We start from the raw sequence: 288358 nt of genomic DNA on the forward strand, positions 1-288358 counted from the left end.
TGACCTTCTGGGTGCAAAAGTGCATGTATGTCTGAAAGAGCTGAAATGTTCCAACTTTAAGCTCCTTCTGTTTCTCTGATAAGATTTTTCAAAAGTGTTTTAGTTACCTTTGACACTCATAATTCAATAGTTTCACATATTATAATTCATTGTATTTGGAAATGAATAGATGGATGATTTTTAAGTATTAAGCATTATTTAGCATATATTAAATATTTCTTAAATATTTGATTGCATTTTTCAAAGTACTTATATCAGAAACTAAAGATGTTTCATAAATTGCAATGTGTCCTTCATAAGAAAAAAAAATACCAACACACTACAAGTAGTAGAAGAACTGATGGTTTTTATTCAAAGCACACGTAGTTGACTGCTCAATGAAGTAGCATTGCTGGTAAAGGAACTTTGCCATTGACATTTTCCCATTACTTTCCTTTTTCAGAAGTACTACATTTTTCTCTTCAAGTGCAACTTTGGACATCTCACTAAGGACAATTGGTCATTGTTGGTGTGCAAGTCATTCAATCTTCTGACACTTAGAAATGCCTTTAGCTGCCTTCCTTGGTCCCACAGCTAACAAATTCAAGACTTGTCAAACAGCTGACATCTGAAGAGTAGAATGAATGATGCTAAGTGTGTGTGTTGGGATAAATTATTCTGAGCCAATATATAGAAGCAAATGAATTGCTTCTATATATTGGCTCAGATGAGAATGATAAGATGTGTATATAGGTAAGTGTCTGTAGATCTTTTTAATTTTTTAGATAGAAATTGGGAAGATGAATTATCCTTCTACATAGTTTGTGCTGCTCTTTTACCCCTGTCCAGCTGAAACTTATAAATAATTGGCATCATTCAAGCCAAATTTCACATTTTTTAACTTATTAATGTCTCTTCTTGATTTAATGAAATACATCACAACTTCAGGGCAATAAACACTTCCGTATCTTTAATACTTGCTGTAGCCACAAAGAGAATTTTCATATTTCCCTGTGTTATGGCAGAGGGAGAAGATGAAAAGAATTCTTGAAAGCATAATAATATTTACAAACTAAAAAATTCAGCCTTGGCACACTGAGTTTTCTGGTAGGTGATATGTATGAGAAGAATAGTCAGGGAGTTAAACTGTTCTGTGGAATAGAATAGAAGAAATCAATGAATGGTTTCTTTAGTTCCCTGGGCTGGAGGGGAAGGCCTATCTGTAATTGTCAGGCTATTGTCACCATATTGGAGGGTAGCAATAAGTCGAGGCATCCTGTTGTTTCCCTCCAGTTGTAAGTTATTAGAGAAGCTGCTTTAAAGAAATATTTACTGAATTCCTTCTGAAAGATTACAGTTTATTACCACTAATTTTCATCAAACGGAATATTTCACCTTTCATTCTGCACTTTGTAGCTCTCCACGAACTCATAATAGTGAAAGCAAATGAAAATAATTTTTTCTTGCTGAAGTCTAGAAGTCACATTAGCATCATTCATAGCCATGTAGCAAATGCTTCCAGAGAAGGAGGAATTAAACAGGATGAGAAAGCATATAACTTTGGAACTCTCATGACTATCATTTTAAAGTTTCACAGTAAATTAACTTAAAATGATTTCCACCTTCACATAAAAATATGTCTGTGACTTAAAACGTACACATTACATTTTAAATATAATTTTTCTATTTGTGATTTTGTATAAATGTTAGTATCCAGTATTATATATTTTTTAATTATAAAAGTGATGCAAGAGCAAAAATTTTAACAAAATCAAATGGTGCAGAATAATGTAAAATTGAAAATCTACATTTCTATTCCTGTGATTGCCAGTTTCTCTTCCAAAGATAATGGCTCTAATCAGGCTTGTTTTTGATTTTTCTATCTTTACATGACATAAAATATAGTATGTTTACATAAACACAAACATGTTGATTGTGTTTATATAAAAAATTTAGATTTATACAACCATGCTATATTCATCCCTATGTCTCCTGATTTTATTGATCATACTCCAAGAATGATTTGTATCTATAGTTACATTCAAATGAATTTCTATTATGGACAGATATGTATGTACCTACAAATACATTTGTGTAGATATATAAGTGTTTAATAAAAGTTTTCTGAAAGGTCTCAAATGTATATCATGGTGTGTCCAGACTTCAGTTAACTCATTTTGTCATATTTTTCAACTAGCAGGAACAACTCCCAAATTCATGGAAGATGATAGAGCACAGATTTTAGAATCAGAAAACAGGTGTAGTATCTGGCTTCAATGCTGACTCTGGATAAGTCATATAACTTGTTCAATATCTTCATAATTTTCCCCTTAAATTTATTTAATAATGACTTGTTTCTAACGACTAACCTAAATACTCATTCCTCAATTAATTTATCATAAGATTCATAATCCCTCTTCTTTATCCATTCTCTTATTCTTTACAGATATCCCCTATAATTTAACCCCCTAACCAAAAAAAAATGATACTACAGATCTATTTCTTAGGTTTTCCACTTATCAAAGTAACTTGAATATTATTGGATAGCTCAGATATTATAAAATGTCAACTATTAATGCATGATCGAGGAAGCAAAAATATAATCAGTGAATTCATTTTGACACAGGAGCCCCTGTTGACACAGCTAACCACATATCCATAAAGCCATGTCTAAAATGGTTTTCTTCCTGAAAATCACTAATTACTACTTCTAAAAATAAGGAAGAGTATCAGGGACAATCTCTGAAGCAAACATACTAGAAATTAAATTTTTATTCATTGTCTTCTGATCGTGTTTCTCTATTAGAATTCAGGGTACTGATACAACCTTAATTATTTTTCAGCAAGTAGTACCCGGTTTGATTCAACCTGAAGCTGTTCTATAGATTTAGTTGCAGGAGTGCTTGTGTTCCAGAAATACACCAGAATCCCTGTTTCTTCAGATAGTGACGGATATGCATGAGAAAAAGAAATTGTTAATAGTCTCAGAATTTCTGCACTGGAAGATGGTTCTAGAAACACTTTGACTCCGATAAGTCTGAAAAAAGTTAGGTCAAATGGATTGAAATGGAAGCTTGACTTTGCTGCTTTTGATCACTTACAATAAAACTACATATTTCTAAAACGTGAAATTCAGTTCCTAGAGGTGAATTTATTGATACTTAGATATAGAATAAAAGAGAAGGAGACCAAGCAGAGAAGAATAAAGACATGAAGGAAGAGGTCACAAAAAGGGCAATTATATTCTCTTTTCTGTGCTTCACATACATCAGTAGTACACCTGGCATACTTTACCCTAATCTTTATGTAGAATGAACAGATATTTATCAGTAATTCCCATAAAATGTTTTCACGATCTAGAAGTGTAAGTGGATTTCCATTAACCAAATTCATAAAATATCTTAACAATGGTTTGCCAAATATTTACAAGCACACTTAAAAGTTACAGTAAAAAGATCACAATATGCAGCTTAATGCTCTTTTTCTTAAGAAAGCCTATGATTGTATATGCAGAATTTAAAGCAATTCATCCTGCATTTATGAACAATTCTGGCTGGTCCTGAAGGTCAAAACAAATGCCATTGCGTTTCTTACACTACAGTGTAGGCTTAAAGATTTCAAATTATTTCAGTTTAAGGTGTATCTTGCTTTAATGTTAGATAACTTAATTATCTAAGTAATTATTTATGATGGGAAATCAATATAGTGATTAGAAACTCATTCGTTTTAATGTGATATATATATGTGTGTTTATTAAATGTAGAATTATGAGTTTATCTACCTATTATCATAGGTTTATAACAAAGACTAGATAAGTCAAATTCATAGTAATTAGCACATAATAAAACCTCATGAAAGGTAGCTATGATATGGTGATGATGATACCTCAAGAAATAATTAGTTGATATATAGCATCCATTTTTTCCCTCTGAGGATCACATTCTATTATATTAAAGTGTCAAAGATAATAATAATAATTCCTAGTTTATGATCTACGAATATGTTTAGCTGTCCCATACAGGTAGCACAGCCCTATGGCTACTCCTCTCCAATTCAGGAGATACTTATTTGGTATTAAGGTGAGAAATATTATCAATTTTCCATCTGAGGTTATTCTTTGGGTTTGCATTGTAGTTCAGTGATAGAGTGACTTCCTGGGATGCATGAGGCCCTGGGTTGGATTCCTAGCAAGCAAACAAGCAAACACACACACACACACACACACACACACACACACACACACACAGGAAGAGGGAAAGAATAACAAGGAGAAGAAAAGTTTTTCTTCATAGTCTACAGTAGAACTTTGAAATAGAGGGAATTTCTATGAATCTTACTTGTAATCCAGAGGGTTTGTATTTCTAGTATCAGTTATTGTAGATTCTTTGTTTGGTTGTAGTGTTGATCAGAATTCAAAGCAGAAACAGAACTGTCTCCATTATGTTCTTTCTTTGTGTTTGTGGATAGAAAGCAAATGAAGAAACTCAGAAAAGACATGCTATTTTGGGAATCTAAAAGCAAAAGCAAAAGCTACAGCATATAAGATGTCCTGTTTGTAATGGGCAGCTGCTACTAAGCAAGTAAGAATAATACTGCAGTTCAGCTCAAGTCCAGTGGATTGTCAAAGCAGTTCTGCTGCTCAGAAGACCTAAAAAGAGCTGCATTATACATAGGAGGGTCCCATCTAGCTATTTTTTCATACCCTTTGAACTTGTAGCAGCTTCAACTTTAGAGTGACATTCTATGACAGGTACCTGACTCAAATTCAGCAGGAGTAGGCTTTGAAAACAGTCCTTTTCTCATGATGTTCAACTCAGAAACAGCTCAGTATAGGTCTGAGAATGGCCCACAAGTACGAAGGGGGATATAAAATTTTAAAAGTGGCTAAAGTAACATATCCTGCATAAAAGAAGGTCATAGACTGACAAATGTCCTTTCCTGACAGAGATTGAGGTCAAAATGACCTAGAAAGGGTTTGGACATCAAACAGGGAAATTTCAAGTCATTTGAGCCTTAAAACTGAGGTAACCAGTAAGCAAAAAGTCCATGGATCTGTTTTCTTAAGTAGAGCAATAATTGATGAATGGTGTTATTGGTATAGTTTTTATAGTTTTCTTAGTTTCTGTAAAGACATGAAGCAGGTGACCAGTTGAATCAGGGCTTTACAAATCACAGTGTGAACAGAAAAAAAAAAAAAAAAAAAAAACCACACCCATCAGTGAACTGTTACCATCATTGTTGAGATAAGTACAAGAATCAAGAATAAAGTTCTATGAATGTTTATAGCAATTTGATATTTTGCAACATTGAAGCTCATGATCAGTGGACTTATATCATCAAATAGGATTTTACACATTTCAGGCATTTTTCAGCTCTTGTGGTGCAAGCTGTGTGTACTCATCATGTGTGATAAGACCCTAAATCTGTTCATGACAGCATGACAGATTTAAAAAAAAAAAAAAGAAAGGAAAAAAAATCTAGTCCTTCACCAAAGCAAGTTTAAAAGGATTGGCCTGAGAGACTCTTACAACCGAAACTACTTGAACCATACAGTGTGAAATGGTTATTCACTTTCTTGTATTATTGTGTTAAGGATTTTAAAGCTCTTAAAGTACACATTGCTTATGAAAGTGGTCAGGGCAATACCTTTGGGCTGTTTACATTCTCCATTCTTCAGGATTAAAAGACTGATTTCCCCTAGCTTCTTGGAAAGTTGACAGCTGACCACTGGGAGTTGAGTATTCTGGCCTAATGTATGCCCTTGGCTGGAAAGAGCTACCTCACCTGATAACATGCTGCCTTCCCAGGGCTGGTCTGAATCTCATGGAAGCTTTAATTGGGGTATTATAGTCTTGGGTTATCCCTCGGGCCCATACCCACCACAAAGCTCCCTGTGACACCACCTGAGAGCTTTGCTGTGATCACATCTTAGAGGAACCCTTGCCTTAGTCTAGTTTTGTTTCCTTCATATCTCCACAGCTATTGATCCCAACAGTAATTCCCAGTAAACTCACTGCCCACAAATTTCCACCTCAGAATCTGCATCCTATGAACAGAAGTATCACAATGATTCACTGACAGATATTTTCAGTTTGATTCCATTCATTTGGAAAGTATTAGTAGAGAATAAAGCCATGAAACAATGAAAAACCAGAACTGGAGAAAGGGGGGTGATTTGGGGAGTATAGGGCTATTGAGTAGTTCTAGGAACAGAATTGAGAGCCTGGGACACCTGGGGCAGGAGTGGAGAGGGGCTAGTATTGGAAGAGTGCAGGGTCTTAGTCTGTGTAGGAAGGGATGCTAAGGATATGTTCTTTCTTTAACATTGCCAGAGATAACTTTTCCTTTCTACACATTAATATTTTAAAGCCCAGGTCAATTTTTTCCACATAGAATTCCACCTGGGATTTTAGAGCTGGTGGTCATCCTACACTACCCTGTGATACCAAGGACCTACAAAACACCAAATTCCATTTTTCCCCCAGAGTAGACCATTATAGTTTTATTAGTAGTAGTATTGATATTATTTTCAACCTGGATCTGTAGTGGAGATAGATTTTTCTTTAGTTGGTTTTCTGCGCAGATATTTTTAAAATATATTTTTATTTTTAATTGATACATATTGCACACATTTATGAGGTACAGTGTGAAGTTTCATTATATGTGCACAATTTATAGTGATTAGATCAAGGTAATGTCATATCCATCCCTCAGATATTCATCATTTCTTTGGGGCACATTTAGAGTTCTCTTTACTAGATATTTTGGAATATTCAATTACTTGTCGACCATAATTATCCTATGGTGCTCTAGAACATTAGAAGTTATTCCTCCTATCCAGCTGCATCCCTCATCCATAATTATAGGGGACTCTAGTCAGATTCTTCTTTACTTCTTTGCATTTCTAAATGCAATCTGCAGAAACATCAGTAGCACTGCGAGCTTGTTTGAAATTCAGAATCTCAGGCCCTTCCCTGCATTACTGAATCAGAACCTGTGCTTTAAAAAGATCCCCAGGTAATTCTTATGCATGCTGATATTTGGAAAGCATTGCTCCATGTGCCTTAAATCCCCTGGAGTTGTGAATTTTGCTGCTTGCTTGGCAATATACACCAACTCTGATGGTATAAGCAAGTTCTGCAACATTACGTTTGTCATTTACTCCCACCAACTATGATAGTCTTTACTTTCTGTAAGAAATTTGGAAAAGGAATTAACTACAGACAGAATGGTAGAAAGAAAAACAATATGTTCTCCATGATCCAAAATTTTTACTAAATGAAGAAAGTTTTACTAAGTGAATCACCCTAAGATATAGACACCGAAAGGAAAATAGCTGTTTCTTAGGATACAGTCTGAACTCTTTAAAATGACTTATAAGGACAGTTGCACATGGGTCTCTACTTCCCTTTTGAATTTTAAATTTTTTTCAAACTCTAATCTCTACTGAACATCTAAACATACATACATACCCGTATCTAAACTGCTGGGCTGGTCTATTTGCAGTTTCTTTCTCTCTCTTTTTTTTCTCGTTGCAGTCCTGGATATCAAATCCATGGTCATTTTATCTTCAGCATTGATGTGTTTTATCTTTCTGAAGCAGTCTGATTTTCACCTAGAAAATTTACACTCTTATTTAAAATTTCACATTAGATATCTTTCTCCCAGAAATCCCTCTGTAGCTCCAACAGAATTGTATAGTTCCTTGACATTGTTGCACAGTATAGTGGGTGTCTGCTCCATTAAGCTAACAGCCTTTATTGGGCACTCTACTCAGCATAATACCTGAGGAGTACATCTTGATGAAAGGAACAAACAAGAGAATAGGTGTATTATTCATCTGCTGCACATTAACAAAATTGCCAGGATTTGAAGGTTAAAACATCACATATTTATTATTATTCAGTTGTCATGGATCAGGAGTCCACTCATGGCTTCCTGAGGTCCTTTCTAAGTTGACAATCAAGATGCTGGGCAGGCTGGGTTCTCATCTGGAGACTTGAGTGAGGAAGACTCTACTTCCAAACTCTCTGGCTGTTGAGAGCACTCATGTCCTTATAGTTATATAATTCATGGCAGCCTGCTTCTTCAAAGGCTGTGACAGAGGCAGAGGCTCTGGCAAGAGAGATGTCATACTCCAACTTGATCCTGTATGTGCAGTCTTCTCTTGGTCAGAAGCAAGTCACAGATCTTGCTCAGAAACAAGGGTAGGGGTTATACAAGGTGTGATTATGAGGAGGTGGGGTCACAGGATCTGCTTACATATATCCACCCCCACAAGTACTCTTAAAGGGATTTTTCATCGTTAAAGTTTTATTTATTTAAAAGTTAAATCTGTCCAATATGAGATTCAAATAGTGACCTTTAAGAGATTTTCCAAACACTTTCCTCAATTCTATTTCCTTCTCACTAAGACTTTGCAGTTGGATTATATACCTCTGAATTAACTCAACTTTTTCTCTAGAGATGAACTTTCTCTTCCACAAGGAGCTGAGCTCGCTCGGTTGGCAGGTAAGTAATATATTTATCATTCCAGTGTAAGTCTCGAGTATGTTTTTCATTTTTGCTAAACTTGATCAATACTTAAGTTGTTAGCTAAGCTGAAAATTTACAGCAGGTTGGCAGTTCCAAGTAATTCTCATATATTTTTTCACCTCAGTAGTTTTATTTTACTCATACTCCTCTGATTGTTTCTAAGGAGTTGGTAATAAACAGGCACTTGGGTCTATTGAAAAAGAAGAGTTTCAATTTAGCTCCTGCCAGGGGCATACATTTTCCACTTGTTGTACACTGAATATCTCTATATCCATCGAAATGGCATAAATGCAGTGTGAAACCCACTTTGGCTATACTACCCCTTCAAAAAGTAAGAATCATACCTAAAGAAATATTTTTAGTAGAATAATAATAGACACTAGGATAAATAAAAGTTAAATGGAGATGACTTTTGGTTATTATAAATTGTAAGAAATTCTTATTTTATTCATTAGTAATATGTAACTTTATTCAAGTTGCTACCATCTTTCCAACAAACTCATTTATTCCTTTTCATGAGTTATGTATGTGTGGGCACATGTGTATATGGGGGTGTGTTTTAAATTAATTCTCAAACAATGGTTAAATGGGATTCATAGTAGTAATCAAGGCAGTTGCCACTAGGTTATGCATAATTAAAACAACAACAACAAATAAAAGAGAAATAAATCATTGTTAACCCAATTATTTTTGTCAGATATGCATGAGCCATAATGTTTTGTGGAAAGAGTTCTGGATATTTCTATACTTTTCACTTTTGATGCTAATACTGTTCAAGTCAATAGTGTTGTAATGATATTCATGGAAAGTATTGTTTATTCCTGTGGGCAATCTCATATGCTATTAAAAATCATTTAAATGATTACATCTCACCAAATTTTACAATTCATCAAATCTCTACCTTTTGATTCAGGTACAAACACCAAATACCCTATATCCACTTTTGCATTGCATCACAAGCAATGCAAATGTGACATCTAAATTACTCATCATTTCTCACTAACGCTATTCTTCCTTCTTCATTTGTCTTACAATTTATGGCACTGTTGCCCAGATAATTAAGACCCAAATCTTGAAGGCATGTTTTACTCAATCCTCCTTTACTCTTACTGAACCCAATCTATCACCAACACTTGCAAATTTCATTTTCTATTTCTACAATGTATCCCATCCTACTGACTTTTAATATGATGGCCTAATTCAGATTTCCATCATTATGTGTAATACTTCGTAACTGATCTATTTCAATTCACTGTTATTCTCCTCATATTCACCCTTCCCAGTGAACTGCAAGTAAGTCACTTAAAAACTTGCAACAGAACCCCTAATCTCCTATAAACCTTTTAGTAGCTCCACTTTATCTAACATATAAACTCCACAGTGTGGCACACAATATAGAATATGATGTGGCCCTAATTACATTACTAGCCTTTCTTTTATCACATCCTGCTCAGTCTGATACAATGTAATTTATACTGTCTCCATCAACCATAAAGAAGAAGGTATTCAAGGGTGAAACTGTGGACTGTTGGAGATACATAGAAATCAGGAAGCTATAAATCTATCTGTTAGAAGAAAATGATAAGAAATATCCGCTTTTCTATAATTTCTAGTGTTGGAACTTAGAAAGTAATAATTGAGGATAGAACTCTTTCTATTAAGAGATTAAATGTCAGGGACAGGCAGTGGGGAGAGCCAGATGCAATAGTCAGTTCCTTTGCCTTAGCAAGTCCTAGTAAAAACAAAATATTATAGTATTACCTTACTAAATATTTTTTTTAATTTTCAAAAAACATACAAATGAAAAGCATAATTCTTTTTAAATAGAATTTACATGCATCCTCTCTAACATTCTAGCTAGGTAATAAGAATTTTTGCTCCCATCTTTGAATACACCCTTGTTGCTGGGTCACACTCTAGGAAAAAAAGGTTAATATTTAGTAAATAAGAAGAAGTTGTCGTAGTCACACAAACCTTATTGTTGCAAAATCACACTCATATTCTTCTCAGATTCTTTTGATGCTTACATTTCACGGAATCCCTCAATTTCTTACTGAGTGTCCACACTCTTTCACTAGTCAAATTAATGGAGGATCCAGTATGTTCGAGCTCCAGCCTCATAAAAATGTCAACTCATAGCCACTACCTTCTCTCTTCCTGAGAAGAACAATTATTAGAGAATTAGAATATATATTTCAATAAGAAGAAGTGGGACACTATAAATATCAATATCAAGCAGATGAATTAGCAAACATAGGGAAATCTATAGAAGCTTTCACTATTAAAATAATAATTATAAATGTAGGTGATTTATAAAATATATGAAACTTACATATGACAGAATAGTATAGAAATTGAAAAATAATCACATAAAGGATTGACTATCTTAATGTTCTTTATGTAGAAAGAGGGGAGAGAAATTGGGCTATATTCAAGACAAGCATGCATGTTAAAAACTTGAGGATAATTACCTAGAAATTAAAATATAGCCAAATTGCTGAATAAGAAGTGAGAAAAAGTAAAAAATGATAACTTTAAATTCAATAAAAGTTAGACATGAAATATAGAACAAAAATATAGATTAAAAAAGCAATGTAAAATTATAGAAATAAGGGCAGGCATACACATAAAGATATAGGAGTTGATTATTTTCACCCAATAAACTAGAGGTATTCTCTAATAAAGTATAAATCTACTCAGCTACTTTATATGATACACTTAAACCTAATGACTCAAAAATGGTGAAACTTAAAAGATAGAAAATTAAGACAGCATTAATAAAACCTCATGCATTTCCCCAAATCAGAAAAAAAGTAAATAAAAAGAAAAGAAACATTGGAATAGCACTCTTAGTATTGGATAAAACAGTACTTAAAGGCTTCTTGGCAAAATGGCTGATTTCAGTTCTAAGATAGTAAACATACAAGATGAGCCTGGAGCATCATGTAGTGCCAGATATTAAAGAAGTGCTAAAACCCAACAAAACTAAACAAGACTGTAGAAAATGACAAGACAAACAAGTAGTACTGGATTATTTCCAAAAGTATAAGATACTCATAGACTCACAGTGATATAAATGACCAAGTAAACAAAAAAACAGATGAGACAAATATAATACAGAGAAGAATACCTAGCCTTCAAGGAGGAGGACTAACATGTCTACTGCTTTTAATTGTGGGTTGTGTATAATGACTTCCTTTCAAATACAACCATATAAAATGGAAGGAAAATAACTCTACAGTGGAGAATTCTGAGAGTCTACCTCAGCCAAGAAATCCAGACCATTATCAACTGTCATAATTCATGATGGTGGGTACACTTCAAATGATGTGATGAAAATGGCAGTTTACTTCTGTGATCTTACTCCCTAAAACAAATGACTCAATCTTTTTTTGTTGTTGTTGTTTTTGTTGTTTTTAGATATGCATGACAGTAGTGTGTATTTTGACATATTATGCACACATGGGGTACAACCCATTATAATTTTGTCCTCATTCTTGTGGTTGAACATGACCTGGAGTTATATTGGTATGCATTCATATATGAGCATAGAAAAGTTATGTCCAATTCATTCTACCATCTTTCCTATTCCTGTCTCTCCTCCATTCCTTTCATTCCCCTTTGTCTAACCCAATGAACTTCTATTCCCCTCCCTATCCTCCCGTGTTATGGGTTAACACCCACAATTCACAGAACATTTGACTTTTTTTTTTTCGTAACTGGCTTATTTCATTTAGTGTGATATTTTTCAGTTCCATCCATTTGCCTGCAGATACCATAATTTAATTCGTATTTATAGCTGAATAGTATTTTGTGTATGTATACCACATTTTCTTTATCCATTCATCTGTTGATGGGCACCTAGATTTGTTCCATAGTTTGGCTAGTGTGAATTGAGCTATTATAAACATTGATGTGGCTGGATCATTGTAATATGCTGATTTTAAGTCCTTTGGGTATAAGCTCACAAGTGGAATAACTGGGTCAAGTGGGGGTTCCACTTCAAGTTTTCTGAGGAATCTCCATACTGCTTTCCAGAGTGTTTGCGCCAATTTCCAGCAATTTGCACCAGTGATGTATGAGTGAACCTTTTTCCTCACATCCTCGCCAACTTTTATTGTTGCTTATATCCTTAATCATTGCCGTTCTGACTGGAGTGAGATGGAATTTCAGTGTAGTTTTAATTCATATTTCTCTAATTGCTTGAGATATTGAACGTTTTTTCATATATTTTTGCCCATTCGTATATCTTCTATGAAGTGCCTGTTCAATTCATTTGCCCATTTATTCACTGGGTTATTTGTTTTATTGGTGTTAAGTTTTTTGAGCTCTTTGTATATTCTGGAGATTAATGCTCTATCTGTCGTGCAAGTTGCAAACATTTTCTCCCATTTTGTAGGCTTTCTGTTCATGTTCTTGCTTGTTTCCTTTGCTGTAAAGAAGCAGCTTTTTAATTTGATGCCTCCCCATTTATTGATTCTTGATTTTACTTCTTCTGCTTATTTACTTATTGAGGAAGTCTCTTGCTGAGCTGATATAATGGAGAGCTGGGCCTACTTTCTTCTAGTATGTACAGGGCCTCTGATATAATACTTTGGTCCTTGATACACTTAGAGTTGAGTTTTGAGCAGGGTGATTCAATAGGGATTCAATTTCAGTCTACTACATATGGGTTTCCTATTTTCCCAGCACCATTTGTTGAAGAGGCTATCTTTTCTCCAATGTATGTTTATGGCACCTTTGTCTCAGAATACCACTAAAAAGCCTCTTGAACTCATAAGCAAATTCAGCAAAATAGCAGGATATAAAATTAATTGCATATTTAATCAATAGATCAATTGCATTCCTATATACCAATGACCATACAACAAAACAAAACAAAACAAAACTTGGGTATCAATCTAACAAAAGAGAAAACCTCTACAATGGAAACTACAGAACACTAAAGAAAGAAATTGAAGAAGACCTCAGGAAATGGAAAAACCTCCCATGTTCTTAGATAGGCAGAATTAATATTGTCAGAATGGCCATATTACCAAAAGCACTGTACAGATTTAATGTAATTCACATTAAAATTTGAATGACGTTCTTCTTAGAAACAGAAAAAAAGATGGTCATGAAATTCATTTGGAAAAAATAAGAGGCTCAGAATAGCCAAAGAAATCCTCAGCAAGAAAAGTGAAGCAGAAGGCATCATAATACCAGACCTTAAATTATATTACAGAGCTTTAATTACAAAAACAGCATGGTATTGGCACGAAAAATAGAATTGAAGACCAATGTAACAGAAGAGAAGACACAGAGATATGTCCACCTAAATACAATTTTCTCATGCTTGACTCAATATGAGAAAATATCAGACTAATCCCAATAGGGGAATACGTAATATTTTCCTGGCTACTAGTCCTCAAAATTGTCATGGTCATCTAAACTAAGGAAAAATAACAGAAACCCATCACAGAAAGCCAAGGGAGCCAAGGAAACATGAGAGTTAAACACAATCTAGGATCCTGGAAATGAACCTCGAATAGAAAAAGTACATTAAGTAAATCATCTTTACATTCCATGGACTTTAGGTAGCAATAATATATTTCTGTGTTAATTGTTAACAAATGTACCAGATTAAGGTAGGATGTTCATAAAAGGGAAAGCGAGGTGTGCATTATATGAAGATGCTCTATACTTTCTTCTCAAAATTTCTGTAATTCTATTTTGTTAACTTTCTTTTATTGTAACAAAATATCTGCAATAATCAACTTATAATGAGGGAAGGTTTATTTTGGCTCGTGTTTCAGAAGTTTCAGTCCATAGTCACATGGCCAGGAAGTGAAATAGAACAGAGGGGTGAGTTCTCAATATCACTTTCAAGGGCAAACTCCCAATGACTTTCCTCTGAGTAGACCCTATTTCTTAAATGTTCCACTGCCTCCCAAAATACCACAAGCTGGCAACTAAGCCTTCAGTGTGTAGGCCATTCAGGGTCACTTATCCAAACCATAACAACTGTCCTTTAAAAATGTCTTTTCAAAAAAGTTCTGAAGCAAATATGGCAAAAAGTTGATATGCATTCAGGGTCTGGGAGGATACTATCTTATAATTGATCATTTGTAAGTAGAATTTTTATTTCATCAACTTCTAATCTCCTGTGCACTGGCAGGTCACACAGGAACCAAATGTGCTCATTTCAGAATGCTGTAGGCTCCTACACATGCTTTCCTGAGCAGTATTCAAAATATGGGCCCGATGATCACCACCAATGACAAGACATTTCAACCACTCCCACAAATTTTCACATTCTAAACATAAGCATCCTTGGAAACTTTGTTTAAAAGAACATAAAATGCTTACATTTACTTCGCAGAAGCAGTAATAGTTGAACTAAGAAGTCAATGTGTCTCATAAAATAAAAAGTTAATAAATTTAAAATATGTTATTTTGCAAATTTTATATGTTAGGTAATGTCAATAAAAAGGAAATATAAAAATATGTTATAAAAGTCACTTTATTTCTAGAATTCACTTACAACTTCTTTTTTTTTCCAAGAAAAAGTCTTATTTTGTTGCCTAGGCTCACCTCAAGCTCACAATACTCCCACCTCTGCCTCCTAATTAACTGGGATTACAGGCATGCACTGCCACAGCTGGCACTATTTTTCTTAAAATTAGTGCATAATTACCTAATGTGGCCATTTATTGTGGTTAACTCCACATCCTGGTGTACTGGTGAGTGTTCTCTAGAGAAATGTGTGTGTGTATTTGAGAAGAAAGAGTTATTTTAAGTAATTGGCTCATGCAGTGATGGAACAGGTCTCAAAATGACAAGTCTCAACATCTGCTGTCACTGCAGTGAACAAGCATCAGATTGTTTGGTTTAGTCTGAGTCTGAAAACCTGAGAACCAGGAGAGTTAACGGTTAGCTTGTTAGTTGTAGTGTACCAGGAAAGGTGGTGATTAGTTGGTTAGCTGATTTTTGGCCATAGAGTACCAGGATAGTTGATGGTTAATGTAACACTCCTACTACCTACCTCTACCTGCGTTCTCCAGAGACATACCTGCCACTGAGACTTTCCCTTTTCTTTTCCTTCTAATTCTCCCCTGTCTCAGTTAATTGTAATTTACTGTTGTGATTTTGAAATCTAATCATGAGACTAATAAGGAAATTAACTATAAAAGGAAAGCCACTAGGCTAAGGTGGATTCTAATAAATAATTACCTTGTAGAAATTTTATTACATGCCAGTAAAAACATCACTTCCCCTCACTGTAAAACAGAGACTTTTTTGGGAAGGGTATCCCCTCTGTGCTATCTTCAACCATATTTCTTTCTTACTAGTAATATACATTAGTTTTAAATACTAAACAATTTCTGATGCAATTTTCCATGAAGGCATCTTCTCTATGGATTCCAAGTACACACAGAAATCCATGAAGCAACCGTGAACAACATTTGGAATCACAGTAGCTGCTTTCTAGAAATGCAAAATGAGATACAGAAATGTTTATCATGAGTTTCACAGAGCTGGAACTCTATCAACGGCTGACAGGATGAAGAGGAGTGATGCTTTATATCTGCCAGTTTTCAGCAAACCCACACGGTTACAAGACAAAGGCAGCAGACTCATCTGAACTGTCAGAGCATTATCTAACCTGTCCCACAGGCTTCTGGAGCCATGGTGTCTAAACTGTTCTCGATTGATAGCTATCTATACCATTCTTCAGTTGTGTCTTCTGGTATTTCTTGAAACTCATAGGTTTGAAATTGTTGACTTTTAGTAAAAGGGGCTTCTCCGCTTCCACTGTTAGAAGAATCACATTCCTTCTATATATGTTTTTGAATTCTGTTCATTTTTCTTCACAGGAGACCTATACATGTCTTCGGAATTGGGCGTATTTGTTCTTCTGTTGATCACAGTGTGACATTATAAGAAATGTATTACTTGGTCTCTGCCCCTGTTTCCTGGCACACAACTAAAACATTTAGAAACTCCGAAGCAATAAGTAAATTTTTGCATTCTAATGAGCTGACATGACTGTGGTCTTGGGATTTCTAGATAGCCTCAGGAGGAGGTAGTTTGAACCATCATGTCATCTACCTGCATGGTATGTGTTAATTTGGGATACTGTCAAATATAACCTGGTATTGGAGAACTGATCAGTGTGGGAAGAAAGTCATGCATCTGATGACACAAGTGTTGTGTGCTGAGGAACGGTACAGAGAAAACAGTTTGCTTTTCCTATACACATAAATGTAGAGGAAATTTGTTTACCATTTTCTTCATACCATATAACCTTAGGCACTCAGATGAATTCTAACACAAAAGCCTTGTTTAATGTTGTGCTGATTTAATCTTAATTTTTGCATATTTTTATAAGGTACCCAAATAGGTAAGGTAAGGTAACTCAATGAATATGAATCCTGAACCAGAGGGGCATGAGACATGAAACAATCATCAAATTCAGAAGGACTAATACAAGCCTAGAAAATGTTAGTGCCTTTGTCCATCATTTCATAAATAAATCAACTGAAGCTCAAATGGTGAAGTGGCTTGCCCAGGGCCAAAAATCTAATTAGGAAGGAATAGAATCCTAGCCTTCTGACACCTGTCACAAACACTTTCTAGGACACTGAGCTGCCTCAAGCTTATACTTACAAAACAAAAAACAAAACAAAACAAAAAGTTCTCAATAAAAGAAGCTTCTTAATAGAGTGAGTTTGAAGCAAACAAAGCAAATGTAGCAAATGTAAAGAATTGAGTTAGGCTTGATGCCCTTGGTTCAATCCCTGGTAACTGAGGTGGGGATGGTGGGGGTGGAGAATTAGTGTTTTTGTCTATGTCTTACTCTGTTTATTAGTAAGACCATCAGTCCAACTATAAAATTAAATTCTAATTATTTTAAATTATTTTAATAGAGTTATCTGGATTCACTTCTGTCTAATGGTCAGACTACACGAAGATAAATAGAATTCTCTTGTTTGTGTTTGTGCTCCCTGATCTAACACAAAAATTATAATTCTATCTTTTGGTTGGTTTTGAAGTCTTCTATGTTTAAAGTTGTTTAAAGTGTTTTTAGATTTCATTTATTATCCAGAAATAATTACCTCTGAATGGGAATGTTCTAGCAATTGTCAAAAGGATGGCATTCAGCTAAGTAAATATAAGTAAGCACCATTCCCCTTTATGTAGGTAGAATTAATTTTGCTACTTTGAAAATTGATTTTAAAAAATATAGACATAATGTCCAATGTACAGTTGTCCTTAATATCATAGCAACCATCTGTTTTTATTATTTTTTCCCTTTGTAACCAAACATTGATATTAGATATACACAATCATGTTGCTTTAAGATATGATCAGTCATCATTTGGAAAAAAGAATCAATGAATGATGATAAAAAAGGCATTTACATGTTCATTACTTAGATCAATTGTGATTATTTAATCCAATTTTTAAATGCATACATTTTGTGTAATGGTAACTATGAAGAATATTTTTTTAATTCACTTCATTTTTCTATTGTCTTCTTTCTGTGAATTTTCTCTATGGATCTACAATGTCTTTATGTTCCAATTTCTAAATGTTCCCTGGAGAATTTTCAGAGCCCAGAGATATTCCATTTTCCATGTTAAGTTGAATTAGACTCTATTATCAATTGAATTTAAATTGCATAATCACAATTTCTGAACATACACTTTCTTCATGTGTCAGTTACAAATTCATGTTTACATCATTAAATTGAGAAAGACATGAATTTTCTTTCCATTTTGTCAATAAATAGAAGACACTGCTTAGAAACTTGACAGAATTTTTCTGATAATATAACTGAAGTGTACTATAGGGCTCACATTTATAGTCACAAGGGACATATAACTACAGGAATACAATATTATTAAGTAATGTTATCCCTCTTGTAAACTATATATTTTCCAGCTGGTTACAACTTAAGAGAGCTTGATATTTAGCATCTTCTATGTTTAAAATTTAGGTGGTCATTAAAATTGTGAAGGAGTAAGGTTTTCAGGTAGATTTGTGACATCAGAATAATTGCATAGAAAAATAAGTATGTTTAGTTCAGTGTCAACAAAAGGTCAAGAAATTACCACAAGGAAATAGTTTAATCACTTAAATAACTATTCAAAAATGCAGTTTCCACCCAGAAGCTCTGCCCCTGTAAAGAAATGTGCAGATCCAAGGATAATTATTATTATAATCTTGACATCCAAAAGAGCACCAAAGCACAATGATTTGAGAACATGAACTCTGAAAATAGATTAAAATCCTGATATCACCACTAGATATCACCTGTATGACTCATCACAAAGTCTTCCTTTTCAAATCTATAAAAGGAAATAATAGAAATTTCTCAAAGGTGAGTTTAAACTTCAAATGAAATGACCTTAAGTTTTTTTATAATACCCCAAATGTTCAATACACTTAATTTTTATAACATTTATTTGGACTAATTAATTCAAGTCTGACTAGTGGCACCATATCATTATTCCTCCAGTCATTTCAGTATATATTAGTGTAATTAAAACCATATGTTCTCAGACTTTAGGATCCCTAAAGGTTGTAATATGCAACTTATTGGAAATGTAAGTGGTGCACAGTAGGGAACCTCCCCAAAGAAAATGTGTAAGTCACCCCAGCAAATAACAACAACAACAAAAAACAACCAACAAGTAGGTCTCAGATTCTCACATCCTATCCCTGAAAGAGGCAATGGCTTTATCCATAAAGTTCATTTCCACCAAACCACTTTTCTTGAGAAAACAATGTACTACACAGGCATCTTTACCTATTGACTGAAATAATCACATTCAATATCACTATATGGAAAAGTACAAGTACTAATAATACAAATGAGACTGACTTCTTTTAGTACTGAAAGTTGTAGTTTCTGTCAGACTTTCATATTATTTAATTCATTTGATTCTCAAGACAGATCTTCAATATCATCAAATATACAAGATGAATGAGAGATTTGACCAAAGTTATACAGGTGGGAAAATATCAGAACTCAAACCCTTACCTCTTCTTATATTGACAAAAAGCTCAGATGTAATTATCTTACTGAACAGAATGGGTGACTGCTGCTTATAAACAGATGGAAAGCAAGAATTAGATTGTTGTAGTCAACTTCTCATTGATGTAACTGAAATATCTCACAAGAGGAGGAAAAGTTTATTTGGGGGCTCACAGTTTCAGAGTTTCAATCCATAAATAGCTGACTCCATTGCTCTTGGTCCAAGATGAGGCAGAACATCACGGAGGAAAGGTCCAGTGGAAGAAAGATGCTTTCTCAACTCATAGCAGGATCAGGAAGCAAAAAGAGGGGAGCTGCATAATCAAGTGCACAAAGGTGAAAGAGGCTACAGCAAAGTTGCACCCTTCTGGTACATACCCCTTTCCTTATAGTTACCACCCAGTCCATCCAAGCATGGATGACTGATTGGGTTACAGCTCTCAGAATTAAATAATTTAACATCTTAAATATTCCTACATTAATAGTAGCTTTGGGGGATACCTCATATCCAAACCATGACATATATCAAACAAGTTTAATAAATTTTTATTTTGAAAAATCATCTAGTATAACTTTGTGGCAGATGAGAAAATTACAAAATACAAGCACTATGGTTTGGGAATCACAGAGTAGCTTTAAAACTGTACTTAACCTAATTATGTCGACACTAGCTGAGGGCTAGCATGGGTAGATGCTGTGCCAGACACTAAGGTTATGTATGTGAAGAATAGGAACCTCTCCCCTGTGCTAAAACAGCTCACAGTCTGGTAAGGAAACAGGTGCAGTCAACAGATTATCATAAGAAAATGTGGTAATTGATAAGATAGGTATATGGCCAGATTGTTAGCAGAAATGAGAAATACCCAATCTAGGGACTTTAAGAGTATTTCTTAGAGGAAATAATGCTATAATTAAGCCCAAATCTGAGAAAACATTGTCCAGGAGAAAAAAAAAATGGAAAGGATGTCAAACAATGCATTAACTGATAAATGTGGGTATAAAATAGATGATGCATTTAGAGAGAAAAATAATAAAAAACAAATTATACTACCAGCATATAAGGGATAAGGCAGAGAATATGGAGGCAAGGGACTAGAAAAATAGGTAGGGCAAGGTGATTAAAGCACTTTTCTGCCAAACGTTTGTGCCCAATTTTGACACAATGGGAGACTATGAAAAATTGTAATAGAGGAAAGTCAACATCACACTTTGTGCTTACATTGATCCCTCAAGTCACAAAATGAAGAGAGGATTTAAAGATATTAAGACTGGATGAAAGGAGGTTAGTTGATGGGGACAGAAGGGCATTCTTGCATAAGTTGGAAAACATTTGGACAAAGGCAATAGGAATAAGAATAGAAAGATAAAAATACATTAAGCAGGTTCAGGGGGTAAACTTTAGAATTTTATAAGTAAATATGAATAAATGATTGATAAAGGAAGTAAAAGGAAAATTCAAATTAGCTTTGGGTTTGTTTCTTGAATGCCATTTAGTTAACATAGCAGGGGTATTGTTACAAAATGAGTTGTTTTTAACAAACCAATTGTGAAATCCATAGAAATTGTAAAAGGGAGTTTATTAGGAAATAGCTTCAAAATTGAGCCTGAATCTTACTGTAGATGTTAAAACTATAGATTTGAATGTCATCTGAATATTAAGTGAAACTTAAATCCATGGAGTAATGGAACTCAAAAATTTTTAAATTGTAAATAAAATACAAGCTATATTCCTATGTTGGTTATTACTTCTAAGCTTATAATTTTTTTCTAACATAAAAGTTTTGGCTTTTTCTGAAAATGTTCTCACTACATACATTTAATTTTTTTTTCCAATTTTCTTGGCCTAGAATCAGTGACAACCAGTAGTATGGAGCATACCTTACATTCAGTTCTCAGTTTCTAAATGTTATTTTCCCATAAAAGGAGACAGAGCTCCTGAGATGAATATCTAAGACTGGGACAGAGAAAATACCAAAAGAACTGGGAGCATATAATACTGGCAGAAATTGGGAAAGTGCTTAAAGGAAAAAAAATAGTACTGTTGAAACTACCTCAATATTGACAACTATTTATTGAAATAATTAAATTAATAAGTAAATGAGAAGTGGAGACACATCTTCATCACAGAAGAATTCCAAATGACATCGTGAATACTCCTCTTTCCCCAAAGAGGAAATCAATTTCCCTATGAGCACTGACTAGACTTTGTGACTCATTTCCAAAGGACAGAGTATATCAAGGGGAAAAGATCAAGTATATGTTTGGGGAAACCTGACATACATCATTTTGATCAAAGATTAAAATTGCCAGTGAAAAGTCACACTGATCTTGGGTACCTACCTCTGATGCAATTAGCAGGGCACTTCCCATCAGTGGTATTCTTATGAGAAAATAGCGGACACATTCAAGTTGAAAAATACTCCACAAAATATCTGACCAACACTGTTCAAAGCTGTCAGTCTTACAAAAATCAGGAAAGAATGAGAAAATGTAGCAGGTTGAAGGATACTACAACAGCATGCGACAAAAGGCAATCTGGTATCTTGGATTGGATCCTAGAAGAGGAAAAGAACATTAGTGGAAATACGGGAGTGATCCAAATAAATATCTAGTTTAGAAAATATATTGTACCAATGCTGTTTTTTGTTGTTGTTGTTGTTGTTTTGACAAGTGTAACAGGGTTATGCAAAATGTTAATAATATGGGAAGCTCAATGAGGGTTTTATTTTACCAGGGTTATTTCATAGCTGAAAATAAAGAAATTCTGGTGATAATTAGGTCAGTGGCCTACAGGATTTACGGTTGATTTGGAATTTCTGATTTCCTCTGGTACATTTCATTCCTATAAATTTGTTTACAGAATGTATAAAGAAATGCCTAGAAGAAGTTTTATAGAGATGGTGATGGGGGAATCCTAAAAATAATCATCTATTTTGCTAAAGAACTGAATTCACAATTAAGGTGTATGATTATGTAGCTCCTTACCTTAAGAAATTTCAAAGCTCTTTGTTAATGTAGTGAAATACAGGAATATTACCAGACAAAATAGCAATCACAGTCATGAAGCTTTGGACTTGATAGAGATAATAATATTTCTTTTCCAACTGTCAAGACACTACAAAGTGGTTTCTAACCAAGGAGGGGTGTTGGAGTTACTGAATCATTTATTCATTTTGCATTGTTCATTCACTCAACAAAAATTCCAAGCATCATGCAAAGTTTTGTGATCACAATTAGAATGTTTCCAGTAGTCTGCTCTACTCTGATTACAGACAAAATACTCTAAATTGGGGAATGCATCCACAAGCAACATAGGAGAGTGTGATTGCAACTCTGCCTTTTAGATTGAAAAATCTGCTTAAGAACTGTACTATTTCTAGATGAAGAACTTTGTTCTTTTTTTCTGCCCAGCGGTACTTCCAGGACCTATGTGAGATATACATGAATAATAATTTAGAATTAATTTTATGTAGCCTTCATTTTCTAAAACATGGCTTCCTCTACATCCCAAATGATTCATCATAAATAATTTAGAATTAAATAGAGCATTGACTCTGAATGAAATGGAGATAAAGTTGGCTCTCTGGAGTAGAGTAGCTAAGAGGTATCATCTGCTATTGATTGCTTCTAAAATATTAAGGAACTCTATTCCCAGAACACATGAATGGAATAAAGTTAGGCAAAGGATAGAATCATTTTTCCTGGTGGAGCTGTTTACTGTTTCAAAAGTTGTTGTATGTAATGAAGGAAAAACCTAAACCTTTTGGTTGAAAGGAATGAATTTTCTATTGATTCTTATTTGGGGGCATCACTATTGCTTCTGAAAAAAATAATAGAAATAATTCATACATGGGAGAAAATATGTAAACTGTTTACTACAGTATATTTTTTCCTATTCACCAGTTTTATTCGGGGAAATAATAAAATCAAAGAAACCAAATCTGATCATCCAATGCTGTGATACAAATATCACCTAGATCAATGCTCGGATACTGAATTGAGGGCAGTAGGTAAAATTATAATTACTGACATTGAAAACCAAAAGTTAAAACTATGCTAGAATTATCTCAAAGTTCATTGTGAAACAAATTCTGCAAAATTTAATTCATGCTGTTGTTTGCAGACTCAAATATCTTCATGTTAGCAAAAAAGACACAAAAATATTAACTGTAATTTTAGGGGATATCCTTGGGGAAAAAAATTTAGTTCAATTTGAAGTGTGTGTGTGTGTGTGTGTGTGTGTGTGTGTATACATACATACATATATGTATGTATGTATATAAAATATATATAATAATAAGAGATATACATATTCATAATACATGTAGAGAATTAGGTAAATAATGCTATTATCCATTTTTAGGAATTAAATTACTTGAAAATGAAACTAGTCTTCTACTACATTAAAATAAGTTATAGCATTTAAACTGGCATTTAGAAAATATCATCTGAAAATAAAAATGTCAAATGCAAATTAAATTAAATATAAAATTTCATTTTAGTGTCTTCCTTGCAAGTCTTTAGCTTAAAAGAACAAAATTGATGTATCTGCATTAAAAGGGTTCTTTTCACTAACCATCTTCCCATCTGATTCAAGTTTTAATGAACAGATTCAGCATGTAAAAGAGGCATGAAAGTCCAGGGAAATATGATGTGATTGAGTAGAATATCAACACAAATGTTTTCATATAAATATTTTAACATGGAAAATCTTTCCATGGTAAACGTGAACAAGTCTACAGTCCTAATATTGTGAAAGCCAGTAGTAAACACCTTTAAAATTTTTTTATCATTTTCACTCTCCAATGAGAAATCTCTTTGAAGAAAATCCATAGGCTAGCACTACCAAGAAATATTCTATAGCCAACAGCTGTGAAAAGCAAGCTTTATTGTTATGGTTTTGGCATGATGTCAACGTCCCCTAAAACTCAAGAAAGTAGTACCATTTTGCTGGTCTCTCCTCTGAAAAAACTCACTTGCTCTTTCATAAAATCTCTTTGAGGAGATCAATTTAATAAAATCTGGAAATGGATCTCCAATTGAAAATATTCTAAAATATCTGTAAGAAAAAAAAGAAGAATCTGAAAAACTGGCCAATAAGTTTTAATCCAGTGAAGTGTTCAGGGGTGTGGTGAGCCGTTTCTGCGGATTATGGTCGCCATGACAAGATGGCACTGGCTCCGCTGTGGTCTGTGACAAACAACTCCTTATTAGGGAGAGTTGGCGCGTTGTTTTTCAACACCCTATGAGAAAGTTCCACGTGGCAGCTTCGCATTGGGGCTTGAGATGCTTTATTGAGGCTGGGAGGGGCATCCGAGAGAGATTAGAAGAAATATCAAGGGCCTGAATAAACTGCTGAAAGAAGATTCCTGAGTTGCGTCTTCCTTGCGGGCAAGGGGTCGCAACACAGGGGACCACATTTTATTTCTCACATTTTATTAAATGGGTGTGGGGTGTGGAAGTGAAGAGAGAGCTTAGTAACTCAAGTCAACAAAGAGTTGTTATGATGAAGACAAAACAAGTGGAGTAGATCATTGGGAATTCAAAATATTGATTTTGATATGCACAACACATAACTTTTATAAAAAAAGCAAGAATTATCCTTCAATTCAGAATATATTAGGGAAACATCCAATTTTGATGGAACAATGTAGTATTCAAAATTCACTAGTGATTACCTTGAATGATATATTTATGCTGGCTCATAAATTTCACTTGGATAAAACAAAATACACCAGACTCTTGAACTAATGTATGATCTCAGGCTCAACTAACACAGAAGTCTTATTTCCAATATCAATCTCCAATAAAAGTAACCAGGGCACCATAAGGAAGTGGCTGTATCTAGGATTGCAACAGGAAATGACAAGATGAGCCTGAAGACTTGCTGTGACTGAAAGCAAGGAGTTTAGCAAACAAACAAAAATCCCCTCCTCAATGGGAATATGACAAAAGGGCATGTGAGCCAGCAAAAAGTTCCCCCCAATAATCTGAACTAGGTCACTTTAAACAAAAAAAAAAAATAACATTGACTCATAACCAAGACTATAAAATAAATATCCACGAATCCATAGTTACATAAATAAATTTTAAATAATTTATGTAGCTACTCTTTTCTAAACCTGGGAGAACATAACATTCTACCTTCTAAGCGTAGGCTGTGCATAGTGATTTCTTCCAAAGAGAATATTATAGAAAAGCAGAAAAGACTTTACAGAACAACTTTACAGAAGAGAATTCTGACAAACACTCCCTTAGCTAGGTGATCAAGGTCAAGACCAACAGTCATGAGTCATTTTGATAACTTATACCCTTGATGAAATGAGATGGAAATATCACTTTGCCTCTGATATTTCCCCTCAAAACTCATAACTCCAGTCTCATCATCAGAATACCAAAGGAAACCCAATTGAAAAGTATTCGATATATTAGTAGACCTCAAAACTGTCACATCATCAAAAGCAACATAAGCCTGAGAAACTGTCACAGGAGCCCAAGGAGAAATGATGACTAGGATGAGCAGAGGTAATGTGATATCCTGACCAGGATCCTGTCATAGAAAAATGACATCAGGTAAAAATAAAGGAAGTTGAGTGAACTACAGACTTTAATGACAATGTATCAGTATTTTTTTCATAATTCTATGAAATATGCCATACTAATGCAACATGTTTAAAATAAGGGGAAATAGATGTGAAGGCATATGGAAATAGTACGATTCCATTAATTTTTTTCTTTTTGGAAAATCTAAGTTGGTTCTTTAAATAGTCTTTCATTAAAAATATAGGCTTTCTAGAGAAGTCTAGAGTAAAAGAACGATTAATATGAAGCTAAGGACAAGCAAAAGTAAAAACAAAAATACTTGGTATTAGTAAAGTATTGGCAGAATTGTATGTATTTATTATATATTTGCTCCTATTTCCGATATATTTATAGACAAATTAGGAAATCTGGCTTTAGATTAAATTCAAGGCTTATGTCCTGGACAAGGCAAACTTTTATATGTCATTTAAAACTTTTATATGTCATTCTCAGTTGTTCTCGTCCTCAGTTTTCTAAGGGGGTAGAATAGTGAACCCATGAAATTTTCTCAAAGTCTAATATTTTTGTATTCTAAATTGCCTGATAGACATCCTGTCCACTTTGAAGAATTAACTTCTTTTTGAGCCAGTAAATTTGGTCACATCATAAATAAACATCTTAACCTCTCTTTGAGCCCTATAATTATTTTCTTCCATTAAAATATATAGTGTAAAATGTAAGCTTTCTGTGATTATTTGGTAAAAAAGATTTTGTTTTATGAAGAAATAAAACAATTTTTGGTATGCTAATGAGAATTAATCCTGGTTGAACATAGAACCAGTTTCCATATATTTACCTCAATCTGTAAATGCAAACTTTAATGATGTTTGGATAAACTTTTTCACTACTTTTTCTGACAGTGAGACTCTATGTTAAAAATTCAGTAGTCCATCCTTCATAGTCACAAAGCAAATAACATCAAGACATTCCCAAATCAACACATGAAATTTGAACATACTTTCAAATAACATTAAATGAAATATATTCAAAATTTGTAAAAATATGCATTGGATTAAGAGTATTTATAAAATAACTAAAATATTTTTTGAAAAGTATAACATTGGTCAGAGCTATGCTATTTTATTACTGTAGTATTTTAGTGAGCCTTGAAATACAAATTTATTCTCAAAGGACAATTTAGGCTTTCTAGATTCCTTGCATGACCATACATTTTTAAAGTCAGTTTTTCAATGTCTTTAAAATAATCTGCTATGGATTTTTATTGGAACTAAAAATAATAATTCAAAATTAAGTAAGATGAGTACTCATACCGAGTTGGGTCAGTGATTGGTCTTATCATGACTCCAATACGCAGTAGCAACTGAACTGAAAGAATGATGAAATAGTTTTCACATATTAGGTTTGACAAACCTGGGATGTGAGAAATCCTTAATGGCTTATGTAGCACTGCATAACTTATGTGCCCTTATATATACTGAATTTTTTTCTTTGGCCAGAATTATGTATTCTTGTGGAAGAAGTGGTTTGCTTTACCCAATGTTTGATTTTTGTGTGCATCTTTGTACTTGGTTGGTTTTGAGTCTTATTTTTTAAGGGATCTGTGCCTTTACTGGGGGACACAATTATCATCAGATTGAATTGAGGTTTCCATCTGGCCACATTAGCCACCTCCTGATTCTGAACAAATAGGCAAAGGGGCTTACCATACTGCCTGAGATGATGGATCCTAGCCACTAAGGGGAATTCTAATTTCTGCTACATAGTGACAAGGAGAAGTATAGAATATACAGGATTTTTTTTTTCGGGCACCCATTATTTTCTGCATTTCTAATGGCAAAAGTTAATGTAGAATTATGGCAATCTCATCCAGTTAGGAGCACAGGCCTCTTAGACCTTCATGACTAAAGATCTTATTCTCCTAACAAGTAAAAAAAAAACCACTATAGCTGAGTTGTTAATGAGAGAAAGGAACATAAAATGAGTACTGGCAGAAGGAAGTCATTTGAAAGGCATTTAATGGCCCTGGGCATTTCCCAAAACAATAATTATTGCAATTAGATATTTCTATCATTTCTCATTCATTTCTCTATAGAAATACACACACTCAAATACACAGAATTTTCTCTGTCTCTTCCTTCAATAGTTTATAGAAAGGGATTATATTGGTCTTTAAATTATATAATATCAATGGGTGATTGTGACTGAACAAGTAAAGAAATAAGTATCATTCCAAAAAGTCTGGAGTCCTTTATAAAAGTGGTTTTTTTTTCAATTTTTTTTTTGTGTATCTCCATTTATATGGGGAATAACTGCACAATGTAGTTTGTTGGTGACATTCACAAAGTCCATGTATGGAAGTAAATAGCTATACCCAGAATAGAGCAGATATGTGCTATTGACTTTTAGTACATGCCTATCCTTCTCAGCTTTTCTATCACTCCAGGTATTGTGGTGGATAATTTCATGTCTAAGCCTGGGTAATACTTAGGCAATACAGTAGGCCCCCTTTGCCTATTGGTTCAGAATCAGGAGGTGGCTAATGTGGCTAGATGGAAGCATCAATTCAATCTGGTGATAACTGTGTCCCCCAGTAAAAGCACAGCTCCCTTAAAAACTAAGACTCAAAACCAACCAAGTCCAAAGATGCACACAAGAATCAAATGTTGGGCAAGCCTGGATAGAGAGTTCAGAATCTCTATCACTGATACAGCTTCTCTTAAAGAACCTCTATCAGTAGGTATCAGTGGTAACACTTATGGGAGGTTGTAAAGAAGAAGCTATAACTGATGGCAGTTGTGGTCTGAAGCTTGGGAAAAGAAAAGTAGCCAATTTTCTTTAGAGATACCCAATTTCTTCAGGAAGCTCAGATCATTTATGGTGGCATCTGCTTAATTACTCTTTAAACGGATTTCCTAAAAGCTATCAGAGGCCTCAATAACCTTTGTTCCTCAACCCTTTCAACTATTGTACAGTCTTCATAAATAGGTTTGTTTGAAAAGTCGTAGAAATGGGGTATGATATTGGTCCTGGGTTACAGAGACTATTTTTTAAATCTCAATGTTATGATATAATATATTCACTTTCAGAAAATCCATTGAGCTATACAATTGTAGTATGTATACGATATGGCTATATTTTAGATTTCAATTAAAGGTTAACACAATTTTTGTTCAAAACACATAAAGTAACTTCTATTGTTCTGGCTGATTCCTGACTGATACATAAATATAAATCAGTACATAGGAACTATATTAGTGCTACAAATCCCTTCAATCATCCCTTTAACATAAATTTAGCCACCCATTTTTTATGTAACATGGCAAGTTTCACTTTTCTGCAGAAATGAGTCATCTGAAGGTATATACTTCCTCCTTTAGAGCACTTCTGAAGTAGTCTCCATTTCTGACTTTGCCTCTTATTTGCACATCAGTACGCAACTCCCATTCACTAATGTTTTATTCCATCCAGCATGAACTAATCTAATATTGGAATCATTATCCTGGTATTTCTGGTGGAAGTAAATATGCAATGTATCTCATGCACTATGAAAGAGTTTATAACTGCCTCACTGTGCAGATGAGGACTACAATAATATCAAAGGAAGATACATAAAATCAATATGCAGAGGCATAAAAGTAGACTTCAGAGAAATTTTAGGTTGTTCTTCCTGAAGATTTAAGTTTTGGGGCAATAAGATGTTCCTTCACTATTGGTACAGAGAGGTTATGCATCTCTACAAAGATGATCTAACATTTTTTTTGAGATAAATAAAAGTCAGAAGTTATCATCCTCGCTTCTTCATTCCCTGGTGTTTATAACACAGGAGGGTCACTCTGGCTTAATCATTGATTGTATAGCATTTCCACAAAGTAGAAATGCCAATTAGTTCTTATTCACTGATCTTGATTTTTTTCTCTTTAGAAATCTGTTTATGAAGGTATTTTGTTCCACTAGAAGCCTCTTTCATTTGTATTGTGTATTCTTGTCTTGCTTATAAATGTTTTCTTCATAGTCTGCTTCAGTATGAATAGAAAATTTTCTGTCTATTTAGAAAACTCATTCTCAAACTTTTCAAAGAAAAATTTTCTTATAATAAAGACTAAACTTTATAAAACCTGCTGCTTTTTTTCTATCTCTTAGTAAAAAACTTTTATGTGAATACTTATTCAGTTGATGCCTGGCACGGTGGCACTTGCCTAAAATTCCAGGTGTTTGGGAAGTCAGAGCAGGAGGATCACCAGGTAAAGGCCAGTTGGGCAACCTTGTAAGACCCTATTTCAAAATAAAATAGAGTAGAATAGAATAGAATAAAATATAAAATAACAATAGGCTGGGGATGTAGGTCAGTGGTAGTGTGCTTGCCTAGCATGCATGAAACACTGACTTCAATCCATAACACCACACACACACATACATACACACACACACACACACACACACACACACAATATGTATATCATTTGAGTCAATTTTTAAGTACAATTTCATGAAGAAAGTCAATTTTTCCCATTTTGACTAAACCTTCTGATCTCCCAACCTGAAGTCATGGTGATTAATTTTACTTTTTGATCCTTCCCTCATTTAGAAGGGAATCATAAATGGTCAAAACCACACTGCAGAATTTTATACCCTGCCTCTGTCCCTTACTTGCTGTGTGACTTTAAACAAGCTGCTTGACCACACAGCTCATTTTTCCCATCTGTAAAATGAGCTAGATGATGATATAACTTATGAGAATGAAGAAATATTAAGATTCTTCAATTGTTCAAGATACATGCCATATATAAGGCTATGTAAACCTTTTTTTTTGGTTAAAATATATAAACAATACCTACATCTATATATAAACATACATACATAGCAGTTTAAGACATGTCACATTGCTAGACTTCATGCTCCACATTGTCAGTGGAAATGGGTCTGTTTGTTCAGCATTAAACCTTGAACAGTGGTAGGCAAGGGGTACATGTTCAAGAAATGCTAATTAGATAGATTGAATCCATTAAAGCCACAAATTTATTATTATATTCCAACCTATTCTTAAATTACCACTTTCTGACTAATAATCACTAAGAATCTTTGCCCTTTCTTCATTTATACACTACTGGTCACCTTCTCTAAGGAACTATTTCTTACCAAGAGACAAAGACTGATCATGTCAAAGAGTCCACTGAATGTGTAACATCAAATGGGGAACAACAGAGTCATCCTGAAATGGATAGACCTTGTGGTCTACTGGTCTCAGTTACCAGTTGAGTCCTGTCCTGTTCCTGGACTGAGTGTGTGCAATTCAGATGCATGATTTAAGAAGTGACCTATTCATGTAGTGACTTTCAGAATCAAAGTTAGCTGTCTTGAACTCAGATGTTAAATTCATTTTAAAGAGTCTACTTTAGTTCTAAATTTTAAGCTAGAAGTTACTTTTAAAGGGTTATACATTCATGAAGATTGTCATGTCGTTTTCAAACATGGAAAACTAAAGGAGGGAAGGATCAAAAAGTAAAATTAATCTCAGGATTTTTCCTGTATATTGTATTTTAATATTGTGAATATATGTGTATGTATGCTACACGAGGAAACGGTCAACTTTGTAATAGTAGTTTTTTTTTTTTGAGAAAATATACAGAGAGCAAAGAAAATTGTAAATGTATATCTGGGTAAGCCTCTAAAGAAACAATTACTGAAATGGATTTGTTAAATGTTGTACATAGTTAAGGGAGTTTTAGTGTAGGTAGAATTGTTATCCCAAACTTCTCTCTACCTTTCTTGATATGTCCAGTGTCTGGACAAGTGAGTCACTTTAATCCTCAATATCAGACGACTTGTATCATATATTCAAGTTAAAATAGAACATTTTCTTCCTTGAAATCAATTTAAAATGAGGAAAGGACTCAGCAGTTTTTAAGAAAGATGGATGATTTTTGTCTGGCTTTGTGGCTGGCTAACTCTAATCTGGATAATGTGTTCCATTCCCACATCACCTATACTGTCAATTTCAAAGATAAAAGTTCTGCTCGGAGATGGGGTGACAAAGCCAATTTTGATACTACTAGAAATGCAAAGACTACTTTCCAAACCTGACATATTTTCTAGATCTAATTTTTATTCTTTTTAGGAAGACCAGGTAAAAGGGAGTTTTTCACTGTTTTCCTCTTATGAACATTAATCTCTGTATAAGGTATGCTATTGGATCACTAAAAAAGAACATTTTTGAAATAATGAGATGATTATCTCTCCATCATGGCAGAGCCATCATATTCTTTGGAGGTAGAAAAACTAAGTAGTATTCTTATTTCTCTTTAAAACTCCATGATATTACACACACAAGATTTATAGAATATTTTAACTTCTGCATAGAAAAGAAATATGTATTTAGAAAACAAAATAAAGAAAAGAATGTGAAAACATGTTCGGTAAATAAAGATCCAAATCATTAATAACATACAATATACTCAAAATGTAGATTGGTAACAAAACTTTAATGTGACTAGGAATCCCTGGATCATGATTTTGCTTGGGTAGCAGTAAAGGCAGAGGAGTGACATTTGATAGGCCCCACATTTAAAAGGCTGGAGAAAATTTCAGTCATTTTTCAAATCTGACTGTTTAAGTACTAATTTGAAAACTAAGAATGGATGCTCCATGAAACTTCATTCAGGAGAAACAGCAGGATGGGCAATAGGAAAATGAGTAAAGGAAAAGCTCAGGAATTTTTAATGATGATTAGAAATACTTGGCAAACATAGAACTTGACTAACTGCTCAAACAAATGTAATTGATTATTGTAATTCAATATAGTTATCTCTTTATGAGATACTAAGCGTACTTATCTATTTTATTAATTTACTCATCCATTCTCTAATTTCAATATATGTACACATATGCACATATACTATACATACACACATATATGTTTATATTGAATGCCCTGCCTCTGCTTCTGTCTCTGTACATGAATTTTTAAGATACAGAGAAGAAAAATATCCAAATACATATAAGTATGTAAAGTAAAAGTATTAGAAATACACAAACAAATAATTTCCATTTTTTTCTATGATAGGAAATATAACTGAGTAAGTGCTTCAAGGTACTATAATGGGGTGTTTTAGTCAGCTTTTACATTTCTATGACTAAAGCAACTGACAAGTCATATCAATTTTAGAGGAGGAAAATTTATTTAGGGGGCTCACAATATTAGGGGTCCATAGATGTCCAACTCTATTTCTCAGGGCTAAAGGTGAGAAGAATATCATGATGGATGACTGTTGAATATTTAAAATATCCCACATCATACTAAGAAGTGGGAAGACAGGGAGAGAGGAGAGAGGCAGAAGGACTCTACCAACCAGATACAAAATATATACCCCCAAAGTTATGCCTTCAATGAACACCTCCCAGCCACCTCCTACTCACCTTCAGTTACCAGTCAGTTAATCCTTATCAGGGATTAATTCACTGATTTGGTTAAGGCACTCATAACTCAATAATTTCACCTCTAAGCCTTCTTGCATTGTCTCACACATGAGTTTTTTGGAGCACCTCATATCAAACCATAACAAGAGGGTAGGAATTTGAATGCATCTGGAAGGGCCTCTTTGAAGAAAGGTCAGTGAAATCAAGATTCAGAGATGAACTCATCCCAGCAAGTAGTGCAGAGAAGAACCTTATGGATAAAGGGAATAATGAGCTCAAAGTGTGTAGGTTGGCAAAAGGCTTACAAAGTTTTAAGGAAAATCTGAGGATGCATACATTAGGGTATCACAAATGAGGATAGTAAGGTGGGCCTGCCATGAGGGACCTTTAGATTATGTTTAAAATGCTATATTTTATTCTGCACCTAAATAAAAATCATGTGGAATTTTAAGAGGAAAAGTGCCCATAATTTATTGATATCTGTTGGCTGCTGTCGGAAGGGGTAGAAGGTGTATTAAAGGTGACGAATAAAAAAGTGATGGTAGTTTGATCCAATGGAGTCTTTGAAGGAGAGTATGACGACTGCTGTCGATGAGGAGTGGATGCAGGCAGAGTCTGTGGCATGTCAGTGTCCTGAGAGCATTAGGGAAGCCTGAGACCCAAGCCACAAGGAATAAGATGGGTAACTTGGTGCGATGGAGAACTATAGCTTTGGTGACTGGCTGGAAAACAGGTATAATTATTTTATATCATGCTGAGGTCTAAGAAAAAATAGTAATACATTGTCTATCTTCATTGCCAACAACTGCCTGTGCCAAAGAAATAGCTGGGTTCTGCCTAAGTCTTTACATTATAAACTTTAACTACAGTAAAAAAGTTGAAATCATACTTTAAAACCTAATTTAGTTAAATAATTAAATCATTGGTAAATTAGAATTCCATTGGTCAATCTTGAATCCACTCAATATTTTAAAAGTTGTAAGTTGTTTTTATGAGAAAAAAACAAGACCTAAGTAAGATATAAACCTGTTATGCAAAATTCACTCTGCAGTTAGACAATTAGAAGGTCCAAGTTGAGCTGTTTCCTCAAAGATTTGAGTGGATTGCAAATACACACTTTAGAAATTCCATGGAAAAAGCTTCAAGTTTTTATTATTAAACATCATTTAAAATTGATTTACTTTCAGCAGATTCATCATTGCAGTATATGAAAAAGTTAATTTATGAGTGCTGATCCTGTGTCCTGCAACTTTTCTGAATTCATTTATGAGCTCTAGTATTGTGGTGGAGTTTATTAGGCCTTCCAAGGTCATGAGATCATGTTACCAGCAAAGAGATAATATGAGCTTTTCTTTTCCTATTTGTATCCATTTTAATATCTGTTCCTATTAGTTATATGTGATAGTAGAGTTTATTTTGACACATTTTATACAAACATGGAGTATGTCCTATTCTAATGAGAATTCTGATTGTATGGATGTACATGATGTGGAGATTCACTGTGGTGTATTCTTATATATACAAAGGAAAGTTATATTAGATTCATTCCACCATCCTCCTTATTCCTATCCCCCCCTCTTCCCTTCATTCCCTTTTGTCTAACCCAATGAACTTCTATTCTCCCTCTCCCTCATCCCTTCATGTTTGTTAGCATCCACATTTGACCTTGGTTGTTTTGAAATTTTGTTTTACTTAGTACGATAGTCTCCAGATCTATCCATTTACTAGCAAATGTCATGAAGTTATTCTTCTTTATGACTAAGTAATATTCCATTATATATATATATATATATATATATGCATGCCATAATTTCTTTATCCATTTATCTGTTGATGGGCACATAGTTTGGTTCCATAATTTAGCTATTATGGATTGAACTGCTATAAATATTAATGTGGCTGTATCACTGTAGTATGCTGATTTTAAATCCTTTGGATATATACATAAGAGTGGCATAAACTGGTCAAATGGTAGTTCTATTCCTAGTTTTTTTGAGTAATCTCTGTATTGGCTTCCAGAGTTGTTGCGCCAGTTTGCAGTTCTACCTGCAATATATGAGTGTATATGTTTTCCCACATCATCACCAATATTTGTTGTTGTTTGTATTCTTGATAATAGCCATCCTGACTGATGTGAAATAGAATCTCAAGGTACTTTTAATTTGCATTTCTCTAATTGCTTGGAAATGTTGAGCATTTTTTCATATATTTGTTGACCATTTGTGTTTCTTCTGTGAATTATCTGTTCAGTCCTTTGTCTTTTTATTGATTGAGTTATGTTTTTTCTTTGGTGTTAAGTTCTTTGAGTTCTTTATATAAATATATATAAGTATATTTATAAATATATTTATATTTTAAATATAGATAAATATATATCTCTTTAATTTCCTTCTCATGCCTGATTACTCTGGCTAGAGTTTAAGAACTATGTTGAATATGAGTGTTGAAAGTGGGCATCCTTATCTTATCCCTGTTTTTATAGGAAATTCTTTCAGTTTTTTTTCCATTTGGTATAATGTTGGTCTTAAGTTTGTCATATATAGCCTTTACAAGGTTGATATAAATTCCTTCTATCCTTAATTTTTTAGAGTTTTAAACATGAGTGATTTGCTTTACTTTGCCAAATGTTTCTCATGCATATATTGGTAGTTATGTGATTCTTGACCTTGACTCTGTTTACATGGTAAATTATATTTATTGAGTTCCATATGTTGAATCAACCTTGCATTCCTGGGGAAGAATTAGGAAAACTGTCCCTTTTACAATAGTCACAAAAAGAAAGAAAGAAAAAGAAAAGATAAAATAAATAAACTTGGAAATCAATCTAACAAAAGAGGTGAAAGACCTCTACAATGAAAACTACAGAAGACTAAAAAGGAAATTAAAGAAGACCTCAGAAGATAGAAATATATCCCATGTACTTACATAGGCAGAAATAATATTGTCAAAATGGCCATACTCCACAAAGTGCTATATAGATATAATATAATCCTCATCAAAATTCTAATAACATTCTTCGGTGAACTTAGAAAAATAAATTATGAAAAAATAAGAGATCATTTAGAAAAATAAGAGACCAAGAGTAGCCACAAAAATTGTTAGCAAATAGATTGAAGCTGCAGGCATCACAATACCAGAGTCATAGTAACAAGAGCAGCATGGTATTGGCACCAAAACAGATATGTAGACAAATTGTACAGAATAGAAGACACAGAGACAAACCTACATCAATCAATACAGTTATGTGTCACTATACAAAGATTTCAAAAGCATACATTGCAGTAAACCTTTTTAACAAATGGTGCTGGGAAAACTGGAAATCCATATGTAAAAGAATGAAAATTTATCCCTATCTTTTACCCTTCACAAAACTCAACTCAAAGTGGATAAATACAGAAAACTCTGCAACTGCTAGAAGAAAAGGTAGTCCCAACACTCCCACATGTCAGCACAGGAAGAATTTCCTTAACAAAGGAAATTAACAAAGCACAAGAAATAAAATTAAAAATAAAAAGTGGGATGGCCATCAAATTAAAAAGCTTCTGCACCGCAAAGGAAGTAATTAAGAGTGTGAAGAAAGCCTACACAATGGGAGATAACTTTTGCCCCTTACTACTCAGGGTATTAATATTCAGATTATAGGAAAAAAAATTAAAAAAACTAACACTAAATAAACAAATAACCCAATCAATAAGTGGGTAACTAAACAGATACTTCTCAAAAGAAGAAATACAAATGGTCAACAAATATATGAAAAAATTTTCAGCATCTCTAGCAATTAGAAAATGCAAATCAAAACTATGTTAAAATTTCATCTCACTCCAGTCAGAACAGCAATTTTAAAGAATACAAATAACAGTAAATGTTGGTGAGGATGTAGGGAAAAGGTACACTCATACATTGTTGGTGGGACTGAAAATTAGTACAACCATTCTGGAAAGGCTGTGGATATTCCTCAAAAAACTAGGAATGGAACCACCATATAACCCAGCTATCGCACTCCTCAGTATATATCCAAAAGAATCAGAATTGGCATAATACAATGATGTAGCCACATCAATGTTTATAGCTGTATAAGTCACAATAACCAAATTATTGAACCAACATAGGTCCCCTTCAACAGATAAATGGGTAAAAAGAAAAAGTGGTAGAAAAATAATAGAGTATGGCATTTACTGGTAAATGGATGGTACTGGAGACTATAATGCTAAGTTAAATGAGCCAGTTCTAAAAAATCAAGGGTCAAATTTTTTCCCTAATATGTGGATGCTAACCCAAAATTATAAGGGGAGGAAAATAATATAAAGAGAGAGAGAGAGAGAGAGAGAGAGAGAGAGAGAGAGAGAGAGAGAGAGAGAAGGAGAGAGAGAGAGAAAGAGACAGAGAGAGATATGAAGAACAAGAAGAGGAAGAAGAAGAAGAGGAGGAGGAGGAGGAATTTCATCAGAAGAAAGGAAAGATCAGGAGAGTAGATGAAGGGGATTGAGGAGGAAGGAGGGACTAGAAAAGGGAAGATTAGTGAGTGAATTTGACGAACTTCCATATATACAAACATCAATATAGCACAGTGAATCCCAATATCGAGTATATCTGCAATATGCTAATTTAAAAACAGAAACTCTAAATAAATTACAGAATGATCATAAAAATACAGAGAGGGGAGCAGAGCAAGAGAGAAGATGGAGAGCTGGAAAGTGCTGGGAACTGAATTAGAGTAAAATATATTCCGTGATTTTGTGATTATGTCAAAATACATCCTAATGTTATATGTAACTAAAAAAGAATAAAAACCAACTATAGCAAAAGGCCATCCAATTTATTTAAAAAACACATATAATTTATTTCTAATTTTAAAATAAAGAAGTAATGTAAAGAAGTATTATGTGAGAAATTGTTATTTCTTCTGTCATGAAATTATCTATTATGTGTGTCAGTTATTTATTTCTTTTATAAGAAAAACATTTTAAAATCAAGCTACTATTTTAATTTTCTCAGAGAGTCATTTTCATAAATGAATATTATGTAATTTAATGGCATTTTAAACTATTTCACATTTCTTAGCACAATGCAAATAAATACCCCTTGGCTATGGAGCAAAGAAAGTATGAGTGTTGTTTCTCAAATTGTCCATTGTATTCACATTTTCCCCACTTCTAAGAAAAAAAAATATTTTTTTCTGCTATCTTTATGTTATTTTCCAAATTTATGTTATAAACATTTAAAACACATTTATAAGAAATATTTGATACAAGGAAAATAATTGGCTCTTCTTTATATTTTTACAACAGATTTTTGATATGATATCAATGGCCTAGGAAAAAAATAAGAAAAATGAATTATCTTGAACTTGTGATTAGAAGACTGGAATTGCTTCAAATAAAAGGGTCTATGTTATAGTGATCTATATTAAATATCTACAAGTTTTAGAACTATCCAAATGTTACAAGGTCATAGACTCCAAAATGATTTTATTTATAAATGTATAAATTTCCTTTCCCAAGTGAACACAGTGCAATGATAATCATTTTCATTATCTTTCATTTTGACTTTTATTTCATATCTAAATTTCATTGCACTCTTATTTTAATTGTTCTAGGTTCAAAAACAGGTAAAAAGTTAAAGGTGTGTATTTCCATGAAATGTGAATATAAATTTTAATTTGGAACTTATTTGATAAATAAAAATTATGTAAATGTTAAGATATCATCAGTAGGTAATATTTAAACCACTGTGTCTCTTATAATCAGTAGATTATAAGAATCTTTCATAATTTTGGTTCTTAAACAAGAAAAGGCTAATTATTTTAACATATGCATCATTCAAACCATTGAAACCAAATTAACTTTTGTAATTAAAAAAAAAGAGAAAAATGAAAATATAATATGACCTGGTTGGTACAAAGGTAAAAAGACACCAAAATTGGACCAGGGTTTTGAATAATAGTCATGTCCTTCAAGTCTAATTATTTACATCATTTAACAATTTAAAGGGCTAATATTTTAAGGGACTCATCCCAATCCTTTAAAAACAAATATTTTTATTAAACTTAGCATTTGCTAATCATCATATAATTATGATGCCAAGAACTACTGATATGACCTCTAGCCAATGAACTTATCTCTCAATTTCAGTTTCTTCTTTTTCAAAGTGGGGACAATGACATGTCTATTGTAGAACACATGTTGATTATATGTGGTCAAGCAGGTGAAGGCTTTAAACAAACACCTGCCCCACAGAAGATGGGAGAGGATTAAATGCAGCTTCCTTACCCATGGCAATACTGGGTGGTGAGGACTTAATGTAATTTTGTACTACCTAAAGAAAATTTGTGCCATCTGAGGAAGAATGAGACTATTTGGTGGGCTGGAGGGGTGTGCATCGAGGGAGGTTGGGGAATGGATTCGAATTTAGCATTCAGACAAACTGTGTCTTTTGGAAATCTCCACACAGCATTTCCAGGAGCAAGCGGTTGTTAGAATGATTGTTCAGGAGCCAGGTCAGAGATTTAAAGTCAAGTTTACAAAACAACTGAGGATAAAGCTTTTCATCCCAAGTCACTTAAGTCAAATGTCATCTGGCTCATCTAATTTAACCTAAGACTAAAAACACATTAACTGCTAAAAAGTTCATTTTGTTTTCTTTCAATTTTCTTGCCTATTCCAGCATATTATGAAGGTGAATTATTATCATTGTCAAAACTGAAATTCTTACAGTCTTTTTTTTAAGTGGAAAGATCAACAGACTAAAATTTAAATTGACATTTTCTTGTGATCATAACTGCATGGGAAATTTAATTTATCACCTGCGAGATATATGGAAAAGAAAGAAAAGAGTCAGTAAGGCAATACAGAGCATAATTGTTTTTCTTGAGAGGCATGAGAGACAAGAGGTAAAAGATGTTCTAATGTTGAGGCATCCAAAAGGAATGAGGGAAGAGACTTGGGGAAAGGAAGAGTGAGGACTGGGGAAAAAGAAAGAAATCCAAAGAAAAACAAAGGTCTGTCTGACATGGTCAGCTGCAGCCTGAGCAGATCAGAGGGAGGAGGAAGGTCAGAGACAGCAGAGAGCACAGAGAAGAGCATCAGGTGACTCTTAGAATTACCCCGGCCCCGGTGAAACCTAAACCCAAGCAAGAAAGCAGGTATATTCAAGGTGGTCCAGGGAGCTTAAATAAATAAATAAATAAATAAGGAATTGAATATCAAAAAACATTTTGTGTTGCTGTAATGAGATCTCTGTGTTGGTGGATTTGTGTCCTAAACATACAATGCAAGTCCTGTCATCTGAAACAAGTTGAATTAGAGAGGAAAATCTACCCGAAGAGAATGAGAGGAAATACTCTCATAACATCACTTCATTCATATTATGGTTAAAATTTTGCAAATGCTGTGTGTTTTTTTTTTTTTTATGACTCAGTAACCCACTAAACAGAGGTAGTCGAAAGTAGCCACTTGGAGGCAAGGTATTATTTTCATGGATAGAATTGTTCTGTGTTGTTTTGTTTTGAAGACCTGATACAGTGACTTCAAGTTCCTTTTCTCTATCTAAATCCAACTAGTTGTTGATTGAGAAGTCCCTACTGGGGTACTTACATGATATGCATAAAGTACAAATTGGCCCTATAATATATATATATATATATTATATAATATATAATATATATATATTATACCATTCAAGGGAATGAAGTGAAACTAGGAAATAAATACCCTTGGCTGCCTCCCATAGTTGACTTGATTTTTTCTGCTCTCTGCTTGGCATGCTGTTACTTTGTGTTAGATGTCATACTAAATCAAGCAATATTTTTCATTTACCATAATAAAACAGTTCATCTTCCTAGGAATGCAGATTAGTACCATTCTGTATTAACAAAAAGAAACATTGTTTGCAAATTGCCTAATATTTTTTGACAGGAAAAAGAAATAGGATAAAGCATCTAACCAACACTGTTTTTCTTAGCACACTGAAATGAATATGTTTTATTTTGATAAATGATATTTAGTGAACCTTGGGAACTTTTACAGGTGTGTGATTCCTCATTTCACTATACTGCTATTTCCTTTATTTTCTGTAGAAGTACCCACATGCTTTTGAAGAAAGTCTGTTAGACAGTCTAATTTTTCTCATCATTGTTTTGGCCACAATATATTTAGAAATTGAATAATCAAAGAAAAGTCCACTCCAAATTCTGTTTGTTCTCATAGTGCCTCTCTTTCTCAATCTCACTGTTAGAGATAATTCAGGGAAGCAAGGGACTTTGTTCTTTCCCTACATTGTCAAAACTAATGAATGTGAACTAGTTCTGTTTAGTATAGGATTCCATGTTCTAGGGTTGGGTCACATATACTGGCTTACTGGGAAAATGAAAGATTTTGTTTAAAAACAAAGCAACAGAAACCAACAAGCATTGTAGGTTAGCATGGCCCACCAGTACTGTTTGGTCATGAGGAATGTCACTTCCTGAAATTTGCTAGATTGTGGCAAAATATTTCATGAGGTTCTATAGGAAGCCAGTCTGCAGAGATGGAATACATAACATCCAGGAGTGTTGTCAGCAAGGTCATGACCTGGTAAGATGTTGCCTTGCCTTACAGGAATCCACAGCTTCCCCAAATCTTGTCCTTTTCTTGAAGATATGGAAAGCAGGTTGGTAATGATAGATTTAACTAGCACCCTTGATGAAGGTTATATGACTCTTGGTGGCTGGCCTGAGATTAGCACCTAGTCCAAGTTATGTTCAGTTAAATCTGTGATGAGATGATGGCTGTCAAAATCAAGCTTCTGGGCCATAGTTTTCCTGTCTGCCCCCCAAATACTGGAGATTAACCCTGTGGAATTCCACCAACAAGCTATACCCCCAGACCTTTTTTTATTTTTTGAGACAAGTTCTTGCTAAATTGCCCAACCTGGCCTAGAACTTGCAATTCTTGAACTTCTCAGCTTCTCAAAAAGCTGGGATTATAGGTGTGTAACAATGTGCCGAGCTCTATATCGCTTTGTAAAACCTTCTTTTAACTTTTATTCAATCTAAAAGAGAACTGCATAAATTTACTTTGCTTCTACATCAGCACTCAAGACCAGGTGAAATATTAAGTTCCTTCTACAGGAGATATTTAATTGCTATTTTAAAGCTTTCTTACAAATCCTAGGAAATTGCATTTTTTTCCTTTTATCCCCTTGTTGGCATCCTGTTATTGGCTTGTTTTAATGCTACACTTGTCTTTTACTTTTGTTATGCCAAAAACTCCCTTTTGAACCATTGTCAAAATGGCACATAAATGTAGCCCGAAGATTATATAAAATCAATTTTGTCACAAATTCAAAAGATTTAACTTGCTTCAAAAATTCTTATTATCTAATATTTGTCAAGCACCCAAACTATATTATACTAGGAAATCTAATTGGTGTGATATCAGTTTTCCTATGGTCTCCATATGTTTCTGTTTCCAAACACCAGATGAAGGAGCATTCTTTATCTGATCAGACAGCAGCACTTATGTAGTAATGCTCAGAGTCTATGCAGAGGTCACAACACACTTTCTAATACCACATAAAAGGTTCCAGGATTTCCCGGAGAGGATTTGAAATTATTAAAGCTTTCCTCACCAGCTGTGGGACCTGGGTGACATTATTGGGCTAAGGTCACCTTGAATAGGGACTCCAAGAATAAGCTCAGAAAACTATTGTTCTACCAGAGGAGATCTTGGCATTTTGTTTCTCAGAATGTTAAAGATCTACTATTAACAGCCTAGGAAGTAAAGGCATCCACGTTTTATTATTGTCAGTTGTAGATCTTCTCTTCTTGGACTGGCTCCATTTCTTTCTGTACCTGTGCCAGCAACTGATCCAGGCTCAAAGAGTAATGAAGAACTAGGGATGAACAACCCTGTTTATCATATCTATCACCTTTTAGTTTTATGTTTCATCCATAAATGGTATCACAACTGACATGCTGGGGAAATTATCAATATCAAACTCCTTTGCAGGTAATTGTCCTTAAAGGCAAATAAAGGCAGAAGTTTTTCTTAGTCTTGTCATTATTGACTTGAATTCCTCAATTCCATATCTTTCTCTACAACTGTTTTTGACACTCTAAATTTAGACTGTTAAGTTTGGATTTTGTTCTAATGAAGGAAAGGTGCTACCATTCAATTATCTGTGCCCATATTTTTTGATTTTGAATTTTCAGAACTCAAAAGAAATTCCTCTTTCCAGTCCTACCTCCAAGTAACTAACTCTAGGTAGGGCAGAGGGGATGGATGGGAAGGGAGGGGGCATAGGGTTATTAATGATGGTGGAATGTGATGATCATTATTATCCAAAGTACAGGTATGAAGACATGAATTGGTGTGAATATAGTTTGTATACAATCAGAAATATGAAAAATTGTGCTCTATATGTGTAATAAGAATTGTAATACATTCTGCTGTCATGTATACATATAAAAAAATCCCTTCCAGGAGAAGGACTTTGGATAGTTTCAGCTTTCCTCAGGAACTGCTCTTTCTTTGCCATCTTGATTCCAGCACTAGTTACTCCAACAAATTCAAAATGCTCATAATCATACCTAGAATTATATGGAGATTAAGAAACAGAAGGCTCAACCATCTACCACTCAAGATTGAGAAATTTCTGGAGCAATTTTTGTTTGGCTTATTGTACATTAAGGTAGTACAAATGATATGTGGAATTAAAATGTTTACTGGTAACATTTCCACTAGGAATATAATAATTTTGGAATCACATTTATGATCCCACATTTATTTAATTAATTTCCAGGTAAGTGCATATATTTTAATCTAAAGCAATATTGATGAAAACTGCAGATTAAGAAAAATGTTGACCTCAATATGTGGGAATTCTTTGAGGAATAAGAAAGATTAGAGACTGTGATGAATCATTCAGATGGGAGGAAAGTTAAAGGAGACACTCCAGAGACCACATACACATAAAAGGAATATGACTCTAGAATGAATATGAGCTTAATTCTTCCAGAGCACCATAAAAAAAAAAAAACCTGGAGGAAGCAGATCAAAACTTTCTTTTTTCCTTTTCTCCTTTCCTCTTTTCTTCCTATCATTCTTTTCTTTTTCAAGTAGATTATAGACTTGTTTTGAAATTTGTTTTCCCTAAAGTGTTTGAAATAGGCATTCGAATCAGTATATAAAATTAGGAAAGATGGAGCAGCAACCTCTTTCTAATGGTTTAGGAAAAAACAGGAAATAAAATGTGGATGGAAAAAAAAGATAACATCCATGCTTTTTCATCTACTCAAAACTGGGTTACCAGCACCCTGGCAGAGCAGATTTCCTGCTTGGAGGTGAGAACCATGTGGGAAAATGAAAAGTCTGAAAATAATCAATAAAGAATAGAAGACAATAGACAGAAAATAGGTTTAAAAGTGGGGCTCCTAGTTGGTCTTCCAATCCTGATAGGAATTGAAATTGAACCACAGAAAAAGGCCAAATCCTTTCTTTAAGGGGAAATATATCAGAAAGTTTTATTGCCATAGGCATCTTGAGGAAAATAGGATAAAGATGGGAAAAACAAGTTGATTGGGGCTAGGGAGGTGACTCCCACCTCCAGGAGTTGCATTTGAACCTAGGGCTCTAAGCTAAAGTAGGATGTCAACTTTAATCTAAACAATCTGCAACTGGTGGATTCACATTAGGAGTTCTCAGAAAAGCAGCCCCCCTGCCTTATGATGGCTCAAACAAACCCATAATTCACACATCTTCCAATATAAAACTACTTTATTGAAGTCCTACTTGTGCAAGACATTAGTATTCTGTGCATCCCTATATCGTCCTTCTGCCAGGCAATATTTCGTGTAAAAGGGAGAATTATTCAGATAAGCAAGGTCTATAATAGGTAACATTTACTGATTATGATGATGGTAGGAAAGAGAGAGACAAGTTCTCTTGAATGAGTCAAAGAAATTCTTATAAAAAATGTCATGGGTTGGGGTTGTGACTCAGTGATGGAGTGTTCCCTATCATGTACAAAGTGGTAAGTTTGGTCCCCATCAATGCAAAATTAAAAATATATATATTAGAAATTAATTCATGATAGATTTACCTGGGAATATGGAAGTAGAGAAAAAGGAAAAAGTTGTTACAGATTTTCTTTTTGCAGAAACAGCAAATTTATAAAAACTCATAAAATCTTGAGTATTTTGTTATTTCTGGAATGAAGAATAGGTATGGAATACAACATGAAGTGGAACTGAAGTGGTATTCAGGGACCATGTAATAAAAGACCTAGTGTGACATACCAAAAACTTGGGGATTTATTTTGTAAATAATAGAAGTAATTGATAATTTTAAGTAAGAAGGCCAGAATTATGTCTTAGAAAGTCTCTTAGACTTCCTTGTTGGGCATAGGTTGGCACATCTATGATTAGATCATATCGATAGATAAAATATCAAAGTGAGGAGATGGTGATTTTAACTAAGATAATTCCATAGTTTTGATAGCAAAAGGACAGAACAAACATGCAATTAGATATTAGAGGACTGGGGATATAGCTTAGTGGTGGAGAACTTGCCTAGCATGCATGAGGCCCTGTATTCAATTCCCAGTATTAGTAGGGGAAAAGGAAGGTAGAAATTAGTATCATTAGGACTTGCTGATTAGTCAAAAGTGTAAGGTCAAGTAGGAGGATGTCACAAAGAGGCTGGAGTAGTCCTCATCCCCCCCAAAAAAAGAAACTAAAACAGATACACAAGCTATCCACAAACCAAAATAATACAGAAAGGGCTTTTTTTTTTTTAAAGAGAGAGTGAGAGAGAGAGAGAGAGAGAATTTTTTTTTAATATGTATTTTTTAGTTCTCGGCAGACACAACATCTTTGTTTGTATGTGGTGCTGAGGATCGAACCCGGGATGCACGCATGCCAGGCGATCGCACTACTGCTTGAGCCACATCCCCAGCCCCAGAAAGGGCTTATTAAACAATACAGTGGCCAGGCATGGTGGAGCATACGTGTAATCCCAGCTTGGGAGCCTGAGACAGGAGAATCATGAGTTCAAAGCCAGCCTCAGCAAGAGCGAGGCACTAAGCAACTCAGTAAGACCCTGTCTCTAAATAAAATACAAAATAGGGCTGGGGATATGGCTCAGTGGTCAAGTGCCCATGAGTTCAATCTCTGGTACTGCCCTCCCACTCCACCCCCCAAAAATGAATACAGAGGAAGAAAATACTGAATATCTACATGAAAATGATTGCTGGTGAGATCAGCATACCTTAGATGCCAAAAGATGTCTAGAAGCATATAAGAAAAGTAGAGGCAATTGGTATCAGCCACATGAGAGTAGCAATCATGAATCCTAGAAACCTGGTCTGTGAGGACAATTCTCACTAGGGGACCTTAGAGCAGAAGACATGGCTGTGCACTAATTTCCTACCCACAATTCAGTTTTTGCGCAGCCACTTCAGGAAAGAAACCCGTATCTCTTCCAGATCCACATGTGCCAGAACCCTGGAGCTTCCCCACAGATGCCCACATTCCATACAGTTCTATGACTGCACTGGGCCAACACACATATCAGACATAGGAACCATTATGAAAGTGAGCTAGTTCACAAGCTGGGCTCAGGAGTCACATGCTCACTGTGTGTGCTCATGTACCAAGCAATGAATGGCTCAGTTATACTCTAACCTTTTCCTGGAGCCACTCTAACCACATCCACACTTATGCTTCTATTCTGGCCTTTCTGGTTACTTCACAAGCATCTGTGTCTTAAATACTGCTACCATTGTGGTATCATGGGTGCTTGCACCATGGGCACCAATGACATTATTGCCCTGTATCCCAGAGATATAATCCTTCTACACATGCCCACGTTTCAGGCCTCAGTTCTGTGGATGCTTTAAATGTTCATTGGTGCCATGAACAGAACCATGAGCCAGACTCAGTGTAAAAAAAATTCCTCTCATCCATCACATTCTTGTGGGAGACTAGGAGCTGCTTACTCCAAAAACCTCAATACATTCACTGTTACAGAGGACATCTACAGCATTATTGACTACTGAAGATCTCAGTAGTCTTTGACCAAATCGAACAAATAAGAAATGTAAAAGATTAAAGCATAATGTCACAAAACAAAGCAAAAATGTCATAGTAGAAGACCCCAAAGACATGGGGAAATATGAAAACGACTGAAAAACCACTCAAAATAATTGTTGAAGGAAGCTCAATGAATGGTCTTTAAAAAAAATATAGAGAAGTAATTCAGTGAAATCAGAAAAACAAAATAAAATAATTTTTTTATTTTTCAAAATAAAAAATCCATACAGTAAAACTGAAATTATTTTTTAAAACAAGCAGAGATTCTGGTGCTGAAAATAAAATAATGAAAAACACAATAGACAGCATCAACAGTGTACTTGATCAAGCATGAATAGAATTTTTTTATTGATCTAATCTTTAACCTCTTTGGTTTAATTTATTCCTAGGTATTATTTTTAGAATATATTAGGGAAATAATTAATGAAAGTGAGATTTTAGGGGTTTTTTCCCTTGAAAAGATAAAAATCAACATTTAACAGGCTTAATAAGAAAAAAGAGACTCCCCAAATAAATACAATCAGAAATGAAAGAGTAGACATTACAATTGATAACTTAGAAATACAAAAAAAATCATAGGAGCTGATTGAAAAGAATCATAAGAGACAAAGAATTATACATTAACAAATTGGGCAGCCTAGGAGAAATGGATGAATTGCTAGAAATATACAATCTATGAAAAGTAATTCATTAAGAAAATTTTAAAAACATGAACAGGCCAATAGTAAGTGAAGAGAATAAATCACTATGTCTACCATAAAAGAAGATCAGGAGCAAATGACTTCACTGTTGAATTCTTCCAAACATTTGAAGAAGAACTAAAAACAATCATATCTCAAATATTTTTAAAAAGTTAAACAGGAGAAAATGTTTCCAAAGTTGTTTTTCTTGGGCAACATTACCTGATGTCAAAACCAAACAAGGAACCTAGAAGTATATGAGAAAGTGTTCAACATCTCTAATCATTAGGAAATGCCAATCAGAACCACAATAAGACATTACCTCACACCCATTAGAAAGACTACTACCAAGATGCTGAAAGATAACAAGTATTGTAGAGGATGTGAAGTAAGGGAATTCTTGTGCATTGTTTGTGTGAATGCAAGGTAGTAAAATCATTGTGGAAAATAGTATGAACTTATCTCAAAAAATAGAAAAAAATATAACTATATATCATCTAGCAATCCCACTATTGGTTATATTTCAAAAAATATAAAATCATTATATCAAAAAGATATCTTCACTTTTATGTTCATTGCACTATTATACACAATAACCAAACTAATAGAACCAACCTGTGTCCATAAACAGATAAATAAAGAAAATATGTATGTTTACATAAACGTACACATACATATATATGGTGGATGTTATTCAGACTTCAAAAATAGGGGAAAGACTGTCATTTGTAACAACATGGATAAAACTAGAGGACATTGTATCTAGTGAAATAAGCCAGCACAGATAATGAAATCTTGCCTGATTTTACTTACATATGGAATATAAAAAATTCTAGAAACTGAGAATAAATTAATGATTACCAGAGGCTCAAAATTTCAGTTGGAGAGAATAAGTTTAAGAGATCTAATACGTACATAGTGACTATAGTTAATAACACTATATTATACTCAAAAATTGCTGAGTAGATTTTAAATGTTGTCACTACAAAAATACATAAGCATGTAAAATAATCCATACTTGAAATAGTTTGATTTAGCCATTTCACAATGCATAGTGTTATGGTTTGTATATGAAATGTCCCTTGAAAATCTCATATAGCAATGCAGGAATGTTCAGAGATGAAATGATAAGATTATAAGAACTGTAACCTAATCAGTGGGTTAATTTATTTGATGGATTAATAATATGAGAAAAATATTTGTTAGTCTTCAGTGTGTATGGTTCAAGTTCTGTAGGCAAATATAATTATCTAAAAAGACGGTGTGAAATAACAAAAGACCTCTGTAGACAAGATCAACTGCTGGAAGCCAAAAGGACCATCAGAAAGATTTCTACAACTAAAAGTAATGTCAATCTGCAAGGTGCCATCACATTTTATGCTATTAACTTTTAAAATTTTGATTTGTTATATATGACAGCATTACAATTCATATTATACATGTAGAGCACAATTTTTCATATCTCTGGTTGTACAACTTAAGGTAGAGTCATACCATTCATGTCTTCATATATTTATTCTGGGTAATGATGTCTATCTCATTCCAGAGTCTTTCCTACCCCAATGGCCTCCCTTACCCTTCCTCCCCTTTGCCCTATCTAGAGTTCATCTAATATTCCCATGTTTCCCAACAATACATTATGAATCAGCATCCTTAAATCAGAGAAAACATTCAGCATTTGTTTTTTTTGGGGGGGGATTGGCTAACTTCACTTAGCATTATAAATTCTCCAACTCCATCTATTTACCTGCAAATGCCATGATTTTATTCTCTTTTAATGATGAATAATATTCCAAATGTATATATACCACATTTTCTTTATTCATTCATCTACTGAAGGGCATCTAGGTTGATTCCACAGTTTAGCTATTGTGAATTGTGCTACTATAAACATTGATGTGGCTGTGTCCCTGTTGTATGCTGTTTTTAAGTCCTTTGGGTATAGATCAAGGAATCGGATAGCTGGGTCAAATGGTGATTCCATTCCCAGTTTTCTAAGGATTCTCCATACTGCTTTCCATATTGGCTGCATCAATTTGCATTCCAACCAGCAATGTATGAGTGTATTTTTTCCCCCACATCCTCTCCAACACTTATTATTGTTTGTATTCTTAATAGCTGCCATTCTTACTGGAGTAAGATGAAATCTTAGAGTAGTTGTGATTTACATTTCTCTAATTGCTAGATATTGAAAATTTTTTCATATATTTGTTGATTGATTGTATATCTTCTTCTGAGCAGTGTTTGTTCAATTCTTTAGTCCATTTATTGATTGGGTTTTTAAATTTTTTTGGTGTTAAGATTTTTGAGTTCTTTATATATCCTAGAGATTAGTGCTCTGTCTGATGTGCATGTGGTAAAAATTTGTTCCCAAATTATAGGCTCTCTACTCACTTCACTGATTGTTTCTTTTACTGAGAAGGAGCTTCTTAGTTTGAATCCATCCCATTTATTGATTCTTGACTTTAATTCTTGCACTATAGGAGTCTTATTAAGGAAGTTGGGGCATAATCCGACACAATAGAGATTTAGGATTACTTTTTCTTCTAATAGGTGCTTAATCTACTTTGAATTGAGTTTTGTGCATGGTGAGAGACAGGGGTTTAATTTCATTTGTTGCATATATATTTCCAGTTTCCCAACACCATTTGTTGAAGAGGCTATCTTTTCTCCAATGTATGTTTTTGGCACCTTTGTCTAATATAAGGTAACTGTAAATATGTGGATTAGTCTCTGTGTCCTCTATCCTATACCATTGGTCTAAAAGTGTATTTTGGTGCCAATTCCATGCTGTTTTTTGTTACTACTGCTCTTTAGTATTAGTTTAAGTTCTGGTGTATTGATGCCACCTGTTTCACTCTTTTTGCTAAGGATTTCTTTAGCTATTCTGGGTCTCTTATTTTTCCAGAAGAATTTCATGACTGCTTTTTATATTTCTATGAAGAATGTCATTGGGATTTTGATTGGAATAGTTCTTTTGGTAGTATGGTCATTTTGACAATATTAATTCTGCCTATGCAAGAACAAGGAAGCTCTTTCCATCTTCTAAGATCTTTAATTTCTTTCTTTAGTGTTCTGTACTTTTCGTTGTAGAGGGCTTTCACCTCTTTTGTTAAATTGATTCCCAAATTTTTTTTTGTTTGTTTTGTTTGTTTGTTTTGTAGCTATTTAAACGGAGTAGTTTTTCTCTTTTCTCTGTCAGAGAATTTGTCACTGATATATGGAAATGCCTTTCATTTATGGATGTTGATTTTATATCCTGCTACTTTGCTGAATTTATTTATTAGTTCTTGAAGAGTGATGGTATTATTTGGTTCTTCTAGGTATAGAATCATATTGTCAGCAAATAGTGCTAATTTGATTTTTTTCCTATCCTTATCCCTTTAATTTCTTTCATCTCTCTAATTGCTCTGGCTAATGCTTTAAGAACTATGTTAAATAGAAGTGGTGAAAGAGGGCATCCCTGTATCGTTCCAGTTTTTAGAAGGAATGCTCTCAATTTTTCTCCATTTAGAATGATGTTGGCCTATGGCTTAGCATTGATAGCTTTTACAATGTTGAGATATGTTCCTGTTATCTCTAGTTTTTCTAGTATTTTGAAACTGAAGGGGTGCGGTACTCTGTCAAATCCTTTTTCTGCATCTATTGAGATGATAATATGATTTTTATCTTTCACTCTATTGATGTGAAGAATTACATTTATCAATTTTTGTATGTTGAACCAATCTTGCATCCCTGGGATGAATCCCACTTGATCGTGGTGCACTATCTTTTTGATATGTTTTTGTATTTGATTTGCCAGAATTTTATTGAGAATTTTGCATCTATGTTCATTACAGATATTGGCCTGAAGTTTTCTTTCTTTGATGTGTCTTTGCCTGGTTTTGGAATCAGGGTGATATTGGCCTCATAAAATGAGTTTGAAAGTGCTCTCCATTTTTCTATTCCTGAAATACTTTGAAGAGTGTTGGTATTAGTTTTTCTTTATATAGGTCTTATAGAACTCAGCTGTGTATCTATGTGGTCTGGGGCTTTTCTTGATTGGTAGCCTTCTGATGGTGTCTTCTATTTTATAACTTGAAATTTATCTGGGTAAATTGTATACATCATCCTGATTCAATTTGGGCAAATCATATAACTCTAGAAATTTGCAGATGCCTTTGATATTTTCTATTTTATTGGAGTACAAGTTTTCAAAATAATTTCTAATTATCTTCTGTATTTCTGTAGTGTCTGTTGTGATATTCCCTTTTATATCACATATGTTAGTAATTTGAGTTTTCTCTCTCTGTTAGCATGGCTAAGAATTTGCTAATTTATTTTTTCAAAGAACTTACTTTTTGTTCTCTCAATTTTTTCCATTGTTTCTTTTGTCTCAATTTTATTGATTTCATCTCTGATTTTAATTATTTTCTGCCTTCTACTGATTTGGGTGTTGACTAATTTTTCTTTTTCCTAGGGCTTTGAGATGTAACGTTAGGTCATTTATATGTTGACTTTTTCTTTTTTTAAGGAAGGAACTACATGCAATTAACTTTCTTCTTAGTAATGCCTTCATAGTGTCCCAAAGATTTCCATATGTTGTATCTGTGTTCTCATTCACCTCTATGAATTTTTAATCTCCTACTTGATGTCTTTTGCAACTCAATGTTCATTCAATAGCATATTATTTAGTCTCCAGGTGTTGGAGTAGCTTTTTTTCTTTTATCAGTGATTTCTAATTTCATTCCATTTGGTCTGATAGAATGCAGGTTAGTGCTCTACTTTTTTGTATTTGATAAGAGTTGCTTTGTGAAATAATATATGTTCTATTTTAGAGAAGGATCTATGTACTGCTGAAAAGAAAGTGTATTCACACATTGAAGGATGAAATATTCTATATGTTAGTTAAGCCTAAGTTATTGATTGTATCATTGAGCTCTATAGTTTCTTTCTTTCTTTTTTTAGCTTTTCTTTGAAAGATCTATCCAGTGGTGAAGGAGGTGTGTTAAAGTCACTCAGAATTATTGTGTTGTAGTCTATTTGACTCTTGAACTTGAGAAGAGGATGTTTGATGAACATAGATCCTCCATTGTTTGGGGCCTATATATTTGTAATTGTTATGTCTTATTGATATATGGTTTTCTTAAGCAGTATGTAATATCCTTCTTTACCCCTTTTGATTAACTTTGGCTTGAAGTCTACATCATTTGATATGAGGATGAAAACCCCTGCTTGCTTTCTCAATCCATGTGAGTGATATGATTCTTTCACCTTCAGAATGTGGATGTCTTTTCCTATGAGATGAGTCTCTTGGAGGCACCATATCATTGTCTTTTTTTAAAAAATCCAATCTGCCAGTCTATGTCTTTTGATTAGTGAGTTTAGGCCATTAACATTCAGGGTTATTATCGAGGAGGCATGATTTATATCCCCAGTCATTTTTGTTGACTTTTGGTATTTAAGTTGACTTGGCTTCTCCTCTGATTAGAGTTTCCTTTAGTATAATACCTCCCTCTGCTGATTTTCATCATTGTTTTTTATTTTCTCTTCATGGAATATTTTAGTAAGGATGTTCTGTACTGCAGGCTTTGTAGTTTTAAATTCTTTTTAACTTTTATTTATCATGGAAGGCTTTTATTTCATCACCAAAACTAAAGTGTTATTTTGCTGGATATAAGATTCTTGGTTGGCATCTATTTTCTTTCAGAGCTTGGTATGTGTTGTTCCATGATATCCTGGCTTTGAGGGTCTGGGTTGAAAAATCTGCTGAGATACACATTGGTCTCCTCCTCTTTGTGATCTGATTCCTCACTCTTGCAGCCTTTAAGATTCTGTCCTGGGCTGGAGTTGTGGCTCAGTGGCAGAGTGCGTGCCTCATGCAGGTGAGGTACTGGGTTTGATCCTCAGCACCATATAAAAATTAATAAACAAAATAAAATATTTTTAAAAAGATTCTATCCTTATTCTCTGTGCTAATCATTTTCATTATAATGAGCCTTAGTGTCGATCTGTTGTAATTTTGTATATTTTGTTTCCTGTAAGCCTCTTGTATTTGATTTTCCAATTTGTTCTTCATGCTTGAAAAAAAATCTGGTATTATCTCATTGAAAAGATTTTGCATTCCTTTGGTTTAAACTCTGTGCCTTCTTCTATCCCAATAACTCTTAAATTTGGTCCTTTGATGTTATTGCATAATTCTTAGATTTTCTGCTCATGGTTTTTTACCATTGTCAATGTATAGTCAACTTTATTTTCCAGATTGTATACTTTGTCTTCATTATCTGGTTTTCTGTCTTCCAAGTGATCTAGTCTGCTGGTAATACTTTCTTTTTCTTCTTCTTTTTTTTAGTTGTAGTTGGACATAATGCCTTTATTTTATTTATTTATTTTTACGTAGCACTGAGGATCAAACCCAGCATCTCACACGTGCCAGACGAGTGCTCTATTGCTGAGCCACAACCCCAGCCCATGTCGGTGATGCTTTCCACTGAGTTTTTTATTTGGTTTATTATTTTCTTCATTTCAAGGATTTCTGATTGGCTTTTTTTAAAGATTCTATCTCTTTCTTGAAGTACTGTTTTACTACCTAATCTATCTCTTTCTTGAAGTACTATTTGCTCCCTTATCTGTTTGTTGGTGTTATCAATGGTTGCTGGTATTTGCTCGCCTATCTCTTTGTTAGCGTGAACAATTTTTGCATGTATTTTCTCATTTAGGTCATTCTTTAATTCAGAGATCATTTTAATTATGAACATTCTGAACTCCTTCTCTGACATTTCATCAACAGTACTATCTATGGGTTCTGTTATTGTAATATCCTGGTTTGTTTCGGGCACTTCCCCCCCACACACACACACACACTTTTTTTTTTTTTTTCATGTTGTCTATGTGATTTACTTTCTTGCAGTGTGGATCTGAGGTATTGTAGTTTCTACCATATAATCTTATAGTATCTGTGCAGATTATCTCTACCTCACCTTGGTGTTGGGCTTCTAGTCCATGCTGGTGTCCCAGGATGGATGCTACTGCAACTATAGGTGGTGGCGGCAACAGCAGGAGTTAACTCAAGATAGCAGTGGAGGTGCCCCACAAAAGATCCAATGTCTTTCAGAGATGGGGCTGGCAGGGTGGGCCTTACACTGGCTTTGGGATGCCTGCTCCAAGATGCAGCTGCTTCTAGGCCCTGTCTTTTGTTCCAAGGTAGAGGCTACTTTATGGGAAAGACTATGGGGATGGCTGCAGTTTCTCAAGGCGAAAGTGGGTTAGATCTGGGCTCCCAGGTGGTGGTGGTGGGGTGGACCCAGGCCTATACGGGGCCTGGCCTCCCATGCAGATCATGGAAGGGGCCTTAGCACTGCTGGGAAGGGGGGCAGGGGTCTGCATGTGGCAGGATGGACCCAGACTTACCCTAGGCCCTGACTCCAGCACAGGTCATGAGATGGATCTGGATGGGGCCTGAGCTCAGGTGGGGGTCTCTATGTTATTGACTTTTAAACATGTTGCAGGTAATTAAAAATAGGTCATAAAATTTTCATTCTTATCTGCTCAATAGAATTAATCTAAGAGAGAAATAAACCTGAATTATAAGATGTGCTTTCAAATATCACATTTTTGGCATAGAATAAATTATTGCCTTCCTAAATTAAAAGCAGAACTTGATTACTTGGGAAATTTAGTTTCAAAATTGTTTTATACACTATTTCTACAGTTTACTTTAGAATTATTGTGGATTAATGTGGAAAATTTGAAGGTAATTGGAGTCAAGAAAGCAGAAATAAAAAAATTTACTCTTTTCCATTTGTTTTTCATAACCGTGAAAAGCCATTGTGTTATAAGTTGGTTCCAAATCATGAATGAGAAGAAATAAGATCCATATGAATAGAAGAGTGGAATCCAGGTAGACGCCTGGATATAAGGGTCTCATATAAATTACAAGTTTTCCTCACACTAGGTTTCAGATATTTCTATGGAGAATATGGGAACAAAAGATGTTGGTTTCACATAAGAGTGTGAAGGATTATATGAAAGAAAAGAAATCCAATTGCAGAAGGAATCAGACACAGGCTTGCTGAAGTGAAATGTCTCATTGCTCAGAGCAAGGAGGGTCATAAACACAAAACTTTTCACTCTTGACCCTTCCTGTCATCACCAGGGCTGTTTCATATGCAATAATGCAGGGGGGTGCAGTAGAAAAAAAGTAACCATGACTTTAGCATGCATGAAAAGAGTGATCCAAAAGCAAAGGGAGGGGAAATCTCATTAACCAATACCAGTATGGTGCTTCCGCAGAGCAGCACCGAGGTGGATATCCGAATAGCAGACCTTGTTGAGTACTTCCACCGGCCACCGGCCCTCAACTCCTTCACACTTGTCAGAAGAATACCAATTTTTTTGTTTTTTTAATGTGGTCTTGCTGTTGCCTAAGCTGGTCTCGACTTCGTAACTTGAGTTAGTCTCCTGAGTAGTTGAAATTACAGGCACGTGCTGCGGTGCCTACCTTGCCTTTTTTTATTGGAATTTTGCCCAGATTGGGAATATAAACAGTGATTAGTTTAAGTTGATCGGTAATCCTTTACTGTAACGTGGCCATGTAATCTAGTTCCAGCCCCTCTGATGTAAACAGCATTCTGCTTATACTTTCCTAAAGGCTTTCTCTGTCTAATAAAAAAGCAGGAAAAGCACCCTTTTGCTTGAGTGTCTGCTTTCCTTTCTTACCGCTTAGAATGTTATAATGTGAGGTGCCCTAGCAGCCGCTTAGAATGTTATAATGTGAGGTGCCCTAGCAGCCACTATGTGATCAAAAGAAGCAACAATTTCAACAATCTGAGATTGGCAGAGAAGATTTAAACAATAAACTGGGCCCTTGATAATAGTATTGAACTTCTACACCAAGTCTGGAATTACTGACTTCCAGAATTTTTGCTAAATGAGACAATCCAAGGTCTTAGTTATTTTAGTCAATATGAATGAGCAAAGCATTCTGTCACTTATGGTGAAGGCATTACTAACTCATACACAGTAGCAACAATATGATATTTTCAAATGGCTTCACAGCTATCAATAGTCCAAACAACAGATGTTTCAAGATGTAATACTGGGGTAGATGGGGATGTTAAATGGTAAAGAAGAGGTCTCTGTTAAAATAATACTTCCTGTCCCACTCCCCTGAATTTTTGTTTTGGTGTAAGGATTTTTAAAAGTGGTGCTTGGAAGTCTACCTGATAATCTGGATATACCTAAAACATATTATTTTGACTATTATTATGATATTGTTATTTATCCCCTGAAACTATTGAAACCTAACATGAGAAAATTTAAAGAATTGAATGAATGAAATCATAGTTAGCTGTTAATGAAGTTATACAGAATAAAACAACATGCTAATGAACCAAATATAATTTTGCTACATAATAAGTGCTCATTAAATTTCTGTTAAATCTAACTAAAGCCTTGGGGCCCATGTTTCTTGAATAAGTTATCTCTAATAAGTGAATCTTATCTCAAATGGTATTCATAAATATATTCAGATGTTAGTAACTTTTTAATTTCTTTCTTATATTCTATCTGACTTATATCTCATATCCAGAATTGGGGATATGGATTCCAGTGAACAGTGGTAAATTCAGTAACTCTAGCAGGGTGAAGGTTCTAGGAATGGAAGGAAATGGGTAAGTACTACCTACCCAGCTCTCTACCAGAGTGAACTACTAAAGCTAAAACTTTTTTTTTTAAGTTCTAAGATATATGGAAAACACTTACTTCAAATTTAACCCGATTCAAATTTCCAAGGCATTAATGCCTGGGTAGTACTAATACGGAAGGAGAAGCACTGGGGTTAGCTCAGAGCTAGAGCTCTTGCTTAGCAAGTGCAAGGCCCCCAGGTTGGATCTCCACCACAACAAAAGAGCAACAAAAACTAAATAAATAAAAATAAGGAGGAAAAGTTTATTTCTTGTTACTTATAGTTAGATGGGGTAGGGGGACAAAAAACAAAACAAAAAAACACAAAAAGCAGATGAAGGTACCGACATTTGTCAATCAACTTGAAAGCTATAAGGGGTAAGGGATGTGGGCAGGGCATGGTCAGCATCTGATACAAATGTCTTTTAATTGTTCCCTGCTCTGTCAGCTTCTGCTGCTTTATCCCAAGTTTCTGAAAATATGTGATACAGTTGGATGGAGACAGTGGTGGGTGGAACAGATGACTGATAATGAGAAGATGCATTGAAACATTGGCAAATGGACCCATGCTGCTGTTCTTTCTTTCTTTTTGGCAGATTAAAACTGAGTCTTATGCCTAGGCCCGGATCCTATGTGTCTTCTGCTCCTCTCACAATCACAGCTTGTGGTTTAGCACCTTCCAATTCTCACTTTCTTCTTGCACTGCTGGAAGTCATATTTTGAAACCTGTGTATCTAGTGCTTTTCTATTGCCCTCTGGTTGCCCTCAGGTTTTCCACAGACCTGACCATCTCAGACATCCCTGGTATTCTAAAATTACGTTGCTTCATTACTTCCTTCTGCCTGTATCAACTTCTATTCTATCAGTGCCTCAACTAAGAAAAAAAGAATACAGCAAATTGAATAATACAAAAGTACAGAGAGGGACACACACAACTCCAAACATGTACAAGTTAAGTCAAGGCAATCAACTTCTCTGTATAAGAAAAGGTGACAAACCAGGGGAGCAGACACTTGGGAAGACAAGTATTCCCGGCACCTCTCAAAACATCCCCTGTACCTTTAATTCATTCATTCAAATCTGATTTTTTCCATCCCCACATTTGACCTGTGAAAACAGACAAGGCTAATATTCCCAGGTGTAAGAGATAGGCTCTGAAAATCTACATCTAGAATATTCTGTTAAAAACCATCAGCTGGTTTATTTCTTTGTAAAATATTATTATCTCCAGCACTGTGCCCTACTGAAACTAGGCTTTTAAAATGTTAATTGTTCATTTAAAAACAATACCTGCTTTCCAGTTTTCCTGACACTGTATTTTCAGAAAGTAACAAATTCTGAGCTTAAGTCTTGCCTGGTCACTGGACTTGTGCTCAGTAACTTAATTCTCAATTCTCTACTCCGAAAGGACAGCAACATCATTGACATCAGTTTTCATTACTGCCAGTGAGGGATAGACATAGGAAGTGCTTTGGCTCTGATTTCCTAAACTTTGCCATGTTCCTGCTCACCTCTTCTTTCTATTCCAGAAAGAGAATATCATACTTCCTTTCTGAATTTTTTTCTCTGTCAATTTTTATTTTATGCAGTGTTAAGAAGGGAGGAATAGGAGGAGCAGAGAGGATTCTTAGGGCAGTGAAACTTAACTCTATATAATACTAAAATAGTGGGTATTTGTCATACACGTCTGTCAAAATCCATAGAATACATAACATCAAGAGGAAACTCTAATGTAAAATATGAACGTTAGTCAAAAATAATGCATTGAGTTAGACACAGTGGTGCCCTTCGATACCTTGCCACTTGGGAGGTGTAGCAGGAGGAGAAAATTGGGGGAGAGAAAGACAGCTGATATGGTATATATGGAAACTCTCTGGACTTTTCAGTTAATTATTTCTGTAAAATCTAAAACTGTTTTAAATCAACATGTTAATATTTACAAAGTTAAATTTAGGCCTCTGTGACCTAGCCATTTCACTTCTAGACTTTCACCTGAGAGAAATGAAAATATATGACCATACAAAGATTTAAACATCAACATTCTTTACAGCTTTATTTCTAATAGCCCAAGTTAAATACAGCACAAATGCCTATCAACAGAGTTGATAGACAAATTGATACAAACATAAATGATGGAATATAATCCATTGTTAAAAAAGGGATGAGCTATCAGATGATCTCAAAATAATTATCCTGAGTAAAATATGCCAGACAAAATAGAGGACGGGGATTATGAAGGAGGTGGATTCCGTGGTGATGGATTCATTTATTATCTTAATTATCATGATGGTTTCATGGACACATACACATCAACATTTATTCATTTATACACTTTATATACATACATATTTGTGGTATGTTAGTTATATCTCAATAAAAAATAATTAAAAGAGCATTACCTCTTATTCCTACCTTCCATCCTTCTCCCTATTCTTCCTTATATTCATGACCCTTCCCAGATCGTGCATCACTCCATGAGATATTTATGGTACAAAAAAATGTTATCTGTCCATGTTTACCAGATTTAGGTTCATTAGCAAGAGTTTGCATAGCACAGAGAAGAAACCACTGTTTCTCAACAGTGGGTAGTTGTTTCTCTTTCTACATTTTGAATGTCATGGGTATACATTCCACCACCTGATGATTGATCTATTAAGTAGAGAAATGGTGGCCTATGATCTATAGTTCACCATATAGAGAAAGAGAATCCACCCTGTAAAGAAGAAATCCAAAGGATGAAATATGAAAGGTTTTTATAGCCTCATTTCTCAATTTAATCCTTTCTGTATATCAGTAAAATATAAAGATTATAATCTTATTCTTTAGAGGTCAAACAACATAAAATGTCTCAGTTATGTATTGCAGTAATTCACATTGCTTTTTGGGAAAGAAACAGGAATATATCAACATATGTTTAGTCTGTCCCTGTAAGATTAAGGGAAATTTTTCAACCTCCTTATTTTATCATTTTTTAAAATCAATCCTTTTTTTCTAAAGTAATCCATTCTTTTATACATTTCCAGTGAGAAATAATTTGAAGAAATTAATACATTATAAAAATTCATGTTGTTTAACAATGGTATAGTGTAGCATGGAGGAATCCCCTCTAGAGTCAGGCTGCCTAAATTTCAAGAACAACTTTTCATGAACCAGCCTGTTAATATCCTCTCTAAGCTTTAAGGTTTCTCTCTGCAAAACAGAAGAATTAATAGAGTATAATGATTGTGGTGAGATGTTTTGAGCACATTTAGAGGCACATCCTAGACATAAACATAGTCTTTACCTAATGAAACTATTATAATATTATAGCATTTGGTTACTCATGTTTGAAAAACATAGATATTTTTTTTTCCTGTGACAATGTGCTGATTAAAGACATTCATCTCTGTCCTGCAAATGCTAAGCCGTAAATAACAACTATCATCATTTCCCAAGAAATTCAGATGAAATGTTAGTGTAAACTAAAAGTGCAATCATAAACTGAGGATTAATTGTGATTACAGCAAACGATTTTATGTGAGCCTATCATTTACGCAATCATGACCTAGCATTACCCAAATTATGAGAATCATGATGTATTCTGGGAAATCCACCCACCTATCAGAGTCTTGCTGCATAATCATTCAATTATTACTTTAATAAATATATTGAGTACCTATTGTATGCTGAGCACCACTCTCAAAGCTGAAATGCAGCAGCAGCAGCAAGATGTAATTAAGATCCCTAATTAGTTGTCCTTAAATAGATTATCCTCAGCAGGTCCAGTGAGCCTTTAAAAGGGACAGGTCTCATGCTGATCAAAGATATTCATAGTATGAGAGTGATTTGACAAGGAGATTTTCAATTGCTGGCTTTGAAGGCAGAAGGGCCCCCCTGATAAGGAATGTGGGCATCTGCTGAGATTCACCCTTGGCTGAATACCCAGAAGGAAGCAGGAAACTCAGTCTTACAAGTGCAAGGAGTAAATTATGTCAATAGTTTACATGATCTTGGAAGCAGATTCACCACTTGTGACTTTAGACAGGAACTTAGTATGGCCTTTACCTAGATTTTTATCATAGAATATCCTGAAAACAGGAAGCAGTTGTTCCACACTCTTTTGACCTACAAATCTAAAAGATAATAAATGGATATTGTTTTAAGATTTTCAGTTTGTTTCTTACATGGTTATAGGAAACAAATATGTAATATAAAAACAAATTTTATACTATATACTAGAAAGCAATAATTGGAAAAGAAATTAATCAAGAAAAAAATTGGTTTATGGTAGGATCATCAAATAGTTGGAAATAAAATTAACAGAACAGGTACAAGCCCTCTAATAACTAGAAACAATAAAGTATTGCTAAAAGAAACCAGAGAATAAATGACTAAATAAATGAATATTTCTCCCCCATATGTATAATTTTATTAGTTGTAAGAATCATTATTAAATATAAATTCCCCCCAAATTAGTTTGTATTTCAATGTGACCTTAACAACAATCTCAACAGAATTTTTTTCAGAATTTGATTAAGTTTATTATATAGTTCACATTCATAATGACAAGGGTAGTGAAAACAAAAATATAATAAAAAACTTGTTGGAGGATTCATACTTCCTGAATTTTTACTTAGTATAAAGCACTGATTTAAAATAATGTGGCATAGAAATCAGTAGGAACAGATAGCTTAATTGAGGGAAGAGTAGGTCCAGAAACAAACCTAGACATAGATGCTTTTCCACACGATTCCCAAGATGATCCAAAGAAATAGGATCATTTTCTCAACAAAGAGTGCTGGATAAACTGGATAAAAAATATTTTAATGTATCTCTACTCCTAGTTCTCAGAAAATTAATTTGAGATAGATCATAGACTTAAAGGTAAAAACCTAACCCATTACATGAAAGAACATATTTGTGATCTGAAATAAGCAAATCTTTTTCATAGGGGACACTAAAAGCATCAACCACAAAATAAAATGAAAACAACATCAAAGTTAACTATTCAGCTTATCAAAAACATCATTAAGAGAATGAAAAATAGTTAATACTAGAAAAATTTATTTTCACTGCATAATTTGACAAAGAACTTATATTCAGGATACATAGAGAATTTCTACATATAAGGTTGTTAAAAGGCAAAACCTCAATTTCTTGTAAAATTTAACATTCACTTATCCTTTGACTCAGTGGTACTATTTATGGGTGTTTAGTTGAAAGGAATGAAATACATGACCATCAAAAAATAGTTTTCTTCTAACTTTTCCTAAAATGGAAATAACTAAACTGTACAATATATACATACATAGAGGAAAGGGTTTGTGGCTCAGTGGTAGAGCGCTTGCCTTGCACCTGTGAGGCACTGGGTTTGATCCTCAGCACCAAATAAAATAAATAAATAAACAAAGGTATTTATCCATCTACAACTAAATATATATACATATATCTATTAAAAAATTTATATAGGGGCTGAGGATGTGGCTCATGCGGTAGCACGCTTGCCTGGCATGTGTGCGGCCCGGGTTCGATCCTCAGCACCACATACACACAAAGATGTTGTATCTGCCAAAAACTAAAAAAAATATGTATATTAAAAAAAATTCTCTCTCTCTCTCTCTCTCTCTCTCTCTCTCTCTTAAAAAATTATATATATGAATAACCAAATTGCAGTATATTCAGACAGTAAAATATTAGTCAGCAATAAATAAAAATGCAACAAATTAGAATTGTGTTAATGAATCACCAAATCATTTCAAGAAGTCAGATACACAAAAAAGTACATATTTTTATTACTCAAGTTTTATGAAACTCCATTAATGTAAAATCATCTATTATAACAAGAATGATTACCATGGTTGCATACAACAGTACTGGGAGAGAACACTAGGGAACTATCTAGAATGATGGAAATAAAAAATATTCTGTATTTTGACATGTTTACACAGCTATATGCATTTATAAATCTCATCAAATTGACACAAAATCTGTGCAATTCATAGCATGTAAAAAATATTTTAATTAAGAACATGATGCCATTAGGGGTTTTCTTGGAGTGGTGAATGATTTTACATCATTTTAATTAGTTTCCAATGTTATTTATTAATAATTTAAAAACCTTACCTTAAAATTATACAATAAAAATCTTTATCAGAGTACTATTAATCTTTATTTTTAAAGTAAGCTTTAGGACCATTAGCCATATCTTTGCAAAGTTATACAAAATGAAGCAACTTGAAAAACTTTAAGTCGTCCCAATATCAGCCTGTCCAGAAAAGTTAGTTCAAATTCATTTGTGTCTAAATTTTATTTATTGCCCTATTAGAATTAATTGGGCATTTGAGCCAATATGAATGAGTCCAATTCACAGAGTCAATTTCCATTTAATATACAAATCTCAATTTATAGAAAAAACTATTAATGTTAGCACCTAACATAGTGATCAACCATTCACAAAGTTCTGTCATACCTGTTGTTTCATTTAGTGTTTACAATAACTCAATGGACAAGGGACTTTACCTCTATTAAACAGATGTGAAGATGGAAGATCTCTGAGGTTAAGGGAGTTTTTAAACAAAGGAACAAGCAAGCCAACAACAACAAAAAATACTTAAGCTATCAGGTCTCAGAACCAGAACTCAAGTTCATATCTTCTGTTTCTGGGCCTTGTCATCCTCCAGCCAGCCACCAGATATGACTAGGGGACTAAAACAAAGTCATTTCTTGACAAATTTATAAAAAAACAAAAAAAAAATGGTGAGAGGAATCTGTGCTTCTCCAGGGTTTAAAGAGTTGTCAAATGTTAAATTATTAGACTGATATTACATTTGAAGAAATTTTTATATAACTTTAATAGAAAAAGTCTATACAAAATAAAATTGTTCAAATGCAAGATCTATAATTGATAAATTAGAAGAGAGAATGCTGAAGAACGTGTGTAGTGTACTGGTTTTCAGCTGAAGAGCTGTCAGTTACCTTGGCTTTGCCCCATTTAACATTTCGACATTTAAAGATAGATTGCAAATGAACTGAGTGAAAAGGCAGTTGCTTCAGTATGACCCCAAATTTCTGATCCACAGAAATTGGCCAATTGGCCAAATGGATGATAGAGCAGAAAATGTCAAATAATGATTGTAAAAATTGATCCTTGAACCCATTGTGATGAAAGATCTGATTAAGAACCTCCAAGATATAGATCTAGTTTCTTTGGAGGAGACATAGGAGGACGTAAATTGGACACTACTTGGTCATCAGAAAGTAAAAATTAAAATATAACATCTTTATTTCAGTTTGAATCCTTAAGAGCTACATTGATATGGATGTGTCTCAGTTTCCTACAGAGTTAGATCATTTTAATCCTTCTTCTCAATATCTTTTGCCAACTAACCATTTCAAAATTACAGCTCAATTAAGAGCAGTGCCTGTTATTTGTCGTATACTGGAACTAGGATCTTCCCTTGGAGAGCTCTGAGCTCATTCAATGAGGCATAGCACTTAATTTCATTTGCAGACTTTCTTCTATCCAATTTTCCACAAATTAAATGAGATCCTCACTGCTTTCCCTCAGGCTAATGGGACTTAGGTTGTTTGTCCACATTTAAGTTCCTAATATCTTGGTTTTATAGTCTGATCTTTAATAACCAATCAGTGATGTCATTGAATATACTGTAAAAAAATCCTTCTGTTTATTACCTTCCTATGGATCTATGGAACCTTAGATCTTTTGTAGCTCAGAGAATTGCAAACTCAGATGCCTACTGGGGTCAGAAAGGCTATAAACATGTGAACTGAACTTGATACAAGAGAAGAGAGCAGACAGAGATTCTATGATGGCCTGAAGACAAAGTTCCTTATTTTAATGAGTGAAAATTAGCAGAGTATATTACATAAGCAAAATGACTATTTAATCTAAAGCTGGTCATGTGTAAAGCATGGTCAGGATAGTTAACACTATGTAATTGGTTCAATTAATCGCAGTAAAAGTGTCAACTGAAAATGAGAACTCAGAATCTGCAAAAGTATAAGACAAAATGACAATAATGATCTTTGTTTATCTCTTGGTTTTAGGCACAAGATCAGGCATTTTCAAGCAATCAAATATCAAAGTGTACTGGCAAATCTGTATTGCAGATGGCTTTGCAATTTAGTTGAAGTATAATATTTCTTTATTATTGTTTATGAATTTCTTTATGAATTCAGAATTTGTAAAAAAAAATCCCATGATGCTTGTATAAATCATTATAAAGAGTGAAAATTATTTAGAGACACAGGGGATAACACATAATTTTATACTAATTTTCTATCTCCTAGGAAGAAGGAGAGGTGGGAAACGCTTGCATGCTAGTTCTTGTGAACAAGATTGTGTGTAGAGGGGGGGACCCAAAACAATGGATCCTGAGATTGTAATATCATCATACATACAGGATGACTTTATGTATAAAGTTAGACAAATTCCTTCTATTTAGTAAAAAGGAAAAATACTAATAAAAACAATTCCTTCATATAGTATTGTTTTTTTCCAGTTCTAGATTTCACAAACTGGTAAAAACCTCTTAAGAGATTATTATTATTATGACCCTAGATTCAAAATTCCCTCTGCTCCTTAAGAAATAAGTACTCTCTTTGGCCCTTGTAATGCTTTAGCAACTAAAAATTATAGAATACTTAGGATGGGTGACATTTAGCTGGAGATTTCAAATTTGTCGTTTTAACTCTAGGAGATGTTCTGAACAATGCATTTCTGTCTGTCTTATAAGAATCATTTTATTGAAAGAAGAAACAGACAGGAAGACTCTCTCAAATAGACATTGTAAAAAGTGGCTTGGTGGGGGCAGATTTATTGTATACGAACCAAGAGTTCTATTTAGAACAGGAAACTCTTGCTTTTCAATTGACAGTTAATAAAAACAAAGTTTGCCTCTGGTCCTTTATATAGCAGGGTGGAGGGAGTCAGATTAGTAGATTTAGTTCAGACAATTAACCTAACATAAGGAAGAAATGTTTCAATTGAAGGAGATATTTCACATTAAAGAAGTAGTTAAGATTGAAGACTTTGCAATCAGAAGGTAGATTTTGCAATCACAAGTCATATTGTCCATGTTCGGAAGAAGTAAAGAACCATAGAAATTAATCTGTCCCAAAAGCAAACTGCCAGGCAGCTGCCCCAAACTTAGAGATTTTAAGAGCTTCTCCAAGCACTTGATACTATGAATAATAAAGAGAAAAGTAATTTTAATGTATTTAGTATCTACATTTCAACATCTGAATATAATGAATTTGAAGTGATGAAAATGATCTCATACAATTCAAAATGGGAAGAAAAATACAGCATTTAGAAAAATTCTGAAGTCAAATGCTCCATTTGAATTTAAATAACATTACTGGTGATTGGACTTCTGGTTTCTGATAATCTTTGAATACAAAAAATAAATAATATTTGCATACTAAAAATTTTTAGAGCAACTTCTCTGATTATTTCAACCATTAATCCAAATTCAATGTATTGCTCTTTAGTTGGGCAAAATTACTTGGTAAGGTATACTGAAAACTGTCTTATCAGTCTCATACTTTCAAAACATTTTTCCATACATACTCTTCTACACATTTCCCTTGCAGGCAATGTATAAAGTAATGAAGTGCTAAATTGTGAAATGAATTATCAATGAAGTTAAACCTCCAACAAAATATGTGTATATTCAAATATAATATTCAAGCCAAATGACTTTTAATTGTTAATATAAGTGCAAAACACATTTTTAAGGGGCTGATTTGCAGGGAGTGGCCTTTACTTATTCTAGAATCCCATATTCTATCATAAAAATGCCAGAAGAAATAGGGTCAGTGATTGAGCACAAATCATTGAGAATATTTCTTAACACTATTCCTCATATGTTGTTTTATATTTTTATACATATATAAATTTACTGGGGATTGTAAATTCCTTTAATTCAGATTTAACTTATTATTTCTCATACTAGACCTACTCCTAATGGTATATAATAGCAAAATGTATTCATGAATTTTCTTTAAAAAGTAATAAATATGTTTTGATAAAAAATAATGTTTGAATGATACATATGTGATTTTCTACAACATCAGTTCCCGAGTTCTATTATTTTAATTAGACACTAAGATGTAAAGATGTGATATACACAGCAATTAACTGAACTTTTAGGGCCATTGCTAAAGTCTTAATATACTATAAGTGATAGCAATATGTTATTTGCTATAGAAAAAGCACCCTAATTTTTGTATAACCTTTGAGAAAAGAATGGGCTAAAAATGAATATTTTTGAAGTTTTCAGTGCATCCTAGTAACCTAAAATACCATGCTCATAATTTCATCATATACCTTCTTGAGTGCTATGTGATTATAACAACAGTGCTTGCTCATATCCTGAGACAAGTTTGGGTTTCTTCTGTGTTTAATGAACCACAGTTGTTTTTTTTTTTTTTTTTTTTTCAGAAATGCAGTACCAAAAATATAAAAAGAAGTTCATAAAAAGCCAATAATCATTAAACAAACCCCTACTCTAGATGTTCTGGGTGATACCAAAAACCTCAAGGCCCTTCCATAAGGATTTTGTAGTGCGGAGGGGGCGGTAAATGAAGACAGATGTATTTATGTTGTTCATGAAAATACTGGAACCTACCTATATGAAGCAATAAACAAAAGACGTATAAAAGGAGAAATCATGTACAGAAAATATTGCTTTTCTCTTTTTAAATTCAGGTAGAAACAACACATTTCATAATTCTGGGATGAAATCTAAATTTGTTTCTCAGTTTTTTTAGTAAACATCGTTTTTGATTTATTTTAGTCAGAAACAATTGGTTGCAGACAATAAAATCTACTCAACTTAGCCCAAGATGATGGAATTTGCTGTCACAAAAAAGATATTTTTTAAATTTAAAGAAAAAAAGTACATCTAAATTTGAGTAGGCTTGGAAAATAAGAGAGCTCTAGGGAGCCAAGCCGTGGGAGTTTATGGGCCTTTACTCTAATGATCTGCTATTACCTCAGCTAGCAATTTATTAGGTGTCTGTGTGTCTTAGTTCAAATTCTCAAAAGGGAAGCTGATTAATTCAGATTAGATTATGGATTGGTTCCTCTGGGGTTGAATAGCTACTCTTGGTTCAATCAGCCATGCCAGGGGAATGACATGCTAATTAAGGATAAGCAAGAAGACACAAGATATTTATCTCTAGCAGAGATGTTTATGAGATTGGCCCATATTTATTTGTATGTGAATATGTAATAGAAAACACACTACATGAATATTAAAAAAAAGGTTATCATATATTATTTTGGAGAAGTACATTTAAGGACCAATTGTTGTTCTTAAGTCTGCATACTCAACATCTTGAGTGACACACGGTTACAAAATTGTGTAAATCAAACCCTGGTATATTCTTCTTGACTGGCTCTAGTTATAAATTACACCTGAATGTTTATTGAGCTCTGTATCACACCTTGACAACTTTTAATTTTTCCTGTAAGAAGCCATGAGAGTACCAGGTTTGTTTTTGTCTCAAGTCCTAACCAGTCTACAATGGATGCTTCTCTCTTCCAGGAATAGAGGTAGCATTGCACTCCTACTTAAAAATAGTGAATAGTTATGGTTCCTAATTGGTAAAGTTTTATATTGCCATAACAGAGGTGATTAAAAAATATAGTTTCCTCTTGATTTTCCCGGGAGCCATAGAATGCTGACATATCTAAAACATGTTGAAACTTGGAATAAATCCATTCTAACCAGCTGGAGTAATGGTGTGTGTGGGAAAATAAAGTTTACCACTGAAATACTCAAATAAATTAGAGTACTATGTAAGATATACTGAACTAAAACTGGAAAAGTAACACTCTTATTCACATGTCAAAAACCTTCCTGAATTTTCACTCAACACTGCTATAACTTAATGTTATATATTATATATGAGGTATTCCCCACAGGCTAATGTGTGAGACAATGCAAAATGTTGAGAGGGGAAATTACAAGAGTGTTGTATAATCACTGGGTTAATTCACTGATACTGATTTTTATTTGGATGGTACCTGTAAGAGGTAAGGTACAGTTGAAGCAAAGAGGTCACTGGGAGTATGTCTTTCGGGGTTCTATTCTCTGCCATATCCTGAACTGTTTCTCCCACTACATTATTCTGTCATGAATGATGTTCTGCTTCACCTTAGATCCAGAGCCATGGAGCCTGCAACCATGGACTGAACCTCTGAAGCCATGAACCAAATAAACTTTTCCCCTCTCTAAGTTGTCCTTGTCAGGTGTTTTGGTCAGTGATGAAGAAGCTGACTAAAACACTGAGCATGAGTTTCTGAAGCTATGAGTTGGGTCTCTTCCTTATCAGAGATAGTAGTCTTTCAGGTGACTGAGTTCCTCATCTTCCTTGACTCCTAGAGTTACCTGAGTCCACATGTGTATCAAGACTCCATATGTTTCTGGAATTCCGGCTTCAGGCATGCCAGGAACCCTAACAGGTTACTTTAAAATAAGACTGAACCATCCAGACATCATGGCCAGAGATGCTGAGCTTTGTGATAGGGCTGCCTCTAAAGGTAGGGGACTCAGTCTACCCAGGAAAGGACTTAGCAGTTAAAGTCACGATATTGGAATAATTGGAAACACTATCAACATGGAATAATTCTCTCTTCCAAGTAATCCTAGAATACATAACACAAGAAGGCAGAGGACACATACTTTAAATTAGAAATTCCATTCAACCAAGAGATTTAAATACTAAGATTTCAATGTATGTATGTGTTCTTTGTGATATCAAGTTTGTTTTGAAGATAAAGAATCTGCTTCCTTAAAAGAAGTTTGGAATGCTATGATTCACAAAAACACATTATAAAGATGTATTGAATCTTGAAACATGTTTGGATCTTAGGGCTTCAAGAAAGATTATTTGGAATGGAAACCGCAAACAAAGAACATAAAACACTTGGTTTTAAACACAAAGATTTTATTGTAAAAATATAAAAAGTTTATATCTGAAAAGTTTGCTGGAGTGCTTATTTCCACCAGACAGTCAGAATGACTCTGAGAACATATTTATATGTAACAAAAACAAAACCCCATGATATATATATTTTAAAACCAATAGTTACTATTATTTTCTTAACTAGAGTCAAGTCATAAAGAAATACAACTTTTGCACTCACAATGGAACATAAGGCAAGAAATATTTGCTTAAAGATAAATATCTTCTTCAAAACTTAGTAATTTGAATGTCTATTTTTCTGAAAGATGTGGAGATTTCTTCTTAAAAATTTAAAGTTTAATGATGTTCCACTTATTGATTCTTGGTTTTATATCTTGAGCTTTAGAGATTTTGTTAAGAAAGTCAGTGCCTGTGCCAATATATTGGAGTGTTAAGCCTCTGTTTTCTTCTAGCAGTTGCAGTTTCCAGTCTATTTCCTAGGACTTTGGACAATTTTGAGTTTACTTTGGTGCAAGGTGAGAGATAGGGATCTAGTTTCATTTGGCTACTGAAAGCTTTTGCACAGCAAAAGAAATAAGAACATGAAGAGAGAGCCTATAGAATTAGGGGTCACTGCCAGCTGCTTCTCTGACAGGGAAATAATATCCAGAATACATAAAGAACTCTGTTAGAGTCTGTAAACAAGTCAGGATGGCACCTGGCATTTTGCCAGGGGAATGTTAGAGTCTGTAAACAAGTCTGGATGGCGCCTGGCAAAATGCCAGAGGGAGTGGTTTGTGAAGTAAGGCCAGTGAGCCATTAAGTGTGGAGATTTCTTATTGGTTGACTAATGTATCTAGTTTATGCTAATTAAGATAAGCTGTGTGGAATGTATAAATATCCCTCCGGTCCTACAATAAACGGCTCCCACTCCTGCTGCATCAATCTACACAAGTTGTTTGTCACCCCCGGCTATTTTGCTGCAGTTTGCTGTAGCCCGACTGCGGCAGAACTCAAAAAACTTAACACCAAAAAATAAAAAAATAAAAAAATAAAACTACCAACCAATAAGGAACAAAAGAACAAAATATACATTTCTCAAAAGAAGAAATACAAATGGCCAGCAAATACATTAAAAAAAAAATATATCTGGCATCCTTAGGAATTAGGGAAATGCAAATCAAAACTACATTGAGATTTCACCTCACTCCAGCTAGACTGTTAATCATCAAGAATACAATAATAAATAATGGAAAGGATGTGGGGGGAAAATGTATACTCATACATTATTGATGGGACTGGAAATTAGTTCAACCACTAGGGAAAGCAGAATGGAGATTCCTCAAATGACTAGGAATGAAACCACCATAGGACCACCTAACCCACTCCTTGGTATTTATAGTATACTAAAATATGTATACTATAGTGATACAGGCATAGTAATAGTCATAGCATAGCAACAGCAAAACTGTGGAACAGTCCAGGTGCCAGACATAAAGTAGAAAGATATATGACATTTGCTAATAAATGGATAAAACTGGAGAATAGTCATGCTAAGTAAAATAAGCCAGTCTCAGAAATTCAAGGATCAAATTTTTTCTCTCTTATGAAGAAGCTAGAGCAAAATAAAGGTGGGGGCAGATTTTATGGAAATAGAAGAGAGATCAGTGGAGTAGAGAACGAGGATTTAGGGGGAAAGAGGAAGGGCAAGGAAAAGGAGGAAGTGCAGAATGAAACTGACCAAATTATAAATTCTAAAATCCAGCATTTTCTATGAATGTATTAATATATTAATAAGCCAGATCATCTAAATTTATCTCATTGTATTAAAAATTGAATTTGGAATATATAGAAAATTTTCAGGGTACAATTCCTACATATTTTGTAGCAATGCTTTAGTAATTTAATTCCTTTGTTCTTAATGCATTGTATATATGTTCATCTATTATTTTAATTAACTTTAAAAAGTTTAAATGCATATAGTATTTTAGTAATAGATACTTTGAAAATTTTCATTAGACTCTCTATACGTCAAAAGGATTATAGTGACGTATATATTAAGAACTGTGAAATGTATTAGAAAATCTTGGGAAAATTTTAAAAAAACACATTTTGGGGGGGGTATGTAAACTAACAACAATTAAGGAATTCTAAGAAAGTAGATGTCTTCTTCAAAATCCTCCTGGAACAAAATTTAAAGAATTAAGTAGTACTAATTGATAATTCTAATTGGGAATTTAATGTGTACACTTTCAAACATTGGTTTAATTAAGAGTACACAAGAAGGCCTAGCATAGTGGCCCATGCCTGTAAGCCCAGCAGCTGGGGAGGTGGAGGCAGGAGGATCACGAGTTCAAAGCCAACCTCAGTGATTTAGCAAGGCGCTAAGCAACTCAGTGAGACCCTGTCTATAATTAAAAAAAAAAATAGGGCTAGGGATGTGGCTCTGTGGTTGAGTACCTCTGAGTTCAACCCCCAGTACCCTATCTCCCCACAAAAAAAGAGTACACAAGAAGATATATGAAGGTTGTAAGTGAATATTATGTTTTATCAAAACAAAGTGAGCTTTTTAAGGTTGTTCAAATAAATAATGTATCAGAACAGAATTTTCAAATTTAAAATTTAATTGCATATGTAAAAACATGTAGATTTTAATACTATTTGAAACTGAATGCAGAAAACAGAATTGCTATTCCTCTGCCGAAGTCATACATATGAATCTTCTGCATATAGCCATGCGTTTAACCATGGCAGATAGACCAGATGGTGGCTAAATGAGAAACTTCCACAGGGCTTTGGAGATTAAACTTCTGAGGTTTTTTTTTTTTTTCTTTCCACGTCTCATAAAGTAGACCAACAGAATTTTTTCCTACCACTTTTCACCAGAAACTAAATATCAACTACTAAAATGATACTAAGAACATAGAACTGTCATCTGTTTGAAGGATAACACCATGAATTTGAACTAAATTATAAGAAATTGCACATCGAATAAATAACTCTATAGCCATATAGATTGAGTTATATGCTAACTCAAAGTACATTGTACACAGATATCAATTAGAATGCATACGAGAAGTAGAAAAACCTGTAGGAAAAAGTAGAAAAACCTGTAGGAAAAGTAGAACTTATTTCAGTGTTTTATTTTTAATATTAATATCTATTTTATCATTATTTGGGATTGCTATGCAAATAATTATATAATTATACTTATTTTGTCAGAAATAAACATTTTCACTATAAGGAAATAATAGTACAATTACTGAATCAATTTAAGCAAAATATGTGGGCATGGTGGCACATGCCCACATAATCCCAGCTACTCAGGAGTCATAGGTAGGAATATACAAATCAAGCCTGGGAAAAGTCATGAGATTCTATCTCAAAATGGAAAATAAAAAGGAATAAAATAAACTGAATTTGTAACTTGATGGTAGAGTACCTCTGAATTCAATCACCAGGACTGCAAAAAACAAAACCGTAAAATAAATAGAAATGCCATAGTGTTTAAACTGAATGGGGTCATCAATATAATGAATACATTTTAAAGAAAACCAAGCATTTATTTTGTACTTCTGATGCCACAGTAAGCAATCTCAAAGCTCTCATGCCCCAACAAACATGAACCTAGATTATAACTTCTAACATCATCCTCGAAAGAATCAAAGGTGCTTTTGAGCCATGGATAGATAAAAGGTAGGTCTAGAATATCTTGGAATGTCCGACGGAAACTAAACTTTCAGTGATTACTACCGTTATTCTAAGGATGAAGAAGTCCTATTAAAGAGATTTTATTGGCTAATATTTTGAAAATATGAACACCCAAATAAAAAGAACTGTGTATGGTCAAAACACATTGAGTGACTTCACAAATAAAAGGTAAATACATTTGAATAAAATAAAATGCATTTCAATTGAGTCTTATTTAATTATATTATCAAATAATTTTTTTTTATATTTTATCTTTTCTTTCATTCTGAATAAAAAGCTCCAGAGATTCTTACTTGTTCAACAATTTCTATTTCTGAAGATCATCACAAGTAAAAGCATGCAGTTCGCTGGAGAAAAGGTTCTGAAAACTTGGACCCACAGTATTACTATAATGAAGATGAAAGGACATATTGATTCAAATTACTGGTTACATGAAAAGTAGCATGAGTATCTGTCAGTGAACACTAGAAACAAACATTTATATATGAAGAATCTCTAAAGAAATAAAACATGAAATTGTAATTATGAGTGCACAAAAGCTACCAAAATTAAGTGACATATTTCTATAAATTTAAATGTCCACAAATAAAATAATCCAGGTAGAAAGTTAAATATATGCAGTGAAGTCTCTGAGATAATCACTAAAGTCAAATTTAAAAATAAATAATCTCTCATATGACAGATAATAAATGGAATGATACAATATCAAAAATTTAGCAATAAGGAATAGAAAGGAAAGAAATAGGAGAAGCAGAATAATAATAAATCACATATAAGGTATAGATATAAAACCCAAATTATTTGTAATTGTGCTAAATGTAAATGGTGAAAACTCACAAGTTAAAATGAAGATTATCAAATTGACTTTTGTAAAAAATCAACTATATGTAGTTGTAGTAGACATAATAATGACTTTCCAAAAATAACCATGATTTAATTCCAGAACCTGTCACTGTGTTAATATGCATGGCACAAAAGGAACTTTGCAGATGTGATTATGTTAAGAATATTGAGATAGGGATTTTTATATTGGATTATCTAAGTGGGCTCAGTGCAATCAATAGGATCCTTATAATAGCAGGGTAAGAGTCAGAAGAGAAATGACAACATTATCAGAGTTATGAATAAGAGAGAGGGTGGGCAGGGGCAGGCAGAGTTAGATTATTTTAAGGAATTGGCTCACACAACAGAAGCTGTAAAAGTCTAAAATTTGCAGGACGTGTCGGAAAAGTGGACACTGAGAGAGGAAATGATGTTGCAAGTAGAGTCTAAATGCAGTGTAGAAGTGGAATTCTTTCTTGTTCAAGGAACCTTAGTCTTCTTGGAGCTGACTGGATATGGCTTACCCACAATGTGGAAAGTAATCTGCTTTACTAAAAGTCTGTTGATTTAAATGCTAATCAGATCCTTAAATTACCTGCACTGCAACTACTTAACTGGTGTTTTTTTCAAAAACTAGGTGTTAGGGCCTAGCCAAATTGTCACAGCATTATTTATTTATTTATTTATTTATTTTGATAAGAGCTAAAGCAGGGAGACTTCCTTATAATCCTAACTCTAGAAGAATAAAATTTCCTATTTTCAGAAAAAAGTGGTTTATTTGAAACCTACCTGCTTCCTTATCATAAAAGATCGATCATTCATCATTTGAAATAGAGATAAAATCTTGAGATTGGGAGATTTTCCTGGATTATGTGAGTCAGCCGTCAATGCAATCACAGGGGCACTTTGCCATTGAAAATAAGACAAAGAGAAAATGAAGCATAAGAGAAAATGTTATGCTCTTAGCTTTCCAATAAAGATAGCAATGAATGCAAGGAATTCAGCTGTAGGAACTGGGAGAGGCAAAACATAGATTCTCCTCAAAAGAAGGGGAGCAGCCCTACTGACCATTTGCTTTTAACTTTCTAAGATTTGTTTTGTACACTGGCCTTCAGACTGCAAAATGATAAATTTGTGTTTTTTAAAAACCAGATTTGTCCCAGAGGCAGTCTTACTTGTTTTAGCAATTGTGAAACAATTAGGGCTTATTTGTTCCTGCAGTAGTCTTCATGTGTTCACACTCTTGCAAGACTCAGAACAGGATTGGGTTGTCTATGAGGAAAGATGTGGGGCTTGTTTGATAACAGTCATCTAGGACTTTTATAACCTAAGGAATCTAGATTTATACTGTGACTCATGAAGTAGAACTCATGGTTTTTACATGGGGAATTAACTGACCAAAGAGTTTTCTGGGACATACTTTTTCTGATACCAGGAAGATTTGTTCAAAGTGAACATGAGAGTACTGATAGGCAAATGGAAGAATTGATGGGTAACATGATAAATGTTTGAATAATTGAGCAAACATAGAAGGGAAAAGTAACTTTTAAATGGAATTCTCCAAAGTAGACACTATCATGATGATGATTCCCACTTGTGGGTTGAACAACTAAGCATTAGGAAAATAGTTTAAAATGACTCAACAAAGTTGAAAATGGAAAACTAGGAGAAGACTGCTAGTGATTACAACCCAGGGTGGGGGTGGAGGTGAGGGGATTGGGGGTGAGGGGATTGGGGGTGGGTGGGCAGGAAGAAGAAGCTATTATGGTTGGGAATACCAAGTGAACCATGAATTTGTTTTGGCATTTCACATTATAAGGTTCAATAGAGACTTAGAAATCTGAAATTGGTCTTTTGTTGAATAAATTAAGACTACTCATGGATCTATCTGTATGGTTGAAGGCCAGACAACAGATCTGCTATTTAGAAATAGAGAATAGAAAGACAAACAGAGGTAAAAACATTGATATAGAAGATGAGAGAAATAAATAAACAAATAAAAGAACAGCTTGGTGAATATCACTTATAGTGGAGAGGTTTCCAGCTGTAAGATTTCTATTTCAGTCTGATGGTGTAGATGTACATAGAAGTTCCTAGAGTAAGGAATAGGCATGAAATCAAAAAGAAGAATAAATGTGTGTGTTGCTGCTTCAAGATTCCTTCCATTTAGATCTCAAAAGCTTTCAAACTTCTCACTTTCAGGAAAGCCACACCTGATGGTCCCTTCTTCGAAGAGTCTTTGTTGGAATAGTTTTTCTTAATTTTTTTTTTTTGCTTGTATTGAATTTTAGCCAATCATCATAGTGAGCTAAAATGTTGTTCTTATTGATCCTCCTTTTACCTGAGCTTTGGAAACTTAAAAGAATTTAGGCATTTTGCCTAGTTCTCTATATCCAAACTTTAAGGTAGAAATTACTGTTGATGCTAATGGTGTTGCATCTCACAGTAGCTTTGCTTTTTGTTTGGAATGAGGAACCTAATGAACTTAGTTTGGAAATTCAGACAATCAGGAAAGATTCAGCTTCTTTCATTTCTTCTTTCCATTTTCCTCTTGGCTTTTTTTAAAGTGGTTTCCTGTTTTTCTTTTCTTTTTCTTTTTCTCTTTTTTCCATAAAGGGAGGAAAAAAGTACTGGTATCCCCACCTTCCTCTAGCAACACTTCATGGTTGGATAAATCACGCAACTTTAATGAGGTTGGTTTCAGATCTTCTGGCATCAACAAAAGATAGAGTGATGCTCCATTGACCCTCATTCCATCTACCAAAATAACAATTTCATTTTAATTGAGAAACTGCCAGTCTTGAGTAAGGTGCAAAATAAATCACCATGTAGTTTACTTAATGCGTTTTTACATTCTTCTGCTGGAGCAAAAATAGTACAACAGATGGACATAAATTCAGCAAAGCTTAATGAGTTGGCAAGTTATGACATAAAGCAAGTTAGAAGGGAGTAACTTTAATGTCTATTAGCAAAGAAGGAAAAGTCTTCAAAAATATTGCTTTTATAGAACATTTTATGGATTCTTTAACATTTTTACTTTCTTTTCATCTTTAGTTACTTGGTATGATTAAGGAAACTGCTTTCAGATAAGCATAATTCCTTTTGTTTTTAACTTTAAAATGTGATGATATTTTGGCCAAAATGGTAGGTGTTCAATGCCTCCTAACTTTCAGATAACCCCCCAGTTCTCTAGTTTCAAAAGAGACAATGTTGTGTGCTTTTCAGCTAGGCAACCTGGAAAGTTCAAGTCTTTATAATAAGGTTATTATTGATAAGAAGGGCCTCTTAGGCAGAAAATACAGTCCCTAGAAAATAGTATTGAATCATAGAAATTTCTACTGAAGTTTGCTCTATATTTGGAACAATTAGGAAGCCTAAGGATTTTATGTGTAAATATAGAGACTGAGGAAGATGAGGGAGCATTGTGTAGGGATTTGAGAGATTTATAGACAGTAATAACTTAATCCCTATTATCATATTTTTAAAATTACATTTTCTCATATAAGAAAGTATTAAGTTAAAGAACCCATCAACTGAATATAGAGAATGAAAGACTTTCCAGTGGTTATTCTATGAAATATTTAAAGCAAGGCATTGTACTTTCTTGCACAGCCAAACAATAGGGGGTTTTCCCGAGTGAAGATATACAGTATGAATTAGTAAAGAAGCAAATTACAAAATAACTATGGGGAATTCTGATTTATTCACAAGACTATCCCAACTACCTCTTATTTTTTCCTATGACAAGAATTCATAGGAGAGTCCATAAAGGCCATCTGGTTCTTCAGGTGTATATGTTAATACATTTATTTTAAGAACAGATATTTTGCATTGATGAGTAATAAGTGTGAGTGCTTCATATGCTTGGTAATTTACAAATTCTTCAAAATGATTTTCAAAATACAAGCAGTTATTTTATATCACAAAAAAGTTCTTATGTTCCTAAGAGATAGAAGGAAGTATAGAAATTTAAGAACTATGAGCTTTAGAAAAATAAAAACTGTTGTTGTGTATGGTGGTCCACAACCATAATCCCAGTGATTCAGAAAGCTGAGGTAGGACAATAGAAAGTTCAAGACTAGTCCTGCAATTTGGTGAGTCCCTCAGCAACTTTGTGAAATCCTGTCTCAAAAAATAAAAAGGCTAAATAATCCCTGGATTCAAATCCTAGTACAAAAGAAAAAAAAAAAAAAGAAAACGAGAACCACAGAGCATCCATATGAAATCATGAAGCCATAATACAGTGGTTATCTCAAATCTGAGAGCCAGTTCAGCCATTTGGCAGGGCAGAAACCAAAACTGTAGAGGGCTATGTTCCTCACTTTTCCATTACTGTGTGTGTGTGTGTGGGGGGGGGGGACCTGATAGAATCAAATTAAAAGGAAGAAGCTTTTATTTTGACTCACATTTTCAGAGATTTCAGTCCATGTTTGCTTGGTGCAGTTTCTCTTGGCCTGTGAAAACACAGTACATGATGATGGGAGCAGGTGGCAGAGGAGATGGCCAGGAAATAGAGAGATGAAGGCACTGGGATTCGAGTATCCCTTTCAAGGGGACTCTCCTGTGACCTAATATCCTCCCACTCAGCCTCTCCTCTTCAGGGTTCCACCATCTCCCAATAGGCTGATGATCAAGCCTTTAATACATGGACCTTTAGGTGTTACTTACCCAAACCACACCAAGGGTTAAGGAGAAAATTTAAGAAATAATCATGGACAGTGAGCTCCATTGGATTTACAACAACCTTGGCAACAAATGGAAGAAGAAAGATGAAGAAACATTTCTGGGATCAGATCTTAAATTTGTTTATTGTTCGCTTATTTTTGGAGAGCAGGCCATAAAATGGGAACAAATTATAAGTAAAGTAAGATCTCACTCTATACCCAATAAGACTAAAGTGATGAGAAGATTGTCCTTGATTACAATTTGCAGATGGATTTTTTTCCCTTTTCGAATACAACTTGTATGTTTTCCATCAGGCAGCTGTTTGCACAATTATAAATACCAATATCTCACATATTACAAATACTGTTGGGTGACATATTATTGAATTTTGATAATTACAAAAAAACTATTTTATAAATAGCTTGGTTATATTCAGAAGCACAGAGAGAATATACTCCAGCTCTTCTCCGCCTTCCAGAAACAAAGGTAACATCAGGATCTTAGATATATGCATGAGTATTCTCTGAAATATGTAGAATAAAAAAATCAAGGTGTCAAGTGCACCTTCAATAATCTTTCCTTCATTAAAATATGGACAAAGTTTTTAGTTTAAATGTTCAAGACCTAATATTTTATATAACAAATAGGATAATTTGGGGGGAAATGACTGAGTCATTAGGTACATTCATTATGAAAAAAAAAATTCCTAATAGACATACAAAACCCAAAAACACTATGAAATAGAACTTAAGAGTTTTCAAAATCCTTTTACTTCCCTGCATTAAAATAAAATAGATTCCTTTGTTTTACTAAGCCTATAGTTGGATTCAATTAAAGTGTATGTGAGTGTGTATGTGTGTTTAAACTTGATAATATTTTTTCAATACCCATGGCTGTGGAAAGAGACTTTTAAATTTTTTTCTCTTTGAATGAATATCTCTTTTAAAATATAATAGGCTATATAAAAAATAAAGTAGGAAGACTCTAAGAATGTTAAAAATTTAGGAAATACACAAAATGTCCCCCTCCATAGGTTTTATATTTATGGCATTCATTTAAAAATTCAGATGCAAGCCAGATGTGGTGATACATGTTTGTAATCCCAGCTACTCAGGAGGCTGGGGCAGGAAGATTGAAAGTTTGAGACTATCCTGAGCAACCTAGCAAGACCCTGTTTCAAAACAGGCCTAGGAATGCAGCTCAGTGTTAAAGTGCTTGCCTTGGTTCAACCCCAATACCATACACATACACACAAAGCAATTGCATAACAATCTGCCTCAAATAGGTTTTTTTTTAAATTTTAAACTTTCATAAACCTAAATCTTTAAAGTTAATGCAATATGTAATTTAAGAGATTTTTATTTATTTATTTATTTATTTTTTTTTTATTGTTGGTAGTTCAAAACATTACATAGTTCTTAATACATCATATTTCACAGTTTGATTCAAGTGGGTTATGAACTCCCAATTTTACCCCGTATACAGATTGCTGTATCACATCAGTTACCCTTCCATTGATTGACAAATTGCCTTTCTAGTGTCTGATGCATTCTGCTGTCTGTCCTATTCTCTACTATCCCCCCTCCCCTCCCCTCCCCTCCCCTTTTCTCTCACTACCCCTTCTACTGTAAATCATTTCTTCGATTTGTATTATCTTGTCTTACCCCTCCTTTCCTCTTATATGTCATTTTGTATAACCCTGAGGATCGCCTTCCATTTCCATGCGGTTTCCCTTCTCACTCCCTTTCCCTCCCACCTCTCATCCCTGTTTAATGTAAATCTTCTTCTCAAACTTTCGTCCCTACCCTGTCCTTGTTTACTCCCCTTATATCAAAGGGGTCATTTGGTATTTATTTTTTAAAGATTGACTAGCTTCACTTAGCATAATCTGCTCTAATGCCATCCATTTCCCTCCAAATTCTATGATTTTGTCATTTCTTAATGCAGAGTAATACTCCATTGTGTATAAATGCCACATTTTTTTTATCCATTCATCTATTGAAGGGCATCTAGGCTGATTCCACAATCTTGCTATCGTGAATTGTGCTGCTATGAACATCGATGTAGCAGTGTCCCGGTAGCATGCTCTTATTAGGTCTTGGGGAATAGACCGAGAAGGGGAATAGCTGGGTCAAATGGTGGTTCCATTCCCAGCTTTCCAAGAAATCTCCATACTGCTTTCCAAATTGGCTGCACCAATTTGCAGTCCCACCAGCAATGAACAAGAGTGCCCTTTTCCCCGCATCCTCTCCAGCACTTATTGTTGTTTGACTTTCTAATGGCAGCCAATCTTACTGGGGTGAGATGGTATCTTAGGGTAGTTTTGATTTGCATTTCTCTGACTGCTAGCAATGGTGAGCATTTTTTCATGTACTTATTGATTGATGGTATGTCCTCCTCTGAGAAGTGTCTGTTCAGGTCCTTGGCCCATTTATTGATTGGGTTATTTGTTATCTTATTGTCTAATTTTTTGAGTTCTTTGTATATTCTGGTTATTAGGGCTCTATCTGAAGTGTGTGGAGTAAAGATTTGTTCCCAGGATGTAGGCTCCCCGTTTATCTCTCTTATTGTTTCTTTTGCTGAGAAAAAACTTTTTAGTTTGAGTAAGTCCCATTTGTTGATTCTAGTTGTTAACTTTTGCGCTATGGGTGTCCTATTGAGGAATTTGGAGCCCGATCCCACAGTATGTAGATCATACCCTACTTTTTCTTCTATCAGATGCCGTGTCTCTGATTTAATATCAAGCTCCTTGATCCATTTTGAGTTAACTTTTGTGCATGGCGAGAGATAGGGATTCAGATTCATTTTGATGCAAATGGATTTCCAGTTTTCCCAGCACCATTTGTTGAAGATGCTATCCTTCCTCCATTGCATGCTTTTAGACCCTTTATCAAATATAAGATAGTTGTAGTTTTGTGGGTTGGTTACTGTGTCCTCTATTCTGTACCATTGGTCCACCCGCCTGTTTTGGTACCAGTACCATGCTGTTTTAGTTACTATTGCTCTGTAGTATAGTTTGAAGTCTGGTATTGCTATCCCGCCTGATTCACACTTCCTGCTTAGCATTGTTTTTGCTATTCTGGGTCTTTTATTATTCCATATGAATTTCATGATTCTTTTATCTATTTCTACAATAAATGCTGCTGGGATTTTGATTGGCATTGCATTAAACTTAGAGAGAACTTTTGGTAATATCGCCATCTTGATGATGTTGGTTCTGCCTATCCATGAGCAGGGTATATTTTTCCATCTTCTAAGGTCTTCTTCTATATCTTTCTTTAGGGTTCTGTAATTTTCATTGTATAAATCTTTCACCTCTTTTGTTAGGTTGATTCCCAAGTATTTTATTTTTTGGGGGGATATTGTGAATGGAGTAGTTGTCCTCATTTCTGTTTCAGAGGATTTGTCGCTGATATACAGGAATGCCTTTGATTTATGCGTGTTGATCTTATATCCTGCCACTTTGCTGAATTCATTTATTAGTTCTAATAGCTTCTTTGTAGACCCTTTTGGGTCTGCTAGGTATAGAATCATATCATCTGCAAATAGTGATAATTTAAGTTCTTCTTTTCCTATTTTTATGCCTTTAATTTCTTTTGTCTGTCTAATTGCTCTGGCCAGTGTTTCGAGGACTATGTTGAACAGAAGTGGTGAGAGAGGGCATCCCTGTCTTGTACCAGATCTTAGAGGGAATGCCTTCAATTTTTCTCCATTCAGAATGATGCTGGCCTGTGGCTTATCATAGATTGCTTTTACCATGTTGAGGTATGATCCTGTTATCCCTAATTTTTCTAGCGTTTTGAACATAAAGGGATGCTGTACTTTGTCGAATGCTTTTTCTGCATCTATTGAGATGATCATATGGTTCTTATTTTTAAGTCTATTGATGTGGTGAATAACATTTATTGATTTCCATATATTAAACCAGCCTTGCATCCCAGGGATGAATCCTACTTGATCATGGTGTATAATTTTTTTGATATGTATTTGAATCCGATTCGCCAGAATTTTATTGAGGATTTTTGCGTCAAGGTTCATTAGAGATATTGGTCTGTAGTTTTCCTTCTTTGAAGTGTCTTTGTCTGGTTTCGGAATCAGGGTGATGTTGGCCTCGTAGAATGAATTTGGAAGTTCTCCCTCTTTTTCTATTTCCTGAAATAGCTTGAAAAGTATTGGTGTTAGTTCCTCTTTAAAGGTTTTGTAAAACTCTGCTGTATACCCATCCGGTCCTGGGCTTTTCTTAGTTGGTAGTCTTTTGATGGTTTCTTCTATTTCCTCTATTGTTATTGGTCTGTTTAGGTTGTCTATATCCTCCTGGCTCAATCTGGGCAGATCATAGGACTCAAGGAATTTATCAATGCCTTCACTATCTTCTATTTTATTGGAGTACAAGGATTCAAAGTAATTTCTGATTATCTTCTGTATTTCTGAAGTGTCTGTTGTGATATTGCCTTTTTCATTCCGTATGCTAGTAATTTGGGTTCTCTCTCTTCTTCTCTTCATTAGCATGGCTAAGGGTCTGTCAATTTTATTTATTTTTTCAAAGAACCAGCTTTTAGTTTTGTCAATTTTTTCAATTGTTTCTTTTGTTTCAATTTCATTAATTTCAGCTCTGATTTTAATTATTTCTTGCCTTCTACTTCTTTTGCTGTTGTTTTGCTCTTCTTTTTCTAGGCTTTTGAGATGAAGTATGAGATCATTTATTTGTTGGTTTTTTCTTTTTTTGAGGAATGAACTCCAAGCAATGAATTTTCCTCTTAGAACTGCTTTCAATGTGTCCCATAGATTCCGATATGTTGTGTCTGTGTTTTCATTTAACTCTAGGAATTTTTTAATTTCCTCCTTGATGTCTTCTAAAACCCATTGATCACTCAGCAACCTATTGTTCATTCTCCAGGTGATGCTTGATTTTTCCTTTCTTCTTTTATCATTGATTTTCAGTTTCATTCCATTATGATCAGATAAGATGCATGGTATTATCTCTACCCCTTTGTATTGTCTAAGAGTTGCCCTGTGACATAGTATATAGTCTATTTTTGAGAAGGTTCCATGTGCTGCTGAGAAAACAGTGTAGCTACTTGATTTTGGGTGGTATAATCTATATATGTCAATTAAGTCTAGGTTGTTAATTGTGTTATTGAGTTCTATAGTTTCCTTATTTAACTTTTGTTTGGAAGATCTGTCCAGTGGTGAGAGAGGTGTGTTGAAGTCTCCCATGATTATTGTATGGTGGTCTATTAGACTCTTGAACTTGAGAAGAGTTTGCTTGATGAACACAGCTGCACCATTATTTGGGGCATATATATTTATGATTGTTATGTCTTGTTGGTGTATGGTTCCCTTGAGCAGTATGAAGTGTCCTTCTATATCCCTTTTGATTAGCTTTGGCTTGAAATCTATTTTATTAGATATGAGTATGGACACTCCTGCTTGTTTCCGCGGTCCATATGAGTGATATGATTTTTCCCAACCTTTCACCTTCAGTCTATGTATATCTTTTCCTATCAAATGCGTCTCCTGTAGACAGCATATTGTTGGGTCTTGTTTTTTGATCCATTCTACTAGCCTGTGTCTCTTAATTGGTGAGTTTAAGCCATTAACATTTAGGGTTATTATTGAGATATGGTTTGTTCTTCTAGCCATATTTGTTTATTGATGTTACTAAACCTGATTTGTTGTCCTCTTTGACTACTTTGCCCCCTTTACTGTCCTACCTCCCATTGTTGGTTTTCAATGTTATTTTCCATTTCCTCTTCCTGTAGTATTTTGCCAAGGATTTTTTGAAGAGATGGTTTTCTAGCTGCGAATTCTTTTAACTTTTGTTTATCGTGGAAGGTTTTAATTTCATCTTCTAACCTGAAGCTTAATTTCTCCGGATACAAGATTCTTGGTTGGAGCCCATTGTCTTTCAGTGTTTGAAATATGTTATTCCAGGATCTTCTAGTTTTCAGAGTCTGTGTTGAGAGATCAGCTGTTATCCTGATTGGTTTACCCCTAAATATAATCTGCTTTCTTTCTCTTGCAGCTTTTAAAATTCTCTCCTTATTCTGTATGTTGGACATCTTCATTATAATGTGTCTAGGTGTGGATCTCTTATGATTTTGCACATTCGGCGTCCTGTAGGCTTCTAGGATTTGGGATTCTGTCTCATTCTTCAATTCTGGGAAGTTTTCTCGTATTATTTCACTGAATAGACTGTTTATTCCTTTGGAATGGAGCTCTGTGCCTTCCTGTATCCCAATGACTCTTAAATTTGGTCTTTTGATATTGTCCCATAATTCTTGGATGTTCTGCTCATGGTTTCTTAGCAGACTTGCTGAGCTGTCTATGTTCTTTTCCAGTTGAAATACTTTGTCTTCATTTTCTGATGTTCTCTCTTCTAAGTGATCTACTCTGCTGGTAGTATTCTCAATTGAGTTTTTAAGTTGGTTTATTGTTTCCTGCATTTCTAGAATTTCTATTTGTTTGTTCTTTATTACCTCTATCTCCCTGTGAAATTGATCTTTTACTTCCTGGATTTGTTTGTCAATGTGATCTTTCATTGTCTGATTTTGCTGTCTCATGTCTTCCTTGAGACTCCAGATCATCTGAAGCATATATATCCTGAACTCTTTATCTGATATTCCATCTCTTGCAGCTATTACCTCTTCTAAAGTTGAGTTGACCTGCATTGCTTGGGGTCCTTTCTTTCCTTGTCTTTTCATACTGCTCGCGTTTCTTTCTGCTTGGTGCAACTGTTGTGTTTTTGAAATTTACCCCCTATTTATTTATGTTGCTCTTGTATAGTTGAAAAGTCTCCCTTGCAGGTGCGGGCGGCGGCTGTGCCCCTACTCCAATTGGGGTGACGTGTCTACCACGCTGGCGTCTCTCTGGGCCTGTTCCGGGAGTGGAAGGCGGCTCTGCTCTGTCCCTATTCCAATTGGGGTGTCGTGACTACCATGCTGGCAGGTCGCTGGGCCTGTTCCGGGCGTGGGCGGTGGGCTTGGCTGGCGGTATTCCACCTAATGGCAGTCCCTAACCTCCCTGCTTGCTAATTAATGGCTTCTCTGAGGCGCCACGCCTTCTGTAGCTGCGGGGCAGGCCGCGCGAGTCAGTTGGCCTGGATCTCCCGGGTCCTGCTGCTGGCTGTTTTGATGATGCAAGCTGTTGGAGAGTGGTGGTGTATCCTTCAGTTTTCCCGGATGGTGGCCGCTGACTGCCTGGATGGAGTGTCCACTGTTTTGATGTTGCACTCTGAAGGAGAGTGGCTGTGTATCCTTCAGCTTTACCGGATGGTGGCCGCTGACTGCCTCGGTGGAGTGTCCGCTGTGGGGGATGGGACTGTACCGCTTCCTTCCCCTTCTGAGATCCCAGCTCGGCCCAAGGGTCCGTGTGGTCTTGGCTGGCGGGATTCCACCTAATGGCAGTCCCTAACCTCCCTGCTTGCTAATTAATGGCTTCACTGAGGCGCCACGCCTTCTGTAGCCGCAGGGCAGGCTGTGCGAATCAATTGGCCTGGATCTCCCGGGTCCTGCTGCAGTTGGGATCCCTGGCACTCTATCACTTTGATTTTTTCTGCTTGCCCCTCCCCCAGCGCTGGCTAGCCTGGTTTCCTTTTGGCTGCTACTGGGAGGAGGGGTTGGAGGTCAGGTGTCTCTAGTTTCCCCCTAGTCTTTATGGAGGCTCAGCTTGATACTCCCTCTCCAGGCAAGCCTAGGAGAGATTTTATGCGAATTCCCACTGTCTGGGGGGTGAGCTGAATGACACCAACCTGTTTTGATGTTGAACTCTGAAGGAGAGTGGCTGTGTATCCTTCAGCTTTACCGGATGGTGGCCGCTGACTGCCTCGGTGGAGTGTCCGCTGTGGGGGATGGGACTGTACCGCTTCCTTCCCCTTCTGAGATCCCAGCTCGGCCCAAGGGTCCGTGTGGGCTTGGCTGGCAGGATTCCACCTAATGGCAGTCCCTAACCTCCCTGCTTGCTAATTAATGGCTTCACTGAGGCGCCACGCCTTCTGTAGCCGCAGGGCAGGCCGCGCAAATCAGTTGGCCTGGATCTCCCGGGTCCTGCTGCAGTTGGGATCCCTGGCACTCTATCAATTTAAGAGATTTTAACCAAACTTTTTCCATGGTCCTATGCTCAGAGCCAATAGAAGCATGACTTATTTTTGTGTATCATGTATTATTTGCATTGTAATTGGAAATCACTGTATTTCTCTCTGAAATTCAATGTTCTCATTTGCAAAACGGTAAAATAACATGTTTCTTTGAAAGGGTTGTTGTAAGGGTTGTCTTGGTCTACTGAGGTTTCCATAATAAAATACTATAGCCTAGGCATCTTAAATAACAGAAATTTGTTTCCTCACAGTTCTAGAGGCTGGAAGTTGAAGCTCAAGAGATTAGCATGGTTTGTTTTCTGGTGAGGATTTTCTCCTGGCTTTCAGATGGCTATCTTCTTGCTGTGTCCTCAGATGGCCTTTTCTGTGACTACATGCACTTCTCTTACTCTTCTTATTATCCTTTCTAGGTAATTAAATATATTAGTTTTATTCAATTGAGGCCCCATCATTATGATCTCATTTACTTTTTTATTATCTCCTTAAGGGCCCTTTCTCTGTATAGTTACACTGGGATTAGAACTTCAATTTGTAGATTTGAGGAGGAAACAATTCATTCCGTAACTACTACCAAATTAGAATCTCTGATAATGAAACTTGGTAACCTAAATTTTCAAAAATCAGCCTGGAAAACCCTTAGAGACATGAAAAAATTTGATATCAATACTCTACAAGTTACAAAGGAGTTTTCATGTGGTATAATTTATATTATAAAGGACAAATTCCCCTGCTTTTTGTGTGATAACTACAGCTATCAACTGGAAGGAATAAGGTGTCATGGGAAAATGTCAGGATTCTCAAGATATGGGTTCTGATGAAGAAAAGTTGTTTTGAACAAATTAAAAGGCAAGAAATAATTTATTTAATACTAGGGTCATATCTACCTCATATTCGTTGTTAAATATTTTGCATATAATTCTTATATGTTGCAATCTACTTTTTATAGTTACAAAAAATCCAATAAATGCATGCACATTAGGAAAAAAAGGGAATTTCTAAGATTTCAGTATGTCTTCTTTACCTAAGAATCTCCACTAACCACTATAATTACTGTATACTCTAAAAACATCTCTGAGATCATATATTTGTTTTCCAGAAGTTAAAAAATTCTTCCTTTATGTTCAGTTAACATGTATTGATTTTGGTCCTTTGAAAAACGGATAGGAGGCTGCAAGTGAATCAAAATTTTAACTGTCTTCTCAATCTGCCAAAGGAAAGGAAATAAATAAGTACTAAGAGAATCCATGGCTAATTTGATCATAGTCAGTGGACAGATTAGAACTATGATGATTGGGAGAATTAAAATAGTATTTATAGTTATTTGCATTTGGGGATCATTGACTTAGATGAAAGAAGATGATTTAGGGGATCTGCTAGAATTTTATTCAAATATTTAAAGATTTCTCATTTGAAAAAAACACTAGTCTCATTCTATGAGTCCCCCAATTTAGAATAGGTTTAAGGTGAACAATTACAGAGATATTTGGGGATTAATGTAAGAAAGAATTTTTCAAATCAGAGTTAATTCAAAAGCCCTCCTTTATAATTCCATATCGCACCTATACCAGAGCATTTTCAAATAATAAATTATAATCAGGGATTAATTTATCAGAATTTCTCACCAAACCACAATATCCTAGAAGTCAAAGAATGCATGAGATTCAATTCAGTGTTTGGTGACATTTTCTAGCACAACCTGGATATCAATTAGTGTGTGTTAAATGGATGAGTTAATCAATAAAATTAAATTTCTTGTTTCAGCCCCTTCTGGAAAACCCATTCACGAATATATTCTAGGAGAAGTTCAGCCATGAAAGGTTTAGATTACCACTTAAGCGCATTTCAATAGAAATAAGTGTTGTGAAAACACAATTCATGGTTATAAATTCTGTGCATTAGAATCCAGACTTCAGCAACTACATGGGTTTACCCAGATCAGATATATATCTAACAACAATGAAAATACCAAAGTATAGTTAAAACGAATTAATAATTAAGAATAATTATTTGATATGGATAAATTATAAAGTAAAATATAAATATTATAGTTAGGCTCTGATCTAAACTTGTGGTCTATCTCATTATCAGATGGGGAAATATTCTACTGCTATCAAACTGAATAGCCAATAGACTGGTTCACTTGGTAATCACATTACTCTTTAGGGTGAGCTTAGTGCATCTTCTTAAACATGTTTAAGCAGCAATTGCAAATTACAGCTGCTATTTAAGATGAAAATCGTTTCTAAGACCTTGTCTAAGGAAATACTCAATTGCTGATCTAGTGTACACGGCGTTTTCCATTTTGTTCTCTTCATCTTTTGTTCTTTTATGAACATAAACTGCCAAGACTGGGATAATAATGTTCTTAATTCACATCCTTTACCGTTGTTTCCATGTTCTCTCAATATCTGCTAACAAGTTTCTTCAAAATTTATATTTACCTAAATTCAGTTTAGTATTAATAATTGTTCTAATTTTTTAGAAATTAACACTTTCTAAGTGGTTTTTAAATTAAATATATGTTAACATTTCTTACTTCCTTCTTAGGGAACTACTCGTGTTTTGTAATAATTTGAGCACATTGTTTTCATGTTGTTACATGTCCTGAATCTTTGGAGGTGTGAAGAATGCACTAAACTCTTCTTGTAGAAGGAAACATTTGATATTACCAGTAAAAGTAGGTCACTCACGGGCTTAATCATTTAGTCAATGGCATACCTGTTCCCTGTCATTTTTCTTCTCCACTTTCCCAGGCCTCAAAACCTCAGACACTGAGATGATGGTCCCATTGCAACATGACATGGGCATCATGGTTGCCCATACCTATCCCAGTTGTGAATCTTAGCTTGATCTCTCTAACTTAACAAAGGCATGAATGAGGTCAAGAGGAGATGCACAGTTGATACAAAGGCATGATTGTTTTGTAAAAAGAAGTAGAACAATTTTGCTGATGATTACTTGGTTTTCAGAATTTATAATTTTTTCATGAGAAAATAATCAAAATTGGTCCTGTCACACATGGTCTTGGACATTATCATCTTCATATCTAAGCAGATCACCTCATCTGCCCAATATTCACATTATCATTTCCAGATATATTAAGGACAGCCATTAGTAGGAGTACTTTAAAAGATAAAATGGCACCCAAACTGTACTTTCTCTCTATGTTATGTGGCTTTGCCTCTACATTCTGACCAAAATTCAGGGTATTCTGTCTCTATCAAGTTCCTTGAATCTACTACTCTTGTCACTCTATCATACAGGAAAATTAAGTTGATTTCACAAAACTTACTTTCTATAATGTCAACCAAATTTTATTCAGAATCCCATGATTTTTTAAGTGTTTGAAAATTAATTCTTTGTTGATATGTTTTAGTAAGTTTCCAACTAAGGAGTGAAAGTCAATAATTTCTAGGAATTTCATTTTTTTTTCTTCAGAATAAAAAAAGTGGAACAAACTAAGATAAGTACTGCATTTAGTCTTTTTAATATAGAAGAATACCAAGACTTTTTAAAATTAAAAGATGTTGGTTTAATTGTTCTTTATTGACTTTGGAAAACTCTTTAAAAACATTATAATTTTCCAGAATTTGCAATTACACATATATGTTTAGTACATTAGCATTACTATGAAATCCTCATATCATAGCCTGAATCTTTTACAAATGCTATTATCAAATCTGATCTATAATTTTAACATTTAAAGTAGGAATTTGGAAATTTCCAGTTTGAAGATTGGCTAAGCTTTGCAACTATTTATATTACTTATAGTCCTTTCATATGTAAAACTTCATTGATTAAACATGTAAGATTTAAGATATTATGTTGAGATATATTTCTGCTGTTGAATTTATTTATGTAAAATAAAAAGTAACATCCTCCTCAGGAGTACATTATTGAAACAATTCTATATAAAAATTCTTAGATTGGTAGATTCATAAGACAAATAAGAATTAGATGTTTAATTAGATTTTGTGATTTTAGCCTCTGAGGAGAAAGACTTTTAGTGAACTCACTTAAAATAATATATAGTTTAAGATATATGAATCAAAATCAAATTATCTCAGAAACTATAGTCTTATATAGTTTGTAAAGGAATATAACTGACATTTTAAAGCACTTTTTGGAGTGTCAATCACTACATTTAAATACTGCTCATAAAAGCCAACAACCACTGAACACACTTTCTGAATGTCAGGCAGTATGTTACATTCATTATAAACATGATTTCATTTACATTATTGGTTGTACAATAGCTCTATTAAGAGATACTATTATCATCCTAATTAGAAAGTGAGAAAATTGGTGTTTAAATATACTAAATAATTCATCTGTTGTTATATAAGCACTAGTGTTGAAGAGAAATTTAGAGTCAGTTGGTCTGAATCTACAGTTCACAGGCCTGAGCATTCCACAATAATGCCATGGGACCCAAACCTTCATAAATTACTTGAGTTGGATATTAGGGTCATTTTTATACACATGGGCCTTGAAGCTCAACAATGGTTAATGTACAGTTCAGTCATACATCTAATAAATGTCTCACCAGAATCCAAATTCACACAGGGGAAGAGAAACGAAATAGCATCCTACCAGAAACTATCTAAAAAGAAGAATGTGCCTATAGATATGTCTGAACAAGTCTCCTTTTCCTGGGAAATTCTTATTTTTGTCAGCATGTTTCAATCCCGATTGGATGTTCCATTTTGTCTAACATCTGTAGAAAAGAAAATGATAATAGCTTAATTAATTCATTCATCTGCCGATTAACTAGTTGATTCCAAAGTATGAGCAGAATATGATTCTGGTGAACTTAACACAATTTATTTTTGTTTTGTAAAAAAATTGTATGTGTTTTCAAGTGGATGGATTTAAGAAGTCAGGGTTATTTAGAATGATCCATCATGGTAGCTAAGAGGGAACACTCCCCAGGGATTAGAACATATAGAAAAAGTAAGATTTTTCTAAAAAGAAAGTAATGTCTCCCTCATAGTTTTCTTTAAATGATTTTTGACAGGACAATATTTTGTTTCTCTCTTCCTATTTACTTTAAATAATATGCATAAAATTAGCATAGAATCATAGTGTCATAAACATATTCGAGATTAAAACTTAGTGATAGAAACCTCTTCTAGACCAATTAATTATTTATTTGACTTTTCTTAAATTGAGATGAATTATTTTATTTGGGGTGTCTCTGTGCCCAGAGAAGAAAAATTGGCATCCCAGTCTCCCTTGAACAAAAGTTTAGCTAAGTGGCAAGCTTCAGCTAGAGAGGGTTTTCTGAGACTGAAGTCAAAACAAAAATAGTATTTCCAAGAGAAGCATTCGGCCCTTTTACTTTCTTGCTTCTTAGAAGATGAACACTGTTTTTACAGATGTGCCATCTTTCTTGGGAACTTGAGGAAAAATGCTAAGAATGATAAAGGGATACTTGGCATAATGGGTCCTAACTCTCACTTGGTTGGAAAAATGAACTCTCTGTGGAAGGCTTTTCTGTTTAAGTCACTGTGGCAGGATTTTATGTAATTGAAAGTCACATGAAATATTATCTGATTCTTCAAAGTTAGAAAGTATAATGATATCAAATATTATTTTAGCCCTAATAAGAACTCTTCAAATTACTTCACTTAGAGATAATATTTACATCTAAATATAAAATCATTAAAAACATTGCCTCTCATTTGAAGTGGATGTAAATGTGGGCCTCCATTCTGAGCACTCCCAGCTCTGTCTTTGTTTTGTTTTGTTTTGCTTTTTAAGAAATATAACTTAAAACAAGATTTTGTTGTTTCCTAAGTTTTAAGTTGAAAACCAGAAAGAGAAGCATGCTCATTAGCCAGAAACTGAAGACCATCACGCTCCGACATCAAAATTTCCGTTTTCTTTTAGAGATGAAGACAAGCCAAGAACCCTGTGAAAATTGCCCCTTTGCCCCTCTAAGGAGAAAGGGCTTGGTGAGACCCAGGTGGGATGAGAGCCAGGATAGTAGTAGACAGGAAATTTTACCTTCCAGTTCTCAGTTAGCAAACTTCAAAGCAGTGAAAGAAGTTTTGATAAAATATATTTGAAAAAAGGTCTTTGTCCAGAAAGACATGAAGAGCTCATTAATTTGGTGAAACACTTACAGTGTTGTCTTAGTATGGAGTGGTGAGGATCTTCACCTTGATTCTCCTGTGGAAGTTTCACAGCACTGCCACAACCCACCAGGTGTCTATAGAACACAATCTGTCAGTCATTAATGTTGCCTCTGCTCTTAACTGAGTAGTGGCAAATTTTTACTAGAGGGTATTCTGTCACAGATTAAACCTCTTTTTGCTTTTGCTTTTAGTTGGAAAAGTTTCCAGGTTCATCACAGTGCTGGTAAAGAGCTCATTAGGGGTAACCTCTCTTGGAAAACAAAAATGTTGGGAATTTCTAAGGGAAGTATCTATAGAATCTGGAATTCAAGGTGAATAGTCCTATTTTTGTTTTTAAGTTTTTGTTGTTTGTTTGTTTTTAATAAGAAAAACTGAAAGAGGAAGTCTCAGAGGGAAAGGAAAAATAGTGGATTTTAAATGCCTATGACAATTTTGCTAAAACCATTCCTGAACCAGCACCTATAAGCCAAGTGTTGCCTTGGGAAATATTTTTTTTTTTAAAGTGTGGGTAAGCAAAGTTATTCTGGGACCCTGTTCTATTGAGAGCAATTCTTGGGAATGATTTCCCCAAAGCATTGCTGTGTGTAAGTATGAGCCTGGACCTCATTTAAAACCTGAGCAGAGAACTCTGTATCTGCCATTGAATTCTGAACCAAACTATTATAGGAAGTTTTGTGTATAAAACAGATAAGATGTACCCGCCTAAGTCATCTTTTCCCAAATAGACTCACCTGCAGCCTCATCTTGAGTATTTCATCACTTCCACCAAGAGTACTTGGTTGTCAGCCCTCATCACCCCAGTCAATGCTCAAAATAGTAACTAGTGATTCGATCACCAATTTCGCTGAGTATCCTGAATAAGGAAAGTGGAGAATGTGAGATTAGGAGGGGCCAGACTGCTCTACAATTCCTGTTGTCAGCATTGTACTCTGAAAATGCACTCGGATATATTCTTTGAATCCCATGCCACCTCCAAACTGTACAATATCACTGAATTATGTAGTAAAAAGGAACAAGACCCCAAGAAACCAGGACCTTTTTATCTTCCAGTATATATTTGCAGCTCTGGACCATTGACTTCCATCTCAGCATTTCTGAGAGTTTTCTAAGAGTAATGAACCACGATATTCTATTCTAATTTCTTATCTTTGTTGTTATTTCTGAAAAACAACCATCCTTAACAGATTTGTCTCTGCTAAAAATTCAAAACTAATTTGTTTTAAAAACATTTTAATTGACACATAATAATTGTACCTATTTAAGTGGTACAGTGTGGTATTTCAGTATATGTATACAATGTGTAAAGATCAAACAAGGTTGTAATTAGTACATTTATCACCTCAAACACATCATTTTGTTGTAAAGATTAACTTTGTAAATTTGAGTTAATTTACAAACTTGGGGGAAATTTTCAAATTTATTTGGATTGCTATTAGAATGGTTCTTAATTAGTATATTTCTCAAATTAATTAAGACTCTAGAATACCATTAATAGAACCCTAATCCATGTACCCTGCCTGGATCCCAGCTGGTTGGATTTGACTGCCAGCCCATATGAAAAAGAGATAAAAAGTAGAAGAAAGAATGACCTTTATGCAGTTATATCAAACTGGGGAAAAGCAGTTGCTTATCCCACCGGTTCCACAGACTCCCTTATAATATATAGAAACAAGATGTGATTCTGCAATCTGTATTTGGGGTAAAAATGGGAGTTCATAACTCACTTGAAACTACTGTTTGAAATATGATATGTCAAGAGTTTTGTAAGGTTTTGAACAACCAATAAAAAAAAAAAGTTGAGTGATAGACATATGTAGATTTATTTGTCTTGTGCTAGACAGGCCTAAGCAGAGGCATCTCCACTCCTAGCTTCATTGGAGCCTAACAAGGTGGGGGTTGAAGTCCTTCAGTTTTCACTTTCTGCAGTAGCAAGTACTTCTTAATTCAGAGTAGGGGTGTGTGTGTCAAAATTCAGTCTGTTTGAATATCATTTATGGCACTGCATAAAGAGATTATTGTAATATCGTAAAACACTTTTGAATTTCCACATATTCAATCTTAAATTATGTAAACAACAATTTTGACTCATAGAAGACATTTATGAGACTCACTTTATACTAAAAGAAATATAAACTCAAGGCCACAAGGCAGCTGAATAAAAATTCTCTGGCAACAATCTTAGGGTGGTGAATCCCAGTTCTTTATTCTTTATTACTACCCAATAAGCAGCATGCCCATATTATGGCATTCCCCTAACTATATCCCTTTTATTCTAAATCCCATTCATTCATTGAAGATGAATTTGATTTCATTTGTTGTTACTGTTTTTGTTTATTACTCAAAGAAAAAAAATATGTATTCATTCATCTCTTTACTTAGGGAATTTTAACAATATCTGAATCTGTCTGCTGATGTCATTGATGATCTGATATTTGTTTTACATGTGCATACCAAATTTCAACTTTCCTTTGATTGGTGTATGTTGTGAGGGCAGATGAGAGGCAGGAATTGGATGCCATTGTCTTCAACCCCACTTACAAAAAATTTTCTCCATTTGGAAGCCACTTTATTTTATCACAAGTCATTTTTTTTTAAGAGAGAGTGAGAGAGGAGAGAGAGTGAGAGAGAGAGAATTTTTAATATTTATTTTTTAGTTCTCGGCGGACACAACATCTTTGTTGGTATGTGGTGCTGAGGATCGAACCCGGGCCGCACGCATGCCAGGAGAGCGCGCTACCGCTTGAGCCACATCCCCAGCCAATCACAAGTCATTTAATAATATTCTTTCTATACTTTTTGATCACTGTTTGCATGATTTTAAATGATAGGTTTTTATGTGTTATATGTGATGAAATACACATAACATGAACAAATGTTACCTTTTGTTTTTATATGTTGTTTTATAAATGTTTTATAAGTACTTAGCATAGTACCTTCCTCATAATAAGCAATCAACAAGAATTTATTGAAATAATGAATGCTATTATATTGTCTGGAGTTCATAAATAGTTCTATGAGGTAACAAAGCAGTTTTTTAAATTGTGGGGTTCATAGGCTTTAGACATCAGAATCACATATATTGCATTATCAGAAGGGAGAGTCCCAGGGCCTATTCCAAATCTAGCAATTCTGAGACTCCCCAATGGGTCCTCAGGAATCTGCACTGTTAACACTGAGGTGATGTTTGTGCACAGCGAAGGTGAGAACCAAAGCATATCTGACCAGACTGTAAACCCTTTAAGTTGGGAATTATATTTCCTAACCCTTTGGCAGCTTTCTGCAATAAACTCTAAAACGTCTTTATTCTTTGTATCACTAACATTGAGATTCATATTTGAAACCTCAGGAGAACCAGTTTTGAATGGGTGTTTTTCCCACAGTGATGCTCTGTATTTGAATGTGGTAGAAGCTTGCCATGTGACAGAACATCAGCTTTACTCTAAATAATAGGTATTGTCTGGTACCCAGCCTACTTGAAATAATCCATGAAATATTTAACAAATATGTTCTTTTGTTAAATACTAGTTATCCACATCCTGCATACAGCTTGCTAGGATGCTGCAAGATGGGTCCTTTTACTGAGGATTAGTTTTTGTTGTATAGAATCTGGAAACAAAAGCTGCTTCAATCAGCCTGTAACTGGTGAACTTGTAAGCTGAGTACCCAGCACAAGAAGGGTCATGATGGGAGGTGCAATTCTCCCTTCCATGACTTACTAAATAATGTAGCTCCCAGAGGTAGCCATGAGAGATTTGGTGTCTGGTAACTGCTATCTGGCGACGTATGTCCATCATGCTTGATGTTCATTAGTTAGATGAGATCAGTGAGTTAAAGAACTGTTAAATTTGTGTTTTCCTTTAATGGATACGTGACTGTAGTAGCAGAGTCACAGGACAGAAACTTGACAGAAAAGGACATGGCGGTAAGATAAGCTTATTACAAATATACAACTTCATAAATTCTTTTAATAACTTGTCTTAGCAAGGTGTCTTAGCCAGTTCACTTAATAAATGCAAATGAGGGGATAAAAGAAGGAAAAAATAAATAAATGCATTATTCCTATCTTTTTCCTCATGTGTATGAATTATGCATGCATATTATTAGTGGCAGATTAAGTAATGTACTGTTAGGTACATTTTTTAGCAGGAAAACTAATTGAAAATCTGTTTTGATGAACTTAGAATAACAGAAAAATTAATGAAATTGGCAACATCTAACATTAAAGCTGTAGTTAGATTTTTTTTTCTAATATTGAAAATGCTATTTCTTTGAAACTCGGCTCATTTCTTTTGCATCCTTATCAGGTAAAGATAGTCAGTAACTATCTGCCAAGAGTAATAAATTTACCTCCCTCAAAATATCAGTTAATTCTTTTTCAAACAATTTTAATTGTTTCCATTCGAATTTCTTCACTGAAAATAAATATTGTCTGAGAATATTTCTCAATCACAACAAAAATGCAGACAATAGAAAATGCAAACAAGACAGAAAATTAAATTGCACTAATATTAATATAATAGACCTAATTTGGGGGATTTAAAAGCTAAAGCTTTGTTGCACAATGCTAGTTTGAACAATTTCCCTAACCCTAACTTGCTTTCTACAGTTGCAAGACTTAAGGGTTTCATTGGCAGAGAATCTGGCTTAGTGACAACATAAATTTGGCAGGTTCTTGGAAACCTTTAGTTTTGTAGATTGAAACTGCAGCTTGTTGATGCTGATAAGCCTTGCAATTTACTTATGTTCTATCATCTTGTTGTAATCATTAGCTACTCTTTTAAAGGAGGCTAGAATTGTATTGCAAAATATTTTCCCTTTGTAGTCACATTGTTGTAGTTTACCAAAACTTTGAGAAGTCCACTAGAAAAAAGTTCTATCCAGTAATACCTTTGATTCCACTCTGACGTTTTTTATTCTCAAATTGCCAGAGCTTTCATTTTGATAAAAATGTTTCCTAATTTTAGTTTGCATGAAAATTGCTAAATATCTGAAAAAACATAATTATAGTCATGTTTAAAGGGCATCAGGAAAGGTGCTCTGATTTCTGAAGTAAAATGGGCAGGAGGGTGGTGAGGCTTGGTAAAAGAGGGTAGAGAGAGACCAGTAGAGACAATGAGAAGAAAGAGAGGCATTTTTTAGTCTTTCATGAAAAAAAGAAATTGATTTGTGACTGAAATTATTGTACAAAACAGCTCTGGCAGGCAATTCAGGCCCTATGCAGCATGCTGTTTTCAGAAATTCAAAGTCAACTTTAAATTATTGCAGAGAATGAAACAAGAGTTAAACAGTCACCTGAAGAACCTGTAGCTGCAAATTTCAGCAAAAAACCATCCATCTACATCTCCACAGCAAATATATTGAGGAAGCCTCTTGAGTTCCTGAAGCTGAATTTTGTATTCTTTTCTGATATAACCTTTGACAGGTTACTTGACATAGAGTGCCACACTTCTAGAGCAATGAAAATGTCATCACTTGCAGGCACAGGTATCATTTCATAGAAGTAATGTAAATAAATATATTTATTACCAGCAGAGGGAAAAGAGAGGCTTTGCATGCTGATTTTGGAGAAGGAGATAGTGTTGTAATTTAAAACAGAGATGATTGCAGTAAACTGACTCTTGGATTTAAATTACTTTCAATGGTCATTCTGTGCTTAGTGAAAAGTGAGAATATTGGAATTTGATGCTATAAGTATTAGAGAGATTGGTGAGAAATTAAAAAAAAATATACCAGAAAAATCTATAATTGTTTGCTTTCCCACCTCCCGTGGAAGAAAGTACACAATTTAAACCTGTGCTGCTAAAGATAGGATTTATTTATTTTTTCTTTCAAGTATAGTAAAACCAACTGTCTTAAATCCCAATACAGCAGTACAATTGTTTTCCTTTTCAAAAATTCTTTCGGTTCTTGAACATATGCATATGTTTTGACACTGTGAAATAGAGTCCCTTCTGTGCACTTCTTTGCCTAATGTTATGCCATAAATGTATTTCAATATCTCTGTTGTCTTTTTTATTTACCATTGAAATGGCTATACAGTTTCATTGTGTGGCTAGACCATAATTCAGTAAAATATTCCTCTTACATTGTGCTTTAGAATGTTCTCTTATTTTTAATAACTACAAAAGGGCTTCAAGGCACATTTACATATAAAGAATGCTTTTCTATTAAATTATTATTTCAGGATGAGTTTTCCTTTTAGAAATTTAGCTCAAAGGTGACAGTGTTTTTTGTCACTCTTGTCATCTAGCAGGCTGCTTAAAACATTTCACTCACAATGTTTCTGTCGTAATCATATATTTGTTAGATTTGAAAATGTGTTTCAAGTTGATAAATAACCATGCTTTCAACTTGAAACACTCTTAGTAGAAAAGTACACCAAAGCATGTCTTCAAATACAAGAAACGAGAGTTATGACTTATAAGAAGTCTTAGTAAATCAACCATAAGAGACTATTTACAAAGCTTGCTTAAAATTTGACTTTAGGGAATTTCAGTAGAATGAGGAAACATTTAGTAATTTTTCTTCTCTCCAATACTTACCCAAACTTTTTTTTTTTTCTGAGCAGAATTTTGTCCTTGACAGGCCACATCATTGCTATTTTTCTTATTGTTTTATGCAAGGGGCCCCAAACCTGACATTATTATTATGATTAGGAATAAAATCACTGGTAACAATAATAGAGGCAGGAGATAATTCTTATAACTACAGAGATCACAAGATACAAGAACACTTTTTAAGAATTCAGTCTTTAATGGACTGACAACTTAGTTTTGCAAAGGCTGTCCCATGTGTGCTTAAAAATTCTCCCTCTGCCTGCCTGATACTCTTTCACACAAGGGATCAGATCACCTGACAGCAACAAGAAGCGTAATTTTGGGAATCCTAGCATAAGTGTCAGGTGTGTATTTCCTAAATCTTGGCAGATTTTATCTCTGTAAGTCAGTGTAAGCCATTGCTCCATTTATTAGTGTTTCTCAAAGTATGAATCTCAGACCACTTTCCTTAAAATTACCTCAGGTGATTTTTAAAAATGTGTTTAATTGGGTGTCCCTGAAGATCTTCTGAATCTAAATTAATCCCAGGAAGAATGTTGTTCCATACATTGAATCTATATGAGAAGAAGAAGGGGGAAAAAACTATTTCCATATATTACTGCTGATTTGCAGTAAAAACCTAAATTTGACAGCATTGGACCATTGATTCCATTAACTACTGATTGGACCACAATTTTTTGCCAGATGCTATGTTAAAGGCCAAGTATAAACTGTTCAATAAGAAGAGGTATGTGCCCTGAACTTGGGGATTTCTCAAGTTAGGAAACAAAAATAAAATAGTAACACAAACAAATATGATATTGCAATTGGGATAATCTGTACAATGAAGACCATATTGTAAGGGAGATTAAATAGTAAGCTAGAATGCTTTGGAAAGTTAAGAATGCCTCTCTAAGGGAGTCAAGCCTTTAAGAATAGAAAAACAATTAATAGATAATAGATGAATTGGAGAGGGAAGAATACATCAGGAAGAAGGAACATCATTTGCAAAGGACCTGTGGTAGGAGAGAAAATTAGAAGAACTACCACAGACTAAGAGAAGGATGGAAAATTAAGTACAAGGAGAGGTCGAAGGAATAGAATCTTGGCTGAAAATCCTTGAAATTAGCAAAACCATCCCCTAACAAGAAAACTTCAAAAGTCTAATACTCTCATGTTTTAGGTATGTTATTTTTTATGTATATTCTTTTCTCCATTAAAAAATGAAAAAAAGAAAAGAAAATGTAAAGTTGATTAACAGAATCAAAATGACTTTGTGCTATATGTGACAGTCTAAAATAGCACATATTTGTACTGAAAGGCAAACATTGTTTGTGTTAAGCATCGATGTTTTCTTATAGGTCATTGGTTAATCTTATAGCTTCCATGGAAGTTTTTAGTTTCTTTCCACCTCAGTCTACCTTGGCATATCATGAGACTTAATGACTCAACATACTGAAGCTTAACTTAGAGACAATAAGCCCTTAACATTGAAGTTCAAATGTTCTGCACTCAAGTTGCTCTTAAATATTTCTTACTCGTGGCTAGATGAGGTGACAAATAGGCCTCTACATATATAAACAGTTGCAATTTTTGTGTCATGGTCATAGGATATCACCTTGGAATCTTTATTTCAACACATTTTTTAAAAATCGGATGTTTTTAGAATATTATTTTAAAATATATAACAATTTTCCTCTGTTCATACAAACCTAGAATTTGACTTATGCAATTCTCTGAATGCTGGGGAAATTTTATCATTTTATTCATAATCTGTACTAAAAAGGAAACTGGGTCTTACCTTTTATTAGTGATTTTTTCCTCTTTCCACATTTTTATTGGTGTACTATAGTTGTACATGAGGATGGGATTTGTTGTTACATATGCATATGTATACACAATATAACAATATAATTTGGACAATATCCTTCTTATGTCAACATTTATCAAAAGGAATCTGATGGAAGACAACACCTCAGGACATCAGGGGCAATTTATTATAAAAGACTCCCTAGTCAAATAAGTTTGGAACAACCTTGAATCACTTGGTCTTCTTTTTTTTTTTTTTTTTTTTAAAGGACGTTTCACATCATTTAACAAAGAAATACAGCTTGTAATTCTCCCAGATGAGATATATATCAAGTTTCTTAAACTCATTTGTCCATATAATTCTGTCTTATTTTCTGAAAAACATTATATAGGACTAGTATTTTAGGGACAAAATCAGGGACATGCTGCCTTCTGCCATGTTGTTGCAACTCCCTGCTCAGGAGTGTGAAGGGTTTCCCAACCTCATGTCACACAGCAACACAAGTAACAGGATAGCAGTGGCACAGAGCATCACTAACAACACTGAAATATATATCAGCATAACCTGCTGTCAGAATTAGACAACAGACATCTCTGAACGAGAACAAGTGGTCTGGCTCCAGTCAAGAAATAGAAGCCATATAGTAAACTAAACAAGAAATGTTAGTGTCAGATCTTACAACTGTAACTCAAATAAAACAAAACAATGCACAAGACTTTCAGATATAAGGCAAAACTGTATGGTAGCCTAAGATTGAAGGATTGACAAACTTGAAAAGGATCCTGGCAGCTTAGAGAAGGTATGGGTCAGCCCATACCTTGTTGGTTAGCCAGGTGATTTGGCCAGGCTAGGGCTGGTCTGCAGTTTCTAGAGAAGCAATAGACCATGGGCCTGAGTGTACATGGAGCAGACAATCAGCAGTTGGTGGCAAAGCCAGGCTTTGGGAATCAGAGTACCTGTCTTGGCCAGAGATCTTCAGAACACATAGACTATCAGATTTATAGAGGGAGCAGAAATCTATATTTATCTCTTGGGGTACAGGGAGGCTGCATGCAGGATGCTCAGGAGTTTACAGAATCAAAAGCTGTTCCCTGTGTGACCCTCTAGGTTATAGACAGCTATATGCTTTACTACCTATGTCACTTAACAATGTGCATGCAGGTGCTAAAGCTGATGTTTTCCTCCTTCCACAAATAGAATAAAACTTGGAGTAGTGATTACCAGATTATTTATCTGTTAGGTGCCAACTTTTTATTTTTGAAATTATTATACATTCACAGAAAGTTGCAAAAATAATAACAGTGATCTCATGGATTATTTATACAGTTTTCTCTAGTAATAACATCTTACATAACTACAGTACATTATAAAATCCAGGAAAATTATATTAGCATAATGTGTCCATATCTAGTTCTATACCATTTATCATCACCAACACCACAATCTACAGAATTTTTCTACTTCCACATAGTCAACCCCCCACATTATAATTCCTAGTAACCACTAATCTGCTCTGCATATTCATAATGTCATCATTATAAGAAAGTTGTGATCATGGAATTATATTTTTATGTCACTTTTGAGATTGAGTTTTTTTTCATTCAGCATAATACCCTTACATATGTAGTTGGACAATATTTTTTTATCTACCCTACAAATCTTTTGTAATTGGTTTATTTAGACCATTTACATTTCATGTAATAATTGAAATACTGGGGCTTACATCTAACATTTTAGTTTGTTTTCTCTTTGTACCCTCTTTTCCATGTTGCTGTATGGGTTAATTGAATATTTCTTAGAACATATTTTGGTTAATCTATTGTGATTTTTAGCATACCTCATATATGATAGATATTTAGATGTTTTCTCTAAGTATTTTATATATATATATATATATATATATATATATATATATATATATACATGTATACATATAAGCATGCAGACACACACACACACACACGTATAAATGACTGAATCCATGTAAGCACTTCTTTAAAGTGAGTAGTGTTGAGCATTCTCATATATAATACTTAGATAAACCATCTGAATATGCATCATAGATATGTTAAAATCACTACAGATAATATAATATTTATGTTAAATATAATAAATATATGCCTATATGTATAATATATGTAGATCTTCTCACAATCTATTGGCATTAACATTTTAAAAGTTTGAATTAAGTGTAAAATTTTTACTGAGTTTATTTCTTTATCTTTCCTAGTTAATAACATAACTATATTAAGTAGCTCCTCTATATCTAATGAAAACTACATCAGTTAACATTATTACACATTTTGTTTCAACTGTCAACCCTAATTAAAAAAAAAAGAGGTATAGTGTATGTATCCATGAGTTTGCTCTTTCTGTTCTTTCCTCCTTCCTGATGTTCCAAGAGTATTATTACTATTTGTTATTCCCTTTGTTTTTCAAGAACTCCCTTTAGCCATTCCGTTAGGACAGATTTATTTGTGCCAAATCCTCCAAGTGTTCCTTTTCTGAGAATTCTTTATTTTCTCTTCATTTCTGAAAGTTAATTTTTCCAGACATAGAATTTGGGGTTGGTAGTTATTTTTTTAGCACCCAAAAAAGTGTTCTACTTCCTTCTGTTTGCCATAGTTTCTGATAAAAATCTGCTGCATTTGATTTGTTTTTCCTCTTGGGCAAGGTGCCCTTCCTTTCTCATTGCTTTTAATAATTTTAACACAATGTTGTTTTCTGAAATGTGATATGATATTTGTGGGGGTTAGTTCACCTTCTTGAATCTGTAGATTTATGTATTTTGCCAAATTCAGTGAGATTTCAGTCATAGTTTCCTCTGAATACTTTCTGAATGATGCCATCTTTCTTCTATTTTTCTAATATTCCATGATATTGACATTGATGTTAGGTTTCTTTTTTATTTTTATTTTTTTTAATAATCCCACTTGTCCCAGAGGTGCTGTGACTCTATTTTTTTCCCTCTGTTTTGCGTGTGTTGTTCAGATTGAGTGATTTTTCATTTTTATCATTTTATCTTAATATTCACTCATTTTTCCTTCTGTTCTTTCTACTCCATTGAGGCCATCCAGCACATCTTTAAAATTTAGCTATTTCTATCTCAATTCTGAAGTCTCCATCTTCTTTCTCCTTTATATCTTCCAGTTTCCCTAAGCTATTGCATTTAAAATTTTTGTAATCATGTTCATAATTCCTCAGGAAAGCAATTTTATATTGGCAATTTTAAAAACTCTTTTGTCAGATGATTCTGACATCTCTGTGATCTCAATGTCGGTGCCTGTTTTGCTTATAGTTTTTATTGTTGTTTAAGGTTTTTTTTTTTCCCCTTCAAGTTTAGAAGAAAACTTGATCAGAGTGACCCTTTCTCTTGGTCAGGGTGATTTCCAATTGTATCCTGTATTCTTTTCTATTGTATTACAGATTCTGAGTCTTAAGTCTGTTTCAGAAGAGGGGAGTTGCCCTGTTATTACCAAATTGAGTTAGAAATCTAGTTTCCCCAATTAGCCTCCTTTGACTCTTAAGAGTGGGGGGCTCCCTTATTGCTGGGTGGAAGTGATATTTCAGGTTCCTCACTAATATTCTATCGGAATCATCCTGGCTAGCTGGGAAGAGGAGAGGCTCCTCTTGACTGCTCTCCATGTGGCTGCCAATGACAACCCACTAGAAGGAAAGTCTCGTGCATGAGGTGGGTGATGGTGAAATGTCTTCTGATATAAACAGAGTAGAGGAAAAATGAGTAGAAGACAGAGATAGGAATAGGGTTATTATTCCTAGGATAAAGAGAATAGGATTTATTAGTCACTGTGAAATCTAATCTACAGTAAAGATGGGGAATTTTGGTATTTTTAAATTCACACATTAAAATTGTGTGTTACCACTAGGTGGAACAGAAGTACAGGGTGGCCCCCACTGATATCTTTGAGAAGGACTTGGAAACAATCAAATGGGACTAAAAATCCTGCTACCTACTAAGTGTTCTCTGACACCATGCTAGTATGTGGAGCAGGGAATAGCAAAGGTATAAATGATCTAGACTCACTTCCTTCCTTTGGTGATTGGAGTGGGGGCTTAGTTGCAGCTCTTGATTGGTGTTTTTCCAAAGGTCCAAAGGTCAAAACTGTTCTGTCTTTCAATTTGTACTTTTGTCCTTCTTTGACTAGAGGAAGCAAGATTTTTCTGGGAAAAGTTCTTTGTCTGCCCTGAAGTTTCTGGGCTACTCATTCTTCTGTCAAGCAGTACTGTACATGTGAAGCAAAAGGCAAGTCCAGGGGTTCCACTGCCATATTGTGACCCAGGTTCCAAGGCCTCTTGACAACTCACCTTTTAACTCACTTTCAATAGTTTCTTAAATTAATTGTTAAATAAAAGCTCCAGGGTTTTTAGCTGTATTCAGTGAGATAAATTTATGTTTAGCTTATCTCAGTGTTAATTTTTTGGATCCCATTTTCAATAGGAGAAAATGACTCTCCTCTCTGGCTTGCCAATTTTTCTTTCTATCATCCTTCCTTTCCTAACTATGCAAGGTTGGCTCAGAAATAATTCTTCCAATAAATAACCTCATGAGGTCACTATTACCAGCTGTGACAGTTTCTCAAACATCCCATGTTAATAAGATCTTTTCTGTATTCCATTTATCCACTCAGGAGACAGACATTAACAGCATATGTTGATTAAATTCTCAACATATGCTGATCAGTTTCCTGAACAGATATTCAGGTCTTGTTTGGTGCTACTGTTTAATTGAGACTTTCCATAGTAAGGGACTAATCCAAACTTATTAATTAACAATGTTATTAAAGCCAATTTTTCCAGACTGTTTAGTCTATGGATTTGTGTCTTAAAACACTCAATTTCTTTTCCCAAACACTCTGATCTAAGAGGATCATGAGTGGTGTAAATGTTTTAGTAATTAAAATGATGTTGTTTTAGCCAGAGATAGAGATAGGAATAGAAATTATTAGTCACTGTGAAATCTAATATACAGTAAAGATGGGGAATTTTGGTATTTTTAAGTTCACACATTAAAATTGTACGTAATTATGGAAAACATGTGATATTTATACACACACAAATACACACACACATATATATATATATATAGTATAATATTCAAATCAGGGTAAGCAAAGTCTTCAAACATTTATTATTTTTTTGTGGTGAGAACATTTAAAGTCCTTTCTTTTTGCTTTTATAAAAAAAATCAGTACATTATCATTATGTATATCACCCGACTATGCAATAGAAAAAAACAGAAAGACTTGATCTTATTCATATATGGACTCTAAAGCTCTTGGTTTTATGGAAGATGAGAGTAGAATGGTGGTTGCCAGAGGCTGAGGAGCATAGAAGTAAAGAAGAGACAGGGAAAGATTGGTCAAGGAGTACTAAGTCACACTAGAAATTTCACATGGATTATCTAATGCATCCTCAAAATAAATACTTGATGCATATTTTACTAATAAAGCTTTCTCTAGGTAACCCAGCTAGTAAAACCAAAACTGGGACAGAACTCCTGCTGTAAGTTCAGTGCTTGCCAGCTGTCCCACAAAAGACTAGTATACCATTAAATCAACTTAATGGGGGTAAACATTGTTTTAAATGAAAGATCAGAGTAGAAAATATTAACAGACATTTTTACATAGTAAGGGAAAGTATTATTTAACAAAAGCTATACTTTGTTTATATGTATTTATATATTTATTAATCTAATATATATACTAAGTCCCAATGCATTAAACATTTTCCATACATGGCTGGCAGGCAAAGTCTAGGGCTATTGTGTTAGGTGACCTTTTGATATACTTCCAAGACTTACTCTATAATATAGTTTATCATAGCCATTGTGCTAATAATTTTTCCAGGAAAATACATCATACTTTAAGAGTAATATTTACTTTTTAAAGCCCCAAACTTGCAATGCATAATCTCTGGGCTAGAATAGAAAGTAGTTAAAATATATATACACACACACACACACACACACACATATATATATATATATATATATATATAAATGTGTATATATATATATATATATAAATGTGTATATATATATATATATATATATATATATATAAAAGTTTATGTTAGCATGTAACTTTTGCAGCCCATAATTTAAGTGTGTGTGTGTATATGAATGCATACACCTATGTTTCTGGTAAAAGTATATTTATCCATTTAAAAAAATTGTTTTTAGATGTTGATGGACCTTAATTTCATTCATTTGTTTATATGCGGTGCTCAGAATTCAACCCAGTGCCTCACACATGATAGGGAAGCACTCTACTACTGAGCCACAACCCCAGCCCCTTGTTTTTCATACTACACACTACAAAACTCTAAAACAAGGTGAGATTCCAATTAGTTTCACAATGAATGAGAACTGAGCATTTAAAGTACAAAAAGCATTAAGCTTCAGTGGTTAGGAGAGCAGATTCTTTAGTTGCATAAATGTATTTCAAATCGAGGCTTTGTCAGTAAGAACCCTGGACCAACTATCATGCAATTCGATTTTCTTACCTGCACAATGTTAGTAATAGTATGAACCAACTTGTGTGTGATAATGTTGGGGATACACTGGGGTGTGCGTATAGAGCTGTTACCTATTAGACTATGATTTCTGAAGTAAGACATTTGCAGAAACCAATAATTTCAAAAGAAATCCTAAACTGACACAGGCAGGAATGACCCCTTTTGCTTCATTGCCTTTTTCATAAATTGCCCTTTTATCAGAGTATACTGAACAATGAATTATCAAGGCTGGTTTCACATAGAAGAGAAAGGAAGAAAAATCATGTTTTCCTAAATCCTGTCTCTTTATTTAAATTGCCACATCTGTATAAACCATTCCCCTAATAATTTGTTTATTCTAGCTTAACTGGCATAACCTTTGAGGTCAAGTCAGGAGCCAGATATCATATAGCAAGACTCGGTACTCCTGAAAGGGGTGTCTTGAAAGTGACTAAGATGTCTGAGCACATTTTTAATAATAAAAAAAAAATCTCTTGACATTGCAGGACAACCGAGAGCCACCCCTGTTTCCAATGCAGAAGGGCTCCCTGAACCTCCTGAGGCAGAAATGGGAATCCAGTGATTACCAAAGAAGTGAGTGTTGTCCTGAGAGCAGCCGTTTCAGGCTCTTGCAGCTTCAGGAAAGCAAACTGCTTGAGCCCAAAGGAGAGGAGCCATCAGCACCTGAACCTCTCCATCCCTCAAGACTGCCTTGCAGAGCACAGGAAGAGACAGTGAGTACAGAGCCTAGAGAGAAGGGGCCTGAGCACAAAAGTGACCACTCCAGGGAACACAGCCGTCCTGAAGTGCTGAAGGAGGACTCCCTGACCAGTCGACGCAGGATTGAGCGCTTTTCCATTGCCCTTGATGAGCTGAGGAGTGTCTTTGAGGCTCCCAAGAGTGAAGACAAACCAGTTGGACCAGCTGAATATGACCGAAAGGTAAGGAGCTATACATTGAGAGTCTCAGTTTATATTTGACCAGTCAGGCAGTTTGCCCAACCTGCTATTTATTTCTAAGTATGTAATGCTTTCTTCCCCCCCCCCTCGTCTGTACTCTAGACAGATGTCTGGAAGCAATCATTTAATACAGTGTGAAGTGCAGCATCCTCTATTATTGACTTCCGCTATGGTCTATTGCAGTGGGGATCTGACCTCCTTCTACTCCCACAAAAACAATTCTGATGTGTCCTCTTATGTTGGTATTTCTTATGTACGTGCCTTGTTTGCACAATTAGGGTACAAGTTCTTAGAGGCAAGGGCCATTCCTAACCATTCTTTGTATTTCAAACATTTGACAACGGTGCTGCTTTTGCCATAGCACAGCAAGGACTGTAGGGAACTTGATTTTTCTCTTTTCCCTCTGAAGCTTCCATAATTTTTGTCAATGAAATCAAGCAACAGTAGAGTAACAGAAGAAAAAAAAAGACTCCTGTGCCAAAACACAGGACTCATCCCCACACAGGGAGACTCACAGGAGGGCTAGGTAGTAGCAGCTTAAATAACATTTGAGAGTACAAAGAAATAGGGACCTGTGGCCCCTGAAGGATGGGTGGCAACAATCTATGGGAGGTGGATAAGAAGAATACAAGGTGAACAAATGTTTTGTTAGGCAGATAAAATCTCTCCTGTAGCTATCATCAGAAGATATGGCTGTGGTCATTTGTTTGCGTCAAGTCTTAGACCCCCAATCTCTTCTTCCTATGAAAAGATCTTCTCTAGGCAGAGAGGGAGCCCTCAGTTGGAAAAATTTCTGTCTGTGTCTGCTGTTCACTCATACAGACCTATTTAAATTTATTTTTATGAAAGGACAGCATGTCAGAGCCATGTTTGTGTTTGCAGTTTCTCTGAATAGCCAAATTAAATATATCAAAGAAATATTTGGGATGGACTATTGTGATCTCCCTCAGGACTTACCAATAATGAAAGTGCAATGGAATTTCACTGGCTTTAAAACCATCTAGGGACCTAGTCTTTAAGCCTAAAACCTGCTGTTTACTTCTCTGAATGACATTTAACCTTGCCAAATACAAATGTCTTAACCTACTACTTGACATGGGATTTTTTAGGGGATTATATATAATATATTTAAGCTACCAAGAATAGACCCTACAAAGTATTGTGGCTGATGATGATCATGCCTTAATAATTGTGATCTACTATAATGTCACATGTGAAATATGTGTATTAGCTACAGAGAATATTTCATCAAATGCAGAAAATAGGATTAGCAATGTTATTAACTAGGACCACATTATACTTCTGTTGCAATTAAAAGCAACTACTATTTCAACTAGAGTTACTTGAATATATTGTACTCATTAAGGAAGGCCCCTACATACAAGAGATTATAGGCAAATTTTATGGAGAATTATTAAATGACCTTGGTTTTCCATTGGGAAGCAAATTCTGCATTTTCTTTTCTTTTTTTAATGCATTATCCTCATTTCATTTATCCATTCATCCATTCTTTTTGTTTTATTTCTTATGTACATGACAATAGTGGAGTGCATTACATTTGTAATTATCCATTCACAGCACAATTTTTCTTAACTCTGTATATAAAGTATGTTCACGCCAAATTATGCCATTATACATGAGCTCTCTTATTTTATTTTTTATTTTTTTGCATTACAATTCATTTTCTTTTTGAGTTTAATCTAATGGTGATTATCAAGGAGACACACAGCCCTATTCTTATTGATATGTAATTAACCTTCATAGAATATATTATAAAAACAGAAAAATTCAAATTAAATTATTTTGCTAACACTTGCTTCCAGTTTTTCTATTAGGACAATTATATTTAGTCTGCTCTTCTTGATCACCAAGTAACTTGTTGATTTAATGAGATTATACAGGATATAAAGTTATACTTATGAGGTTATGCTGAAACTAAACAACTTCTCAAAAAATGCAGCCACTTGCTGATACCTGATTTGAGGCTTCTTTCCCTTTTTTTGTCCTGTCCTTTTTGTTTGTTTGTTTTTGTACATTTTAATGTTGTTCTTTTAATTAGATATCTAGGTATTGGAGTAAACTGAACACAGATATTTATAATACCTTTTAAGAATCAAGTAAACCAATGGAAACCATCTTCCACTCAATCTCTGTTGACTTTATTGTAACATTTTGGACATTTACCAAAGATGATTGTCAAAAATGTCCAAATGTAGAAACACTCTGTCCTATAAATTATTATAATCATCTCATCTGGGTAAGATGTAATTGCTTAAATGCAATAGTAAGAAAATGAAGCATGAATGATTTCTGGTTGAAATATGAAATCACTACTATTCATCATGGTATATAGTTTATCTTCTAGTATTCATAAAAATATAGAAAAATCAGACCTATGGAAACCACTATTTTGCTTGTAAATATGAAATTTAAAAAAATATATTTAGTAGTTTTAAATATTCTAAGATACCATGTTAAAATGTGGCACTTCCCTAAATGTATGAAACATGTTATTAGGCATGTAATATACAATTCTAGTTCAAATAAATTGAAATTACAGGTTTCAAAACATAACATAGTAAGTACATATAACTTCACACTTAGTTTCTTTGGACTCTGTCTTCATATCAATACTTTATATTGTATCATTATAAAGTTAAGACATGTTTCCATGATAATTATATTTGTGGATACTCTCCTGGAATATTAGTAATGTAGGAAAAGTTTTTAATATTTTGTGAATTTTAATAAAAGACAAAAATAGTTTGAAATAAGGAAAATTGTTTTCAATTAGCAAATCATCTCAACAATAAGAAACAAAGTCTATTATAGAAGAAAACTACAGCCATAGGAACTTGATTAAAATTATTGTAGTTATTGGGATTATATTGAGAATTCATAGAATATTAAAGGTATGCAATATCACATACATATAGGTATATCTATTTACAGACATATTTTCATACTTGAATGTATATATGCATGTATGTATGTGTGCTTGTTTATATGCATATATTTTGTCTAAAAAATTTTTAGCAAAACATAAAAGAAAAATCTTTCCATTAAAAACTTTCATTTAAAGATAGTGCCATTCAAGAAGAACTAGAAAACTTTTAATATTATTTTCTATAAATATGTAACCTCATTAAAGGGAGATATCAATTCCTAAACATTTTACCATGTTCCAGATCCTTTGTTACAATAATTTATCCCAGTAATTATAATAGAAAATCAATGAGAATTTTTTCTAAAGCACTCTGTTAAATAAATTTATAATCAACATTTAAAATGAATATTTTATGCTTATGAGGCAGATTATATTTCAAAGATATTCACATATGTATCATTACTAACAAGTGATGAGCATTTATAGAAATCTGTTATGAGATCCTAAATCTCAGATAGAATGGCATGTCTACTTGCAGTACTAAGAAATAATTTGTTATTATGTAATGTATCAGTTAGTATTTACTGAGTAACAAATCATCTCAAAATTAGCAGCTTAGGCTTTAAGAATTTATCAATGTTTACATCTCTGATGATTTCAGTAATTCAGCTAGTCTTTTCACTCATGCATCTACAGTCAGCTGGCAGGGCAGCTAGGGTCTCACTAGTCTATGATGACAACAGAATTGGAATAAGTCACTTTAAAAGGTTTCTCCTTTTCCAGAAGGTTACTCAGATTTACACACAGGTCATAAAGAGTTTCAAGAGAGAAAGCACCAATTCATGAGGTCTCTGAAGGCCTATGCTTACAACTTGTGCAGCATTATTTTTCCATATTCTATTGATGAAAGTTGTCACAAAACAAACGAGATTTACATTGTGCTGAAATAGACTCCGCCTCTTAATGCAAGGAACTTCAAACTTGCATTAGCAAACAGAAATAGCTTCAAGGAAAGAAATAATTGCAGCTAGGCAGCAAATAATCTACCACTGGTAAATTTACTAAATCTAATTGAAGAATCTTTTGGACTCCCATGGTAAAGAATCTATTATGATCTTTCTCTAAAGCTCTACTCACTCATGCAGTCAGCTTGCATTAACCTCATCTTCAACTGTGATTCTTCCTACCATTTATTTCAGGACCCATGTTTTTGACAAAAATCATCCAAACATGAGATGAACTTGATAGAAAATAGAAAACTCTATCAACAAATAGTGGCTGTACTGCCTCAGAATGCATTCATTCAACTAATTGCATGATTGCTGGCATGGAGAAAAACATGTGGCACAAAGTTGAGTGACTATGAACATTTGTGTGCACCAATGTTTGCATGGCTTATAAGTAATCAAAGATGGTGTATTCTCCAGCATGTTATTTTTATTCACTCAAGTAATCAAAGCCTCTAGCTTTTCATTTAACAATCAATCTGTCATCTTCTACTTCTGAGTCCTGTGTATTAGCAGGCATTGAAAAGCACTAGTGAATTATGACTTACAGTTGCCTTCCACTACAAACTCGCTTTGTTAGTTACTTGAATTATTATCTTTGCTCCTTAAACACAGGCATGTGGGGACTTAGGGATTAATTTTTCTTTAACCTCAGAGCAGAAAGCAGCACTTCACTGGCAGTTACCTCTCCCAGAGCCTTTTGACTCCAACTCCTACCCTCCCCTTGCATCAGTGTCTCTGAGATAATTTTTGTCAAGCATGATATATTTTGTGAAAGCATTGAACAGAACAAATGTTTTTACAATCTTCTAAATGATTACTGAAGAACTCGTTCAACAAAGACTCACAAAATAGAAAAAAATAATCATTCATATTATAGAGGAAAACAAAAAATAGAATAGCGAAACAATGATTCTTTGAAGAAGTAAAATATTTTTTCCCTTTCCTAAACAATGGGAAAATTTATATTTCTTTTTGTTATTATTTTATAGAGCTGTAGTACATAGTTTAATGAAAAACTTCACTACTTTTGTTAGACAATATATTATACAGATTGATAATTATAATTTCAGTCTAGCATATAAATACATAATATTTGATGGCAAAGGGTTAGTTGGAAAGTTTGGCTCAGCAATTTCCTTATTGTATAAACTTGAATGATTTATTTTGCCTCATTAATCCTTAGTTTTCATATCTATAAAAGGAAAAAATTAATACAGCATAGGATTTTTATAAAGCTAAGAAGTATAACCTGAAAGAGACATATTTAAATACCTGAAAGAGAGGTATTTAAGAGGCAGCACCTAATAAAATTTTTAAAATAGCACTTAAGTAGCACCACCTGAGGACTTCTTGTATGTTCTCTTCCTTGTTACCTCTGTAATTCGCTACATGACCTTGGGGAAAATACTTAATCTTAATGGACCTCTATTTTTCTCACCTATAAAGGAAGAGACTTGTACTCTGTGGTTTCTAATAGCAGAACAGTGCTTTGAGCAAATAAGCTTTGTTTCACATATGACATTGTGGTGGTCTTCCACCTGCAAAGCCCCATTTGGAACTGCTCTAGAGAAACAGTAGAGCAAATGGAAGAAAAACTTTCTAACATGAGTTACCGTCCCAATTTGAAATGATGAGACAAAGGACTACAGTTTGTTAAATTATAATTCTGAATACTTCATTAAGACCCTAGAAAGAGGCATGTATGTCACTTTCATTGTCCTCTTCAATTAATGTGTCATTCCGTGACTTAAAATTCAAGTCCAAAAGAAGTGAGAGTTATATCATATAAAAAAATGTCTGTTATATGCACATCCAGGTGCACAAGTGTATACACACACACACACACACACACACACACACATACACACACACACAGAACAAATTAAACTTAGACCTCAAGGATACCACATGTATGGGCTATAATATTTCATTTTATTTTATGCAGTTTTTTCTTTGTGTTATAATTTGTTTTTAAAAACAATGTTAGTGTTCTTTGTTCTTTTCATCCACTGATATGTTTGCTACTTTACTGCCTTCTCTTAAGTGTTGCATTTTATATGGAAAAAATAAAAACTACCTGGTAAAAATCTCAACTGAAAACATTTGCAAGGCCTTGTAGACTTTCAGAGGAAACTGCCATCTCATCACATTTTTGTGTCACAGTGATATATACAGTCACAATCCGACACTATTGAAGAATGTAGTACCAGTAACCACAGAAAGATGTTAAGCAATATTGACTCACCTTCAACTGGGAGAATTGCTGTCAGTTCTTAAACTGGCATTCTTTGACATTTTACTTGGTAAACTAGTGAGGGTTTTCACCCTTATAAGAATATTGATGGCAGCTCTGCTTCCTGTCTGGTATCTGCTTTTTTTTTTTTTTTTTTTTTTTACCCATTCTAACCTAACATCTCTGGAAGTTTATTCAACATTTCTACTCATTGACTGAATTAATTTAATAACACCAGGCCTGACAATTTGTCACCTTCCCTGTCCTTCCGTTGCTAATTTTCAAATTCCACCAGGTGCTTTTTGAAGAACCCTGTCACCAAAATAAAGGGAGAACTGAGGAAACCTCATGTAGAAAAGAATGATCATATAGGGAAGATTTTGGTCTTTAATTAGGCTTTGATTCCACCAGGGGCTGTTATGATGACATTCTGAAGATAGTCTCCAAATCCAATCACAGAAAATTCACCAGCTGTTCAGGGGCTGTCCTAAAAGGAGTCAACACAGGAATTTCTTCTACCATCTCTCTTACAAAAACTCCATTTTCTGTGGAGAACCTGGAAGAACCATCTTAACTTAGTGATAAGACATATCAATATATTGTGCCTCTGACATGATATACTGTGAAGGGCAAATCATCCCCCTTGTGGTGTTCTTGTGTTCTTGTAGTCATGAAAAACCTTCAGATAATCCCTATGTGGAGGACATTCAGTAAAATAAGTGGTCATTGCTTTTTCAAAATCCTAAAGTCATATCAGAAAGACTGAGACACTGCCATAGATGGGAAGAAATTGAAATGGCCTGACAACCAAGAGAATGTGGGTTCTGCTACTGAGTCCTGGAGCAGAGGGGAGTACCTCACTGGGAAAGAGGTGAACATTGAGTAAGAGTGGTATTTCTTGCTTTCGAAATCATACTGTGGCTAGATAGGATATTAAGAGTAGGGAAAGCTTCTTCCTGCCAGATGGCCAACTTTCCTAATTCCCCTTTCTGGGCTTCTTCACTGCCAAACAAGTCCCAGCATTGATAGAGGCAAACCTTCTTTAATAAAGTTGCTCCTATTTATTCCTCAATCTAAGTTCTTTGTCTAAATGTGGAAGTCTGATTTTTTGTCAGGGTTGAAATTCAAGGTATTTAGCCTGTGGAAGCACTGACAATTTGGAATACTATCAACAACAGATATGGCCATCCTGACCACTCATTCTGGCAGTAATACAGCCAGGAGGAGCTTACCTGTACCCTTTTCCTAGCACCTGCTTAGCACTCACTATATTGTATGTGGCAAGAGGATGGTTAACTCACATTTTCCTACTTGGAAAGATAATTCTTTATCAGTTTAATGTGTAGTGGTGAGTGAATGCAATGAGTTCCAAACACCTGAAACAAATTCAAGCTCCATTAATGTTTCTCATCTGCACCAGCTACCAAATATGATGATTTATAGTGCTTAATAGTGTACTAACTTGTTTTATGCCAATGTAAGTCATTTATTGGATGCCATGAGACAAATTGCTCTAACGCATGGTAATGCATCATAATGGGTGCAGGGCTTTTTCCTCCCCCTGTTTGTGAAAACATGTCAGGAGCATATGTTTTAAATTAATCAAAATGTTCTGATTTCAACATTGATTAGAAGTCAAAGTTTTTGTTATTAATGATAGAGATGATATAAAAATATTTCCATTTCTGATTATAATGATTTTATGACTTAAGATTTAGCTCCTTTTCCACTTTACCTTTCTTTTTTGTCTGGGATTTTTTTTTCCTTTTTCTTTTTTTAGTTTAGGGGCATTTTTTAAATGTCTTAAAATGTGTTGGTTTAAAATTTTTATAGAAAAGAAAGTTTCAGCTACTCATAGAGGAAAAAAAAAAACAAGATCTCTACAAATTCATTTTCTGTCTCTTCCCCACCCCCACTAACACAAAGGCTTCCTAAGAAATTTCAGGTTTATAGTTAAAGCATAGAAGCATAGAAGTTGCTGGCCTTATGTGCCAATGTCTTTAAATATTTATTTTTCCTGGAACTGGAACTGTGTTTCTACTAGCATCTGTTTCACATCTGCTCTTTGGTTTACAGGTATCACCTGTTTTACAGGGTCTGTAAAGTCCTGGGGTTGTCCCTGAATGCCTTGCCTCTGCACAGCTCTGGCCTTCTCTAGAACACTAGAGGGAGAGGCACTGTGTGACCACTTATAGCTAGCAAGTAATAATAACTGAGTACTATGTATCTGCTATGCACTGTGTTCAGGGCTTCATGGGCATTTCCACCATTTAATATTCACAGAAATCTTGACAGGCAAGAACTATTCTTTTTTTTAAAATTTATTTCTTCTTTCTAGAGATACATGAAAGTAGAGTATATTTTGACATAAGTAGAATAAGTATAACTTGTTCCAATTAGGATCCCATTATTGTGGTTCTATATGATGTATAGTTACATTGGTCATGTATTCACGTATTAGAATAGGAAAAAATATCTGATTCATTTTATGGTCTTTTCCATTCTCCACCTCCCTCACTTCCCTTTATTCTCATTTATCTAGTCTAATGAACATCTCATCTTCCCCTCTCTTCTTGTGCTTTAGCATCCACATATCAGAGAGAACATTCTGCCTTTGTTTTTTTTTGGGGGGGGGGGACTGGCATATTTCACTTAGCATGATATTATCTAGTTCCTTCCATTTACTAGAAAATTCCATAATTTAATTCTCCTTTATGGCTCCATTGTGTATATATACCACATTTTCTTTATCCATTCATCTGTTATAAGGCACCTACTTTGGTTCCTTAGCCCTGTTCTTGTGAATTGAGCTGATATAAACACTGAAGTGGCTGTGTCACTGTAGTATACTGGTTCTTTGGGTATAAACTAAGGAATGGGATAACTGGGTCAAATGATGTATTCATTCCAAGTTTTCTAAGGAATTTCTATACTGCTTTCCATAGTGGAAAAAAATTGCAGTAATGTATGACTGTACCTTTTACCCCACATCCTCACCAACATTTTTGTTACTTGTATCCTTAATAATTGCCATTGTGACTGGAGTGGAATGGAATGTCAGTGTACTTTTAATTTACATTTCTCTAATTGCTACAGATGTTGAACATTTTCATATATTTTTGACCATTTATATTTCTTCTTCTGTGAACTGCCTGCCATGCTCAAAACACTAGAAAAACTAGGGATAGTAGGAACATACCTCAACATTGTAAAAGTTATCTATGCTAAACTCAAGGCCAACATCATTCTAAATGGAGAAAAATTGAAAGCTTTCCCTATAAAAACTTGAAAAAGAGAGGGATGCTGTCTTCCACCACTCCTATTCAACATAGTCCTTGAAACCTTACCCACAGCAATTAGACAAAATAAAGAAGTTAAAAGGATATGAATAGGAAAAAACACATTGGAGAAAAGATAGCCTCTTCAAAAAGTGGTGCTGGAAAAATTGGAAATCCATATGTAGTAGAATGAAATTGGATCTCTATCTCTCATTCTGCCCAAAACTCAAAGTGGATCAAGGTCATTAGACAAGAGAATCTGTGCCTACTCAAAGAAAAATTAGGCTCAACTCTCAACCATTTCAGCCTAGGAACCAACTTCCTCAGTTAGACTCCTAAAGTGCAAGAAGTAAAATAAAACATCAATAAATGGAATGGTATCACACTAAAAAGCTTCAAAGCACAGAAAATCATCAATAACGAGAACAGATAACCTACAGACTAGGAGACAATCTTTACCATCTGCATGTCAGATAGTGCATTAATTTCCAAGATGTTAAAGAATTCAAAACATATAATAATAATAATAATAACAACAACAACCACCACCACCATCCATCAATAAATGGACTAAGGAAGAACTGTGCTTATTCATATTTAACAGGAGCAAGGGGGAGCAATTAAATAATTTGCCCAAGCATACAACATGGGTAAGTAATAGATGAGGTATTTAGACTCAAGTATATCTCAATTCAGAACCCACAATATTAAAATATTACTCTAGGTGCTCTTGGAAATCTTGCTGTTTCTGGTATGAATAGATTTTGCACAGTCTCAGAAAGCAGATCCAGTCCTAAACTCTGAGTGCCATACTGTCATATATTCTCTTATCATATGTGTTTTTCCCCCACATTGACATCTTTGAAATTGGTGCACTACTCATAATCACTGACATTTCATCATTTGTCAAGATTATCCCCCTTTCTTAAAAGTACACAATTCAATGATGTCAATTTACTTTTGTTAATATCTAGAACAAAAAATTAATATTCTGAATAAATATAATAAAAAGGTTATTGAACATTCACAGAGTACCTAGATTGTACTAAGTGGCTTACATGTAATTTCTCTTTTAGTTGTCATAACTATCTTATGACTTAAGCCATGTCACTATTCCAGTATATGAATGAGGAAATAGAGGTGTAATAATCTGTTTTTGCCTGAGGTGAGTAAGTTTTTGAAAAAGAATCCAATTCAAGAGTCCAAAGGACTTATTCTTAAAAGCTGAGGAAGCTAGATTTTTATTTTCCTAATGTTCTAATAGAGTTTAGAACAGCTGAAATTTGTAGTCTACTAAGGGGTAACTTCGTGCAAAATAATTTTCACACTAATGAGAAACTTTATATAGAAGTGAAAGGAGTGACTGCTTTGGTAGAGGAAAAAAACATGATATTTAACTTGTTTCTTTTTTCTTTTGGGAAATGTGGGTGAAGGCATAGATGAATCAATTTAGTGCAGTTTGGGTCCAAAGACAGATATTCAGAGTTATTTTAAGGCAAAAAGAGAGAAAATGGTTTAAAAAGAAGAATACTTTGAAATTTATTTAAAAAATCTTTTTTAGAAGGCAAAATTAACTCTCTGATTGATAAAACCAAAATCTAGAGAAAAGTCTATGAGAATGTTTTTGAAACAAAAAGCTTCTAGAGAAGGAAACCAGAGAGCAAATGTAGCAGGTCAAGACTGAGTTTAAATTTTAAAGTTCAATAAATAGAAGTAGAGTTTGCTTTTCTCTTCTTAGTTCTTTTTTAATCTTCCATATTCTTACCGTGGACAATCACGTACAATCATTCTCTCTCTGAGATTTCGATTTTTGATTCTCTATAGATAACTCTGATATGTTTATCTACAACCTTGTTATTTTACTTAAGCTCTATTTCCAATCTTTAAATTCATTCTGAAGTCTTCCACCTGAATCTTCCACTTACATTCAACATCTTCAAAATGCCAAACTCTGAATTCATTTTCCTTTGTCGAAATCAACTTTTCCCCCAAAGTACACAGTTTCCAAAGACATCGCCATACACACTATGACCAAGAGTCCTTTGTGGTGGCTTACTCTATCCTACCCATCATTATCTCTCAGTTTCTCTTTTTCCTTCCCATGTACCACCAAGCCGCGTCACCTCCCACTTAGGTTATTAAAATATTTCCCATCTAAGCTCTTCGTCTTTCTAGAGTAAACCCTTTAGTCTAGGCTATTTACTCTAATTCCCATAGCTTTGGACTTGGGTGCCCCTTATCCTGGACTTACGTTCTGTTTCACAGGACTGCATCATCAATTCTGGGGTGTTTTGATTTAGATATGAACTTGAAAGCTCCTGTGTTAGGCAATGCAAGAATGTTCAGAGGTAAATTGATTAGATTATGAGAGCTGTACCCTCATCAGGGGATTAATCCATTTGATAAATTGATAGTTTTAATGGACAACTAGGTGGCAATTGTAGGTGGGTGGGGCATGGCTAGAAAAAGTAGATCACTAGGAGTGTGGCTTAGCTCCTCTCTCTCTTTCTGCTTCCTGGCTACCATGAACTGGGATGCTTTCCTCTTCCGTGTCCTTCAGCCATCATATTCTACCTCACCTCTTGTGTAATAGAGTCAGCCTACCATGGACTGAACCTCTGAAACTATGAGCTCCAAATAAAATTTTCCTCCTCTAAATTGTTCTTGTGGGATATATTTGGTCATAGTGATGTAGAGTTGACTACCTAGGATCACTTGTGTTATTTTAATTTTAACTTTAATTTCAATTAATCAAAATCATATAAGATTAAGCTTTCATTTCCTTAGTCACACTAGCCATATTTCAAGTTCTCAAAACTAAGTACATGTGGCTTGTACAAGCTGTGTGAAGCTACCATGTTGAACAGCATCAATATAAAGCATGTCTATGACACAGAAACTCCTTTTGGGTATTGATCTCTAACAGTTATTTTATAGGGCTCTACCTTCCCTATTTGGTCTCCTACTAGTGTTCTAGGTATTTCAGACTTCTGTAGCTTGTAACAGTCTACATCTCTGATTTTCCACTATATACTAATAGTATATAGCCTCAGGTAGAATAAATATTACTTTCCCTCTTTTTTTTAAAAAAAAATTGTCTCTGAATATATTCTCCAAATTGTCTGATCAGCAAGACCAAGTAGCAGTGCAACATGAATATACTCATGCTATTCTATTTTATATGCATGCTGAGCCTTTTCTTTGAACTAATGTAAGATCCTATAGGGCTCCAAAGATGCTTACCAAGTATGGTTGTTTGAATTTTCTTATTTAATCAAATTTTAAAAATACATCTCCTTCTTTCTAGCTTTTTATTCTGAGCAGAAACCTTTCCAGTGACCCTACCTTGGGTTTCTTTAGACCTTTAAGCAAGTTCTTTGATTTACTCCTCTTGTGCTATGATAATAATGCAGAGGTTATATTCCCAATTTTAATAATCAATATGCATTATTTTTAGGGTTTTTAGGTTCAGAGAGAAACTGAGTAGAAAGTACACAGTTCTAATATGCCTTCTCCCTACAACCCCCAAGTTTCCTCTATCATTAATATCTTATATTAGTGTGTTATATTGATGGGCCATTATTAATACATCATTATTAAATAAAGATCATAGATCCATTTACTTTTGGTATTGTACTTTTGATTGATTTTGAGGAACGTATCATGACATACATACAACCTAGAGGGTCATACAGAGTTGTTCAGATCTATGAAAATGCTCTATACTTTACCTCTTCTTCCCTCTCCCCTTTGGGGCCCTGAAAACCCCCAATCTTTTTTCTATCTCCCTTTGTTTTTTTTCAGAATGACTGCATGGAATCATACAGTATGTAAACTTTTCAGATTGGCTCTTTTCATTTAGCAATATGTCTTTTCATTGTTTGTAGCTCATTTCTTTTTACTGCTAAAAAGAAATGAAACAAATAAATAAATTTTAGAGATTTATTTATAGTTTATCAACTTACCTACTTCCTGTTTGCTTAAAAGTTTTTGTAGTTATGTATAAAGTCACCAGAAGTATTTCTGTGTAGAGTTTGGTGTGAACATAAGTTTTCAATTCCTTTTGGGTGTATATCATGAAGTTCAGTTGTTGTCTTATACAATAAGAGTGTGTGTAATATTATAAGAAATTGCTAAATTGTCATCCAAAGCAGTTGATACAACATCCAAAATATATTGCAGTCTCACCAGCAATGAACAAGAATTCCTTTGGCTGTATATGCTCAGCAACATTTAGAGTTCTCCATATTTTTGGATTTTCATCAATTTTAATAAATGTTGAATAAGTATAATTTTGACTTTTTTTGCTTGTTCCAGTTGGTACTAAACTGATGTTTAATTTTTTACTATTTTTTATAATTTGGTGGGATAATCTTAGTTTCCTATGTTTATGATATCATGCATTTTTATTCCTCTTTATACTACATTGCATATCATTTTGAATTTAATTTCAAATTATTATTTAAACATAGTTGCTTAGAGTTCATCTTTATGGAAACCATATGACCTGCTTTGCTGGAAACAAACATTGTTCCAGTGTCATTGTTAACAATACCCCATCCACTCTCAAAAGTGTTCTAGTTTGGGTAATAAATTATTTTATCATCCTTCTTGAATACCCATCTGAATTGTAAGAACTACATCTGCTATTTTGTTTTCTTCCCTCCACTGTATTTAACATAATGCTAAACATGGAATGTGTGCTCATTAAATGTCTTTGGAATAGATTGATGGAAGACCCTTGTTAAAGTAAGCTAGCTTCTGTCAGTGTGGACTCTCCAGGTCATGTGCATTAGCATTGCATCCTTGGCTTTGGGCTACAGAGTCACTGAATTCGTCAGCTCATATGACCTCTAGTTTCCTTGCTTCTGCTCATCTGACAGCAGGCATTTGACAACCTGATATCATTTGTCCCTTGTATATGGTCAGCACTGGCTAAATAATCATTTCTGTGGCTATATGCTAGGTTTTCTGGACTGACCCTGTCTTGACACTCTATATGCTTTATAGATGACAATTGTAAAATTGTGCAAAAAACAGGTAAGAAGAAATTAATACTGCTACTTTGAAATCAAACTACCAGTCTCCCAAAGAGCAATTTGTCTTCTTGATGTGTATTTAGTCTATTTTCCCAGCAGATTGCTAAACAATGCCCTGAATAAACAGATAGTTTGAGATACAGCTTTCCTCTCTGTGTTGCATACACTGTCTTGGTAGTTTCCATTAAGAACCATAGACCTACCTTTAACCAGCAGGCCAATGACAACCCAGGAAGCAACTCCATAATGTCCCGTGAAATCTTGTCATTCTATATGTCTTTCATAGTCTAGAACTTGTGTAATAATCTCTTATTATTCATTCTTTAAAAAAAATGAAATATTTCAGTTATAGGGAAAAGTATGCAAGTATATTCTACATCTTCTTGCAGAACTATATCATTAGCGAAGTGATAAGCATATAAAGATTTTCAGGTATTAAAATCCTTTATGTATGTAAGATCTATGGAGTTGATTTTTGTTGTTATTGTTGTTTAGCTTTATCTTGCGTTAATATCCCAATTCCCACTTTGCACAATATTTGTAAATTTACTCATAAAATGAGAAAGTACACCCAGTTGATGCAGGATTAAAAATAAATATACATTTCTTCCTATTCCATAGCATATACACATATTAAAGTTGATCCAACAAGAAACACTGCTATTTTTTTCTTTTTTCATGTTGTTGTTTAAAGGGAGGTATGAGAAGTCTTTAGCACATATAGCAAAATAAAATGGTGTCTAGTATTCAGACTGAGAGTTTAATCACTATGATTGTGCGGGGTTATCGTATTTTCTTTTTTCATCAGTGAATAAAAACAATATTTTTGTCCTCAAGTAAATTTAGCAACTAAGTTTACATATATATACATATATATCATATATATATATATCATATATATAATGCACATATGTATGTGAGTATATATACACACACAAATGCACACATGTGTATATATACATATACATATGTATATATGTATGACATATATGCCATGAGAGATAGGACATATTATATGCCATATATATCTATATCATATGTAGTATGATATGTGGTAAATATAATATGTATATGATAATTGTCATATAGAATATGACATGCTATCATTGCAGAGAGAATAGGAAGTAGAAATGCAGAGAGAATATACTGTTAAGAAGCAGAAATACTGTTTTTTGGTGATGCCACTAAGTGTGGTAGAAAATATATAGCTGCACAAATTAACATGTATTAAGTAAATACTAAATAAATTTATACTTTCAAATTTTTGAAAGTTTGAAAGGTAAAATGGTGAAGTTAGAATCAGTTTACTATAAACACCTTCTCCATAGCAACATATTTTGCCTAGAGTTATTTAGCATATTGCTCAGAGGAGCCTCAACAGAATATATCTAATGAGATCTTTTCAATTCATTTTTCTCTATTGAGAGATGCTTCATAGCAAATATAGTAATTAAAAACTATAAATTCTTCTAAAGAAATAATTCCAATATGAACATTACTAATAAGTTCTTTCCCAGCATGAGAAGATGATACTGACTTTTAACCAGCAAATCCATTTTGAAAATAGACAATCATTAAAAACAAGAGACAATCAGTTTTCATCAAGGAGTAGCAATAAAAGACAGAAGGAATGATAAGACTCTTAAAGGAGAAAACTCAGATATTACTGAGGCAAACTCCCTTCCATGTTATGACCTAGACAGATTCCACATTCCCTTTATCACTTCCACTTTCATCAAGTTGGTGCTTTTGCAAAGCAGTTCTTTCTACCATCAGAGAACTCTACTTCATCATGTTGAGGAGAATGTTTCCTGGGAATATACAGATTTTCACTAAAGTTTTGCCTTTGAAGCAACACAGGATATTCTCCATTTGTCACTATACAAATGACAGGCTACATCTAACCTTGAGGGCTCAGGACACAGCTTAGCAGTAGGAGGTGAGGTTGAAATACTCCTGAGTGACTTAGGAAGAGTCAGGGCCAGTCCTGTGCATGACAAGGACTTGATATGGCTCAGCAGGTTCAGACTGAAGAAAGACAGGTCCTGAAAAACAAAAATTGAACAATAATTAAGGAGCCTGTACTGGACAGGTCAGCCAATATTTCTTAGTATCTTCTTTGAAGATATTTCAAAAATTTGGTTTGTGCACTTGTTTGTGGACATGTTGGGAATACCTTACTAGACTCACTTGGGAGGCTCAATGGAGACAGATGTCACTGGCTTTTTTGTTCAATTGTTAAAATAAGCACTTGGTAGAATGTCAGAGAATTGAAATCTCTGAATTCCATCAAGCATGGGAAACTATCATTCTTGAGCATGGTTCAGACTCTTCAGAGCTGTTAACACCGTATGGTGCTAAGACAGCCTGTCCCTTATAAGACTTTGCCTTTTCTGGCAAGGCACCAAACCCAAAGCTTACAGCAGCAACTTGCAGAAATATAAGAAATAGTGTCACTTTTGTCTTTTGCACAGCTAATTATTTTGCATTCTATATTACTTTATTACATGCGTAGATTCATATAACCACCATGGCAACCAAGGTACAGAAGTGTGCCATCACTGTGCTGAACTTCATCTTCCTACCTCTTTATAGTCACCCCCACCATCTGGGCCCCAATCTCTCATCTCTGGAAACCACTAATATATTCTCTATCTTGGTAATTTTACCATTTTTATAAATTGCAAATAAAATAAAATTATTATCCAACGTGATCTTTGGATAATTTTTTAAAATTTGGCTTACAGGTTTTTTTATTCAAATTTGTTATAGATGACAGCAGAATGCATTACAATTTATACTATACATATAGAGCACAATTTTTCATATCTCTGGTTGTACAAAAAGTAGAGTCACACCATTTGTGTCTTCATAAATGTACTTAAGGTAGTAATGTCCATCTCATTCCACTGTCTTTCCTACCCGTAGACCCCCTCATTTCTTCTCCCTCCCCTTTGCTCTATCTAGAGTTCATCTATTCCTCCCATGCCCCCCAACCCCATTATGAATCAGCATCCTTATATCAGAGAAAACATTCAGCATTTGATTTTTTGGGATTGGCTAACTTCACTTAGCACTATGTTCTCCAACTCCATCCATTTACCTGAAAATACTCTGATTTAATGTGCATAGCTAATTTTTTTGAAATTTTTTTTCTCCAACTACAACTCCTATCCAATATATATATATATAAATTAAACATATGTGTGTATGTGTGTGTGAGTGTATGTGTGTGGGTGTGTATAAAATTCTTTCTTCTTAACGGAATGATTACACTTGCACATAACCTTTAATCCCATGACAATCATTGCTTCTGTCATTACAAGCAGGTTAAGGATTAGAGTTGAATTGGAAGAGGCTTCCTAATGGCATCAGTTGCTAGAACCACCTGTTTTAAAGGATGTCAAACAGCAGAACATAACTTTTCCTCCAACCCACCCATGTACATTCAACTGTAGTCTGTCATCACTTAGCTCTATAACACATTGGGCCCCAAAGCATTTTTTTATTTAAGTTGTGATTTATGATTCCACCTTTAAGGGTGATGGGATCTAAGAATGCTGTTAGATTTAAACAAAACACTTCAATTCCGAAATTATCAAGGGTTCCATATAACCAACATTTAAATATTGATTTCCTTGATACTCAGTGCAAAGGCAAGAATAGTGTTTGTAGTTTGTACCCATTAGAAAATTAAGCTGTTTTTAAATATTAAGAATGACTGTGGCTTTCATAAAGTGTAGGCTTTTCTCTCCTCTCCTAACCCCCAATACCTGGCACCAGTACTGTTCTACCCACATATGGTTTTCTCTCACTGAAACTATTACAGGCTATAATTTCACTTATAATAGGTAGTAGCTATATTTATCAAAAGTGTTGTCAACTCTGCATTTAGACAGCTGTCAGACTTCATGCTGCATTGTTCTATAAAACAGCATAAGTCTCAATATTAGGCATTTAATACTTAGTATAAAAGTTCATAAAGTTTTCATCAGTCTCTTCAAGTTTCTAAGTTTGATTTTTACTTGTTCAGATCACAAATTCTTCAACCCCCTTTAACTTACTAAATCACTGGTGATATATCCATGAATATTATTTTTCAAATTGCTAGAGACATCCTAGGACTTGTGACCAAAAAAAGACACCAAGTTTGTGTTGCTTTTTAGTGTGCAGCATAATTTTAATTTCTTATCTATTGTCACTGAATAGATGCTTCAAGCAATATAATCAGTTCAGTTCAATTGTTGCAACTGACTCTCTTTAAATAAAAGCATAGTCCAACATTCATCCTGACAGAAGCAGATATGTCTGATTCCCTCCACTATTTATGTAGGGAAAGATTATACCAAATTCCTTTTGGTGACCCCAACACCTATAAGATTAATGGGCACAGAGCAAGTATGCCATTCATATTTGTCAAATAAATAAATTCATTTAGTAGCAATCCTGAGCCTTTTACAATTTCACAAATAAAATTGAAAGAACTAGCACCTGAGTCCATTTGGTTTCCCAAAGTACTCTTCTCATATCCCATTTATTTTTAGAGTTATATATTTGATCATTTTATATATAAATAACTCTTCTCAAGTTTCCTTGTGGAATGTTTTTGTTTCCCACCTGTCCTCTTCCATTATTCTCTCAACTGTGATCAATCTATCATTATTGAAAACTGGCCCAAGCAATAATCTATATATGCATTCCCACCTCAGATACAGAAATCTATCTGGTTTGATTTAAAGTAGCTACTGTCCCAGTGTGCTGCTACCTGTCAGTGTTACTGTTGTCATTAGACAAAAGAACCCTAGTATTTATTTTATTGTAGCATTCAGAGAACAAGAGGCCACCCATAAGAAACTCTGCTGCTAAACAAGTATCCAGATTTTTATACCTTATATAACAAAATACTCAGTGGCCATTCTTTGCCTTCTAGACTCACATTAACACTAGTATCAGAGTTGACAGAATAGACTGATATTCTCATTTGGCATCATTTTACTGTTGATGCCTTGTGCAGTTTTTTCCTGACATGAGTTATCATGAATGTTTACTTCCTGCCAAAGAAATACAATCTCATTCTCTAGGAACTTACTCAGTGGACAGGCCACAGAGCAGACACCTACAAATAAGTAAGGCAGCAGCCACCCATGACCCAGCTGTCATAGTGCACCAGCCATAATGTAGTCAGCCTAGCTTGAAGCCCTGAGAACACTGCTGGGTTGAAACAGTCAACTTTCTGTTGTTCTTGGTAATAGGAGGCAAAGATGAACATGGCTCATTGAGTTGAAATAATTTTAAAAGACTGAGGCTCACCACTAGTTTGGATGTTTTTCCTGTTCAACATTATTTCTCTGGGATTATTTTCTAGTTGGAAAAGTAATATTTTAGTCTTTCCTGTGTTTCTTTCCACTGGTGCAGATTTTAATTCTAGGGCTAAAGTAAGAGTAAAGGCCAACTAGAAACAGCAGAGACATTGAATGGGCAACTGAAAAACATGATTAGCTTTATTTTAGGTTTATGCAGCCAATCTCCAATTTAAAAAGTAGTGTTAGTTTTTGGTTACTGCTATAAAAAGTTATCTCAAACTTAGTGGTTTAAGTAATGTGAATTTATTGTCTTACAGTTCAAGTCATAACTCTTATTTGAGTCTCACTACAAGGAATAAGGTAGTAGCCACCCATGACCAGCAGTCATAGTGCACCAAACCTTCACCAAAGATGTCCATGTCCTGTTTCCCAGAACCTGTGACTGTGTGAGATCACCTGGGCCAGGGAAATCAAGGTTGCAGATGAGTTGAGTTTGCTAATCAAAAAACTTTGTGGTAGGGAATTTGCCTTGGATTACTCGGGTCCTCCCAGACATAATAGAAAGGTATGTACCATCAGCTTTTTGGGAGTCTAAACAGGAAGGATCACTGGAGCCCAGGAGTTGGAGGACAGCCTTAGCAATATAAGGAAATCCTGTCTCAAAAAAAAAAAAGAAAGAAAGAAAGAAAAAAGATGTTAGCATGTCTGCATTCTATTCTGGAGGCTTCATACTTTATATACAGACAGAGATACAAAAATTGTGGTGTATATGTGTATTAAGAATAGTAATGCAAAAAAAAAAAAGAATAGCATTACCTTAGATTAGATAGAGGGAAGTGAAAGGAGGGGAAGGCAGGGGATGTGGGGATAAGAAAGATAATAGAATGAAATAGACATTATTACTTTATGTATGTATGTGACTGTATGACCAATGTGATTCTACAATATGTATACTCAGAAAAACGAGAAATTATATCCCATCTATGTATATCAAAGTATATAAGTGCATTCTACTGTCATGTATAACTAATGAAAACAAATTTAAAAAAATAAAAAATGCTAAACTTAAACCAGTAGACATATACTTGGAAAAATGTCTTGGCCTTAGGTCAAGATATGAGAGAATTTACACTATTTAGGTTAAGTTTTATATAAATACTCTCCTTTTTAAGGAAATTTTACTTCATAAACTTTTCAAATCAAACAATTCACTAACAGCATTTCAAGCCCTCCAAATAGATGTTTAACAAATGAAGTAAAAAAATTATAATGCATGCCATGCATTTTGAAATTGAACTATATAAACATATATAAGAGCTTATGTTCAAATATACAACTGTGCTGTGGAAGGAGACAATAAGTGCCATCAAAAATGACATAATTTGTAAGCCAACCTACATGGGAAAATAAATAGCTATAAGTCTTCCAAAAAAAAAAAATCCATTTCTTCTTCTTTTCTTAAATCCCAGTCTCCAGAGGCCACCTGCACTTTTTGGTTCATGGTCCCCTTCCTTCATCTTCCAAGCCAGTAGTAGTAAGTTAACCTCACAGCACATCATTCTAGTTTCTACTTCTACTTCTCCCTGCTCTGCTTTTAATCTCTTTTGATTATGCTGAGATGGTCCAGATAATCCAAGGCAAACTCCCTACCACAGGGTTTGATTAGCACACTCCACTCATCTGCAACCTTGATTTCCCTGGGCCAGGTGAGATCACACATTGACAGGTTCCAGGGAACAGGACATGGGCATCCTTGATAAGGAAAGAGAGGCTCTCATTCTTCCTACCACAACAAAACATGTTTAATCATGTTTCAAAATCACAAATGTGCATTTGTTTTTTATCTTTTAATATGCATCTATTTAACTAGTTAGCTTTTAGCATTCATCTAGCTAGAAAGGAGATTAGAAATGTTATAGGATCTTATTAAAGAAAGGATAAAAGCTCCAGCTTCTGATATTCAAAAATTAAACTGTTGAAAATATTTTATAATTGTTTTTTTTTCCCCCTTGCCTTCAGAATATCAATGGTGGAGGCTAGGAGAACCAGCTAAAATAGTTACATCACATTACAGAAAAGATATTGATGGTGATGTATCTATGAATATTATTTTTCAAATTCATAGATTTATTGTTAACAGATGGGTGTGTATTAAAATAACAAAGAAAAATTAACCATTGCCCAGACAAAGGTGAAGTTAAAAAGTAGAAAGGAAGAGATAGGATTTATTTTTTTAATTATTTTTTTAAAGAGAGAGAGAGAGAGAGAGAGAGAGAGAGAGAGAGAGAGAATTTTAATATTTATTTTTTAGTTTTTGGTGGACACAACATCTTTGTTTGTAGGTGGTGCTGAGGATCGAACCCGGGCCGCACGCATGCCAGGTGAGCGTGCTACCACTTGAGCTGCATCCCCAGCCCAGAGATAGGATTTAAAAGATGAAGTGAAGGTGGCATGAAATGACAGAGAGGTCTATGAGAAGTCATCACAGATAGTACCACTGAGCATTGAAGGGATGAGAATTTGGTTTACATCACCTAGGGAGGTCCCAATATTAAACATTTAATGCTCAGACTAAAAATTTTATAAAGTTTTCATAAGTCTATTTAATTCTGTTTCTAAGTTTGCCTTTTACTTGTTCAGATCACAAATTCTTCATGCGCCTATATTTACTGAATCACTCACTGCTGATGTTTTCCAGGGATATTATTTTTCCAATTGCTAGGTACACTCTGGGATTTTTGGCTGCTTTTTAGTGTATGACATAATTTTATTTTCTTATCAGTTGTGGTTTAATAGACACTTCAGGCAGCATAATCCACCCAATTCACTTACTGCAACTGGCTCTCTTTAAATAAATGCATATTCCAGTGTTCATACTGAAAATATTGGGAGGTAGATCTGATTCTGCTCCCATCCCCGGTTCTCATGGGGAAAGACTATGTCAAAATTCGTCCTGTTCTCCCTATTGATTATCAGGGTGATGGGCTTAGAGCAAGCATGTTTTCGATGGTCAGCCTGGAAGCAGAGGTTCTCCAGGGACAATTACCCTAGGGATGTTGTATTATCTAACCACAGTTCCTAAAGATTGCCAGTGGGGAAAGTTGCTCCAGTTCTCAGACACTAACGATCACACACACACACATACACACACACACACACAAAAAAAAATTAAAAATAAAAATAAATCCCTGTGAATACTCTGAATCACTTATTCTGAAGAATTGAGCCCCATCCTGCAGTGTCATCTCCATCCTGCAAACCTGTTAGACAGATTCAGGCATCCCACCAAGACCTATGGCATCAAGACTCTGTGGGGATGGGGTGTGAAATCTGTTTTTAAAAACTTCAGGTGCATTCTGAAGCATGCTGTGATAACTTTATGATCAGACCAGATGTATTTTCCCCTTGGACATATCTACTGAAGAAGTGAGAACTATGATCTCTAGTAAGTTGGTATCTTGGGGCTCCTATTTGGCTGCTGTTTTCAAAATCTCTGCTGAAATTTACATTGAAGAGAATCCTGAAAACTGAGGATCAAAGCTGAGTTGTAGATTTGGCCTTCCAAGGGACCTCTGAAGGACTCTGGTCAGTAAATATACTTGGCCTCTACTGGCTTCTCTTGTTAGGTTGATAGGTGCCCATTTTCAAAGATTGCTGTGTTAATGTGAGTTTTTATACTATTAAAATATTACTGGATTATAGTGATGACAGTATTGCTAAGTATTATTGAAAAGTAGTTTTTGCTATTTATTTCTTAAAGGGCCAGGGCTTTGGTTTGCTTGTTTGTTTATCTACATTGTTTGGTTTTTTTCCCCTATATTTGATACTTTTAGAAATCAAAATTCATCTTCTCTTTTTTGTTATTTAATTTATTATTCATTCCTGCTACTTAAAAAAAAACAGTGATTTGGACATGTGCTCATTTCTTTCCTCTGCCTTCTGTTTCTTAAGATAATTTTCTTCATCATTTATCTTAAAAATCTGAATTCATTCATTTAAAATGGATAAATGAGTCTCCATCCTGGCATAATCACATGTAAGTATATAATGTGATTATAATATTTTACATATTATATATGTATATTAAAAATATCATTCACCAGTCTGAATTCTGATGCTTAGCCATTCCATATCCCTTTCCTTCCTGAGTATTCTAAGAAGCCACACTTCTAAAACAGTGTGTTGATGGAAAAAGAACTTTTCTTTTTGATTGTCATTGCCTGTTTTCTATCTATTACTGAGGACAGAAACCAATGGCAGGCATCTTAGATTTCTATTTATAAAATATTTTTCAATAGATTTGACAGAGGACACACAATAGAGGTTCAATGAATCACTGAATATATCTATATTAAAATAATTTTAAGGAAACCTGATTGTATAAAGGTAATTTTGTGTGTATCATTTTGTATTTTGATAAACCAGTTTTGAATTAGAAACGTGGAAAAATAATATTTGAATGCACTTCTGAGTGGCACTAATATAATTTACTGATGATATTAATAATTCATTTTAACTTCTAAATGTCAGAGTTTCCATATAGTTAATGAAGGGCCCCCAAATTGCAGTTGAAGCTCTTTGGCTTTCATTTCACCACCACTTCTCACTTCTCTTCTACTCCAGATTGAATAAACAAAGTTTTATTTCAGAATATTTACATCAAAAATTGAGATACATTACAGTGAGTTGTAGGTGTTAATATTCCCTTTGAGGATAGTTAGCTGTGTCACTCTGTACTTGTTGTCTAACTTGGACCTCAACTTTCTTAGTTTTCAATGACACAAAATAGACTAAATTCTAGAACTCAGTCAGAATGGGTTGGGCTCTAGGGCACAGCTGGGACCAGAATATAATGCAACATTTCTTTGTCAAGGAAGGAAAAGCAAATCACAGTACCATGTCATAAATGCAGTGAAGACAACTAAAGTTTTAAAAACTAAATGGAGACTGAAAAGAAAATTTGGAACACAGAGAATTAGGAGTAGTATAAGTCAAATAAGATTAAATACTAATATTTGGACTACGCAGAAGGCCCTGGTATTTGTAATTGTAATGCTGTAAAATCTGGAAACACACTCTTATATTGAAGGGTTTAATTCACGTACAGTAAATTGTACAAATTTCAAGTGTACTGCTCAGTTGAGTTTTACATATTCATATATCCATTCATCCATTTGAGCATCACTTAAACCAAAATTTTTCCTCAAGAGCTTTCCTCCTGTTCCTTTCCAGTCAATAACACCCTCCCCAGAAGCCGCAACTCCTCTGACTTTTACCACAATAGATTCATTTTCTGTGTTCTTAAACTTCATGTAAATGGAGTAATATAGTTTATACACTTTTATGTCTAACCCTTTTCTCTTAACACAATTGTTTGTGTTTTATTCACGTTGCTGTAATATAACAGTAGTTTGTGTTTTCATTGCTGAGTAACATGTTGTTTATCCATTCTCCTCTTGGTGAATATCGAGCTGTTCTCACTTTTTTACTGCTTCACTGAATAGTTGTGAATAAAATTCTTATGACTAATTTTATACATGGATTTTAGTGAGTGCATACATTTCTTTTTTTCTCTTGGATAGGAGTAGAATTACTGCTACAATTTCTCATCCATGTTTAGCTTTAATACATTCATGGAAGTAGTTCATCAAAGTGATTGAACTAATTTACATTCCCGTCATCAAAGTTTTAGTTACTTAATATCTTTTCTATTATTACTGTGGTAATTTTACATTACCCACCCTAGCTGATATGGAAGGTCTCATTTTGGTTGTAAGTGCATTTTCCTAGTAAGTAATGATCTTGACCATCTTATCAATGCTCATTTCCCGTTTGGATATCCTCTTTTGTTCATAGCCTGCTAAAATCTTTTGCTTGTCATTGTTAACTTTTTTTTTTTGCATTTTCTTAATTTGTAGGGTTTGTATATGACCTTATTTATATATGACAAATATATGTATATGATAAATACAAGTCATTTGTCAAATTACTGTCTCCTTGTTTGTGACTTGTGTATATGCATTCATTGTGATACATTTTGCTAATCAATTTTATTTTTAATAAGTTCAATATATAAACTCTTACTCTTATGTAAGAAATATTTGCTTAATCCAATGTTGTGGTAATATTTTTACTTTTTTTTCCTATATTTATTTCTCACAGTTAGATCCATAGTTCAATTTGAATCATTTTTTTCCTGTGGGATATGGATAGCAGTCAGGCCCTTGGCGGCCCCTTATGATATCTATTTTCTCTCTCTAGTACTGTTGCTTTGAAAAACCAAAGTCCCCTGACTCACACTGAATTGTTGTGGAATATTTATCACTTAAGTTACCCTTCATATGTAGATCTATTTCTAAACCAATCATTCTATTCTTTTGGTCTAGTTTCTGCATATCACACTTTATTTATTATAGTAGTTTTATAATAAATATTAGAAACTGGTGAACTTCCTCTACCTGGTTCTTCTTTTACAATATTGTCTTGACTGTGCATGTTCTGTCAGGTTTACATTCTAGCTTATATAATTACTTTGTTATTCTGCACAGGCACACATACAAGTACACAGCTTCTGAACTTTTTATTGAGACTAACTGAAACTATATATCAACTTAGGGAGAACCAACATCTAAATATATTATATCATTTTAACTCTTTAGTAAAAACAATTCTAGTACTTTATTTGTTAAAAATAAGAAGATTTACCTTTTCAAAAATTATTAATATAGTTCATGTTAGTTGTGGAAGATTTGAAAGTCATCAGAATTTAAGGATGGACTTTAATACAACCTCTGATAATTCTTCCTTCTTATATGTAAGCCTTCTTATATTTAAGTGGGACCTGCTTCTAACCAACTGAATAAGGCCAAAATAAAGGGATGTTATTCCTGCAATCATGTTATATAACAGCCCATCTTGAAGGAAACTAGAGGTTTTCTCTTGCTTGCTTTGAAGAAGCAAGCTAATGTGAATTAAGTCATCATAGTGAAGATGACCATGTAAGAAGGAACTCCAAGTGCCTCAAAGGGTTGAGGATTGTCTCCAAAAAGAAATTAAACCTTCAGTCCTTCAGTTGCAAGAAGATGAAATCTTCCAACAATGTAAAGCAACTTGTAATTAGATCTTTCCCTTGCCAAGCCTCTGATGGTATGTGATCCTATCTGACATCCTAGTTGCAATCTGTTGATATCCTGAGATAGAAAACCCAGATAAACTTCGAGAAAGTTGTGTCCAGACTTCTGAACTATATAAACCATGCAATAATAAATATGGGCTGCTTTAAGCTGATAATTTTGTAGAAATGTGTAACTTAGCAATATAAAATGAACACAGCAAAAACACAAACAAAATATAAGCATTAGGTTAATATTTGTAAAGCTTCCATTTTTGTTACCTATGGCCATACTCTACTTTCCTCTCCAAAATTTGTAATTTATGTGTAGATGTATCAATAGTCAGCATTTGTCAAATGTGAGATGGTAAATATCTCCTTGAGTCAGAGCCTATACTTAAAGGTATTTCCTGTAAATGTTTCCTTAGGACACTTCAAGAGGAAGATCCATTATAAGGAGATCACATGGATGACACTAAAACTCCCATAGGGTTGATGGAATTTTTTGAAATGAAATTTATTATGAAACATTTAGAAATGTCTCATACATGGTAGCAGCAACTATTTTATTTAGGAAATGAGTCTATGATGTGGGAAAATAATGAATATATAATGTTCCAAGAAAAATGCAATTTTGAAAATCATATCTGGAATAATTTTCAATTGTATACTATAAACCAGTGGATAAATAGTACAAAGAGTACAGATAGAAAGAGGTGGACTGGAAAGAATAGTATCAAAATGTAAATGCTTGTTATGTCTAAGTGTTTGAATGTTTTGATAGTTTAGTGAGTTTTATATTATTCATCATACCTATTTTTTCATAATTTTCCATATGTATCTCTTACATCCATCAGTTAGCATTATTTTTAAAAGAAATGACCAATAGAAATGAGCAATCTATAAAAAGAAGAAGTCATGAAAATATCAATTTAGGTTATTTTAAAATAGATATGTGTCTTACTTTGAGTGAAGAATTTTGTCAAATATTTTCACCTTTTGATCCTATCTTAACAGAAGACACTACTAATTATACAGCACAAGCCTGATGATAGAGATAATAAAGAAACAGTAATGAAACACTTTATCTTGTCTTCTATTTTCTGTCTTCATTCAGTTTCCTTCCAGTTCATCCTGAAAATTTTCAGAGTAACATATTCATTCTGTCCAATACTTGACAGTTGATACTGTCCTCAGTTTTCTGTGCTATGTCAGCACGTGAGTTGACCAGCATTGCTACAAAAACAAAAAAAGCACCTGAAGCCTAGCAAAGCTCCTAAGACAACCAGAAGGCACCAACAAGGAAAGTCCTCTGCATATTTTTTTCTGAAACTTCCCTGACTCTAGGCAGTCTTAAAGATAAACAAACAAACAAAAACACGTTGGGCATTTTGGAATTCTCAACAAACATAGCCTTAAGGGCCAAGCAAAGACCCTATAACAAAAATTGCCCTCAATTTCTAGACCACTTGAAAATATTCTGCATATTTTCATGGATATTTCCTCACTTCTTGTAAAAAAAAATTCTAAAAGCACAAAAAAATGTGGCTTTTTTGTTCCATCCACATATAAGCAAAATGAGGTCTTTTGTAATTGTGGTTGGTCCAAAGAAACACACCTAGTAAGTTGTATAGCCAGAACTCAAATTCGCCCCCAAGTCAAAAATCATCCATTATGCATTTTCCATAAAAACATTGTACAACCTAGCCATAATACCAAATTCTATGTATTATTTAAAGATCATTGTGGTTATGCATATTTCATAAACTTTTACTGATAAACAATTCCTAAGAGGAGGCAGAATGTGTTAAAATTATTACTTTCAAACTATGATCTTTTCATCAAAATGATGTTTTCCACATACTTATATTAGAAAAGAAATATCAGTGTCAGGTATTTTTAAAATGCAAAATAAAAGCTTGCAGAGGGAGTGTGTTGAATTTTAAAATCTGTAGCATCAACCAAATTGCTGGCATAAGTGTTAAAAGTAATTAACAGCATCAAAATATTACCAATTAAATTTTAAATTCTCAAATGGTATCTCTTGTTGTCAGTAATAAAAACATCAAAATATACATGAATCATCAAGAAGGGAAGATGAATGACATTAAATTCTGCTTTCATTAAATTTGATCTGAATACCATGAAATACAAATCAATGGCTATCAGATAGGACAATTAATGCCCCCTTAAAATAAATAAAATCCCTTTATGTACTTTGTTTCTTTTGATTTTAAGAATAAAAACATGTTATTATTCATATGAGAAAGTGATTCAAATATACCAACTACAGATCTTGACCATAAGACTAATAATTTAGATGCTTGTATTTCTCTTGATTTGTTTTTAAAAATAAACTATCAGATAATATATAATTCATTAAAAATTTTTTTAGTTGTAGATGGACACAATATCTTTATTTCTTTTTTATTTTTATGTGGTATTGAGGATCAAACCCAGTGCTTCACACATGTGAGGCAGGTATTCTACCACTGAGCTACAACCCTAGCCCTACATAATTCATTTATAATTATAAATACAATAAGACATACATAAAAATGTAAAATATAGCAAAAGCATGTAAAGGGAACAATTTTTGGATACCATCATGAAATATCTCTGCTCTCTCTATCCGTGATATGATCAGAGGATTCTTTTGGTCTCCACATTAAAGTCTAGTTTAAAAATATTGCTGCCTTCATAGAATCAAGTAAAATATTAATTTTGCTCATAGATACTTAGAGGTTCTCTTCACAGTGAAATCTTTGTCTTTCTGCACTCATGGCTTCATGTGGCAGGCAATGTCCTTTCTACTCTGGTTTATGTTAGTGTGGATAAAATGACACTCTCTAGGCCAGATTGGGACTCAGGTCTGTGATTGTCCCACATCAGAGCAACAATCTAGTGGTGGGCTCAAGGCAGATCACTCAGAATGATGTAAATCCTGTAAGAAAGCCACCTACATTAGAATTTCAAAACATCTTTCATTTTTAACTTTTTTTTTTTTTTTACCTTTTCTCCAGCTACTCATCTAAGAGATGAGCTGAACCATTGATGTGATCTTTAGCCTGAACTTTCAAGATAATTTCTCTCTAGAGAACTGATCCTGTTCCATAGTGGGTTTGATTTCATGTCCAGTTCAATTATTTCCAGTTTAAAAATAATCCTCAGCAGGAATCTTCACACTATAATGTCCTGATGCATATAATTGGGTGAAATGGCAAATAATGAGAAGTGAAATATAGATGTTGGCAGCTTTTTCTCTTTCACCCTCTCACATTTTTTTTCTCAACAAAACAATAATTGGTACAATGAAGGATGACCTGAAACTTACTGATTTTTTAGACCACATTTTTGACTCTTTACATTTATTGATTTTAATGTGTTTGCACTTCTCATTTAGCTCAAAGTAATTATACTATTTTTTATTATACTTTTAAATATGCATTTCTAAATGTCCATTAGTCCATTTATTTTTCCTTACAAAAAGGAGTCTGTTATATATTTAATCAGATCTTCAAAGCAAATTACTGCTTCTTATCCATAAGTTTTCTAGGAGAAGTCAACTCAAGGTGACCATCTGCAAATCTGAAACAAGAGTAATTCATCTTGGGCCAGTGTTGAGAACCCCACGGGCACCTGGCCATCTGATACATGGGATAGTCACTGTCCTCCTTCTTAAAACATAGGCCTTTGGTGAGAAATAGAGAAAATATTCATGTCATAGGAGAATCCAAAAGGTGCCTTTAACAGCCATGGTTATATCAAATATAAGATCAAAACACTAATGTAAGTAAAACAGTACTATATATTCACTTAGCCTGGCTCAATAATAATATTAACATTTAAGCATATAATTTAGGTATGGTTCTAAGTTTTTTTTAATGTTTTAAATGATTTTATCTTCACAAAATCCCTATGACCTAGGGGTTATTAATACATCATCATCATTCCCTTTGAGTATTGAAAATTGAACTGTAAAGACATTAAATAAAATGAAGAGGGCATATAACTAAAGAGTGACAGAGGTTGGATTTGACTGTAGGCATCTTGGCTGCAGAGACCATTACTGAATCTTCAGGCTAGAGTAACTCAAGAGCTGTAGATTTTTGAGATAGCTCGTGGGAAACTCTGTATCTGAAAGTAAATGTAACCATTTAAACTTTGGTTATCTTTTTGTGGTTTTTGTCAAAGTTCTCATCAATGAGAAACTCTATATCCTGTGTATGTTCACAGAGTATTAAAATGATTTCTATAGTTAAGAATATTTGTTTTTTCAATGAAGGGTCTTAAACTGAAAGCAAAGTATCCTGATTATGTGGTTAAATGTAGAATTTTAAAAGGTCTGGACTCTTATGTTAAACCTAATGTTGAAAATGATGAATTGTTTTTTAGTTGCTGGACTTGAGTTCTGTTATAAGAGCACTCTGTCCCTAGGCCACAAGCCACGCAAATCTTTCATCTGCCTGTCCTTTTCCATATTTCACCCACACAAGGAGAATCTCCTTTTTCTTTTATTATAATGCTTTATTTTCTACTCTGATTTTTTACAGAGTTCTTATAAATAGAATGGATAGCTACTCTATTTTAATTTAGAATCCTAGTTTCTAGTAGGGTTATGAATATGTCCAGAAACACAGCATTGTTACAGGGAAAATATTAAGTGATATGGTGTCTGTGGAAAGTCTTCACAGAACATCATTTTACCCAAAGATTTTGGGGAACTTTTATCAATACATAAATATAAAAGGCATATGTGACAAATACCTTATTTACTCATCAATCAATAGATCAATAAGATCCTACAATCAATTTAAAGATTTTAAAGAACTACAAAAAATATGTTTGAATTAATTTACAAATTGATAGAAAAATCACAAAACTTGTCAATACCCTAGAGGCACTGCCAGATTCCTCTTAATACAATTGGGATGTCTATGGGCAAATATCATTTCATTGCTATCAGTTATCTAAAATTTTGAAAGATGTGAAGTAGTTCAAAAACAATGAAAGAGACAACATGCTGATGAAATCCGATGTCATCAAACTGTTTACTAGATGCTTTGTTTCCATTGCTCCATTTCAATTCTTTCATGATTTTTTCTTGAAAAAAAGATAATATTAAAAATAGATATAAGGATAATCCCAGCCTTAAGAGGCTGAGGCAGAAAGGATCATAAGTTCAAAGCCAGCCTCAGCAACGGTGATGCACTAAGCAACTCAGTCAGATCTTGTCTCTAAATGAAATACAAAATAGGGCTGGGGATGTGGCTCAGTAGTCAAGTGCTTCTGAATTCAATCCCCAATAACACACCCCCCAAATGGATATAAAAATGATATTTTAAAATAGATATTTTAAAGTAGCAAATGCCAATATCTCATCATTTTTAAATTAAAAAAGTGACATCTAAAGCATTTCTGATGCCACTGGATGTTAGATTTTTTTTTTAGTTAGCAAAAGTCATTATTGGAAAATTGAAGATTTAAATATGAACTGTATATTAAGTAAAGATGTTTTATCAATATTAATTCTCTTGGGCATATAATAATATTATGATTTTGTCAGAGATTATCTTTGTTCTTACATGCTTTAGAGTTTAAAGATTTAAAAAAAAAGGCATTTCTGACTTTTGACAATGATTATTGCCTCCTATTTTAAGGAGTACTCAACCTGGAATACACGGGCAGCATTTATGAATTTATTATAGGAAGAAACAATTTGCTTTCATCAAAGTCTAAAGCAGTGTTTGACACACAAATGGTTTGAAACAAGTCCATTAGGGAGCACTTTATAAAAATTATTTCATATGAATTCATTTATTCAAGTACTTCCTCAAATGAAAATGCCACATTTCCATTTCCTTGGTTGCTTTTATATACCTGCAAACAGAATCTTTTATTTAGTTTTGATACTTGTGTCTATTTTGTTTAGTTTTTTCCCCAAAAAATGTGCCCTTTGCCCTCTTCCACACACATTTAAACATAGTGTTCAAAATTTTATTTTGAGTGATAGGTGCTTTCATTCCTTGTTCATGGGAAAGCAAAATGGTATAGACACTTAGGAAAACAGTGTGGGGATTTCTTACAAATCTAGACATATGTTTATCATATAATATAGGACATGGACCCTTGATTTTTACTCAAAGGAGTTGAAAAGTTATGTTCCTTTGAAAAAAAAATCTATACACAGATGTTCATAACAACTCCATAAATTTGCCAAAATTCACTGGAAATCAAGATGGAGCTTTAGTACATGAATGAATAAACTGGTACATCCAGACGGTGGAATATATCATTCAATACTAAGAAGAAATGGACTATCACATCATGAAAAGGTATGGAGGAAACATTCATGTATATTAACAAGTTAAAGAAGTCAGTTTGAAAAGACTACTTACTGTATAATTTCAGCTGTGGAAGATTTTAGAAAAGGCAAAAAACTATGGAGACATAAAAAAAGATCAGTGGTTCCTAAGAATAAGAAAGGAGGATTTGGAAAAAAGGAGTAGCACAAAGGATTTTTAGGGGCAATGACAGTATTCTGTAGTGGGTGGATACATGTCCTTTTATATTTGTCAAAATCTAGAGAATGTGCAATGCCAGAAGTGAACCCACAATGTGACTGAGAAGGTTCATCAGCCATGACCTGGTCCACTCTGGTAGGGGATATTGATAATGAAAGAGGATATGCCTGTGTGAAAACAGGGGATACAGGAAATTTCTATAGCTTCTTTCCAGTTTGTTGTGAACCTAAAAGTGATCTAAAAATTAGTTATTTAGAAAAGTCTCTTGTGTGGTGGCAAAACTTTATAATAATATTTATTTGAATAACTCAGGTTGGATAAAATGAAAAGAAACAGAATCTTAGAGAGGATATGTCCAACCTATTCTAGGTACCTTAGCAAATTGATGGTTTATAATTCTTTCAACAATTCTTGTGAGCTAATAACAATTGTCCTCATTTTATAGATAATAGAAGTAAGGGTCAGTGGGACTAAACAACTGCATCTGCCTCTGTTTGTTCCCAGGTTTGTCTAACTCTGGTAGCTGTACACTTTCACAGGACACTAAATTATGATGCCTGTATAGGTCCAGATTTCCATATTCTAATTGGCCAAGAGAAAGTTATAAAAAGCAACTAAGAAACATAAAAGTGGCTAGTGGGCATCTGTCAATGACTAACTCAATCAATAAGGAATCCAACAGAAAGACAGGGAGCTAGTTCCAAGAGCATTTTAAAAAGTTTAATTTTGTATAGTCAAAACAGAAATACCAAAATAAAATTGGAAAATTAAGTACAAAACTCATTATTTTCCATTTTAATAGAATTAAATATAAAATTTGATGTAATTTTTCCAACAACTTCCTCACCCCTCAATGACACCTCATTAGATTTTTGTTTTTGTCTTTTTTTTATTTCTCTAAAGATTAACTTCTTACAGCATAGGCATGTAAGACACCTGGCCCTTGTTAGTGAAACAGAATCACATCCTCCAAGAGAGGCAGATATAAGTCAAACATATTTATTAGCAAGTGGTCTAGCAGAATATTAAAAATTCAAAAGAATTATTTTGCTTTATTTCTAATTTTGAAAGAAACTGGTATTTTTTTTTCAGAGTACATCCAGCATTCAGTACCAGTGGGGAATTGGTTCCAGTATCCCCAAGGATATTAAAAGCTGAGAATACTCAAGTGCCTTGTGTACAGTGAAGTAATATTTACATGAAACATATGCATTCCTCTCCTAGTCTATAAATCATCTCCATATTACTTCAATACTTAATACAACGTAAATGCTGTGTAAATAGTTATTAGACTGTATTGTTTAAGGAATATTAAAGAGGAAAAAAAGATCTGACAGGTTCAGTACAGACACAATTACTTAATTCAAAATTTTTTGATCAATGGTTGATTGAATCCTTGAACATGGAACCTGGGATACAAAAGGTAGACTTTATAGTGATGTGAGAGTTGGGCAAATATCTTCATGCAAGTGCTATCTCCTCCCCATATTAGCTTTGTGTCCTTAAACAACTTGCCTAAATTCTCTGCTCTAGTTTCCTAGTTCTTAAAATGTGTACAGTAATAATGAAATTTACCTTATAAAATGTCATATTAACAGGACTTTGTACATGTAGTCAAGTTTGATTTCATTGTGAACTTTTCTATTGCAGCCATTAGGAGGGACTACAGCAGTTTTATCCCTGAGGAGTTTTGCTGGGGTTTTTTTCTTCATTTTTTCTAGATATTCTTTCATTACTTCATTTTCATTTCTCCATGACAATGTCATCTTGCACTTAATGCTATGGAGTTTTATGAACCATGTTTGCACTTGGTTAAATTTATATGTATACTTGTGTTCATGTCAGACAATCAATCAGCAACTGTGGTTAATTTAATATCACTACAAATTGAATAAGCATATTCATGATTCTAAGGACCAGATCATCAATCAAAGTTTCATCCCAGAACAAATGCACTAACATAATGTATAGTTCCTTGAACTTAACATACAGATGTGTCATGTCCTATGTTTATAGTTATAGCATTTCTATAGTGTCTTTCTTGACCTTAAAACTATAAAATTAGGTTTATCTAAAGTGCATAATTTAAAAAATATTCATGACTCAGTCTTGAATATATCTCCATTCTTGTTTACATTTTACTCACCTTTTCCAAAGTGCTTTTTTTAATGAATAAAAGCTAAACATTAGACTGCACATTTGGTTATAAAAGAATGTCATCAAGTGCAAATGATAATTACATACAAATAGTTTTACAAATGTGATGGCTAGGAGGCCCTTAAAATTCTAAGATATAACTCCACACTGAATAATATAAATTAGAAATGCAAACCAAATGCTAAAGGTAGCATTAGGCAATATTCTTGATTAGAATATCTGCATGTATTATTTGTTTATGCAGCAACTGAAGTGCCCTCCCTGGTTGTTTTGCTATTTGAAGAATCTTCGAAGAATCTCAAGTACTTGTTGTCACTGAGGCAAAAAGTAATTTGCTTTCCATTATAATATGTGCCTTTCCATTCGTGTATCTAATTGTGGTGAGGTCTTGGGAGTACTTTCTGACTTTTATACAAGGAAAAATGAGAGTAGAGTTGTTACTTTTGACAGCTCACAGATAAAAAAAAAAATGATGGAAAATAGGTTGGAAGTCTGAATTAAACCCAAACTATAAAAGCCTTCATTAGTGGAAGCATAATTACAGGGAGCTATTGTAGAATAAAATCTAAATTATATTAAAATATGTTTTCAAATGATTTCAAGATGTAAAAAGCATGTTTTACACTACAAGCAATTTCTCTAAATTACTGCCCATCATTGGATTCTATAAATTAAAACTGAGCACTAAAATACAAGCTTGTCTCTATCATTCTGTTTGTTTGTTCAGTTTGGAATGATTTTCTGCCGCCTTTTTGAGCATTAATGTTATTTCTTTCTGTTGTATATGGTGAAAACAGTCCCATTCATTTTAAGGCTGGGTATGTCACTGATTATTAACATGTATAGATAATGCAGTTTCCCATTTAAGAAGTCATTCAATCATTTGATCATTAAGTGAGCAATATTTCATGTACTCATAGCATAGTTTAGATATTTAGTATCATTCTCAGTATAACAGGGATGCTAAAGAGGAGCTAGAAAGAATGCTGAGGTTTTTCTCTCTTCTTTCTTTGGTCCTAAATACTCTCCAAACAGGGACGAACAAGCAGGAATATGAAAACATATGAAGGAGTAGAGAATGGAAGATATCTAAGAATCATGAATTATCAATACTACACAAACCATTTTAAACAATAATATTTAAAAATCCATATATTATAATAAATTAAGATTGATTATTTTTAAAAAATCCCAGTAGTTTCCAATGAACTTAATAGTGTTTTTCTTAGACTTTTAGATTTTATAAAGCAACAACAACAACACACACACATACACACACACACACATACACATTTTGCCAAGTTGTAAAAATAAGGAAACAACCACAACACTCTCCACTGTTTTCAAAAACACTGGATATTAAGGGATTAAAAAATGAAGGACATTATTGTAAATGAAGAGAGACTGTTTCCACATTTGTGTGCTAGATGTTATATACATTTTTTGTTCAAAAAAATTGTCATGGATTGGTCAAAATTCCATTACTTGTGAAGGTTAAGGAATCATTCTCTAGAGGTTAAGGTATGATGTATAAGCCTCTCACAATTGAGTCACAGCTAACATTCTACATTCATCTTCAGACATTTTTACACATGCATTCTAAACTTCAAGTATAATAAACCACTTGTCACACCCAAAGAGAGCACATATTTTGAAGTGTCCAGGCTTGAGTTGGTAAAGATTAGGATAGAAGAGAGACATGTGTATCCTTATGTTGCAGAAAAGTAGTTTATGAAATATTTCCCATAAAAATAAAAATGATAATTATGTTCTCTATAACTCAAATTGAAACATACTTTTAGTGTTTATAGGCTGATTTGAGATCCCAAACTTCTAGGATTTATTTTTTTGTTCTTTTGATTGCTGTTGTTAAAAAAAAAAATGTTTTCAACCTAATTTATTTCTGAAGAAAAACCATCAAATAGGTGGGATTCTAGACCAAATTTTTGTAGAGGCATTATTAAAACAAAAAAAAATAGTTAAGTACAGTTTGCAGTTTGCAATTCATTTTCTTACAAAAAGACTAAACCACTAAACAATTTACAAAGCCTCCATTTCCAATAAACCCCTAATTTTTATTCTTTACTTTCACATCAAATGTTTTCTACCGTTAATGTTCACTGAATTTAAAATGGACAAAGTTCAAGTCAGAACACATTGTAATTTAGGTAATATCTGAACTCCTTAAGTGTTCACATGCCAGTATTTAACTTCATAAGCTAATAAATGTAAGAAATACCCTGCCGAGACATGAGAAAATCCATTCTTCTGAGAATTTTGCAATTAGGACAAACATGTCTAGAATTACACAAATTTCACACCTCTCCTCATCTAGAGACTAGGTTTTTCTCACCATGAATTTCAATTTTCTTCGGTGATTAATATTAATAGTCCCATGTGAATCCTGAAGTACTAAATTGTTAGACTTCCAAAAGTTTAGTTTCTTTTGTTGACAACTTTAATCAGGTCAAGGTATTGCAAAACTAAAAGAACAATTGATGCTTATCTTTGTTCTGTGTTTTTCTTTCTCAGATACTAGTTCTAAAAGATTGATTTTAGATAAAACTTTAATTTCAAACAATAACCATGTTTCAACAAATGAATTTTGTACCCAACAATTTTTTTGGCCAGTGTGTACTGGCCAAAAAGAAATGATAGAAATGATAGAAAAACTCCCCAGTTTCACCCTAACTATCTGGGGTAGGGTGTAACATTCAATGCTACTGTAAAATTCAATACCAAATTCAATGTAAAAATTGTTTAGGCATTTTTATAAACAAAGTTATTTTTGCAAATGTGGAGATATGTCAAGAAAGGAACAAAAATCTCTTTTGTTTTGGTAAAATATTCTACTGCTTCTAGAACCAGCTAGAATATCCCTAGTACTTTACTAATATCCCTGTCCTGTCATGCAAATGTAATTTATGCCAGATATGATCTAAACCGTAAGCATGGCTTACATCAGATTGCCACACACAGGGACCAGGCTACTACTTATGCTTCATCTAGAGAGTTCAATTTCACTTCAGCATGAAATTAGAAGGTCCCTTGGATACACAATAATACTGGAGAATCCTGTGTTATCAGTGATACTAACATACCAGGATTTTTTGGATTTGAGCAAATAAATTATCAAAAATAGATCAAGAATTTTACTTTGATTTGGTTAATCTGACTTTTCTTTTTGAATTAAAATAGAATGCTCCATCAGCTCTGAAACCACTACTGGTTCTGAAGTGGAGGACTTGGAGCTACTACCTTGTGTATACCACCTGTAAAGGCCCTCATTTGGCACACATCTTTATTCTGTATGGACATTCTTATGATATTGCAGTTTTTCTAAAGTATACCTGTCTTCCTTGCCGCAGTCTGGCTGGGCAAAATAACCCAGGGGTGACAAGCAATTTGTGAAGGTTGAAACAGCGGGAGCCCATTAAATATCCGGAAGAAGTATCAACTATAACATGTAGATATTTTAATTTTCCAAATTCTGGCAAGTGTGTGACGTCCATTTGCCAGATATGACTAGGTATCAGTCCTCTAGGATTGATTCCAAGATTAACTTGTGGTATAAAGGTCACACAATCCGGCTGCCTAATCCAGCCAGATTACAGCATTCCTTCTTCTGTTCTATTTCTTGTATAGGATTATAAGTCAATCAGTCTCTTGCCCTCTCACCAAAAACCATAATACTAATCATGCTGAAATGTATAAAACGATTATGAATGATATTTCTAAATTGAAATATATGGAAATAATATTTTCCTAACATGTTATTATTTTTAATTATAAAAGTAATAAAATAATAAGCCCATCACTCTAGGTAACTGATATGTTTTTGTGTAACACTGTTAGTTATATGTACATGTGTGTGTATGTGAGTACAGGTAACAAATGGTGTGAAATCATAAAAATGCCCATATAAATTAAATAACACAAATTAATCTTAAAAATCAACAAAAATTATAATTGTTCCATGATATAATATTTTGTCAGTATATTACAAACCTTTAAATTATATATGTATGTGGAAATTAAAAACAATAAAACATGTATTTAGTATAGTGTAATATTAAACATTATAAATATTGAGAATTAAACTATTTATTTGTAAAACTTTTTATCAAAACACACAAATATTTTTTGGTGACATTTTCCCTATGATCCAAAGATTATAAACAACCTAAGTGTCCATCAATTGGTAGACAGACAAAATATGGTATACTACAGAAAATAAATACTATTGCATAATAAAGAGGAATTGTACTAATCCACACTACAACATGGATGATACTTAAAACCATTATACTAAGTGGAAGAAGGCAAATACAAGAGATACAAGGTAACAAATTGTATGATTCCATTTACATAAAATGTCCAGAAAAACAAATCTGTGGCAATAGAAAAGATTAGAGTTTGTCTGTAGTAGAAGTTGGCAGGGTGGCAGTATTAATAGTAAATGAGCATAAAGGATTTGGGGAAGGATAAGGAAAATATTCTTAAAACTTTCAATGGCGATGACTGTATAACTTAGTAAATTATGGTAATAAAAATATCATTGAATTATATGATTGAAATGAGTAAATGATGCCTCAATAAAATTATATATTTAAATCAAACTAATGAAGAATAGTTTAAATAGTACTTGCCTTCTTTTGGATCCTACAACTTATGACATGGAGCAATCACGTTTTTCTGTCTTCATAAGATATCTTTCTCCCTTCTAAGGTTTAACCAGCTTCAAAAATCTTGTCCTTTGTACTTTCAATATTGTAAAATATCTATGAGCATTCAGTTAGTGTAAGGTGAGTTTTGTTGTTTGTGGCTGACATCCCCTGGGAAATCTTCAGCCTTTTCATCTCAACCACTTATGTCAATGTGTTTTCAGTAATTCTTCCAACTCCAGATATGTATCAAATGTGGGTGTCAACATTCCTGCACTCACCTTTTTTTTCCCATAACTTCATTAAATTTGACTAGAATTTTACTTCTAGCATTATATCTTTTCATCTTTTTGCTTCATTTCATCTTTCTTGATCAATTACTTCTTTTCATCAATCCTTTCTGAAAAAATGTCACATGGGTTGATCACTCACAGATAAGGAGGAAACAGAGTTATATGCTGTGTTGTCCATGCCTGAGAGTAACACAGATGAATAGCAATTGATCACTGACAGATATTGAAAGACGTGATATGATTGGTCATTGATCATCAAGAGCATTTTCTTTTGTTGTTACTTAGTGATTCATGGACTGAAGAGCTAGCACGGGAGTTTTTACTTAATACAGTAATCCACTGCTAATATCCTGTGGAAACTGAAATTTTGACACTTTTTGAGGGAAGTGGTGTGATTTAATGATACTGTAGTAACTGAAATCTATTCATATCAAAACACAAAGTAAATTCTGACTGTATTGTGTCTCTGTATGTGTGTCTGTGTACATAGTGGTAATTGATTCATATAAATTGTTATTTTGTTTGTAAACTGAATTCAGAACCAAGTAAGAGATCCTGAGAAAGAATGGTTTAAACATATTAGCTGTTTGTTTTCCACTAAATAAGAAGTTCAAGGTTGATCAGTTCCCAGGTTCCTTCTGGCCTTCCACTCAGCTATCCTTACCACGTGGCTTTTATTCTCATGACTTGTCTCATGAATCTGTCCCATCATGACACATTGGAGTATGAAGCAGGAATAAGAAGAAAACTCAAGGGAAGAATATACACCGAGAGATTCTGTGCTTGTTTAGAAGATTTCTGGAAGATACTCACATTGACTAGAACTTATATCTTAATACCAAAAATGTGTCACATGACAATCTGACTGCACAATAGTGTAGCAAATCTTATTTATTTTGAATCAAGCAATTTTGTTAATGTTTGAAAAGTGAAGTTCTATTATGAAAGAGGGTTAGAATGAATATTGAATAGTTAAATATATATATATATATATGTTTTTATCTGTGTATATATATACCACATTTAATATTTTTAATTTCACTTTATTATATCCTAAGTATTTTTGCATGTGTATTGTAAGATTTTAAAGCCATCATTCTGGAGTATTACATAATATTCCATCAAAGATAGGGTCATTAATAACATCTCTGTACATTTTTTTCATTTTAATCATTTCCTCTTTATTGTTGTTCTTTTCTATTTACTTTGGTTTCTTCCTTGATTATGAGTCAAAGGATATTAATATTTTATGTTCTTAAAATTGTCTATTTTGATTTATATTAAAATTAAATAACACAAAGGAAAAGTATAAGAAAATTTTCCTTCCCCCGCTGTATTTATATTTCCTAACTCCTTTGATTAAAATAATTTTCTTCAAACATCAGCATTAAAAATTAAAATCTTTCATTTGTTAAGGCTTCTATTTAATTATTTTTATTTACTAGAACTTGGAGAGTTCCATTTTAAACTATTTTCCTAGGCAAATACACATAAATTTACATTTAAGAATCAATAAATATACTAAGTTAGGGGCTTAACACTAATAATTGCCCTTTTTAAATACACTGGATGCTACATAAATGCACATTTTCTTTTATATGCAATCTAGCTGTTCCTGGTTTTTTGGGATGGTAACAAGTGGGGCATTTTAAATACAATATGGATCATAATCTCAAGCAAAATGTTGCATTTTATACTCAGTAGAAGTAGTGACCTATTCCTACATGGAAGAAATATTAATCATATAAGACCTATGAAAAGAACGTTTAGTTTGGTTTGGTTTTATAAACAAGTCATCTAGATAGATTCTTACAAATGGTTTAGAGTTGTCTGGGCAATTTTTTGTTAAGCTGATTTTCACATTAGTCGTTGCATTTATAAAATAACCCATATAAGAGAGGACTGCATTGTAAAATATTCTGCAGTGTATACAGCCAATTGCCTTTTGAAACTGAATTAGGAGCTTCCTGTGTATTTTAGATTTTTCTTTTACTGTGATTGCTAGCTACTTTACTTCTTGAATGTTGATGATAGTGGAGTATAATTGCAAACTAATGAAGAAGAAATAACATAAAAACCCAATGTTATAGGCAAACTTGGAATCTAAGAGTTGTTCATATTTGGCTTTGAAATATGAAAGATTTTGCTTACTTTTTTTTGGATGATGATAAATTTCAGTTTGCCCCCTGGGTACTTCCTAGGAATGCTTTGACAGAGAGGACCCATTGACTGTCCATAAGGTTGCATGCCAGAAAGTTGTGGGGAATGGTCATTCATTACTTAGGAAATTGTATAAATTAGATATATATGCAAAAGAACTAGTCTGACTCAATTTCAGTAAGAGCACAGGCGGCTCTAATAGAGAAGGTAAGAGGATGTTTGGTTTCTATTTATTAATTGAATTTGAAACATTTATAAAGGACATGTAAAGTTTCTCCACATGAATGAGTCAGACTGGAGATTCTGAGTAATTGTTTTTTGTTTTTTTTTTAAAAAAAACTATTGGTTAGTTATGGGGTCTGAACTGTACTGTCTATATCCTGGTCTTGGACCTAGCACTTCATGTGCAATGTTGGGTAAATGAATAAATCATCTTCTACTTTAGTTTCTTTCTGTGCCAAAAAATAAAAATAAAATAGTAATAGTGATAATACTACCTGTCTCATATGGTTGTATTAAATGAAAATACACTGAAATGCCTAGAACTGGGTACATAGCTCAGTACTAGAATGGATGCCTAGAATGCATGAGACCCTGTGTTCAGACTTCATACTGTAAAAAGAAAGAGAAAACAGAGCAAAGATGGGGAGTTTAAAGAACTCAATAAATGTTATTATTATTATTATTTTATTAGACTAAAGGACATTAGGAGTAGACCATCTGTCTATAACAATATGGCCTTTGTCCTGAGTTTCTTTTTCAAATGTATATCTTTTTGTCCAGTTTTCTTACAATACAAATGATCTTCACTATAAACATATAATCAAGTTTTCATTCAACATCATATGCTCATGGAATTTCAGTGGTAAAGGAATTTTGGGGGATTTCTATTCTAATCTCATCTTTGTCATAGTTCATAAGAAGCACTCCAGCCTAGATCACTTTGTCTTTTGCAGTGACTATTCCACATCCCATAATGCTTGGGCAGGAGCATCTCTGTTTCTCTCAACTTCTTAAACTAGAAACATTCTTTAAAGAAAGTACAGTGTCTATGGAGATTGTCATCACTCTAGACTCAGGAGAACATGTTTGCAATCTGTTTTTGTCCTGGTTGTATCCCTGTTTCTTCTCTCACTGTCGTCTTTAACATATATCAAAAGTAAACTAAAAGGAAGAAAGTGCATATGTCCCTGTTGTAAGAAATAAATCTGAGCCATTTTCTCTGATCAAACACTGAAAAGTTGCCCCCTGAGAGATCCAGATAAAGTAAGGGCTACAGAGGCCTTCCATGGACGAGTGCAATAACTCATTTTTGTGCATTTGGAATGCAAGGCTTCACTGTGCTGTTCTGCAGATACAAGCCAAGAGCAGTCGTGTGATTAGATTTTTAATCCCATTAACTCTAATTGCTTCTCAGAAGCTGTGTACTTACAGTATGTGTCTGGTTTTAGAAATGCAGAGGGAAGAGAAAGTGTTTAAATGTTTCCTCTTTCTGGATGGGAAACCAAGAAGCTAAGAAAACAGAACATAGGCAAGCTATGCAGTAATACTAGCAAACGTTATTGAGGACTATATTTATGATGATTATATATGCTTTCAGATATAGAAATCAACCTGTCCACTCTGAAATTCCAGTCTAGGGAGATTTATTGCTCTTTTATTCATTATTTGGAGTTAGATTTTTGACATCCTTGATGTACTTTGGATAGTTTCACCACAAGTTATTGCACCAAAGAGGATGAGTCTTTGAGGTTAAACATCTCCTATTTATTTCAGAGGATACAGTCCTAGAGATTGTCTGTGTTTCCAAACAAGGACTATTAAACATGAAGCTGACCTAGTGGAACTGATAAACATGATCACTTTAAGGGAATGGAGATGAATTGTAGCTGAGGTTTAGGAAAATAGGAACGCATAATTGAGTAAATTAAAAATAACTTTAAATCACAATTAAAATAGTGCTTCATTTATTTTTACTCTGCCAGTTTTGTTGCATGAGCTCTAATTTGAGAATGTTTCAGTGAGTTAGACTTAATATTTAAAAAATGATGTTATTAACAATGAAATCCATTTTGTTAGGTAGAAAATCTACTTATTATGAGAACTCTGAGCTAACAGTAATGTTGCTATTTAAAGAAATCACAACCTTGGAGATTTGAGCACTTTGTGGAAAGGAGAACTGTTAGTTGAATGGTATGCTACCCATAAAAGTAAAATTTGTAAGGAGTCAGTTTCAAATATCCTTTGAATCCCAGATTTTAATAGTTTGGATTGTAAGGGGTAAATTTAGTATGGGATCATAGTTGGTTATCTTGTTCACACCTATAAGTCAGAAAGTTGGGGTCCATATCATTTATGTCAATGAAGGTGGACACCAGAATAATTAATGTTTGCAAAATACTTGATAGTGGAAATCAAGGCAAGAGCTTTTGTAAGGACTTTATTATAGAAACTAAAATTGGTTTTATTCCAAGCCTCCTACTTAGAAGCACTTATTGGCACATTGTAATCACCATGACCTTTAACTTGTCCAGGCATGTATTAAACTCATTGGCAGGACACTAACTTGTGCCCTTTGAGGCACATTATTGCCATTAGAGAGCTCAGCTTAAGTACCCTCAGTGCATCTGATTACTGCACTTGCTTAATTAGCATAACATGAATATGAAGAGAACTGTTAATGTAAAGTGCCACTATGCATACCCCTTCTCTGGCTCTATGCAATAGACCACAGATTTGCTGGCAAACTTGCAGCCAAGATAATCTTTGCAGATAGGAGTTAACCCTTGCTTCTGGGTGAAGAGAGCACAGCCATTAACAATGATTGAGTCATTTTGTATTAATTGTCATTTAGAACTTGTTTCATCTCTTGAACAGAAATTGACCTGCCCAGCATCAAAAGGGGCTATGCCAAAGAGCATTTGAGCATGCCTCATCTGAATTCACCAGAATGTTATCAAATTAAAGTCTCAGAATATTTTTAGTGACTTCAGAATGGATGTCCAGTGAGTTTCAGGCCACAGGGTTGCTTTGAACTGTTTGCTTCCATTTTCCAAGTCTGTATTATCAGTTACTGAAAAAAAAAATCAGGAATAACTTCGAATCTGACAGCTGATTAGCCTTCAAATAACCAATATACTTGTTTACTTATTTTGTATTCTATTTAGAAAACAAGGAAATGAAGTGCTATGTGTGACAAGAGAATATAGAAATAATCTTTAACAAATATGTTTCCTTCCCCCTATTTTGTCAGAAGTTGATATGAGATATTCACTGTCAAAGAACAAAAGGACTGGACAAAGGACATGAATCCACCTAAAATTTCTCTATTTATATATGAGCTGAATGATCCTCTTTTTTTTTTTTGACTAACACACTACACAAACACATGTATGTTTATTTTTTCTTCCAAAGTGTTATCTTTTCTTTTTTTATTGGTTGTTTAAAACATTACAATGCTCTTGACGTATCATATTTCATACATTTGATTCAAGTGGGTTATGAATTCTCATTTTTACCACGTATACAGATTGCAGATTCACATTGGTTACACATCCACATTTATACATACTGCCATACTAGTGTCTGTTGTATTTTGCTGCCTTTCTTTTTTTTTTTTTTTTTGACTCTAAAAAGGGGATTTATTAGATTGGCTTACATGACCAGAAACTGGAAAGTCCACAATGGCCATCTGTAGGCTGGAGAGCTGGAGGAACCCTCATCTGTGCAGTCCAAGAGGCTGAAACCTCAGAACAACAGGGATCAATGATGCTACCCCAGCTCAAAACCAAAAGCTTCTAGAAACTCCCTGGAGAATCACTGGAAGAATCCACTTTGGAAGCCTGAAGGATTGAAAGTCTGATGTCCTGAGGCGATCCCAACATGGAACAAGAACCTGTGCAAGAAGAATTGAGCTGGCCTCTGCCACTGTTCCTTGTTCTTCCAACTTTTATCACATCCAAGACACTACTGGACAGTGCTACTTACACTTAGTCTCCATTTCAGTCCATTATCCCATATGCCAATCATTCCTAGACATAACCTCAATGACACATCCAGAAGCCTCTTAATCTTCTCTATCTCTTTTATTTTTATTTTTTTTATTTTTTTTATTGTTGGTCGTTCAAAACATTACATAGTTCTTAATACATCATATTTCACAGTTTGATTCAAGTGGGTTATGAACTCCCAATTTTACCCCGTATAAAGATTGCTGTATCACATCAGTTACCCTTCCATTGATTGACATATTGCCTTTCTAGTGTCTGATGTATTCTGCTGTCTGTCTTATTCTCTACTATCCCCCCTCCCCTCCCCTCCCCTCCCTTCCCCTTTTCTCTCTCTACCCCTTCTACTGTAAATCATTTCTTCCATTTGTATTATCTTGTCTTACCCCTCCTTTCCTCTTATATGTCATTTTGTATAACCCTGAGGATCGCCTTCCATTTCCATGCGATTTCCCTTCTCATTTCCTTTCCCTCCCACCTCTCACCCCTGTTAATGTAAATCTTCTTCTCAAGCTCTTCCTCCCTACCCTGTCCTTGTTTCCTCCCCTTATATCAAAGGAGTCATTTGGTATTTGTTTTTTAAAGATTGACTAGCTTCACTTAGCATAATCTGCTCTAATGCCATCCATTTCCCTCCAAATTCTATGATTTTGTCATTTTTTAATGCAGAGTAATACTCCATTGTGTATAAATGCCACATTTTTTTATCCATTCATCTATTGAAGGGCATCTAGGCTGATTCCACAATCTTGCTATCGTGAATTGTGCTGCTATGAACATCGATGTAGCAGTGTCCCTGTAGCATGCTCTTGTTAGGTCTTTAGGGAATAGACCGAGAAGGGGAATAGCTGGGTCAAATGGTGGTTCCATTCCCAGCTTTCCAAGAAATCTCCATACTGCTTTCCAAATTGGCTGCACCAATTTGCAGTCCCACCAGCAATGAACAAGAGTGCCCTTTTCCCCGCATCCTCTCCAGCACTTATTGTTGTTTGACTTCCTAATGGCTGCCAATCTTACTGGAGTGAGATGGTATCTTAGGGTAGTTTTGATTTGCATTTCTCTGACTGCTAGCGATGGTGAGCATTTTTTCATGTACTTATTGATTGATTGTATGTCCTCCTCTGAGAAGTGTCTGTTCAGGTCCTTTGCCCATTTATTGATTGGGTTATTTGTTATCTTATTGTCTAATTTTTTGAGTTCTTTATATATTCTGGTTATTAGGGCTCTATCTGAAGTGTGTGGAGTAAAGATTTGTTTCCAGGATGTAGGCTCCCTGTTTATCTCTCTTATTGTTTCTTTTGCTGAGAAAAAACTTTTTAGTTTGAGTAAGTCCCATTTGTTGATTCTAGTTGTTAACTCTTGCGCTATGGGTGTCCTATTGAGGAATTTGGAGCCTGATCCCACAGTATGTAGATCATAACCAACTTTTTCTTCTATCAGATGCCGAGTCTCTGATTTAATATCAAGCTCCTTGATCCATTTTGAGTTAACTTTTGTGCATGGCGAGAGATAGGGATTCAGATTCATTTTGATGCAAATGGATTTCCAGTTTTCCCAGCACCATTTGTTGAAGATGCTATCCTTCCTCCATTGCATGCTTTTAGACCCTTTATCAAATATAAGATAGTTGTAGTTTTGTGGATTGGTTACTGTGTCCTCTATTCTGTACCATTGGTCCACCCGCCTGTTTTGGTACCAGTACCATGCTGTTTTTGTTACTATTGCTCTGTAGTATAGTTTGAAGTCTGGAATCGCTATACTGCCTGATTCACACTTCCTGCTTAGTATTGTTTTTGCTATTCTGGGTCTTTTATTATTCCATATGAATTTCATGATTCTTTTATCTATTTCTACAAGAAGTGCTGTTGGGATTTTGATTGGCATTGCATTGAACTTATAGAGAACTTTGGGTAATATCGCCATTTTGATGATGTTAGTTCTGCCTATCCATGAGCAGGGTGTATTTTTCCATCTTCTAAGGTCTTCTTCTATATCTTTCTTTAGGGATCTGTAATTTTCATTGTATAAATCTTTCACCTCTTTTGTTAGGTTGATTCCCAAGTATTTTATTTTTTGGGGGGATATTGTGAATGTAGTACTTGTCCTCATTTCCGTTTCAGAGTGTTTGTCGCTGATATACAGGAATGCCTTTGATTTATGCGTGTTGATCTTATATCCTGCCACTTTGCTGAATTCATTTATTAGCTCTAATAGCTTCTTTGTGGACCCTTTTGGGTCTGCTAGGTATAGAATCATATCATCTGCAAATAGTGATAATTTAAGTTCTTCTTTTCCTATTTTTATGCCTTTAATTTCTTTCGTCTGTCTAATTGCTGTGGCCAGTGTTTCGAGGACTATGTTGAACAGAAGTGGTGAGAGAGGGCATCCCTGTCTTGTACCAGATCTTAGCGGGAATGCCTTCAATTTTTCTCCATTCAGAATGATGCTGGCCTGTGGCTTATCATAGATTGCTTTTACAATGTTGAGGTATGATCCTGTTATCCCTAATTTTTCTAGCGTTTTGAACATAAAGGGATGCTGTACTTTGTCGAAAGCTTTTTCTGCATCTATCGAGATAATCATATGGTTCTTATTTTTAAGTCTATTGATGTGGTGAATAACATTTATTGATTTCCGTATATTGAACCAGCCTTGCATCCCAGGGATGAATCCTACTTGATCATGGTGTATAATTTTTTTGATATGTATTTGAATCCGATTCGCCAGAATTTTATTGAGGATTTTTGCATCAAGGTTCATTAGAGATATTGGTCTGTAGTTTTCTTTCTTTGAAGTGTCTTTGTCTGGTTTTGGAATCAGGGTGATGTTGGCCTCGTAGAATGAATTTGGAAGTTCTCCCTCTTTTTCTATTTCCTGAAATAGCTTGAAAAGTATTGGTGTTAGTTCCTCTTTAAAGGTTTTGTAAAACTCTGCTGTATACCCATCCGGTCCTGGGCTTTTCTTAGTTGGTAATCTTTTGATGGTTTCTTCTATTGTTATTGGTCTGTTTAGGTTGTCTATATCCTCCTGACTCAATCTGGGCAGATCATAAGACTTAAGGAATTTATCGATGCCTTCACTATCTTCTATTTTATTGGAGTATAAGGATTCAAAATAATTTCTGATTATCTTCTGTATTTCTGAAGTGTCTGTTGTGATATTGCCTTTTTCATCCCGTATGCTAGTAATTTGGGTTCTCTCTCTTCTTCTCTTCGTTAGCATGGCTAAGGGTCTGTCGATTTTATTTATTTTTTCAAAGAACCAACTTTTAGTTTTGTCAATTTTTTCAATTGTTTCTTTTGTTTCAATTTCATTAATTTCAGCTCTGATTTTAATTATTTCTTGCCTTCTACTTCTTTTGCTGTTGTTTTGCTCTTCTTTTTCTAGGCTTTTGAGATGAAGTATGAGATCATTTATTTGTTGGTTTTTTCTTTTTTTGAGGAATGAACTCCAAGCAATGAATTTTCCTCTTAGAACTGCTTTCAATGTGTCCCATAGATTCTGATATGTTGTGTCTGTGTTTTCATTTAACTCTAGGAAGTTTTTAATTTCCTCCTTGATGTCTTCTAAAACCCATTGATCATTCAGCAACCTATTGTTCATTCTCCAAGTGATGCTTGATTTTTCCTTCCTTCTTTTATCATTGATTTTCAGTTTCATTCCATTATGATCAGATAAGATGCATGGCATTATCTCTACCCCTTTATATTGTCTAAGAGTTGCCCTGTGACATAATATATGGTCTATTTTTGAGAAGGTTCCATGTGCTGCTGAGAAAAAAAGTGTAACTACTTGATGTTGGGTGGTATAGTCTATATATGTCAATTAAGTCTAGGTTGTTAATTGTGTTGTTGAGTTCTATAGTTTCCTTTTTTAACTTTTGTTTGGTAGATCTGTCGAGTGGTGAGAGACGTGAGTTGAAGTCTCCCATGATTATTGTATTGTGGTCTATTAGACTCTTGAACTTGAGAAGAGTTTGCTTGATGAACACAGCTGCACCATTATTTGGGGCATATATATTTATGATTGTTATGTCTTGTTGGTGTATGGTTCCCTTGAGCAGTATGAAGTGTCCTTCTTTATCCCTTTTGATTAACTTTGGCTTGAAATCTATTTTATTAGATATGAGTATGGACACTCCTGCTTGTTTCCTCAGTCCATATGAGTGGTATGATTTTTCCCAACCTTTCACCTTCAGTCTATGAATATATTTTCCTATCAGATGCGTCTCCTGTAAGCAGCATATTGTTGGGTCTTGTTTTGTGATCCATTCTACTAGCCTGTGTCTCTTAATTGGTGAGTTTAAGCCATTAACATTTAGGGTTATTATTGAGATATGGTTTGTTCTTCTAGCCATATTTGTTTACTAATGTTACTAAACCTGATTTGTTATCCTCTTTGACTACTTTCCCCCCTTTACTGTCCTACCTCCCATAGTTGGTTTTCAATGTTATTTTCCATTTCCTCTTCCTGTAATGTTTTGCCAAGGATTTTTTGAAGAGATGGTTTTCTAGCTGCGAATTCTTTTAATTTTTGTTTATCGTGGAAGGTTTTAATTTCATCTTCTATCCTGAAGCTTAATTTCACCGGATACACGATTCTTGGTTGGAACCCATTTTCTTTCAGTGTTTGAAATATGTTATTCCAGGATCTTCTAGCTTTTAGAGTCTGTGTTGAGAGATCAGCTGTTATCCTGATTGGTTTACCCCTAAATGTAATCTGCTTCCTTTCTCTTGCAGCTTTTAAAATTTTCTCCTTATTCTGTATGTTGGACATCTTCATTATAATGTGTCTAGGTGTGGATCTCTTATGATTTTGCACATTCGGAGTCCTGTAGGCTTCTAGGATTTGGGATTCTGTCTCATTCTTCAAGTCTGGGAAGTTTTCTTGTATTATTTCACTGAATAGACTTTTTATTCCTTTGGTTTGGAGCTCTGTGCCTTCCTGTATCCCAATGACTCTTAAATTTGGTCTTTTGATATTGTCCCATAACTCTTGGATGTTCTGCTCATGATTTCTTAGCAGACTTGCTGAGCTGTCTATGTTCTTTTCCAGTTGAAATACTTTGTCTTCATTGTCTGATGTTCTCTCTTCTAAGTGATCTACTCTGCTGGTAGTATTCTCAATTGAGTTTTTGAGTTGGTTTATTGTTTCCTGCATTTCTAGGATTTCTATTTGTTTGTTTTTTATTACCTCTATCTCCCTGTGAAATTGATCTTTTACTTCCTGGATTTGTTTGTCAATGTGATCTTTCATTATCTGATTTTGCTGTCTCATGTCTTCCTTGAGACTCCAGATCATCTGAAGCATGTATATCCTGACCTCTCTATCTGACATTCCATCTGTTGCACCTATTACCTCTTCTAAAGTTGAGTTGACCTGCATTGCCTGTGATCCTTTCTTTCCTTGTCTTTTCATACTGCTGGTGTTTCTTTCTGCTTGGTGAAACTGTTGTGTTTTGAAATTTTCTCTCTATTTATTTATATTGCTCTTGTATAGTTGAAAAATCACCCTTGCAGGGCAGGTAGTGGCTGTGATCCTCCTCCAATTGGTGTGATCCGTCTACCACGCTGGCAGGCCCTAGGTCTGCTCTGCTGGTCGGTCACAGTTCCGCCTACCCAGCAGGCACGAGGGGCACCTCTGTCACTCCGCAGGTTGCTGGGCCTAACCTCCCGATGGGTCGAAGGTTCGCCTAGCTTGCAGGCACTGGGGGAGGGGTCGGTTCCGCCCCTCAGCAAGCCAGCGGCCCTGTCCTACTTGTGGGTCCTGTCCGCGTTCCCTGCAGACACATGTAGCTGTTCTGTCACTCGGCAGGTTGCTGGACCTGACCCGCCCATGGGTTGCAGGTTTGCCTAGCTTGCAGGCACTGGGGACGAGAGATATTAGAAGGGGAGGGAAGAAGTCACTAAAGAGAATGAGTGTAGGCAGGTAGAGTTCAAGGAAGGGGGAATAGGAAAATTGAAAAGAAGTGAGAAGACAAAAGAAAAAAAAAGTGAAAAGAAAGAAAGAAGAAACGAAAAAAATAAAAATTTAAAACCAAAAAAAAAGAAAAAATTTTATAATGATAGTAAAAAAATGGAAATTAAAGTTTAAAAAATAATAGTAATACTAATAAGATAAAAAGAATTTAAAAAAATTCCAACCATTAATAAGAACGTTAAAGAACAACAACTACATCAACAACAAAAAGTGAAAATAAAATAAAAAATAAAAAATAAAAAAATACTAATAATAATCATTAAAAAAAAAATAATAATAATAATACATGCAGTCATATAGCTCGATTAACTTCTCTTCCAGTTGGTGGAGCTATGCCCACTGGGCCAGGCTTCTCTTCTTGATAGGTGGGAAGCAATCACTGTGCCTCAGCTCTTCTTCCCAGACTGTGCGGGTCTCCAATCCTGAGTGCCTAGGGCCTTCTCTTGTGGTTCCTCAAGCCAGGCCCCTCTCACCTGTGACACTCACCACAATACTGACTACACGCCAGGTCTGCTGCTCCTGGGAGCCCTGTTTTCATGTGTGCCTGGGCACACCCTTTCTGTTTGCCTCCCTCAGACCCTAAGTTTGTAGGGGTTGGGGCTGAGGGCCCCCAGCGAATTTGTTTGCCCTCAGGTAGCTGCAACTCCCCTGATACCTGGTGCAAGGGACCTGTTGTCAGCACTGGTGATAGCGATAGCTGGGAGTCCTGCGCCGCTAGTCCTGCGTCACTCCTGATTCCCTGGGTCTGGCTGTGGTGCTCAGTTGGCTTTTACCTCTTTGAGTTCAGGTGGGCCGACTAGTTATTTCAGTGGGATCATTAGTACTGAGTCACATAAAGCAGGCGAACCGGAGCTAGAATGCAGCCAATTCGGGCTCGGTGCGTTCTGAGAAGGCTAGACTGTTCGCCCGGGGTCCACTTCAGCTCAACCGTGCCTAGTGGTCCTGAGCGAACAGTATTTTGACAGTTTACTTCTCCCTATGCCCGCGCAGCTGAAGGGGTTAGAGACTTGATCTCTCCGCGTCCGCCGCCATGTTGGATCATTTAGATTTTAAATTGTCACTCATCTTATCAGCTGTTCCATTTCACTCGGCAGCTCACTCTCGCGGTTAAGAGTCTGTTGTTCTAAGGTGCTCCGCGGAAAGCGGTGGCGGCAGCGGCTGTGGCTGCAGCGGCGGCTGCGGCGGCGGCGGTGGCGGCCAAGCTGTGGCCTTCGGGACCCCCTTGGAGGGGGTGCGGGCTGGGGGAGGGGAGGCAGCGCCTCGGGGCCTGCGCGGGCCGGGTACTGGGCACGTGAGAGAGCAGGTGGGGTGGGGGAAAGAGATTGAGATCTAGATTTAGGGAGTGAGCGTGGGAGGAGAGATGGCGGGGGAGAAGCGAGGCGGAGAGGGGAATGAGAAGGGGCCCAGGGAGCCGGGCAGCTCGGGGGCTGCAGCCTTACTGCTCGCGCTGAAGTCGTGGCGGATTCACTCCATCTAGGCCCTTTTCTTGACACGGTGCTGAATCCTTGTCGACAGATCTCCTTTAATGATCTTTACTTCTTCTTTTAAGAAGCAGCAACATACGCTGCGGTGGCGGTGGCGCGGAGCACAGAGCGGCTCACTCACTCCCCGCCGCCATCTTCATTTTGCTGCCTTTCCTAATCCTAATCTCTACTCTTCTCCTATGCATTAGAACTTTAATTCAAATTCACCTGAAATGTCTGCTATTAACTTTATTCTTTACCCATTAGATTCCTTAACAAATTTAACTGTGCTAAAATCCATACAATTATCTGCTTTAAAAATCCACTGGACACCTTTTTTGAGTAGGGAATACTAGGACGAATGAGACATCCAGAAATCTAGAAAACTTTAGTGTAACAAGAGGATTGTATTGTGTACCTGAATGATTGGATAAGATAATACTGTGTTTAGGACTCCTGACTCCTAGTCATAAAACAATTCTAAATCAAGTAAAATATAAACTGATTTCCAACTCCAAAAGGCATCTAAACTCCTTGAATAGGCCTTTGTTGGTAATCAGATATTTCTAGACGATACCAAAGAGGGTTTCTGTTTGTTTTTGTTTGTTGGAAAAGATAGATTCTTGAGCTGTGACTATAAGACTAAAGATGTTCTAAGCATTCAAAATAGGGATGAAAATCCAGTTAGGTCTAAGGAACTGCATAGACAAAATCATTGAAACTGTGCATGTGAAACAATAAGTGGCTCAATAGCATCTTACAGGGGGATAACTACATATTGTTATAGGACACAGTGCAAATGTACTTCAGTGAAAATGATTTATTACATGAAATTTAAATTATTTGGAGAGGCATAAATAATGCCTCCAATATCTATATCAGTAACTTTTTAAAAAGTTTTTTTTATTTTTAGTTATATAGGACAGTTGAGTGTATTTTGATGTGTTACACATACATGGAGTGTAACTTCCCATTTTTGTGGTTGTATATAATATGGAATTACCCTGGTCAAGTATTCATATATGAACATAATAAAGTAATGTCTGAATCTTTCTGCTATTTTTCATGTTCCCATCTCCCTCCCTTCCTTCATTCCCCTTTGTCTAATCCAATGAATTTTAATTCTTCTCTTTCCCCCCTTTTACTGTGTTGACATTTGCATATCAGAAAGAGGAAAAAAAAAAAGGAATGAGGTCAATACAATGAACTTTCCTCTAACAATGCCTTCAGAGTGTCCCAGATTTTGATATGTTGTTTCACTATTCTCATTTACTTTTGAATATGTTTTTCATTCTATTCCTGATTTCTTCTGTTATTCAGCAGTCATTCAATAGCATATTATTTCATCTCCAGGTGTTAGAGTAGCTTCTATTTTTAATTTCATCATTGATTTCCAATTTCATTCCATTATGATTGGATAGAAAGCAGGTATTATCTCCATTTTAAAAAAATTTCTGGGTTAATTTGTCACATAAAATATGGTCTGTTTTAGAGGAAGATCCATGGGATGTTGAGAAAAAAAAAGTGTATTTACTTGTTGATCAATGAAATACCCCTCTATGTGTCTGTTGAGTTCTAAGTATTGATTATGCTATTTAGTTCCATATTTTCTTTGTTTAGTTTTTGTTTGGAGGATTAATCCAGTGCTGAGAGAGGTGTGTTGAAGTCACCCAGTATTATCATGTTGTCATCTATTTGATTCTTGAAACATAGTCTGATATTTTTCTCTTTCAACCTTTAAACTTCTATCCTTGTTCTGTATGATAGGCATTTTTATTATAGTGTGTATAGATGTGGGTCTGTTGTAATTTTATACATTTGGGTTCCTGTAAGCCTCTTGTATTTGAATTTCCATCTCATTCTCTATATTTGGGATATTTTCTGAAATTATTTTAATGAAAAGATCGTGCATTCCTTTGATTTGTAATTTCATGTCTTCATCTAATAAATCTTAAATTTGATCTTTTCCCATGTTATCCCATATTCCTTAGAAGTTCTGTTCATTTTTTAAAAAATTTTCTCCATGGTCAAATTTATTTTCAAGATTATATACTTTGTCTTTATTGCCTGATAGTCTGACTTCCAAGTTGTCTAGTCTGTTGGTGATGCTTTCCATTAAATTTTTAATTTGGTTTATTGATTCCATCATTTTGAGGATTTCTGCTTGATTTCATTTCATAATCTCTATCTTTTTTATTGAAGTGATCTTTCACCTCCTGAATTTTATTTCTGATTTTACTCCTTACATTTTCCTTTATATCATATATCATATATATATATCCTTAATGTACATATGTAATTATGTACATTCTAAACTCCTTCTCTGGCATTTCTTCTACTATGTTGTCAATGGATTCACTTGGAGCATCTTGGTTTGTTTGGGGCATTTTTTCCCCTTGTTTTTTCATGTTGTTTGTGTGTCTACCCATCTACCAGTATGTTTCTAAGGCAGTACAGTTTCTACCCTGTAGGCTTATAATGTTCTTAAAGGTTTTCATTACCTTGCCTTTATGGGAGAGAAAAATAATTGTAGCACCCAATGAAGCCTTAAAGAAATAACAAATGAAAGAGAAATAAGAACTCTAAACCAAATAGATCCTACTAAGACATCAACAGTTTTGTTGCAATAAATAGAAATGATGTGTTCAATTATTGTCTGCAAGATAAATAGTAAGTTTGCAAAGGGGTTTAAAGTTTCAAATGGTGGACGAAGAGAGAGCAAGCCTGGGGTAGGATAAGATGTTTATGAGGAAGGAAGAGAGAAGATAGAAGTGAAAAATCATAGCAAGAGTAAAAGAGGGATTAATAGAGGTTGGCAAGAGAAAGGAGAGAAAAAGAATCAGGGAAACCCATAAGTGAGAGGGAAATGTTTATTTTATATATATGTTTATTTTATATATATATCTGTTTATTTTATATATATCTGTTTATTATATATATATATGTTTATCTTATATATATGTTTATTTTATATATATATATGTTTATTTTATATAATGAAAATATTAAAAATAGAAAGAAAAAAGTAAAAGAATACACAACAAAACTGTAATATACTATTCAGACATCCCTGACTTCAATAAACTGATGCATGAAAAATACTTGGTTTCAAAAAAGGTAGACATGTGAGAGAAAAGAGAAAAAGAACTAAGATAAAAAGATCTCAATGAAAAATTGAATAATTGTTTCCATTGGAGTTCAGAAATTTCTCAGCTTCCCTTCTCAGCAGTGGAGTTGTCTGGATTATAATGCTAGCTCTACCCTCAGGATGTTTGGGGTTGCTAGGATGAGAGAGTTAGTACTGAAAGTGGAACTCCTGGAGATAGGGGTATAGGCTTAGATATACTCCAGTCTCTTTTCTGGGTGCCTATTGTTCTGGAGATTTTTAAGACTCTGCACCTTCAGAGCCCAAAATTGCTGGTCCACATTGAAAACTGCACTCCAGGAATTTCCTTTGTGTTCCAATCATGGGATATAGGAGCCTTTTCTTGACCTACTATTTTGCCTGCATACTCAAAAGATTCCTGGTCTTTGATTCAGTCACTAAACTTGATCTTTCCTTCCCCTGCCCTTTCAAAATTCCACTCAGGCACTTCTCTCTCAGTTGGTCCTGCAAGCAGCTGGATTGGAAGGGAGGGGGAAGTCAGGTGGGCTTCCGTGACCTTTATTCCTGTGTGTAAACCTGTACCCATGCTTGACTTCTTCCTAGTCACTTAGGTACACTCTCTGCATGCCGTGTGGGTTGGTGCAGCTTCTTTTTCAAGTCACTCTCCAGTCTGATAATTTTGGGCTCCCCTTGCTGTCAGCCCTCAGCCACAGCTACAAAATGGTTCCTGCGGCTGTCCTCTGCACATGCCACCAGGAGACATGGAAGCTTCTTTCCCAAACACAGATACTGTGCATTACAGCTTATTCTTTTGGGGGGCAGTGACTCTGATTTCTAAGCTCTGGGTTCCCTAACATACCTTAGTCTGTCTGAGAATGGGGGTTCCTCTAATCCCCTTAATTCCTTTACTGCATTCATGGAAGGACTATTCTGGCTTGTGCCTCCAGCCACTCCATAACTGTGGGGCTGAGGATCTTTTACCCTTATTTTATTATATAAGATCTCCTGAGTCCCAGATCTGTGTTGAGTGCCTAGTGTTAAATTCCAGTAAAGTCCTCCCTAATTTTTGATTATTAACCGACCTTGCTAAAAGGCTGTCTTCCTTTCTTGGTTCATGACACAGAGCCACCAGAGAAGCTACCACCCTATTCCATCTTCTTACCAAAACCCTCTCATAAACTAAATTATCTACAGATTACATATAATACCTAATATAACATACAAAACAAATATTTGATATATAGTATTTATAAGCACTTTTAATTCATATATTGAGATGTAGGCATTTTTTAATTTTTTATTTTGCTTTAATTAGTTATATATGACAGTAGAATGTGTTTATTCACTTTGATATATCATACATAGATTGGATGTTATTTCTCATTTTTCTCATGTACATGTTGTAGAATAACATTGGTTGCGCAGTCATATATACACATAAAATAATAATGTTTGTTTCATTATACTATCCTTCTTATTCCCACATCCCTTCCCCTCTCATCCCTTCACTTCCCTCTACCTAATCTATGGTAGAACTCTATTCTTTTCTAGTGCCCACCTTATTGTGAATTAGCATCTGCATATTAGAGAAAACATTTGCTCTTTGGTTTTTTGGGATTTACTCATTTAACTTAGCATAATATCCTCCAAATCCATCCATTACTGACAAATGTTATGAGTTTATTCTTCTTTAAAATTAAGCAATATTTCATTAAATGTATATACCACATTTTCTTTATCCATTCATCTGTTGAAGATCACCTAGTTTGAATTCATAATTCAAGCATTTTGAATTGAGCTACTATAAACATTGATGTGGCTGCATCACTGTAGTATGCTGATTTTAAGTCCTTTGGGGACAAACAGAGGAGTGGAACAACTGAGTCAAATGGTGGTTCCATTCCAAGTTTTCTGAGGGATCTCCATACTGCTTTCCATAGTAGTTGTACCAATTTTCAGTCCCACCAGCAATGTATGAGTGTACCTTTTTCTCCACATTGTCCCCATCATCCTTGAAACTAGTCAGAGCAACTGGACAGAAGAAAAAAAGTTAAAGGGGTACAAATAGGACAAGAAGAACTCAAACAAACACTATTTGCTGATGACATGATTCTCTATCTAGAATATCCAAAATATTCCCCCAGAATACTTCTAGAACTAATAAATGAATTCAGCAAAGTATCAAGATATGAAATCAACACTCATAAATCAAATGCATTTCTATACATCAGTGATGATTCCACAGAAAGAGAAATTAAGAAAATGCCCCATTCACAATAGCATCAAAAAAATTCTGAGAAACAATCTAACAAAAGAGGTGAAAGACCTCTACAGTAAAAATTACTAAACAGTAAAGAAAGAAACTGAAAAAAACTTCAGAAGATGGAACGATTTCCCATGTTTCTGAACAGGCAGAATTAATATTGTTAAAATGGCTATACTACCAAAAGTGTTATACAGATTTAATGTGATTCCTATTAAAATCCCAATGACACTCTTTGTAGAAATAGAAAAGGCAATCATAAAATTCATTTGGAAAAATAAAGAACCAGAATCAACAAAGCAATCCTTAGCAAGAAAAGTGAGGCAGGAGGCATCACAATACCAGATGCTAAACTACACTACAGAACTATAGTAACAAAAACAGCATGGTATTGGCAAAAAAAATGGACACATACAGACTGATGGCACAGGATAGAAGACACAGAGACAAACCCACACAAATATAGTCATCTCATTCCAAAGATGGCATATAAGTAGTTAAGAAAAATCACATTTGTGTTTCTTTAATCAATAGTTTATATAGAATTCTCCCTCTTGCTATTTCCCTCCAGTTAGCAAATGCCAAAACCATATCGTAGAGAAAAGATATTCTTTTCAATAAACGATGCTGGAAAAATTAGATATACATACATAAGAGAGAATAAGACTGAATCTCTTGGCATACACAAAATCTACCTAAAACAATCTAAGTGGAAGAAATGAAACTATGACATTGCTACCAGAAAACAGGGCAATTTTATTTTTTAAATTGTGGTAGGCAAAGATTTTTTGATAGGATCCCAAGTACAGAGGCAATGGAAGCAAAAATGAACAAATGGTATTGTGTCAAACAGGGAAGCTTTTGCACAGCAGAGGAAATAATCAATGACTAAGAGGCAACCTAAAAATGGGGAGAAATACTTGCTAATTATTAATATGACAAGGAATTGATATCCAGAATATATAAGGAACTCAGAAACCCAAACATCATATACAAAAATAAAATCAAACAAACAAAACAAATAATCCAATTAAAAATAGGAGTAAAAATAACAAATTCTGACAAGGATGTGAATAAAGGGAAAATCTTATGCAATGTTGGTGGGGATAAATTAGGAAAGCCATTATAGAAAATAGTATTAAGATTTCTTAAAAAATTAAATCTAGAACTACCTTAATCTAGCAATGCCACAAATGGTTATATATCCAAAGATGAAATCTTCATGCCAAAGAGATCTCCTTGTGTATTACAGCAGTATTCCCAATAGCCACAATATGGAATCAACCAAGATGTCAAACAATAGATGAATACATAAGGAAAATGTGATATACATACCCAAAGCAATGTTGTTTAGTTATAAAAAGAATGAAATTCTGTAATTTTGTTACTATAGGTGAACTACAGATCATTGTAATTTGAGTGAAATAATCCAAACACAGAAGAACAAATACTACATGTTCTCACTCATTTGTAAAAACTAAAAAGTCCATCTCATGGAAGAATGGAGTGGAATAATGGCCCTGGAGACTAGGGAAGGCAGAGAGAAAGAGAGGCAGAAGGAAAAGCATCAAAATGCAATTGGAGAGGAGTACTTGTTTCTATCCCATAGTAGTGTAATTATTGGTCACAACAACCTATATATATTTAAAAATAATTAGAAGAGTGTCAATGTTCTAAGTGTACAAAAATAATTAATGTTTGAGGATACACAAATGCTTATTACCCTTATTTGATTATTACACATTGTATGAACATTTCAAATTATCACACTGTACTTCATAAGGATATACAAATATAAAGATTCAGTAAAAATATTATCAACGCTTCCTAATTATGATAATTAAACTAAAAATATTTATGATCATATTAATATTGGACATTCATATATAAATTTATAGTACTAATATTTCCCCTTTTAAAAAGTATCACTAAATGACCCTAACTTTATATCAAACTCTATTTCATTGTTTTAATTTTTCACTGATTATAACATCCTTCCACATTATTATAGGGTAAAAATTTGCCTATACATTAAGGGAATGACAATTGATTAAATCAATTAAATATTTGAAATTGGTAACAATCTAATTTAAAATTATATTTACACAAAATAGATACTATAACTGAAGCTTTACCAATTTCCTTTTTGGTACTAGGGATAGAATCCAGGAGAGTTTAACCACTGGGCTATATCTCCAGTCCTTCTTATTCTTTAAATTGAGACAGGGTCTTACTAAGCTTTTGAAGGCTTTACTAAGTTGCTAATGCTGGTTTTAAACATGTGATCCTCTTGCCTCAACCTCCTAAATCACTAGGATTACAGGTGTATGTCATCATGCCCAGCTCTAATTAATTTTCATCCATATATTTAAAATTAGGGTATCTTGTAGAATCAAATTATAATGCTCAATACAATGACTATCCCAGCTCTTACCTACTCATGTCTTCAACCTATAAGCCTAAAAGCCATTTTTACTTTCTCTCCTTTAGTTTCCACAAAACTAAAGTTTTCACACCTTTCAGATCTACTCTATCAATATTCCCTTACTCCTCCAACTGGAGAAAAATACCATTCCTTCACCCAGAAAATTGTCATTTCCTTCCAACACTGTCTTTTGCTTCTGTATTCTTAGTGTAGTCAGAAACATCCATCATATCCCTAATTAAAAAAAAAAAACCTTGAGGAATATTCATTCATTTAAAAATTGAGCAAAAAATTCTTGTCATTAATTACAAATCCTTCTTGATGTCAATGTTGTTTATTTTGCTGATGTCATTCTTATTCCATGACTATTCTCTTTGTTCTGCTTCAGCTTTGCTGGTTTTCTTCCATAGAGTTCCTAAATCCATCCTTAATCTGCCTCAGTGTCTCTGTCATAAATTAACTCTATAATTTCTTTACCTACATTTCTCAAGAGATCAAGATGACTGATAATTCTTTGGGGCATATGCTCAAATATCATCGCTTGTGAAACATACTCTCCTCCCACATAATTGTAATCTTCATTAACACCTTTTAAAATCACCTTCATTATCAATGCTTTATATCCAAGATTACCTTATTTATTTACTAGTTTATCTATCCCTGAACATGTAACTCAATAAGAATGGTAGAATGGTCATCTTTGAATCTCCAACAGGAAAAATAAATGGATAAATGAATGAAATATAAATAATAATATTGGGTTTGCTGATGGTTTGGAGCTACTATTCTTATAAATTATTCAACAGATTTTATTGGTGATTTTTTTATTTCATGTTTTCATCTCTGAGTGATTGATATCAAATTAGGATACTAAGATATTAGGAAAATATGGCCCAAAGTTCTTGTAATTTGGAACCCCTTCTAGAAAGTAATGTATTTTTCATAAATGTTTGAGTAGCCTTAGTGAAATTTAATGAAGTTAAGAACCCAATTTAGGATGTTAGATGTCCCCTTCCTTGAATTATTGATGTTAGGTTAATCCTGTGACAAATTCATGAACTTCAACAAAGTCTTCCTTTATTGTATCATTTTTTAAAATTTCCCTTCTAGCATATTTGAGTGTCTTTTTTCTCACCATTCTTTTAGCTTTGAATCAAGTCTGAATATTTGAATATATTATTTTAATCAATTCCTTTTAGAATTTATTGTTATGAGGCAATAATCAGAAACAATTTGAAAATTTATATTCTAATAAAATAAAAAATATTAAAGACATTGATAAATTTCTAGAGACATATGACTTACCCAAATTGAATCAGGAAAACAGAAAATTTAAATGGGTCTATTTCAAGCAATGAAATTGAAGATTTTATCAAAAACCTACCAACAATGAAAAGCCCAGGACCAGATGGATTCTCAGCAGAGTTATAACAGACCTTCTAACAGAACTTACACCAATACTCTTCAAATTATTCAATGATATAAAAAAAAAGGTGGGAACCCTTCCAAACTCATTCTAAGAACCTAGTGTTATCAAAACCAGATATCAAAACTAGACAAAGACACATCATGGAAAGAAAACTTTACAGAAATATCCCTGATGAACATAGATGCAAAAATGCTTAATAAAATACTGGAAAATTACATAAAAACATATTAGAAAGATAGTGCACCATGATCAGGTTGGGTTCAGGCCAGGGATGCAAGGTTGGTTCAACATATATAAATTAATAAATATGATTTATCACATCAATAGACTTAGAGACAAAAATCACTTGATTATCTCAATAGATTCAGAAAAAGCATTTGACAAAATACAGCACCTATTCGTATTCAAAACACTAGAAAAACTAGCAAAAGTAGAAACATACATGAACATTTTAAACGCTATATATGCTAAACCCAAGGCCAACATCATTCTAAATATTCTAAATAGAGAAACAAATGAAAGAATGCTCTCAAATGACTGGAACAAGCCAATAATACCCTCTTTCACAACTTCTATTCAACTAGTTCTTGAAACTCTAGCCAGAGGAATTACACACACACACACACACACACACACACACACACAAAGAAATTAAAGGAATATGAATTGGAAAAGAAAAACTCAAACTACCTCTATCTGCCAGAACATAATACTATATTTAGAAGACCCAAAAAACTCATAAATGAATTCAACAAACTGGCAGGATATAAAATTAACACCCATAAACCATTTGTGTTTCTATACACCAGTGATAAATCAGCTGAAAGAGAAATCAGGAAAACTCTACTATTCACAATAGCCTCAAAATTGAATAAATAAAACAAAATACTTGGGAATCAATCTAACAAAAGGGGTGAAAGACTGCTACAATGAAATCTACATAACACTAAAGAACAAAAATTAAATAAGACCTTAGAATTTGGAAAGATCTCCCATGCTCTTGGATAGGCAAAATTAATACTGTCAAAATGGCCATATTACCCAAAGCACTATACAAACTTAATGCAATTCCTATTAAAATTCCAAGGATGTTCTTCACAGAAATACAAAAAGCAGTGATGAAATTCATTTGGAAAAATAAGAGGTCTAGAATAGCCAAGGTAATCCTTAGCAAAAATGTGAAGCAGGAGGCATCACCACACCAGCCCTTAAAATATACTATAGAGCTATAGTAACAAAAACAGCATGGGATTGGCACCAAAATAGACATGAAGACCAATGGTAAAGAATGGAAGACAAAAAGACAAACCCACACAAACACAGTTATCTCATACTAGACAAAGACATCAAAAACATACACTGGAGAAATGATAGCCTCTTCAACAAACGGCTATGGGAAAACTGGAAATTCATATGTAGCAAAATGAAATTAAACCCCTATTTCTCACCCTGCTTAAAAAAATCAGCTCAAAGTGGATCAATGACCTGGCATTGCACCAGACACCCTGCACCTACTAGAAGAAAAAGTAGGCCCAAATCTCCATCATGTTGTCTTAGGAACTGAATTCCTCAATAAGCCTCCTAAAGGGCAAGAAGCAAAATCAAGAATCAATAAATGGGATGGTATCAAACTAAAAATCTTCTTCACAGCAAAGGAAAAAATCAAGAATGTAAAGAGAGAGCCTACCAAATGGAGAAAACTTTTACCACCTGCATCTCAGATAGAACATTAATCTCCAGGATATATAAAGAACTCAAAAAAACAAATAACCCAATAAATAAATGGGCTAAGGTACTGAACAGACACTTCATAGAAGAAGAAATACAATCAAGCTATAAATATATGAAAAAAATATTCAACATCTCTAGCAAGTAAAGAAATGCAAATTAAAACTACACTGAGATTTTATGCTCATTCCAGTCAGAACGGCAGTTATCAAGAATACAAGGAACAATAAATGTTGGTGAGGATATAAGAAAATAGGTACACTCATGCATTGCTAGTATGGACTGCAAGTTGGTACAATCACTGTGGAAAGCAGTATGGATATTTCTCAGAAAACTTGGAATGGAAACACCATTCAACCGAACTCGGTTAAAAGACCACTCCTCTGTTTATATTCAAGGGACTTAAAATCAGCATACTACAGGGGCATACCCACATCAATGTTTAGAGCAGCTCAGTTCACAATAGCTAGACTATGGAATCAACCTAGCTGCCCTTCAACACATGAATGGATAAAGAAAATGTGGTGTATATACACAATGGAATTTTACTCAGTCATAAAGAAGAATGAAATTATGGCATTTTATGGTAAATGAATGGAACTGGAAAATATCATGCTAAGCCAAACAAGCCAATTCCAAAGAATCAAAGACCAAATGTTTTCTCTGATATATGGATGCTAATCAACAATAAGTGAGTGGGGGATAGGAAAGAATAGAGGTACTTTGGATTAGAGAGAGGGGAGTGAAGGGAGGGTAGGGGATATGGGGGTAAGAAAAATAGTAGAATGAATTGAATATCATTATACTATGTGCATATATGATTACATGACTGGTATAATTCTTCATCATCTAAGCCAGAAGAATAAGAACTTACATTACATTTATGTATATATGTATAAAGTGTCAAAATGCATTCTACTCTCACGTATAACTAATTAGAACAAATAAAAAATAAAGTTCACAAAAGAATGTGTGTAAATTGTATGCAAACACTACACAGCATTTTATATTAAAGATCTGAGTAAACATGGATTTTGTTATCCACAAAAGTCCTTGAAAAATTCTGCTGTGGATACTGAGGTATTAGTCATACAGAAAACCTGTAGTGCTTCTTGGGACCTCTGTTCTATGTATATGCTCTTCTCACTTTACTTGTCTTCCTCTACCCTACTTTTGCTACATTTAGTTTTTTTAGTCTTCCTTCATCTTATAGATCAACCCTACTTGAGAGAGTTACTAGTCTTTATTTGCTTCATCTAATTATGCTACTATAAAGACACAGACGTGGGTAATAGAAAAAGAGCAAACGCTCCCCTAGTGCTCTGAGATTAGGGTAATCATAGATATCAGATAATTTGTGACATAAAAATCAATATATAGTTTGCACACAGCCAAGGCTGGCATGCATTCTAGCACCTTGCTTTGCAAAGTTGGTGTTTGGACTAGCAGCATCAACATCATCTAGCACCCTATAAGAATTTCAGGCCTATCTCATATCTAATAGATAATGATTTTACTTCTTTTCAATGTTTTTGGGTGCTTTTTAAGCACCCCCAATTTTGAGAATCATTGTTTCTAATCAATACAATACTATGTTATATATCTCCTCTTTCCTGTTTTGAGTTCCATTACAAAATGTCATTGGCTTGCATTAGTAGTTATCACAATCCTGATGGAGTACTGGAAAGACAAAAAAAATCATTGCACCACCCTAGTTAAGAAAACATTAATAATGTAATAAAATAAAATACATGCAGATGCCCTGTGGCAAGTTCTTGCAAAAGAGAGATACACTATGAAGAGTGAAAATTTTCCTATATTATGAAATAATTTATTGCTTTGATACTTTTGTAGTTCCCTCTGGTTAGGAGGTTAATTTCCTCAAATTACATGAAATTAGTTCAAAGAAACCATGACGAACCATTTATTTTATGTAAGTACAGAAATTACAAATAACATATTGCTAAACTCTAGCAATGCAGTTATTGATCCTGTTTGTCAGCACCACATAGTCCAGGCTTCTCTGGATATGCTTACCACTGTCTCTAGAACTGGGCACTACATAATCAGAAGGCTAGCATGAAGAAACATGTGGCAAGATTTTTGTTTCCTTTGTCCTATGCAGATATGACTGAAGTCTTAGGCTCACACATAACCATGAACAAGCATGGAATTTTCTCTAACAACCATGAGTATGACTATAATCAGCGAAACAGTTAACTTCCAAAAATAATAGTTCTATCTTTTAAATAATGTTTTTTAAAACTATGTAGTGTTATGTGGTAAATAATTTCATTTACATAATTTCAAAGATGACAGTGGTGATTTTTAAGTCATTAGATCTATACTAGTAAGATACTCATTTGGTCAAAAACTACTAAACTTCTGTATAAATGATAGAATATTTTAAGAAAATCTGAAAAAAATAAGGAATATTTGATAATTAAATATAGCAGATTTCTGCAAAATAATATATTTGTCTACAGTCATATTAACGAGTCAGATGAGTTTTTAGAATTCCAAGGAGTATATGTCAGTGAAATATATAGGTAAAGGTAGTAACCATTAGAACCTTGTGAAAGTGGAACGAGATTCTTAGCTCTTAAGAACCCTTTGGCACAGAGAAATTCCAAAAGAGATCCAGCGGTGACCTTAATGCTTTAATGGGTTCACCAATTGGGAAAAAGCTTTCCTAGTTCTAAATCTTCAGATTCTAAATTTCAAAAATCTCTAAAATCATTTTGGTGTTTCTTTATGCTTACAAAAAAGACACTGATGAATAAAATAATATCACATTATATAATAATATAATAATATCATGATCATGAAAAACTTAAATATCACCAGGGTATTTTGTGAAAAGTAATGCAGAGAACAAACAGAATTTGTCCTTTAAAACTTAAGAGTAAAAAGCAGTTGTGGTTTGTGGTGCACATCTGTATTCCCAACAACTTCAGAGACTGAGGCAAAAGGATCTCAAGTTTGAAACTAACCTTCGCAATTTACTGAGACCCTCAGAAACTTAGCAAGACTCTGTCTCAAAACAGAAACATAAAAAGAGCTGGGGATGTATCTCAGTGGTAAAGTACCCCTGGGTTCAATCCCAAGGACTGCAAAACTAAACAACAACAATCACACACACACAAAATTAGATTACAAAAGAAAGCAAAACAATTTATAAAAGGATTCCTTATCTGTGATAATCTCCATGTGCTGGTTTCCTCAATCTCTCTGTTCTAAATCCCTATGTTTCATTTGCAATAGGATCATAGGATATTACAGCTTGAAGGAAACTTACTGATCATTTGTTGCAAAATCATTTTATGAATAAAGAAATATCTAGAATTGTGTCAATTTTGTCATAGTATTCTTTTATATTGACTATTCTCTGTGTCTACGAATGGTATAAATCACACTGGACAGTAAACTTTTAAAGGTAACAAGATTAATGTAATTTTTTTCTATTTTTTAATATAGAAGCTAATATAGTAGCACATGGGAATATTTATGATTGACAGAAATAAAACACATATTGAGATATGATAATATGTACAAGACTTAGCAACACCCAACTTTTATTTATGTCTAACAAGGAGATTTAATTTCCAAAATGTCACCTTTAAAGAGCTGAGCTATTTCAAGATTTTAGATAAATGTTTCCAAAATGATAGTTAGGGCAATGATAGCTGCCAAAGGCAGTTAACATCCTTCCTGGACTCCACATTCCAGTTCCAAATGAGTTTAAATAATAAAGGGGATTTACTTCTTCACATAACAGAAAAACCTGAGGGCAAGGCAAATGTCAGGAAAAGTTTTATCAGGGTAATAGTTCTACTTCTTTGCCATTCTTACATCTGCCTCTTGCCCCAAGCCTCTACTTCGTCCTTAGTCCTTATGGGCACATAATGGTTTCCAGAAGTTCTTGGGTCTATACCATTTCCTCATTCACATCCAGGGAGTGAATAAAGTCACTAAGTATATGTTTTGAATGACACTTCAATGAGAACAAACAAAGTGTATACCAATTTCTGAAATAATTGCAGTGTCAAGAGGCTGGGGTGAGTTCAACCCCACTTCAATACTAGGAGATCTCAAACAAGAATTCTAACCATGAGAAAATAGCAAGAATGTTAACAACATAAAGTGAATTTATTCGTATCTAGTCAATACTCTTCAATTTCAGAAGTTATATGTTTCCATGCATGAAAGTACTGTATAAAAGTTGCAGCTTTTCAACTTGACAAATAACTACTTATTAATATGAAATGTGATAATCCATTAGAATAATTCAAAAATCCTGCTGGGTTTTATAATGTCTTCTGCAGTATGAGTGAGAATAAATCTTATTACATTAAAAAACACTCCCTTTCAATCACTGTTCCTTTAAAAAGGGTTAGAATTGTAACGCTTTATATATGAATTTTCTAAAAATATTTTAAAGCATCTCAACTGGGAAAGCAATTTCATGCTTGCTTTTTAAAGAATCTATTCAAAGAACTCATTAAAAGCATTCATTTAAATAATCTCATGTATGTTCATTATACTATGTCCTTTGAGAGAGAGAGAGAGAGATGGAAAAAAAAGTATGAAACTACTGCCAGAAAGCAAATGAAAGGAACAAATGTTAAATGTAAAAGGTTAGTCCTTCATTAAAATTATTTAAACAAGCAGCAATTCCCCCCTGTACCCTTAAAAACTCTTCCAAGAAACATTTATACACATTTAGGACAGCAAATTAAAAGCAGAACAAACAAAAAAAAGAATTTGTAGGTCAGTTTCACAAACTGTTGGCATTTGGATTGTTTTTACTTTTTGCTTTTGATTCTAAGTTAATGGAAAGAACACATCTATTTTGAAGAGAATCCACATTTTACTTAAAAATCATTTCCCTACCATGTATACTGCAGCATTTATTTTTTTCTCCCTTATTTTCTGATAACCAGTCTTCAAGATCTGAAAAGGTCTAAAATGATTTGATTTACATTTTAAAAACGTGTTTTAATGTGGCAATTTCTTTTATCCTTATTCATACTCAAGTGTGAAAATAAAGATAATTTTACCTGAATCTTCAGTATTTCGTGAGTTCTACATACGACTTCTTTCAGTTTTTTTTTAATTTTTTTTAAATTTTGCTCCTTCCAGTTTGAATGTGTTCCCTTGTAAGTATCTATGTGGCATACCTGTTCATTGGCATTGTAATAATGTGACAAATCAGACTGAGTGTCTGAATCTCTAGTTATTTTTATTTCAAATAATATCATGAGCTATTCACATTGTTTTCAAAATTTTTGTATTAGTGCCTTTCAATTATATAGAAAAATATGTTTCATTGTGGAATATTCATGCATCTAAATAATAAGTTTTGATGACATTTTCCTCCCTTATTGTCCTACCTTCCACATACCACCCCCTTCTTCTGATCACTTTCTTCTTTTGTAATTGTCTCCGTTATTATTTTCATATCGGTTTTTCTTTTTCATTTCTGGCTGTACTATTTGATATCATGAACATATTGTATTCTCAGTTAATGGTTATGTAACTCATTGACCCATGGAAGACATAAAATAATGAAAATAATTCATGATCTTATATAGTAAAATTTAAACAAGGAAGATGTAAATTCTCTCAATATATAAATTTAAAGTGATAATATATAAATTCAAAGTTATCATAAGAAAAAATACAACAATGTTGTCTTTTGATAATTTGGACAACTTATCAGAAGTTCATATTTTATTATAAATATGCTAATAAGTATCACATTAAAATATGTCTTAATAATGGAAACAAGATACAAATAAATGAAACAGATATGTCTAAAAGTAGAAGTAAATATATAGGAGAACACAATGTGTGACAAGGAGTCATCCTAAATTTTAAGAGGAACTTAAGATAATTTTATTATCATGAAGGAAAAATAAACTAAGGTGAACATTAAGGGATGTATGTCTGTTGAGATTATTTTTCCATATCATATACTTTCTTGACAGTAATTCTAAACTACCTAGTATTTAATACAATTGTAATTTTACTCTATTTTTATTTGTTTTTACATTGTAATTGATTCCCTTCTTTCCCTGAAATATATAATACACCAAGGTAGAAACTATGGTGATTTTGCTAATTGTTTTTTAGAATATAATAAAGTGTTTGATTCATTCAAGAAATTCACTAAATTTTGTCGAATAAATTATAATTAATATTAAAAACCATCTTTTGAGAGATAATTTGAACAAATGGAAAAAGTAAAAAAAAAACTCTAAGTAATTTATTGAGCTTCTAATAAGGAGAGATTTTTTTTTAAACTCAAATATTTTGGTCCATTAGAGCACAACATGGATTAATTACTTCTGATATTTTGGACTCCCTACTCCCTCATTCTCCTCTACAAGCTTGTGATTTATGAGCTAATAAATGAAAAAAAATTACTTGCTGAATGTAATTAGTTCTTTTTTGAATGTAGAACATTATATTGATATCATGACTTTTTTCCAGGTGGATATTTTGCAATGGCTTCTCTAAAAGCATTCTACAAAATCAAATATTAACCTACATAATTGAATATAGAATTATGTCAGAAAATATAATAAAATGTTTTCTAGGAATCTTTTATTTCTTTTGGAAAATTATTTTTAATTATCAAAATCTTGTAGGGGACAAGTCTAAATATCATAGTATTCATGGTATTAGAAGAGTAATTAAACATTTGGATAAGGGGCATTGCTTATCCATGAAAGTAAGCTTGTAAATATCTTAATTTTCATTTCACTTTTAGATACCAGTAACAGAAAAATACATAATGTAAAATGATTCTAATGTAAAGAATGCTTGCTATGGACTGAATGTGTGTACTCTAAATTCATATGTTGAATCCACAATGTGATAGTATTTAGTGGTGTGGTCTATGGGAGGTAATTAAGTTGGATAATATCATGAAGGTGGAGCCCTATGACAGAATTAGTGCCTTTATAAGAAGAAGAGCAGAGCCTCCTTTCTCTCCATCTTGTGAGAATATAGCAAGAGGGCAGCTATCTGTCCACCAGGAAAAAGCACCCTTAGGAGACATTGCATTTGCCTGCACTTTGATCTTCAACTTCTCTGCCTCTAGAACTGTGAAAATGGTCGTTGTTTAAGCCTACGGTATTTTGTTAAAACAGCCCAAACTGCCTTGCATTGGTAACTCATGCATGCTTTCTCATATCCCTGCATGTCAGGTGGGATGATCTTCGTGTATATGAATAATCAACACCTCAATTATGTTAATAGGAAAGTAGCTACAATCTACATATTGGCATAAAATAAACAGGATCTATGCCTGTTAGCAGTTCACCTTTCTCAGCAGATAGGAAAGACTCTTTTAAGAAGAATGAGAGAACAGTGCCTTCTGGGAAGGCACTGCATAGTGTCCACTGGATGATGGTTCATATTCTGCCACCTTCATTCTTAAAATATTCTTTTGAGTAAAACATGGAGGTTGTGGTAAAGTAAGGGAATGTAGAAACTTTATTTAAATACTCCCTGTTGTGGTTTGGATCTGGACTATCTCATAAAGGCCCCTGTGTCAAACACTTGTCAAAAGCAAAGAGGTGGTACTTTTGAAAGGAAATGGGATAATGAGGACATTGAATTAATCAGTGGATTAATCCATTAGTGAATTGATAATTGATGACATTAGAAGATAGTGGTAGAATCTGTAGAAGGTACAACTTAACTGGAGGGAGTGGGACCTTCAGTGCATGTCCTTCAGATATGTATCTTACCTCCAGACCCTTTCTCTAGTTCTGTTTCCACTAAGTCTTTATGCCATGATATTCTGCTTTGCCTCAGTCCCAAAGCAGCAAGTCAGCCAACGATGGATGGAAACCACAGAAACTGTAAGCCCAAATAAATCTTTTCTCCTTTAAGTTATTCATGTCAAGTATTTTGATCACAGTGACAAGAAAACCAATAGACATTCTCTGATAGTGTGTTAAAGGAAAGCATACAGTCAAAAGAGGTTTTCATATGCAATTCTGGAACCCTTAGTGGAAAATTCGGAGTGGGAAGCATAGTCTACATTGGAATCTATTCTACTTTGTTGTCATTCAGATCCTAGTAACAACTATTAATAAATGATCAGTGTAAATTCCAGACCAAAGTCGTCTTGGTAAAAAATAAATAAATAAAAAGAGAAGAAAGTAACAATATTTTATATTCAAGTTATATTTAAAATACTTTATAAATTTATCATTACTTGCCTAACATGATACAAATTGTGAAAGCACATTTTATGCCACAAAAATATTTTGCACAACTTTTTTTTTTGCTTTAGCTTAACTTTTCTAGTAAATTCTTTGAAGGGTTGATAGAATCTGACTAGAATATGTCCTTCTTTTTATGCCACTTGAATTTCATGAGGCATTCTTCATCTTTATCTAAATTTAGCAATAGTTTGGCAAATTAAAAATTTCTTCACAAAAGGAAGAAGTGGTCAAGATTTGAAGAAAAATATGGTATTTAAAAAAGTGTTAGTGGAAAAATAATTTCATGAAAATTTGATTTTTATTAGGATATTTCATGAAAAATATTTTGTCATTTTTCTCATGGACTAGGAAAGTGTAATATTTCTCATTCAAATAGAAGCATTTCCATTACTCTTTTAACCTTGGTCTTTTATCCTAGTACTTTACAAACACTGAATATATGTGATACAACAGTTTCACCAAGTAAGTCTAATTATTCTATTTTCACAGTTGAGAATTGCAAAATTATCATTAACTTATTTGCTCAAAGTTTCACAGCTACCAAATCACAGAACAGGATATCAAAAAGAGGTCAGGCTAGCTACAAAATTCAAAATTTATGCAATGCTATTCTATACGACTGGTTCTTACCAAAGGGTGTGTCATTAACCAATAATGCCATTTTTCTATGGACACTTCAAAGGTCTGCAGAATCTCAGTCCCCACTGTAAAATAGAGAACCAAAATCTGCACTCTAAAACATTTCTAAAGTTTTGGAAAGTACTGCTTTAAGTCATTTGCATCATTGAAGAAAATCCTTGGCACAAACTATATAAGCACACATTCATTTCCTAAAAATACTCTTGAGAATGTAGTTTTATATACAGATAGATGATTCCATTAGGTTTCCATTAGATAGTACATATATTTATTACTAAAGGTTATTATAGAGAAATCACATGATGTTATTAAATAAATTTAAAAATTGAGCAAATGAAGGGGTCTAATGTCAGTAATGGCAGATTGCCTCTTAGAAGACAGATTTATCACAGGCAAAAATTATAAATGTAAGAAAAATTGCAGAAGTCAACTACTTACAGCACTGAAGAACTGAGTCTGGGCACACTGGAGGTTGGGGCAGGAGGATTACAAATTTGAAGCAAATCTGGGCAACTGAGTGAGACACTGTCTCACAATAAAAAGATAAAATAAAAAGGACTGGGGATGTAGTTTCATGATAGAGCACCACTGAGTTCAATCCCAAGTACTGGAAAAAAGAAAAGGAAAAATAATTGAAAGTATTCACCATGCATACATAAGGTTAAAGAGACCAAGTGTTGTTATAAAATAAGAGACAAAGTAGACTTCAAGATGAGTGATTGCAGAGATCAAAAGAGTAATTTCATAATGAGCAATAGGTCAATATATAAGTAAGATTAAAATTATGAATATCTCTCTACCCAATAAAAGAGCTTCAAATTACATAAAGCAGAACTGATAGAATTAAAGAAGAAATAGTTCCATATCAGTTGAAGATTTTAATTTTTTTCACAGAAATTGATAGAAAATCTAGAACAAAAACCATGAAGACTGAAAATGATTAAATAACTGTTTGAACAGTGTATTTATAGAAGAAAATAAACCAAAGAAGTAAAGAATAAACTTTCAACTGTATGTGATGTGATCTCCAAGAGATACTCTGTAATGGGTTGTTTTAGTGAGTTTGTTTTTTTTTTTTCTGCTGTGACTAAAGGATCTGACCAGCACAATTACAAAGGAGGAAGAGTTTATTTGAGGGTTCACGGTTTCAGAGATCTTAGTCTATAGAAGGCCAGCTCCATTCACCAGGGCTGAACATCATGGTGGGAGAAGGTGACAGGGGGAAGCAACTCACATCACGGTGATCGGGAAGCAGAGACACTCTACTTTCCAGATACAAATATATACACCACTGCCATGACCTAATTCCCACCTTCTCCAGCCACACCCTACTACTTCAGTTACCACTCAGTTAATCCCTATCAGGGGACTAAATCACTGATTGATTTAAGACTCTTACAACCCAATCATTTCTCCTCTGAACTTTCTTGCATTATCTCACATGTGAGCTTTTGGGGGACACCTCGTATCCAAACCGACATGGGCTATAGTGTAAATGGAAATAAATCTCAAATTTGAAATCTAATGGAATCATATTCTGTGACATCATCATTAAGAATGAGTGACATTAGAATTTCAAAGTAACATCAAATATTTAGAAATTAAATCACATGGTTCTGATTAACAGAAGTATGAAAGAAGAACTCACAAGGGGCAATAGAAATTAAGTGAATGAAAACTAAAAAAAATAGTAAATTCTAATATTTATAAGGAATTTTTAATATTTTTAAATTCATATGTTAGAGAAGAAACACTTAAAATGAATCATCTCATTTTCCACCTAAAATAGCTAGAAAAAGATGAAAAGTTAAAGAAAAGTAAATAGAAAGTTAGCAATTTTAAAACTGGAACAGATGCCAAAGAAAAAGAAAACATACAAACAATAGGGAAAACTAAAAAGCAGAAGTTTTAAAGGTATATTAATAAAGTTGATGAACCTCTGGGAAGATTGATCAAAACAAAAAGAGAGAAAACAGAGTACTTGAGTTAAGGATCCTTATTATTGAAAAAATAATGACTATATTGAGATCAATCTCTTGCTAATCCATTCTATAATTGTGATAAATGGCAAAATCCTTACATAACACATCTTAACAAAAGTGACTCAAAAGAGTAAGAAAATACAAACCACTTTATTTTCTACTAAACATGTCAAAGTATTTGTGTTAAAAATATTTCCTTAAATAAAACTTTAAACTGGGATGCTTTCATTGTGAATTCTCTCAAAACTTTAAAAAGAAAATAATAACAGTCCTAATACTAGAAATTTCAGAAAACAGAGGAAGGGGGAATAATTTATTTTAGTTTACTTTTAAGAAATTTTATTCCATATATACAATTAGTACATTTGAATAAAAAAATGTATTCAACATATATATATATATGACTTGATAAATTTTGATGTGTGTGTGTGTACCTTTTGTAATTTTTTCCCTCTTACCTACACCAACCCTACCCCATGCAACCACTTATAACTTTTTTGATACTACATGTTAGCTTGTGTTTTATAGTTATATATAAATTAAATCATAGAGAATGTACTCTTTATTCACTTAATATAATTATGTTTAGACACATCCATGCTGTTGCTTATATTTCCTTCCTTACAGTGGTTGAATAGTATTCTGTTGTATGAATGTACCACTGTTTGTACTTTCACATGTCAATGGACATTTATGTTGTTTTCATTAGAAATAAAACTGCTCTGAACATTCATGCAGATATTTTGTTTCACACCTTTTATCAAAGTAAACATGGGTAAAGTAACTAGATTCTAAATTAGTTTTAAAGAAGCTGAGCTGTTCTCTGAAATGATAGTACCATCTTACACTCCATCTAGCATTGTGTGAGAGTTCCAGTTCCTCCACAACTTTCCCACACTTGGTAAGGTGAGTCTTCAACATTTTAGACATTTAAATATGTGAGTAGTAATAATGTATAGAGGCTTTATTTGTATTTCTTTGACAATTCATTGTTTAGCATCTTTTCATGTGTTTATTTGCCATTGTTTATCTTCTTTGGTGTAATGTTTGTTCAAATCTTTTGCTCATTTTGAACAGAGTTGTGTGTTTTCTTATTGGATTTTGGGAGTTATTTTTATATTCTTTTCTCAGAGAAGGGATTTTCAAATATTTTCCTCAGTCTGTGGATTCTACAGCATTCCTTTGTGTTTTTGGTAAAGACACTCTTTTTCATAATGCAAGTTCAGTAGTTTATGTTCAACTCTTTTAGAAAATGGAGGAGAAAGTAGTCACTGGAATAAATACAATATCATCAAATAGTATAGACAGTTATTAAAGCATTGATTATTGTCTATTTAAGAGATAATAGCCCTGTTTTCCTTAACGTAAATGTTAAGGAGAGAAACGATTTTCTTAACCTTCTGATAAAATCAAATCATTGCTTTCAAGTTGTCATTTTATAATGATGAAGATATTGCTGAATTTGATAGCATTATATCCTATCTGTCCTTGTAAGTGACAGCTTGTTATCGCAAATTAACTCAGGTTGTTCTATTAGAAGGCATGCTTCTGCAAAACACCAACAAACAACAGTTATAAAAGCAGTTGTAAAGTTTTATAAGAAAAATACAAAATGAAACTAAGAAGAGTAAATAATATTCAGTTGTATATATCTATGAACCAAGAAATATAATTTTTATAATCCCCAAACTTTACTTAGTTATGTATTATATCCCCTATTTATTTTGAGATCACAGTGATCTTTACAAAAAAAAAAATCTATCTCTTGAACAAAACTTTAAATGTGCTTCATGCTAGACTACTTTGAAGCCGTCCTAACTAGGATAAGGTGAGAGGCAGTGTCTTCTCTCAGGTGAGACTGTGTTCTTGATAAATCTTAGGTAAAGCACTTTATATCTGAAACTGATCTGTTTCTCTGTCTTCATATCATTTTATGATATGCTTATGTATTATTTCCTGAACCTATCTGAATATCACTTAACATAACAGAACATCTGAAACGTGAATCAAACAGAAAGACTAAGAGAGTTATCAATTTAAACAAATCAGACTCATCTTATTATCTTCCAAAAATACATTGAAATTCCCATCTCAGTATAAAGAGTAACGTGTGTGTGTGTGTGTGTGTGTGTGTGTGTATGAATCTTGTTGATAAGAGGTTCCCTTTATACAGTTACAAAACATTAAATGACATAAATACCAACCAAAATATTAATGTGAAGGAGACTATTGCTACAGAGAACTTTAATTTGGAGGACACTGTCTTGATAAAATGCCCTCCTAAGCGTTACATTTGAAAAGGCTTGTATACTTTAAGAACATGAATACATCTAATATAGAGAGAACCCAGTAATAGTTAGGTCACAATAATACAGATATCCTCATTAACTAAGTTTAACTTTTACATTAAAACATAGACAAGGCTCAAACCATTCTCAGATGTATAAATAACAGTTGTTTATTTAACCAGTTAAGAAGTCATTATTTAAAAGATTTTAAGACAGAGATAAACCCTAATACTTTAAGATTTAGTTTCCTTAAGTAGTAAAACCCAACAAAAACAGGAAATTATCTTTTTATATATTTTTATCTATTCTAATTAGATAAAGAAATTATCCTGATAGATATTTTATATCTTTTTGTTACCTGTTTCCTTTGCCCTCTTTTGTGATAATAGGCAGGCTACTATTTTATCTAAGGCCAGTTTTCTACCTGTGTGGCCTCTCTTCCACTCTCACATTCTGTTATCAGCTTAAATTTCTTCTATTTATCCTGTATTTTAATTGCTCTGTTGATGCTTTTCTGCTTCTTTGGGGAAGTAAAATAAATGTTTACTATTGTTAACATTTTACGTTTTTCCTATTAGCATTTTAGCTATAGTTCTTTTTAATGTTTTTCAGTATTTGCTAGAGTGGGTACAAAATGAAACTTAAATTATCAGTTTTCTTAGAATCAATATTTCAACATTTCCCAGTTCTCCAGGACAAATGTAATCTATATATTCCCACATATATACCATCCCTTGGGCTCTCCCTTCTGTAAGATTTGCATCATATGATATTATGTTATTACTTCCCTGACCTTAACACCACACCCACCACTTTTCAGCCTTTCCTGTTGTGCAGGTCTGGTGCCAATGAATTCTCAGTGTTCATTAATCTGAAAATATTTTTTCACCACCCTCATTTTTGAGGGAAATTCTAGAAAGCCATAGTTTGTTGTCAGGGTGTATTTTTCAGTATTTTAAAGATCTCTCCATTGTTTTCTAAATCAAGTAATATCTGATTATAAATCAACCATTGTTCATGTCATTGTTCTCCTAAATGCAACATGCATTTGTTTCATTGTCTTTTTGTCTTCTTGCTACTTTCAATATTTTTATACACCCCTTTAAAAACACTTTTGGGCCATGATGTATCTAGCTGTCAGTGAGTATATGTGCATACATTTATCTTGCTTGGAGTTCTCCAAGCTTGAAATAAAGCTTCTTGTCAAAGTTTTTCAAAGCTGGGAAATTTCAATTATTTCTTCAAAAATGTGTTCTATCCCATTTTTAGTTGGCTCCTTCCAGTATAATCCAGTCTCATGTATTTTAGACCTCTTCATATTTTCTTAAGTGAAACTGCTGTTCACTTTGCTTCAGCATTGTCTTGGGAAAATTTTCAATCAGAGAAAAATTGCAAAGGTGTTACAATGAACCATTATACACTCATCACATTGATTGTACAATAAACATCTTTCTAGACTTACATTATCACTTCTCTCTCCAACCTTTTATACTTCCTTCAGTGCACTTAATTTTTGATGAATTTTTGCACTGATTCTAAACCCAAAGGAGTAACAATGAAAAAATTTAACCTCCTATTGCAAACAACAACAGAATAAAGATATGAAAACACAGTTATGAAGGCATTAGATTTCAGGCAACAAAGGAAAATAAGCAATGAATGATGAAGACTATAAGAAATGAGGTAAGCCCTGCAATCTTTTTAGCTTACTGCTGCAGAAAGTTCCAGGCCATGGAAAGTAGACAGTAATCCTTAGAATTCATGGGGCATGAGGCAACCAACTCAGTAGTTTCTTACCTCAAGAGCAAAATTGGCTTCAAATGCTTACATTCTGAATCACGTTTAAGAAACCTTTGCCTACATCTAAGTTCTGAAAATTTTTTCCGTTTTTATATTTAAATTTTTATGCATAGATTTTGTGCTTAGATTTATAGTTTTATAATCCAACTCTAAATAATATGTGTATGCATACCCAAGTACTCAATTCATTTCTTTATATGTAAGATGTTTAGTATTTGTGACATTCCCATTTAAAAAGTATCCATTATCCAATCAGGATGCCACTGGCAGTTTTGCTGAACTCAGAAAACCATACAGGTATATATTTGCTTCTTAGCACTCCATTCCATTGTACTAGTCAATTTTTAAAATATTAATGTCATTCCTATACTCTTTTTATTGTTGTAAATTACCAATAAAACATTAGAAGTCCTCAATTTGATTCTTCTTTTTTCAAGATTACTTGTGTATTGTAGTTCCTTAGAATCTGAACCATAATTTTAGAATTATTTATAAATTTCTACCAAAGAACTTGGTCACTCTGAGACTCAGGTTACATTAAATTTATAGATTAGTCTTGGTAAAATTGACAACTTAGTTCTGAGTCTTCCAAGTCATGTTCATGATCTCTCAATTTACTTCAGTCTTTTTAGCTTTCTGCAATGCTAAGTAGTTTAGAATGAAAAGATCTTGCATATATTTTGTTTATTTTTTTTAGAAATATATTTGTGATAATACTGAGGAAAGAATTCCTTTTTAATTATTTTCCTGTTATTTGCTGTTTATATATAAAATTAATTTTATATATTACTATTATATCCAATGTTCTTATAAAAATAGTGTTAGGATATTACTTCTAATATTTTTTTGTTAACATAGGATATCTGCCCTCTACAAATACAGACAGTTTGACTTTTGCACTACTAATATTTATGCCTTTTTTACAATCATTTTTGGTGTTGTTCTTTTTAATTATACATGACAGGAGTCTATTCTGACATATTCATAAAAATGTGGATTATATCTTATTCTAATTAGGATTATATCTTGTGGATGCACATGATGTTCAGATTCACTGAGCTGTACGTACATAAGAAAGTTGTATCAGATTCATTCCATTGTCTTTCCTTTTCTATTCACCATCCCCTGCCTTTATTCCCCTTTGTCTAATCCAATGAACTTCTATTCCCCACTCCCTTATTGTGTGTTAGCATCCACAAATCAGAGACCATTTGAACTTTGCTTTTTGGGATTGGATTATTTTACTTAGCATGATAGTATGTGGATCCTTCCATTTTCTGTCAAATGTCATAAAGTCATTCATTTTTATGGCTCAGTAATATTGCATTGTGTATATATACTATATTTCCTTTGTCCATTTATCTGTTGAAGGGCGTCTAAGTTTTGTCCATAGCTTAACTATTGTGAATTGAGCTGCTATAAAGACGGATGTAGCTGCATCACTGTAGTATTCTGATTTTTTTTTTTTATTGGTCGTTCATAACATTACATAGTTCTTAATACATCATATTACACAGTTTGATTCACGTGGATTATGAACTCCCCCTTTTACCCCATATACAAATTGCTGTATCATATCAGTTTCCCTTCCATTGATTGACATATTGCCTTTCTAGTGTCTGATGTATTCTGCTGTCTGTCCTATTCTCTACTATCCCCCCTCCCCTCCCCTCCCCTCCCCTTTTCTTTCTCTACCCCTTCTACTGTAAATCATTTCTTCCATTTGTATTATCTTGTCTTGCCCCTCCTTTCCTCTTATATGACATTTTGTATAACCCTGAGGATCGCCTTCCATTTCCATGCAATTTCCCTTCTCACTCCCTTTCCCTCCCAACTCTCATCCCTGTTTAATGTAAATCTTCTTCTCAAGCTCTTCGTCCCTACCCTGTCCTTGTTTACTCCCCTTATATCAAAGGAGTCATTTGGTATTTGTTTTTTAAAGATTGACTAGCTTCACTTAGCATAATCTGCTCTAATGCCATCCATTTTCCTCCAAATTCTATGATTTTGTCATTTTTTAATGCAGAATAATACTCCATTGTATATAAATGCCACATTTTTTTTATCCATTCATCTATTGAAGGGCATCTAGGCTGGTTCCACAGTCTTGCTATCGTGAATTGAGCTGCTATGAACATCGATGTAGCAGTGTCCCTGTAGCATGCTCTTGTTAGGGCTTTAGGGAATAGACCGAGAAGGGGAATAGCTGGGTCAAATGGTGGTTCCATTCCCAGCTTTCCGAGAAATCTCCATACTGCTTTCCAAATTGGCTGCACCAATTTGCAGTCCCACCAGCAATGAACAAGAGTGCCCTTTTCCCCACATCCTCTCCAGCACTTATTGTTGTTTGACTTCCTAATGGCTGCCAATCTTACTGGAGTGAGATGGTATCTTAGGGTAGTTTTGATTTGCATTTCTCTGACTGCTAGCGATGGTGAGCATTTTTTCATGTACTTGTTGATTGATTGTATGTCCTCCTCTGAGAAGTGTCTGTTCAGGTCCTTGGCCCATTTATTGATTGGGTTATTTGTTATCTTATTGTCTAATTTTTTGAGTTCTTTGTATATTCTGGTTATTAGGGCTCTATCTGAAGTGTGTGGAGTAAAGATTTGTTCCCAGGATGTAGGCTCCCTGTTTATCTCTCTTATTGTTTCTTTTGCTGAGAAAAAACTTTTTAGTTTGAGTAAGTCCCATTTGTTGATTCTATTTGTTAACTCTAGCGCTATGGGTGTCCTATTGAGGAATTTGGAGCCCGACCCCACAGCATGTAGGTCGTAGCCAACCTTTTCTTCTATCAGATGCCATGTCTCTGATTTAATATCAAGCTCCTTGATCCATTTTGAGTTAACTTTTGTGAATGGCGAGAGATAGGGATTCAGATTCATTTTGGTGCAAATGGATTTCCAGTTTTCCCAGCACCATTTGTTGAAGATGCTATCTTTCCTCCATTGCATGCTTTTAGCCCCTTTATCAAAAATAAGATAGTTGTAGTTTTGTGGATTGGTTACTGTGTCCTCAATTCTGTACCATTGGTCCACCCGCCTGTTTTGGTACCAGTACCATGCTGTTTTTGTTACTATTGCTCTGTAGTATAGTTTGAAGTCTGGTATCGCTATACCGCCTGATTCACACTTCCTGCTTAGTATTGTTTTTGCTATTCTGGGTCTTTTATTATTCCATATGAATTTCATGATTCTTTTATCGATTTCTACAAGATATGCTGTTGGGATTTTGATTGGCATTGCATTGAACTTATATAGGACTTTTGGTAATATCGCCATTTTGATGATGTTAGTTCTGCCTATCCATGAGCAGGGTATATTTTTCCATCTTCTAAGGTCTTCTTCTATGTCTTTCTTTAGGGTTCTGTAATTTTCATTGTATAAATCTTTCACCTCTTTTGTTAGGTTGATTCCCAAGTATTTTATTTTTTTGGGGGATATTATGAATGGAGTAGTTGTCCTCATTTCCGTTTCGGAGGATTTGTCGCTGATATACAGGAATGCCTTTGATTTATGCGTGTTGATCTTATATCCTGCCACTTTGCTGAATTCATTTATTAGTTCTAATAGCTTCTTTGTAGACCCTTTTGGGTCTGCTAGGTATAGAATCATATCATCTGCAAATAGTGATAATTTAAGTTCTTCTTTTCCTATTTTTATGCCTTTAATTTCTTTCGTCTGCCTTATTGCTCTGGCCAGTGTTTCGAGGACTATGTTGAACAGAAGTGGTGAGAGAGGGCATCCCTGTCTTGTACCAGATCTTAGAGGGAATGCCTTCAATTTTTCTCCATTCAGAATGATGCTGGCCTGTGGCTTATCATAGATTGCTTTTACAATGTTGAGGTATGATCCAGTTATCCCTAATATTTCTAGAGTTTTGAACATAAAGGGATGCTGTACTTTGTCGAAAGCTTTTTCTGCATCTATCGAGATGATCATATGGTTCTTATTTTTAAGTCTATTGATGTGGTGGATAACATTTATTGATTTCCGTATATTGAACCAACCTTGCATACCAGGGATGAATCCTACTTGATCATGGTGTATAATTTTTTTGATATGTATTTGAATCCGATTCGCCAGAATTTTATTGAGGATTTTTGCATCAAGGTTCATTAGAGATATTGGTCTGTAGTTTTCTTTCTTTGAAGTGTCTTTGTCTGGTTTCGGAATCAGGGTGATGTTGGCCTCGTAGAATGAATTTGGAAGTTCTCCCTCTTTTTCTATTTCCTGAAATAGCTTGAAAAGTATTGGTGTTAGTTCCTCTTTAAAGGTTTTGTAAAACTCTGCTGTATACCCATCCGGTCCTGGGCTTTTCTTAGTTGGTAGTCTTTTGATGGTTTCTTCTATTTCCTCTATTGTTATTGGTCTGTTTAGGTTGTCTATATCCTCCTGGCTCAATCTGGGCAGATCATAAGACTCAAGGAATTTATCTATGCCTTCACTATCTTCTATTTTATTGGAGTATAAGGATTCAAAGTAATTTCTGATTATCTTCTGTATTTCTGTATTGTCTGTTGTGATATTGCCTTTTTCATCCCGTATGCTAGTAATTTGGGTTCTCTCTCTTCTTCTCTTCGTTAGCATGGCTAAGGGTCTGTCAATTTTATTTATTTTTTCAAAGAACCAGCTTTTAGTATTGTCAATTTTTTCAATTGTTTCTTTTGTTTCAATTTCATTAATTTCAGCTCTGATTTTAATTATTTCTTGCCTTCTACTTCTTTTGCTGTTGTTTTGCTCTTCTTTTTCTAGGATTTTGAGATGAAGTATGAGATCATTTATTTGTTGGTTATTTCTTTTTTTGAGGAATGAACTCCAAGCAATGAATTTTCCTCTTAGAACTGCTTTCAATGTGTCCCAAAGATTCCGATATGTTGTGTCTGTGTTTTCATTTAACTCTAGGAATTTTTTAATTTCCTCCTTGATGTCTTCTAATACCCATTGATCACTCAGCAACCTATTGTTCATTCTCCAGGTGATGCTTGATTTTTCCTTTCTTCTTTTATCATTGATTTTCAGTTTCATTCCATTATGATCAGACAAGATGCATGGTATTATCTCTACCTCTTTGTATTGTCTAAGAGTTGCCCTGTGACATAGTATATGGTCTATTTTTGAGAAGGTTCCATGTGCTGCTGAGAAAAAAGTGTAGCAACTTGATGTTGGGTGGTATAGTCTATATATGTCAATTAAGTCTAGGTTGTTAATTGTGTTATTGAGTTCTATAGTTTCCTTATTTAACTTTTGTTTGGAAGATCTGTCCAGTGGTGAGAGAGGTGTGTTGAAGTCTCCCATGATTATTGTATGGTGTTCTATTAGACTCTTGAACTTGAGAAGAGTTTGCTTGATGAACACGGCTGCACCATTATTTGGGGCATATATATTTATGATTGTTATGTCTTGTTGGTGTATGGTTCCCTTGAGCAGTATGAAGTGTCCTTCTTATCCCTTTTGATTAGCTTTGGCTTGAAATCTATTTTATTAGATATGAGTATGGACACTCCTGCTTGTTTCCGTGGTCCATATGAGTGATATGATTTTTCCCAACCTTTCACCTTCAGTCTATGTACATCTTTTCCTATCAAATGCGTCTTCTGTAGACAGCATATTGTTGGGTCTTGTTTTGTGATCCATTCTACTAGCCTGTGTCTCTTAATTGGTGAGTTTAAGCCATTAACATTTAGGGTTATTATTGAGATATGGTTTGTTCTTCTATCCATATTTGTTTATTGATGTTACTAAACCTGATTTGTTATCCTCTTTGACTACTTTCCCCCCTTTACTGTCCAACCTCCCATTGTTGGTTATCAATGTTATTTTCCATTTCCTCTTCCTGTAATGTTTTGCCAAGGATTTTTTGAAGAGATGGTTTTCTAGCTGCGAATTCTTTTAACTTTTGTTTATCATGGAAGGTTTTAATTTCATCTTCTAACCTGAAGCTTAATTTCGCCGGATACACGATTCTTGGTTGGAATCCATTTTCTTTAAGCGTTTGAAATATGTTATTCCAGGATCTTCTAGCTTTTAGAGTCTGTGTTGAGAGATCAGCTGTTATCCTGATTGGTTTACCCCTAAATGTAATCTGCTTCCTTTCCCTTGTAGCTTTTAAAATTCTCTCCTTATTCTGTATGTTGGACATCTTCATTGTAATGTGTCTAGGTGTGGATCTCTTATGATTTTGCACATTCGGCGTCCTGTAGGCTTCTAGGATTTGGGATTCTGTCTCATTCTTCAAGTCTGGGAAGTTTTCTTGTATTATTTCACTGAATAGATTGCTTAATCCTTTGGTTTGGAGCTCTGTGCCTTCCTGTATCCCAATGACTCTTAAGTTTGGTCTTTTGATATTATCCAATAGCTCTTGAATGTGCTGCTCATGGTTTCTTAGTAGACTTGCTGAGCTATCTATGTTCTTTTCAAGTTGAAATACTCTGTCTTCATTGTCTGATGTTCTATCTTCTAAGTGATCCACTCTGCTGGTAGTATTCTCAATTGAGTTTTTAAGTTGGTTTATTGTTTCCTGCATTTCTAGTATTTCTATTTGTTTGTTTTTTATTACCTCTATCTCCCTGTGAAATTGATCTTTTACTTCCTGGATTTGTTTGTCGATGTGATCTTTCATTGTCTGATTTTGCTGTCTCATGTCTTCCTTGAGACTCCAGATCATCTGAAGCATGTATGTCCTGAGCTCTCTATCTGACATTCCATCTGTTGCAGCTATTACCTCTTCTAAAGTTGAGTTGACCTGCATTGCCTGTGGTCCTTTCTTTCCTTGTCATTTCATACCGCTGGCGTTTCTTTCTGCTTGGTGAAATTGTTGTGTCTTTGATATTTTCCCTCTATTTATTTATATTGCTCTTGTATAGTTGGAAAATCACTCTTGCAGGGCAGATAGTGGTTGTGATCCTCCTCCAATTAGTGTGAACCATCTACCATGCTGGCAGGCCCTAGGTCTGCTTTGCTGGTCGGTCAAAGGTCCACCTACTCAGCAGGCGCCAGGGGCACCTGTGTCACTCCGTAGGTTGCTGGGCCTAACCTCCCAATGGGTTGCAGGTTTGCCTCGCTTGCAGGCTCTGGGGGAGGGGCCGGTTCCGCCCCTCAGCAGGCTTTGGGCCCGATCTGCTGTTGTTCACAGTCCCCCGCCTACCTGCAGACACTGGGGGAGGGGACGGGCCTAGCCCTCAGCCGTCCGCCGGACCTGTCCTAGTGGGTCCGGTCCGCGTTCCCTGCAGGCGCGTGTATCTGCTGTCACTTGGCTGGTTGCTGGGCCTGACCCGCCCGCCCGGGGCTTGCAGGTTCGCCTTGCTTGCAGGCACTGGGGGAGGGGCCGGTTCCGCCCCTCAGCAGGCTTTGGGCCCGCTCTGCTGTTGTTCACAGTCCCCCGCCTACCTGCAGACACTGGGGGAGGGGACGGGCCTAGCCCTCAGCCGTCCACTGGACCTGTCCTAGTGGGTCCGGTCTGCGTTCCCCGCAGGCACGTGTATCTGCTTAGTATTCTGATTTTAACTCACTATATTTGCCATACAGTAGGAGGTAAACCCTCCAGCACAATGGCTAATGGGCATTGTTTGACTTGTCTCAAATCTTAGTGGACATGATTTTATACATTATTGTTAAGTAGGGGGCTAAGAGCAGGTTTTTCATACACATCACTTATCATATTAGAGATTATTATATGTTTATTCAAATGTTATTTTTGTAACTATTGAGTTTAGTCAAATGTATGTTTTCTAAGGCATCCAATGAGATGATCCTGTGACTTTTCTGCTTTATTTTATTAATGTAACCAATTTCATTGACAGATTTTTTTTAATGGTAAAACAACCTTGTACTCATGAACACTATTTTTTTCCTTTTGATGTAATGATTGTTTAAAACTACTAATACAGTTATATATTTTCACAACTACGTTCATGAGGCATAATGGCACATAGTTTGCCTTAAATTTTTATGTGGTTTGTTATTAAGAAACTACTGCCCTTGAAATTGAATTAGGAAACTTTATTTCTCTTGTACCTCCGAAAGAGTTGGCTAAGCTTGGCATTATTTATTCCTAAAACATTATTAGTATTGTGCAAGAAAACTTTCTGAACTTGGAGTTTTCTTCACAGGAAAGTGTTCAATTACAATTTCAGATTCCTAATGGGTATAATGGAATTCAATCTACTTATTTCTTCTTATATGAAATTAGAAATTTATGTCTTTCATAGTACTTATATGTATAATATGTCAAAATATACTCTACTGTCATGTATGTCTTAAAAAGAACAAGTTTCATTTTTTTTTAAGACTTGGAGTTATTTTTAAATTCCCACATTATGCCAGGCATGGTAACACACACCTGTAATCCTAGTGGCTCAGGAGGCTGAGACAGGAGGATCACAAGTTCAAAACCAGCTTTAGCAATGGTATGGTGCTAAGCAACTCAGTGAGACCCTGTCTCTAAATAAAATACAAAATAGGGCTGGGGATGTGGCTCAGAGTTTGAGTGCCTCTGAGTTCAATCCCTAGTAATACACACACACACCCAAAATCCCCACATTATTATTTTAATGTATGTAGCTTCTGTATTGATAACCCAACTTTTGAACCTGATATTGGCAATATATTAATTTTTTTGCTATTGTTGCTTACTCCAGAAATTTTTATAAATATTTTGTTGATATTTAAAGTGTTTTCTGTCAATGGAATACAGCCGAGTCTTGCTTGCTGAATCCATTCTGACCATCTTTGCTTTTTTCAAAATTTTTTTACATGAGCTTTATTATTATTAATATTATTATTATTATTATTATTATTGCCTTACAATTCTTAATACACCTTTATTCCATCTTTGCTTTTTAATTGAAGAATTTAGCTGATTAACATTCATTGGGATTATTAATATTAATGCAGTTACTATTGCTGTCTATGTGATTAATAAAGTGTGATTTAAGTAATAGTCATCATTTAATTATTTGTTTTCTACTTCTTCCTTTCCATCTTACTTTAAAATTAAGTGAATACTTTCAGAATTTCCCTTTCACATATTTATTGAATTTTTAGTTCATATTTTTGGACATGTTTCATAGGCCCTCTAGTGATTTCACTGTATAATCTTAACTTTTTATTATTTATTTTTTGGGGTGCCTGGGATTGAAACTAGGGTCACTTAATAACTGAATCACATACCAGATCTATTTATTTATCTATCTATCTATCTATCTATCATCTATCTATTTATTATTTAAGACAAATTCTCACTAAGTTCCATAGGACCTCACTAAATTGCTGAGGCTGGCTTTGAACTTGTGATCCTCCTGCCTCAGTCTTCCAAACCACCACACCATCATGCCCAGCCATCCATAACTTTTCACATCCATTGTACAAATATTCTCTGTAAAGTGTTAATATGTTGTTATGGTTTATATGTGAGGTGTCTCCTCAAAGATCATGTGTGAGACAATGCAAGTTTTATATTTGAGATGTTATATTTACATAATTTACAAATGCTATTATTTCATATATTTGCTTCAAGTGGCCTATTTATTTAGGAGTGCTGTAATAAGTATCATGAACTGAAAATTGATCTCTTATAGCTCTGGATGCTAGGTTTTTCATTTGTTTTTGATTTTCAGCAAATTGATTATAATGTTCACAGATGTAGTTCTCTTTGAATTAGTCCTGATTAATGTTTATTGAACTTTTTGACTTCATAAAATTTGGGTTTTCAACAAAGTTTTTAAATTTGTACCACATTTTTTTTTAAATTTTTCACATTTTTTTTCTATCCCTCTCTGTTAACTTCTAGAACTCATACTATATGTGTATTACAACTTTTGATATTATTCCAAAGAAGGTTGGACCTCTGTCTTCAAGATTGATTTATTCTATTCTCATGATTCAGTAATTCTTCTTGATCTATCTTCCAGTTTACTAGCTTTTACCCTTAATATTATCTTCTTTGTTTTCAGGACCTTCAATGATTATTTCTTTTTCACCTAATGACTTTACACTTCTATAGTTTTCATTTTGTCTTTTTTCACTATTTTCTTCTTGAAATTTCCATAACTTTTATTATATATAAGCATATTTCCTTTTGTTTTAGACCAGAGTTAAAATAGCTAATTTGAAATCCTTGTCTGTAATTGCAAGAATTTTATCATATTTCACTCCTTTCCAATAGGTATCATACAGTTTTTCAAGCCAAAATGACTACTGAATTTTTTAATGGAGTTTTACCCTTGCTGCATGGCCCATTTTGGGGATTTCCTTCTTACTTAATATGATTAAAATGTGAAATTCCACCAGTCATCACATTGTACCAAGTGATAACTTAATCATCTTGACTGTCCTGATTTTTGCTTTGCACTCTGGTGCTTTCAATTGGGTTCTTGTGGATGCTGTCCATCTCATCCATTTATTATTATATAGCAATCTTGTTTCTAACTCCACTATCAGCTGATGAGGGAATAATTTATGGCTATCAGTGACTTCCTTGTGATTACATAAGAGGAAATTATTTCCCAAATTTTTAATTAAAATGGATTTGACTTTTATTGTGTGGCTTACGAGGTTTTTTCATAATTTGAGAAATTCTCTGATTTACTTTGTTTAAGCAAAAAAAAAAAAGTTCTCATCATTATCCAGAAATAACTTTACTCAATGTTAACTTTGCAGGTTCACAGAGGTCACAGGATAGTTTGTTTAAAAATGAATGAAGCCAGGCGCAGTGGCACATGCCTATAATTCCAGAGAGGATGCTAAGGTAGGAGTATCACAAGTTTGAAGCCAGATTCAGAAACTTAGCAAGGCAACTTAAATAGATCCTGTTTCAAAATAGAAAGAGTTGGGGATATAGTTCAGTGGTGAAGCACCCCTGGGATTAATCCACAGTACCAAATAAATAAATAAATAAATATGAATGAAATATTTAATGTAATATAGTAATTTTCTGGGGATTTATTCTGAATGTTAATTTCAGATATTTATAAACAAATACTTTAAACATCACTATAAAATAATAGTCTAATATAGAATGAAGAAGTCACAAATACCTATTTGCTGGGAAAAGTACATTTTTATTTCTGCTATTATCTTCAAGTTTTTGAACAAATACTTGAGCATCAAGTCTGGTGTTTAAAATGCTCTCATTATATAAGTCCAGGCAACAAATTCCTGCATGAAACTTCTATAGTTCAAAAATAAGAGCAAGAATTGATAAGTGGGATGGTATCATCTTGAAAAGCTTCTGCACGGCAAAGAAAACAATAGTGTGAAGAGAAAACCTACACAATGGGAAAAATCTTTGTTAGCTACTACTCCAACAGAAGATTAAAGAACTTAAGAAAATTCAACACTAAAGCAACAAATAACATTAAGTACTTGGGCAAATATGTGAATAGACACTTATCAAAAAAAATACAAATGGCCAAAAATTATATGAAAAGAATATCCAACATCTTTAGCCATCAGAGAAATGCAAGTCAAAACTACCTGAGATTCCATCTCAGCCTATTCAGAAAGAATACAAGCAGGGGCTGGGGATGTGGCTCAAGCAGTAGCGCCCTCACCTGGCATGCACGGGGCACTGGGTTCCATCCTCAGCACCACATAAAAATAAAATAAAGATGTTGTGTCCACCGAAAACTAAAAGATAAATATTAAAAAATTATTTCTCTCTCTCTCTCTCTCTCTCTCTCTCTCTCTCTCTCTTAAAAAAAAAGAATGCAAGTAACAATAAATGGTGGTGAGGATACAGAAGAAAACGGGACTCTTACATTACTAATGGTGGAAAAGTAAATTTATACAGCCATTATGGAAATTCATATGGAGATTCATCAAAAAACTAAAAATATAACCACCCTATGACCCAGCTCTAATACTACTTGGTATTTATCCAAAATAATTAAAGTACAATAGCAATACATGCATACCTATAGTTATTGCAGCACAATGACAAGGAATCAAATCAGCCCAGGCATCTATCAACACACGAATGGATAAAGGAAATACATCATATACACACAAGAGAATATTGTTCATCCATAAAGAACAGAACTATGTCATTTTAAAAAATTAGAAATAACTGAAGAACATCATGCTAAGGAAAATGTAAAACAAGTTCTGTATATTTTCTCTTACATGTGGCAGCTAGACCAGCGGCGGGGGGTGGGGGGAGATGTCACAAAAGTAGAAGGGAGACCATTAAAGTAGAGGAAAGGAATCAGGGAGAGAAGAGAGGAGGTTAAGGAGAGACAGTGGGGAGTGAAATTGAAAAATGATGTTAAGTATATGTACAAATATGTCACAATGGAACTCACGGTTTTGTATAATTAAGATTCTCTGATTTAAAAAATAGAAAACCAAAACCTGTTATGCCAAAAAAAAAAGTGCTATCCCAAGGATACTAGAGAAATTCATGTTAAATGAAATAAAATATAGTTCTAATGATTCTGAAGACATTAGTGTCAAAAACACATGTATAGTGTTTGAATAAACCTGTTTCATGAAATTTTAGAGTTGGAATTTTGTCATTTGCACAACAGGACTTCTGACATTTGGGCATTTGGGTTATAGTAGTACATAGGCCAAATCATTCATGTGTTATAGGCTGGTGGGCTATATTGGTAAGACCAATATCAAAGTTAGCTTTTAAAAATCAGTTCTGTCTCCTGTCTTCTCTTTACTATAAACCAATTGCTCTTATAAAGTCCTACTTAATCTAACTTACTGCTGGTTTCATTGAGTATAATTATTTGCCAAGGAGCCATGTACCCTCTGAAGCTCTTATTGCCTGATGTGTTATACAATTCTTGTTTTCACAACATCTTGCACAAAATTTGGTCATTAATAAGCAGTGATTGGAGTAATTCTAAAAGCATGGCACAACTCTTTTTTCCCCTTTGTCTTCATTAAAAATGGAAATCAATTAGAATCGCAATTAAAGCAATTACAAGTACAACCAAATGACCCCAGTTAACTGGTAAGTCAGAGAGAGAGAGAGAGAGAGATAAGAAAAGGAAAGTAATCTAGACAGTCAAGGGAACTTGCAAGCATGTGTGTATACTCCAAATGACATTTTAAACTCACTGGTTAACATTACCAAACTGTTTATTTAGGATTACTACTTAATTACTATAGTAACTTTACCTATTTTATTGTTGGTCTAGATGTGGGATGATGTTAGGAATTTCTGATTACTCAACTTTAAAAACAATAGTGATGATGCTCTCAGGATTCAGAACCCACCAGAGGGAAGCCTCATAGTCCCTAAATCAAGTAACCTAGTGATTTGGGAAGAAAATATACTTGGCCAGGTGATGGAGCAGTAATGTGCCTTGACAGAAGGACACTGATGAAGCTGGAAAGCCACAGTCTGTCTTCTTCCCGGCTGCACCAGGAAGTGAATTACAGCATGCAGGACACCCAGCTGCACTGGTAGTATCTACATGTGACAGGAGACATTGTGAGAATAAAGACACAACTTTGTATGTTTAGCTATTAGGTTGCTTTATGATATACTTTGGAATCAGCAGAGGAGGGCTTTAAGTTCCCTCCCATAGTGGGGTAGTGAGACATTCTAATTGACTATGATTTTGAAGATATTGTCCAGTGTCCTCAGACCTTTATCAATTGCTCTGTCTTCTCAGTCTATAAAAGTTCAGACTCTCTTTTAGGACTTGACACTTCCTAAGAATACTGTCTAAATTTATGGAGGTGCATTAGAGAAATATTGGACAGGATGAACTAGGGTTAATGATCAGTTGTAATGCAACTTTAAAGAGGCATGATCAGTAAGATCCTTTTTTTTTTTCTGTGAAATTTGTCACTCCTGTAAGAGATTCTTGATAATATTTGTTCTCTTGTTCTCAACTTTAAAGAGATTGAGAAAAGGTCCCTTTCGTGTCCACTATAAAATTAAAGATAGACCATTCAATTTCCTCATCTTTTATAACATGGAGATAAAAGAAGTAATAAAAACAATTACCATAGAGCAATTTTGTCGTGAAAGTGATTTTCAAATATAAATTTCCTAGAAGGCACTGCACTGACCTTTTTAGCTGTTATGAAATTTGCAGTACATTGAAAACTAGGAAATTCCTTGCCTTTAGCTGTTTCCTTGGAGAGACTTGTGAGTTTCTAGCTCTCCTTCCTAGTCATGGAACGCCACTTTTCACCTCTGAACGTGTGCTTACACAGTGCTAAGATCTCCTTTCCTGTTTTCACTGCACTTAAATCATCTTTCCCTTTTCAGGATTCATCATCCTCACTAGCACTGCTTGATTGCTCCCTCTTCTAGCTCTCTTGCCCCTGCTGTTTAATGCCTCTTGGAAAGTATGGTGGAGAGAATCAATCACAGTGTTTTATATTCATCACTTACTGTCTCCAGATCTCCACTGTTGTAAGTCCCTTGCAGGTGAGGGCTGGGTCTTACACTTTTCCTATCCCTAGTCCTCACAAAAGCCTAGCAAAGAGAACAAGATGGCAGATTAAACAGAATTTCTCTTAGCTTGGCTACTCAGAACTCAAACAGCAGGAGTACTAAGTCTTCCCAAAGCTTATAGTGAAAAATCCTGAGACTGGAGCAGCAGTCTTCCCTAGCTGAACCAGAGGCTGTTTGACTCATTAATCGGATCTAAAATAAACCTTTACTCCAGAGTTTATTAATCATCAAAGGAGAGCAGATCCAGGAGCCATTTTGGGACTGAAGCACAGTGGAGTCTATGGAAACTGGAAACCCAGTCCCCTGAGTTTGCAGCTAGGTCTGGGTGCATCTGTCTGAGCATAGCAAACCTGGGGAAAGTAAGAAACTGGGAGGATTTTGACCAGGAGAATGCAGGCTAGTGAGGCTCAAGAGAACCTGGCTCTTCCTAGCTCCATGAGTCCTGTGGCTTGCAGAAACTGATGCGTCTGAAGGTTGGAAGAGAGGGTATAAGGACATTTTGCTCTCAGCTCACCCACTCAGCAGTCCAGCACCCACCAGCTTCCTGGAGCCCACCTGGGCCTGCACTTGCTGGGTGCCAGAATCAATCTGATCCCTGGCTTCTTCCCGAGTCCAGCATCCACACTGTTCCCTGGGACTCACCAGGTCTGGCACTAGTCTGGCACCCTCCAGGGCCTCTGGCACCCTAATCCCCAGTCTCCCAACCACAGTCCTTGACCTGGCCCACTGCTCCACTGAACAGGCCCACAGTGTAGCCACCAGCCCATAGCCCTCCATGCCAAGCCGCGGCTTCACTGCCAGACTTTTCCCTTCCAGCAAACAGCTTCATAGCCAGCCCACAGGACCCAGTGCCTGGCCCTGACCCACCACAGGCCAGCTGGGCCCCCACCATGGCCCTCATACTGCATGACCAATAGAGCTTCCCACTCCAGCACACGGCTTCCCTGCAGGCAGGATCCAACACTTCTCATTACCCAACTGATGCAGAGCAGCTGGGCCCTGACGTGCCAGGGCCTCAACTTGCCCACTATTGGCTTCACTGCCAGATCTGCCCGGTCCAGCATGCAGCCTAGCAACTGGCCCTCAGGATCCAGCACCAGACCCTCATCCTCCTGCCCACTGCCCCACCTTGAGCATGATCAGCTGCTTTGCCTCCCACCACAACCCAGCTTCCCCCACATACCTCCAGGCCCACAGCCCAGCCCACCCACACTAATCTCTAAAGAAGGGAAATTGGGAAATCTTAAACCTTAATGTTCAATAGGGTGAGCAACAGAAAAGGAAGGACATACAATTCACAGTCCATATTCCCACGCCTAGATCATACCCAAGAAGAAAAAAAAAGAAAACCAGATGGGCACAGACAGTGACCACGTGCACTCAGTATTTTGTCTATCATAGGGGCTACAACTCCTTAATTTCTTTATATCTCATCAAGATTTTTGTTGTGGTGGTGGTGGTTGCTGTTTTCACATGTTTGTTGTGGTAGTAGTTCTATTTTGCTCTCGCTTTAGGGGTTTTCATATTGGATTGTGTGTGTGTGTGTGTGTGTGTGTACTGACTGATTCAGGGACTCCTATACACACTTATATTTGTTTCTCTTTCCTCATTTTTGTACTTTTTTCTTTTCTTTTTTCTCTATTTCCTTTTTCTTTCATTATTTTTGTTGTTCTTGTAGTTTCTTTTTGTTTGTTTGGTTTGGAGTTTTTTTAAAGGTGTTATTTTCCCAAACTGTGTATTTTGAAGGTTAGGGCTTCTGATTAGCTTATTTTTATTTAGTTTTATATCATCTTTATCACACTCTGTCTCCTTTGTCTCCCTTTCTCTCTTTTTTCTCTATTCCTGACACCAAATTCCATTCTATTTTCCCTCCTTTATATCCTATTTTCCCCCCTTTCAAATTAACAATATATCCTAAGTTACCATTGCATCTGCCCTATTAACACTTTGAAATTGCAAGCACTCTTCTACCTTTCTATCTCTTTTTCTTTTCACATACTCTATTGTTAACATTCCTTAACACTAATTGAGGTATATAACATCTACCACTACCACCAACACTGCAGAAATAATTAATACAGCAGAAGTCAAAGATAATACCTGTTGTTTAATTTTAAGCCAGATACAATACATGATTATTTACTGGTTTTACTGATTAAAATTGCTGATCCCTACATATCATACCAGTTAATACTAGATATCAAAATAGGAGCTAAGGACCTAGTCCACTCCCATATATTGTTTGTATACATTGTTGCTATCATTGGGCTACCCCCCATTCTGTGAGGTACTATTAACATAAAGGGACACTATAAACTCATAAATTAGAAATTCTACAGTATCACATTTATTGAGATAGGTGGGTAGACACACAAACAATATTAAAAAGCAAGGAAACATACCATCCCAAATAACACAGGATACCTCAATATTAGACTCTATTGACATTACAGTGGAAGAAATGTCAAAAGTAAAATTCAGAAAGTTCATGGTTAAACTGATCTACAAGTTAAAACATAACAAGAAATGGAATCAGAGACAAAATAAAAGAAGTGGAAGATAATTTACTCAAGTGTATAGAAATCCTGAAGAAGAATCAATCAGAAATCCTCAAAATTAAGGAATCAATAAACCAAATTAAATATCCAATGGAAAACATCACAAATAGACCAGACCACTTGGAAGAAAGTTTCAGGAAAAATATAAAATCTAGAAAATAAAGTGGATCATGGGGAAATGATGTTAAGAGCCCATGAACAGAACTTCTAAGAAATATGGGATAATATGAAAAGAACAAACTTGAGATTAAGTGGGATAGATGAAGGCTGAGAGATACAAACCAAAGGAATGGGGGATGGGAATATAGCTCAGCTGGTAGAGTGCTTGCTTTACATGCACAAGGACCTGGGATTGATCCACAGCAAAAGAAAGAAAGAAAGAAATCTTTTCAATGAAATAATATATAAAATTTTCCTAAGCTTAAGAATGAAATGAGAAACCAAATACAGGAGGCTTAGGGGACCCCAAATATACAAAGTTACAAAGACCCAACCAAGGCAAATTATTTTGAAAATGGCTAACATACAGAATAAATAAATAATAATTAATAAATAAATGCTTAACATACAGAATAACATACAGGATAAAACATTTAGAGGGAAAACAATCCAGATCTCAGCTGACTTTTTAATCCAGACCTTCAAAGCTAGGAAGACTTGGAATAATATATAACAAGCTCTGAAATAAAATGGATGCCAGCCAAGAAAAAGATGCCAACCAAATAAAGCTTCAGAATATATGATTTAAAAGAGATCCCTTCATGATAAACAAAAGTTAAAAGAATTCACAACTATAAAGACTGCACTACAGAGGAACAAATGAAAAACAAAATTACACTAGAAAAAGGAGTAGTTACACTAGAAAAATTGTCAAAGGAGAAACTAATTCAAATTAAAAATAAGAAATAACTCAAAATGATGAGGAATAGAAATCATATCTCAATAATAACATTGAATGTAAATGGCCTAACTCATTAATTAAAACACATAGACTGGCAGATTGGATTAAAAAACAAGACCCAACAATATGCTATCTTCAAGAGATTCACCTTATAGACAAAGACATCTACAGAGTGAAGGTAGAAGAATGGTTAAAAAATATGTCATTCACATGAATCTCATAAACAAGCTGGAGTTTCTATCCTCATATCAGATAAAGTGGACTTCAAGCCAAAGTTAATCAGAAGGTACCAAAGCCATATCATACTGCTTATGGGGAATTATATAACAATAAGACATATCAATCATAAATATTTATGGAGTACCAATGTACATCAAACAATACCTCAACTTTAAGAATCAAATAGATCATAACACAGTAATATTGGTTGACTTTAACATGCCTTTCTTATCACTAGAGAGATCCTCCAAACAAAAACTTAAAAAAGAAGCTATAGATCTAATGAATATAATTAACAATTTAGACTTAACCGACATATATAAAATATTTTATCCATCAAGGTCTGAATACACTTTCTTCTCAGCTGCACATGAATCCTTCTCTAAAATAGATGATATTGGATCACAAAGCAACTTAGCAAATATAAAAAAAATAGAGATAATACCTTGCATTCTACCAGATCATAACAGAATGATATGAGAACACAATGATAAGATTAAAAATAGAAGTTATTTACTCTAACACCTGGAGACTAAATTATATGCTATTGAATGACCAATGGATAGGAAAAAAATTCAGGGATGAAATTTAAAAAAATACTTAGAGGTAAATGAGAATTGTGACATGACTTATCAAAAATCTCTGGGACACTATGAAGGCAGTTCTAAGAGGAAAGTTCATTGCACTGAGTGCATTCTTTAAAATAATAGAAAGAAATCAAATAAATAATGTAACATTACATCTCAAAGTCCTAGAAAAAGAACAAATCAACACCAAAAGCAGAAGAATTCAGGAAATAATTAAAATCAAAGCCAAAATCAATGGCATTGAAATAAAAGAATTAAAAATGACATAAGTTTTTCTTGAAAAATTAAATGAAATTGATAAATCCTTAGTCAATCTAATAAAGAAAAGGAGAGAAAAACTCAAATCACTAAAATTCATGAGATAGGTAATATCACCATGGACATTATTGAAATACAGAAGTTAATTAGAAATTACTTTGAAAATCTGTATTCCAATAAAGTAGAGAATCATTATGATATTGACAATTTCCTACAGTCCTATGACCTACGCAAAATGAATCAAGAGAACATAGAAAATTTAAACAGATTGATTTCAAGCAATGAAATTGAAGATGCCATCAAAAGCCTACCAACAAAGAAAAGCCCACCACCACATGGATTCTCAGCCTAGTTCTACCAAACACTCAAAGAAGAACTTACACCAATACTCTTCAAATTATTTCATAAAATAGAAAAGGTGAGAGCCCTTCCACCTCATTCTATGAAAATAGTTTCATCCTGATACTAAAACCAGACAAAGACACATCATGGAAAGAAAACTTCAGACCAGTATCCCAGATGAACATAGTTGCAAAAATTTTAATAAAATCCTAGAAAATCACATAAACCCATTAAAAAGATAAGTGCACCATAATAAAGTGGAGTTCATTCCAGGAATGTAAAGTTGGTTCAATATATGGAAATTAATAGATGTAATTCATCACATCAATAGATTTAAAGACAAGAATCACATAATTATCTCAACAGATACAGAAAAAGCATTTGATAAAATTCTACATCCATTCATATTCAAAACACTAGAAAAACTATAGATAGAAGGAATATATCTTAATATTATAAAAGCTATATATAACCCAAGGCCAACATCCTTCTAAAGAGAAAAAAAAAATGAAAACCTTCCCTCTAAAAACTGGAACAAGACAGGGATACCCTGTTTCACCACTTCTATTCAACATAGTCTTTGAAACCCTAGCCAGAGCAATTAGATAAAAGAAAGAAATTAAAGGGAAATGAATAGGAAAATGGATCCAACTATCCCTGTTTGCCAACAACATGATTCTATAGTTAGATGATCAAAAAAAAATCCCACCAAAAATCTTCTTTAACTAATAAATGAATCCAGAAAATTAGTGGGATATAAAATTGACACTCATAAATAATTTGCATTCCTATACTCCAATGACAAATCAGCTAAAAAAATAAATTGGGAAAACTATCCAATTGAAAATAGCCTAAAAAGTCCTTGGGGATCAATCTAACAAAAGATGTGAAAGACATTTTTCATATTCCTCTACAATGGAAACTACAGAATACAAAAAAAAATGTATAAAACCTTAGAAGATGGAAAGATCTCTCATGTTCTTGGATGGGCAGCATTAATATTGTCAAAATGACCATACTACCAAAAGCACTATACAGATTTAATACAATTCCCACTAAAATTCCAGTGATGTTCTTCATAGAAATAGAAAAAGTAATCATGACATTCATTGGGAAAAATAAAAGGCCCAGAATAGCTAAAGAAATCCTTAGGGAGAAAAGTAATCCGGGAGGTATCATAATGCCAGACCTTAAATTTATACTACAGAGCTCAAGTAACAAAAACAACATGGTACTGGCACCAAAAGAGACATGAAGACCAATGAAACAGAATAGAAGACACAAAGACATATATAGTTATATTAGACATATGCACAAAAACATACATTGGAGAAAAGATAGCCTCAAAACCATCAACAAACGGTGCTAGGAAAACTGCAAAATCCATAAGTAGTAGACTGAAATAGAACCACTATATCTTAACGTGGATCAAGGACCTTGGCAATAGACCAGAGACCCTGGTACTAATAATAGAAAGAGTAGGCCAAATTCTCCATCATGTTGGCTCAGGAACAGACTTCCTCAATAAGACTCCTAAAGTACATGAAGTAAAATAAAAAATCAATAATTAGGATGGCATCAAACTAAAAAGTTTCTGCACAGGGAAAAAAATAAGAACATAAACAGAGATCCTATAGAACATAAGAAAATCTTACAACCTATACCTCAAAAACAGCATTAATCTTCAGGATATACAAAGAACTCAAAACTTAATGCCAAAAAACAAAAACAAAAGCAAATAACCCAATCAATACATGGGCAAAGGAATTAAATAGCCACTTCACAGAAGAAGAAATATGAATGGCCAGAAAATATATGAATAAAAGGTTCAACATTTCTAGCAATTAGAAAAATACAAATTAAAACTACACTGAGATTCCATCTCACTCCCAGTCAGAATGGGAATTATCAAGAATATAAGTAACAATAAGTGTTGGTGAAGTGTGGGAAATAAGTTCACTCACACATTGCTGGTGACACTACAAATTGGTGCAACCACTCTGGAAAGCAGTATGGAGATTGTGCAGAGAACTTGGAATGGAAACACCATTTGACCCAATTGTCCCACTCCTCAGTTTATACTCAAAGGACTTAAAATCAGTATACTACAGAGACACAGCTATATAAATGTTTATAGCAGTTCAATTCACAATAAATAAGCCATGTAACCAGTTTAGGTGCCCTTCAACAGATGAATGGATAAAGAAAATGTGGTGTATATATGCAATGGAATATTATTCAGTTATAAAGAAGAATGAAATTATCACCTTTACCAGTAAATGAATGGAGCTGGAGACTATCATGCTAAGTGATATAAGAAAATCCCTAAAAATCAAAGGCTAAATGTTCTTTCTCTCTGACATATGGATGTTAACCCAAAACAAGGAAGGGTAGGGAGAGAAAGTATAAACGTTCACTGGATACAACAAAGGGAAATGAAAGGAATGGAGTGAGAATGGGAATAGGAAAGAGAGTAGAATGAATTAGACATTACGTTGCTATGTTTTATGTGAGTGCATGACCAGTGTAACTCCACATCATGTTCAACCACAAGAATGGGATTAAAATTGTAATAGGTTGCACTCCATGTATGTATAATATGTCAAAATATACCCTATTATCACGTATAACCAAAACACTTAGCAGATAATACAGTGATTCTCTCCGAGAAATGAATTAGCAGTGAGTGAATAGCAGGAAAATAGAAACAGGATTAAAATTCAGGAAAGAGTAAACCAGCCAAGAGTAAAAATTCATCAAATTTGTTAACATAAGGGAAATTCTAAAATGGCTATTTGAGCATTTTTTTAGTATATTTCAGAATTCTGTGTATCAATGTAATGCAAAAAGGCTGAAGCAACAAGCATTAATGAACTTGATTTGGTAGCACTTCTTGCCACCACCCCAATTCACGGGAAGGCATGCTGTGTATATACATACAGTTTGTATACATATACCACATACCCACACCTACACCCACACACATATACACACATACAGACTCCACTCTCAAATTCAGGAACCCACCTTCTGCCCAGATTCCATCTCCATTTCCAATATTACTTATTTATTGCCATTCCTAAAGCACTGACTTAATTATTTCAGGGAAGGAATAGTATCTGTGCCTTGTAGATAACATTTTCATCTTAATCTAGAGGATTTAAATAAAAATATACTGAAAAGAAAATTTTCCAATATAATGTAAAAATGAATAAAAGAGGATATATATATTATATACTATAAAGAGGATCTCCCCTTACTTAAATACATATCATCTCTACATCATTGGTGATTCAAGACACATTTACTGCCAATGTATTTTAAAATATTAAACCTAATTTTCATAGGACTTTGATTAATTTCTACTTTTCCAAAACACATTTTTTTAATTTATCACATTCTTAACCTTACTTGTGGCTTGAAATATAGCTATGTAAAAATAAAATGTAGAAAAGTAGAGTAATATTAATACTAGCAAATCTGATATAAACAAAAAAAGTTAATATAACAAGAATCATCATTTTATATCAGTGAAGTGTACCAATCAAGATGGTGGATTAACATCAAAATACATAAAATATACAAAAAATTAAGGAGAAAATAATAAAAGAATATTATAAAAGCAATTTTAAGATGCCTCAATCATTCCATGGGCGATGAAGCTAGTAACAAACAAAAGTTAAAGGGTTAAAAATCATATATATATATATATATATATATATATATATATATATATAAAGAGAGAGAGAGAGAGCGCATAAATTTAATTGATAAATAATTGACTGTGTATTTTAACCAATACTGCCTCTTTTCACTTAAGAAAATATTTTTTAAATTGCTGAAAGTATTTGCTCTCACATACACCCCCCCCTAAAGAATACATAAGAAACATACAAGCAATAAAACTAGAAATAAATTTTAAAGCTAATCAATTTTAAATATAAATTCTTGGTTCAACCTAAATAATAATTTATATATTTTAAGTTGGGCCATTCATCCTAAAATTTGTCAGAAACTCATAGGATAATTCATAGCAATAAGTAATGTTATTATCAATAAATTTAATGATTCTGTACCTGTAATTACAGGACAATCAAGTGAATATATTAGACATGAGAGAGCAGTATAACTATATATAATATAGTTTTTAGCAGCATTTTATTTAGGTACTATATAAAATACAGACATATTATTTTATATTCTATGTCAAATTCTAGTGTTTGAAATCAATGGAGATATAAATTTATTACTGTTATTTTGGTTGATCCAACTTATAGTAGCTTGTTTCATGTTGTACTTAGTAGTTTTTATAGTAAGATAATATTCCACTGAATTCAATCTCAGGAATACTGAGGCAACTGGATTGGGAATATTTTCTTTCAAAGATACCCTATAAAATGGTGTGTATGTATGTGTGTGTGTGTGTGTGGTGGGGGCGGTGGATGGGTGTATCCAAATATACCTTGCATTTTCTTTTCTATGTTTCTAAGAATACTATCAGCTTGTTATTTCTTAGATCTAATATTATCATAGCTGTTGTTTATTACTCTGCTTTGCTGCTTGCAGATCACTCAGTAGTATAAATTCATACGCATACCCACATGGGAAGCTGACCCTTAGAGAACGTCAGGGATCCAGGAAAGATTTATTGAGTATCACTTTTACTTTCAGCCATAATAGACACACACACACACACACACACCATTTTATAGGGACTAAAGATGATTTTTTATAAATGTAAATAAAAAATTCTATCCCCAAATATAGGAAAGTATATAAGAATAGAAATAAAAATAAATGCATGGTATATATGAAAAATGTTATTAAGTTAAATAAATAATATCCTGAAAAGACTTGAAATAAGGAAAATAATAATTATGGCCCTGGGAAAGTTGTTGCAACATAGCAATAAACTCATATCTCTGCAAATTAGTGTATAAATTAAGACTAAAAATAAATCGTAACAATTAATATAATAATGTCTAATTTCATTTAGAAAAAATTAAGAAGTCAGAAATGTATTGAATAAAAGAGAATGATACACAGGGGATATATATATATATATATATATATATATATATATACATATACTTATATTAATATATATAAATATTTATATATACTTTATATTAATATATATACTTCATATTAATATATATACATGTATATATACCATATATATATATGTGTGTGTGTATATATATGTGTGTATATATATAGTATATTATAAGGGCAAGATGTTTAAAACAGAAAGGCATTTTTACTGGAATAATCAGACAGCTCAAAGGAACAATATGCAATTCATAAATACATCTAAGCTTATTGAGAATTTATTACATGATAAAGAGAATACTTAAAATAAGTTTAAAGGAAGGAAGAAATCCTTAAGTGATATTTCCCAGTATTTCCCCTTTCCTTTTCCTCTTATCTACTGGTCTTTCTTCTATTTATTTTTCATTAAATTATTGTTTTATAGATGTAAATAAAGGTGAAATTCACTGTGGTATATTCATATATGTGCATAGATAGTTTGGTCAATTTCATTCCCCACTTCCTCCCTTTTCTAGAGCCTCCTGTCTCCCTTTCAAATCCCCTTCCTCTACTCCTATTTTTATGAGATTCTCACCCCTCCCCTTTCCTTATTTTAGTCTAGCTGCGGACTATGAGAGAAAACATTTGACTCTGAGTTTAACTCGTTTCACTTACTGTGTTGTTCTTTAGTTCCCTACATTTACCAGGAAATGCCAAAATTTTATTGTCTTTATGTTAGTAAAACTTGTAAATAGAGACTACATTTTCTTTATCACCTGAACTGGTTCCATGTCTTGGCTATAGTGAATTGTGCTGCTAGAAGCATTAAGGTGGCAGTGTCCCTAAAATATCTTGATTTAGATTCTTTGGATAAATACCAAGGAGTGGGATAGCTGGGTTATATGATGGTTCCATTATTTTTGTGGTTGTTGTTGTTGTTTTTTTGTTTGTTTGTTTGTTTGTTTTGAGGAATCTTCACACCACTTCCAGAGTGGTTGTCCTAATTTGCAGTCCCACTAACAACATATGAGCACATATTTTTTTTCCAAAACCTTGCCTACATTTATTATTTGTATTCTTGATGATGGCCATTCTGACTGGAGTGAGATGAAATCTCAATGTTGTTTTGATTTCCATTTCCCTTATTGCTAGAGAGGTTGAACACTTTTTTCATATATTTGCTGTTCCTTCTTTTGACAAGTGTCTTTTTAGTTCTTTTCACCATTTTCTAATAGATTTATTTGTTGCTCAGTTTTTTAGTTCTTAATATATTCTTGATATTAATTCTATGACTCATAAGAGAGAGAAATAAAGTAGAATTCTAATACCTAGTATATCATAAGAGAAAAAGAAAATGCAATATTCACATATCCCTTGTAAGGTGATATGAACTTCAAGAAAAAAATTGGAACACTGTTTGGACATGTTTTGTCATGATCATTTTTATTTATTTATTTATTTAATTATTTAGAGACAGGGACTTATTGTTTTATCCAGGCTTCAAACTTGTGGGCTCCAGCAATGCTCCTTCCTCAGACTTCCAAGTAGGTGGGAATATGGGTATGTGCCTCTACAGAGAGCTCAAAATTGTTTTTAAAAATGTAACTCATGGTCTAGACTATTTGCTGCTAAAAACTAATAGACATGCATGGAATTATGTGCATTGTAGCATACCCATCATAACTTTCAATATGTCCTAATTACAGAATTTGTTAAAATATTATAGTACAATACAATACGATATATATATATTATTAAAATTATATGGATTAATTTTTTTAAATGAAAGAATAGTTAATACATTCAAGTATTAATACCAAGAAAAAGAAGTTTAGAGATAATTTCTACTTTGTGCTTATATTTTGTTAATATGAAAATTATCTATTATGGAAAATAGATCCCAACATAAATCGTGGCTGGCTGAGTAAAAAGTCTAATCTTTATTTTCTTGTACATACTTTTCTTTGCTTCTTACTTTTTAAATTTGAGTATGTATTATTTTTCTAATTTAAAAAAATGAGGTAAAATTTCAGAAAGGCAAAAGAGAAATGTAGACCACACATATAGCTGTGTTTAGGTTTCAACTGTGGCCAATAACAACAACAAACAATTGGCAAAATATTTGCAATGTATATGCAAATTGTTATGCTAAAGTCTACTTGTTCATTTAATTCTGAATGATGTATGGAATACAAATTTCAGACCCTTTCACAATTTATTCAAGGGGCAGTTCTGTTTTCATCCAATTCATTATTTTAGACTATCATTCATTTATACAATCTTTGATTTTTTTCTTAAAATAAATAATTAAAATCTACAGTCACACCAAAAATATCAGATAAAGTATAGTAAGGAAGGGATAATTAGCTTGTTAAGAGTACTTCCCTTCCCAGCATAGGCAACTGAAATTTTAGGAGCATTTCAAGAAATTCCAGTATAATCCTGTACAGAACGATGACTATTTTCTCTGAATTTAGTGCTGTTCTAAAAGTTGTTGTTTCATTCCTGGTAGCCAGAAGGAAATTATTTTAAGAAAAATGTTTGTTTTATTGAGAGTTCAAGGAGAACGATATGTTATTTTACATTAACTTAAAATAGAACGGGTGGTATAAAGTGGGCAAATGTGTTAGATAATTAATTACCATTTGAAATGTGTGATTACACAAAACACTACTCTGACAATAGTGTATACCTCAAATTTCTTACTTTGTTTCTATCAAAAATATGAGGGTGTTCCAGTTATGAAAAGGTAAAAATAATATTTCCTAAGGAATATTAGAAAACATATTAGAGAAACATCATTGATAAAATTAGAAGCATTGCTTTTGGCACCTTTGCTAATTTATGCTTTTTTAGAAAAGAGAAAGAAAATTATTTCAAATTTTTTAAAAATCAAAATCCACATATTAGATTTTTTAATGGGATTCATAACACACTTTTAACCTCTTGTTGTTTGCATATAATTTTTTCCTTCCTAGTCTAGATTTTATTTTTATTTGTTCTTATTAGTTATGCATGAGACTAAAATGTATTTTGACATGTTATACATTTATGGAGTATAAATTCCTATTCTTCTGGTTGTACATGATGAAGAATTACATTGGTCATTTATTCATATATGCATATAGGAAAGTAATGTCCAGTTCATTCTACTATTTTCTATTCCCATCCCCCTTCCTTCACTTTATTTCCCTTTGTCTAATCCACTAAACTTCTATTCTTCCCTCCCCCTGCCCTCTTATTGTAAGTTAGTACCTGCATATCAAAGAGAACATTGCACTTTGGGACTTTGGTTCTTTGGGATTGGCTTATTACACTGAGCATGATATTCTCCAATTCCATCCATTTACCAGCAAATGCCATAATTTGTAAATGCCACACTGCACCTAATAGAACAAAAAGTAGGCCCAAATCTCCATCATATCACTTTAGGATCTGACTTCCTTAACAAGACTCCTAAAGTGCAAGAAGTAAAATCAAGAACCAACAAATGGGATGGAATCAAATTAAAAAGCTTCCTTCTTCCCAGCAAAGGGCCAGAGAGGCTGAGGCAGGAGGATTGCATGTTGAAAGCCAGCCTCAGCAACTTAGTGAAGCAACTTATCAAGATTCTGTCTCTAAATAAAAAATCAAAAGGGCTGGGGTTGTTTGCTCAGTGGTTAAGCACCCTGGGTTCAATCCCTAGTAACAACAACAACAAAGAATAAATATTATTTTAATCCACTGATTTCAGGGGGAATTTTTATGAAGTATTTTGTGACAGTAATTAATCAACTTAAAAATACTATCTTTTGTACAACTAAGAACTTTTGAATTCATACATATATGTTTCAATACTTATTATGTCCATTTTTGGGTGGTGGGCAGTACTGGGGATTGAACTCAGGGATTGCACATGCCAGAAAATCAATGTATCACCACTCTATATTCCCAGTGTACAGTGTCTTTCTGATGCACTTTGATAGTCTAGCACTCAAAAGATTAAACTCTTATCTCCATATCATTGAAACAATGTAAACAGTAAAGAACTTATGGGTACTAAATTTCTAGAGAGGCCCCTTTTTTTCTATAACTTTTACTTTAATATTTTCTTCAAAATTGTATACTGAATTCTTTCACAAATATTTAAAGGGGTAGATAAATTTGGTGGGCAAATAATCTAGATAAGTGCTTTTCATGCCTATTGAATAAATAATTCCCAACACAAAACACTGTATAAATCCTAAGAGTATCATCGATGACTTTGTCTACTCCACATCTTTCCTCAAACATTAATAATTTCCTCCCTTTAATCACACACATGCGCCACATCTTCCTGGGTAATATTTGGAAGGACACAATAAAAATAAACATCACTGATTCAGACTGATGTTAGCTGCTGAGCTAAGGGTTAGGGATAATAGCTAATAAGAGTAATTTCTTTCAGTTTAATGATGTCTCCCATAAGTAAAATTTTCAACATTATTTCTTTCCATTTTAAATACACACACACACACACACACACACACACACACACACACGTGTGTGTGTATGTGTATATGATCAATCTTAATCTCTGAACATAAAATTATTATTTTTTAAAAAAACTATTAAACCAGGAAAATATGGCACTAGAAATAACACTATCACCCAATGATCTTTTATCATTACTAACATATATTTACAAATATGACGTTTTTCTATTAAGATTAGCCTGTGTTGTTGGTTAGTTATTTAAAATGGAAATAAAACACCCTGTAAAACTTAAAATTTTGTGAGTTGCCCTAATTCAGAAACATAACTTTTGATTTTCAGGTAAAAATATGGCTTAGTTGGTGGTGTAGATCAGAAGTAGAAGGCTTGTGAGGCCTTGCAGTTTATCACCAGCATTGCAAAAAAAAAAAAAAAGAAAAGAAAAATTGCATCAGAAATTGAACCCAGGGGTACTTAACACTGAGCCACATTCCCAGTTCTTTTTATTTATTTATTTTTATTTTGAGACTAGGGCTCACCAAGTTGCTTAGGCCCTTGCCAAGTTTCTGAGGCTGCTTGAGCCTGTGATTCTACAGTCTCAGCCTTCTAAGAAACTGATTACAGACAGAAAAAAAAATAAATTAAAAAAGTTATTCCTGCAAATATACTTATGCCTATTTGGCTTTATATATTTTTGTTTGTGGTGTTATCTTCTCAAATTTATAATCCCCCCAATTCAATTATAGATAAAAGAAACAAAGTGAGAGAGATAGGGAAACTATTCTTTTTAATGGGTCTAAGGATGTTATGTGGTACTTTGATGTTCTTATGTACTTTATTTTACCTGTTTGTGTCAATTAGCCATACTAAAAATTATACTTTAATTCTAACTACTGTATTTTAAACATTTTATTTTCATTTGAAATAAAGTATTTTTTGAAAAATTATCATCATACTTGTTCACTAAAATAATACTTTAATTTTTAAAAAATCATGCCATTTATTAGAAAGCAATACAATAATTCTAAAATGAATTTCTAAGTTTAGATGGTTTATATCAGATTAAATGTGGCCAAAATATAATTGGATGTGTATATGACAATATTATTTTCATGTGATTTTTATTAGGTTCTAGTTATATCATATCCAAACAAAATAATTAAAAAGCTCCAACTAGACAACAGATCAGTAATATTCTGTGTAAAACTGTTAAAAATCTAGTTTTAATAATCCACCATTTAGACAATGGAATTAGATTTTGGTTCAATATTTGGAACTCAAACCGTCATTGTCATCCTGATGTCAGTTATAATGTTGTTTTTATTTTAATTTAACTATGTGGAAAATTATTGTGGTTGGTTTTGTGTTTTGTGTTTTTTTTTTAATCCTTTCCACCAAGAATTTTAAAAAGACAAATATTGAAAACTTGGCAGGTTTGTAATTTTCCATCATATCACATGTCCAGGTACTAATTCTATTTGTTTTTTTAAGGTGCAACTTAAAATTCCCCCCCATTTCTATAAGAAAATTATCTTTTTTTTTACATTAAATCTTTCTTGCATTTTGTTTTTACTTCACGTCAGTGTCTGGCTTTCTTATAAGTATGTCCTATGTCACCGAAAATTTAAATTTTTTGAGAATAAGTTAGATTTCCAAAAGCATTAGGTCCAATAAATATGGCTTTCACATTTAGTAAATATTGTTGAATGGATGAAAAATTAATTAATGGAATTGTGTCAGTATGAAGAAAGATGATAATATTATCTTTTATCTGGTAAATAGCTCTTTAAGTATTCAAATGCACTAAATGTGATATTAATGTTTCTCAGAACATGTTATGCATCCCATTTGATGCTTAGATTGTCAGATGTTCATGGTTTATTAACCTTGTAGTTTATGAAATTTGAAAAAGTCACTAATGTATTTGCATATTCCTCAAACTATTGTTTCTTATGTTTCTTCTATTGAATAATTCATAAAATAAACAAGTAGCTTTGAAGTACAAGTACCAAGAGAGAATAAAAATATGTCTACATTAGAAAGACAAGAAAATAGAGATGTCATTTGATAATCAAAATATCTGTAATACCCACTAATTGCAGGTGAATATTATGTAGAAATGAACCTCATGTATTCAGTCCACAAACACTTGTGTGGCACTGGCATAGGCAGAAAAAAAATAATGAAAAAGTGAACATATTTCTTGAGAGATTCTTAGCATGAAGGTAGAAGACAGGAAAAAAAAAAACACAAGCAGTATAATAAATTAAATAAGCTTGGTCAAGAGGTCCTTATATGAAAAGTGCAAAAGGAATACTGAGAAGAATGGAGGATACTTAAAAAAATAAAAACATGCAGGGGCAGGAATTTCAAAGAAGAGGTAACATCCAAACTGATGGTTAACACATAACGTTTCACCTGTGAAGTTGCCGTAATTGGGGATTCCACTTAGGGTCCAGGCCCTTGACGTCCTGAAAGAAGAATCGAGCAAGACACATAAAAGCAAAGTAAAGATTTCTTGAAAGTGAAGGTGAAGGTAGCACTCTGTAAGGTAGAGCAGAGTGGACCAAGTGAGAGAGACGCTCCAGGCTCTGGGTACAAAAATTATTTTCTTATTTGCTGAGCTTTTAGAAGATCTGATCCATGTAAACACTTGATTGAAGGCCTTACTCCATTTACTTCCATTTGTTTCATTATGACATCTGATTAAAGTACTGTCCAATTTTCCCCCACTTGTTATTTTATGATACCCAATTAGAATATCATCCACTTTACCAACATTGGTCATTTTAAATACCAAACCTGTGGCTGTTATCATGGGCAATAAGTTCTCAGTGTGGGAGTTGTCATGGTAACAAATAGGACTTATTGTAAATGGGGACATTATGATTCATCCATATCTTGTCCTCCAGCAGCATTTTTCTTGTACCCTGCCTCTGCCATGTGGCATCCCTGAAACTCCTACCTAACAAAGTCTCTGTGTGTGAAGACACTGTGTGGGATTCCAGATACAGAGAGCAGAAGTGCAAATTTATGAGAAGATGAAGTGTTAAGAAATTGGGGAAAAGGGTGAAATTAGTATGTGTTATAGTTTAGATATTAGGGGTACCCAAAAAGCTCATGTGTGAGATGAAACAATGCAAGAAGTTTAGAGATGAAATGGGCAGGTTGTAAGAGGGTTAACCTGATCAGTGAATGAATCCCCTGATAGAGATTAACTGAGTGGTAACTGATAGCAGGTAGGGTGTGGCTGGAAAGAGTGGATCATTGGGGACACTACTTTGGGGTTTATATTTTGTTGTAGTGAGGAGAGCTATTTCTCTCTGCTTCCTAGAGCCATGTAACCAGTTGCTTTTCTTTGCCACACCCTTCTACCATGGTGTTCTGCCTCATCTTGGGTCCTGATTAATGGAGTTGGCCATCTATGGACTAAGACCTCTGAAACCATGAGCCCCCAAATAAACCTTTCCACCTCTAATTGTTCTTGTAAGGTCTTATGGTCATAGCAGTAAAAAAAAGCTGACTAAAACAGGATGGTGGGGGTATCAATTATAAATAAAGATATTTTAGACTAATTTCCTCCAAAAGAAAGTGATCTAGAAAAGTGTCAGGAAGGGCTGGGGTTGTGGGTCAGCAGTAGAGCACTTGCCTAGCTCATGCAAAGCCCTGGATTTGATCCTCAGCACCATATAAAAATTAATAAATAAAATAAAATTATTGTGTCCACCTATAACTAAAAAATAAATATTTTTTTAAAAAAGAAAAAGAAAAGTGTCAGAGAAAAAGGGACTGTAAAATTTTATTGTCAAAGCTATGGAAAGCTGTTACAGATTTTCAAGTGGTAAATGACGTAATAAAATTTGTGTTTATATCAATACATTCACTTGATTCTAAAAACAAAAGTGAAAAATGAAAGAATATATTTCAACAAACATCATGGCCTCATCTTAATAACTCGTGTTTCTAATAACACCTTCATCCACACTGGAAAACCAAAATTAAATAAATCACAAATAATTATAAATTTGATTTACTAGGATAAAAGGCTTAAATTGGAAGACTTTTATGATGTTAAAAGATTCATAATTTATAGCTGGGCATGGTGATGAATGTCTATAATCTCAGCAACTCCAGAGCCTAGGCAAGAGAATCACAAGTTCAAATTAAGCCCCAGCAACATAGAAAGAGCCTGTCTCAAAAGAAAAAGTATAAGGCTGAAGATGTACCTCAGTGGTAGAGCTCCTATGGTTTCTACCCATAGTATCTCAGAATAATAATAATTATTATAAATAGTAATAATTTTTAATTACTGACAGGAAATGATTATATATTTTTCATTCTAATATTAAATTCCTCCATTTAAAATTCATGTGATAAAAGGAAAAATGCCTGTGGGATCACTTTGTTTGTGGAGCATATGAGGAAATGGAAAAAATTTTTCATCTATGAAGATATTATTGCCAATATAAATAGACAAAGGCTATTATCACTTTATAGCCTATTGTGTATGAGTCATATATCTTTAGGAGAATTTATACATATAATTCCATTAATTCTTGTTAAGTCTGTGAAATCTAAGGTCAAGAGGAGTTTAGTATCTTTCCCAAGTTCATCACAGTAGTTAGTGACAGAGCCATTTCACTTCAAAAGCAAATTACATAAATAAATAGGTTTTAAATATTAACTGTATTTGCAAAACATTCTTAATTTGATCTGCTATGTGTAGTTTTTTGATGAGTCAAAAAGTAGAGAACTGTGAGATATTAGACCACAGATTGCATAGGAACAGTACAACATATAAATGAAAGATTCTCAGCTCTGAAACAGAGTAAGGCATCGGAACTGTTTGCTGTTAAAGTAATAAAATAAATAAGATGGCACACTGGAGGGCCAGAAGCTATTGAACTACTGATATGTAACATATATGGTGTTCATGTGGGGCAAGTTGTGATTGTGTACAAGCAGAATCTAGGGCACCAAACAGAAATTCGTATAATGCAAAACTCACTGTCCACAGTCAAATCAGTGGTCAAAGACAACAGGAGGGCAAAGAAGTGCAGTACAGAAACTATTGGTTCACTGTCCATCTGGGATAAAAATATGGATAGATTCTCATAGATATGGAGCTTTCATCACTGGCCCTAACATTAGGTCTCCATGAATATCTCCATTTACAACTGTTCTCTAGTGCAACGCACCAATGTGCTCCCCAAGTTAATTAAAGTAACTCTTATCATCCCTGGCATGGATGAAATTATGCACCAGACAGATGGAAAATGAAGGTTAAGATATAATATTTTTCAAAAAAAGCAAATAAAATATTATAAAATTTTAAAATGCCATGAGAGAAGATTTTTTTTCCTAGCTCTTTGGTATGATACCTTTGTACATAACAAGTTAAAGTACGTTTCTGAGCTTTTCTCAGTTGTCTGAAAGTTCCCCTGCAAATACAGAAAAGTTCCCCTGTAAATTCAATATTATAAATACAATAAAGCGGAACACTTTCTATCCCATGAACACATATTCTTCCTAGTAATTCATAATATTGTAGTTTACAATCATCATATACAAAAGGAATAGAACTGCCAAGAGATTGAAGTCTATTTAGGACAACTGTGAATTTAGAATAACTGAGAAACTTTTAAATGATTGTAAAGATTTGGTGATTATTCAAAGTACAATAGAGAAGACTATAGGATAAATGTCCTTATAATTTATAGGTGTGGGAATTACTTAAAAGAAGATATAACCATTGTCAATATAACAAATTAGAATGAAGCAAGAGAAATTTAAATTCTTTTGACATGAAAGACAAAATATAAGTCTCTTGGAGAGTACTGGTCAAGTTTTCTGTATGGCACAAAGAATCATTTCATTGGATGATCTAAGCATTTGCTGAAATGGCTATTGGCTGAGCCAAAACTGGAATCAACTTATAAACTGCTCTTATATTCTGGCTCAGAGTTGATATGTGCAAGAGGGTGGTAGATGTGTTTCAAATCTATTTTGTCTGGTGCATGTCTTCATCAAAGTCATGACTTGTCACAATTGTTAACTTTAGAAGTAGTTATATGATAACGTATTTCATGTCTGTCTTCCCTTGAAAATGTAAAATTCCTGAGGCTAGATACTGCATTGAGTTTATTCCTTACCCTATTCCAGAACCTACTATTGAAAATAAAATGTTTTGGATTTTCAATGTTGTTTTTAAATGACTGAAGTAAGATAAGGTTAAAACAGGGCATGCATACGAAAGAGCGCGCACACGTTTGGGGAGCTGTGTGTAAGATAGAAAGAAATGAAAATATTGAAAAGCCTTCCACTTTTCTTTTATACAAATTCTAAGTGATTTTTTGGAGCTGTCAGGGGTTTTTTTCCCTCCCCCTGGGAGTTTTAAAGGATGGTAAATAATGTTGCAGATGGCAATGGAACCCACAATTTCATAGGGGAAAAAAAAGAGTTTAAAGTATAGAGGAGCCAAAGTCTTTGCCAAGGAGGGGGAAAAGTCCAATATTTTCTGGTTAAAAGTAGCTTATATATAAAAAGGTAGCATTTCTTTTGGGAGAAAAAAAAGTTACCCTTGTCATCTATTTAAAGTTGAGGAATGTTCTTCTCTGGAAATAGAATGTGCTTGTGTCATTACTGTTTCTAAGATGCACTACATGATATCACCATGGGGGTGTTCAACTGGCTGATGGCAAGATGGTCCCTTCTGAGGTCAAAAATAAAGCCTTCTGATTCACAAACAAAGCAGAATATAGAAAATCCTCTGGGTGCTAAGGAGAAAAAGCATCCCAGCAAGACTCATAGCTTTCTGTCAGTAGTAGAGTGAAAAATCCTATGGGTGAATAGGAAACATCATTAAAATTCACATATACCAGTGAATATCTTTTGCTTGCAATTTTTTTTTCTTTAAATAATTCCCTGGCTATTGTAAAGATTAAAGACTAAAATGCTTTACCTGCTAATCCATCTCATGGCCTCATCTTTCTCATTTTTACACAACTATTAGCTTTAAAGCTATTCACCTTTCATTAAAGTAATCTATTAAAACATATAGGGAAAATGAAGAAGACTTTTAGTGGATTGCAAATTAAAACATTTGGATATGTATACCAAAGAAAAACTAAACTGAAACAACTTTTTCATGAGAAGCAATGATTAATTATGTAAATTACATCATATTTCTAGAATTTGTTAATCCCTTGACCCTTCAAAAACATTTGTAATAAGTTTTGTGATGCTAAAATAAGTTCCTAAAGCATACAAAGAAGATTATTTTTTATAGGTTATTGTGAAATTAGCATCTGCCCAGCAGAGAAAGCATTCAGCATTTGTTTTTTGGTATTGGCTTATTTTGCTTAGCATGATATCCTCCAGTTCCATCCACTTACTGGCAAATGCCATAATTTCATTCTTCTTTATGGGTGAGTAAAATTCCATTATATATATATATATATATATATATATATATATATATATATATATATATCACATTTTCTTTATCCATTCATCTGTTGAAGGGCACCTAAGTTGGTTCCAAGTTTAGCTATTGAGCTGCTATAAACATTGATGTGGCTGCCTTACTATAGTATGCTAACTTAAAGTTCTTTAGGTATAAAACAAAGCTTCTTTTGATAACTCAGTTTGGTTCTCAGTAATCTTTTTTTTCCTGAGTGCTTACAAAATAATTTAAATAATGTGATATGCAATCAGATTCACATTTCTCCATGTTTTTGTATTTAAACATTTAAACTTCTTTCAGAATTTGAATATTAGAATGGATTTGTTAGAATAAACTCATTTAGAGATCTTGCTGAGGTTGGGTATATGAAAATATAAGGTCATAACTGCTCTCAGGGTATGTTCATGTGTGTGGCAAGCAACTCTAATGGATGAGGTGATGTCTTCTGGGACAAAGAGCAGGCTTGGTTGATGAGTACTGTAGAGTAGTTTCTGTAAGCTCAGGGTCCTCCCATGTAACATAACTCACTGTGTGAATCATGTCCATCAAGCTGCATTTTCATCACTGCTTTTGAAAATGCACCTTGGGAAACTTAGCTGGGCATACCTTGTGTTGTAACCAAGTCTTTTGTTTTTGACCCATGAAGCATGCAAGAAACTCTGACAGAGAAACATGGTAGCTTATGAACAGGTTAAACCTCAGACCCATTAATATATTTGGCATTCATATTTTCACATCAGTTCTTTCTGTTTAGGCCACTTTCACCATTTTCCAAAGTGGTTAATAAAAGTAATTAGTAGACTTTCACACAAAATAATTGTTCACCAATACTTTGTTTTTCTAGAAAATCACCTAAATGAAACAAGAAAATTTATAAAATAAAACTGTAATTTTTATTTGGGTAAAAGTAGCAGGCACATATATGTACAATCTCCAAAACACAGGTAAACTACCAAAACCAGCTTTCTTTTAAATAAAAAAAAGATAAAATGTTTAGGAATACCTAGCACTATGCAAATCCCACAGGAGAAAATGTTTAAGAACTAGAAAAGATTTTAAAAATGAAGACTGCCATGCACTTTGGAAAGGAAGATTGGCTTGGTAAAAGTAATAATATGCTATGAGTTAATTAAAAATAAATCTAATCTCAATAAAATTATTTTAGAACTAAATAAGTTTATTTTAATATTTACACAAAATAATAGGAACACTAAAAATCTGTAAGCACCGTTAACACTTGTGCTTGTTCTACACATATTAAAACATACCATAAAGTTCTGAAACTCTTCAGTGTACTTCTTATGTGTGAATAAACAAAAAAATTGAAATGGAGTAAGAAGCTTAGAAATACATGCCAAGACATCCAGGAATTTGGTGTAAACTTTGTGAGAGAAAAATAACTATTTAAGGAAGAGTATATGTGTAACTATCTTTAAAAAGTGAATTGGAATTTTATCATACCGACACAGAATGAATTCCAAGTGAATCAAAGACACAAATGTCTAGTTCTATAGGAAACTGCAAAGATTCCTCCATAAACTTAGATAGTGGAAATTCTTCATAACTGTAGCTAAAATTTCAACTAGTTTAGAACCAAAACCCCAATATTGTAAAAAGCACAGAAGCAAATTCAATATATATATTTTTAAAAATTTTAAATGTTTTCAACACATGTCAAAGGTCAAAGGATGATCATCCTAATTTTTAGAGTTTCTGAACATCTGCATATTGAAGAAAACACTAATCAAATAAAAATAAAGTATATAAAGAGTTCAGAAAAAAGGAAACATATTTCAGTTCAAATATATAAAAATGTTCAGAATCACTTGAATAATATAATTGAATTTGTATATTGTATTTAATAACTATTTTGCCAGTTTTATTGAGAGGAAGGACCCAAAAGTCTGGTAATATATTATTTTGGCACAGTCATAGGGTAAACATGCTTTCTTGTGAATCTGTCAAGGAACATTAAACAGGTACAACTTCTATGTGGGGCAATTGGCAATGTTCTACAAAATTAAAAATGTGTATATCATTGTAGTTAGTGATTATACTCTGGGGAAATTATTCTTTTTTTATGTTTCAAGGTTTATTAGTGTACCAAAAGTAAAGGGTAAAAAAAATTTAAAAAATGAAAGAACTTGAATAACTATGAAAGTATATGCATTTACTGTATATTATTCTATGAAACATAAAGAAAATATTTAAGAAATGAATTAGATACATATTAACCTAATTCAAGAGGGCTATTCTTAGGATATTTTTATGTGAGGAAATCACAACTTGTGTGTTATTGATCCTATTTTTTAAACCTAACAAAAATATTTATTGGGGGTAGATGTCTGTAAAAGCATAGAAAAAGGCATGAAAAAAAAACATATGAAACATATTACAGACTGTTAACACTAATTGTATTTTAAAAATATGTATTTATTTTGTTTGAATGCCTTCATTTCTTTAAAGTGAAATTATTGAATACCTAAAACATGACATGTATTTTTAAATGTAAACTCAATCTATGATGTTTTATGACTATGTAACTTCATAGTTGCCTCAAGAATTTCTTTTATTTTTAATTTTACGTATTCTAATTCATTATATATGACAGCAGAATGTGATTCAATTCATGTTACACATATAGAGCACAATTTTTCATGTCTCTGGTTATACACAAAGTAGAGTCACACCATTCGTGTTTTCATACATACATATACAGCCATATCAAAGTTTATAGCAGCACAATTCACAATAGCTAAATTGTGAAACCAACCTAGATGTCCTTCAGTAGATGAATGGATAAAGAAAATGTGGCATATATATACAATGGAATATTACTCAGCATTAAAAGAGAATAAAATCTTGACATTTACAGGTAAATGGATGGAGCTAGAGAATATAATACTGAGTGAAGTAAGCCAATCCCCCAAAAAACAAATGCCAATGTTTTCTCTGATATAAGGATGCTGTTTCATAATGGATTGGGGCAGGGGGTCATGGGAGGAATAGACAAATTTTAGATAGGGCAAAGGGAAGGGAGTGGTAGGGGGGTGAGGGTAGGGAAGACAGTGGAATGAGATGGACATCATTACCCTGGGAAGTTATTCTAAGCATGTATTTGCATGTGATAAACAATATACCTGGGGTCATTTATTACAGTGAACATGCACTAGCTGAAAATTAGAAGTAATCAAGATGCTTATCAATATGTTGGTTAAACAAATGGCATGCACACAAGATAATAATATTTTTTAAACAAATAAAATTTCTTTTTTAAATAAAGTCAAGGTGCAAAGAAAAGTAGAGATACTATAGATTAGACAGAGACATTTCAGCCAATGCAAAATGTAGATCTCTTTGAATAGTGATTCAAGTAAACTAGCTGTAAGATTAATTTTGAACAAAAGTAAGGAGGTTCTTGAGTAGGACCTGAGTTTTAGATTTTATATGAGTTATTTATTAATTTAGCTAGATGTGATAATGGTATTGTGGTTATGCATGTATAATATATATTTACATATATATGTATATATTATTCTTTTCCATTAACAATATATACCAAAACTATTTATTGGTGAAATAAAATACCTGATTTGTTTTAAAATAGTTCAAGAAAAATTAAAGTGCAGAGTATATAAAACAAGAATGGCAGAAAATTGTGTAATGGTCATTTAATTTGTTTTGAAAATTTTCATACGAAAATGCAAAATACAAAAAAGAAATCTCATTGTGTGTGTGTGTGTGTGTGTGTGTGTGTGTGTGTGTGTGTAAAGATTAGAAAACAGAATGGAATTGGATAGGACAATTTGGAGAAAAGTGTACTATGGTATGTTACAAATTTTACAAGAAAAGTAAAGAAAACAATGTAAATTGGCATTAGTGTACAGAAATGTAAATGAACTGTGGAAGACTACATAAAATCCTAATAGCACCAGTCAGCTAAAATGAAGAACAATTCAGGAGTTTGCAAATGGAAGACCAAAATCTAGGGGCTTTTTTATATATAACATGAATTTTATTTATGTCACAAAAATAGAAAAAAAATAGTAAATTCTTGACATGAACAATTTTGGAAATGTGAGAATAGTTAAAAAGTAATCAAAAACATGAAATTTAACAAGTACATATTAATTATATATTTTGCACATTTGATTTTTTAACTATATTCATGTAATATCTATCAAAAAATTGGAAAATGCATAGAAAAATGGCAATTTGAAATTTAATTCTTCAAGTTTTCTTAAGCACTTCAATTACATTCAATCAAGACAAGTGTATTATATTTAATCTCTCCTTTCTGAATTCAAGGAAATTTCCTTTTCACCTACTTTAGAATTTTCTAAAATATCATTTTAAAAATTATGTAATAATCGCAAAAGCATTTTAAAGCATATGTATTTTAAGAAATCTATTTTTTATGACAGTGTTGCTACTCCGATATTCCTTCTTTTCATTGATTCAATGGAGGCTTAATGAGTTTCTGCTTTTTATACTATACTCTGGTAACATCAAAATGAATCAGAGTAGATTTCTGTCTTCGATTTAGCAAGGAAGACAGATGTAAAGCAAATGATGACACATAAAAAAAAGAAGAAAAGCAGGAGTTGAGTTATCTGGCTTCTTTCCGAAGGCTGTAAGCAATATAACATGTGCTTCACAAAATAATCTACACTTATGGGCCTCTGTCTTTCTGGTTTTGCAGTTTCCTGGCTTTTTTCCAAAATAAGCAGGCCATATGTGCATCTCTCTTCATGTCTCTTCGTGTCTCTTTCTGCAGATTCCTCCTCAGCCCGATGTGCTTGCAGCTACAGCTGTCTTAGGAATCACATGTGATTCCACCGAGTGCTTCTCCTTTAACTGCCTTTCATTTAGAGACTTGGGCCAAGAATGCGCCCGATGTTCTGCCTATGTTTTAAAATCTAGCTTCCCACAATCTAGGCTGCCAATATGTCTGTGTTTAGATTACCCTCATTTCCATAGCCCTAAAATAGCTAACTATAATTCTCCAGTGCCCTATTATTTCCAATTCATCCATCAATTGGTTCTTCCATAAAGATAAAAATTAGAGCAGTAGTAATAAAACTTCTTGTCATTTGTTCTTCCTTCTTGGTGGTAAAATTGACATGAACCCATTAATTAGAATGAAAAATTTATCAGCTGTCCTGCTTTAACAGTGAACTATCTAGAAACTATTTCCCTGATGAAAATTTCCCTGAACTATACTTCTCTCTGATCTAATTCAGTTCTCTCTAATATGATCATACAAGTTATCTTTTCTTTGCCTTTATTTTTACCAATTTGTCAATTCATTTCTGTTTTCATGTAAATGGACTTTCATGAAAACACGTGACATAAAATGCTACCCAAAGTTCTTTCATAGACTTTTCCCAGACATCTACTGTGCTAATGCTTCTAAAATTTTGGAGTATGATTTTCAACACAAAACATATGGAGTAAAAACACTTTTGGTGTTTTGGAAAGGTATTTTTGATTCTAGTGTGATCTATTTATCATTCTTAGGATGAGGAGTAGAAAACATTTCAGTACCATTCCCGTTTTGCAGATTTAAGTATTGAAAAGGAAGTTGAAGCAAGCATCTATGTGCTTGGTGCTATTTTGGTTACTGCTTACAATGAACTGTAATCATCTGGTTACTGAAAATGTGTTTCTAAACTTTCACTGTCTATGTTTTTGCTTTAGTGAATTCTAATTTCTAATTTTAAAAATTTAAGTTACTATTTTCCTATAATGTACTAAGAATTGAACCCAGAGCCTTGCACATACTAGGCAAGCACTCTAGCAATGAACTGCAGTTTCAGCCCTTTGCTAAATTTTAATTAACTTTATTTTTTAAGCTGATACATAAAAATATAAAATGAATGGGCTAGCATGTGATGTTTCCAATATAATATAACAATATGTTTATATTTTATAATGTTTAAATCAGGGCAAATATATCTATCCTCATTTATCATTTCATTATGGTAAAAATATCCAAAATTATTTCTTCTAGGTTTCTGAAATATAGAGTATGTTATCATCCTGCTAAAAGCCACTTCTAGAATGAGGAACAGCAAATCTCAATTTGATCCACTTTTCTATCTAATGGTGCAGAATGTAATGGGTAATGGAATCAAACGGAGATCTTAAAATGCTGAGTCTAATTCAGTAGATCAGGAAGGGGCTGATATACTGCATTTCTAACAAGTTTCAAGGTGGTTTTGGTGCTCTTGGGTCATAGATCTGTTTTTTGTACAAAGACTCTTCTTCACATTACTGGATGTATATTAAATACAATGATTACACTAAAACTCTAAAATAACATAAAGTTTACCCTAAAAATTTAGAGGAATATACAAATTATGACATTGGTTTTTTATGTGCCAAGGACAAATTTGTTCCAAATTGATACACACTTCTAACACATTGATGTTAATATTTGATCAATAGATCAAAAAGTATTTGAATGCTAGAAATTGCAAAAATGACACCTGAATATCTTAAATCTTTAATTTTAGCTTTAAACTTATAGATGCACATACAGGCAATATTTTCATGAAGGTCCAAGGATTTGTGTGTGTGTGTGTGTGTGTGTGTGTGTGTGTGTTTGTGTATTAGGTAGTTAGCATTCCCCTATTCTTTCTTATTCAACTACACCCTAAGCTATCAATTAAATATTTAATCCATTTCTTTAAAGAGGATTAAAAACTTAAAGGAAAATGGAATGCAAACTGTTCTAGATATTCGTTTTTATAATTGTCTCATTAACAATTAATCCAGCAATAGTGTGTTTTGGTAATTATTTATTATTGCATAGAAATGACAATTCTACTTTCACTCTTTTCATTGGTTTACCATTTGGTGTCTACTGCTAGCCCAATCAGATTCCCATTTCAGGGAAGACAGGAAGAACAAGTTAAGTCACAGTCAGAAAAGCATTTTAAAAGACAGTCAAAAATTATCAGACATGTAAAGAAAGCATATAGAATAAAATAAAAGGCCAAAATAAAGACAACACCTCAGCTGAGAAGAAATAGATGTGTCAGGGAATATGAGAATAACAAGTAAGTTTGACAGGTAGATATGAAATGATCTAGATATAACATCAAGGAAAATCAAGAAGATATTGCTTTCACAAAACATGAATATGATTATACAAAGAGGAAAAATGACAGAAAGTGAAAATGCTTAGAAATTTGTAATATGATTCTATATTTAAAAAATCTGCAAAACAACCACAGCATAAAGTTTAAAGAAATCTTTCAGAGCAAAAAGTAAAACATAAAGAAGTGGAACATATAAAAGACAAGATGAAACATACATCAATCCAATAAAAAATAAGCAGCGAAACAAAAGGGAAACATAGATTTTAGTATCCTAGAGACAAAGCTACTGAAGTTGTCTTCAGAAGGAAAGCACCCATAAAATATTCAGCATAACGAATGTTGTAACAGTGATAATAATAGCAAAGATCCACTAGATATTTATTGTTCGCCATTTTGGTGCCAATTGTTAAGTCCTATATTCTAATAAAAAAACACAACTGAGTCTTATAGAGGTTAAATCATTTCCTTAAGGTTTCATGGCTAATAAGGAATACAGTTGGGATTTATACTACATTCAGAACACATCAATAAAAAGTAATTTGTTGCCTAATCTTACATTCTATGTAGATTGTCTAGTTAACCATAATTTTGTATATCATGAGTTCTCATGGAAAACTAAAGCGTTCATATTGGCTCAAGCCAAAACACACCTTGGTCCATGTTTTCTGTGAAATGAGTTATTTAATAAGGCCCTCCTTTGGGCTGGAGATATGGCTCAGTTGGTAGAGTGCTTGCTTTGCATGCACAAGGCCCTGGGTTCAATCCCCAGCACCATTAATAATAATGATGATGAAAATGATAATGATGATGAAAATGATAACGATGATGATAATAATAATAATAATGCCCTCCTTCATCTGTCTACAAGCTAGTCAGTCACACATAGTCCATGAGAGCCACAATATATACCATGGTCTCAAATTTAAATAATTTTTGTCATTTTTATGATTGATACTTATGACAATTTATAGATTACTAAAGTATTTATTAAACATTTCAAAGTCCATATTAGTACTAGCTCATAAAAACAGTAAAGAATGTCATCTCTACTTGGAACTTCAATATTCTAGGATCTAGTTCTAGAATAGAACTTTGTATCATAACAGAAATAGTTAATATCTATTTTTCTTTGTATCATAACAGAAATAGTTAATATCTATTGAGTTCCTGTTATACCAGCCAAGATGCTAATTTCTATATTTATTTTTCATATTTAAATCTATAAAATTTAATCTCATCATTATCCTGTATAATGTAGATTTCATTTCACTTCCATTTTATACATAAAGAAATTGAGACTTTAGTCAAATATGTTTTCTAAAGTCATCCCAGTTATAAATTACTCCAACTTCTACTCTTTGAGCACCAGTTGTTATTGCCTCCAGTAAGGTGATATTTCTTGTTATATGAATATCCCAACATTAGGTGGAGGACTAGAAACAGAAGCTTGAAGGAAAGACTGTAGATAATGCTATTTACCCTGGAAGAAACAGATGATCATTTGTACCTCTTTTTAAGTAGGGATGATATAAATTGTTCTTTCTTCAGTTGTCTTTTCTCTTGCTTCTTTCGATTATCTTTACCACTCTCAGATCTCTTATTATATTTGTTAAGGTTTATCATATATTTATCTCTACTACCTCTCACCCCTGACCTTTAGCCCATAGAGCCGCCCATCTCTTGCATAACTACTTGTATTTTTCACATAGTCCCATACTTATCATATTTGGTGTCCTTCATCTTTCACTCCAAACCTCCAAATCCACAATATTCATGTGAAACACTGTTCTTTGATCAAAGAAATCTAGGTTTGATCTTTGTTGATCTCTTCATTCTCTTTCTCTTTCCCCCTTCTCCTCACATTGCAGAATCAATCAAATAACAATCTTCTTTAATTATCACTTAATATATCCTAATTTGTTCATTTATTCCCATTTTGAAAGTAAAATGTTCTAGATGTAGACTGTTTTCTGTCTTAAAGGTAATTCATCTGTTTATTTCTTGCAGAAACTGAGAGGGACTCTTCTAAAATACAAATGTTATACAAAAGTCTTACGATGGCTCTCCAGTCCTAAAAACACAGACATAACTCCTCAGGAGGCAAGACAAAACAAAACATCATAATTCAGTCACCTCCTCCCTACACTTTGCTAGACATCACTCTATAATCCTAGGTGCTCCAGTGTACACACTAGTATCCTTTGTCATAGAAAAGATTGGATTATTCAAGCAGGCAGTGCTTTTACCTCTTGGGTTCCTGTATTAGTTTAGATTCTCTGAGAACTAGTTACCAAGGTAGACTGAGATAAAAAGATACTCAGTGGAGGAAATGCCTATGAAGTATAAAGGACAAGAAGCAAGAATAGTATGCATGGAGAGAGTAACTAGATCTGAAATCTGAGGAATAAAACTATTAAGGAAGAAGAATTGAACATGAAGATTCTTGGCCCACAGCGCAGTTCAATCATTTTTCAACCTAAAGCCAGTGGGCAGGCCTTGATCCAAAGACATCTATTAGAGTAGTCTGGAGACTATTGAGAATGAAAATACACTCATAACCATGTTGTTCTCATTGATTGTCTGGGAATAAGATAGGTAAAGTGCAGTCTTGGTGGGGACATGAAGGTTGATCCATCAGGGACCAGCCGGACTATCAGTCAAGTATGTTCAGCAGTGGAAGATAAGCATTGTATGGCTGCCACAGTAAGTGACTTATATTATACACTATTTCATCTAATGATTTAGGAGTTAGCTCCTCTATTCTTCTTTCATTACTTCCATGGATCCATGGTTTTTCATTAAGAGAACTCTGAAGTGGAAGATTAGTGGGACAAATTCAAGCCACTATTACTGAAGTTAATCACAAGTCTATAACTGATATTGATTTCTTCCTTCAGAGCTATTCTAAATTCCCTGAGAAGACCTTGTTAGTTCACATGGTTGCATGGCCCAAAATTATTATTTCTGAGGGTCCAAGAAAGTCCAAATGAATCACATGGGGTCCCTATGTATTCTTCCCTATCCACATTGTGTAAAAGAGCCTATTACCTCATTTGTAATCAGTCAATTACCCCTGCTAGGACAGTTATCCTTCTCTCCTGCTGATCTCTATATCCAAGGAGTCTATCATGTCTTAGAAACATACAAATGTTGTAGTTCAACAAGTAACTTTCTGGAAAAAAATTCTTACAGCCCTGAAAAAATAAGAATTATGAATAAAAGAATAAAGTGACCCATCATTGGGAATGATATTAAGTGCGTTCATTCCTGTTTCTACCTCTTGAGTCCTAGACCTGTGCATAAGTTCTATTAGAGATAAACAGCACATATAAGGTTCTGATTACATTTATGAGCCAAATCCTGAATGATGCTATCATATGTTTTTGGTATTCTTCTACCAACCTGTCACTTCAATTATGCTTTAGAAGACATTCTTGGGCTCTGAAGCCCACTGATCAATGAATAGTAATGACTGGAGCACTTTGTGGTACAACAAATTGATACCATCATCACTGTGCCACCTCCTTTGTTGTAAAGTAAGTCCATGTTCAGATGTTTTATTATATGAAACTTTATGCCAAACAAATCAGTTATTCCAAACTTCTTCAGATACATAACAGGCCAGGAACCCAGAATGGAAGTGACTCCAATTGGATATCATGTTAATCCAAATTATATGCTTGGACACTAGGGAAATTGCACTTGACAGGTCCATGGACATAGTGGGGCTATTTAAACCAGTGCTGTACGCATTTTCTAGACCCTGTAATGACACATTATGACAAGAGATACTTGGTCATATTTTGAGTCTCCAGGTAAATGTCAACTCAGACAATTTCTTCAGCAGTCCTTTGAAATGTAGAAAATTGCCCTGTTTCTAACATATAGCTACCCAACTAAATGGGCATAGTTTCCTTTGAAGGAAGAATGGGTGGAATCAAGCATATGTATCACCACAGCCCAGCAGAATATTTCCACTTATGAACATACTCCTTCTTTAATCAATGAGTTTCAGGTCTAAAAATTTCCTTTAACCTGGAAATTCAGTAACATTGACTTATTTTCTTAAGGTGATTGCCCTCAATCCATGCTCTTCCATTCTTGCCTTTTTTTGTTGTTGTAGATATTCATTATCATTCATTTTAGTTGCCTGTCTATTTTGTCCCAAATGCATTTGCTCTATTGAACATCTCCAGCACTCCTTTGGGTCAAATGTCTTTTTGCCATTGCAGTTCATTATAGTAATGGCTGACTCCCCAAATCTGACAGTTATGTACTACCTACTTTCTATTACAGGAAAAAAAGGATTATCCCCAGGGATGTTAATGATCCCAGCTCTGTGACTGTCTCTCTTATCATTATCCCTGGGCTGCAGAACAAAGTTATGATTAAACCCTTTTCTAGGCTATCTAAGGCATTCTTGTGGTTTAGGGGAATTCTGGGTCCTCCAGGAATGTAGAAAAAAAAATCTCTGTTGTATCTTTTGAACACATACAATTTGTCTATTTCAACATGTTAATGCACCAAGCCTCTTTACTCATTCTTTACTATCTTCAAGTGAAACAAACTTTCCTCTTTGCTCAACATATGGCATCTATTTCTTAGGCCTTTTAGGGCCACCCAGCAGTTAAATTGCCTTGTCCTCTGAAATAATGTCAGGATTCTCTAAGAAATTCTATTCTCTAAATCAGTACCCCATCCAAATTAATTCTTGAATACCTAAACTTACAATTTCCTCTCATCAATTAATCATTTTAAATTCAATCCTGGATTTATTTTTTATTATTCAAAAAATATTTATCAGTATTTATCAAGGTCTAAGCAAAATTCCTTTTTTTATTAGTTGCTCAAGACAATACAATGATCTTGACAAACCATACATTTGATTCAAATGGGGTATGAATTCTTATTTTTCCACGTGTACACCTTGCAGGATCACATTGGTTATACAGCCATGTTTATACATACAGCAATACTAGTGTCTGTTGTATTCTGCTGCCCTTCCTATCCCCCCTCTCCCATCACCTCTCTCTACCCAATCTACTGTGACACATTTCTCTCTCTCTCTCTCTCTCTCTCTCTCTCTCTCTCTCTCTCTCTCTCTCTTCCCCCCTCACACCACCCTATATGTAATTTTGTATAACAATGAGAGTCTCCATCCTGGATTTATTCTCTTTGTTCCTTTTAGTGCATGCTAACTAATGCTACATATCTCTCAGTGTATATCTTTCTTCCCTGAGTCATATCTTCACCTGGATGGTGTTGGTATTCAACTCTAGTTGTCAACTGGAAAGGGAAGTGAAAACAGCCCCTAGAAATTGTACCTGTTGTCTTCTGGTGATACCTCTACAGTATCTTACCATAGGTAACTTAATACTTAATAATACTTAATAACTTCTCCTCTTCTTAATAATTAAGAAGAGGAGAAGCAAAGAGGACAACAGAAGTCTTACCTATTACTAAGAAGAGGTGTCATCTCTGTAAGCTCTGATGATTCAGAAGATTCTTCAGTGCCAACATCCTCAAGGACATTAATCCAGATGTGTTCATTACACATTAAAGAGTCCCAGGTTTTCCCAGGTAGAGCCCTTACCTTCACAAAAAGGGCTTGCTTTTTGCACAGCATTTGAGCTTCTGTGAGGCTTTATGAATCTAAATATCAAGCCACAGTTATTGCCTCAGCCGGGTCCACTCTTCCATGCAGGAGAAACACATGCCTCTTTAAGCTGCCATAAAGAACATTTGGTTCTCACACTTAGCCTTTTATTGCCTGATAATATCCCTGAATTTCATGATCCTCTGCAAGAAGCTGATTCAATGTGACAATAACCAGCCAACTGCAGTCTTGTAGTCATTGCTGCACAAGATGTTTACAATTCCTCAATCTTCTCATCTGCATGGGAGTTTCTCTGTACTAGGACATTTTACTGTGTTACTTCCAATGAAATATTCAGCAATTGGGCCACTAACTTTGCCAGAGGCTGTTCATACTCAAATATTACTCAGGTTGTCACTCTCTTTACTTGCTGGGAAACAAAAAAGCCCTCCTCAAACCCCATTTTCCTCACAATACCTTTAATATCACCTATATTAGTTTAGTTTCTCTGAGAATCAGATATCAATGTAGAGATTATAAAAGAGATATTAGGGGGAAAACAAATGTGAAGGACAGAGGGGAGGAAGGAAAAAATACAGACACCATTTAATGATATGAAATTTGAAACCCGAGGAAAGAAAATGGAAGAGAAGGATATGGAATGAAGATTTTCAGAGAGAAGTAAAACTTTCAACCAGGACAATAAAAATCAGAGCTAAAGGTGCGCATTAGAAGAGTCTCACACCCCATAGGAATGGGCCCAAGTCAGTACCCCAGTGGTACTCAGATTAGAGCTTGAAGCAAGGTCAAAGAATCATGGCTGATCTTCCTGCAAATGCAGAGGTGGTCGACAGGGTTGATATTGGAGCTGTCAGTCAACTCCTTTGTGCAGCAAAATATCTAAGCAGCATATTTTCTTAGCCAACAGAGACCTAAAGGGCCATTCCCATCACTTGCTGACATTTGCGGATAGTTTAAAATTTAGCTTAGTGTTTATTTCCATTGGGAAAACATCCCTCCCCACTTCCTATCCCTTTTCTGTATCCTTATAACATGCAAAACTTTAATCCATCCCCCAGGATCTCAGTGTATACCAAATGTCTGCTTGCTTTCATCTTTGATATGAGCACCTGGAAGGCAGGGATTTTTTTTCCCTTTTTTAATCTTCGAGTTCTGACTGCTTAGTACAGTTCTAAAGGACATAGTAAATGCTGAACAAGTGTTTGCTGAATGAATAAATGCATGCCCAAGAGACCAGAGGAGGTCTACTTAGGTTGAAAAACTTACATACCATAGCAATGAAACAAAGAACCAAGAAAACGAATATCACACTGTGAATATGCACCAAAATGAACTCAGTGGGATAATTTAGAGATTTAAAACTTTGTAAGAGGTAGACAACAACTCAGGTGTCATTCAATCCCTGCTGTTAATGAAATTTGAGAGTCAACCTTTTAAAATTGTACTTTAATAACACATTGTGCATTCTTATTCGAGGAAGTGACACCAATAATAATACTATGAATGAAAAAGGTCAGCAGATGAAATAAGTTATAACAGAGAGGGTAAAGAATGGATATTGTCATTTTGAAGGGTATGAATTTAAGAAAAATATAAATATAAAGAGACTTGACCTCTTTGCTATAAATCTAATCTCTGGCATAGTATGATTGTTAAGAATTTTGTCTTCATTAAAGAAGAAAATCAAAATGAAAAAGAACAAGGCAATAAAGTAAATGTCATACATACCTAATTAGCTAGCTAGGGTTAAGACCTTCAGTCTGGAATTTCAACTCAAGATTTGCAGTGTTTGCATTCATTGTTTTACTCAGAGGTAGCAATGTGGTCAGAATATTTTTTTATTGATTAAAGCAAGTTTAATTTCAAAAAGATTTCCATACTCTTGCATTTTTATTAATAAAACATTTGGTAAAAATATCAGGAAATGAGTTAGATACTCCCAGGGTTATGAATTCCTAAAGTTATTACACTTTCCCTTTCTGAAAAAAATGTCACATTTTTATGAACACATTAAAACCTTAGATACATTTTATAGCAGTCATCTGTATTGCTAGCCTAAGTGCTTTTATTTGTAGCAAGATGATTCTTTAAAAGCTTATATTTTTATTTTCTAGTTTTCATTAAGCTTAGAGTATGACTCAAATGTAACGTTATCTTTTAGGAGTTGAATGGTAATGTCAGTCATTCTTTGAGTCATAATCAAGACCATAATCAAAAACTGTGTGCTCTGATCAACTTGTTTCCATCTAAATTAGAGCATTTGTTCCAATCCAAAGATTTTCATGAAGTTTGTGAAAATTGAAAGTGAAAAGAGAAATCCAGGATGGGGAAGGAAATTTATCTCAGTGATCTGGATATTTCAGACCAAAGTGGATTAATGGAAATTGTAATTTCTTAAATAGTAAATAATAATATGTTTACACAGTGTTTAAGCATTCAAATAATAATGCAACATAAATAATAAACCACTTATGAATAAAATATAGTCTAAGTTTATTTCCTTCTACCATTAATAAAGACCCTGGATCACTATCTAATCATTTAAAAATGAACTAAGATGTGTGTATATGTATATGCTGTATATTACCTTTTATATACAATATGAAACATATAATTTTTGTATTATATATTCTAACTGGAAGGTTCTTTTTTATTATGATTTCTTGCTGGTGGGAATCAAGTCTATTTTGAAATGTATAGTTCCAAGTATTTCTTTTTTCTTTATATTTTATGGCTTCCTGTCTTACTTCATAATTATTTTTTCACTCTGTGATATATTTAATGTGTTCTCACACTGTTTTACTCAAAAAACTAGGGCTGGGGTTTTGGCTCAGTGGTAGAACACTCGCCTAGCACATATGAGCCCCCGGGTTTGATCCTCAGCACCACATAAAAAATAAACAAAATAAAGGTATTGTGTCCAACTACAACTAAAAATATAAATATTAAAAATGAAAACTAATATCATAATTTCTATACTTTAACTTATATATAAAATCTTATTTCAAAATACAGTTATTAATTAGTAATTAGAAAAATATGTCATTACACTGGTCTTCGAAATGTGTTTCTTGGAGTAGATTGGCAGAGGAGGATCATGTTAATAGGTCTCCAGGTCTTCTATACTTCTTCTAGCACTTTGGGACTCACTCCAGGCTACAAGTCAGAACAACTGGGAAGATAATTATTTTTAATTTTCTGTGAGGAGATCTAATTTCCTTGTTTTTAGAACTTTATATGTGATTTTTATGCGTAATCATTTGGCATCCATCATTTTAGAAAAGCTGTGCTTTCAGATGAGTTATATAATGAGATTACTTACAAGAGTTTGTTTGAATAAGTAGTCCCACTGCAAAGAAAGTTGAATGTTAACCTTTATTGCTCTATTTGAAATGCAATTCCTTTGTAAATAACTTCTGAAAACAAATATAGTATTTGAAAAAATATTGGTGTTATAACTATTTTCCAGTTATATTCTGATACCTGTGTTCCCAAAGGGTGATATTAATTTAATAATATCACTGTACTTGCAAAATTTTTTATTAGTCATATTAAACTTTAAATGCCTTACTCTTGTAAAATTACTTTCAAGTTCCATTTCCTTTTATTTTTAAATGGATTGTTTCTAAAATTTCTTGAAAATTTTCTTTTAAACTGGCACAATACCTTTATTTTATTTATTTACTTTTATATGGGGCTGAGGATGGAACCCAGAGCCTCACACAGGCTGAGCAGGCACTCTACTACTGAGCTACAACCACAATGTCACTTTCACTAAAATTCACATACTAAATAATGGAATCCTCAGCCAGTATACATTCTAATTGAGTATCAGCAGCCATTTTGAGACTGCAAGCAGAAAACTGCACCAGTCTCAGGACAGACTAAAAGACCTTGTTCAAAAGAAAAAAGTCCAACCATGAAAAACATCCAATGGAAGCCCACACTTAACACCAAGGTACCTCTTTTTCACTCTACAGTAAACTTACAGGTCCAAGTTTCACTCACAAGCTTCTGATCCATTTTCATCACCAGCCAAAAATCACTAGACATTTGAGGAAAATAAACACAAATGACAGATACTGCAACAACAGGGGGGAAAGATAAGAAAGAAAACTTCAATATCATCAATAATTTTTCTGAAGGAAGTAGAATATATTGTATCTATAAAAGAGCAGAATATGATACTTTTTAAAAGGCAGGGAAGACAGAGTACAGAGTTTTTCAGAAACTAAAAATTTGACACCTTAAGTAAAATTCAACAGAAATATTAGAATGTAAAGTAAAAGAAATTATACAATGTAGAATAATGTCAGAGCAATGATTTTTTTTTTAAGCACAAAGCTCACAAGCCTTCAGATGCACTTCTGTCTCTGATTTCTTAAGCTTTAGCAAGTTTTAGAAATGAATGTCTGGGGTGGGGATTTAGCTCAGTGGTAGATTGCACATCTAGCATCTGTGAGGACCTAAATTCAATTCCCACCACTATCGCCTACCCCCCAAACTAGTGACTGCCTATCTTTTATTCTAGTTCCTTCTTAACTACTAATAATATTTTCTTTCCACATTTTATATATAGAAAAGGTTATTCTGTGAATGGGAATTCCCTTAAATTACTAGCTAGAGATATTGATTAGTAGTAAAACTAGAGCTGAAGTATAAGAAGAGAATTAATTCTGTCTTTAGATTACATATATTAGTTCTTTACTAGAAATGGATGCTTTATGTAAAATGGGATACTTGAAATGCTTTTCTTATATTGAATGTCAAGGGGTAACACAACATTACTGTTGTATAGATTAAATGATTTTGATCTAGTGATGAAATATCTATTAAACTTGCTGTAAATGAAGCAAAAAAAATTCTTGACATTTTAAAAATAATTATATGAATACATCTGCACAATTAGCACAAACCTTATTTTTCAGATTTATTTTCTGTATGTCATATTAATACCTTTTAATTTTGAAAGTTATTATCCGTACAAATGAGAGGTTTAAATATATGATAAAAAATAAACTTTTTTTTTAAAGAGAGAGAATTTTTAACTTTTCATTTTTTAGTTTTCGGCAGACATAACATCTTTGTTTGTATGTGGTGCTGAGGATCGAACCCGGGCCGCACACATGCCAAGAGAGCGCACTACCGCTTGAGCCACATCTCCAGCCCCCAAAAATAAACTGTTAATAACTTAATCACTATTAAGATATTAATGACCACTAGAGTAGTTTGCAATGCTTGAAGAATTTTTCAAAGCAATTCTAACATCCCATTATCATGGTTTTATCATAGGCCCTTCATTTTATTCTCTTAAAACATATTGAAGTAGCATATTTTTAATTTTGCAGTTATCAATAATTTATTGTATATTATAAAATATCAACAAAAACATTTTTCATGTTCTTGACAAAGACACAATAAATGTTTGAGGTTCATAGATATGCAAATACCTTGATTTGATTAATATACATCACAAGCTTGTATAAAAATATCACACTCTACTCCAACATATAGAAAGTTTTTGCATGCATGTCAATTTGAAGTTTTAAGAATACTAAAATAAAGTGTTTTTTTAAAAAAGGACAGAAAGCAAGAATCCACCAAAATGACAGAGCAAAAGAGAGCAAAGAGACTTTCATGGAAGAGATGAATATCCTTTTCATCTTTCCTAACTTTCCTCCTTCCATTTTTCAAATCCTTGATCCTTCTCTGTTATTCTTTATTCCATTTAAACTTCAAGTTTCCCATTTTATTTTTTTATTACTAGAGATTTATGGTTATATGTAGTATTTGGGTTCATACTGACAAATTCATACATGCATGGAAATCAATTTCAGTACATGATCCCCCTTTCCCACCCATCTTTTCTCCCCTCTCCTATTCCCCTTCCTCTTAAAGCAGATTATTTCTATGAATATCAGAATAATAATATGTAAAATTGTGGGGGCATGCATATTTGGGGTTACTGAGGCAAGCACATAAACCTATTCTTCATGTAAGGAATTTGGGCTCCATGTGGTTCTTTTAAAACTTTTCATGTAAAATGAATAATTCAATATCATAACAAATGAAAGCAGATGAACTGAGAATAATATTTGTATATATGTGAAATACTTTATTAAATGGTGTTTAGTGTTATTTTATATATTAATTTATTTTATTAGCCAAAAACATATATTAAGTGACAAGATGCTTCCATTTTTATAGATAAGAAAACTGAATCTTAAAATAGTTGAACCACCCCAAATTATGCAGCAAATAAGCAACATAGCAGGAGTTTGAATCAACATGTGCTGGCTTCAGTTCCTTATTTCTTAACCATGGCACAATGCTACCACTCAGGAATCACAATGAGTCCAAAAAGATAAACTTAAAAAAATTATAAACAGATAAACCCTAGGAAGAGACTAAAAAAAAATGACTATGAGATCGGTGGAAAATGCCTCCTTTACTAGTACTCAAATAATTATGAGTTAAAATATCAGTATCTTTTTCTTGAAATATTTCTAACAAATATCAAAAATAATGATGTTCAATGGTGGCAAATAGTGAAATGAGTTCTCATATATAGGTGATAGGACAATGAACTGGTAAAAAACTTTGCTGGAAAGTCCTTTGATACTTAAAAATGCGTTTTTACTCTTACATCAACTATACTAGTTTAAGTATATTGAATATTATAATAAAAATCTATTCAAAATAGTTCTATTTAAAGTATCAAGCTTTAAAATAACAAATATCCAACAGTAAATTGATATGTACTCTATATAAAACTTGTATTACTTTCCATCTCTTATTAATTTCTCAACACAAACATACATTTTATTATTAAGTGCAGATAAGCAACTTACACCTCAAGATAGTTTGTTATCAGAAAACCTTTAAAATGTCAATGACATAGGAAAACATTATGAATGTTCTTATTCATGATATGAGATTGAACATAAGGAATTATCTTAGGTCTAAGAAAGTATAAGATAATCTGTAATGACTACAATTGCTGAACTTGCAATTATACCAAAATATTATTAGGCATTACTATTTCTAAATGTTGAGATTATCGATGACATCTCTTGTATTACCTAATATTTTTGTTTCAGTGTTTTTTCAATGAGTTTTATCTATTTATGGCAGAAAAATAGCAAGGTAATGAAGTAAAATTTTCAATGAATGAAAGTGAATGTTAGAAAAATAAGGAAAGTATCCCAAACAATTTTGTTTTGTGTATAGAAATAATTTAAATACTCTTTCCCCTTATTTTCTGAATCCCAAATAATTAATGAGTCAGCTACACAAGGTTTGACAATTTCTTATGAAACAGAATGAAGTGTTAAGTGAAAAATTTGAATTTCTTGCTTTGCTAACTGCATTGTTAAAATGTTCTCCTATTTATACATTTCTTGACTGAGGATTATGTTTCAATGAAATCACCTTATCATCATTATCATTTTCCCAACTGTTAATAAAATACAAAAAGGCCTTAAAAATTGAGTATGCTTTTTAAAAGTGAGTATAAACTTTTTGATATATGCTTTATGTGTATCTTGTTCTCATCAATATCTGTAAAGATTATAATTACTTAAATAACCATTAAAGTTCATGAATTGTGGATATTTGCATTATCCTACATTTTTATATTAAATGTTTTGCCCAAAAATTCTTTTCAGGGCAAAGTTAGTCTTAAAATATTTTTTTCCACTATTGAAGCATAATATAATTATCAATGAGAAAAAAAATCCCTTCTTGCTTTTCTTTATCTTTCATTTTACACATAGTAAATAAAGGATAATAAATATTATTTATCATTTAAATGTTAAATATATAGTCCTCACTATCTTTATACTAATGTTCTGCACTGCAATCTTAGTGATTTATGGATATTTGTTAGAGGTATAATACTCATGAATCTAAATGTTTTAGCCTTGACTATTCTAGTAGTGAAATCCAGAAGATTAAAAGCATCAATAATCATTAAAGAATTGTGGGTACAGTTCTATATAAACACTGAATAAATTTATATAGGGACCATTTAATAAAGTAGTTTAGTCAAATTACTACAAATAAAACACACCAAATGTACTGACAGGTATAATCAAATTTCTATTCATAACTGGAGATTGAAACAAAGCACCAAATGGTTTCCCTAACAAAAATTATATTCAGCACAGATACGTTAATTCTTTAAACCACTTTTATGTAATACTTTTCAAGGCATCATTTGGTGTATTATTTGATTTAAGCTTGACAAAAATCCAATTTGGAAGATGTACACACAGCCACCTACACTCTCTAAAAGAAGGGCCTGTCATAAAATAAAGACAACTCTTTAGAGCTGCAATGAATTTAATTTTGGCAAGGTACAACCTTACTTTTGAACTATGAGAAAAAATGTATTTTCCTCAGTGGCTATACTTTCCTTGTTTATAAAACACTCTATTTTTCCTTTTGTCACCTCTTCATTTGTTCAGTTATTACTCATTCATTCAACAGAGTTTGAAATAGGCCCTGCACTCTGCTAGGAACACAGGTTAAGAAGTCAGAGAACCTCAGAACACTGGATTCAGAGGCAACCAACTCAAGGAAACATAATTATGAGCTGAGAGACATGGTAATTTACAGAGAAAAGAAAAATGTGCATATGTAGAGGGAATCAAGGATGACTTGTCATTCTTTTTGTTAAATGGTTGATGTAGGAGGATTTCAAACAAATAGAGAAATATGCGGGGAAAAAATCTCTCACACACAAAAAAAATTGTGCCATGCAGAGAATTGGAGAAGGGAAGGAGTAGAAATGGTAAAAGTTGAAATTCACAGACCAGGAAGACTTTCAGGAAACTTGTGCAATGTCACAATGCTTGTGCTTTTTTTCCCTTGTAGGTGATTAAGAGAAAGAAAAAAAAAAGAAAAGCCAGGTGTGATAGTGCATATTTATAATCTCAGTGACTTGGGAGGCTGAGGCAGGAGAATCGCAAGTTCAAGGCCAGACTCAGCAATTTAGTGAGGCCCTAAGCAACATTGTGACACCCTGTCTTAAAAACTAAAACAGATTTGGGATGTAGCTCAGTGATTAGGCACCCCTGGATTCAATCCCTCATATTAGAAAAAAAGAAACAGAAGGAAGGAAGAAAAAAATTTCTGTATTATATTGGAATTTACAATCTTATATACCTGCTAATTTTAAATTGTACCAATATTAGAAGGTGATTTGACAATACGTATTTAAATTAAATAGGCTTGTCACCAACTGATTTCACATATGCACAAATATACACTAGAAACTAATGAGCCACAAAGCTTCAATATACATACTTAATAACCTTTAATAACCTTAATGACATTGGAAACAATTTAAATATTAAATATTAATCAAATATTAATCAATAAGTGAATGATAGATATGAAATGATATGTCCTATAAAATGGATTGCTATGTATAGCAATGAATTAGACTAAAGGATTACCACATTTGTTTCAATATATTTGAAAAGCATTTTGTAGTATTCAATCGAAATTTAATATTTCTATAATTAAGCCAACTGAACAGAAAAGACTTTTCTAAATTTCTATAACATGGTATAATAAAAACTAAAGCAAATATTTTCCTTGATGATGAATATTAAATAAAATACCTATAAGAGGTGGAAAATAATATGCTGCCTTGTCTGCTACTTAATATAGTGGTGTAAACTTAGTTCGCTGATCTTATAGAGTAAGAAACATAAATCCACAGTAAGAATTAGAAATAAATGAAAAGACTATTATTTCCTGATGATCTGTTCATATAATTAAAAATATCAGTAGGCTCAACAAGTAAACCAATACAACTAGTAAGAGTTCAACAAAATTTCTATTTACAATATCAATCTGTAATATATTTTCTCTATGGCAGCTATAAACAATAAGAAAATACATAATAAAAAGATGTTCACAATACAAAAAATCTATAAAGTATCTAGTAATTAATTTCAACTAGAATATATTACACAGGATTTCTGTGAAAAAAATTTAGAATTCAAATATGTCAAGGATAAAAAGATAATCTGAATAAAATGGAGAGATGTGCTCAGTTCTGGATTAGGTACAAATGTCAATTATTTACTAATAAAATTATAAGTTCAATATGATCTAAATAAAAATTTAGATATGATTTTGAGGGCCTATAATTTACTAAAAAATAGAAGCTCAAAACCATATGTATATATTTCTAAGCAATTCTATTTAAAAATATCAGAAATATCCTATCATACATTAATATTTATTTTACCACAGAGTTGATAATAGAAATCAGCAAGATAGTTGGAGTTTTTATGGCTTATATCTGTTTCTGTTCCTCACACATCTATTTTGATTGGTTTATGTGTGTACCAAGATGATTTTGAACATTGCAAATATATTTACTCCTATCAAGCACAATAATGAAGGTAGCAGAGCATGGAGAATTTGGGGATTACATAGATGTAAACCTAAAAAATCCACCATGTCTAGAATTGTTCTTTTGTTTAATCACTTTTAAAGTCAATCTAATTTTCTTACTCCTAAGTACTCAAATAAAACCCACCTTACTATGGTTTTACCACTGTGATAGATTCAAAACTATAACATTGCTTAAAACTATGGCTCTTCATGCTACAATTTCTTAAAGATATTTCACTTGCCTTTTGTTAATTCCTAAATTAGCAGATCTCTAGCTGAGAAAGTATGACTTCCAGAAATTGAATTTATTTATAATAGTTAGTGATACTAAATGCTTTTCAAAATGTATCCTTGTAAACAAAAAACACATTTGCTTAGCTTTCATCTACAAATTGATTTAATTTTTATGAAGTAAATGCAATGTAAATTGTGAAGCCAATACTGACAATAATAGTCAACTTTCAAATATTCTACTAATCACTAATGGAAAATTAATCCATCATTAAATTATTTTATTAAGCAACTTCTATGCATGTAGTACCCTGATAAGTGATATAAAAGATACAAAGTCACAGAAAGTTTGGTCCTTACTCTCAAATATCATATAATTCAAGAGAAAATGTACACATTAGAAGAGTTACACAAGACAGAGCATGATGCAGTGTTCATAGACTGACCCAGGTATGTAATTCTGTGTATTTATTGCAGAAAGATTCTTTGTATGCCAATGAAGTTGGGAAAAAAAAGGAAAGGAAGACCTTGATGCTTATAGTATAAATAAATGACCTTAGAAAACAAATCCCTGAGTCATTTCAGTAAGGACTCTTAGCCATGTACTATAGTTACTCAGACAGAGTACTTGAAACACTCAGGACTCCACTCTCTCTAGGAAAAAAAAAACATATATATATATATATATATATATATATATATATATATGTTTATCAAAAACACATGATTAGGTATGGAAACAAAAAAAAGTCTCCTGATTTGGTCTGCCTGCCTACAAACATTAAGGAGAAAAAAAGAAAAAGAAAAGAACCTTAAAGAGAAAGAAGTCTCAGCAACACAGGATTCAAAAATTCAGCTTCTTGAGGGCTGGGGTTGTGGCTCAGTGGTAGAGCACTCACCTCACACATGCAATGCCCTGAGTTTGATCCTCAGCACCACATAAAAATAAATAGAAAAATAAAATGTATAAAATATTTTTTTTCTTTAAAAAATCAGCTTCTGTAATCCCTCAGAATTTCTACACATTTATCTAAAAATGACAGCATTTTTAGAAAGAGACTTTGGGCAAGTTGGTTTATAGGTTAAGAAGCATCAGAAATTTTAAATGGTTTTTCTAAATTTACAAAAGTATTAATATCAATTTAGTATTACTTTAGTAAGTATTAAGTGGCAAAGTTTGAGCTTTATTTTGATATTAGTTTTCTCTCTGGGTAACAAATTACCTACATGCATGGATTACAATAGTGATCATTAAAAAAAAAAAGTATTATTCCTTCCTTGTTATGTATTTCTATCTTTCTGTCTCTCTCAAAAAACAAACATACAACCAGGCAACCTGTTGGGAGAATTTTTATATTAAATCTATTGTCCAATTTGTGAGAATTGACACATTTATAATATTGTATCTTCCACAATATGAACTTGTTATACATCTTCTTATATTTAGGGATTCAGTAATTTCAATGGAGCTTTCTGTTTCTCATACACCTTTGCTAGATTTATTTCAATGTATTCAGTGGTTTTAATGCCATTGTCAATTGATGTAAATGTAAATTTCATCTTCTAATTGTTTGGAAATTGTTAGTATATAGTATATTGATGTTTGGCATATCTAGGGAAATTCCTAAATTCTAGAATTTTATATATAGATTTGTTTATATTTTTACAAATACAATGTAATTTTCTATAAAAATATTATATTTTTATCCATGTAAAAAATACTTATTTTTTACCTGAAGGTGCTGATTAGAAGCCCAAGTATTATATCATATAGATGTAGCAAAATGATCTGTATATATATCTTACTCCTGAACTCACAAGTAGGGTTCAATATTTTACCATTAAATATGGCAGTTGTGATGGATTTTCTTGTAAATACTCTCAATTAACTTATGTTGGTTGGTTATTCAATTTCATTTGCTAAAGCTTGTAATATAAATGGGGCTAAGTTTTGTTAAAAAAACAAAAACACACAATTTTCTTTTTATCTCATAAATTTTATCCACTATAATGAATAATATTTTAATGTTAAATTACCATATGATCCCCCTAATAATCTTTATTTAGGAGTAGTTATTATTTTTAAAGTATATTTTAGCATATACATATTTTTGTCCTACTCACTATTTTCATTGGTTAAAGACTAAGTATTTTTTTTTTGTTTCCCTGTAAATAATAGTAGCCTTGGCTTTCCTTTCCATATCTTCTTGAATTCACATGTTTCTGTCTGCAACAATTTTCATTAACCTGAAGAATTCCTCTTAGTATTATTGTGATGTTGACTGAGAGTTAAAAATTCTAATAATTTTTTTTTCCTGGGAGGGATTTTTTGGAGATTTTTTAAAAATTTTCTTTCTGTTTTGAAAAATATTCTTCCTTTATATTGAATTCTAGGGTGGTATATTATTTTCTTTCAGCACTTTAAAGATATTATTCCATTGATTTCTAGTTTTATTGTTTTGTTGAGGTTAGCTCCAAACTTTCTGCTTAGTCTTTTAAAGTAAGCTATTTTTTTTTCTTCTCTAGCTTAATTTAAAATTTGCCTTTGGTTTTCACTAGTATTATTTTGATATTACTTGTATCCTTGCATAGAGAAAAAGTGAAGTAGGCTCTCTGGACTCTTCTTATCCCAGTCATGAAGGCTCAATAATCATGATTTAATTATCTCCCACAGGCCCCCAACTCCAAATATTATCACATTAGGTGTTAGATCACAATAGGTGAATTTGCAGGGGAGGAGGTACTTTCAATTTACAACATTGTGTTTCAGTTACATAAATGATAGACATAGACTGTGCTTAGGAGATATTCTATACTTCTGTTAGTTATATTCTCTGTGCCTCATTCAGATGATTTTCTATTATTCCATATTTTTTCAGCAAAACTTCAATACTATCAAATATTCTATTTGAGTTATTAAATTCAGTTAGTATGTTGTCCTGTTATAGAATTTCCATTTAATTCCTTTATATAGATGCCAGTTTTCTTTTGAATTTTGAGTTAAAATAATTATTTTATATTTTAGTCTGATGATTTTAATATTATAACATCTAGATCACTCATGTCTATTTCTATGATATGCTTGTTTTCCTTCTCCTTATAGTTTTGCTTGATATTCCCTTATGTTTTATTGAATTTTGGACATCTTATTAAGAAAATCATAGTGTTTCTGAGTGAGGCTGTCTTAGTTCAGAAAGGATTCTCTATTCTTCAGCAAGCAGGAAAAGAAAAAGTTAATCTCATTAGATCATTCATTAAAGCCTTGGGTGGGATTTCAATCCCCATTCTGTGTCTTGAAATCAAATTACTACCTAATTAGTACTATAAGAGATCAACAAACTTGGCTCTCCATGTATTCTTCTGAAAAGCTTGAGCCTAAGGGAGATTCCTTTGGCATAATGCAGGACACTTTTGAGTCTCAAAATTATAAGCACCAGTAATGGTACAAGCTGAACTCATGTGCTCCCAATGCAATAAACTGAGAAAGACACATGATGCTAATGAAGCATTGCAAAAATTTATGACTTTAGGGCTGGGATTGTGGCTTAGCTGTAGAGGGCTTGCCTAGCAGGTTTGAGGTCTTGAGTTCCATCCTCAGCACCACATTAAAAATAAATAAATAAAATAAAAGTATTGTGTCCAACTACAATTAAAAAATAAATATTATCAAAAAAATTTATGACTTGAGTTGACTATGCATAAAAGGATAAGAAAGGAAAGCAGGTGTAGTGATGTTAAAAATTGCTGGATCTTGGTGAAGTATGACCAAAACTTTTTGTAGTATTTTTTTTAATTTCTGTAGGCCTGAAACTATTCAAAATAAAATTGAAAAGTCAAATAATAATAATAATCAATACAAAAGCTGGAAAATAAAGTTAAACTTACTTCTGTTTATCTTACTTTTCCTGTTTATCATTCTTTTCCTCCCATGATTTTGGCATGAAATTCTGTTTGTTTTGGTGTTCCTGGACCCTATTTCTTTCCTCTTTAATATTAAAAAAATTGCTGAAATCCCACTGGTCTTTCTCCATATTGCTGGATTCTTGTCTCAATCTAATACTGGGCAAGTACTCGTAGGAAAAGGTAGCATGCAAACTTTTGGGCTCTTCTCAATGAATTTTGTTTTCTTTCTCTCTTTCCAGCTTTTTCTCCTCACTTCTATCTGTTTGGAAGCTGTGGGGTCTTCAATATGGACCTTTTTAAAAAAAAAAATCTCTTAATTGTTCTAAGTAATTATACTTACTGGGGAAAGCTCTGCCATCTTGTTCCAAAACTGAAGTGCTTTTGAGTTGTAAATGTGTTTGTTTTTTTGTAATGCTAGGGATTGAACCCAGGGCTTCCTGTATAATAGGAAAGTACTCTACCACTGACCAACATCCCAACCACGTGTTTTATTTTTAATTCTTTTTCATATTTAATTGACTAATGAATGAAAGCCAAAAGTTTTATTTAGTGATGAAAATTACTAGATATCTGTTACTTATGGATTATAAAAAATGTGTTAAGGAAGAGAATACAATAGTTTGTATTTCTTGAGCAATTGTCTGTTTTGTGAATCTAATTTACAAATAATGAATTGTTAACCAGAAAAATAAATGCACACAACTAAGAAATTCATAATTTTGCTGGCTCTTTACTCAATTCAAAATCTATTAAAACTTTTTCATGAATCCTAAGTATATAGTCTCTTTGTCCATATAATAAAAATCCTTAGCAAAGGCACCACCTTTTCACATCTGCAATAAAGAAAATCAGAATATTTGAATTCATTTTGCCCTTTACTCTGATATTTATAATGGAAAATTGATTTTAGAAAGGCTAAATCTCTTCAAAGTACCAGTAGCTTTTAACAAAAGAAAGAACCACAGTTAGAAGCCAAATGAAAAATGAGAGTGTGAATTAAAGTAAAAGTAGTGATGGAAACTTTACTGTAGAAAGTGTCCTGCTGGGAGTCCCTGATGAACATAGTAGTCAGTTTTGCTTCAGCTACAGCTGCTATTTACAAGATGAAGGATTTAAGATTTCACATTCCCTCAGGCTTTGATTTGGGAGAGACTATCTCAGGAATGAGTTTTGAATGCTGGCTGAGTTGTTACACATTATGGTTATATGGAACTTTTTTTCCACTTCAACACATGAAATTTCAACAGCATCTGTCTTACTCATCCGAGACAGTACATTACTTGCTTTGGAAGCCAGTAGCCTATCTACTTGAGTTTTTGCTTTCTTATGGTTCTTAATGTGACTATGGGTCACATAACTACCGAAAACCTGGACTATTATTTTAAAGAAGGTGTGTTTTAGCTGCTGAATAAGGCTATGCATAATCCAATGATTTAGATGGGATTTTAGTAATCATCCCACTAGGGTCTCCAGAATGCATGGTTATTGCAGACTTAAATGATAGTTAGATGAAATCTATGAGCATGGGGACTATAATTAATATACACTTGAAGGTTTTAAGCATAATAAATGCAATTATCTCCAAAGGAGACCAACATGATGGGAAAACTCAAAATATGAAAAGTAAATTATGTTCCTAGGAAGCCACAACAAGTCAAAATGATGTAAGTCAAATATTATTTAGGCATAGAATTTTTGGAATGGTTAATATGGACTTGATAACACCAAACAAGGGGTGGTAGTCTAAAGGAAGAGAAGTTCTTGATTTGCTTCCTATAGGTCATTTTACCAGAGAAAACTTGGGGACTGTGTGATAAACCAAAGATAAGGAAAGTGCAAATTTTAATGAAACCAGAAGGAAAAAAAGGGGGAAATAGCGATAAGTACTGCAAACAGGAAAAGTGGAATGGGTCAGGAATTTTATTATGAACATTCAGCATCTGACAGATTTTTTTTTTTATTTGGTATGACTGTTTTTGCTTCTGTCAGAGGGGAAGAAGCTCAAAGAAAATATACAGGAGTCACAAGAATGGCCTTCCATTGCTTCTAATAATAGGTTCTAATACATAATTTGGATTTCAAACCTCCCCAATATATACACAAGGATTTTTTCCCCAAAATTTTCACAATTCATCATCACACTCCCCGGCCATAAACCAAACTGCACTGTTTAATCTGTTCAGGGAAAATTTCTAGTGCCCTCCTCTCTTGAAACCACATCTATCTTAAACTGTTCATTCCTTTCCTCTTCACACATTCATGACCTTGTCCCCTTTTTAGTCCCAATTCAAATCTTACCTCATCTACCCTCATCTACCAGTGAGCATTTTTCTATCTCACTCTAGCCAGAAAAAATCTGTCACTTCTTAAAACTTGTGAGACACTATTTTTTCTTTCTTTCTTTCTTTTTTTTTTTTTTTTTTTTTTTGATGACCCTCTGGATGATTAGGTAGATAGTACAGTCTTTCTCTGTAATTTGCCTTTGGGAAGGAAATGTTGACAAAACTCTCAGGTTAGAATCGATTTCTGGAAAAGTTGTTATAACAGCCTCTTACTGTAAAGAGATCCTTTTTATTTGATTGTATTTTAAGTGTTTAGGAAAACTTGAGGTTATCATTTTATTGCTAAGAAATGAAAACTAGGGTGACTGCTATAAGCTAAGAATACAAAGTCACTTTGGAAAAAAAGACAAGCAAGACATAAACCCTTTCCTCAAGGATACTACTTTCTAGTAGAGAAAATTACTAAATTAAACTACAATGGGGTATCACAGTTCATCGCAAAAGCAGCCCTGGCGACTAACTGTTCATATTCTCCTTTTATGTACTAAGAAAATTGAACCTCTCAAAATCTGCTTCCTTGTTCTCTATTAAAAATTACTGATAGAGTTTCTTCTATTTTAACATGTTATTAGTATGTAGAAATTTATCACAGGTAAATTTTTGTTGGAGAGAGATGGTACTTCCATCTCTGTCTAGTCCAATTAAAATCTATTGGTTTTATGTTTTATTTATTAAATGCATTTCTCTGATAGCATAGTATACAGGTAGAGTAGGAAATAAAGATGTCTTTTATGCTATTAATTCACTGTGTCATGTGAGTGACTCACTCAACATCTATTCAATCCAAATGTCCAAAAGGATTAATGTGAACCAGGGAGTCTACAAGATCACTTTTTGTACTACAGTACTTAGCATTTCCTTTTGTGAATCTACTATATCATAGTACTTTTGAATTTGTAAAAGGGTTCTTTATTTATTTATGAATAGCAAGGCCAGACAGGAAATTAGAATAAATTGGGAGAGATGCAGACAGGGAAGGCACATACACCACTAATAAAACAAAATGAGCACTTTGATCAAAAAGCCATTCTTGAATTATTGATAGTGGAAACTAGATTTTTCTTTCTTCAGTCCTAAAAAAAATAAAATCATTGTTTCTACTCTGAAACCCACATTACCTGTTCATCAGAGATGAAAAATGGATCAGATAAAACTATTCTTAAAAGATCTGACATAAAATGTCTCCATTTAATTTAAGCTTAGTAAATTTCATGTGGAGATAGGTGTTCAAAAATAAGAACAAACTTTCTTTAGGCAGTGTTCTGGCCTACCTAGTAACACACTGAGATTCTTTGTGGAACACTCAGATGAAACAGGGTGATTAATGCGTGGCTCAGAAAGAAATGCTACCCTCAATATTCCTGCTCTGACAACACACTACCTCTCCCATTCCTATACCTCCTGTGTCCGTTAATTAATTATTATCGTATTTATATCATTGCAATGCTTTTATGCATCTAACTCTCATTTTTAAGTTATATTTTTTTTCTATACCATGCCTCCTATTTCAGCTATAAAAGTGGCAGGAATCCAAACCTTACTGTAACATGGGCATACTGAACTTTTAATAACCGACATGATTATTTACTTTCATTCTGTTTATCTGTGTGTTTATTTGTATGCATGTGCTGTGTGTTTCATACATAACTTTATTCTTCTTCATTTGACAATATATGGTGGTTACATATGATATTTAATGTTTCAATTCATCATTTGACATCTAGGTCTTTCCTTATTGGTATTCTTTTAAGTCTAATCTTCCTGAGGACAGGGTCCAAGTCATTTGTTTTTATTAATCTCTCTATATAAGTATCTTGCACAAAGCCAGCTATGACATAAGTATCTAATAGAAATAGAATGGTGACTTCTATGTGTCTGCAAACTAAGTTAAATTATACCTTTAGATACAAATCGTTCTTTTGTTATATGCAATGTGGGGGGAAAAGTTTTGTACCAAAACACTTGCTTATTTCATTATGCATGGGTACCTCATACCAATTTTGATAATTTGTCATGTTTTACTCAAAGTAATTCTGCAGGGTAAAAGGATCATTAAACATTTAATTTGTAACTTTCAATTACTGCCTTTTGACATCTTAAATTTCTCTTAGCTCTCAAAATATCAATCAGCAAAAGTGCATTTTGCTCAAGACATGTTCATAATGATAACAATTTAGAAGCATCAAATGTTCTTGGCAAGGAGCAGGCTAAGTGAAGAGACATTAAAAACTTTGATATTTTGAATAGTTTCTTGAAATAATACTTCAGTCTGTAATGGTCTATCTTATGGCTCAAGAATTATGTTTTTTTTTTCTTTAGAAACTTTCCTAAATGTATTGGGAATACTGTTGCAATATTTTATACATTCAATTGTAAGACTAATTTAGTTGTGAGACTAAAATTCAATGATAAAATGTCCTCTTAAAGTTTGATCAGACGGCCAACACAATATTTTGCATTGACTGCCTTCAAAATTACACAAGCATATTTTATTGCAAGTTCACCTTAAAATATACAATTTGCAGACAACTATGTAAACTGTGCCTCTATTCTAACATAGTTGATTTTTTACATTAATTTCAATAGATATCTTGAAGTTTTTGATCATTGATAATTCTTTGAAGGAAGGCTCTAAGCATCTTAATACCTTACAAAGGCAATTATTAGAAAAAGAAACTGACCCCCTAGTGGTTAACATATTTTGAGGTCAATGAAATCAGAACCAAATTTTATTGAAATTTTTATTTACTTTACCATAAAGTAACTTCTAATGGCAAGATAATGCATGTGATTTGTTACTGCCAATTAAAAAAAGTCCCTCTCTCTCCTCATATTTTTGTGCTTATGGAATCTCAAAATAAAATTATCTGAACTTATCCATTCATTAAAATACATTATTATGAGCCATGTTACAGTAGGTTTTGTTGCATAGAAAACCGTTCCAAACCTTGTTATTAAAACAGCAGCCATTTATTTAGCTCACAATCCTGTGCATTAGAAGTTTGATTGGAGTTAGCTGTAGAGTTCTTCTTATGTCTCAGCTCAGCTGGTTTCATTCATGGATCTGCTGTCCTGAGAGGAGAGTAGTTATAGTAGAGTCTGAAATGCTTTTAAACTTTAGACAGCTTCTATTTTTAAGTCCTTTTCATCATACTTTATATGTTTTGTTTTGAAATCTCTTTCTTAACCATGCTGCAGACAACAAAGACAAACTCTGTTCATTTTGGATGAGAACTGTAAAAATATTAATGAGTAAAAATGAAAACAAACAAACAAAAAAAAAAACCACTGGGGAGTACGTAAAATTGGAGACATTAGGATTCAGGAGGAACAGATGTGGAGTAATTCACCCCAACTGCTTCTCCCTACCTGGTGATTGTCCTTCTGGAGGTAAAACATTAAAAACTTTTTATGTTTGCTTAATGAAAGAGGTTATCCCTCTAAGAGGAATTTTATCAAGGATATTGTATAGATCACTTCACTTAATAAAATTATAACATAATATTCATTTTCATAGATATAAATGTAGAAGAATTTATATTTCATTTGCTGGAAATTATCAGATGTGATACTGAAAAGCTGTTTGCCTCAGCGAGTAAAAATATACCCTTCCTGGCTAAAAATATAAAGCAATGGTGTATGCTCAGTTACAAATCTATATATTGTATCTAATATTAGGAAATCCAACAAAATGAACAGATCCAAAATGCAATTTTAGTTAGCTAAATAAATGTATGGGGATGAAAAGGAACAATTTTAGTAAAAAAAAAAAAAAAGAAAAAAAGAAAAAGAAAAGAAAAGAAACCAAAGGGAAAAAAAGTGGTTAATTTATAATCCAAAAATCACAAACTGACATCACACTAGACTGTAGTCATATTCTTGTTTTCCATGTATCTTTTGTAGGGGATAACATAAAATTTTACCCAACATCTTATCCTAGACACTCCAGGATTCAATTTTACGTAGAATGCATTAACACATCAAACATTTACAAATTCAAATTAGACCTAATTTTATAATTATACTATCTACCACAGGCCCTTTCTTCATACATATATCAAACTCAATAAATATGTTTTCTTTCATCTTAATTTATTTTTCCTTACCAACTTTCATTTTTAAAAAGGCAAGATATTTCTTAATATGGACATAATAAAAATTAGTAAAGTTCTCCTTATAGACAGCACAAATCTTAACTGGATTAGAAGTATTTTGATATGAAATGTAAGCAGCAGCTAGGGTGGCATTTAGGAAAGAAATTGAGTACGGAACTGAGCGCAGATTTGTTGCTGGGCATGGACTTAGAACTCACAGGGGAGAAATAAAAGAGGGCAATCTTCTCATTTCCTGCTAGAAGCCTGAAGTTATAAAATCAATGCTGGAACATAAATGTGAAATTACTTTTTTATGGATACATTTCTGTTGATTGATTTAAGTGGTTACTTGTTCATTTCTGTGTTATCTCTCAATATATTGAAAGTCCCAATACATATCTCTAGATAGTGAAATTTAAATTTAAAGTTTAAATTGATAGTATGAGAGTCGAAGTTTCTTTCTAAATAAATATTAGTTAACGTAAACTCGGTTTTCTCTACATTTCCCTCGCCTACAACCTTCTCCGGGAGATACTATAACAGTGATTTGACTCCAGTCTCCACTGGTAATCATTTTGCTTATAATCATATGAAACCTTAGTGAACTCGGGTCAGCTGCTTAATACTGCTGGATGTGTTTCCTGACCTATATAAGAATAATAGCAACAAGACCATCACATACGTTTGTTTGTTTAGAATAGAAAGATAATATAGGTGTAACCATGTTTTGGCTAAATGAGTAGGATACATGTTCATCATGAAGACAGCTCCTTGAGATCCTTCATGACTGCTTTCATTTTTTCATAAAGGAAAGAGAGATTTGGATGCCTAATTGAGGATGGGTGAAAATACCTGATGGCACTCAGACCAGGGTAAGACAGGGCCATGATACCTCTCAAGCCCTTTGATCTAGACTTGTGCTCCTGTGAATGGAAGAGTGAGCAAAAATTGATATAATTTTCTTGGAAATTTGTTTGATCTTGGGCAGTTTAACCTTTTGTTTTCCCATCTGTGAAGTCATGATCGTAGTACTATCTCAGAGTTGATGTGTGTATTAAATGAAAAGTATAGATAGAAAGTAAAGCACATGGCCAACCATTACTAAATATTCCTTAATGTTGTCATCATTATCATCTCTGAGAATCTCTGGACAGATTGATCTGTTTCTGGACTCAGAAAAAGGCAAGAAAAGGAATTGGGTAGGAAGCTGTTTTTCCTGCAATGCTTGGACATCCCAAACCAAGGAGTCTCTGGGACCACTGGGAGACAGCATTCCCATTGTACCAAGTGGATTTGTATGCACAGGCATAAATAAGTGGAGCCAAAACAGAAATGTCATCATGCCTTCTCCAGATGGCTGTCTTTGATAGGCACACAATGCAAAAGTCTGGCACGTGAGCCTTAACACAGTGCAGTGAGCTTTCAGTAAACCATGACTATAAGTATTATCATTGGGTCCATTTTCTTCTTATTGCAAGGCCCAGGCAGCTGAGGGGAAAATGTACTCCTGAAACAGCTTCAATCATTTACAATAGCAGTTTTCTTGGCACATCCACAGTTTACAATCACTTGGGCTTAAAATAATAATACAGTGTTGTAGTTCTGGCTAGTTAATGAAAATAGAGAGAATCATAAATCCTGGGTGATTTTCTGCTTGATCAGAAGCAAAGAAATATAAGCCAAAACATATTAGAAATGCAGGGTACCTTTATCACTTTGCTCAATACTCAACATCTTGAAGGATGTGTAGGATTTCAACGTGCAGAAGGGAATTCATATTACAGAAAGAAATAAAAACATGAGTAAACCATAGGAAAAAAACAAAATGAAAAATACTATGTAAGAAATATGAATAGATCAAATTATCTTGGAGCAAGACTTTCCTTTATACATATTTCAGTTATTTGTTGCTGCATAAAAATATCTTGTGATTCAGTAGGCTGACTGGTCATATCCTCTGATTCAAATGGTTTTGGCTGGAGTGAATGAGATGTCTGTGTTCTTTTGGGAGTCCAGCTAGAGTGTTCATTTCTCCTTCTCAACTTGTGGAGTCTTATCCTCCAATGCCTGTTCCTGTGACCTCTGTCCAGTAGAATAGCTTGGAACGTTTTACAGCTGGGCCTCTTGGTTCCAAGAAGAATCATTTCAAACATATAAGTTTCAATGCAAAAATATAAAACATCCCTCTGCTTGAATCCTGAGGGTAATTCCCCATTGACCAAAGTGAATCATGTGTCCAGGCCTAGAATTCATGTGAGAAAATCATAAATACCAGGAGGCATGACATGTGGAAATATTAGGAACAGGGGAATTAGTTGGTTCTAATAGAATTGAACCCAGCTAGAGTCATTTAATTTCATCACTGTAGCAACCTTTGGTTGACAGAGCTTATGCATTTACCTTAGTTTCAACAATCCCAGAAAATGATGAAAAAGATATTTGAAAATATAACAACAAAAAAATTCATTATACAAAGGGTAAATAACTGTAAATTTTAAAGTTAATAGAACTTAACTAGAAGGTATAACTCTGAATAGGGTTAGACTGACTTATGGAGAAAACTATGCTCAAAAGACATGGAAACAGCTCTCTGCAAAGGAAATTCCATAAAACCAGATTTCAAAAGAACAAACAATATTAACAGAATTAATTTTGAGGACAATGTTAATGAAAAAATATCCTCTCTCGCCTACATAGAACCCAAATGGAATAAGCAACAGGCAGCAGTGGCATTTTGACAAAGGGGACCATATACCGAGGGATCCCACTATGTGGTAGATTGTTACAGTGGAGACCTCCTATGAAAAATCCCCAGGAATTCACACCTCTCCACCGAATCTGACTTCATCTGTGTTGTTATGCTTGCTCAATGAGACATCAGCAAGCAGAAAGTTTCTGTTAGGACCCTGCTGCCATGTAGAGACCTCTGGTTATCAGTATCGAATGATAAGTAAACATGTAGAGAAAAGCCTTGGAGAATTAGTGAACATCTTAGATATTTCCCTCACAGCTGAACTGTCAGCTAAATGTGCCCAAATGAGTGATCCTAGCTCACATTGAAATAAACAAGCTACCAAATTCTGCCCAAATTATAAAATTTCTAGAAAATATATGCTTTTTTATTAATCACTAAAACTTGAGATTACTTGCTACAGAGTAGTAGATAAGTAAAAAACATGACTAGAGGATAAAGCAACCATAAATTTATGTAATTCCATATATATGACACATACATGGGGTAGGGTATAAAAGAAAAGCAGACAAAGGTAACTTGTATCTATTAGGTAAAAACATTAAAATACCCACCATCTTTATTAGGTGACAATTTGCCAAGAGTGTTATTTCCATGCCTTAATTCCACAGTTAAAAAGCATTCTTCTCACAACTCTTGCCTCCTGACAAGCAAGCCACCAAAAAAGGAAAGCATTTTCTCCTATGTTTTCTTCTAGATGTTTTGTTCTTTTACTTCTTACATTTGTGATTTATTTGGAGACATATTTTGTATCTACACAGTGAAATCCATTCTTTTATGAAAATGTCCAACTGGCAAGGCACCATTTGTTGGAAATCTGCATCTAATTTTCTTGGAACTTTTCAAAAATCTATTGACCATAAAAGTGTGATTCTCTTATTATATTATATGAATATATGTTGTTAAATTTATCCCCAATTATTTTACAATTTAAATAATTCAAAATAGAAAACTTTCTTTCAATTTCCAATTGTTGCATGTGTATAGAAATAAAATTGGTTTTTGTATACTGATCTTGTATCTTGAGATCATACTTAACTCATAAATCAGCTTTGTAGATATTTCATGAACTAAAGATTTGCTAGATGAACAATTATGTTATTTGTGAATAAACAGAATTCCATTCCTTTTTCTCTGATCTGTATTCCTTTTATTTGTTTTGCCTTTGCCTGAGGTTTGATATCCAACAGAATGTGTGATAAAGGTAATGGATCAAGAAATCTTGCCTTTTTTCTGATTTTAGGGAGAAAGCACCTAGCATTATCATTAATGGTAATATTATTGTACATGCCATTCACCTCATTTGTTTGGAATTGTGTTTTGAATTGCATCCCCCAAAAGATAGGTTGAAATTCTTATCCCCAGCATCTATAGATGTAGTCTTGTTTAGAAATAGGGTCTTTATAGTTGCAATCAAGTTAAGATAAGTCCATTCTGTATTTAGGTGGACTTTAGTCCAATAATGTTGATATCTTTTTAAAAGAAAGGGACAGAGATAATACTTGGGAAGTCCACTTGCAGATGAAAGCAGAAATTGGAGCGCTACATCTATGAGCCGAATGATGTCAAGGATCTCTGGCAGCCACCAAAACAATGTCAGTGACAGGAAAGGAATAGTTTCCCTTAGAGCCTCAGAAAGACCAGTGCCTGGGTCAAAAACTTTACTTTGGGTTTCTAACTTCCAAAATACTAAAACAACAAATTTATGTTGTTTTAAGCTACTCATGTTGCCATTTGTTATGGCAGCCACAGAAAACGTATATACTCAATTTTGTGATAAAACCTCATTAAATATCTTTCAATTATTTTTCTGCATCTATTGAGAGGATTATATTTTCTTCTTTCATGACCTGATAATAGATTGAATTACTTTAACTGATTTTTAAATGTTAAGCTAGTCCTATGCTAATTGCATACATCATTTTCCAACTCTGCATTCAGTGATCTGAATAGTGATGGGTAGAACAGAATTGGCAAGACCAGAGAAATACCAGGAGAAATAGAATAGAAATACCAAGACCAGAGAAATTGAAAAGGTTTGCAAGACAAGTCTTTCTTAACCCTCTCCCTGGAGCCAGTTGTTAAACATTTAACAGCACACCTCTCTGTTTAATCAACTTAGTATCTCTGGGAATCTCAGTCATGATGTACTATTCATTTTATATTTTCTGAAATTGATTTGCTCTAATTTTGTTAAAGAGTTTTGTTTGTTTTCCTTGTTCTTGAGGGATATTATACTACAGTATGACTGTTATTTAATTGTCTGGTTTTGATAACAAGTAATATAGGAATTATAATATGAAATGGGAATGCTTCTTCTTGAATTTCTGGAGAAGATTGTATAAAGTTGATATTATTTCTAACTTAAATATTTGCAGTATTTCTCCAGTGAAGACCTCTGGGCCTTAGGTTTTGTTTTTGTATGTTTATTGTGTGTGTCAGGGGGAATTGCTTGCCAACACATGTATTCTTTAATTATTTTTATTGATTTTTTAAATATATGACAGCAGAAAGCATTACAATTCATATTGCTCTTTTTTGATGACATTTTTTTTCTTATCTCTGGTTCTATATAAAGTGTATTCACACCAATTTGTGTCTTCATCCATGTACTTTGGATAATGATGACCATCACATTCTACCATCATTTCTAATCCCATGCCCTCTTCCTTTCCCTCCCAGCCCTCTTCCCTATCTAGAGTTCCTCTATTCCTTCCATGCTCCCCCTTCCTCCCCCACTATGAATTAGAATCTTTATATCAGAGAAAACATTCAGAGTTTGTGCATGGTGAGAGATAGAGTTGGTGAGAGATAGAATTGGTTTTGTGCATGGTGAGAGAGGTGTTGGTGAGAGATAGGATCCACTAACTTTAGTTAGCATTATCTTCTCCAAAGCGATTAATTTACCAGCAAATGCCATGATTTTATTCTCTTTTACAGCTGAGTAATATCCCATTGTGTATATAGGCCACATTTTTTCCCCTTCATCTACTGAAGGGCATCTAGGTTGGTTCCACAGTTTGGCTATTGTTAATTGTGCTAAACATTGATATAGCTGTGTTCCTGTAGTATGCTGTTTTTAAGTCCTTTGGGTATAGACCAAGGAGAGGGATAGCTGGGTCAAATGGTAGTTCCATTCCAAGTTTTCCAAGAAATCTCAATATTACTTTCCATATTGGCTGCATCAATTTGCAGTCCCACCAGAATGTATGAGTGTACCTTTTTCCCCACATTCTCGCCAACACTTATCGTTATTTGTCTTTATTTGCCATTCTGACTGGAATGAGATGAAATCTTAGAGTGATTTTAATTTGCATTTTTCTAATTGCTAGTGATGATGAACATTTTTTCATGTATTAGTTGATTGATTGTATATCCTCTTCTGAGAAGTGTCTGTGCAGGTCCTTGGTCCATTTATTGTTTGGGTTTTGTTGTTGTTGTTGTTGTTGTTATTCATTTCTTTTGGTGTTCAGCTTTTTTAGTTCTTTATATATCCTAGAGATTAGTGCTTTATCTGATGTTTGAGGGGGTGAAGATTTGCTCCCAAGATGTAGGCTATCTATTCAATTGACAGATTATTTCTTTTGCTGAGAAAAAAAAAACTTTTTAGTTTGAATCCACCCTATTTATTGATTTTTTATTTTAATTCTTGAGCTATAGGAGTCTTATTAAGAAAGTGGGGCCTAATCCAATATGATAAAGATTTGGGCCTACCTTTTCTTCTATTAGATGAAGGGTCTCTGGTTTAATTCCTAGGTACTTGATACACTTTGAGTTGAGTTTTTTTGCATGGTGAATGATAGGAGGTTAATTTCATTTTGTTGCATATGGATTTCCAGTTTTACTAGCATCATTTGTTGAAGAGGCTATATTTTCTTCAATGCATGTTTTGGCATCTTTGTCTAATATAACTGTAATTTTGTGGGTTAATCTCTGTGTCCTCTATGCTGTACCATTGGTCTACTAGTCTATTTTGGTGTCAATACCCTGCTATTTTTGTTACTATTGCTCTGTAGTATAGTTTAAGTTGTGGTTTAGCGATGCCACCTGCTTCACTCTTCCTGCTAAGGATTGCTTTAGCTATTCTAGGTCTGTTATTTTTCCAGATGAATTTCATGATTGCTTTTTCTATTTCTAAGAGGAATGTCACTAGGATATTGATCAGAATCGCATTAAATTAGTATAGTGGCTTTGGAAGTATGGTCATTTTGATAATATGAATTCTACGTGAATTCTACATATTCAAGAGCAAGGTAGACCTTTCCAACTTCTAAGGTCTTCTTTGATTTCTTTCTTTAGGGTTCTGTAGTTTTCATTGTATAGAGCTTTCACCTCTTTCATTAAGTTGATTCCCAAGGTTTTTTGTTTTTGATTTTGTAAATTTTTTTTTGTTTTGTTTTGTTTGTTTTTGTGTGTGTGGCTATTGAGAATGTGGTAGTTTTCCTCATTTCATTTTATGAGGATTTGTCACTGATATACAGAAATGCCTTTGACTTTTGGTTTTGATTTTAAATCCTGCTACTTTGCTGAATCAATTTACTATTTCCAGAAGTTTTCTCAAGGAACTTTTTGGGTCTTCTAGTTATAGAATCATATCATCAGCAAATAGTGCTAATTTAAGTTCTTCTTTTCCTATGTGTGTCCCTTTAATTTCTTTCATCTGTCTAATTGCTCTGGCCAGCATTTCAAGAACTATGTTAACTGGAAGTGGTGAACAGTGAAAATGGTAAGAAACCATGAGCAGAACATTCAAGAAATATGAAATAGCAAAAAAAGACCAAATTTATTGGGATAGAGGAAAACTTAGAGTTCTAAACCAAAGAATTAATAATATATTTAATGAAACAATATCAAAAAAACTTTTCAAACACGAAGAATGAATTGGAAAACCAAATTCAAGAAGCCTTCAGGATGCCGAATATACAAAAATCACAATAGATCCACATCAAGGCACATTATAATGAAAATGCCCAACATACAGAATAAGCAGAGAAATTAAAAGCCATGAGAGAAAGGAATCAAATTACATATGGGGGAAACCAATTAGGATAATGGAAGATTTTTCAACACAGACCCCGAAAGCTAAAAGATCCTGAAAAAACATATATCAAACTCTGCTACCAGATTGGCTTAAAAAAAAATGACTCAACAATATGCTGCCTTCAGGAGATTAATCTCATAGGAAAAGACATAAACAGACTGAAGGTGAAAGGTTGGGAAAAATCATACCACTCGAAGGGAAGCAAGCAGGGGTTTCCATCCTCATGTCAAATAAAGTAGACTTCAAGCCAAAATTAATCAGAAGGGATAAAGATGAACATTACATACTGTTCAAGGGACCATAAACCAACAAGACATAACAATTATAAATATATATGCCCCAAACAATGGAGCAACTATGTTCATAAAACAAATTCTTCTCAAGTTCAAGAGTCAAATTGACCACAACACAATAATCTTGGGTGACTTTAACATACATTTCTCACTACTGGATAGATCTTCCAAACTAAAGTTGAATAAAGAAACTATAGATCTCAATAATACAATCAATAACTTTGACTTAACTGACATATATAGAATATTTCATTCTTCATCAAGCAAATACACTTTCTTCTCAGTAGCACATTGCTCCTTCTCTAAAAAATACCGTATAATATGCCACAAAGCAACTCTTAGCAAATACAAAAAAGTAGATATACTACCCTGCGTTTTATCAGATCATAATGGAATGAAATTAGAAATTAATGACAAAATAAAAAATAAAATCTGCCCCAACACCTGGAGATTCAACAAGATGCTACTGAATGAACAATAGGTTGCAAAAGACATGAAAGAGGAGATCAAAAAATTCTTAGAGGTAAATGAGAATATAGATACAATATATCAAAATCTCTGGGACACCATGAAAGCAGAACCAAGAGGAAAGTTCATTGTATGGAGTTCATTCCTTAAAAGAAGAAAAAGTCAACAAATGAATGACCTAAACAGTTCATATCAAAGCTGTAGATAAGAAAAACAAATCAACACCAAAAGCAGTAGAAGGCAGAAAATAATTAAAATTAGAGCTAAAATCAATGAATTCAAAACAAAAGAAACATTTGAAAAAATTGATAAAACAAAAAAAAAAACAAAATAAATAAAATTGACAGACCCTTAACTATGCTAATGAAGAGAAGGAGAGAGAAAAGTCAAGTTACTAACACACATGATAAAAAAAGGTAAAACCAAAACAAACACTACAGAAATACAGAGGATAATTAGAAATTATTTTGAAAACTTATACTCCAATAAAATAGAAGATATTGAAGGCATCAGTAAATTTCTTAAGTCATATGATTTGCACAAATTAAATCAGGATTATATATACAATTTAAACAGACTAATATCAAGTGATGAAATAGAAGATGCCATCAATAGCCTACAAACCAAGAAAAGCCCAGGACTATATGGATACACAGCCGAGTTCTACGAGACCTTTAAAGAATAACTAATACCAATACTCTTCAATTTATTTCAAGAAATAGAAAAAGAGGGAGCACTTTCAAACACATTCTTTTTAAAAATTTTTTATTCATATATGACAGAAGAATGCATTACAATTCTTATTATTCATATACAGCACAATTTTTCATATCTCTGGTTATATACAAATATATTCACACCAAATCATGTCTGCATCCATGTACTTTGGATAATAATGTCCATCACATTCCACCATCATTTCTAACCCCATGCCCCCTCCTTTTTCCTCCCAGCCCTCTGCCCTATCTAGAGTTTGTCTATTCTTCCAAGCACATTCTATAAGTCTAATATCACCCTGATTCCAAAACTAGGCAAAGACACATTAAAGAAAGAAAACTTCAGACCAATATCTCTAATGAACAGAGCAGCAGAGATTTTTAATAAAATTCTGGCAAATCGAATACAGAAACATATCAAAAAGATCGTGCACCACAATCAAGTGGGATTCATCCCAGGGATGCAAAGTTGGTTCAACATATGGAAATCAATAAATGTAATTCATCAAATCAATAGACTCAAAGTTAAGAATCATATGATCACCTCAATAGATGCAGGAAAAGCATTTGACAAAATACAGCACCCCTTCATGTTCAAAACACTAGAAAAATTAGGGATAACAGGAACATATCTCAACATTGTAAAAGCTATCTATGCTAAGCTCCAGGACAACATCATTCTAAATGGAGAAAAATTGAAGGCATCTTCTATTCTTTAATTCTTTATCTTTTCCTCTTGAGTGAGTTTGTAGTTGGTGACATTCATAAAATCCATGCATTTAATTTCACTTGAATTCATGGACACACAAGTCCTGAATAATGCCTAACAGAGAGATATTGATATTTTTGTAATTGGCATTATCTTTTTATTTTCTTGATCAGTCTGGCCAGATTTATCCACTTTATTGATCTTTTTAAAGCTCTTTTGGATTTATTAATTTTCATTGAATTGATTTCTGCTCTTTTCATTTAATTGATTTCTGCTCTTATCACCACTGTTTTTCATTTTCCTTATTTTGAATTTAAATTTATTTTCTTTTTCTACTTTGTAGATAAATACTTCCAACATCAATTCAAGACCAAACTTATTCAAATATAAGCATTTATTGATCTGCATTTCACTTAAAAACTACTCTAGCTAAAATATAAAATAATATTTTTATTTTCAATATTCAAAATATTTTCTATTTTTCTTGTATTAGTCTTTATTCTCAAATTGTTGTTTAATGCCAGGCACAGTAGCACATACCTCTAATTGCAGTGACTTGAAAGATTCAGGTGAGAGGATTACAAGTTCAAGGCCAACCTCAGCAACTTAGCAAGGTCCTCACTAACTTAGTGAGCATTTAGTCAAGAGAAGAGAATTAAAGGGATACAAATAGGAAAAGAAGTCAAATTATGTCTATTTGTAGATTATTAGATACTCCACTTTGAAGTTATAAAAAGTATACCACAGGACTTATAGAGCTGGTAAACAAATTCAGCAAAATAGCAGAATATAAAATCAAAATTAAAACATCAATAGCTTTTATATATATCAATAATGAAACCAAAGAAAAAGAAGTCAAGAAAACAATTTCCTTCACAATAGCCTTATTAAAAACATAAAGTACCTGGAAATATATCTAATCAAGGAGTCAAAGGACCTCTACAACAAAAATTATAGTTCAGGTCATTGAAGAAAGAAATTGAAGAGGACATTATAAAATGGAAAGACTTCCATTGTTCTTAGTTAGAAAGAATTAGTATTGTCAAAATAGTTATACTGGGCTTGGGATGTGGCTCAAGCTGTAGCACACTTGCCTGGCATGCGCGGGGCGCTGGGTTGGATCCTCAGCACTACATAAAAATAAAATAAAATAAAAGATGTGTCCTCCAAAAACTAAAATAAATAAATATTAAAAATTCTCTCTCTCTCTCTCTCTCTCTCTCTCTCTCTCTCTCTCTCTCTCTTTAAAAAAAAAATAGTTATACTGCCAAAAGAAAGCCACAGACTCAATGCAAATCCCATCAAAATACCAATGACATTCTTCATAGACCTAGAAAAAAATAAGCCTACAATTTATATGGAAGAATTAAAGCCCCCAAATAGCCAAAGTAATCCTGAGCAATAAGAAAAATGCTGGAGGCATCATAATACTGAACCTCAAGTTTTACTACAGAGCTATAGTAACAAAACGAAACCAGTATGATATTGACCTAAAAACAAACATGAAGACCAATGGAAAAAATAGAAGACACAAAGGCAAACCTGCACAGACACTCTCATCTGGTTCTGGATAGAGTCACCAGAAACATGTTGGAGAAATGATAGCCTCTTTAACAAATGGTACTGGAAAAACTGGATATACAGGTGTAAAATGAACCAAGCTCTATCTCTCACCCAGCATAAACATCAACTCAAAATGAATCGAAAACTAGGAATTAGAACAGAAATTGCAATTGCTAGAAATAAATGTATGGTCAACACTCCAACACATTGGTGCAGGCAGTAACTTCCTTAATAAAACTCCTGAAGCTCAAGAAATAAATCCAATAATCAATAAACAAGATAGCATCAAATATAAAAGCTTTTGCACAGCAAAAAGATAAGAGCACAAAGAGAGAGCCTACAGAAAGGAAGTAAATCCTTGCCAGCCACTCCTCTGAAAGGGAATTAATATCCCAAATATAGAAGAACAGAAAAGGCTTAACACCAAAAAACACAAATAACCCAATCAATACAGACATTTCTCAAAAGAAGAAATGCAAATGGCCAAAAATTGCATGAAAAAAATGGATTGATTTCTTTTGGTTGCTATTGTCATTATTTAATTTTAATGATTCTTTAATCATATTGGGTATTTATCACTTGTCAAATGATTTGTAAATATTTTCTAACATTCCATGTGTTGAATGTTCGTTTTATTGTGTTCTTTAATGCATCAAAAATACTTCTTAAATCCAAATTAGCCCAATTTTTCTATTTTTGTAGTTGTTATTGGTCATGATTTTGGTGTCATAGGCAAATCCAATGTCATACTCATTATCTTGTCAAAAGTCTTTTAAATGCAACAAATGGTTTTTGTGCTTAACCACAAATTTATTCTTTGGACTCATTTTTTCTTTATGTTGAACAAAATTTCCATCTGCTGTTTTTTGTTTTGTTTTGTTTTGTTTTGTCTAAAGAACTGATTATAGCATTTTTTCTTATGCATTCTCCCAGATGATGCATTTTCTGAGCTTTTAGAGGGCTCAAAGTGATTCCATTTTTCATTATTTTTGGAAGCCGTTTTCACTGGTTAAAGGAATCAATGCCAACAGGTTTGTTTACTTGTTTTCTTCAGTACATTTACAATATTTCTCCACTGTGTCTCACATTCCCAATATTTAAATAGGTATATTGACATATATTAAATAATTGCTTTTGTATACAATAACTGTCAACTATCTCAAAGGAAATGAGGAAAATGATCCCATTTACAATAGCATGAAAAATAATAACATTCTCAGTTGTAAACATAACCAAAAGGTAAAAAAAAAATATATATGCTGAAAACTACAAAATATTGAAGAAAGATTCAATAAGATGCAAACAAATGAAAAGATGCCTTTGATAAGGGTGCCAAGAATAGAAAGTGGGGAGAAAATAGCCTCTTCAACAAATGCTGGAAAAACTCTATATCCTTATACAAAATTGATTAAGTTGGACCTTATCTTGTTTTTATTAGTGATTTATAATAATACATAATAGTGTGGTTTATTGTGACATATTTATATAGGTACATTATATTATTTGTTTTATCTCATTCCCTGATATTTTCCCTTTCCCTCCCTCCTTCTACCCCTGATCACCTTACTCTACCCTACTCTACTAGTTACGATTTTTTTGATAGCTTACTTTTTTGTTGTTGCTGTTGTTGTTGTTTAATATTTCACTTCAGTCTAACTTTGGCATATGAGAGACAACATTACAATATTTATTATATTTTGCTGTTTAATTAGTCTTTGGGTTTTTCTTAATATAACAGTGTTCTCAGCTAACATGGATAAATTTACTCTTCTTCCTCTCCAAATTGGATGCAATTTATTCCTTTTTCTTGTCTAAAAAATCTGTCTAGGACTTCTTTACAATGGGCAATAGAAATGCCATAAACGTGGACCCTTGCTTTTTCCTGATTTGAGAGGAAATTTAATGGTTTTTTACCTTTGACAATGATGCTAACTGGAGTTTTCATATGTGGTCCTTTTTTATTTGCAGTGTTTTCCTGATATTCCTGATATGTTGAGGGCTTTTATCATGAAGTATTGTTGAATTCTGTGAACTGCTTTTCCTGCATCTATTTAAATGATTATTTAATTTTTATTCTTTATTCTAGTGACATGGTACATTTTTTGATTTTCAAAAAATATAGTTTCATTGAGGCATAATTAATATATAAAGTCAGCATATATTTGGCATATATAAGTTAATGAGTTTGAACCATGCAATTATCACCATGATTATAATAATAAACATATTCATCACATCCAAAACTTTGTGGGTATTATTTTCTTTTTTGGATAAGAACAGTAAATATAAGACTTAACTTCTTAATTTTTTATTTGTTCTTTTAGTTATACATGACAGTAGAGTACATTTTGACATATTTATGTATACATGGAGTACTACTTATCCTAATTAGAATCCCAGTCTTGTGGTTATACATGATGTGGAGAGTCACTGTGGTTTATTCATATATGTACATAGGAAAAGTTTTGTCAGATTTATCCCACTGTCCTTCCTTTTCTTGACCCTGTTCTCCTTCCTTTAGTCCCCTTTTTATAATCCACTGAACTATTCTCCCCCTTCCTCTTGTTTTGTGTCAGCATCCACATATCATAGTGAACATTTGACTTTTATTTTGGGGACTTGTCTTATTTTGCTTAACATAACAGTCTCCAGATCCATCATTTACCAACAAATGTCATAAATTCATTCTTTTTTTCTGGCTGAGTAATATCCTATTGTTATGGTTTGGATGTGAGGTGTCTCCCAAAAGCTCATGTGCCAGACAACGCAAGAAGCTTCAGAGAAGAAATAATTGGGTAATGAGAGCCTTAACCCAATCAGTGAATTAATCCCCTGATTGAATGGCAACTGAAAGCAGGTGGGATGTAGGTGGAAAAGATGGGGCATTGGGGGTGTGTATTTGTGATATATATTTGTATCTGGCAAGTGGAGATCTCTCTCTCTCTCTCTCTCTCTCTCTCTCTCTCTCTCTCTCTCTCTCTCTCTCTCTCTCCTTCCTGATCATCATGTGGGCTGCTTCCCTCGCCATACTCCACCATGGTGTTCAGCCTCCCCTGGAGCCTTAAGAAATGGAGATGACTTCTATGGACTGAGACCTCTGAAACCACGAGCCCTCAAGTAAAATTTTCCTCATCTACAATTGTTCTGGTCAGGAATTTTAGTCACAATGGCAAAAAAAAAAACAAAAAAACACCTGACTAAAACACCCATTGTGCACATAACACCATTTTCTGTAACATTTATCTGTTGAAGGGCACCTAGGTTTGTTCCATAGCTTAGCTATTAAGAATTAAGATGCTATAAATATTGCTATAAATATTCTAATTAGGAAAATATGCTGATTTTAACTCCCTTGGATATAGCTGAGGAGTAGTATAACTTGTTCAAACGACAGTCCATTCCAAGTTTTTTTGAGGGATCGCCATACTGCTTTCCAGAGCCTTTGCACCAATTGGCATTCCCACCAACAAAATGTGAGTATACTGTTTTCTCCACATCCTGGCCAACATTTTTTGTTACTTGTATTTTTTATTGTTGCCTTCCTCATTGGAAAGAGAGAAAATCTCTGTGTAGTTTTAATTTGCATTTCTCTGATTGCTAGAGATGTTGAACATTTTTTCATGTATTTGTTGACCATTCATATTTCTTCTGTGAAGTGTCTGTTCAGTTCCTTTGACCATTTATTTATTGGGTTATTTTGGTTTTTTGATTGTTTGTTTTCTTTTGAGTTTTTGGAATTCTTTATATATCCTGGATATTAATGCTCTCTCTGAGGTACAGGTGGCAAAGATTTCCTCCCATTTTGTAGGCTCTCTCTTCATGGTCTTGACTGTTTCCTTTGCTGTGAAGAAAATTTTTAGTTTGATACCATCCAATTTATTGATTCTTGATTTTACTTCTTGCAGTTTAGGAGTCCCGTTGGGGAAGTCAATTCTTAAGCTGACATAATGGAGTGTTGGGCCTATATTTTCTTCTGGAAGGTATAGGGTTTCTGGTCTAATGCCCCTATATCTTTCATCCACTCTGAATTGAGTTTTGTGTAGAGTGAGAGATAAGAGTTAAATTTCATTCCACTATATATGGATCTCCAGTTTTCCCAGCACCATTTGTTGAAGAGGCTATCTCCTTTCCAAAGTATGTTTATGGCACCTTCGACTAATCTGAGTTAATTGTATTTGTGTAGGTTCGAATCTGTGTCCTCTATTATGCTCCATTGGTCTTCATGTCTGTTTTGATAACAATAAAGAAACAATACAGTACAAAAACTATAGGCACTAATTTGTTCATCAGGTCTCCAGAATTTATATATCTAGTATATCTTAAACTTTATACTCACTGTGCAACACCATCTCACTTTCCTTTCCCCATTCCCACTCAATAATGTTCTATTCTTAGCTTCTACAATCATTTTAGATAGCTCATGTAAGTAGAATCATAAATATTTCTCTAATGAAGACCAAAATGGTCAATTGGTATATGAAAATATGTTCAAGATCACAAGGGAAAAACCATCAACTACAATGAAATATCCCCTCCTGTTGAAATAGCTACTGTGAAAAAAAAACAAAAGGTAAATGTTGCCAAGGATGTAGAGAAATTGGAGTACTGTATACTTTTGGTGGGAAAGTAAAATAGAGCTACTGCTAAGGAAAATAGTATAGCAGTTCCTAAAAAAGCAGATCTTTGAATTATTATGTGATTCAGCATTCCCACTTTGGTTACATATCCAAAAAAAAAAAAACTGGGTGCAGATCAAGGAAATGGGTCTGCACTCTCAAGTTCATTGTATCATTACACAAAATAGCCAAGATGTATAAACAAATTAAATGTCTACCAATGAATAAATGGAGAAAGAAAAGGTGGATATATATAATGGTCCTCCAGAAAAACAGAGTCAATAAGATACATTTATAAGTATAATTATTAAAAGGGGATTCATTAGATTGTTGAGAAGGTCAGAAACAGGATTGTCCCACAATGTCAATCTGCAGCCTGGAGAATCAGTAGAATTACTAGCTGCCTATTCCAAAAAGTTGAAGTCTCAGAAGAACCAATGATGTAGCCCCAGTCTAGTTCTGAAGGCTTAGAATCTCCTGGTAGAATTGCTGGTCAGAGTCTGCTTTGGAAGAGTGAAGGAGCTGGAGTCCAGTATCCTCAGCTGATCACAGCAGCAATAGAGGCATCAGGTCAAGAAGAATGGAGTCCCATCCCTGTCCCCATACATAGAAAGTCTCCTCACGCCATTTACTGTAGCTCCTGTGATGCAATTTTGGAAACACCCTGATCAACCCTCTCAAGTAGTTCCCTAATTTTAGGCATTTCTTAATCCAATCAATTTGGAATTCTGATTAGCGATCACAATACACAATGAAATATTACTGAGCATTAAAAAATAAGAAAATCCTGCTATATGTGACAATATGAATGAGCCTACGGGACACTATATAAACTGAAATAAACCAGTCATAGACATAGAAAATGATAAGAAATCTGTGATAATACTTGTCTTTGTCCTTGGTTGATAATATATCTCTGTTCCTCTTGTTCCTTTTTTTAATTGCTGGATTTTAGCATTTTTATGATGATATACTTTGTGGTAGTTTTAATATGTTTAATCTGTTAAACATCATTGAGTTCATTCAATGTATAACTTTATAGTTTTTATAAATTTAAATTTTTAGCCATTGTTTCTTCAAATAGGTGTTCCACCTTTCTTCTTTTTATGTTCTTTTCTGAGACTTCAATAACATGTATCTTTGATTGCTTTATAGTTCCAAATTCCCTGATAGCCTACTTATTTTTCCAATAATTTGTTCTCCATTGATTTATTTTTAATATCTCCTATTACTGTGTCTCCAGGTTCACTGATCTTTTATTGTTCATGTAATGATTAATTTGCTGTTACTACCAATCAGTATATATTTTTTATTTTATGTTACATTTTTTATTGATAAAATTTTCTTTCTTCCATTTCTCTTTCTTGAACTCATGTTTTCCTCTACCACCTTAAAGATACAGGTATGTTTAATATATGTTTTGAAACAATGAAGACACATTAATAGTAAGTCACTACTTCAATGTCTAGGAATTGTTTTTAGGGATTCATTCTCAGGCTTTGTAGAGTTAGTTTTCTTTATCCATGTGCAGATCATAACTCAGCCAAGGACTTGAAAGACTTTTTGCATATCTCTGGAATTCTCTATGTGCTTTCCAGAGCACTGTTCTCATAAGTTTGGAAAATTCTCAGCTAATATTTTTTAGTTTCTTGCTGCCCGTTCTCTCTCTACTGTGTCTGAGACTTCACTCTAAGTTATGTGGTCTTTTTAACTTTTTTCTACATGTCTCAAACACTCTTCTTCCTTTTCCATTTTTTTCCTCTTTAAAGTGAAATTTGCATATCATGTTAGTTTGTTTGAAGCAAAGAGGCTCTGTCACATGATAGGCAATCACACTAGTACTGAGCTACATCCCCAGTCCCAATTTTCATATTCTTATATCCTATGATACAATTCACTAATCCTATCTCAATATGTTGCTTAAATTACTTTAAAATGTCTTATTTGAGATGTTCACTTTCAAATTTTTCTTTAGATGCTTTTGTCTGGAAAAAATATAGATCTTTGTTCTACAAGGACTTACTTTCTATTATACCAGATTTTCCCTTCTAGTTGTTTGGTAGAGTGGTAGTTGATCACCTAGAAGCTGGTGATCAACCCTACCATGCTTTCTCTCTGCTTTATCTGTGGTCCTCCCTACAGCACTTTATTTAATTAATTATTTATTAATTTGTTTATTATTTTTTTATTTATATATGAGAGTGAAATGCATTACAATTCTTATTACACATACAGAGCACACTTTTTTTCACATCTTTGATTGTATACAAAGTATATTCACAACAATTCGTGTCTTCATACATGTATTTTGGATAATAATGATCATCATGTTCCAACATCATTTCTAACCCCATATCCCCTCCCTTCTCCTCCCCTCTGCTGTATCTAGATTTGTTCAATTCCTCCCATGGTCTCTCTCCCGATCTCCCTATGAATCAGCCTCCTTTTCAATCAAGAACATTTATTAACTGTGTATCTACTTGTCCCACACATTGACTTTTGTTTCCAAAAGTTCTTCTCTGCTCTTCAGACACTTTCTACTCATATTTTTAGTCTCCCATTCCATTCATCTGCAGCATTTGGAAAGTCTGGAAAATACTAGCCCTGTATAGTATTTGCTGTCTCCCACACTCTATAGTCCCCCCGCTCCCTGAACACACACATATGCACACAAACACATGCATGCATGCATACACACATATTCTCTTCATGCTTTGACTTGGATCCTCGATTTGCTGCCCATGCTCAGAACTGTCTTATCACAAAACATAAGGTGACAAAATTTAGCTTAATTCACTTTTTGTCCTTTTAGCCTTGCTATTTTTTATTACTTATATAATTTTCAGTGTTCTTTGAAAAGATGATCTCCATATTTTATTTAACTTTCTCAGTTTTTCTAGGAAGGACTGTTGTTCTGATGACTACCTTAACCCACTGAAGAAAGATTTCATAAAAACGGTTTAATAATTAAGTAAAAATTTATCAGCTGAACCTCCACAATCTGATCTAAATCCATATCTAATCACATTCCAACCACATTCCCTAGTGAATTTATTGATTCAGTCCTAACTTGTTGAATCTTTCAAATATTTTCTCAGCATTCAGCCTGGAATTCCTTCACCTTGTCTCTTTACTTATAGAAGTTAGATCTATTTAACTCTTCTCCACTGTCAGATGCTCCTTGATGTTATGGACTGAGTTTTTCTTGGATTTCCATTCCCCATGTATCATAGCTGAGGGCTTTACAAATAGCAGGAACCCAATAAATATTTGATGATCTTAGTTTGGCACCCTTTGCCTTTTTATATGACCTCCTAATCTAGGAAAGTTCAGTTCCAGATAACTCTTTTATTAGTTAGGTTTTTCCTGGCAAAACAACAAATTCCAAGCTACCTGACCTTCAGGTGAGCCATATAGAACCATATAAACAAAAAAACTGACATCTAAATGAATTTTAGTCACTGAACAAGCTAGTAAAATTGAAATCTTTATCTTTACCATATTCTGAATTTAATGACTGAGTACAGTTTGGGATTTAATACTCAGATACATCATTTTTTAAAATAACCATAGGACCCCAGATGACTCTTATCACTCAATAAAAATAGTCCTTCTTATCCTTTTTATCTGTTCTTTTGTTTTATGAGTTTTTGTTATAGGATCTAACAATATGTCTATTGACATAAAGCCCACCATTAGATTTACACTGGGGCCAGTGAGGTATAGGGAAGGTGGTTTTATCCATGATTTGGGCATATTTCTTTAAGCAACAAGTTCATCTTGATGCCTTTGTTAAATTGATTTAGAAGGAATAGACATGTTATAGAAACAATGTGCAGAAGCAGTAAGTATTGCTCATTGAGTGCTTACATCATTATACCAAGCATTTTTACAGATTATTATTTTTATTTTACTATCATTATTGTTGTTAATTCTTATTAGTTTATGCTACTGGGAATTGAACCCAGAGCCTCACACATGATAGACAAGGCAAGTGCTCTCCCACTGAGTTATACCCTCAGCCCCTACAGATTGTATTGCATTTAAAATTCACAACATTATGAGGTAAGTACTATTATCATCCTCATTTTGTAATTAAGTCCTAAAAATTTAAGTAGTCTGCCCAAGGTAAATATCTAACTGGTGTCAGGATGAGGGTTTTATCAACTTCTGTTTGAATTCCAAAGTCTATGCATTTAACTGTGGATGTTATTATTTCTCAATAAAAACAGTAAACATCACCAGTAATGATCTATTTGAATACAAGTCAAAACAAATACAGTGTGAACATGTATGACTTAAATTTTGGAACTGTATTCACTTAACAGAATATGAATTAACCTTGACTATAAACTGGTCTTAATGGCAACATGTTATTTAGAAAAACTTAGAAGTTAACAAAATTGAAGCATTTTACTGAAACTATCTCCATTCAGAAAAGGTCATTATTAGGAAGTAATGTAAATCAAAAATAAAAGAATTCCAGGAGAAGCCTCGTGTATGTATTCTGTTATAGTCTCAACATACTTGAGCACCCAGGTTAATAGGAGAGAATGCTCTTAGCTTATTTTCCTTCAGAACTAAACTATATTATGGGAGCAAACTTGTAGGGGAAGCTTAGTCTCAGGTTAACATTCTCTAAAGGTAAAGTGATTCTGACAGAGGTGATAGAGTTGGTTCTGTCATCCAGATTCATTTCCTGACTTACTTTCTCAACTATTTCCATCTGTAAGTAAAATTTTAAGTAGCTATTGAACTGTGTAAGGCAGCAAAACAAAATATAAGACAGACCTATCTACCCTCTTTCTGGTGAAGCCAGTGTGCCTTCTGAGTCAGGGCAGCTGCTAAGTACAGCATTTGGCTAGTGTCAGGTTTTGGTAGGAGTCTCAGGAGAAAATGAACCCTCAGCTATTCTCAAAGGATATAGGATTTGAGGCGGGGACATCAACATCATAAGTGTGTACCACATGCAGAACTGTCAACACCATAAGCTGGTGAGGTGCCACAGTCTGGCTGGGCACAAATCACGAGCCACTGAAGCAGGAACAAACTTTATTTTTTTAAACTGCAAGAAAAAACCTCACACACGCTCCTGGGGAATTCTCCCGAATGCCACGTGGCTCGTCCAGGAACCCCCAGCCGGAAATATCTCTCCCGGAAATCCCTCCTCCTGCACTTCCCCAACCAATGGGAACTCTCGGGGAATCCCCGGAAATCCCCATGAGAACTCCAAAATAGTGGGAGAACTCAAAAGTAGCAGAGGACGGGAACAGTAATGCCTCGCCTGTCAATCAATACTGTTAGCAAAATGCCAGGGGCCATACAGACTCAGCTGTGGCTCTCAGGATCTCCTCCCTTCTGTTTAATTAAACAACAAGCAATGTGGCTTAGGGACCGTGCCTGTTAGATAGTCCAATTCAACATATGGTCCTTACCTGTCATTGGATGAACTGACCTCTAGGCATCAGACTCCTGTCTTAGGTTGGTACCACTGCAATTGGGTCATACCCATCACTGACTACCAGTCCAACATACAGCCATACTTGTGGATAGGCCTTTGCACCAGTGGGGGGGGTTAGGTTCTTTGCCTCACCTCTGTTGGCCCCCAAATTTGGCCTTGGTGCCAGTGGGGGGGTGAGGTTCTTTGCCTCACCTCTGTTGGCCCCCAAATTTTAGACCATCACTAGTAGAAGGGAGGAGGATGCAAAATGCCATGACACTAAGCCAATTGAGGGCTCCTTTGAAAAATTGTACCACCGGTGACACCATCAGCAAAAATACTCCAGCACTACCACAATTCGCTGCACCAACAGATAGTTCACAATGCATACAAGTGATACATAATCCAGGCAAGTTCTGCAAGCAGTTCAAAGCAGAGGAATCTGTCAATATGTCCATTTCCTCCCAAAGTAAATCGACTCCTTTATTGAGCATTACTTGTTGAGTTATTATTCATTGATGTATCAGTTTATACAGTTTGTTGTGATAACTATCGAAGAAGCTGTAGTTTGGTTTTATCTTTGTCTTCACTGGCACTGGGATGAAGATAGGAATTCTGGCAATGATGCTAAGAAAAAAATTATGTAACATTCCAACAGGCACTAAGAAAACAATTTTTGAACAATTTACATTATCCTGAACAGAATTATTAAATATAATGAGAAGGAAAGGTGAAAGTAAACAAACAGATCTGTTAACCTCCTTATTTGTTCACATATTAAAACAATTTTCAACAGTTGTTTACCCAATCTAAATTAAACCATTAAAATCACGTGAATAAAAAAATTCGGATCCATTTATTCATGAGTGCTCCTCATATATGATATATGGACATACGCACATACAGACATACAACACAAAACAGAAATGTGCACACATAACATACAACACATAAGACAATAGTAAAGGCCTTGTAGCTTTACCTAGGTGAAATCTCCATTGCAATGTTTAAAAACTCCACAGTCAAAAAATAAAACTGATCAGAAAAACATTAATCTAGGTCTGTATGAGCTCAAAAATAAAATAGAACTTTATGATGTGGGAAAAGGCAATAATAAAATAAATATTGAAAAAAGCATCCTGGTTAATCACTGCCGCAGATGTAAGAATAGCCAAACTGGAGCTCTGGATATCAGCTGTTATGGATTTGAGTCAAATCACCTTTTTTTTTTTTTTTTTTTTTGGTCCATAGAATTCGCTTTGGTTAGTTTCTCTGGAATCCAAATGGGCTGTTGTTCTCCCTGTGGAAACACACAAACAGAACCCCAACTCCAGACAATCACTGGGTCAGGACCTTTGTTAATCTCTCTGGAATCCAAATCGGCTGTTGTTCTCCCTGTGGAAATACACAAACAGACCCCCGATTCCAGACAATCACTGGGTCAGGACCTTTCCATTGTCCTTTTAGAATATCCTTCCAAAGTTCCTTAGGCTTATGTACATTTTTTGGACACATATGCCTTTCTGCAGCACTAAGCCCTGATGAATCCAAATTTTAAAAGTTTAGAGTAAAAAGGGTTATTTTAAGTTCATCTTTGGGGGATATATACACCTTTCCAATTCCCTATTTTTGCTTTAATAAGTACATCTTAAAAGTTTGATGAGCTCTTTCAACTATGCCTTGTCCCTGAGGATTGTATGGGATTCCTGTTATATGAGTAATGCCAAATGATGAGCAAAATTGTTTAAAAGAGGTAGAAGTATAACCGAGACCATTATCTGTTTTTAACTGTTTTGGAACACCCACAGTGGCAAAATTTTGTAAGCAATGAGCTATAACATCTTTAGTTTTTTCTCCGGCATGAAGGGAGCCCATCAAAAATCCGGAAGAAGTATCAACTGTAACATGCAAATATTTTAATTTTCCAAATTCTGGCAAGTGTGTGATGTCCATCTGCCAAATATGGTTAGGTATCAGTCCTCTAGGATTGACTCCAAGATTAACATGTGGTAAAAAGGTCACACAATTTTCACATTGTTTTATTATTTGTCTAGCTTGTTCCTTAGTTATCTTAAAACGCTTTTGTAAAGTATTAGCATTGACCTGGAACCTTTTATGAAAATGTGTAGCTTCTTCTAGTGTAGAGAAAATATGTATGTCATGTGTAGTTTTATCTACTAAATCGTTGCCCAAACTAAGGGCTCCAGGCAATCCTGTATGTTCTCTGATATGTTCTACAAATAATGGATCTTTTCTGTCCCAGATTAGACTTTGTATAGCAGAAAACAAAGAGAAAACAGTAGAGGAAGGGGAAATCCTACCAGCATCTTCAAGGGATACTATAGCATTAACTATATACTGACTATCAGAAAATAAATTAAATACAGAATCTTTAAATATCACAAAAGCTTGTAAAACTGCATTAAGCTCTAACTTTTGAGCTGATTGTTTGGGTACTAAAAATTTTAAAGTTTGATCAGGGGTAACTACTCCTGCTTTACCATTATTTGACCCATCAGTGAATATATTTGGAGCATTCATAATAGGGGATTTTCTTGTCATTTTTGGAAAAACTACAGGATGTGAAAACCAAAAAGACAACAAAGGATTAGATGATAAGTGATTATCAAATGAAACATTAGATTTACACATGATTATTGCCCAAGTATTTAACTCATTAGCTAACTCATCAATTTGATCCATAGTATATGGAGTAATAATTTTATTGGGAGAAATTCCAAACACTCCCTTTGCTGCTTTTATTCCTTTGAGTATTAATTGTCCTACAGCCTCAGGATACCTAGTAAGAATAGTGTTAGGAGAATAAGATAAATGTATCCACAATAATGGACCTTCTTGCCAAAATACTTCTGTAGGAATATTTTTTGTTGGTATTACAATAAATAATAAAGGCAAAGTTATATCAGTTCTATCCAAATGCATATTTTCCATATATGTTTCAATAATTTTTAATGCCTTTCTTGCTTCAGGCGTTAACATGCCGATCTGATGGACCTTTTAGGGTATCAAATAAAGGTCCCAACTCTCTTGTTGGTATGTCTAGATAAGGCCTTATCCAATTCATGTCTCCTAATAACTTTTGAAAGTCGTTAAGTGATTTGAGTTGATCTACTCGTATTTGAATTTTTGGTGGACGGACCATGGTTGAGGATAACAGAACTCCTAAATAATTAATTGGAAAATTTAATTGTACTTTATCTATTGCTATCTCTAGATTTTATTTTTTTAATAAATTTGTAAGTGTGGCATAACATTCTAGCAATGTGTTTTTATCTTTGTGTGCTAACAATACATCATCCATATAGTGAAATATTTGTAGTACAGGATTTTGATTTCTAAGTGGCTGGATTGCTTTGTTAACATAAATTTGACACATAGGGGCTGGGGATGTGGCTCAAGCGGTAGCGCGCTCACCTGGCATGCGTGCGGCCCAGGTTTGATCCTCAGCACCACATACCAACAAAGATGTTGTATCTGCCGAGAACTAAAAAATAAATATTAAAAAAAATTCTCTCTCTCTCTCTCTCTCTCTCTCTCTCTCTCTCTCTCTCTCCTCTCTCACTCTCTCTTTAAAAAAAAAATTTGATACATAGTTGGGCTGTTAGCCATCCCTTGAGGGAGTACTTTCCATTCATATCTCTGATAAGGACCTTCATGATTCAGTGCAGAGATAGTAAATGCAAAACATGGACTATCCTCAGGATGAATTGGAATTGAAAAAAAAAAACAATCTTTAATATCTATAGCTAAAACATACCAGGCTTTTGGCAAAGCAGACAATTGAGGAATCCCCGATTGAGCAGGTCCCATAATAACCATCTCATTAGTAATGGCTCTTAAATCTTGCAATAATCTCCATTTACCATATTTCTTTTTAATGACAAAAATAGGAGTATTATAGGAAGATACGGAAGGTTGTATTTGTCCCTCCGCTAATTGTTGTTTGACCAGATCATGGGCTGCTTGTATCTTTTCTTTAGTCAGGGGCCACTGAGGAACGCATACTGGTCTATCTGATTTCCAAGTAATTTTTATTGCCTCAGTGACCCCTTCTGAAAACCCAGTCCATGTCTATTTATTCCTTGATCTATTCGAATTGGTGCTGCTATACCTTGTTCTCCTAATCTTTTTTCTTTCCTGAAACCTTGTCTAGCCCTAATAGTGGGCGCATTTGAATTGATGTTATTTGTTAATGTCAAACCTAATTGATCTAGGACATCTCATCCCCATAAATTTATAGGAAGATGATCCAATACATATGGCTGTATAGTTCCTTCATATCCTTCAGGATCCTTCCAATCTAATACCATCGCACTTCTATGGGGATTAGTTGCCACTCCTAGGCCTTGAAGCGTTTGGGTGGCTTGTTGTAACAACCAATGTTTTGGCCATTCTGGACGAGATATGATGCTAAGGTCTGCACCTGTATCCAGTAGCCCATTAAATTTATTTCCTTGAATATTTAATTTTAGCATTGGGAGAGAATCTAAATTCAAAGACAGGATAGCCCAATCTATACCTGTGGAGCCTAATCCCCTGGAAACTCTTTCCATAGTACTACTGGAAAATTTATCATGCAGTCTGGGTATTATTAATAACTGTGCTATTCTATCTCCTGGTGAAATTACTGATATATCCTTTGGAGAACTAGCTATAATTTTTATTTCACCTTCATAATCGGGATCAATTACCCTGGGACTTATCATAAGTCCTTTTAGCGTAGAAGAACTGTGTCCTAACAATAAGCCTACTGTTCCTTGGGGAAGAGGTCCTTTTACTCCTGTGGGAATGATTTGAACTCCCATCTCTGGAGTTAATACTGCTCTAGTGGAGGCGCAGATGCCCAAACCTGTGCTCCCTCTGGTTCATCTGAAGAGAGATCTGATGGATAATGTGTCCTGGGCACTACCCTGATGGTGTTGCTGGGTTCCTCCATGGTGTTTCTGGGTTCCTCCAGTGCCCCGTATATTTGTGGTCATGGGCCCTGGAGCATTGGACCCCCTGTCCGATTTTTGGCAATGGAGCCCGATGCTTTTCTCCACGATATCGTGGGTAAACACCTGGTCCTTGTCCATTTTTTGATAATGGAGTACCCTCTATGGTGGTTTGAGAACGCATTAATTAGCCCAATGTCTCCCTCTATGGCATCGTGGGCAAGTACTCGGTATTCTATTCCTTTGATACCTAGCTTTGTTAAACCTTCCTCCTATGGGGCAACTCTTTTTAAAATGTCCTGTTTGTTCACAGTTATAGCATGTTTTTGGCCTGGCATCTAAAGCCTGTTGTACTGCTGCCAAGACTTGTCCTTGTTCATTAATGTCTCTACATAATTTAATATATGTGTTTAAATCTTCATGTCTCCATGGTCTAATGACCTCTCTGCAGCAACGATTTGCTTGGTCATAAGCCAGTTGTTTTATAAATGGCATTGCTTGTTCTGTATCCCCCAAAATTCTGGAAGCTGCTTGAATAAGCCTGTCTACAAATTCAGCGTAAGGTTCATTAGTTCCTTGTATTACCTTAGATAATTGACCTTGTAAATCTCCATGCCCCTGTAAAGTTTTCCATGCCCTAACTGCATCTACAGCAATTTGTGCGTATACTCCAGGATCATATTCAATTTGTTGCCATTGACCCTCATAAGGTCCTTTTCCTAACAACATATCTAGATTTCTTTGAGGGTAACCGGCTGCTGCATTTCGCCTAGCTGTCTCCCTGCAAAATTCCTCATTGGCAACCTTCCATAACAAATATTGTCCTCCATTTAGCACAGATTTACACATACTAGCCCAATCTGCTGGTGTCATGTTCAAGTTGGTAATGGATTCGACCATGCTTACAGTGAAGGGTGCTTGAGGACCATAGGTTGTTACAGCCTCCTTTAACTGCTTCACTGTTTTGAAATCTAAAGCACGGTGAATTCGCTGCCCTCCTGCCTGCTCAAATACAGGGCATGCTAATCTTTGAGGTCCTGTCTCAGGATCCCATCTATCAACTATGGGGGTTGAGGGCCACTCAGCTATCTCCATAGGTGGAGCTGTTGGTTGAATTACACCCTCTGGTGATAGAACGGTGTTAGTAGCAGCCTCCTGTTGTAGCTTTTCCCCTAATAGCTGTTTCTCCTCTAACCTATCTTCCTTTAAATTTTCTTCCTCTGTCTGACTAGCTTGAGAGACCTTCTCTTTTGCTTGATCTAAAATGTCTCTCTCCATGGTCTGAACCTCTAACAATTTACTTAACACTCTTTCAGTTTGTTTTTTACTAATTTCTAATCTGTTATAAAGATAACCACAACCCAATAAGATAACACAAAACAAAACAGAAACAGAATGAAACAAAAAGGGAACAAAAAATCGTTTTTTGTTTCTTATTTTCTTCACATGTGCATTTGTGGTCTATTTCTATCTCTTCCTCAGGGGCAAACAACTTCAAACCTTGAGCCAACCATTTTTCCCAGTATGCCTGAGAAAATTCTAGGGATAGGCACCTTGAAACAAACACAAAACAAATCAAAACAAGAACACATTGTTGCATGGAAATGGAAGGCGATCCTCAGGGTTATACAAAATGTCATATAAGAGGTAAGGAGGGGTAAGTCAAGAGAATACAAATGGAAGACATGATTTACAGTAGAAGGGGTAGAGAGAGAAAAGGGGAGGGGAGGGGAGGGGGGATAGTAGACAATAGGACAGACAGCAGAATACATCAGACA

Source organism: Urocitellus parryii, chromosome 1 (genome assembly GCF_045843805.1).
Source record: "Urocitellus parryii isolate mUroPar1 chromosome 1, mUroPar1.hap1, whole genome shotgun sequence".
In the NCBI taxonomy this organism is placed as follows: domain Eukaryota; kingdom Metazoa; phylum Chordata; class Mammalia; order Rodentia; family Sciuridae; genus Urocitellus; species Urocitellus parryii.